We start from the raw sequence: 287,388 nt of genomic DNA, 5'->3' as shown, positions 1-287,388 counted from the left end.
AAGCCCTTTATTCGCCCCACCCACCCAATCCAGCCACCAGGGTCTAAAGCTGCATGAAAGTAAGTTCCCTTGTCGCCATTCTTGCCCATAACTCAGAGGCATCTTGAGGCAATTGCTTCAGACATACCGTAAACACCTGAGCAATGAGATTAGCCTGGCACACTCCCAGGGCCATGGCTGTGACTTCCACGCAGTGACTCTTCCTTGGGATACCTTTGCACACGGTCATGGGTAGTGCTAGATTGTCGTATTTTGAGTTGGGGAAGAACCGTCAACTAGAACAGGGATCCTTAATGTAGTGCCCATGGGCACCATGACACCTACCGACACCTTTTCTGGCACCTGCCAAGTGTTTCAGGAAGTGCATGGGGCCAGGCAGGGGGATTTTGACTGATTATTAGAGATATGATTGCCTGCGCAGTTTTTAAAATGTTTCCTAGGCAGCAGCTGCCACCACAGCCCAAGAATCTACACTATGCTACTGAAGTTAAGCTGTAGCAATCATTTTGTGGCTGGCTCTGCCTCCTGCGGCGGCCATTTTGTGGCAGTCATTTTGTTGCTGTGCCCACCATTCCATGTTAAAATTCCAAATGTGCCCTCAGGCTCAAAAAGGTTGGGGACCTATCTGATCGAACACAGGGGCGAGCAACTTGGCAGGGCAGAGCGAGAGGAAAAGAGGGAGGCTTGGCTCACTCCTGGAGTCATCTGGTCATATTTTCTCTGGTTGGGGCACTCCTGGTCAGAATGTGATGGGTTGATATCTGAAGGCATCATAGATGCAAGCCCTCCCAGGAAGGAGGATGGCCCAGAGGACCTTCCGGTCCCATCTGACTCTGAGCGCAGGTTCCCTGGTCCAGGTCTTATCTGCTCTTACCTGGATAAGGAAAAGAGCTTGCAGCAAAAGATTAAACAGCATGTCAGCAATTATTTTACTGACACTGGGGAATGGCTGAGGCTTCCTTCCCGACACCTCGAACGCCAGATCAGCGATGTCCTGAAACACAAACAAACATGTTAGCAAAACAAAATTCCTAAGAAAACAGTCAGTAATGCCTGCAGCAGTTCTGCAACTCAGCATAGCAGATTTTGTTTTCAAGATTCTGCTACTTCTTCCTTAAACAAACCTGGAGACCATTTTCGATGCTCAGTTACACACAGGAGGGGCAAGACAAGCTTACACTAGAGGTAGCCGAAGAATGCTGCATGTGGGCCTCATCATTCCCCCAGACGCTTCAAGCAACTGAACACAGAATTACTTAGTATTTACACAGAAAAATCTGCAACATTGCCAGCCTAAACTTTATGTTCTTTTCTCAAAAAACAGCAGATCAATTTAAAAAAGCCTTCCCCCACACACACAAGAAACTATCCTAAGAAAAATGCAAAGGTAAGTGCAAAGAAAAAACTGTTTCCTTTCGAGACACCTGTAAGCACGTAGCCCTTCAGATGCTATCCTAGCACCAGTATGCACAAGCACGTCTTGGAAAAGTAACCCATGAACTATAACATCCTGAAGATGCTATAACATAGTTCAGTATCACCGCTTCATGTTTAGTTCTACGATGCTAAGTGCTTGAAGCATGCTGTTTTAAGAGACAAAAAAAAAAGAGATGTCTCAACTTTAACTGACCTCCCTGTCCACAAGAAGAAGAGTTGGTTTTCATATGCTGACTTTCTCTACCACAAGGGAGAATCAAACCAGCTTACAATCACCTTCCCTTCCCCTCCCCACAACAAACACCCTGTGAGGTAGGTGGGGCTGAGAGAGTGTGACTAGCCCAAGGTCACCCAGCTGGCTTCATAAGTAGGAGTGGGGAAACAAATCCAGTTCACCAGATTAGCGTCCGCCGCTCATGTGGCGGAGTGGAGAATCAACCCCAGTTCTCCAGATCAGAGTCCACCACTTCAAAGCACCGCTCTTAACCACTACACCACGCTGGCACCACAAATCACACCAAAGCCTCCTGGAGATTGCAGGTTGCTTATTATTGGATTGGTATGCAATTTCTGCAACACAGTGATCATGGCCTCCCTCTCTACAAAGACTAATGTTGTTAGCACTGTCACCCAATCCGGCTGGGTCCCATCAAAAACCTCAATCTTGGGGGATTTTCTAATATACTATTTCCTCTCATCCTCAGGCAGGTGCTTTGTATGCCTTGCACACCAATTGCAATATATAACACATACTTCTTCCTCAACACACCTACTCTAGTTGCTTCTATTTTTGGGAACAGATTCAATGTGTCCCCCTTCCCCCCAGTTTCAAACCGCATCACATTAAAGCACAACCCAATGTGCATTTGTTTGCAAACCGCTGAATTTGCAGAGCTGTGCTAAACTTGCCCCCTCCAGGGGAGAGGTGTGTGTGTGTGTGGAAGGAGAAAAAAACAACAATAAAAGATTATAAACTTAGTGGCTGTGTTCAAATAATGGTAAGAACAAGCCTGAAAAGCAGCCTTTGTTAGAGAAAAATCCCAGTGTAAACTGCTGTGTACATAATTTTAAAATCTCATGGTAGATGGAGAATGCACAATAAGGACCACTCTGTAAGCAACTGCAAGCAATGCAGTGACCACAGTAAAGTAGGTACTTTGTTTTGTGAGGTTCTTTTCCCCCCCAGATTTTTTTAAAGGTGTCGCACTGGAACAGGACAGAACATTTGGTACTTATTGCACAGCTGAGGGTGGGAGAAGGAGGAGGAGGACACCCGATTTTCTCTATAACTAAGGAGACTCAAACCAGCTTACCATCTCCTTCCCTTCCTCTCCCCACAACAGTCACCTTGTGAGGTAGATGGGGCTGAGAGAGTTCGGAGAGAACTGTGACTAGCCCAAGGTTACCTAGCAGGTTTCATGTGGAGGAGTGTGGAAACCAACCCAGTTCACCAGATTAGAGTCAACCATTCATGTGGAGGAGTGGGGAATCAAACCCAGTCCTCCAGATTAGAGTCCACCGCTCCTAACCACTACGCCACACTGGCTCACAAGAACTGGCTGATGTATATAAATCTTTAGTGGAACACCATCCAGCCTTAACATGCAAAACAATGTTTCATTTAACCATCTCAGCCGCTAAGCGCAGCTGTGTTATCAGCTGCAGCACCTTTTCAGAAAGGTAACCTACCTGAAACCAGATGGCATTGACAACTTTACTGAGCACAAAGAGAGGAAGGACCCAAAGTGCACTGAAGATGGAGGTGAGGATAAACTCCAACCAAGACCAGACATCACCGTGTAACGAAGGGTCACCTTCCAAACGGAGACAAAGCACCCATTAGTGATACGCACACAGGATTAGATTAGGGTTAAAAGATGCCCCCCTTTGCTGCTGATTACCCCCTGAAAACATCATCTTCTGGCATCAGTAGTCTGTTAAAGCAGATAGAGATGTATTTATACCTTCCCTTCATTGAACAGCCCGGCCTTACCCAGCTCATTTACTAGTTTACAAAAATATCCTAGCACTATATTTTTTAGTTTGTCTAATGCTATGAGAATATGCATTCCACATTTCTACCAACATGTTTATTTGTAGGGTATTTAAAAGACACGGGCACGATGTTTTGGAAAAAAGATCAGAGAAGCTGCTTCCTGACCCGCCTTTAGAGGGTGCTCTAAATTGCAGCCTTATGCATGTGCACCAAGAAATACGTCCTAAGGTACACACTAGGACTCATTTCCTAGTACATTTGCTTAGGACTGGGCAGGTGGTGTCAGAGGTTTATTTTCCAAAAGTTCAGGATGGAACAAGAAAGTATTATGCCATGTAGAGCACAGGTGAAAAGTCTTGCCTAAGACAGAAGTAATGCTCTGACCAAACACTATACAGGCTGCAGGTTTTGGCTCAGGAGTTCAGAGCACCCTAGGATGGGATTTTACTAAGGTTTTGTGTTTGTTTGAGAGCGTGCAAAAACAGGTAATCAACAGCAAAGGAGAAAGGAATTTATCCATGGATTCTACAGAGTTCAGTGTAGCCAGAAACAAACAGCAGTTCCATTGAATGGCCCAGAGGAAAGATTATACATCATTGTATCAGTCCTGAAATCTCTCCCCCTGTGAGATACAGATGAAGCAACTTAAGCCTCAGTACAATGCACAGACACATTACTAACGGATCCTTCAGTACAAAGAAACAGATCTTCAGATCCTGAGCGGGAAGCAAAGAAAATGTAAAAGATCTGGACCGAGATATGAAGAATAAATTTAGACAGACTTTTCCCCTTTGAATGGCAGTTCCTCATGAAACACTATAAATGCTTCTGAAACCTCCCTGATTTTCTCAAGAAGGGTGTCATTAGGTTTGCCAACCTCCAGGTAGTGGCTGGAGATCTCCTGCTATTACAACTGATTTCCAGATGACAGAGATCAGTTCACCTGAAGAAAACAACCACTTTGGAAGGTGGACTCTATGGTGTTATACCCCACTTGAAGTACTTCCCCTCCCTGAACCCCGCCTTCCGCAGGCTCCACCCCTTCCCCCAAATTTCCAGGTATTTCCCAGCTTGGAGCTGGCAATCCTATTTGTCACGCAGTGCGAAGGGGTGCTGTTTGAGAAACAGAAACCCAAAGCTCCCGAGGGCATGCCACTAATTACCGGCCCACATAGACACACTGACTGATGAGCAAGACCCAAGGAGTTAGCCGATTTAAAAAGAAAGCAGCAGTTAAACATTTAAAGTCACAGGTTTGCACTTACCAATGATGTGTGCTGTTGCTGACTGAAGGACAGGTATAAAGACCCGGTAGAACAAAAGAAGACTAAGCTAAAGGAAGAAGTGAAGAAAGTCACTACACAGACTTTATTACACACAGCGTGACAGCGTAAACACATTAATTTGTCCATAATCCTGGGATGTAGGGGCAGATTTGCACATTTGCTTGAAGTTGCCCTATTCCACAGCTTCTTCCAGGCATGGTGCTCTCCACCACACAGAAATGCATGAATGAGAATACAATTTCCAGCAACGCACAGAGAAATGGTATTGCTATGCATTTTACCAAAAAAAGGGCTAGAAAGTACCTTCTCGCTCATTCATCTACAGGTATGTGGCCATCGCATGAGTAAGGGAAGGGAGAAACATTGGAGTGCTATAAACATATTCCAAATTATGACCAAAAGTTGGACTTTTGTGAAAGCACACCTTCAGCCCAATCTCATAACCTTGGAAGTAGGGTTGCAACTCCAGTTTAGGAAATTCCTGGAGATTTGGGGGTGGAGCCTGGAGAAGGTGGAGTTTGGAGAGGGGAAGAAACTCAGCAAGGATGTAATGCCATAGAGTCAACCCTTCAAAGCTGTCATTCCCTCCAGGGGAGGAACTGATCTCTGTAGTCTGGAGATGAGTTGCACGTCCAGGAGATCTTCAGGCCCCACGTGGAGGTTGGCAACCTTACTTTGAAGAGTAATTAGATACTCAGTCTTTATTCCCACCCCATTTTACTGCCAAAAACACCAGCTTTGAAATCCCAGCCCAAAAGTCATTCCAGTTGCCTACCTCAAAATGCACTGAATATTAGACGTACAGTATCTCAGCTTCAAAGAGACCTTTTCCCCCTCACTCTTCAAAATGGTAGGATCTGGGCCCAGGGAAATCCAAAGCCTGTGCACACTCCCTCTGTGTGTATCCACAGGCACCCAAGACACTGCTGCAATGTTTATGGGGTCAAACCATTTAGGGGGGGGGAGAGATGGGGACACGGGAGAACTGCATAACTGGAGGGACGATCACAGCAAGGAACAGCTTGCAAAGCTGGGCTAACGCTCTGCCCATTGACCTCTGGGCACCCTATGCTACTATACCCAATTTACATTATCTGCACATTTTAAAACTGCTCTGCAAATGCAACCATCAAAGCTTCAAAACCGAATTTGTACTTTTTAAATAAAAGCCAAGATGTCTGAACAGGATGTGCAAAACTCCACACTGCATACCCTGGCCCTTTGCAATGCTCACCCATAGCTGTAGAGGACTGCAAGTATTCATTTAAATATTTTATACAAGCCTCGTGAATTTTGTTTTTAAATATTCAACACAAGAGCGCTAGATGCAGAGTTCTGAAACTGTTCCTCTAAGCACAGCCAAAATACATAATTGAACAGTCTCCTTTCAGCACTTCCCCGCTATTTTATCACCAGCCAGGACAGATTTTAAATGGAAATGAAATTACCCAATGAATTACCAAGAGAGAAACATCAATTATACCAACCACAACAAGTGAGAATACAGAGCAAAAGCACTACTGAGTTCAGCAACAGTCCACTGAAGATTGTTTCTCAGTTGGGGAGAACAGAAGTGTTAGGTGCTGATGCTCTAAGATAAGAGGCTTTATCTATTAAGGCAACTGCAAAATATTGAAGTCTAGGCCTTCTAGCAATTCAAGTGCATTTTGTCGTGGGTCAGCTGGTTGCTGCCAATGACTGCTGGCTGCTAAGCAGTATAAAAGACTTACATTTGATTTCATTTTCAAGTCAGGGTCTGGAACCAGTACATAAAACAGACTACATGGCCTGAGATAGCAATACATTAGTGCCTAATAGGACTCTGGCAGTTCAATGATATATTTTAATAACTGCTTCTCTAGGCAAGACAAGGAGATTGAAAATTAAGCTAGTGCATGTCTTCAGTTTGCAACATTATCTAAACAAGCACAGTGAGCCAACTGGAATGCAATCCATCTGTTCGATACCCAGATTTTTTTTTTCCCAAAAAGCTGCACAAACTTACCCAAAATACACCTCCATTCCATGCACAACACTGAAATATTCGGCTCACAATCTGGGGTTCACTGGGGGATAATAAAGGAAAATGGGTGAGTCCACACAGAACCAGAATGTATGAAAAAGCCATTCTCACACAAACAAGAAAAAAAGAACCACATCAGTATCTTTCGATTCTCGTGTCAAATCCTGCAGCACTGCTGGAGCTAAATAGGTATTTGGATGGGGGACCAAATAAGCGTGAAAACACCAAACAATAAATGATGAGCCTAAAACATTTTCAGGAAATAAATCCCCATAAATATGTATTCATTTACTTCATTTATACCCCACCTTTCTCCCCAATGGGGACTCAAAGCAGCTTACATCATTCTCCCCTCCTCCCTTTCATCCTCACAACCACCTTGTGAGATAGGTTAGGCCCATTTTGTGTGATTGGCCCAAGGTCATCCAGCCACCTTCCACAGTACAGTGGAGATTCGAACACAGGTCTCCCAGATCCTAGTCCAGGGGTCCCCAACGTGGTGCCAGTGAGCACCATGGCGCCCACCGTCACCTTTCCTGGTGACTGCCAAGAACTTTCAAAAAGTAGGTGGGGCTTTTCCCCAGCAGGCCTTCTGATGGGCTGCGCAGATTAAACGAAATCCTGTTAAACAGAGCTTCTGTCCTTATGTTAAAAAGTTACTATTAGAGTTGTATATAACCTCAATCCCTGTCATTTTGTGATTGGCATCACCTTCTGTGGCAGCCATTGTGTAACTGGCTCCTCCTCCTGTGGCAGCCATTTTGCAATTGCGCCCACCGCCCTTTGTTGGAATTCCAAAGATGCCCACATGCACAAAACGTTGGGGATCCCTGACTTGTCCAGCATTCTAACCACTATATGACACTGGATATGCCATTCCTATTTTCATTTATCCGTCAGAAATCTCTACTGGGTGTTACTACAACTCGCACTCTGGTTGGGAAAAAACTCTCAAATTGGTAAATGAGACATGTTTTTACAGAAGAGCTCAGCCAACTCCTCAGCCCCCCTCACCGCTGTACTCACTTCTCCTGCTTCCTCTCCTCGCTCTGTGCTCTTCGTTGAGCAAGTACGCTGCTTGCTCTCCTTTTCCGTTGCTCTTCCCTTTTCTGCTGGATCCGAGCATCCAGTTTGGAGATTGTGCAGATCCCCCATATGGAATCCTTAATTCCCTGTACACATGAAAAAGCAACAGGCCTACATTCAACATTCCAAATGGGATTTTGAAACAAAAAAAGTGAACGAGAGACATTTTTGTACCTTAGTAGACATCAGTAACTGAACTGAAGAGGTAGTGTGATTAAATGACAGTGGTGCTAGTATAAATTGAATTTGCACCAATATAGAATCTGAACACTATTCTCTGCCAAGAAAAATCCAAATTTTGAAACGAAGGCTACATTTTACAACATGCAACAACTGTCTTAATTAAGCAAATGTACGCAACGTGGCTTGTGAAGTGTTATGGTATGACCAATTGCCTCATCTGTTACTCAGAAGTACCCTCAGCAGGTTCCAGTTATAACTGAGCAGCACCACTGGCAAGGGGGTTATTCTTTGCTTAAGCAAAAAATCAGATGGAATTCCCATTCATGGGGTTATGTGTGCAGGAAGGACTAAATGGAAAATGTGGTGCTCCACCTTAGACATCAAGAGTCCAAGCTTGCAAGATGAGACCTATCCTTGTATTTTGGGAGAATGGGGAGAAGAGAAGAGACCTTTTCACTTTGTGAAACAGGATAGTAGGGATAAAGGGAAAAGAGGCTTAAGGAACACGCATTACACAAATGGAAGAAACTGAAGTATAAACCCACGTACAGTTTTTTCAGAATGGGACTCCAGAGATATTTGCACTGGAAAGGATTTGGCATTATGCCAATTGTCTCTAATCAAACCTGCCCATTGCATCCCATGGGGGCTATCAGTTGCTCTTTTGCCTTGGCTGCTATTGCAGTTTGCCTGACCCTCATCTACAGATATTAAAACCCAACATGTAATACCAAAAGACTCCAATCTCATAATTTCAGCCCACCAATATTCTTTGCAATCTATTTGTTATTATTTATTTATTATTTCCATTTGTTACCCCCTCTTCCTGTTACAGACGGGGGTGGGAGAAAACTTACCCTAATGAGATCATTAAGGAAGATCTTGACACTATCTGCCATCTCTACTCCAGCATCGCCTCCAAATCCAAAACTATCAACTACAGGGTGAAGGGAAGAAGTGAACCCCAACCTCTCTCATGGTGAAGAGATGGGAAATTGGTGGAGTCTGAGAGAAGGAAGGGAGAAAAATACAGGTTAACATTATAGAAGCAATAAACAAAACACATTTGTATACTGGAAATGAGATGCAGGGGAGAGTGGTCTGGTCTGGATGGTGTGTCTTTAATATCCCCAGACCTCTCCTTCTCCCACAGATATACCAAACTAGACCCCAACCAAACTAGCCCCCCAACTAAACCCTAATCTCCGTATTTTCTTTCTACTCCACTCCTATAAAAAAATAAGCATATTTTAGATAAAACTTTTAAAACCTGGCACTCTCAGTTAAAACCTCATGAGACAGCTATGTGTGAATTATCCACTTTGTACTATTTGATCTGAATGCAGAATTTGTAGAAGGGTGGGGGTGGGGGGAAGCTGAAGGCCAAATCCTGCCCTCCTGGCCGGCTCCACACACACACACACCCCAAATCTTGAGATATTTCCCAACCCAGAGCTGGCAACCCTATTTAAGGCCTAAGTTGCATAGAGAAAGTGGGTATCAAGGAGAGGTCTGAATGAAGGGTAGCACTATTCTGGAGAGGGAGATCCAGATACAGGGGGCTTGAGGGAGAATGGGGGTGAACCAAAATGATGCATTTGGGGCAGTGGCTCAGTGGTAGAGCATCTGCTTAGCATGCAGAAGGTCCCAGGTTCAATCCCTGCCATCTCCAGTTAAAGGGACTAGGCAAGTAGGTGATGTGAAAAACCTCTGCCTGAGATTCTGGAGAGCTGCTGCCGGTCTGAGTAGACAATACCGACTTTGATGGACCAAGGGTCTGATTCAGTATAAGGCAGCTTCACGTGTTCGTGCGTGACTTATCTAAAGACACTCTTCTGTGAGTGAAATGGTTTTGACGTAATGGTTCAAGACTTGAAATGGTTCATGTTGAACTAAGACAGACATTCAAATCTGATATGGCCTAACCTACATAGCAAGATTGTGGTGAGGATAAAAAAGAAAAGGGCAGAACCATGTATGCCACCCTCAGCTCCTTGGAGGAAGGACAAGCTAGAAATGTAACAGTCAGAAAGTAGGTCGCCATTCCTGAGAGTCACACCTTTATTCAAAAGAGAACTAATACCATCTCTAGCGAATAAATGGTTTCCTTGAGCAATTTGGCAAAGAAAAAAATGGAAGGAAGAAGACTCAAAGAGAAAACAGATTTCTGAACTACCTTGAAGGTTAAATATTCATAACCTTACATTGTTGTGTATTATTAATATCTGCATACCACCTTTGATTTACAGTAATAGGCAAAGGTCCTTAGTAAACCTAAACACATGACCACAAAATCATTTTCCACTAAAGTCAGGACAGCACATATTCCATGCTTGGTTACCATAGTGGAATATTTTCCCCCTCTATTTCATTTACTCAGTGCTAGTGTGGACCTGTTAAGCTGCTAATGGTGCAGTAAAGGAACCATTAGATGCAGGTCTGTTGACTCCCTTAGGGCATTGCTGTACTAGTATACATTTAAATCAGGAGGCCATGAGAATTATCGTTCTGCAAAGGATATCAAAGTTCTATCATTTTCAAAATATTTGCAGGACTCTCTGGAAAAAGGCTTTGAAAGTTAAACCAGATTCAAAGTAGGTAAAAAAAAACTAGTAGTATATATGTGGCCTTCCTGTCCCATGCTTACTCCTCAGTAGGGTTGCCAGGTCCCCCATGATCACTGATGGGGGGGGGGTAGGGTTGCCAGATCCTGGTTGGGAAATTCCTGTAGAGTTGGGGAAGGAGCCTGGGGAGGACAGGGACCTCAGTGGGGTAGAATGCCATAGAGTCCACCCTCCAATGCATCCATTTTCTCCAGGGGAACTGATCTCTATAGTCTGGAGATGAGCTGTAATTCCAGGGGGTCACCAGGTGCCCACCTGGAGACTGGCATACCTAACTCCTCAGCCATCTCATGAATTTCACGAAGAGTAATTCAGATTGGCCAAGTCTAGCCAGCCTTGGCGCCTAACTGCAAACTTAAACCCCTTCCAAACTCAGTTGGTTCATATCTCAGCAGAGGATAATGCTACTTGCTCATCACTGCAAGGAGCTTTGAGAAGTAGATGACAAATGTGCTCATAAGTCCCCACAAGTCCCCATTTACAGACACCAACTATGCCCTAACAAAATCCTTTCAGTGTAAACCAAGTGACTGTCCAGCTCCAGAATATGAAATATTACCTAAGAACACCCTAGAGATGACAGCATAGACAAAACTCACTGACTCATCCTCTCCTCACTTGAAAACAGATTGTTATGCTGATCTCATTAGTCATTCATCTTCTTACCAAAACAATCATAACAATAATGTTGTTCCTAACAAGTTCATGAGTGCTCTAGTGAAAATAATGTTCACAGCATAAACAAGTGATGAATGCTTCTAAATATTAACCTAGGTCACCAGGGCCAAACTTCAACATGATGATAAATATAGAAATGTTCATGGGGGCTTTTTTAAATAAAGGGAGTAGAACTGTTATTAGAATGGAGATAGTCCAGGTAGGCACCATTATACTGAAACAGAACTGAAGTTCACTGCAATGATTATTCTAGGTTATCACCTCGCTTTTCCAGCATTGTTCTGCCTTTGTAATCCCACTATACCTTGCCTAGGCAGTGGTGGTTCACATTTTCTACTAATTCTGTAATCCTAGTCCAGTGTCAATCAGACCACAGATAGATGGACTCAGAATTACAACAATGGTTGAGAATCAGGAAGATCATTTCCAGAGGGTCAGAGCAGCAACAGGCTCCAGGTAAAGGAGGACGGACACCCACAACGGGTGCAAACACCCATGACACATACTCAACAAGATATACGCCTAGTGGCATATTACCAACAAAGGGTGCTGGATAGTTGCTTCACATCCATTCCAACAAGAACACCAGCTACCAGACCCAGTATGGTATAGTGGTTAAGAGCGGTGGAGTCTAATCTGGAGAACTGAGTAGGTTTCCTCACTCCTACACATGAAGCCAGCTGGGTGACCTTGGGCTGGTCAGTTCTCTCCGAACTCTCTCAGCCCCACCTACCTCACAGGGTGTCTGTGGTGGGGAGAGGAAGGGAAGGAGATTGTAAGCCGGTTTGATTCTCCTTAAAAGGTAGAGAAAGTCATCATGTAAAACCAACTCTTCTTCTACTGAACATCAGCCTGGAGCCAAATGAACATGCACTCCAAATAATAACTTGCCTCTTGGTTCCGGCTCTGTCAAACCAACCTTCATCAAACCAAACTTTTCCTTCTATTCCCTTTCCCAGGTGTGTCATAATTTTTTGAAAGCCCAGGGGCAGGGCTTGCATCTTATTTTCACTAATGCACAGCGCCTGTAAACAATATTGTGCAGTGGATTTTAATGGCTACAAGCTGCTTTGGGAGATAACTTCTGTTTGAAAAGACAGATAACAAGAGGTTTGCGCACACCAAAGCAAGGAAAGGTGATAGATTAGAGACCGTGTGCTTGGGGTAAGGGTCCTTCAAGGCAGAGAAGAATTGGGGATACGAGCATGGAAAATTTGCAAGTCTCAGCAAAAGAGATATTATCTCTGACGGGCTGGAGCACAGTAGCAAGCACATGTAGTTCGAGCAGAAAATTTCAAGTTTAACCTACAGCATCTCCAGTTTAAGAAGACTTCAGATAGCAGGTGTTAGGAAAAATCTTCCTTTGCCTGAGACTCTAGAGAGCCCTTGCCAGTCCAATAATGCTAAGCTAGACAGATCAATGGTTTGGCTCAGTATAACTTCCCATATTCATTAGAAACAACACTGCCTGTAATATAAATTTGTGGTGTTATTACAGCAACAGACGTTCATCAGGGGGATCACCGCCTGTAATATAAATGCCCTGCAGCTACAATATCAATTTATGAAGCTGCCTTACAATGGCATAACAGAGGATATTTATATTCTATGCTGCTATATAAGGCTGCTTCACATGTTCATTAGGGGCAATACCACACTAACAGCCCCGCCGGATCAGACCCTGTCTATCCTGAACCAACTGCCCATCTACTGTAATGTAATATAAATATTGTATATCATGTGGCTATAGGGAAGCTCCATATTCTCAGAAGGAGCAACAGTGACTGTAACAGAATACTGATCACAATGGGTAGCTGCGATAAGTCTGTCAACAGCAGTAGAAAAGGGCAAAGAGTCCAATAGCACCTTAAAAAGGAACAAAATTTCTGGCAGGGCGTGAGCTTTCGTGAGCCACAGCTCACTTCTTCAGAAAGCTCATGTCCTCCCAGAAATTTTGTTCATCTTTAAGGTGCTACTGGACTCTTTGGTCTTTTCTACTGTAACAGAATACATCCGTGTTTCGGGGAGGGGCTGCAGCTTAGTGGTAGAGCATCTGCTTGGCATGCAGAAGTCCCAGGTTCAATCCCCAGCATCTCCAGGTAAAGGGACTAGGCAAGTAGGTGATGTGAAAGACCTCTACATGAGACCCTGGAGAGCTGCTACTGGTCTGAGCAGACAGTACTGACTTTGATGGACCAAGGGTCTGATTCCGTATAAGGCAGCTTCATGTGTTCATATGTTCATTTTGTGCTGCTGGGAGTGAAGCCTCTACAAGCCCAAGGACTGCCACACCTTAATGCAAAACAAAAAATGCCAACTTCCAGAAGAATATAACTGGTACCATTTGATGTGGCGAATTCAGATTTTAGTTACTGGGCATGAACTCAGATTCAGCATCAACGGAAATAGCATGTGTTTGCTGGAGACCGTGCTAGGCTAGGTAAGACCTCTACCTGAGACCCTGGAGAGCCGCTGCCGGACAGAATAGACAATACTGACTTTGATGGACCAAGGGTCGGATTCAGTATACGGCAGCTTCATGCGTACATATAATGCTATTCTATGCTATTTTTATGGGGAGGAGAGTCTCTCCAGAGCAAATACCTATATGGGAAAGGGCAAGAGTCCAGTAGCACCTTAAAGACTAACAAAAATATTTTCTGGTAGGGTATGAGCTTTCGTGAGCCTATTTTCTGGTAGGGTAGGAGCTTTCGTATGGGAGCTTTACCTTTATGGGAAAGGGCAAGAGTCCAGTAGCACCTTAAAGACTAACAAAAATATTTTCTGGTAGGGTAGGAGCTTTCGTGAGCCTATTTTCTGGTAGGGTATGAGCTTTCGTATGGGAGCTTTACCTATATGGGAAAGGGCAAGAGTCCAGTAGCACCTTAAAGACTAACAAAAATATTTTCTGGTAGGGTAGGAGCTTTCGTATGGGAGCTTTACCTATATGGGAAAGGGCAAGAGCCCAGTAGCACCTTAAAGACTAACAAAAATATTTTCTGGTAGGGTATGAGTTTTCGTGAGCCTATTTTCTGGTAGGGTAGGAGCTTTCGTATGGGAGCTTTACCTATATGGGAAAGGGCAAGAGTCCAGTAGCACCTTAAAGACTAACAAAAATATTTTCTGGTAGGGTATGAGCTTTCGTGAGCCTATTTTCTGGTAGGGTAGGAGCTTTCGTATGGGAGCTTTACCTTTATGGGAAAGGGCAAGAGTCCAGTAGCACCTTAAAGACTAACAAAAATATTTTCTGGTAGGGTAGGAGCTTTCGTGAGCCTATTTTCTGGTAGGGTATGAGCTTTCGTATGGGAGCTTTACCTATATGGGAAAGGGCAAGAGTCCAGTAGCACCTTAAAGACTAACAAAAATATTTTCTGGTAGGGTAGGAGCTTTCGTATGGGAGCTTTACCTATATGGGAAAGGGCAAGAGCCCAGTAGCACCTTAAAGACTAACAAAAATATTTTCTGGTAGGGGATGAGCTTTCATGAGCCTATTTTCTGGTAGGGTAGGAGCTTTCGTATGGGAGCTTTACCTATATGGGAAAGGGCAAGAGTCCAGTAGCACCTTAAAGACTAACAAAAATATTTTCTGGTAGGGTATGAGCTTTCGTGAGCCACAGCTGTGGCTCACGAAAGCTCATCCCCTGCCAGAAAATATTTTTGTTAGTCTTCGTATCTGAAGAAGTGACCTGTGGCTCACGAAAGCTCATCCCCTGCCAGAAAATATTTTTGTTAGTCTTCGTATCTGAAGAAGTGACCTGTGGCTCACGAAAGCTCATCCCCTGCCAGAAAATATTCTTGTTAGTCTTTAAGGTGCTACTGGACTCTTGCCCTTTTCTACTACTGCAGGCAGACTAACCCGGCGACCCACTGTGAATTATCTATATGGGAAAGACCAGGAAAGGGGTGGGGGGAATAAGGAAGGGCAGAAGAATCGAGGGGCAAAAAGAGCATGCAATTTGGAAAGAGGGTGGGGAGGGGGGGTGAGAAGGGACCCCAGAATAAGGCGCTGGGAAGGGGGGGGGGAGGAAGTGAATGACTCTTCCCCCATTACGGGCTTCTATACTTGCCGGCCCGGGGCCTTCGGGGTCCGTGGTGGCGGCGGAGATGACCCAGGCGGTGGCCAACGGGGGAGGACGGCAGGCCCCTCCGGCCACCAGGAAGCGAAGCGAGTCTTAGGCGAGGGCAGCAGCAGCAGGGAAACACCGGCCAGAGAGCCTGTGCGCATGCGCGCCCTGCCGCGCTGCCTCCCACGGCCCTGCAAGGAGCCAGACAGCCAGGCGAGGGAGGGGGGGGTTGTGGGATGAGGTGGACGCATGCGCCCTTCCGCGCGACTCCGAAGGGACGGAGCGAGCGCAATAAGGAGCCAGAAAGAGGTGGGGCTCTTTTTGAGTGTCGCCCCGCCCCCCAGGAAGGAAACGGGAGGAGGGAAATGCAGCGTTGCCATGGAGATGCGTGCATTTAACCCGAGACTCAGTAAAATGTGGGTGGAGGGGGTATCTTTTTGTTTTTTATAATTTTGTAATCACGACTGTATTAATTAACACATATAGATACTCTTTTGTATTTTTTAATGTTAATTTTCTTTTTATTATTATTATTATTTTTGCATTATTTTTACGGTGTTTTTGTTTTATGTGTTATGTTATAAAAATTAATAAAAATTTATATAAAAATAAAACCAGTCAAATCAAATATCAGAACTGACAGTTCATAACGTTCACAATCAGCTCAGATCAAAGGGCAGACTCCGGGCAAATAATAAAGGCATGTTCATCCACAAGGCCTCCATGAGTGAGCGACAGCAAATGATGCATGGGTCATGTACATGAAAATCTTATTACTAGGGTTGCCAGCTCCAGGTCGGGAATTACCTGGAGATTTTGGGGGTGGAGCCTGAGGAAGGCAGGGTTTGGAGAGGGGAGGGACTTCAATGCCATAGAGTCCAATGGCCAAAGCGGCCATTTTCTCCAGGGGATTCATTTATATCACCTGGAGATCAGTTGTAATAGCAGGAGATCTCCAGCCACAATCTGGAGGTTGGCAACCCTATTTATTACAGTTAGTCAGAACACACACATGAGCACTTATGAACCTGCCTTATACTGAAACAGACCATTGGTCAGTATTGTCTTCTCAGACTGGCAGCAGCTCTCCCAGGCCTTAGGGAGAGGAGAAGAAGTTTGTTTTTATATTTATATAAATATTTCATATTTATATAAAATATATTTATATTTGTTTTTATATGCCGACGTTCTCTACCTTTTAAGGAGAATACAAAACCGGCTTACAATCGCCTTCCCTTCCTCTCCTCACAACAGACACCTTGTGAGGGAGGTGGGGCTGAGAGAGTTCGGAAAGAACTGTGACTAGCCCAAGGTCACCCAGCTGGATTCCTGTGTAGGAGTGAGAAAACCAACCCGGTTCACCAGATTAACATCCGCCGCTCATGTGGAGGAGTGGGGAATCAAACCCAGTTCTCCAGATTAGAGTCCACCGCTCCTAACCACTGCTCTTAACCACTGCACCACACTGTACTGCCACATTCGCCATAATAATAAAAAAAAATGTATTAACATTCCAGTTCCTTCCACAAACGCCAAGTTCCACCCTTTTACTACTTAAGTCACCCTCACTGAATGGACAAAGGGTGGTTAATGTAGGTGCAATCCTAAAAAGGTGTACTTGGAAATAATTCCCATCTTATGCAATGGGGCTTACTTCCAGGATAGTGTTCTTAGGACTGTGCCTAGGGGCATTTTCCCAAGTGTAAGCCCCATTGAATAACATAGAAGTTATTTAGAGTTGCCAACTCTGAGATGGGAAATATCTGGATATTTGGGGAGTGGAGCCGGGGGGGGGGGAAAGGGTTTGGGGAGGGGCAGGACCTCATTGAGGAATAATGCTATACAGTTAGGGTTGCCAGCTCTGGGTTGGGAAATACTTGGAGATTTGGGGGATGGAGCCTGAGGAGGGCAGGGTTTGGGAGGGGGTGACTTCAATGGGGTATAATTTCATAGAGTCACCCTTCAAAAGCAGCCATTTTCTCCAGGTCAACTGATCTTTGTTGCCTGGAGATCAGTTGTTGTAATCCCAGGAGATCTCCAGGCCCCATCTGGAGGCTGGGGACCCTAAGTTATTTCCAGGTAGATCTGCTTAGGGTTGTTCTTGGTGTCCAGGAATAATAAAGTGCACAGCATGATTTTATGTATGTCCTCTGTAAAACAGACTTCCAACAAAACAGCAGCATCTTTAATTAAATTAATTAATTCCAACAAAACAGACTTCCAACAAAACAGCAGCATCTTTAATTAATGGGGAGAAGGGTTCTACATCCGTACCTACAAGTTCATAAGGTATGGAAAGGCAGGAAAATCTCAGTTTTGCTTCCTTGTGAAATCAACAGAATAACTGGATAACTTTGAGAAACAAAAAAATAAAGGAGAGTCTCAAACACAACAGCCTTTTAAAAATACTGTAACAATGTTCGAAAACTATTTCCTTACCCTATAACTGATAAAGATTAGCAGCTCAGTACCCGAAACATTCTATAAGACTTAATTAGGACATAGCAGATCACAAACATCCTAGAATTACAACACAACCTTTCAACAGGTTACGGCTGTCTTGTAAACAGGAAGTATCTTGAGATCATCATCTAATTATAATACAAGGGCCAATCAGTGAACTGCTGGCTTATCCAATGAGCAAGGAAGGAGACATCACCCCACCCTTACTCCACAACCAAGAAGCCATTCACTATTTGACTGATGTCTTGCATTAATTTTGAGCATCAGACCATGTGGGCCCTAGTCAATGAAAACTTATTTTTTTCCACAATAACCTACATTGCCTGAACTTTCAGAAACCTGATTAGGACAATATGTTTCAGGCAAAACACTTTCATTTCACTTTGTGTTTCTAATAAAGCCCTGGCTTCATATATAGGCAACTGAGTTTGAATGGTTGCTACTGGCCTCTGAACAAAAGTTTTGATCTCTTATGTGATTGCCAGCAGAAAAGAAGGGCTATATGAACTTTTCTGTGCTAAACTAGAATAGATTTAATGTCTTAAATCATTTCATCAGTGATGGTACATAAGCCATAGACGCATGATTTACCCTGTCAAGCTGTACCTTGCATTTTGAAACTTTCACTTCCTACACAATCGATTAAGGCAGCAAAGTGGACCATAATTCTGAATAAATTCATAGGCTTGCACCATTAATTATCAGAAGTCCAGGGAATTGTGCTATTCTACATCATACATGGCTCTACTTGGTACACCCCAGACAGTCATTATCTCTTTTGTTGTGTATAACCGCAGCTACCGATAAACCAATAAGCATACCCCTCTGACCCTTTCCATACTAATCTCTAATATTTGAGAGACAGAGTTGAATTAAGTGTTGCATCCTTCAACATGACCCTTTTTTCCTCCTCTGGGCAAATTAAGACTGCATAGCAAGAGAATACTCCAGGGTTTTTCAAACTTTTAATCTTCAGGGAACTTTCTCCACAACTATTTGTCTGCTGCAAAACTGCTGCAGAGAATCCTAGACACATTCTAGGTTGCACACTCAGTTTATGCAGAGTGCTTGTGCTTGTTAAACCTACGCTTGTTAAAGCTAAGCTTGAACTCCTTTGTGGCTGTAGGCTATCCTTTTGGAACATGTCTGCCATGCTGATCTTGTCATTAAGGAACACCCCTCCCCTCAAAGCATCCAAGAATGTTGCATGTGTGTAAAGTACCATCACATTGCAGCTGAGTTATGGTGACCCCCAGCAAGGAGCTTTCAAGGCAAGTGAAAAGAGGAGGTGGTTTGCCATTGCCTTCCTCTGTAGAGTCTTCCTTGGTGGTCTCCCTTCCAAGTACCGACCATGCTTAGCTTCCAAGATCTGACAAGATCGGGCTACACCATGCCACGTTTCCTTCTTCCCCTAAGGACCTTAGGCTTCTCCAAAAACAGTTTGAAAACCACTGAATTATGCCAAAGGTTATATGTTAAATCTGTAGCAGAGTAAAAAAGAAAACTATGTATTTGCTTATTTACTTAATTTATAGATCCATACATGCCGGCAACTGGGCACCTAATACTGTGATGCACGTGTCACTTGAAGCAACTTAAATACTAGGTCATAACATTTTAGGCACTGTGAAAAAATAATTGTTTAAAATACTGCACTCCTTGACTTTAGATACCCAACGTTTACAGTGCTTGCAATTCAAAACAATCATTATTGATACATAATAAATCATCAAACTTCATCCTTCACAGAGTTAATGTTTACTGCTATCTGTATAGTGGAAACGGAGTAGTTGGGTTGACCATTAGTTTTTTGCTCAGGCTGGGAAGTTCTATGAAGCTTGAGTCAGAAAGAAAGTAGAACCAACCTTTAGCTGTATTGTATTAGCATCTGACGAAGGGCACTTTGACTCCCAAAAGCTTATCCCCTGGCAATTTTGTTGGTCTTTGAATCTTGGTCTTCTACTGCAGATCAACACAGCTACCCACCAGAAATTATTTAGCTGTATTGTAGCTACTATGAACTTGAAAGACAGGGCAAAATTATTTTGTTTGGGGTTTTTTGGGTGGCATATTTTTCCTATTTGACACTGCATCTTTACATGCTATCCTCTTAAATTGCAAAAAAAAGTCATGGCATTTACCCACAATGGGGGAAAAACACAAGTGCAGCATATGTACTGAAAGCATTATTTCTGCACCCCGGACTAGACACGTAATCTCGGACGCACACAAACATCTTAACTGAAGAAATGAGCTGTGACTCACAAAAGCCTCTATCCTACCAGATTTTGTCAGTCTTTAAGATGCTACTGGAGTCTTGCGCTTTTCTACACACAAACCCTTTGCCTTACACCACGCATACGCACGAGGCGCCCCGATTCTCCAAACGCAACTCTGCAACACCTGCAATCTTTACCTCTCACTGATTCTTGAGTCTCCCAACACAACTCCCAGGCTTTTCCCCACCCAGCCACAGGCACTGCCCAAACCCTCTTTTCTCATTCTTCAGCCCCACTTTCTCCAGGATGACACTTGCCTTTGGAGACTCTCTAAGCAGCCCTCATCCAGGTTTCCCCAAACAGTGTCCGTCTCTGGCGTGCAGACAGAAAACCCCTCTGGCTCCCAGATCTGCCCTATGCAACCAGCTCCCCCATCCCAGGCCAGGACATCCTTGCACACAGCAAGTGCCCACTGGTCAATGTAGTTCTTTGCTTTGCTTTGCATAATAGGAATAGTTGCTTGCGGAGAGCATTCTGGGAGCTGTAGTCCTCCTTGGTCTTTCTCGTGGTCGGTGGAAAAATGCACGCCAAGGTTGGGTGCGCAAGGTTCCTCTTTGCCACCGGCGGGAGGTTTTGGGGGTGGAGCCTGAGGGGGGTGGGATGGGGGGGAGGGACTACACTGCCATGGAGTCCAAATGGGCAATGAATGCATCCATCTTCTCCAAGTGAACTGATCTCCATCGGCTGGAGATCAGTTGTAATAGCGGGAGATCTCCAGCCACCGCCTGGAGGTTGGCAACCCTGGGTCACGAGTCTCAAGATGAGCACCCTGCCTGCAGGACCAAATCGTGCGGTCGCGAGTTCTGTGCGGAAGACCACCACTGGGCGAAAACGTATGGGAGGTTTTTCCTTGGATTTGCCGCTCTATTGATGCACATTTCCCCTATTCAAATTCTCAAAACTCTGCAATGGAGACAGTTTTGCAGGACAATGATTCAGCTCAAACCCAACCCCTTTCTGACTATATATTACTCTTCCTACACACTTGACACTGAGAGACACTGTCCTTCGGTGTTACTCCTCTGAAGATGCCTGCCACAGCTGCTGGCGAAACGTCAGGAAAGAAAATACCAAGACCACGGTTACACAGCCCGGATAACCTACAAGAACCAATCTGCAATGGGGGCTTACTGTTGAGTTTTGAGAATTTGGCTGGGGAAAATGTGCATTTAGAGAGCAGCAAATTAAAGGCAAAACCTCCCATGCGGTTTTGCCCGAAGTCTCCTGGCTCTGAGCTATTATACTCTTATCTCAGAGCAGAATTCTAGCCCACCTAGGGTTGCCAACCTCCAGGTACTAGCTGGAGATCTCCTGCTATTACAACTGATCTCCAGCCGATAGGGATCAGTTCACCTGGAGGAAATGGCTGCTTTGGCAATTGGAATCTATGGCATTGAAGTCCCTCCCCAAACCCCGCTCTCTTCAGGCTCCGCTTCAGAAACCTCCCGCCCGTGGCGAAGATGGTCCTGGCAACCCTAAGCCCACCCTCTGCCCCCGTAAGCATGCGTGAAAGTGTGGGGAACATCAGTTAACCAATTTGATTGAGGGTAGGGGCAATTATGCAAGGTGGGGCCAGTGGGTGCGATGACCATTTGGAATACTGGTTCACCTTGTTAAGGAGTATTTTTAAAATGCTTTTAAAATAGTGATGCAACAGGTTCCATTTTGTTTTTCCCCAGTTCTTTGAAAACCAAGGAGAATCTAATGACCTCTCTTGGGAGATCAATGGTGAGGACTGACATTTGAACTCTCAAGCTTGACCGCTTTTCCATTTCATGTAAAAGCATCAGAGCGAGGCAAAACCCTCCGAGGTTCAGTGGTAGAGCATCTGCTTGGCATGCAGAAGGTCCCAGGTTCAATCCCCAGCATCTCCAGTTAAAGGGACTAGGCAAGTAGGTGATGTGAAAGACCTCTGCCAAAGACCCTGGAGAGCCACTGCCGGTCTGGGTAGACAATACCGACTTTGATGGGATCAAGGGCCTCATTCAGTATAAGGCAGTTTCATGTGTTCATGAGGGTTTAGTTCCCTTCTCCAACATGCTCCAATTTGGAAAAAAATAGAAACCATTATTGCTTCCTTGAGGATCTTGGGAAAGGAGGGGAGTCAGGAAAACTTGCCATGAAAATGAATGAAACAGAAAGGCTCACAATGATATGTATGAAAATAAAATGAAACTAAAAAGGTCCGGTTAATACACACATACACACCCTCCCAGTGGAAAAAAATTTCATTTGAGAACCAGTAGCTATGTTGTTCTGCAGAAGAGCAAGATTCGAGTCCAGTAACACCTTAGAGACCCAGAAGATTTCCAGGATAAAAGCTTTCCAGAGTCAAAGCACCCTCCATCGCATGCACCAAAGGGGAGATCGATGTTCAGAGGTGGTTTGCCATTGCCTGCCTCTACACAGACACCCTATATACCTTGGTGGCCTCTCATCCAAATGCGGAGATCGGGCTGGCCTGGGCTATCCAGGCCAGGGCCTCTGAGGTGCTACTCAGCTTGAACCTAGTTCATTTTTCATTGATGTCTTCCTGAGCTGCCTGGGATGAAGGAAAGGCTGTTCACGGAGCACCAACGCCATGCAGTGGTCAACCCTAGCAGCGCACTGTTTTTACTGAGTAGCCTTGTTGGCCCTCATTCCCTCAAATTAGGGAACTCTTTCAATATTGTTATTTTAGATTTTGACATGTGGTGTGATTGGGTGGTACAAAAAGAATACTTTATACGTTTTCACAAGTAGTCTGCACTACCATTAAAATATAAAATGTATAGAAAGACCCTTACATCTTCAACACAGAATTCCTTCTGTGAAAACACATAAAGAATTCATAGGTAGAGCCATGCAGGTTTCCTTCTCAGCTCTGAGGATACCTTGGACAACGCGAGACCAAAGTCCAAGGCTTAACAAAGGAAACCTCAAAATTCATTGCCACTAACATTCTGTAATGATTCCTCCATAGCAACCCTTTCCCTTAAGATACTGTGTTGTGTGTCTATACACAGTTAACAGTGCCATTTTAAGCAGAATTAAACCGTCGAAGTCAAGTAGTTTAGAATGGGAGGCAGGTCTTCCACTACAGGGGGGAGAGAATAGAGGGAAAATGGGGAAGGGCTCTTTTGCATCACATTGACATGCAATATAACTTCTGATGCAAAACTGGAAATGACGTCATCAAGTCAACACTGTAGGATTCACAAGTCAATGCTGTAGGATTCACCCAAAACACTATGGTTTAACCATGAGGTTTCGGATTAGTTTTAAAGCATTGCTCTGATGTAGTGACATCACTTCCAGTTTTGTGCTACACGTCAGGTTGCATGTCAGCACAAAGCCAACAGAATTAACCCTTCCCTGCTCAAATGCTTCTGGCTGAGGCCATCGACCCTAGTGTAAAAGGGTGCTTAGGATGGCACAGTAGATTATATATTTCTCTGCATTCCAGTAAAACCTCTGACCACCAGGGAGATGCAGCCTGGTTTGGAGAATCCTTGTTCTCTCCACATTGATTGTATGAACTTTAGAAATTGTAAAAAAAATATTTAAGGTTCAGAGACCACAGGATGCAGAAGAAAATATGATTTTATTGAAAAGCAGCAAGGAGATAAGCTGAGACTGGTTCAATCATAATTAAAGTTATCAAGGGTTCCCCTGGTGATTTTGTTCCATAGGGTCTGACAATATTACTGGCCCAGGATTACACAGAGGGAGTCAAAGTTCGCCTGAAAAAAGAAAGGAGAATTAGTCACACTAGGACAGTGCAGTTGTGGGGCACAGAACATTTAGTGCCAGAAGACAAAGGACTTTTAAGGGGAGAAGCTTAGATTGGGGAAACCTTCTTTTCAACCTTGAACAGAGATGCAGTGGGCAAACCCTTCATATGAACACACAAGTGGGAACCCGTAAGGACTTGCAGGAGGCATCTCATTTCCCCTCCCACAATTTCTTCTTTCCCTTTCCGGAAAGTGCACATCACCTCTCCCTTCTTCCTGCTACTTCTCTCCTTCCCACCCAACAGCCAACCTACATTTAACTGCCCCCTTGTCTTCGGCTCCCCCCTGCAGTCTCTACCAAGGAAAACTTTAGTCCAGTTGTGTAGTGCCAGTCACTGGTCCAGGCCCACCTGCATGGTAGGCAACCCTCAAGGACTTGTATGGGGTAATTCATGTTCCTCTGTATCCCCCTCCCCACACTATTTCCTTTTTCCCTCCTTCCCTATCATTATATCCTCTCCCCTTTCCTTGCCTTATTCTCTCCTCAGCCTTTCACCAATCTATCTTTTCTCTGACTCCCATCTTCAGCTATACTTGTTATTTATTTACATCATTTATACTCCACCTTTCTCCGTATTGGTGTTCTCAGTAGCTTACATTATTCTCCTCTCATCCTTTTTGTTCTCACAACACCCCAGGTCTGCAGGAAAATCTGTTTAGTGTCAGTGTGGCCCTCATTTGTGGATTTTGATATCCGCATATGGGGGCCATACTTGTCTCATGTAGGGCCTGCAAAAGCATTCTCTTTCATAGAGGTTTTTGTGGTGGATGAAGTTATTGTTGGGGGTGGTTCTGCTTTGATTTTTTTTTTAACTGTATGTTTTGGGTAGTAGTTTTTCTATACTGTTTTATTTTTCTACTGCAAGTTCTGGCCCATCAAAGCCACAACAGCAAAATGGAGTAAGTTAGCCCACTGTCAGAATCTACCTTCTGGGGGTTGGAGTCCAGGACTGCCACCTTTCCAATGTTACAGCTAAGGAAAGTGCAGAGGTGCATGCACACCCTAGATCGGGGTGTCAGTCAATGCCATAGAGTCCAATTACCAAAGAAGTCCAATTTCTCCAGGTGAACAGATCTCTATCAGCTGGAGATCACTTGTAATAGCAGCAGATCTCCAGCTAGTACCTGGAGGTTGGAAACCCTACGAGGGACAGATAGGATATTAATATCACTTGGCGGAGCCATGCCTTCCCAGCCCAAATCAAGAGTGGGGGGGCTGCCTCAGCTAGCTCGCAGGCTGGATAAGAGCTCTCAAAGGGCTGGATTTGTACCTTGGGACTTACCCCACCTAGGGTTTCCAGGTCCCTCTTCGCCACCGGCAAGAGGTTTTTCGGGTGGAGCCTGAAAAGGGCAGGGTTTGGGGAGGGACTTCAATGCCATAGAGTCCAATTGCCAAAGTGGCCTTTTTTTGCCAGGTGAACTGATCTCTGTTGGCTTGAGATCAGTTGAAATAGCAGGAGATCTCCAGCTACTAGTACCTGGAGGTTGGCAACCCTATCCCTGCCCTAGACATACTCCCCCACCCTTGGGCTGCAAGTGCATGGCTTATCTCTAACTACCAGGCCTTTCCAGGGATGGACTAATAAAGGGTTGTCTGGGGGTGGGGCTGACCCTGCACTTCCCCAAAGCATTCTCTTCAGGGGCGAGCCCACGGTGACTCAATGGCCTGCCTGACTGGGCCTTCCTTTCTTGCCCTCCCCTAAGCCTTTTAGAGGCCAGCCTGAACAGACCCCAGGAGGTCAAAGATGCTGCCAGCTTTCCCCTCCAGCTAGTGCATGGGTTCAACCTGTTGCCGGAGGCATGTCTCCTCTCTGAGGCTTGTACCGGGTTCTGAGGCTGCTGCCGACAAATTTCCAGGCATAGCTTCACCCTTGTTCCTTTTCCTACTATCCCAGGTTGGGCAGCCTGATTCAGCATCGCCTGGGCAGGGCTGCCCATCACCCAGGGTTGCCAACTGCCGGGTGGTGGCTGGTCAACTCCCGCTATCATAGCTGATCTCCAGGCAACAGAGATCAGTTCCCCTAGAGAAAACGGTTGTTTTGGAAGGTGGACTCTGCGGCATTATACCCGACTGAAGTCCCTCTCCTCCCCAAACCCTGCTCTCTTCAGGCTCCATCTCAAAATCTCCAGGGGTTCCCCAACCCGGAGCTGGCAACCCTACCTCCACCAGAGTCCCCTCTGCCTGGCACAAAGGTGCCAACATGGCAGGTGAGTACAGAAGAGGGGCTGCCGCCCCCGGACCCCTGCTCCCAAGCCAACATAGGGTGCCAACCTCCAGGTGGGGCCTGGAGATCTCCTGGTACTACAACAGATCTCCAGATGGTAGAGATCAGGTACCCTGGAGAAAATGGCTTCTGTGGAGATTTTATGGCATTATAACCTCCCCAAATCCTGCCCTCCCCAGGCTCTACCCCCAGATCGCCAGAAATTTCCCAACCTGGCGTTGGCAACCCTAACCCAACAGGACAATTGTTCCATGCTGAGCAGAATGACACCCCTTTCTATTATATAAGGACACGATATTGCATCATTGGTGTTGGTGGAATATCATATTAAGACAAACAAAAGGCCCTCTTTGGATGTCTGCAAGCATTACAGTAGTTCTGTGCTCTTACCCAAGTTGTTCAGCTTTTACACTCTTTAACACAATCATCGAGAGTGAGAAAGTTGTTGAGATTTCCACGGCAGCCACCATAAATGAATTCCGTACACTCCTTCGTCTCCATGTCATGATAGTAGCGTGGAAATGATGCTCTGCACCTTCCAATTTTTTTAGGCAAGGTGCATTTTTCAGGTAGATCAGCTAATACATGGAGAACAAAGACAAGGGTCACATATATGCATGCATTATGTTCCGAGACATAAAAAGACATAAGGTGACACATTTATGGCTGGAGCTCCTGAGCTTATTTCTTCTGACAGGCATTGATGGAAGGTTCACGGGGCGGGGACTCAGCAGTCATAGTAATATGTGGGGAGACCCAGTGTGATGTAGTGGTTAAGAGCGGTGGACTCTGATCTGGAGAACCGGCTTTGATTCCCCACTCTTCCACATGAGCGGCAGACTCTAATCTGGTCAACCGGATTGGTTTCCCAATCGCACACATGAAGCCAGATGGGTGACCGTGGGCTTGCCACAGCTCTCTTAGAGCTCTCTCAGCCCCACCCACCTCCCAAGGTGGCTGTTGTGGGGAGAGGAAGGGGAGTGTAAGCTGGTTTGGTTCTCCTTAAAAGCTACAGAGCATAACTCACTGTAGAGGACCTGCCCAGGTCTGACAGATCCTTGCTAGCAGGGGGAGCTTGTACACCTCCCAGAGACCTTAGACCAGTGATGGCGAACCTTTTAGAGACTGAGTGCCCAAACTGCAACCAAAAACCCACTTATTTATCGCCGAGTGCCAATGCGGCAATTTAACCTGAATACCACCCCCAGAGGGGGCTCAGAGGGAGAGGCTAGGGTTGCCAAGTTCCTCTTCGCCATGAGTGGGAGGTTTTTGGGGTGGCGCCTGAGGAGGGCGGGGTTTGGGGAAGGACTTCAGTGCCATAGAGTCCAATTGCCAAAGTGGCAATTTTTTCCAGGGGAACTGATCTCTATTGGTTGGAGATCACCTGTAATAGCAGATCTCCAGCTAGTACCTGGAGATTGGCAACTAGTTCCTTAGTGTTTTCTCTCTACATATCAAGACAAATGGAAAGGTGTTTGGAGGATAGCTTGTGGGCACTTCAAAGGTGGAATAGGACTGCACGTCCCTCCGCCCGCACAGACCCAGAGGGTGCCGGAGAAGCCGCTGGAGGGAAAGAAGGAAGGAAGGAAGGAAAGAAGGGAAGGGAGGGGGAAAGGGAAGGAAGGGAGGGAGAGAAAGAAAGAAAAAGAGAGAGAAAGGGAGAAAGAAATGGAGCAAGGGAGAGAAAGAAAAGGACAGAGGGAGACAGAAAAAGAAAGAGGCCATTTATGCATGGGAGGTTTTGCCTTGGATTTGCCACTCGGTGGGGCGCGGCGGCAGGCTTGTGAGAGGCGAGCAGGGTGGGGCAGAGGGCACCTCCTTCGCACCCACCGACCAGCCATGCCCCTCCGCCCGCACAGGCCCAGAGGGCGCCGGAGAAGCCGCCGGCCATGCCGAGTGTGAGCGCTCGGCTTCTGTTCCCCGCTCTCCCACCCGCCTGGCTGGCCGCGCACGCTCCAGCGGCGGCAATGGCGGCAGCTTCTGTGGGAGAGTCCGGGGGCCACCGCCAATCATGCCGGAAGTTCCCCACCCCTGGGCTACAGCCTCCCCCATCCGGGGTGGGGCAGAGCCGGAAAGACCAGTGGCTAGGAGGAACCGTGCGCGCGGGCAGAAAGGGCTACGCGTGCCGGAAGTGGCACCCGTGCCATAGGTTCGCCAACACGGCCTTAGACGGAGAGGGAAGGTTCCTTTCACCCCAGTTCTTCATCTCTGTCTGGACCTCTACTCTTTTTAACCTTAGGAGCAAGCTCCAGTGTTTCCTCTCTGACCCTTTGCATCATGAAGGGCCTCACTGGTCCTAGGGCTGGCCCCTTCAGAGGCTCCACCTCTCTGGAGCTCCCATGGGATCTGAGCAATTCCTGTGGGAAGCTGTCCCTGCCCCCACATCCCTCCTGTGACTCTTCTCTTTGTTTCCACCCCCAGCCTCAAGCCGGCATCCCAGCTTCTCCTCCGGCAGTAGGCTTTTAAAGGGCCAGTTTGGGGTAGTTCTGAGTTTGGAAGGAAGCTCCTACTTACTCCTCTTGTCAGCGGAAGGACCACCCACAAAGACAAAAGCCCTACTCCAGCAGTCAAACTATGGGGATTGGAAACAAGAAGATGGCAGAGAAAGGCAGGGCTGAAGAGAGGCAGAGAGAATTGTATTCATGCAGTAATGATTCTTGAACAAGGACTGCAGTCCAATTCTTACCCCCCTTCTGGCCAGAGACAACAAAATGGTTTGGAAAAGCAGGCTGCAATTATGGGAACAAGTTGGGGAGGGGGGGTTGAAGGCATGAAGTTAGGCGTATTAGAACTAGACGGTAATGCATTGCTTTGCTTACCTCCAGAGACACCCAGCAGTTCAGGCCAGGGTGCAAGAAGTCCAGCGACGAGGACGAGGAGAACCATGCAGTTGCCGTTCATGATGGCTGTTTGGTGTGAGCTCCCAGAGCTGAGCTTTATATACTGCTCCACAGGGAAATGGAGAGGGGCTTTGGGCAGCCAAAACAAACTTTCAGTAAGCAAAGGCACCCTGGAGCTGCTCTGTCTGGAACAAAGTACCACCCTGTTCTTGAACACTGCATGTTCCGACAGACATCTTGGAGCCCAAAAGTAAATGAGTGAAATCTTGACATCATCCAAAAGGGTTTAGGTCTTACGATCCAAAGTTGCTCTTTTGTTAGACAATTATCATTTATTAAATCAGGACTACTATAACTGACAACGGGAGCTTCGACTCTCAAAAGCTTATTGCCTGGAAATCTTGTTGGTCTTTGAGGTGTTACTGGACTTGAATCTTGATCTTCTACTGCAGTGCAGACTAACACAACTACCCACCTGAGACAGGACTATTGTTGCATGTGATATCAGACATGATGGTGATGTACTGGGGAAGATCCCTCAAATTGCCTTCCTGCTTATATTCCTTCCCTGGGGTATTTAATGGGAGTAGAATAAGTTATGTTATGTTGCCTGCCAAAACACTGGCCTAGGCATGGGATGATTAAACCCTCCAACAGTATCGCTCAACCAGTAAAGGTGTTATTTTTAAAGCATTTACGTCTTATGCAGACAGACTTCAGGTAGAATGATCCAGAATTCAGTAATACTTGCCATAGATTTCATCCAGGTAGAAACTCTCCCCAGAAGCTTAAATTACTAAACTGAGACTGTCCTACTATGATCACATGATGAGATAACAAGAGTTACTGGAAAAGACAAAGATGCTAAGAAACACAAACCATGTGCTCCTCAGATGTGGCTATTACGAGGGTATTCGGTGGAAGCTGATACATCCACTTATTAATTTAATGGTGTCAGAGGAAGAGATAATGAAACTTCTTTGGGATGGGAACTCTTTTTGTCTCTCTCAAGTTGCCAAATTTTGCACTGCTGCAATTAAGATCCGTATGGGGAAGGTTAACATTGGGACCGGTTATTTTTATCGGGTAAATTATTGGTTTTAACTGTTTTTAAATTGTGATATTTTTAAACAAGAGAGATCCTAATCTCTCACGGGTTGTATCTGGTTGTTTTATTCTGGCCTTTGCTGTAAATAAATTTATTCAAATGTATTCAAATTCAATCCAGTGTAAGGGCTTTGGAAGAAATCAGAATATCAGCATACTTTTAACCAAGCTGTCTTATCTTTGTGTCTGGAGGTGGCCAAGGGATGTCAGGTGGGACCTGGGGATCCCCCGGAACTCATCTTCAGACTACAGAGATCAGTTCCCCTGGAGGAAATGGATGTTTTGGAGAGCATTTTGGACGAGGTCCCACTGAGGTCCTTGTTCTCCCCTGGCTCCATCCTCAACCTGGATCTGGCAACCCAACTCTCCATTACCCACTGGTGGCCAAGGAGACCTGGCAGCCCTAGGCAGCACCCCAATACTTACTAACTGGGTTGGAAGCTGCCCATCCATAGTGTTGCCAGGTCCCTCTTCACCACCGGAGGGAGGTTTTTGGGGAGGCGCCTAAGGAAGGCAGGGTTTGGGGAGGGGCTTCAATGCCATAGAGTCCAATTCCCATAGAGTCCAACAGATGCCATAGAGTCCAACAGATTGAAATGCACTGTTTTTCATTGGCCGAGCCTATACAGAATAATTCTACCAAGTATGTTTCATGGTTCGACAAGGAATGCCTAGCATATAAAAGACATCTAAGAACCCTTTTTACGAAAGTTAGCATGAATGTTTCCCATGATAGATATGGCGACTACTTTACATCTAAAAAGCTGTACATAAATCTAATCACGGAGAAGAAGAAAATTTATTTTCAACATAGATGGTCCCAGCTGCTCTCGTCCCTTAAGTCTCGAGATGGCAAGACTTTCTGGAGGGCAATTGCAAACTCAGCTAATAACAACTCTTTCCCTGAAGTTAGTATTCCACCTCAAATTTGGGTAGAACATTTCTCTAAGTTATTCAATTCTCACATCAATATTATACTCAACCCTGATGAAATTATCCCTTCCACTTACCCTAGATGGCCAGCTGTTGAAGTGGAAGAAATTATTGAGCTAATAGGTAGCCTGAAGTCTGGCAAATCCCCAGGTCCTGACGGTCTCCCTGTTGAATTGTTTAAGAAATTTATCGATTGGTGGGCCCCACTTCTTGCCAAATTATTTACTTCTATTGACTTGTATGGCATTTTGCCAGACTTCTGGCTTAATTCAATAATTATCCCTATTTATAATCCCTACTTTACCTGAAAATTTTCACCCCATTAGCCCTTTATCAGTCTTGGGCAAATTGTATCTGAAGCACTTAGAACAGCGTCTCCTTAGATGGGTAAAGGATAACTCCATTTTCGGCCCAGAGCAAATCGGCTTTTCCAAAAATAAATCAACTTTGGATCACTGTCTGATTCTTGCCTCACTTGCAGAAAAGTATATGAAACTGGGTAATAAGAAACTCTTTTGTCGCTTTCATTGATTTAAAGAGTGCCTTTGACTCAATCATCAGAGATAAACTCTGGTCTAAGCTGATTAGATTAGGAATTGATCTTCGTCTTTTATTCCTTTTAAAAAAATTCCTTTTAAAAAAATTGGAAGATTTGGCTCCAACTACTGAAGCCCATATTTTTAAAATTACTAAACAACGTCTCTTAGATATGGAGCTTCAAAAGATGCACCCAATCCAACCTTATGTTTGCTCTTCAGCAATGTTGGGTTTTATGAATAAAATTGACAGTATCCCCCACTACTTTTACAATCTGGATATCCCTATCCTCCGTAGAGCATTCTCTCTTGCTAGGGTCAATGCCTTTCCATCACGGATGCTGTATGGAAGGTACCACCAAATCCTAATACAGGAACGGATTTGTCCCTGTGGTTCCAACTCCCTGGATACAATTGAACACATACTGTTTGACTGTTCTCCATACAAAACATCCCATGGGAAATGGTTAAAAACTTGGTTATATTCAAAACATCACCTGTCTAATAAAGTAAAATGTCAATTTTTATTGAATTATTCAGTACCGGAGATTACTGAGGGTGTTGCCAATTTTCTAGTGAATGTGATGACAGTGCAAAAACTTCAAGCTCTGATATTTGATTATATTGTTCTTTGTTTTATTTCAATGATTTTAAGTTTTATGATCCCTTTTTGTAACAATTGTAATAATTTTTATGCCATTAAAGGTTTATGATGATGATGATGAGTCCAATTGCCAAAGCGGCCATTTTCTCCAGGGGATAACCTCCAAAACGTCCTATCATTAACAGCCTTGCTCAGGTCTTGGAAACTGAGGGCCATGGTTTCCTTTATAGAGTCAGTCCATCTCATGTTGGGTCTTCCTCTTTTCCTGTTGCCTTCAACTTTTCCTAGCATCTTTGTCTTTTCCAGTAACTCTTGTCTTCTCACCATGTGACCATAGTAGGATAGTCTCGGTTTAGTAATTTAAGCTTCTAGCGAGAGTTTCTACCTGGATGAAATCTATGGCAAGTACTACCGTATATACTCGGGTATAAGCCGACCCGAGTATAAGCCGACCCCCCAAATTAGAGGCCAGAAAAGGGAATTTCTTATTGACCCGCGTATAAGCCGAGGGGCAATAAGAAATTTCCTTTACCCGCAATGCTGCGCTCTAAAATGGCGGCCGCCATTTTAGAGCGCAGGGCCCCTGCACCAGGTCGCCCTCCCGCCGCCTCCCAGGCCCTCCCGACCCACCCCGACCGCAGTCCCATCCAAGGGGGGAGGGGGAGAGACCCTGAACCCACTCCTTACCTGGAGAGGCGGCGAAGCGGCGGCGGCGCGTCCTTCCTGGGCTGGCAGGAGGCCCCTCCAGGCCGCTGCCGGCCGGAGGAAGGCGCCCAGGCGCGTGGCCGGTAGCGGCGCGACGGGCAGGGGCCTCCCAGGGCCCCTCCCGGCGGGGAAAATGCGGCGGGGGCCGGGGGGGCAGGGCAGCTTCCCTGCGGCTGCAGAGAGGCTGCCCAGGGCCCCTCCCGGCGGGAGAAAATGGCGGCGGGGGCCGGAGGGGGGGGGCCAAGGCAGCCTCTCTGCGGCTGTAGAGAGGCTGCCCAGGGCCCCTCCCGGCGGGAGAAACTGGCGGTGGCTCGGCAGCAGAGGTAAGTTCCCTCCTCCCCCCTCCCTCCTTCCCCCTTCTACCGTATTGACCCGTGTATAAGCCGAGGCCGGCTTTTTCAGCCCTTTTTTTGGGCTGAAAAACTCGGCTTATACACGAGTATATACGGTAACTGAATTCTGGATCACTCTACCTGAAGTCTGCCTGCATAAGACGTAAATGCTTTAAAAATAAAACTGTTACTGGTTGAGCGATACTGTAGGGCAGGGGTGGGGAACGTCAGGCCAGGGGGCCATTTAAGTCCCGCGAAATCATTTGGTCTGGCCCTTCGTCAGTCCTGGCAGATCTCTAGCTCAGAAAGATCTAAGACTGGTGATCCGCCCCCTCCCACGGACAGGAATAGCCTCTATTCAAGGCAGATGTGAGTTTGTTTTGCCGAGTAAAGGAATCTTTTTTCCTCTTGCAGAAGAGTCGTTAGCTATGGAGCTGATAGGACCACCCAAGAAATTGTGTTAACCGTTTCCCACCTGTGCCATGGAGAAACGTATTCCCTCTGTACTATAAGAGGGCTGGGGGCGGAAGTGGCGACAATGGAGTAGTTAAAGAGGGCATGGCTAGAATGCACGGAGGGGGGGGGAGTTCTTAGCCAGTGAGTCCTCATTTCATCCCGGCAGGAGCTGGCTGTAGAATATGGCACCGACCGTGCAGAGCAGGAGCAACTCCGGCATGTGGCTGGACGGCTCTGCCCACCTGGTGCAACAGACCATCCTGTGCCACCAGGTGGGCTAGTGCGCCACCGGTTGGATGCCTGCCTGCTTGCTGCGCTGGGGAGTCATCTGGGGCAGCTGCCTGCTTGGGGCTTGGTCGGCTAATTTTTAAGTTGATAATTTTGTATAGCCCGAAAATGATGTTATAAATATCTAAATGGCCCTTGGTAGAAAAAAGGTTCCCCATCTCTGCTGTAGGGGGTTTAATCATCCCATGCCTAGGCCAGTGTTTTGGCAGGCAACATAACATAACTTATTCTACTCCCATTAAATACCCCAGGGAAGGAATATAAGGAGGAAGGCAATTTGAGGGATCTTCCCCAGTACATCACCATCATGTCTGATATCACATGCAACAATAGTCCTGTCTCAGGTGGGTAGTTGTGTTAGTCTGCACTGCAGTAGAAGATCAAGATTCAAGTCCAGTAACACCTCAAAGACCAACAAGATTTCCAGGCAATAAGCTTTTGAGAGTCGAAGCTCCCGTTGTCAGTTATAGTAGTCCTAATTTAATAAATGATAATTGTCTAACAAAAGAGCAACTTTGGATCGTAAGACCTAAACCCTTTCGGATGATGTCAAGATTTCACTCATTTACTTTTGGACTCCAAGATGTCTGTCGGAACATGCAGTGTTCAAGAACAAGATGGTACTTTGTTCCGGACAGAGCAGCTCCAGGGTGCCTTTGCTTACTGAAAGTTTGTTTTGGCTGCCCAAAGCCCCTCTCCATTTCCCTGTGGAGCAGTATATAAAGCTCAGCTCTGGGAACTCACACCAAACAGCCATCATGAACGGCAACTGCATGGTTCTCCTCGTCCTCGTCGCTGGACTTCTTGCACCCTGGTCTGAACTGCTGGGTGTCTCTGGTAAGGGGGGTAAGAATTGGACTGCAGTCCTTGTTGAAGAATCATTACTGCATGAATACAATTCTCTCTGCCTCTCTTCAGCCCTGCCTTTCTCTGCCATCTTCTTGTTTCCAATCCCCATAGTTTGACTGCTGGAGTAGGGCTTTTGTCTTTGTGGGTGGTCCTTCCGCTGACAAGAAGAGTAAGTAGGAGCTTCCTTCCAAACTCAGAACTACTCCAAACTGGCCCTTTAAAAGCCTACTGCCAGAGGAGAAGCTGGGATGCCGGCTTGAGGCTGGGGGTGGAAACAAAGAGAAGAGTCACAGGAGGGATGTGGGGGGCAAGGACAGCTTCCCACAGGAATTGCTCAGATCCCATGGGAGCTCCAGAGAGGTGGAGCCTCTGAAGGGGCCAGCCCTAGGACCAGTGAGGCCCTTCATGATGCAAAGGGTCAGAGAGGACACACTGGAGCTTGCTCCTGAGGTTGAAAAGAGTAGAGGTCCAGACAGAGATGAAGAACTGGGGTGAAAGGAACCTTCCCTCTCCGTCTAAGGTCTCTGGGAGGGTGTACAAGCTCCCCCTGCTAGCAAGGATCTGTCAGACCTGGGCAGGTCCTCTACAGTGAGTTATGCTCTGTAGCTTTTAAGGAGAACCAAACCAGCTTACATTCCCCTTCCTCTCCCCACAACAGCCACCTTGGGAGGTGGGTGGGGCTGAGAGAGCTGTGGCAAGCCCACGGTCACCCATCTGGCTTCATGTGTGCGATTGGGAAACCAATCCGGTTGACCAGATTAGAGTCTGCCGCTCATGTGGAGGAGTGGGGAATAAAACCCGGTTCTCCAGATCAGAGTCCACTGCTCTTAAGCACTACACCACACTGGGTCTCCCCACATATTACTATGACTGTTGAGTCCCCCCCCCCCCCCGCCCCGTGAACCTTCCATCAATGCCTGTCAGAAGAAATAACCTCAGGAGCGCCAGCCATAAATGTGTCACCTTCTTGTACTTATGTCTTTATATGTCTCGGCTACATAATGCATGCATATATGCGACCCTTATCTTTGTTCTTCTTCATGTATTAGCTGATCTACCTGAAAAATGCACCTTGCCTATGAAGGTTGGATGGTGCAGAGCATCATTTCCACGCTACTATCATGACATGGAGACGAATGATTGTAAGAAATTCATTTATGGTGGCTGCCGTGGAAATCTCAACAACTTTCACACTCTCAATGATTGTGTTAAAGCGTGTAAAAGCTGAACAACTTGGGTAAGAGCACAGAACTACTGTAATGCTTGCAGACATCCAAACAGGGCCTTTTGTTTGTCTTAATATGATGTTCCACCAACACCAATGGTGCAATATCGTGTCCTTATATAACAGAAAGAGATGTCATGCTGCTGAACATGGAACAATTGTCCTATTGGGTTAGAGTTGCCAACACCAGGTTGGGAAATTTCTGGAGATCTGGGGGTAGCGCCTGGGGAGGGCAGAATTTGGGGAGGTTATAATGCCATAAAATCTCCACAGCAGCCATTTTCTCCAGGGTACCTGATCTCTGCCACCTGGAGATCTGTTGTAGTACCAGGAGATCTCCAGGCCCTGCCTGGAGGTTGACACCCTATGTTGGCTTGGGAGCAGGGGTCCGGGGGCGGCAGCCCCTTTCCTGTACTCACCTTTGTGCCAGGCAGAGGGGACTCTGGTGGAGGTAGGGTTGCCAGCTCTGGGTTGGGGAACCCCTGGAGATTTTGAGGGTGGAGCCTGAAGACAGCAGGGTTTGGGGAGGAGAGGGGCTTCAGTCGGGTATAATGCCGCAGAGTCCACCTTCCAAAACAACTGTTTTCTCTAGGAGAAGAAGAAGATTTTGTTTTTATATGCTGACTTTCTCTACTACTTGTGTATCTGTTGTGTGGAGAGGAAGGGAAGGTGATTGTAAGCCGGTTTGTGTCTCCCTTGAGACTCAAACCGGCTTACAATCACCTTCCCTTCCTCTCCCCACAATAGATACACTGTGACGTAGAGGTTGAGAGAGCTCCAACAGAGCTGTAACTTGCTCAAGGTCACCCTGTAGTTTTAAGAAGGACTCAGTGGCTGTTGCTAGGCAACCACATTTTTCCAGGCTTGGTTTCTATGAATAAAAGGCTAGGTGGAAGGGGAAGGGTCTTTTCCAGTGCTGGGAGGACTCTTCAGGCTAGGATTGCCAGGTGCCTGCTGGTGGCGGGCAAACCCCCGGCAATTATCACCTCTGCCCACTTACCACCTGAGGGTCGGCGGGCAGACGTGCATGCACGCGTGCATACATTGCGCATCACTTCTGGTTTAGAACCAGAAGTTCCGCCTCGCGTGGGGCCTTTTACCTCTTAGTTTGAGTGGTAAAGGGCTGCTTTACCACTCAAACTAAGAGGTAAAGGCCCTTTGCAATGCGGCACTTCCGGCTTAAACCAGAAGTGACGCATGCGTGTCGGTGCATCGGCGCGCATGCACAAACACAAACTTTACAAGAAGAGCCTCCTGCCGGAGGAGGAAAGGGACCTGGCAACCCTACTTCAGGCCCAGGCCTGCCTGATATCAGCAGCCATTGGGTGATTTGACACCACCTGATTTGCATGACTCCACTAGGCCTAGCTCTTTGCTACTGCTCAACAGCAGCCACTCTCTGCAAGCCAGTGTGGTATAGTGGGTAGAGCTTCAGTGTAAGGTCTGGGAGACCCAGGTTCAAATCCCCATCTTGCTGTGGGAGCTCACTGGGTGATTTTGAATCATTCACATACTTTCAGCCTAACCCATCTCACAGGGTTGTTGTGAGAACAAAAAGGGTGAGAGGAGAATAATGTAAGCAGCTGTGGACACCAATACGGAGAAAGGTGGAGTATAAATGATGTAAATAAATAACAAGTATAGCTGAAGATGGGAGTCAAATAAAAGATAGATTGGTGAAGGGCTGAGAAAGAGAGAATAAGGCAGGGAAAGGGGAGAGGATTTAATGATTACCAGGAGGAGGGAAAAAGGAAAAAGTGTGGGGAGGGGGATACAAAGGAGCATGAAGTACCCCCATACAAGTCCTTGAGGGTTGCCTACCATGCAGGTGGACCTGGACCAGTGACTGGCACTACACAACTGGACTAAAGTTTTCCTTGGTAGAGACTGCAGGGGGGAGCCGAAGACAAGGGGGCAGTTAAATGTAGGTTGGCTGTTGCATGGGAAGGAGAGAAAGAAGCAGGAAGAGGGGAGAGGTGACGTAGGCTTTCTGGAAAGGTAAAGAGGAAATTGTGGGAGGGGAAATGAGATGCCTCCTGCAAGTCCTTACGGGTTCCCACTTATGTGTTCATATGAAAGGTTTGCCCACTGCATCTTTGTTCGAGGTTGAAAAGAAGGTTTCCCCAATCTAAGCTTCTCCCCGTAAAAGTCCTTTGTCTTCCGGCACTAAATGTTCTGTGCCCCACAACTGCACTGTCCTAGTGTGACTAATTCTCCTTTCTTTCTTCAGGCGAACATTGACTTCCTCTGCGCAATCCTGGGCCAGTAATAATGTCAAACCGAGTTCTATGTATTTGGGATCTATGGAACAAAATCACCAGGGGAACCCTTGATAATTTTCATTATGATTGAACCAGTCTCAGCTTATCTCCTTTGTGCTTTTCAATAAAATCATCTTTTCTTCTGCATCCTGTGGTCTCTGATCCTTAAACAATTTTCTTACAATTTGTAATGTTCATACAATCAATGTGGGGAAAACGAGGACTCCCCAAGCCAGGCAGGTTTTACTAGATTGTGCGGTATTCAGAGAAATACAGAATTTACAGTGGCATCCTAACCACCCTTTTACACTAGGGTTGATGGCCTCAGGCAGAAGCATTTGAGCCGGGAAGGGCCAATTCTGTTGTCTTAGTACTGTCATGCAACCTAACTTCTAGCATAAAACTGGAAGTGATGTCACTACATCACAGCAATGCTCTAAAACGTATCCCAAACCTCATGGTTAAACCATAGTGTTTTGGGTGAATCCTACAACATTGTGTTGACATGATGATGTCACTTCCAGTTTTGTATCAGAAGTTATATTGCATGTCAATGTGATGTAAAAGAGCCCTTCGCCATTTTCCCTCTATTCTCTCCCCCCTGTAGTGGAAGACCTGCCCCCCCCCCAACATTCTAAACTCATTGACTTCAATGGTTTAACTCTGGTTAAGATGGCACTGCTAACTGTATATAGACACAGGAGAGAGTATCATAGGTGAAAGAGTTGCTATGGAGGAATCATTACAGAATGTTAGTGGCAATGAATTTTGAGGTTTCCTTTGTTAAGCATTGGACTTCGGTCTCATATTGTCCAAGGTACCCTCAGAGCTGAGAAGGAAACCTGCATGGTGCTACCTATGAATTCTTAATGTATACCGGTATGTGTGTGTGGAAGAGCAGCTCAGGAGGGAAGGTGACATGGTATAGCCGGATGTTGTCAGGTTTTGGAACATGGTATAGCCTCACCTTGTCAGATCTCAGAAGCTAAGCAGGGTCAGCTCTGGTTAGTGTTTGGATGGGAGACCATCAAGGAATACCAGGGTTGCTATGCAGAGGTAGGCACTGGCAAACTACTGTACCTCTGTTAGTCTCTTGCCTTGAAAACCCCTTAAGAGGTTGCCATAAGTCGGCTGCTACTTGACAGCACTTTATACACACACACACACACACACACACACACACACACACACACACAGGAGCAGCTAGGAGAGAGCAACTCTGCACAAAATCCCATAGGGTCCGTTTTACCAAGTATATACACAATTACATTTTCACAGAAGGAATTCTGCATTGATGATGTAAGGGTATTTCTATACATTTTATATTTTAACGGTAGTGCAGACTACTAGTGAAAATGTATAAAGTATCTATACCACCAAGGTATATAGGGTCTCTGTGTAGAGGCAGGCAATGGCAAACCACCTCTGAACATCTATCTCCCCTTCGGTGCATGCGATGGAGGGTGCTTTGACTCTGGAAAGCTTTTTTCCTGGAAATCGTCTGGATCTCTAAGGTGTTACTGGACTCGAATCTTGCTCTTCTACCACAGAACAACATAGCTACCTGTTCTCAAATGAAAATGTTTTCCACTGGGAGGGTGTGTATATGTGTATGAACCGGACCTTTTTAGTTTCATTTTATTTCCATACGTATCATTGTGAGCCTTTCTGTTTCATTCATTTTCATGGCAAGTTTTCCTGACTCCCCTCCTTTCCCAAGAACCTCAAGGGAGCAATAATGGTTTCTATTTTTCCCCAAATTGGAGCATGCTGGAGAAGGGAACTAAACCCTCATGAACACATGATGAAGCTGCCTTCTACTGAATCAGACCCTTGGTCCATCAAAGTCAGTATTGCGAAAGATATGAAACCAGGCGCTAGCTGGAAAGATCTCTCAGATCTAAGGATGGTTTATTTAAGAGCGGTCATACCACTGCCTCTTTCAACACCCCGAGAAACGTTCACCCAGGGGTGCCTGCACCTAGTCCCGACTGGCTTTAACCAGCCATGAAGGGCATGGATCCAAGAGGCAAGTGGTAGGCCTCACTGTTAACAGGATCCTGTCCACACTGGCCTCCAAAAGCCATCTGAAGTGGCCCAAGAATGGACCAGAAGATGGGCAAGGGGCCTGTAGTCCTTTCACTGTATCAAGGATGGCAAAAAGGCCGCGGCAGAGTGACAAGGCTTTATCCACAAAAAAGCTCACAAATGCCTCACAGCTATGGACCAAATTACCTACATTTGACTGTCCAACCAAGGATATAAGAGACTGAATTATCCTAAACAATTGTGCCAGGCAAGAGCTAGCAGATGCAACTGAGGCAGCATAATATTCCTTCTTAGCAGCCTTCAATGCCCTTTCATAGGCTTTCAAAAACGTCCTATCAAATGCTCTTGCAGCTTCATCACGAACTCGCCGTCAAACTCACTCTAGCCATCTAAGCTCCTGCTTCATACCAAGGGGTGCCGGTACCTTGGTGTACCAAGAGGCCCGGTTTCAGCGAAGGCAAAGAGGGCATCAGGGTGCAATTCGTTGGAAAATCTCTGGAGCCTAATTTGAGTGGCAGAGGGTTCTTCCCTTCTTTTGTCAATTACTGTAACTAACTGACTCTGCTAACTGCCACTGACAACTGCCTGTCTCTGGATGTTACACTGTTTTAGTTAAGATGATGAGGCAAAAGTTACAGAAACCTCTTAGAGAAAATGTTTGTTTCAGAAGACGTTGGTGTTTTATGCACGGTCGGTTTAGCCTCCTTCATTCCCTGTTTCAGCCAGGATCAAGTTTTTGAAAATGCACGTTACCTCATTCCTTTTTGGCTCAACCCGTTTCAACCTTAAACTAACTCGACTTTTCCCATTCCTCTTCTGGACCGAGTCAAAACCTGGATCCTGGCTCATTCTGAATTCACAGTACGCGCATGCCCCGTTCTCGGGTCGAGACTCCTCGCATCATAACGGCGCACCCTTTTCCAAACCCGCCCCTTCCCGTCGTCATTTCCGCGAACTTGCTGCCTTTTGTTTTTTTATTTTCGATACTTCTCTATTTTGAAATTCCAAACCGTCGAGAGATTGTCAATGGCCGAAATTAAAATGTGGTGCTGTTTGTATTAACTGCGATTCCTCCTTCGCTGTCTTGTGTATTTATTTATTAATTTGTAACTGGGCGGGGGGGCTGGGATGCAGGAGCCGTTACTCGCCCTTTTGCATTTTCCCGCAAGCTATTTTGGGGGCCATTTTCAATTCCTCATTAACATCCCTTGCTTGTCGGTGATAGTCAGTGATAGTCGTCTTATCCCATGGCCTCCCAAATCCATGCTGCTGGTATTCGCGGGGTCTCTTGGAGGGAGAGGGAGACCCTCAATTGCGTTTTGGGGTGAGGCGGGAAAAGTCAAACCTGCCTCTTGAGGACAATCACTTAAATTCTACCGCCCCACAGTCTGTCTCAGGTGCTCGGAAATGTGATAGGACGCCTTGCATTAATTTTTAATTCAAAATGTCGCTGACTCGATAAATCAAAAATATATTTTAAAAAATTAAAAAAACTTTTAAATAAGGTGGAGGGGAGAAAGTAGCGAACTTTTGGTAGACCAATCACATCGCTCAATGTGGATGGACCAATCACGTTGCTCAATTTTGGTGGACCAATCAAAAGGAACAGGGGGAGGGGTGTGTGGCTGGGTCCTTCAACCAACCAGGAAAGAGGAGCTGACTCCTCCCGCAATTTCTGTATACATGCCTCCATTAGCACATGGTTTTATCCCTGATCATTCCAGCCAATGCATACAGTTTGACCCAACCCAGGTTACTTTGATCCTGGCTGAAACAGAGAATGAAGGAGGCTAAAATGATCATGCATAAAACACCTTTATGAACATTTATTAAAACACTTTTCCTTAAACATTTGGTACGTGTGCTATTCAAAATCCCTCCACATTCATAGAAATTGGCTGTTAAGGACTCTGCTGTTAAAAAGGTGGAACATCCTGCATCTAGTGAGTGTTGGGATATTACCCCACAAGATGGGATTGGATTATTTTCCTTTCCCCCCGCCCCCAGCACAATTTCATCTATGACTGCAGAGAGCCAGCCTTGCCAGTCCTCTACTAGCACATCGAGGGAATTGCCAGGGGAAATAGGATTGCCAGGTCCCTCTTCACCACCGGCGGGAAGTTTTTGGGGTGGAGCCTAAGGAGGGTGGGGTTTGGTAGGAGAGGGACTTCAATGCCATAGAGTCCAATGGCCAAATCAGCCATTTTCTCCAGGTGGACTGATCTCTATCGGCTGGAGATCAGTTGTAATAGCAGGAGATCTCCTGCCACCACCTGGAGGTTATTGAAGAAATAGGAAATCAACACAATGCTCACACACTTCAAACAAAAAAATTTTTTTTGCTGTACAGTGACAGTTACTGTGATTTCAAATACAAATACAAAAGTACATTGGTCACACAATCCGCGACCTATATCAATCTTAAAACATACATGAAAAATAAGATTGCAGAAAGGTCCCGAAGAGTTCTCAAACAAAACAAAACAGGTAGTGTTGTGGCACCGCAGCGAAGCGGAACTTCAACTTTGCTGCGTGCGCAGCTGAAAGCCGCACTGTAGAACAACAAGAAGCCTGTGGGCATAGTCAGGATGGCAAATGAGGCGCCAAACGCAGTGCGTATTAGTGGTGCCTAATGCCAACTCCTGGCGGGAGTGGGGAGCCAGGAGACTCAGTTCGTGTCGGGAGCCCGGGAAACCAGGAGACCCGGTGATCTTGAAGGTGGGTTTTATAACTATTTTTTCTAGCTTGTTATCATGAATAGTCCTTGCAAAAATATAGTGACCCTCTAGTGAGAAATACAATTTTCAAACACCATTGAAAATGCAATTTATAAACAAAGTATATATGTACCACCAACACTTTGTTAGGATACAATCATCCTTGCACAGCTCTATCATGAGTGACTCAGTGCACTCTCTCCTATTCAATTATACGTTACAGGTGCAATGAATACAAATTGCTAGTGCCAATGCTTAAAGGTACCAGAACCCCCCAAAAACGCTACAGTAAATACTTACAGCATGCTGATACATGTGAAGACTGACTGACCATGTGTAATCAACCGTATATCAATATTAATAATCTGTGAATTTATTATTATCTATATAGACTCATCAACAATAGAAATAAGAATTTATTGGGGAAGAGTGAAGCTGCATGGATCACAGTAAGGACCTTCAAAAATTTGGAAAATTATTATAAAAAACCCGAAAGATCAAAATCTGTATTCAGACCAGAAGGGGCCAAGGTTTTAAATTAAAAAAATGAAGTGCATTTCTTGTCTAACAAGTATGTTGTATGTTGCTTGAATTATAAGTGTGGCCTTTATAGACCCAGATGACAAAAAACCTCAAGTCTTCAGCATTGTCCCATGGAAAGAAAATGGGATACTAATGGAGCTTCCATATTCTTACTTTTTATGTGAGAACGGTGTTCACCAATCCTGATCCTAATAGACCTTACTGTACTGCCCAAGTACATTTTTCCACAGGGGCAGACGATGGAATAAATGACTCTACTTGTGTCACAATTGGGAAATTGTTTTAATTGAAAATTAAAGCCAGTGCTGAGAGAACTCATGTCCTTAACAGGAAGACATAAATTGCACACTGAGCATGAACCACATTGATGATGGCCTAAAGGGAAGGTAGAGGAGCATGAAGAACTGGATGGAGGTATAGGTGACTTAATGTCAGAATGTACTAATGCATCTTCAAAGGACCTAGTCCTATGTAGATCAAATGTCCTTCCTGTTAAGGACATGAGTTCTCTCAGCACTGGCTTTAATTTTCATAAAAGCTAAGAATTTTGTTAGCAAAATAAACAAGTATAGGTTAAGATAAGTTAAAGTATAAATCTAAGAGATTAATCAACGGGAGTCGCTCACAGGCGAAGGGGGGTGATGGGGGATGGAGGGGTATATAGTGGAGGTAATGGGTAAGCTGAGTATTATTTTGCTTTTACTATATAATATTGTATACTATTTTTCTTTCTTTTTGCTGTAATATTGAAATAATGTAATCCATCCACTATGAAAATAATAATAAAAAAAAGAATAATAAACTCAAATGTCAGGAAAAGCAATAGGAGAGTGCCTCCATAATCATGGGAAACATCTAGGTTGTGGTGACAAAAGATATAAAGATGGAATAAAAAAATCAAAACACCACGCAATCGCATTAAAATACCAATTTCCATATATTGACCAAACCACAAAATGGAAAAGGTTGCTCCATATTGGAACCGTCCATCACATCCACTGCCACTCCGATGTGTTCAGTTCAGGGGCGTTCAGAGGAAAATAATGCCTTTGGTGAATCCACCCTGCTCAGATTCTTAGATCGGGCTGGCCTGGGATATCCAGGTCAGGGCCTCTAACGTGCAATTTGGCTTGAACCTAGTTCATTTTACATTGATGATGTTTTCCTGAGTTGCCTGGGATGAAGGAAAGACTGTTCACAGAGCACCAACGCCATGCAGTGGTCAATCGTGGCAACACACTGTTTTTACCGAGTAGCCTTGTCGGCTCTCATTTCCTCAAATCAGGGAATTCTTAATTATTTGGATATTCCTATTTTATATTTTGACATGTGGTGTGACTAGGTGGTAAAAAAAGAATACTTGACATATTTTCACTAGTAGTCTGGACTACCATTAACGTATACAATGTGTAGAAAGGTCCTTACATCTTCAATGCAGAATTTCTTCTGTGAAAATGTAATGGTGTCTATACTTGGCAAAAAGGACCCTATGGGATTTTGTGCAGAGTTGCTCTCTCCTAGCTGCTCCTGTGTGTGTGTGTGTGTGTGTGTGTGTGTGTGTGTATGAAGTGCTGTCAAGTAGCAGCCGACTTATGGCGACCCCTTAAGGGGTTTTCAAGGCAAGAGACTAACAGAGGTAGTTTGCCAGTGTCTACCTCTGCATAGCAACCCTGGTATTCCTTGATGGTCTCCCATCCAAATACTAACCAGAGCTGACCCTGCTTAGCTTCTGAGATCTGACAAGGTCAGGCTATACCATGTTGCCTTCCCCCCAGAGCTACTCCTAGACATATATTAAGAATTCATAGGTACCACCACTCAAGTTTCCTTCTCAGCTCTAGAAGGTATCTTGGACAATTGGGTACCCATTTTCCTTATTCTAGATCTCTTTCTCAGTCAATGGAACTGGTTCCTGATAATGGATGGAGTTACAAAGTACCTAGACGTCAGAATAATTGTATCTTTGGCTGCAAGTGGGGAATGAACCTAGTTGGGACGATGCAGAAGAGGAAAAGCCCAGGCCAAGGAATTCCCGCTAACTGCTCCTGAACATATTGCCAGCAGCCTGAGAAAATGTTTGCTGTTTCATTCTTTCATTTTTATTATTTAAATTACAAATGGCCTCAGATGCCCTGATAGAAAGGTGGTAGATCAATGTAGTAAATAACCAAACAATGAGGTATTACTCAGGCATCTATGCTGAGGGCCATTTCCTCTTTGAACGAGTACTTCTGAACAAATGTAATCTACAGAATCATTTGCCTGAGAAACAGGCCCTCATAGAAGCACCATAATAGAAATACTATGTTAGAAAAAACCACAGTCCAAGGCTTACCAAAACCCCCTCAAAATTCATTGCCACTAATATTCTGTAGTGATTCCTCCATAGCAACTCTTTCCCTGATTATGCTATATACAGTTAACAGTGCCATCGTAAGCATAGATAAACCATTAAAGTCAATTAGTTTAGAATGGGGGTGACAGGTCTCCCACTATGGGGAGGAGAGAATATCGGGAAAATGGGGAAGGGCTCTTTAGCATCACTTTGATGGGCAATGTAACTTCTGATGCAAAACTGGAAGTGACGTCATCAAATCAATGCAAGTCTGTAGGATTCACCCCAAACACCCAAAACCCTGTGATGTAGTGACATAACTTCCAGTTTTGTGCTAGAAGTTAGGTTGCAGGTCAACACAAAGCCAACAGAATTGACCCTTCCCTGCTCAAATGCTTCTGCCTGAGGCCATCAACCCTAGTGTAAAAGGGTGCTTAGGATGCCACTGTAGATTATATATTTCTCTCAATACTGCATATTCTAGGAAAACCTGCCTGGCTTGGAGAGTCCTCGTTCCCCCCACATTGATTGTATAAACTTTAAAAATTGTAAGAAAATTGTTTAAGGATCAGAGACCACAGGGTGCAGAAGAAAAGATGATTTTTATTGAAAAGCACAAAGGAGATTTCAGCAGAGGCCGGTTCAATCATAGTGAAAGTTATCAAGGGTTCCCCTGGTGATTTGGTTCCATAGAACCCAAATACATAGGGCTGGGTCTGACAATATTACTGGTCCAGGATTCCATAGAGGGAGTCAAAGTTCACCTGAAGAAAGAAAGGAGAATTAGTTACACCAGAACAATGCAATTGTGGGTCACAGACCACTTAGTGCCGGAGGCCAAAAGATTTTTACAGGGAGAAGCTTAGATTGGGGAAACCTTCTTTTCAACCTCAAACAAAGATGCAATGGGCAAACCCTTCATATGAACAAACAAATGGGAACTCGCAAGAACTTGCAGGAGGCATTTCATTTCCCCTCCCCCACTATTTCCTTTTTCCATTTCCCGAAAGCCCACATCACCTCTCCCCTTTTCTTGCTTCTTTCTCTCCTTCCCACTCAACAGTCAACCTACATTTAACTGCCCACTTGTCTTCAGCTTCCCACCCCCAGCAGTCTCTACCTAGGAAAACTTTAGTCGAGTTGTGTGGTGCCAGTCTCTGGGCCAGGCCCACCTGCATGGTAGGCAACCCTCAAGGACTTGAGTGGGGTACGTCTTCTTTATCCCCCTCCCCACACTATTTCCTTTTTCCTTCCTTCTGGCAATCAATATTTCTTCTCCTCTTTCACTGCCTCATTCTCTCCTACTCAGCGTTTCACCGATCTATTTTTTATCTGTAGAGTTGTGAACCTCCAGGTACTAGTTGGAGATCTTCTGATATTACAACTGGTCTCCAGCCAACAGAGATCAGTTCACCTGGAGAAAATGGCTGCTTTGGTAATTGGACTCTGTGGAATTGCAATCCCTCCCCTCCCAAAACTTTTCCCACTGGTGGCGAAGAGGGACCTGGCAACCCTATTTATCTGCCTCCCATCTTCAGCTATGCTTATTATTTACATCCTTTATACCCTACCTTTCTCCATCTTGGTGACCAAAGCAGCTTTCATTGAGTGGCTGCTGTTGAACAGTAGCAAGCAGCTAGGCCTAGTAGAGTCATGCAATTCAGATGGTGTCAAGTCATCCAATGGCAGCTGACTTAAGGCAGGCCTGGGCCTGATGAATCCACCCGGTTCTGGAAAGGACCCTTCCCCTTCCACCTAGCCTTTTATTTATAGAAACCAAGCCTGGAATACTGTGGTTGCCTAGCAACAGCCACTGAACCCTTTTTAAGGCTGCAGGGACTCATTTTTTTCCATTTTGGGGACTTTTAAAACACCCCAAATGGGTGTTTTAAAAATATTTTTTCACATTTTTTCATATTTTCACATTTTTCTGCAAAGCTGCAGTATTTTTCAGATTTGTAGAAAGATGTTTTACCCATTCACAGCTCCCATCAACAGATTTAAATATCCTCAAATTAGATGAACTTAGCTATTAGAATATACAAGTAAGGGTCTGTGAGACTGGGGGGGGGGGACTTCCTCAGTGGTCCTGGTATGGCTCCCGGGCACTATTGACAATCACACAGGAAGCAGGTGTGTTCTCTGTGATTTAGCAGAGAACAATCTTTTATTTGGGGGGGGGGTTTAGATTTAAGATTTTTCTGCAAACATGGGATGTTCCCCAAGTTTGCAGGAAAATCTGTCTAGTATCAGTGTGGCCCCAATTTGTGGGTTTTGATATCCTCAGATGGGGGCCACACTTGTTTCATGTAGGGCCTGGGACTCTCGTACTAACTGAAGCAAATTTCCTGATATACTCCTGTGTGCCAGTTTGACTCCTCAGTCAACCTCCCATAATGACTTCCCTTTAGGGTTGCCAACTCTAGGGTAGGAAATTCCTGGAGATTTAGGGGAGGGGGTGAAGCCTGGGGAAAGTGGGGTTTGGAAAGAAGACGAACCTCAACAGGGTATACTGCCATAAACTCAACTCTCCAAGGGGTCCATTTTCTGCAGGGGAACGGATCTTTATACTCTGGAGATCAATTATAATTCTGGGAGCTCTCCAGGCCCCACCTTGAAGATGGCAACCCCACTTCCCTTAGGTCCCTCCTATGACAGCTAGAATGAGGGCATTTCCTGTAGCAGGGACAGTGTAATGGAATTCTGATATAATGGGTGAAGTAGGGTTGCCATCCTCCAGGTGGCAACTGGAGATCTGCTGCTATTACCACTGATCTCCAGTTGTAATAGCAGTCCAATTGTCAAAGCGGCCATTTTCTCCAGGTGAACTGATCTCTATTGGCTGGAGATCAGTTGCGATAGCAGGAGATTTCCAGCTAGTACCTGAAGGTTGGCAACCCTAATTATACCCGACTGAAGTCCCTCTCCTCCCCAAACCCTGCCCTCTTCAGGCTCCATCCTTAAATTCTCCAGGGGTTTCCCAACCCGGAGCTGGCAGCCCTACCTCCACCAGAGCCCCCTCTGCCTGGCCCAAAGGTGCCAACATGGCAGGTAGGGTTGCCATGTCCCACTTCACCACCAGCGGGAGGTTTTTGGGGCAGAGCCTGAGGAGGGTGGAGTTTGGGGAAGGGAGGGACTTCAATGCCATAGAGTCCAGTTGCCAAAGTGGCCATTTTCTCCAGGTGAATTGATCTCTATTGGCTGGAGATCTCTTGGAATAGCAGCAGATCTCCAGCCACCACCTCGAGGCTGGCAACCCTAATGGCAGGTGAGTGCGGGAGTGGGGCTGCCGCTCCTGGACACCTGCTCCCATCCCAATATATGATGTCAACCTCCAGGTGGGGCCTGGAGATCTCCTGGTACTACAACAGATCTCCAGGTGGCAGAGATCAGGTACCCTGGAGAAAATGGCTGCTGTGGAGATTTTATGGCATTATAACCTCCCCAAATCCTGCCCTCCCCAGGCTCTACCCCCAGATTGCCAGAAATTTCCCAACCTGGCGTTGGCAACCCTAACCCAACAGGACAATTGTTCCATGCTGAGCAGAATGACACCCCTTTCTATTATATAAGGACACAATATTGCATCATTGGTGTTGGTGGAACATCATATTAAGACAAACAAAAGGCCCTGTTTGGATGTCTGCAAGCATTACAGTAGTTCTGTGCTCTTACCCAAGTTGTTCAGCTTTTACACTCTAACACAATCATCGAGAGTGAGAAAGTTGTTGAGATTTTCACCACAGCCACCAAAAATGAATTCCGTACACTCCTTCGTCTCCATGTCATGATAGTAGCGTGGAAATGATGCTTTGCACTTTCCAATTTTTTTAGGCAAGGTGCATTTTTCAGGTAGATCAGCTAATACATGAAGAACAAAGACAAGGGTCACATATATGCATGCATTATGTTCCGAGACATAAAAAGACATAAATACAAGAAGGTGACACATTTATGGCTGGAGCTCCTGAGCTTATTTCTTCTGACAGGCATTGATGGAAGGTTCACGGCAGGGACTCAACAGTCATAGTAATATGTGGGGAGACCCAGTGTGATGTAGTGGTTAAGAGCGGTGGACTCTGATCTGGAGAACCGGCTTTGATTCCCCACTCTTCCACATGAGCGGCAGACTCTAATCTGGTCAACCGGATTGGTTTCCCAATTGCACACATGAAGCCAGCTGGGTGACCTTGGGCTAGTCATAGTTCTTGTTTGTGGGTTTCCTGGAGGCAACTGGTTGGCCGCTGTGTGAACACACTGCTGGGCTTGATGGGCCTTGGTCTGATCCAGCATGTCTTTTCTTATGTTCTTACATTCTCTTATAGCTCTCTTAGCTTCACCTCCCTCACAAGGTGTCTGTTGTGGGGAGAGGAAGGGAAGGAGATTGTAAACTAGTTTTATTCTCCTTAAAAGGTGGAGAAAATCGGCATATATAAACCAACTCTTCTTTTTCTCCTTCTTCTAAAATCAAAATGTCAGGCTCTTCCCATGCCAGGTCAGGGTCCAAGGCTGTCATTCACTCCAGGGTTTCTTTTAGGTGCTACCAATCTTTCATCCACTCTAGGGACTAGCTGGAGATCTCCTGCTATTACAACTGGTCTCTAGCTGATAGAGATCAGTTCACCTGGAGAAAACGGACGCTTTGGCCATTGGTCTCTATTGGTCCCTCCCCTCCCCAAACCCCGCCCTCCTCATGCTCCACCCCAAAAACTTCCCACCGGTGGCAAACAGGGACCTGGCAACCCTTTCTCCAGATTACAGAGATCAGTTCTCCTGGAGAAAATGGATGCTTTGGAGGGTATACTATTGCATTGTATCCCGCTGAGCTCCCTGTCCTCCCCAGGCTATATCCCCAAATCACCAGGAATTTACCAACCTAGATCTGGTAACCTATACCTCTCCCCATCCTTGGCCAGTGGCCGGGGGGACCTGGTGGCAACCCATAGTTGTCATGAGGGAAACACAAATTTATGCCTTCCCACCCCTTCCATCCTGAAGGAATCGCACGTGCTATTTACCCAATCATCTCAAACCCAGTAGTTCTGAGTTTGGAAGGAAGCTCCTGGTTACTCCTCTTGTCAGTGGAAGGACCAGCCACAAAGACAAAAGCCCTACTCCAGCAGTCAAACTATGGGGATTGGAAACTCCCAAATAGTAAGAAACAAGAAGATGGCTGAGAAGGGCAGGGCTGAAGAGAGGCAGTGCGAGTTGCATGCATGCGGTAATGATTCTTGAACAAGGACTGCAATACAATTCTTACCCTCCTTCCTGCCAGAAACAAGAAAGTGGTCCGGAAAGGCAGGCTGCAGTTATGGGAACAAGTTGGGGAGGGGGGTTGCAGGCATGAAGTTATGCATATTAGAACTAGACATTAATGCATTGCTTACCTCCAGAGACACCCAGAAGTTCAGGCCAGGGTGCAAGAAGTCCAGCGATGAGGACAAGAAAGATGATTTGATGGTAACCCATGATGGCTGTTTGGTGTGACCCGCGGTGCTGAGCTTTATATCATGCTCCACAGGGAAATAGAGAGGGGCTTTGGGCAGCCAAAACAAACTGTCAGTAGGCAAAGGCACCCTGGGGCTGCTCTGTCCAGGACAAAGTACCATCCTGTTCTTGAATAATTCATGTTCCTACAGACATCTTGGAGCCCAAAAGTAAATAAGTGAAATATTGACATCATCCAAAAGTGCTTAGGTCTTATGATCCAAAGTTGCTCTTTTGTTAGACAATTGTCCTCTTTTCCCATCCTTTATTAAACCAGGTCTACTATGTCTGACAAAGGGAACTTTGGCTCTTGAATGCGAATACTCTTGTTGGTCTTTAAGAAGACTTTCTCTACCACTTAAGGAAGAATCAGACCAGCTTACAATCACCTTCCCTTCCTCTCTCCACAACAGACCCCCTGTGAGGTAGGTGTGGCTGAGAGAGCTCTATGAGAGCTGTGACTAGCCCAAGGTCACCCAGCTGGCTTCATGGGTAGGAGCAGGGAAATCAACCCGATTCACCAGATTAGCATTCGCTGCTCATGTGGAGGAGTGGGGAATCAAACCTGGTTCTCCAGATTAAAGTCCACCACTCCAAATCACCACTCTTAACCACTACACCACGCTGACCAAGGTGCTACAGGACTTGAATCTTGCTCTTCTACTGCAGACTTAACACGGCTACCAACCTGAAACAGGACTATTGTTTCATGTGATATCAAAGATGATAATGATGTACTGGGGAATATGCCTCAAATTGCCTTCCTGCTTAAATTCTTTATCTGGAGTATTTAATGGGAATAGAATAAGTTACGTTATGGTGCCTGCCAAAACAATGGCCTAAGCATGGGATGACTAAACCCCCCAACAGTATCACTCAACCAGTCAAAGTTTTATTTTTAAAGCATTTACATCTGAAGCACACTGACTTCCGGTAGAGAGATCCAGTATTCAGTAACACTTGCCATAGATTTCGGCCAGGTAGGAACTCTCCCTAGAAGCTTAAATTACTGAACTGAGACTTTCCTACTATGGTCATCTTATGAGAAGACAAGAGTTACTGGAAAAGACAAAGATGCTAGGAAAAGTTGAAGGCAGCAGGAAAAGAGGAAGGCCCAACCTGAGATGTACTGACTCTATAAAGGAAGCCAACGGCCGTCAGTTTGCAAGACCTGAGCAAGCCTGTTAATGATAGGACGTTTTGGAGGTCACTGATCCATCGGGTTGCCATAGGTTGGAAGTTAGTTGATGGCACTTACACACATACACACATACACACACACACACAGGTGGACTCTAGGGTGTTATAGCATGCTGAGGTCCCTCCTATCCCCAAACCCTGCTCTCCCCAGGCTCCACTTGCACATCTCCAGGAATTTCCCAGTCCAAAATTGGCCGACAACCCTATGACTTGAGCCAACTATCGTGCTGCCTGAAGCCAATTAAATAGTCATTTTTAAATAGGGAGGGGGGAATACCTATCTCCAGATGCCAGGGACTATTTTGTTTGACGGGAGACCACACAGGTATCACTGAAACAAGACAGATGACAATCCTCTATTGTATTGGAGATGCTGTGGGGAAAACAGCAGGGATCTCAGCAACAACCAGGCACTTGAGATCTGTCTACGCACAATCTCCCAGAGGTACTACTTTATCTGGGATCTCTGTGCGAGAGATTGACTTCTGTATGTTTTTGATCCATTTGATTGTCATGCAGCAGCTGTATGGTTTTTGGCTCATTAACTGTGGCGAGACATTATACCTCACCTCCAATATCAATGATGAACTGAGTGAAGTCAAACGCGACACCTGTCTCCTGAGGCTTTCAACAGTCAACTGGGAGCTCCATCGGACCCACCCTGTAGTTTCCCCAAGGACACAGAATGCCCAAGCACTTACCCTCAAAGCTTGTGCTATGGGAGCAGTGTTGACACAGGAATGTGACATGTAAGAGAAGGTACCGCTTATTTTAGCAGGAAAAACCCCGAACCTATTTCTACCACAAGAACAGAGCTAGTGGCAGTTATGAAGTTATGAAGTTCATTGTATGTAGGAACTATGTTGCCTGAATGGACCATTCTCGATTTTAAAACCTTAAGGGAGAACAAGTTAGGGCATTTCAGAAGTTGACTTCCCTATCACATATGGGTCTTGAAATGCTCTGCAATACGTTGTCTCAGTGGCTGTAGCAGATTATTTTAACTTCTGCATCTGGCAGGAAAATGGGGCTGTTGAGGAACATAAGGGCAGCATCAATAGTAGAAAGATCCCAGCCCTTCATCTAAGGAGTTGCAAAAGCCACTGGTGTGAAAGATGTTCTGGAGTCCAACCCTGCAAAGTCACAAAGTGAAGGACTTTACGAGGAGAGGAACCTGATATCAAAATGGCACATGCCTGGAAAATTACACACCCATTCACCTTGAGAATTTAGATCTCCTCTGATACCACATTTCATGCATACATTCATTCATTCTTGATACTTCTTTGTTGTATGTTATATTGACCAAAAGACTGTTGTTCAGGTTGTGTTCTCATTGAAACTGTGGAAGTGCATCTCCATTAACTGCTGAGAGGTACAGAAGGTCGCTGTTGACCCTGAGTTTATTCCCTTCGTTGTTAGAGTTGGCCATTTGGTACAACTGAACGAATTATAAATTATATCAGTGTTACATGACAAAGGAGTAAAAGCAAGCACTGACACAACTTGAGGACATGTTTGTGAAACACCTGAGTAGTGTTAAGATCACTGATACTTTCTTCAGATAATTTTCCAAAAAGAGCTAGATTTGGGTCCAGTAGCATCCTTAGAGACTAAGGCCTTTTGAAGGGAACTTTGACTCTTGAAAGCTATTGGACACAACTGAAGCTCTTCTACTACAGATCAACATGGCTACCATCTGAAACTTTTCCAAGAAGAACCATTAAAGACTCTTATTTATCACCTTTTAGTAGCATTGTGCATTCCCTGTTGGAATATGAGACTGCACATGGCAAGCAGATGGCAAGCAGATGTAAAAGATCTATGTGACAGCCAGGTGATTGGTGGTGTCACATGACAGCTCAATGACTGAGCAGAAAAACTGGCTTGTACTGGACTGAGCTAGATAGTCCTGGAGACAAGGCAGCCAACAGGTGATTGGCTGAGAGACTATGCCAGATATGTATATAGGTGTGTTATATATGTATTGGGTTGTGGGTTGTGGAGAGTTGATGACCAAGCGGAGCATTCTGTCACTGTGAATAAAAGAGCACTTTTGTACTACGTGCTGAGTCTTCTGTGCTTACTCGCCTGTAGAGCTGCAACGCTTTCTAACATACGCCAACAGGGTTATGGGCCCAGAACAGCTCAACTGCGCTACATCCTGGAGGTTCTGAGCAGAGGTACTATCTGTGGAACAAGGGCTGTAGTGAGCAGAAGGCGAGTGGATGTCTGAGGTTGAGTCAGACGGAGCAGAGGAGGTGCCCAGCAGGTCTGTCAGCAGCAGTGCGTCTGAGGCGGAGGAGGAGAGCGACACGGAGCAGGAGCAGCAGGGAGCGGGAGAAATTATGGCTCAAGCTGCAATGTCCTTGCTTGTGGAGAAGCTCACTTCTACCAACTACAATGTGTGGGCGTTACGAATGCAACACTACCTTAAAAGAGAGGCACTGTGGATTTATGTCTCCAACCCACCGGATCCTGAGACGCCGCAGGACGTGGTGAAAGATGAGAAGGCACTGGCAAGCATAGTGCTGAGCGTGGCTGACGACCAGCTTGTCCATGTGACGGGAGCTTTGAAAGCGAAAGCAGCCTGGAACTCATTATCACAGGTCTACGTCCAAAAAACAGCTGGCTCTTTGATAGCCATAACGAGACGTTTGTACAGAACTTTTCTTTTGCCGTCAGTTCCTGTGAGAAACCATATAAATGAACTGACTGAATGTTTCCAAATGCTGGAGCAGAGGGGGAAGACTCTACCGGAGGATGATAAAGTTTATATACTCCTGAGCTCTCTGTCTGAGCAGTATAACATGCTAATTACAGCTCTGGAGTCGGTTGAAATTGATAAACTAACTTTACAGTATGTTATTGGAAGAATTTTGGAACATGAAAAGAGATTGCTTGCAAGAAATCCTGAGAAGCTTGCCAAGCCGGAGGGAAACCTGCCAAGCCAGGAGACGCGGAGGTTTGCCGGCGGAGAAAGGAATGCGGAGCAGAGAAAGCCGGGTGATTTACAGCAGCACGTGGCTCTGAAGGTCAGACGTTGCTACATCTGCAAGGCAACAAATCACTTAAAGCGTGACTGCCCAGAAGCAAGGAAGAAAAGCCGAAGGGACCAGTCGTCACGTGAGTTTGTGAGCGGTCAGAAGGCATCATTGGTGCTGACTGAGCACAGTGACACAGCCGGTGTCTGGATTTTAGACTCTGGTGCGTCACAGACCATTTGCCGGTATCAGGAACTTTTAAAAGACACACGGGACTCAAGTTTGCCGCACGTAAGCCTCGCTGATGGAAGGAATTCTGAGGTGACACGTGAGGGGAGTGTGTGGTTCCCAGCTTTGAACTATACATTTAAAAAGGTGCTATGTGTCCCTGAACTAGAGAACAATCTGTTAAGTGTAAGTGCCCTTGACAGGGCTGGATATACTGTAACATTTACAGACAAGGCTTGTAAGATATCCAAAGGTGGGAAAGTGCTTCTTACAGGGAAAATGTGTAATAATGTGTATGTGGTAGAAAATAGGCATGTGGAGGCAAAGATGATAACTAATAAGAGCCCCCATGACAATTGCATACATCTGCTACATAGAAGGTTGGCTCATGCAAATTATGAGACCATAAAGAAAACGCTAGCCTTACTGGGGAAGGAAAAAGTTAAAGAGTGTGGGAACTACCTGGATTGTGAGGTATGCAAAAGTTCCAAATCTAAGGCTTACCCAGTGGCTAAGCATAGTGAGAGACTCTCAGACACTGCATTAAAGGTAGTGCATGCAGATGTAATAGGCCCCTACAGGGAGAGTCACTCAGGTAACCATTACGCGTTGATTCTGGTGGATGATTGCACCAGATTCTCCTGGGTGTATCCTTTGAAAAAGAAGTCACAGGTGTTTGAAACATTTAAGTATTGGGCCAAAAGAGTGCAGAAACAACTTAAATGTACCTTGGATTCTCTCCAAACAGATTTTGGGGGAGAATTCATGTCAAATGAGTTTAAGAAGTGGTTACAGGTGCAAGGTGTGAGGCACAGAGTTGCCAACGTGGCGGTGCCAGCAGAAAATGGTGTTGCTGAACGACATGGGGGAATGCTACAAACAAAAATGTATTCCATGTTGCAGGATGCAGGGTTGCCAATGACATACTGGGCAGAAGCAATAAAGGCCGCCTCCTATGTTTCCAACAGGATCTGGACCAGGTCCATACAAGACATACCTTATAGGGTTTTGTACCAGAGGGATCCTAGCTTAGGTTACCTCAGAGTGTTTGGTACAAAAGCCTGGGTTGATGTGCCAATATCCAAGAGAAGGAAAGGAGGAGCGAGAGCTAAAAAACTAACCTTCCTTGGGTATCAGTCTGGCATGAAATCATACAGGTTTGCTGATGAACATAATTCTCTCAGCTACAGCAGAGCTGCGAATTTTTGTGAGGGTAATAACTGGGCCAGAATTCATGGACAGGAGGAGCCAAAAGAAATTGGGCTACCATTGACAGATCTCTCACAGGATGCAGATGGGGTGAAGCAGGAGGGGTCTCCTCAAAGGGCTTCATCGCCAAGGGCTGAAGAGGGGAGACAGATTCCTAGGGTGTCAAGCAGGAGCACTAAAGGAATTCCCCCGGAGAGGTATGGTTTTGAGACCACTGATGTAAATCATGTACAAGTCAAAGAACCAAAGAGCTTTCAGGAGGTAATGGCTTTGGAAAGCAGGGAAAAGGAGGCCTGGCTAGAAGCCATGCAAACTGAGTTTGATTCCCTGAAAGAGAATAAGGTATTCTCTGTAACAAAACTGCCAGCTCAAAGAAAAGCCATAGGGTGCAGATGGCTTTACAAAGTCAAACAGTGTCCAGAAGGGAAGATACTCCGTAAGGCCAGGCTTGTGGCTAAGGGTTATTCCCAAGTTGAAGGGCAAGACTTTGATGAATTATTTGCTCCCACTGTGAAGGCTGATACTATAAGAGCTGCATTGTGTAAAGCTGTCAGAGATAACATGTTAGTGCACCATTTTGACTTCACCACTGCATATCTGAATGCAACAATAAGTGAAGAGATATATATGGAGCAGATCCCTGGGTTTGAATGCAAGGGTAAACAAGGAGTATTAAAATTGCATAAGGCTCTGTATGGATTAAAGCAGAGTGCACGTGCATGGTCTCAATGCATTAGTGAAGCATTGGCAAATCTTGGGTTTAAGCAAGGTGTTGCTGATCCTTGTATGTTTACCAAATGTGTAAAGGGCTCTGACTGTGTTGTATTTTTATATGTTGATGATCTTTGTTTGTTGTGTCATACAAAAGAACAACTAAACTGGTTTAAGGAGGCAACTGGAAAACTGTTTAAAATGAAGCATCTTGGTGACATTCAAAATTATCTGGGGGTAGAAATTACCAGGAACCCAGAAGGATATTTTGAATTGTGCCAGGAGAAAAAGATTGAACAGCTCCTAGAAAAATTTAAAATGACAGAGGCAAAAAGCACTGAGACTCCCATGACAACAGGGTATGTGAAAGAGGTGGATGATAAGGTATTCCATGATAAAAATCAATACCAATCGTTGGTGGGTTCATTGTTATATCTGTCATGTTGGACAAGACCAGACATTTGTATGGCAGTACATTTGCTTTGCCAGAAATGTGCATGTCCATACATGAAAGACTGGAATGCAGCAAAAAGGGTGCTGCGATACTTAAAAGGCTCAGCTTCAGCCAGGTTGTGTTTAAAGGCTGATGCAGAGGAAACAATCACAGTGTATAGTGACTCCAGTTGGGGGGAAAGAGAAGAAGGAAAGTCTACCACTGGGTACGTGTTATTTCTACATGGGGCACTGGTTATGTGGAAGTCTTTAAAACAGACTCATGTAGCTACCAGCACATGTGAGGCAGAATATTCTGCATTAAGCGACAGTGAGATTCAGCTGGAATGGCTGTGTCAACTGGCTAAAGACCTAAATCTTGAATATGAAATGCCTGTAAGTGTTTACTGTGATAATACTGCAGCACAGCAATTGGCTGGATATCAAGGTATAAGAACAAGAAGTAAACACATCACAATAAGGTACCAGAATGTCAGGGAAGCGGTAAACAATGGTTTAATGGTTCTGAAACATTGTGCTTCAAATGTAAATATTGCTGACGTTTTCACCAAATGTTTGTCTACTGAAAAGTTTGAACTATTTAGAAGCAAATTGGGGCTTGCAATGTCAGTCTAGGAGGAGTGTTGGAATATGAGACTGCACATGGCAAGCAGATGGCAAGCAGATGTAAAAGATCTATGTGACAGCCAGGTGATTGGTGGTGTCACATGACAGCTCAATGACTGAGCAGAAAAACTGGCTTGTACTGGACTGAGCTAGATAGTCCTGGAGACAAGGCAGCCAACAGGTGATTGGCTGAGAGACTATGCCAGATATGTATATAGGTGTGTTATATATGTATTGGGTTGTGGGTTGTGGAGAGTTGATGACCAAGCGGAGCATTCTGTCACTGTGAATAAAAGAGCACTTTTGTACTACGTGCTGAGTCTTCTGTGCTTACTCGCCTGTAGAGCTGCAACGCTTTCTAACATACGCCAACAGGAAAACCATTCCTCCAGCCTTGGTGTAGGATTTTTTTTTTTAAATAGAAATGCCTAATTTGCTTTAGTTAGCTACTTTGGTTTTTATATGCTGACTTCCTCTACCACTTAAGGGAGACTCAAACCGGCTTACAATCATCTTGCCTTCCCCTCCCCACAACAGACACCCTGTGAGGTAGGTGGGGCTGAGAGAGCTCTAACAGAGCTGTAACTTGCCCAAGGTCACCCAACTGCTTCATGTGTCCGAGTGGGAAAACAAATCCAGTTCACCAGATTAGCCTCTGCCACTCATGTGGAGGAGTGGGGAATCGAACCCGGTTCTCCAGATCAGACTCCACTGCTCCAAACCACTGCTCTTAACTGCTACACCAAGCTGGCTTTTGTCATGTTTGCTGTTATCACACAGACCAATGGTCCTGATACAGCAACAAGTGTGCTTTTCACAAAGAAGGGAATTGTATAATGAAAGAGCTGATCCTATAGTCTGAACTCGTTCTACCTGGATTCTCATTACTTGCTTTTGGGCTCCAACATGTCTGTAGGAGAACCGTGATATGACTTGTTCTAGAACAGGATGGTACCCAAGTCGTTCCGACCAGAGCAGCCCCAGGGTGTCTTTGCCTATTGACTGTTTGTTTTGGCTGCCCAGATCCCCTCTGCATTTCCCTCTGGAGCATTATATAAAACTCAGCACTGGCTGCTCACACCAAACAGCCATCATGAGCTACGAGCGTATTGTCCTCCTGCTCCTCAGCTCACGGTAGTTTCGATGCTGGAGGAGAAGCCATTTTGTCAATGCTCCCTCAAAAGATATAACAGAGAGCTGAAGTCATAAATGAGATAACTTCTGAAGCACCTGTTTTCTACATCCCAAAAGATTGTGTGTGTGTGTGTGTGTGTGTGTGAGTGTGATCTATGTCTTTATTTCTCTCTGTGTTCCAGATTTGCCTGAAAGATGCACCAAACCTGCAGATAGTGGAAAGTGCAGGGCAAGTTTTCCACACTACTACTATGATATAGAGACAAAATAGTGCTTAAAGTTCCCTTATGGTGGCTGTGGTGGTAATGAAAAAACTTTTTCAGTATTGAAGATTGTCGACAGGAGTGCGGACTTTCTGGTGAGAAAGGAGTTCTTTTTTAAAGTGTGAATCACTATCCATGGCTCGTCCAGATAACCAAGGAGTGCGTCTAGTTTTGCATATCATGCTTCATGCAGTTGTCTTCTTTCTTGAGTGGTGCAACATCCTCACCAGACATAATAGAAGGTTCTCTAGCAGGATTCACCAAGAATTCTCCAGCTCTGGAGAATATTGGTCCATTGAAAGTTATACTTATTGAAAAATTGGCTGATGAAGCTTACTGGCGAAAACGTATCAGGATAAAGCGTTCCCCATTTGTCACACAGTCCATCTCCTTGTGGCGCCGGGGTCTCCCGGCTCCCGCCCTGTTATGCGGGGTGAAGATTTTCTTCAGCCTTCGGGCGTTTGCTGTTAATTCAGAACGCTTGAGTGATCACACAGTGACTTTGCCGCTCTTGCTTGTGCGTCTTACCACAGCTTCAATCTTTCACCATTCGTTGGAAACTTCTAACATTTTGGTCTCTTTCGCTTTATGTTATATACCATAAGAACTTTTGAATATATGATGCACATAATTTTGTATGTTGTAAGTATATATGTATATATTAGTGATAGAACTCAATAAGAATTATCCATTGTGATATAGATCAGAGTTTCTTGTGATTTATGGTGAGCCTGTATGCTGGTTTTTCTTTGCAAGTACCTGGAGGTTGGCAACTCTACAGATACCCCATCTCCAGAGACACCTTTCAGTGGAGCAACCACACAGCCCCAAAGGCAGGCAGAGAGCCGCTCCTCTGAGAGACGAGCAGGGGTGGGAATCAGGCAGCTTCGACCCAGGAGTCTCCTACTGCCTCCTCCTCCCCTTCCCCTCAAGCAGCATTTGTAAGTGAAGGGCCACTTGCCTCAAAGAAAACACACATTGTTGAGTGAAAACCACCACAAACTCCTCAAGTTGGATTCAGGAAGGGAACACAAATGTTTGTGAAAGGTTGCCAACTCCGGGCTGGGAAATGCCTGGAGATTTGGGGGGGTGAAACCTAGGAAAGGTAGGTTATTAGGGAAGGGGGGGACTTCAGCAGGGTATAATGGCATAGAGTCCAAAGCATCCATTGATTCCAGGGAAACTGCTCTCTGTCATCTCTCAGTTGTAATTCCAGGAGATCTCCAGGCCCCACCTGTAGGTTGGCATCTCTAATTTGACTGATTTTACTGTTTAAAACAGTAAAAAGGTAAAGGTCCCCTGTGCAAGCACCAGGTCATTCCTGACCCACGGGGAGACGTCACATCCCGACGTTTTCTAGGCAGACTTTGTTTGCAGGGTGGTTTGCCAGTGCTTTCCCCAGTCATCTTCCCTTTACCCCCAGCAAGCTGGGTACTCATTTGACCGACCTTGGAAGGATGGAAGGCTGAGTCAACATTGAGCCGGCTACCTGAAACCGACTCCCGTCGGGATCGAACTCAGGTCGTGAGCAGAGCTTTTGACTGCAGTACTGCAACTTAACACTCTGCGCCACGGGGCTCCATTTAAAACTTAGTACTATTAAATAGTAAGCTGTTAAAAGAAATTCCATCTTGCTCTTTACATGCCTATATGTCAACGGGAAAATCTTGCTCTTTACATGCACAAACTGAGATAATTGAGTTTTTTCAGGTTTTACTTTCAACCACCTTTTGCCTTTGGACAGAACTCTTGTGTGGCTCTAAAAACTTTTGCTGTGGACATTGGCTTTCTCCTTTTCAGCTACACTCTGCAGACATTAAGTGCATTCTATCTTTCCAGGTCACCATGGACTTACATGCCTCTGGAACTCTGTGTATGCTCTTTATATTTTTATCTCTTACAGCCTGGCTCCAGATTTCAATGCACACTATTTTTCCTGATGCCAGATGACTTCCTGTTCAGCAAATGACTGTATTATATGTTAAAATTGTTTGCTTTATCTTTTTTTTCCTGTGGCTCAGAATCTGGGCTCCCCTACTGGGAGTAATTTGGAGGGTCTCATGCCCCCCTGCCTAAGACTGTGGGTTTGTCTCCCCCACCCTGCAATTGAAAGGGGAAGCAGCAGCAGGTTCCTCTTTGTGTCTCAGGCTCATTTGTCTTTACAGCTCCTCTGGAAGGCTCTGGTGACATTTCATTTTCTGGTTCTGTGGCAGTCATGCCTACTCTAGACTGGCCAAGCGGTGGTCTGAGTCTTGCGTTTTGAGGGTCATTCACCCTGAGTTCTTTTTGCTGCCCACATCCTCTGTTGATTCTCTGGGTGTTCCCTTTTATGATGGTCTCAAGCGTTCTAGGGGGTCTATTGACATAGGGGGCACTCGGGGGGGGGGATGTATGGCCAGCTCAGCGTATCATTGAGTACTATGATTCCGCTTCATAATCTCATGGTCAAATGTTTGAATATTGTATGCCTATATATATCTACTTGATTGCATTATTACACTTAAAGCTGTTTTAAAAATCATAACCAATTAATCTGCTTCTGCACTTAAACTGTTAGCTGAGCAGCAAAAATGCAAATGAGTGCTGCAATATATCAAAATAGGTTAGCATTGTATTACTTATTGGCAGAAACTGGTGGTGTCTGTGGGAAATTCAATTTCTCAAATTGTTGTTTACAGATTGATGTTTCAGGAGATGCAGTTTGAATATTGTGTCATTTATAAGAAAGGTTATGCATGTTCCCAGTCAAACTTGGCAAAGTGTTTTTGATTTCTGGTTTTTTGGGGGATGCTTTGTCTTGAAAAGGGATGGTGGAAAAAGAAAGATGTTTTTTATAGAATGTACAATTGCTGGATTGTTGCATCTGCCATGTATTATACCAAAGTTTATACGCTCTTCCATTAATGTTTCTTGTTTAATTGCATTTCTGCTTCTTCAAACTGTCCCTCCTGAGTTTGTCCACCTCTTGGACTCTTAAATAAAGCAGTTTTAGGAATCTCCAGGAATCTCCTGGAATCTCCCTTGGATTGACAAGAATGTCAGTTGACATGAAAAGGGGGGAATGAAGTGCCCACAATAAAGGTATTTTACCTGTGGCACTATTAACTGCCCTGTGTACATGAACAGGTGCAGGGATCCTCCTTTTAGACAGAACACTCGTGTAGATAAACGTGTGTTAAGAATCAACCCCCCCGTCCCTCTTTCCTTCTGTGTTCTCTCTCTATTCAAACAGTTGTACAAAAGCACACACATACACTAACATTTCTAAATACTTGCAACATCTTGAACAGTACCAGCTTCTCTTGTGCTTTGCTAAGAGTGTTATCTTGGTGGAAAAGACCTTCATGTCTCAGCTAAAAGAACTGGTTTAATGCAGCATTGTTTGTTAAGGATGACAGCATGAGAACATTATGAATGTATCTAATTAATATTCATGGTCAAGAATTGTATAAAAGCTGCTCTATGGAGAACAGCAGTGTGATTCTTTATGGTGATTTTCTTTTATGCTCTTGGGCTGGAGAGACTTCATCCCAGCTTGTACTGTTTAAAACTTAGTACTATTAAATAGTAAGCTGTTAAGTGCACTATTCTTAATCAGATATATCTGGATAGCGTTTCTAGGCACAACACAGCCATCACCACATCTTGGGGCAGGGAGTTCCACAATTTAACCATGAGTTGTGTGGGGGGAAAAAGTCTTCTGACATCAGAATTGCCAGCCATTGGCTGACAGACATTAGGAGAGGGAGGGAGCAGGGGTGGAGAGAATGATGTCATGCCAACAAGGCGAGTGACTGGAAGCTACATCACTGCATTGGTGTGATGCTCTAGGATCCCCCTCCCCCCAAAAAACCTCATTTTAGGTGACTTCTAGAGGGTCACACCAACAAGGTAACATCACTTCCAGTTATTTGCTAGAAGTGACGTCATGCCACTGGCGCAACTCCAATTTTCCCACTCATTTTTCTCCCGCTGATCTACTGCTAAGCGTATCTGAAATAATCTCTGGTCTGTCTGTATGCAGTTAGACTACATATTTCTCTGAACACTAGTTCAGTAGTTAAACCTCTGTCCCTCTGTGAGATGTGGCTCTGCTTGAGTATACCACTCCTCCTTCGCCCCACTCTGACATATGGGTTGTATGAACTTACGAAATTCATGGTACTCAAGAATCAAGAGACCACAGAATGCAGAGAGAGAGGTGACTTTATTGAAAAGCAGGCAAGAGACTTTCAGCAGAGGCTGCTACAATAGGAATGAACGTTATCACCTTCACCTCTGCACATTGGACAATTGCATGGCAATGTTGTGCAGAAACAAACAAATGAAAAGCAAAACACTCTAGTTTGGCAAGGAGAGGATTTGGTTATATGGTGATTTTCTCTACCTTTTAAGGAGAATCAAACCAGCTTACAATCTCCTTCCCCTCCCCACAACAGGCACCCCTTAGTTTTTGGGGTATGGTTGGGTTATCTGTCACAACTGCCATCTCAGGCTGCGCCCAGCAGGCGGGTTGGGCGCAGGGTGTTATCAGATGATGGACGGGTCAGCTGATCCCTGGATCCTGCCCTTCATTTGACTCCAAAGACATAGGAACGGGTCTGACAATATTACTGGTCCAGAACTGCACAAGACAGCATCAGTGTTCACCTAAGGAAAGGAAAGAGAATCAATCACATGGGGGGAAAGCAGGTCGAAGATGGGTGTTGTGTGCAGCTTGGTGCAGGCAAGGAGACAACCAACGGATGGATTATGAACAAAAGGTTATTCTCACTAGGCCCTGCTCTACGCTTTCCTCCATCTTTCCTTCCCCTCTCCTACTTTGCCCTTCTCTTTTCAGTATTGAGGGGTCTAGTCCGCCCAGAAACAAACTACGTTCTCCCTAATGGAACAAACTTTTAAATGTCAAGACTGAAACGAGCTACAGCTATTGAAACACAGCGGTGGGGCAAAGAGCAGAGATCAGAAGTCTCTCTGTATAACTATGTGTTAGCTCTCTGCCTCACACACAATGAAATAAGTAACAATGTTTCAGTTGAATATAAGCATAGTACAAGCCTCTTAAGGAGAGAATGTTATTTACTGAAACTTATAATCTTTTTTATTAAACACAGTTTTCTTTTATCATACATGCGTGAGCTGTTTAGATTCCTCCACTTACCTTTTGGCTGTTTTTACTCTGCTGACTTACAAGGGTGGTGTATCCTGCAACAAGTGGGTGCCGGGATATTGCCCCACATAAGGAAAAGGATTAACCTCAATCCCCCCCTCTACAATGGTTTCCAACCCCTAGGTGGGGGCTGGAGATCTCCCAGAATTACCACTGATCTCCAGACTTCAGAAATCATTTCCCTTCGAGTAAATGGATATTGTGGAGGGTGGACTTTATGGCATGATACCCCGCCGATGTCCCACCCCTCCCCAGGCTCCACCCCCAAACATCCAAGAATTTCCCAATTCGGATTTGGCAACCGTAACCAGGGACCATTAGGGAAGCAGTTTAGATTGTTGGAGTCACATCAAGATTAGGAGACCCTTCCTCTCAATCTGCTAAAATCTTATAGTGTACAAATCCCTTGCCATAGTACAGAAGACAACTACATTCAGAAGACATTCTACAAACATTCCTCCACTTGTCCAAAAAGGAAACACGGAGTCCTATGCTTCAACCTTCCCTGCCATACTGTTTTTGCAAGTTGAAATGGCCCCGGGACATTATTTGACCCACCAGTAGGATTCACATGCAGCTTCCCCCCAAGGGCCGAATAACAGTTCCCAGAGGTCCTTTCAGCTCAGGAAAATGGCCCAAAACAACAACAACAACAACAACCCACATTCATCTCTTGCAGAAAGGGAGGAAGAGCAGTGAAAACCAGCAAACCTATCACCCCTGATCAACATCTTACACTGTTGTTAACATTCCCCTTTTTGTGATGTGAAGGCTCTTCACTTTCCCCTCTCCAGCACTGGAGGGCGCATCTCCTTTGACTTTTTCTTGCGGCCCCAGCCCTACGGTGGGGGGGGGGGAGGAGAAAAAGGGGGGCACCTGCCACCCCAGGGGAGACCCCACACCCTGGTGACTGATTTTCATAGACCTGACCCAAGAATGACTAGTACACCGTAGCTGGAGTAAAAAGGCCACAACTTTATTGATTACAGCGTTAGGCATTGGCAAGCATGAAGGGCAGGATCCAGGGATCAGCTGACCTGTCTGTCAGCTGATAACACCCTGCGCCCAACCCGCCTGCTGGGCGCAGCCTGAGATGGCAGTATACCGGGCCCCACGTGGACGGCAGTCAACTGTGTGGTCCTCTGCCACTTGGGAGGAGGCCAACCGCAGCCCCCGAGCCAGGCTTAACCATTCCTGGCCTCCCCCCAAAACCCCTTATTAGGGTCCCCAGAGTGGGAAGCGGGGCACGCAGGCCGTCTTTTCCCCAAACTCAATCCGGCCCCATGCCCAAACCACCAACGGTCAGTTGTGACAGATAACCCAACCATACCCCAAAAACTAAGGGGAGGGTGGGCGGGACAAACGGCGTGGGAGGAAGAATGGCTGCGGCCCGGGGTGGGGCTGCGTTTTATTCCCCCCCCTCCCCCGGACTGCTGGCCAGTGCCGACCCCATTGGCCCTGGGCCGGCCTCGTGACAGCCCGGCACAGCTTGCCTGGTCACCTGGGGGGCGAGAGGACAGCCGCAGGGGCGGACGGGAGCAGGCAGCCGCCATCACTCCCCCCGGCAGCCCCACGTAGGACTCGTGCCCGCACCCCCCCCAACAAGGGGGGGTGGCCCAGACCCCCCGGGCCCCCCGGGCCATCGCCCCGCCACCCAGAAGAGCCGAGGCAGCCGGTAAGCCGGGCCCCCGTCCCCCTACCCCCCGTTCCTCCCCCCACCCTCTGCGGGACCGCAAACCCGGATCCCCCCAGTCGGATCCGATGCTTTTAAGCAGCAAAGTGGCATATGACATTCTTAGCCCACCCCAACATAATAATGCCCCCATCTGCACATCTGCAAACCCCCTTCTCTTATGTAATGACAGGATATTGCATCGTGGGTGTTGGAACAGAACTACATGAATACTGTTAAGCAACAGGGGAGGTCCTCTTTGGTTACCTGTGAAAGCCATAAATTGTCCTTTGTCCATACTTATGTGACAAAGTTATGGCAATCCCGGATACAATCCTCGATGTTCAGAAAGTTATTTGCATAATCAAACTTTTCGCACCTCTTATTTTTCACACTGTAGTAGTAATGCAAGAATTCCTCTTCGCAGTTTCCCTTTTCTCGAGGGAGCATGCAGTGTTTTGGTATAATACCTAGGGAGGGATAAGGGCAAAGACAAAGATAATGTGTATTAACTCACTTTCTGGAACACAGCAATTATACACATTTGACGGTGTCATTTTTGTAGCTCCAGTTCTTAAAATTGTCACTTAAAAGGAGACAATGATGTAACAGCCCTCTTGGGATTCAATAGTCTTAATGACAGCCAAATAAAGTTTGCATCCACCCAAGGAAAATCCCTGTTGTGCATTCATTGCTGCTGAGAAAGCAGACGCATCCAAAGTGGCAATAGAGGGTCCACATGGGAATATTCCCTGTGGTATCCTCTAAAACCATCATTATTCTCCCTCAGCTGCTGGCGTGCTTTTTAGCAGCTTCTAACAAAATTGCTGGTAGGCGTACCACTGTAGCACAATGATGCTATAGCAATATACTGACTACTTTTTAAAAAGCTGGCCAAAAAAGCCTGCTAGTAGTGGATGGGTGGCAGCTGGGAGGGAAAATGGTGCCAGGTGTGGGTAGGGAGGTATAGAAATTCACACCTTCACCTCTGCACATTGGACAATTGCATGGCAATTGTGTTGCTGGCTTCATGTGTAAGAGTGGGGTATCAAACCCAGTTCTCCAGATTAGAGTCCACTGCTCTCAACTACTACACCACACTGGCTCTCTAGTTTGGCAAGGAGGGGAACTTGGAGCTGAAGGAGAAGCAACCCCTTTCATAGACTGACAAGACCAACTGCAGCTAGATTACCGCAATGATTTCTGCACTAGCCCTTAAAATGGATTTAGGTATGGTTTGTGTCCTGTCAAGTCATAGCTGACTTATGGCTACCCTGTAGGGTTTTCAAGGCAAGACACATTTGGTAGTTTGGCATTGCCTGCCTCTGCATCATACCCCTGGTATTCCCCTGGAGGTCTCCCATCCAAATACTAACCAGGGTCGAGACTGAGAGTGTGTGACTGGCCCAAGGCCACTCAGCAAGCTTCCATAGCACTTGTGGGGATTCGAACCTGGGTTTCCCAGTTCCTAGTCTGACACCTTCACCATTACTCCACGCTGGCTCTCTTAAGTATAATACTATAGTGCAATTAGTGCAAACACGGGGTTTGGTGCAACAGCAAGAATGAGGAATATTGAGGGAATGGAAGCATTGAGAGAACACAACCCATAAAATGTTACCTGCAGATTGAAATAAGCAAAGGCAGGCAAACAGTTAAAAACAACAACAAAGGCAGGCAGTGCCACATATACACTCCTGGTCTCCCACTGACCCCTTTACCCACTTTTAATTGCTCCAACCAGCAGTAGGTTACAACTTAGGGTTGCCAACCTACAGATGGTAGCTGGAGATCTGGAAATACAACTGATCTCTAGGCGACAGATCTCTAGGAGAAAATGGCTGCTTTGGAAGGTCGACTCTGTGCCTCTTTTGATTTAATTTCAACCAGTTGGCTCTGGTCTGACCTTCTGGTGCAAAAGAAAATAACTCGGCACCCTCCTCTATATGACAGCCCTTCAAGTACTTAAAGATGGTTATCATATCACCTCTCAGTCTTCTCCTCTGCAGGCTAAACATACCCAACTCCTACAAGCTTTCCTCACAGGACTTGGTCTCCAGACCCCTCACGATCTTTGTTGCCCTCCTCTGGACACGTTCCAGCTTGTCTACATCCTTCTTAAATTGCGGTGCCCAAAAACTGAACACAATACTCTAGGTGAGGTCTAATCAGAGTAAAGGGATACCATCACTTTGCATGATCTGGACACTATACTTCTGTCCTTAAGCTATCTAGCCCACCACTGTCTACTTTTACAAGCAGCATTTCTCCTCATTCTCAAACAATACACTTTCTCAGACCCACTCCTCAGGCCACCCTCAGCATCTCCAGATCTTTCCCAACCTGGAGCTGGCAACCCTATCCCCTACACAAACCCCACCCTCCCCTAGCTCCACCCCCCATATCGCCAGATATTTACCAACTCAGAGCTGGCACCCCTATTACAACTAGACTCCTGCTTGCAATAGCAGATAGACTGAAGTGGTGGTCAAGGGGACCAGACTTTGATTGTATTTGTACTGCTATATTGTTTTATGTAGTTATATACAGTTACATATTGTACAGTAGGTCCAATAGCTCCATATTTTCCTGATGCAACAAAAATGATGTTGGATAGGTTATGGTAACCTTTCAGAAAGGTAATGACTATTGAGGAAAGTCCCAGAGTAAGAGGAGGAGGAGGAGAAGAGTTGGTTTTTATATGCTGACTTTCTCTACCCCTTAAGGAAGAATCAAACTGCTTACAATCACCTTCCTTTGCCCTCCCCACAACAGACACCCTGTGAGGTGAGAGGGGCTGAGAGAGCTGTAAGAGACTGTGACTAGTCTCTGCAAGCTCTGCTGCTCGGGCTGAGATCTCTCTGCTCAGTATTATCTTGCGTAGGTGCCAGCTACCAGCTCCTGCCCTTCTGGTATCCCTGCAGAACCTGGGAGGACCGAGCCTAGACCTTGATGCAAAGGAGCTCGTTCTGGTGAGTAGACCTGTTCCTTGTTTAGAGTGCGGCCTTGGTTACGCACTCAGTCCACCCATACTACAGGGAAGAGTAAACCGCGACAGGCTCTGTTCCCCCCCAGTACTCTCCATTGCTGGGAGTGGAGTCAGAGGCCAAGCACCTCCGCCTGGTCCCTGCCTGTACGCAACACTCCCTGTGCGTTTGAGCCACCCATATAATGTGGGATAGTAGGGGAGTGACCACCGTGTCATTGCCCAAGGATTGGCTGAGGGGTTATCCAATCAAAGGCCGATTCTCCCCCTTTTTTTTCTTGGGACACCAGCGTTCCAGTATACCATCGTGACGGTGTTAAGAACCCCCCCCCTTACAGGGCTGGTCGGGGGGGGGGTCTGTCTGGCCTGGAGAGGGTCGGGGCTTGAGGCTCCTCTTCAGCCTCAGACCAGTCCGAGGGAGAGTCTGAGCTTTCCTCTCGGAGGCTACCCGGGTGGCTCTATGCTTAGCCAGCCTGGGTCACAGCCTACTTCCTACCTGGCTTCAGCTCTCCTCTAGCCCTTTATACCCTTCAGGCCAGAGAAGCTCTGCCCCTTCCACCCCCGGAAGTCCATAAAAGGAGCTCTCCTTCCCCGTCATGTCACTTCCCTTCCTAGACAGCAGCGCGGCTGGCACCTGCCCCGCCCTTGCTCACCCGCAGCTCAGCTGTTTGTCGGGGCTGGGAGCTTGAATGAAAGGAGGTTAGTAGCGGGCTAGTCATGTGATTAAACACACGCCGGCGTTCCAGTAATGTAGCGAAATAAAAAAAGTAGCGGTTTAGCACTGAAAAGATCGCTAGGAAACAGGGATTGCTTAACCCATTTTTTTGGTGCTTAATTCGCACCTAAGGTGGGTCCGATGTGCAGCCCTTGGACGGTCATGCGTTTAGACCACGGGAATTCGCTACTTTTAAGGCACAAAGGCGAGACAAATTGGCCATGCGTTAAACCCCAAAGGGAATTTTGACTCTGGAAAGCTTATAGCCTGGAAATTTTGTTCATCTTTGAGGTGTTAGTGGACTTGAATCTTGATCTCCCACTGGCTGTGCAGACTAACACAACTACCCACCTGAAAAAAGACTATTGTTGCATGTGATATCAGACATGATGGTGATGTACTGGGGAAGAGCCCTCAAATTGCCTTCCTGCTTATATTCCATTCCTGGGGTATTTAATGGGAATAGAATAAGTTATATTATGTTGCCTGCCAAAACACTGTTTAAATGATTAAACCCTCCAACAGTATCGCTCAACCAGTAAAGGTTTTATTTTTCAAGCATTTGCATCTTAAGCAGGCAGACTTCAAGTAGAGGGATCCAGTATTCAGTAACACTTGCCATAGATTTCATCCAAGTAGGAACTCTCCCTAGAAGCTTAAATTACTAAACTGAGACTTTCCTACTATGGTCATATTATGAGAAGACAAGAGTTACTGGAAAAGACAAAGATGCTAGGAAAAGTTGAAGGCAAGAGGAAAAGGAGAAGACCCAACATGAGAGAGATGGACTGACTCTATAAAGGAAGCCAACGGCCATCAGATTGCAAGAGCAAGGCTTTTAACAATAGGACGTTTGTATAACTGTATAATGAAAGAGATGATCCTATAGTCTGGACTCTTTCTACCTGGATTCTCATTACTTGCTTTTGGGCTCCAACATGTCTGTAGGAGAACCGGGATATGACTTGTTCTAGAACAGGATGGTACCCAAGTCGTTCCAACCGGAGAAGCCCCAGGGTGTCTTTGCCTATTGACAGTTTGTTTTGGCTGCCCAGAGCCCCTCTCCATTTCCCTCTGGAGCATTATATAAAGCTCAGCAATGGCTGCTCACACCAAACAGCCATCATGAGCTACGATCGCATTGTTGTCCTGGTCCTCGTCGCTGGACTTCTTGCACCCTGGCCTGAAATGCTGGGTATCTCTGGAGGTAACCCCCCTTCCTAGCTTGTTCCCATAACTGCAGCCTGCCTTTCCAGACCATTTTCTTGTTTCAAACTTCCTGGAAGTTTCCACTTGGCTCACCGTAGTTTCAATGCTGGAGAAGCCATTTTATCAATGCTCCCTCAGAAGATATAATAGAGAGTTGAAGTCATAAATGAGGTACCTTCTCAAGCGTCTGTTTTCTATTGCCTTTTATGCAGGGACATTTCCCCATGGTCACCCCCAGTGACTGCTTCGGGGCTTCCTTTTGATTATGCGTGCCTTTTCCGCCCATCAGAGGTCACCTTGTTCTCCCTGCACATTTTGCTGTTTTAGCCACAGTCTGGAAAATACAGGCAAAATGCACGGGGAGAGCGAGGTGATCTCTGATGGACGGAAAAGGCACGCATAATCAAAAGGAAGCCCCGAAGCAGTCACCAGGGGTGACCGTGGAGAAACATCCCTGCATAAAAGGCCTGTGTCCCAGAAGATAATGTGTGATTGTGTGTGATCTATCTCTTTATTTCTCCTTGTGTTCCAGGTTTGCCAGAAATATGCACCAAACCTGTAAACCCTGGAATATGCAGGGGAAAACATAAATACTACTACTATGATAAGAAGAAGGAAGAGTGCAGAGTGTTCATTTATAGTGGCTGTGGTGGTAATGCGAACAGATTTCACACTCTTGAATATTGTCATAAGGCGTGTGAAGACTTTGGTGAGAAAGGAGGTTTTTTTAAAGTGTGAATCACTTCCCATGGCTTGTCCAGATAACCAAGGAGTGTATCTAGTTTTGCATAACATACTTCATGCAGTTGTCTTCTTTCTTGAGTGGTGCAACATCCTCGCCAGACAAAACAGAAGGTTGCCAGACTCCAGGTTCCTTCTCTAAAAACCAAATCAGAGGAGATGTGGTCTCTAATATTGTTGGGGGATGTGGTCTCTAATGCTGTTGAAGGAATAGTGTAGATCTTGTTTTCTTTCTTTTTTTAAGGAAACACCCACAAAACGGTAAGAAGTGGCTGCAGGTAGTGTTTGTCCCAGTGGTTTTTGTTTTCCTAAAGTCAAGGTGAGCATGCCTGCCCTTCAGCAGGACAGATAGCAAATGCTCAGAGAACATCACGTAATAAATAAAAGCTGGATTTTCCAAAGGAAATGAGAACAGGATGAAGATTTTGCAAGATGGCCCTTCATCTCTGGTGCAACTACCAGACAGGATCTGTGACACTCAAACCAAAAAAACTCCATACATAACTCACACTTATGATGGATCTGGGAAATTTCAAGCAGCTGCCTCATGAAGCTTGAAGTTTGTGTATGATGGACCCAACTGAGAAAGCAGAACAGGACACGTTGTTTATATGCCGTTTTCGAAAAGAGATTACAAAATGAGATGGAGGGGTAATATCATTTGTCTCTTGACGGGGAATTTTTTCAGACAAGGAAAATGATGGGAACTGAAGTGAGGGTCCAACCAGGCTTGTAGTGAAGGAAATCACAGAAGTGTAGGTCACTGACACATCATGACCTTTCTATCATTCGGGGCATGGGCCAGTCGTATTCTCTTTAAGTATCTGAAGGGCTGTCATTTAGAAGAAGGCAGGGAGCCCTTCCTGTTGGCAGCAGAGGATAGGACTCGCAATAATGGGTTTAAATTGCGGGCAGAAAGGTACTGGCTGGATATTAGGGGAAAATTTTTTACAGTATGAGTTGTTCGACAGCGGAGTCAGCTACCTAGGGAGGTGGTGAGCTCCCCCTCACTGGCAGTCTTTAAGCAGAGGCTGGACAAACACTTCTCAGGGATGCTCTAGGCTGATCCTGCATTTGGCAGGGAGTTGGACTAGATGGCCTGTATGGCCCCTTCCAACTCTATGATTCTATGCTTCTACAGAGGTTAAAAGATGGAGCTGTGGACCAGGAAGCCCCAGAGCAGATTTAGGGAAGGCGACATGGCTCAGTGATAGAACATCTGTGTCGCATGTAGAAGGTCCAAAGTTCAATTCTGCTAAAAGGATTAGGTGGTAGGTGATGTGAAAGACCTCTACCTGAGACCCTGGAGAGCCGCCCGCTGCCAGTCTGAATAAACAAAACCAATCTTGATGGACCAGTGATCTGATTCAGTAATAGAAAGTTCCATGTTCATGTGTTTCACTACTTAGGCAAACTGATATCTGTTAGCCCCAGATAAGTAAAATGCAGCAAATACTAAAACCCAAACATGATGGGATTGTTGAACATTGTGATGTATTAAGTTTCAATGAAGTAACTACAATAAGATGGTAAGATTTACACCCCTGCACGATTTACACCCCTATGTAGTTACCAATCAGGGTTTGCACCCCGTTTTTTCTCAAGATCCTCTTGGAAGGGTCTCATTTTAATCTAAGCTCCATCCTCTAACAGTGCTCTCTGCCCCATCTTCTAATTGCATTGCCCCCATATCACTGATTCTCTTTTCTCTCTTCAGAGTCCCATTGGTGAAGTCCTTTGCCAGTAATATGATCAGACCCATTTCTGTATCTTTGGAGTCAACCATGTAACCCATGACAACTTTCACTGAGGTTCCACCAGTTTCTGTGGAAATCTTCTGCATGCTGTTCAATAAACTCATCTTCTGCATCCTATAGTCTCTGATTCTTAAACAATTCTCCTACAGATTCTAAAGGCCATACAACAAAGGCATCAGTGTGGGGAGAATCATGAATGGTAGCCTCTCCAAGCCAGGCTGCATCTCCCAGAGGGTCAGAGGTTTAATTAAAATGTGTAGTGTTCAAAGAAATACAGCCTAACTCAGGGGGCACCAACGTGGTTCCCATGCTGACACCTTTCCTGGTGCCCACCAAGTGTTTTTAGAAAGTGGGTGGGGTCAGGTGGGGTTTATGTACTTCTGATTGGCCATTGGATATTTGATTGACTTTGCAGATTTTTAAAAACATTGCTTTGGAAGCAGCTGCTACCACAGCACAAGGATCTTCCCTTTGTGGTTGGAGGTAAGCTGCGGCAGCCATTTTGTACCTGGCTCTGCCCCTGGAAGCAGCCATTTTGTGGCTGTGCCCACCACGCTGTGTCAGAATTCCAAAAGTGCCCACAGACTCAGAAAGGTTGGGAACCCCTGGCCTAACTTCATACTGACCTGGAAGGGAGTCTTTTAGATGACTTACAGGGAAAGAGCTGGGACGGAGGTGGTACCCAAATTGGGGTTCAGGTTCGTTTGCCTGGTGCTGTTTTGAGATCAATTGCAACACACACTTGGTGGAAGAAAAATGAAGTTTATTTGTGGCCAGGAATGGACTGATGCAAGGGAGTCACCTCCAAAGCTTGCGTAAGAAGACAATAGGTGTGCATTACATTTTGTACCTTGATCCATAACATAACACACTGCATCTCATTTCCAACATCCCTTTTAATTGGTCATCGGTTTCAAAGAATAACCTTTTCCAGAATAAAGTGCATAATACTTCCCCAGAGGGGTAAGATGCATCTTAAGAGTATTTGCACTTTATTCTGGAAAAGGTTATTCTTTGAAACCTGATATCATGGATGTTGATATAGGATTGCATGCATTGCATCTTTTGAAGAACTGATGAAGAACTGAGCCCTTGTGCTCTGAAAACGATCGTATTCTCCTTGACTGTTCATCTTGCAGCATCTTTTTTGAGAAAAGACTAAGATAATAACTTTAAAGGGCTTATTTGATACTTACCAGATGGAATTAAAATGAGCTGTGGAAATTTTGTACATCCACTGTTGTACTGAATGAATGTGTTGTTGGTGGTTTCATTACCACATACTGTAAAGTGTATATGTAGCTATAATATATTGGCATTGTTAGCAGCATTGCTCCTGTACTGGTTTTCTCATCCTCCTGATAATAGTACAGAGGTGTCTTTTTTCTCCTTCAGTACCTGGAGGTTGGCAACCCTATTGGGTGTACCCAGGAAAAGAATATCACGTAGGATGTAGAACAACTGATGCCTCTATTCAAACCATAAAAGAGCTTCCGGCAACAATCTGAAAAATTAGAAGGTTAGCTATAGCATGTGAGGAACCTTTGTTGCCACTGGTTCACATTCTGCAATGACTCCTCTTCAGCTATGTCTTCTGACATCAGAATTACCAGCCATTGGCTAACAGCCAGTGGGAGAGGGAGGGAGTGGGTGTGGAGAGAATGATGTCACACCAACAAGGTGCCATCACTTCTGGCGAGTGACTGGAAGCTACATCACCACATTGGTGTGACGCTCTAGGATTTCCCCCTCAGCTCCTTTTGGGTGACTTCCAGAGGGTCATGCCAACAAGTTGATGTCATTTCCAGTTATTTGCTAGAAGTGATGTCATGCCATTGGCGCAACTTTAAGTTTCCCACCCATGTTTCTCCCACTGCTCTGCTGAGCAGGGGCAAGAAGTCTCCCACCATTGTGAAATCCCTGCGATACCTCTCTGAAATAGTCTCTGGTTTGTCTGTATTCCGTTAGACTATGTGTTTTTATGAACATTACTCCTTTTAGTTAAACTTCTGTCCCTCCGTGAGATGTGGCTCTGCTTGAGGATAGCACTTCTCCTTCGCCCCACTCTGACATATGGGTTGTATGAACTTTCAAAATTCATGGTACTCAAGAATCAAGAGACCACAGAATGCAGAAAGAGATGACTTTATTGAAAAGCAGGCAAGAGGTTTCAGCAGCTGCTGCTACACTAGGAATGAAAGTTATCACTGATTTCCCTGGTGCCTTTTCCCCTTCGACTCCAAAGACATAGGAATGGGTCTGACAATATTACTGGCCCAGAACTGCACAGACAGCATCAGTATTCACCTAAGGAAAGAAAAGAGAATCAATCACATGGGGGGAAAGCAGGTCGAAGGCAGGTGTTGTGTGTAGCTAGGTGCAGGCAAGGAGACAACAGACAGATGGATGATAAAGTCAAGGTTTTACTCTTTTGTCTTTCTCACAGGCCCTGCTCTACGTTTTCCTCCACATTTCCTTCCCCTCTTCCTACTTTCCCCTTTTCTTTTCAGTATTGAGGGGTCTAGTCCACCCGGAAACAAACTACGTTCTCCCTAATGGAACAATCTTTTAAATTTCAACACTGAAATGAGCTACAGCTGTTGAAACACAGGGGTGGGGCAAAGAGCAGGGATAGGGTTTCCAACCTCCAGGTAGGGCCTGGAGATCTCCCAGAATTACCACTGATCTCCAGACTTCACAAATCATTTCCCTTCGAGTAAATGGCTGTTGTGGAGGGTGGACTTTATGGCATGATCCCCCACTGATGTCCCACCCCTCCCCAGGCTCCAGCCCCAAATATCCAAGAATTTCCCAGTTCGGATTTGGTAACCCTAACCAGGGACCATTAGGGAAGCAGTTTAGATAAGGAGACCCTTCCTCGCCATCTGGGTAATTGTATAGTATACAAATCCTGATGGATGACGCCTAATATGAAAGAATATAATCCTGCAAATCATGTTGGAGGTTACTTTCTCTTCATAGATATTTAAATAAATCTTTGTATTTTGGAATATTTGAAGCAAACTCATAAGACAGTTCAGTTTGCATAAGCTCAGGTAGTGGGGCTAAGATTTTGGCCTGTGAATGAACTGCTTGTCTAAAGGCCCCCTACTAATTTCATGGCTGAGATAGGATTTGTACTGGGACTTCCTGATCCAGGACTGAAGGAGACTCCACACAACTTTTTTCCTCTGCTTTGGTGCCCAAACTAGAGCACTTAATTTTTTAGCATCTACACGACATCATGCTGCAGTGATTGGTAGTTGACCTTGATTGACAATTCCTCTGCAGATGAATAGCTAAATACCCCCAAGCTGCTGTGGTTCCTTTTTTGACATTATGATTTTAATTACCATTTTACTTTCTCACAGTGATGGCTGGTACCGATTGGGGCAGAAGGCAGGACAGGTGGAGTCAGAATCAACAACAAGCAAAGGCAACTAATTTTGGTTTTCTCCCCATCATCCTCCCTTGCAACACTACAGAAGACAACTACATTCAGAAGACATTCTACAAACATTCCTCCACTTGTCCAAAAAAAGGAAACACAGATTCCTATGCTTCAACCTTCCCTGCAGTGCTGTTTTCCCAAGTTGAAATGGCCCTGGGACCAGTAGGGCTTCAACTGCAGCTTCCCCCAAAGGGGCAAATAACAGTTCCCCAGGGTCCTTTCAGCTCAGGAAAATGGCAAAAAATACACATACATTGCTCATACAGAGGGAGGAAGAGCAGTGAAAACCTGCAAACCTATCATCCCCAGTCATCATCTTACAATGTTGTGAACATTTCCTTTCTGTGATGTGAAGGCTCTTCACTTTCCCCTCTCCAGCACTGGAGGGCGCATCTCCTTTGACTTTTTCTTTTAAGCAGCAAACTGGAGAATGGTTTTCTTAGCCCACCCCAACATAACAATGCCCCCCATCTGCAAACTCCCTTCTCTTATGTAATGACAGGATGTTGCACCACTGGAGTTGGAACAGAACTACATGAATACTGTTAAGCAACAGGGGAGGTCCTCTTTGGTTACCTGTGAAAGCCATAAATTGTCCTTTGTCCTTACCAACGCCAGCCAACAGCGTCAGCATAGTTATGGCACCCCTTGATACAATCCTTGAGTTGCACAAAGTTATTTGCATTCCCTCCGCAGCCAACGTAAGAGAACATACGACACCTTTCCATTTCTGTGCTATAGTAGAACCGAAACGATGCTTTGCAAGGGCCACTTCCTTTCGGCAAAGTGCAGCGTTTAGGTATAGGGCCTGGTGGACGGGTCTCCTTAGCCTTTTCGTCAAAGAGATGACACTCCCAAATGCACTCCTTGAGAGTCTCAAAATTATTTCCACCAGTTCTACAACCGCTATCCATGAACCTCTCACACCTCCCCGTTCTCCGATCAAAGTAGTAATGCAATAATGATCCTCTGCAGCTTCCTGAGTCGTGAGGGAGCAAGCAGTGTTTTGGCATAGTAACTAGGGAGAGATAAGGGCAAAGACAAAGATCATGTGAATTATCTCATTTTCTGGAACACAGAAATTAGAAGCATTTGACGGGGTTGTTTTTGTAACTCCAGTTCTTGAGATTGTCACTTGCAAGGAGACAATGATGTTACAGCCCTCTCGGGATTCAATAGTCATAACGACAGCCAAAAAAAATAAAATTAGGCAAAGTTTTCTTAAGAAAATACAATAGACAACAAAAGAGAGAACAAATACTGTTTGACTACACAGGTTGAATGCATGTTTGTTTATTTATCTTCCTAGTTTTAGTCTCTGTAATTTTAAATTATTCTAATGCACTCTAATTTTATTCATATTTAGTATTCGTTCGGATATTAATTAGCTATGCACTTTGATAATCTTGCAATTTTTAACCATTTTAACTAGTTTAACTACTTAATCGTTTTAATAGCAAATCTATTTGTATCTGTTTTTATCCTGTACATTTTAACCATGTAAATTTCTTTTACTTGACGGTCTATGACTGCAAATAAACTATTGATTGATTGATTGACAGCCAAAAAATGTTTGTGTCCACACAGTGAAAACTCTTATTGTCCACTCATTGCTGCTGAGAAAGAAGACACATTCATAGTGGCAATATGTCCACATGGGGATATTCCCTGTGGTATCCTCTAAAACCACCATTGCTCTCTTACAACTGTTGGTATGCTTTTTACTGACTTCTAACAAAATTGGTAGCAGCATACAACTGTAGCATAATGATGCTATAGCAATATATTGACTACTTTTTAAAAAGCTGGCCAAAAAAGCCTGCTAGTGGTGGGTGGGGCACAAACTCTCACTTCCCGGTGGTAGAATTCTTGTCCGGGACAGTGGCAAAGCTTGGCAAAGCCGGGAATCCAGGAGGGATCCCGGGAGAAGTTGTAACGATGGAGAGTTGTGCTGGTGGTTTAAACACTTTTTCCGGAATAATCTTGCACTTTCACTAAGAATTTAGCTTTATCAGCCTATGTAATAAATATATAATGCATTTAGCTATATTAAATAGTCTGTAATTATAAGACTCCTCCTCCCATTAGCTGAACAAATCATTATACATACCAATAATTAAGTTCAAATTCTCAAGAGGAACCACTCTTCCTTCTGACAAGTTTTGAACTGGTGTTCTACTAGTACTATTCCGTGTATCTTTTATATAGGTTTCAGGTGAGTAGTTAATTGGTAACAGGTATGTTCTCATTGATTCAAGTTTAAAGAGCAAATGACCCAAGGTATATATTAAATATGTATAAACTCAAGAATAAAGAGCCTAAGCATGTGAAACAGTTAAAAACAGTTATACTTAAATGCTATGTGTGATATTTTAACATTTTGTTAAAACTTTGCCGAGCTTTGCCACTGTTCCGGACAAGAATTCTACCACCGGGAAGTGAGAGTTTGTACAACAGACTGTTACATTTTCCATCTTCCCTTAGCATTGCTTGGGGCTTTTCAACCATTCACCGGGCTCACACCTTCAATTTACAACCTTTTTCCAGCCCCTAACTCTCATAACGGGACATTTCCTTGTGTGTTTATTTTGTCTAAGTCATCCATCATCGCTTGTTTCAGCTGCAACCACATTTATTTTCTTTAGCGAACCTTTTTTGTGATTTATTTTGTTATTGCAGCCTGTTACTGATCCACCTTTGACACTCCCGACTCCCTCTTTCTGCTTCAAGCGGCACACCCAAGTGCGTGCGTTCAATACAGCTGCATTATTGTCTTTGTAATGAGGGTTCAGTTCACAGCATAGCTGGCCCCTTTGCTTTATATGCTTATACAATTGTGCATGTGGAGGGGTTTCAATTGGTATCATTTACTTTATGCTTTTTGAAAAACCTTATTAGTGATTTTGCCTGTTCCTTCAATCTATACAGGGGTGTTCACAACTGCATTCTACCATTAATACTAGCTGCTGTTTGGTACAGTCTGTGGTTATATATTAGAGCATTTTTGCACACAATTAACAACAGATGCTGGTAATTTGTACTGCCATTAATTATATATAGGAATATTTATTGTATTTATGAAATTCATTGAATTGTTGTTACTTGGAAATGTCATGCTAAGAGCATTTAATACATTTATGAAATTTACATGCACAATATATTGAAGTGATTGTTATCACACTGAAATAAGTATTGTCATTATTTCTATTTCTAATATTTTTGAGCCTCGTGCTGTACTTTGGTTTATTACCCACTTTTTGCAGCATAGGTGTTTTATCTTTTTTGCTAGTGGTTTATGGGGGTTTGGGTGGGTCATCTGTCACAACTGAGGGTTGGCGGTTTGGGCATAGGGCCGGATCCAGTTTGGGGGAAAGACGGCCTGAGTGCCCCACTTCCCACTCTGGGGACCCTAATAAGGGTTTTGTGGGGAGGCCAGGATTGGTGAAGCCTGGCTCGGGGGCTGCGGTTTGGCCTCCTCCCAAGTGGCAGTGGACCACACAGTTGGCTTCCGCCCACGTGGGGGCCCAGCATACTGCCATCTCAGGCTGTGCCCAGCAGACGGGTTGGGCGCAGGGTGCTATCAGCTGACAGACGGGTCAGCTGATCCCTGGATCCTGCCCTTCATGCTTGCTAATGCCTAACGCTGTAATCAATAAAGTTGTGGCCTTTTTCACTCCAGCTACTGTGTACTAGTCATTATTGGATAGGACCATGCAAGTCAGTCACCAGGGTATGGGTTTTCCCCTGGGGGTAACAAGCGCCCCCACCACTTCCCCCCGTAGGGCTGGGGCCGTAAATGGTGTCAGATGTGGGTGGGGAGGTGTGGAAATCCACACCATCCCCTCTGCACAGTGGACAATTGCATGGCAAAGTTGTGCAGAAACAAACTAATGAAAAGCAAAACGCTCTAGTTTGGCAAGGACGGGAACATATGGAGGTTTTTCCCAACCTGTAGCTGGCATCCTGCCACCAGCAGAGTCCACTCTGCCTAGCCCAAAGGGGCCACCAGAGCAGGTGAGTGTGGGAGTGGGGCCACCACCCCTAGAAATCTGCTTCCAACCCAAGGGTGCCAATCTCCAGGTGAGCTTGGAGATCTCTTGGTACTACAACAGATCTGCAGACAGCAGAGATCAGTTACCCTGGAGAAAATGGCTGTTTTGGAGAGTAGGTTTTATGGTATTATAACCTACTGAGGTTCTCCCCAAATCCTGCCCTACCCAGGCTCCACCCCCATATCTCCAGAATTTCTCAACCTGATGTTGGCAACTCTAACCCAACAGGAAAACTCTTCCATTTTAAGCAGAATGACATCCTTTCTATTATGTAAGGACAGGATATAGCAACATTGGTGTTGGTGGAACATCATATTTTGCTGGTATTTCCCAGGTTCATTTGTGTATATATTGCCAACTCAGTTTAAATTATTTCATGCTTGTCATGCTTAGGATATTTTATCCTATATGTCTAATATTGTGGGGAATGTGTTAGTTAATTAATTAGAGATCAACTAGTTAATAGATTAGAGTTTATTGGTTAATTAGATTTATAGGGGGTTGGTTTTTAGGACTATTATTGTATTATTGTTGTGATTACTGTGATTACTGTGATTTATTTAGCATTGTTGTGACCGAATATTTATGTAGGCAGGTTAGAAAGACCTGGGGAGGTCAGCCTGGGGATCTCAGTCATTGGGGGGCATGGGAGGTGTGGTGGGTGCAGGCCAAAAAAGGAATCAGAGATACAGGTATGCTCGGGTTTCTTCCAACCTGTGACCCATCCTTAGAGGCGATGGTAGGGGTACTAGGTCCCACCCAACTCCAATACTACTGTTGTATAACACCAGGTCCATAAATAATAATAGTGCCACCCTGCAGGACTATTTTGTACTGCAGGGTGTGGACTTGGCTTGAGTGACCGAGACCTGGGTGCGGGAGGGCGGAATTACAGCTTCTCTCCAGACTACAGAGATCAGTTCCCCTGGAGAAAATGGATGCTTTGGAGGGTGGACTCTATGGCATTGTACCACCTGCATCATCTGTTGATAGCAGGTCACCACATTTTATTGTTTTGCTTTCCTTTTGTTTTATTCTGCCGTGCCACAATTTCTGAGCAGCTCTATTGAATGAGCAGACAAGTACGCTAACTGCTCTTGTCAGCATGCCATATCTATTGTTGAATTGGACTACTATTTCAAATCGTTACTAATTAGGTTCACCTGAGTTATTTTAAATTCTGTGGTCCTTCATAATGGGTACAAACAGGTGGCCGCGTGATCTGGATGATCTCATGCTGTCTCTGGCCTGCAAACAGTATAAAATTTATGAATTTTTTACATCAAGCTGCAATGTAGATTATGCAATTCCCACTGCAAATCGTTTTCTCCCACTGGTTAACCTTACCCCTGACAAACATTGTCATATCGAACCTAGGGTTGCCAGGTCAATATCAAACCTAGGGTTGTAATAGCGAACCTAGGGTTGCCCGCCAATCCAGTGCCCGGCTAGGAAGCGAGGATTGTGTGTGCGGCTGCACCAACACAATTGCATCACTTCCGGTTTACACCTGGAAGCCCCACATTGCAACAGCCCAGGCTCTTCCTCTGAGCCCCAGCCCTCCCCATTATGCACTTCTCTCCTGCACTTAGGCTTCCTTTCAGTGAGTGGCTATGTCTCCTGCAGCAGCCATTTTGCGGTTGGCTTTGCTTCTTGGGCAGCCGTTTTGTGGTTGCGCCCACCACTGTGTGTTAGAATTACAAAGCTGCCCGCAGGTTCAAAAAGGCTAGGGAGCCAACTCCAACACTACTGTTGTATAACACAAGTCCCATAAATAATAGTAGCACCACCCTGCAGAACTATTTTGTACTGCAGGGTGTGGACTTGGCCTGAGTGACCGAGACCTGGGTGGGGGAGGGTGGAATTACAGCTTCTCTCCAGACAACAGAGATCAGTTCCCCTGGAGAAAACAGATGCTTTGGAGGGTGGACTCTATGGCATTGTACCCCACTGAGGGCCCTGTCCTCCCCAGCCTTCATCCCCATATCTTCTGGAGTTTCCCAACCTGGATCTGGCAACCCTACCCCCCTCCATCACCAACCGGTGCCCAGAGAGGACCTGGCAACCTTACGCCTCCTTTGCTGTTGCCACCTCCCTGGGATCCTTTGGCCCTGGGTGAGTCCTGGGCATATTGCTGAGTGGCTCCCTTGGCTGGGCAGCCTCTGACCAAGTTAGTAAGAGTAGGGGTGCCGCCACCATAGAGTCCACCCTCCAAAGCATCCATTTTCTCCAGGGGAACTGATCTCTGTAGTCTGGACATGAGCTGAAATCCTGGGGGATCCCCAGGTCCCACCTGGAGGCTGCCATCCCTCAGCACACCTCCAGACACAAATTTATGCCTTCCTACCCCTTCCATCCTGAAGGAATCACACCTGGTATCTACCCAGTCATCTCAAAACCCAGTAGTTCTGAGTTTGGAAGGAAGCTCCTGGTTACTCCGCTTGTCAGCGGAAGGACCAGCCACAAAGACAAAAGCCCTACTCCAGCAGTCAAACTGTGGGGATTGGAAACTCCCAGATAGTAAGAAACAAGAAGAGGGCTGAGATGGGCAGGGCTGAAGAGAGGCAGTGGGGGTTGCATGCACGATGTGATGACGCTTGAACAAGGACTGCAGTGCAATTCTTACCTCCGCTCTGGCCAGAGACACCCAGCAGATCAGACCAGGGTCCAGCAGCGAGGACAAGGAGAACCATGCAGTTGCCGTTCATGATGGCTGTTTGGTGTGAGTTCCAGGAGCTGAGCTTTATATACTGCTCCACAGGGAAATGGAGAGGGGCCAAAACTGTCAATAGGCAAAGGCCCCCTGGAACTCCTCTGTCCGGAACAAAGTACCATCCTGTTCTTAAATAAGCCATGTTCCACAGACATCTTGGAGCACAAAAGTAAATGATTGAAATCTTGACATCCTCCAATAGAGTTTAGGTCTTATGATCCAAAGTTGCTCTTTTGTTATACAATTGTCCTCTTCTTTTTCTATCCTTTATTACATTAGGACTACTATATCTGACATCCATCTCCGACATAAACAATTCATGAAAATATTAAACAGCATGGGTGTATAGAACCCTATAGAAACCTGCAGGATAAATCCCACACAGCAGATTCCAACAGGGCCACCGAGGAGGGGACAAAATGCCAGGGGCCCATATGTAACAGGTTATCTGAATTCCCAGCTTTCGTTTTTTTAAGTAACTCTCTAGCCCTTTCCATTGTGGAGTTTACCTTTCCCCAGCGTGGCATAGTGGTTAAGAGTGGTGGACTCCAATCTGGTAAACCGGGTTAGTTTCCCAACTCTTCCACATGAAGTCTGCTGGGTGACTGGGTGACAAATGCTGTGCCCCCAGTAACCATCTCTTTCTGTTTAAATGAGAACTGGAAATCAAACAGGGCTGTCTGGATAAGCCTCTAAGGCCTGGCAAGTCTATGTGTCAAAGCAGCAAAATGAGGCGGTAAAACACGCTATACCCATTCCAGACTGTGCATGAATCACCTGCATAATGTTCCCCCATGTAAATGAAAGCCTTTAAAAAATACTTTATTAGAAGGTTTGTGACTGTTTTACTCCAGTATTGTGAGTCCTGATCTGAATACGAAGAAGGAGAAGAGGAGTTGGTTTTTATATGCCGACTTTCTCCACCACTTAAGGAAGAATTATGGCGAACTCAACAGCATGTGCATTAGTTGGCATGTTTCACTTGCTCCTGATAAAGGAATTATCCTACTCTTATTTCTAGCTTCTCTCTCCCCACCCCAATCAAGGCAGGTGCTACCATTAGGTGAACTTGGCGGTCGCCTAGGGCGCAGACCTCAGAGGGGCGCAGAACTGGCCCGAGGAGCAGTTTTAAACAGATTAGCGTCTTGTAAAAAAAAAATGCAACTGAAAATTTATATTTTTTAACTTTAAGATAAGTACCACAACAGTGCTACAGAATATAATTAATTATAACATCTTATAAAAAGTTTTGTGCTTTTATTTTTTCTACAAGACATCTGTTTTTGAACATTGGTTAGCAATTGGGGGGTGGCACAAGCAGTTAGCCTCGCCTAGGGCGCAACCAAGATCAGGTTAATTCATGCCACTGTATTCCCTATTACTATGTATGGGTGAGACCTGGACAATGAAGAAAGCTGATAGGAAAAAAGTAGATTCCTTTGAAATGTGGTGTTGGAGGAGAGTGTTACGGATACCCTGGACTGCCAAGAAAACAAATCAGTGGGTTTTAGATCAAATCAAGCCTGAACTGACCCTAGAAGCTAAAATGACTAAACTGAGGCTGTCGTACACATTATGAGAAGACAAGAGTCACATTATGTGAAGACAAGAGACAATCATGCTAGGAAAAGTGGAAGGCAGCAGGAAAAGAGGAAGACCCAACAAGAGATGGATTGACTCTATAAAGCAGTGGTTCCCAAACCTTTTGGGCCACTGCCCCCTTGGTTCCACAAACTGAACCCCAGCACCCCCTACCCTATCCTATAAAAAGCATTATTCAAAATGGGGGTTTGCATAACTCGCTAAAGATAATAACAATAAAATTTCAAAACAGTAACAATTAATTGCACACCTATTCAAAATCAAATTAAAACTTTTTAGTTGAAATTGATTCAACAAAACTGATGGACTTGATCCAGTGGTACCAGCTCTTCAAAGTCTGGAAAAAAAAATTCTGATATTTCCACCAAATTTGCCAGCATGGTGCCATAGCTTGATCTATTGTAAATTAGTGAACAGCATAGCTGAAGGAGCCCACCTCTAGCGCCCCCCTGCTGCCCCCTCGCCTCTTAGTGCCCCCTAGGGGGGATTACCTAGAAAAGACACTGGAAAAGACAATCATGCTAGGAAAGAGCAAGAGTCCAGTAGCACCTTAAAGACTAACAAAAATATTTTCTGGCAGGGTAGGAGCTTTCGTGAGCCACAGCTCACTTCTTCAGATACAGCTAGAATGTGAATCCATCTGCCTTTAAGTAGAGGAGAGTGAATTCAGACAAGCATTAGTATGTAAATGTTAACAGTACGGTATGTAAATGTGAATAGCAGGCGTGATGGGATTAGGTGTGGTCTGCAGAAGAGTCTGTGATGTCCAGGAGAGAGATGGGTGTGGAGAAATCAGCATTGGTAATGAGCCATGAATGCAAGGTCTTTATTCAGCCCAGGTAAATGCATTGACTTTAGTTTGAATATCAGCTGTAATTCAGCAGTTTCTCTTTCCAATCTCCCTTTGAAATTCCTTTGTAAGAGAACTGCTACTCTTAAATCTGCAACAGAATGTCCTGGAAGGTTGAAATGTTCTCCCACTGGTTTTTGAATATTGTGGTTTCTGATGTCAGACTTATGTCCATTTAATCTTTGTCTAAGAGTCTGACCTGTTTGTCCAATGTAGATTGTGGAAGGGCATTGCTGGCATGCTAGGAAAAGAAAAGTTGGGAGATGGATTGATTCTGTAAAGGAAGCCACAGCCTTCAATTTGCAAGACCTGAGCAAGGCTGTCAAAGACAGGACATTTGGGAGGACTTTCATTCATAGGGTCGCCATGAGTCGGAAGCGACTGGGCACTTAACACACACATGGGAATTTTTCATTAGGTTTCTAATTGTATTTTAGTGGCTTTGTGTCGGTTTCTTTGTCAATAACCCTGGCTGTTGTTGCAAACTGGGAACACAGTTTGGAGACATAACAGCAACACAGTTAAGTGTAACAGGAGGCGAACTTTTAGTTTATTGATTCACTTGTTTGGAAATGAATGCTTATCCCTAGCCGCAGTTCTGCTTCTCTGCTGAACACCCTGGAAAAAGCTTGAAAGTGGAATAAGTGTGAAGCTTTGCAATATTAATTCAGAATAAAAAAGAAGTATTTTTTTTCCCCAGCCAGAAAACACTGCCCTGGGACCAGTCAGTTTTATATTCTTTATGGAATTTGCTCTGCACGGGCTGGAATAAAAGATGGTCATTATTTCCAAAAGAAATTTTTTTAAAAGCCCAACTTGTGTCATGCGTTCAAGTTCTGGAAATGAATGGGAAAAACCACCAAATGAAGAAATGCCAACAGGGCGCAAAAAGGACTGGCACCGGCCATGACCCCAATACTGAACGAGCTGGCCCTTCCAGCCGCCCACTGCACCGAGCGTTTGCCTCTCTCTCTAGAGCAGTGGTTCCCAACCTTTTTTTGACCAGGGACCACTAGGACTTTTTTGTTCGGTGCAGGGACCCCAAGGTTCAAAATAAAAATTCAGAGAATTTGAAAATAAACTTTAATCATAACTGTTAGTTAAACATTAAACTTAGAATAATATTTGAATATATATTTTTATAATAGAGAACTTTTAATTGAAAATATTAATTTATTATGGGTTTATAACTATGTTCCGCGGACCTTAATTTAGTTCTCGCGGACCCCTGGCGGTCCACGGACCCCTGGTTGGGAACCAGTGCTCTAGAGCTTAGAATTCAAGCAACAGAGATAAGACGTGGTGCAATAGAAATCCGGTATAATTCCATTTCATATGAAACTTTTCCAAGCTCGTAGTCCTTCCGTGCTAAGTTCATTCGATATACGAAGGAGCGTGCCTTCCTTGTATACATGGGCGGCAAAGTCGGACGGAATTATACCGGATTTCCATTGCACCACGTCTTGTCTCCGTTGCTTGAATTTTGCAATCTACATGCACGGGCTTGAAATTACGATCTGCATTGGAGCACTTTTGCCTATATTTATCTTTGCGTAAAGCTTGCATGCGGTGGCTACTGAATTCACTTTGAGCCTTTTGCAAATTTCCTGTATGCTCATCCAAGGTTGTGCCTGTTAGTCATTACCTTTAATGCACATTGTAAGAGCAGTTTTGCATTGTAGCGACCTTATTTTAGGTTTACTTTTGCTGGTGCTCGCCCCTTGAATTCTAAACTCGCGAGTAGCACTTGCAGCCGAGAGCAGCTTGCATAGGGATGAGAAAAGCCGCCAACTAGCTTGCGGTTCCCATTCAAAGAAGAGCCCGGAAAGGCAACCGGGAGGAAGAGGCGGGCCGCGGCGAAGGCCGGCTCCAGCACTGGCGCAGGGAGGTGCAATTGCTTCCTGCTGCTTGTGCAATCGGCTGCATCGCCCTGGGAGGGAGGGAGGTCTTTGCAGGGACGGCTGCAGGCTGGGTGGTGCGAGCGGGGCCGGGTGGAAAGCAGGAGGACCCCAAAACTGCTGGGCAAAACTCATTGCTGCTACCTGGATCCTGCATCGCTTTCTTGGAAATGTTCTGTCTCCACTGCTGCTCTATAGATTGTACGTATATTATTCGATTCTTCTTTAATCTGCTGTTTAGTCCTGAAATAACCTTTTATCTCTGTTGCTGGCTTAAGGGTTTTAATTTTAGTGGGTTTTATTTTCCCGCGCTGAGTCGCTGGCTCTGACTTTATTCCTGTCCAGTGTTATTCATGCCTCTGTTTTGTTTTGTTCTGTTTATTGTCATTTTATTTCTTTTAGAGAACATGCTGAAGCCATTGGTTCTTGTAGGCTATCCGGGCTTATTGTCATTTTATTTCTTTTAGAGAACATGCTGAAGCCATTGGTTCTTGTAGGCTATCCGGGCTTATTGTCATTTTATTTCTTTTAGAGAACATGCTGAAGCCATTGGTTCTTGTAGGCTATCCGGGCTTATTGTCATTTTATTTCTTTTAGAGAACATGCTGAAGCCATTGGTTCTTGTAGGCTATCCGGGCTTATTGTCATTTTATTTCTTTTAGAGAACGTGCTGAAGTCATTGGTTCTTGTAGGCTATCCGGGCTGTGTGACCGTGGTCTTGGTATTTTCTTTCCTGACGTTTCGCCCGCAGCTGTGGCCGGCATCTTCAGAGGAGTCACACTGAAGGACAGGGTCTCTCAGTGCCAAGTGTGTAGGAAGAGCAATATATAGTCAGACCCAACCCCAACCCCTTTCTGACTATATATTACTCCTGGTCTTCCTGGTCCAGTTCTAACATTTGAACTCCCAGATACATTGCAAGGCTGATGCAGAAAGTCCCAGGTTCAATCCCCGGCATCTCCAGTTAGAGGGACTAGGCAGGTAGGTGATGGGAAAGACCCCTGCCTGAGACCCTGCAGAGCCGCTGCCGGTCTGAGGAGACAATACTGACTTTGATGGACCAAGGGTCTGGTTCAATATACGGCAGCTTCATGTGTTCATGTGTAGCTGTTTCACAGCCACCATTAGCTGCCCTGTTTTACTGGGTAGTAGCAGCAGCAGGATTGGGCCCCATGGACAGAATTGGGCACACTTTGCCTGCCTGTCTCTTTCCAGCAGAAACAACACTTACCCGGGGGTGGAGGGGTGGGAATCAAAGTACATTTTGCCCAGGACTGTCCAAAACATGGGATTAGACTGAGATGCAAGCAGATGAATCAGTTCAGGGCTACTGATTTTTGTGGGTCTGTTGGAAACGTTATAGCCCGCTGGGAAGAATCCACGGGGCAACAGTCTCATATGGCTCTCTCACTTGAATTTCCTATTTCTGTTCCACCACAGAAATAATGTCTCTTTACATAAATAGATTCTTAGTCATTTCTCCTCCTCGCTTCCTTGTGTCTTGTGGGGAGGGACTTGGTCTCTCTGTTCAAAAGGAGAGTTTCCTGCTTCATTAATAGTACTTGCATAGATCTCTTCTTATGTTTTGATGGCTGATTAAGATGTTTGGTTTTCTGTCCTGATGCAGAGAAATAGCGACTTTCTGTAATAGGAAAGTATTAGTCAGCTCAGGGTAGGGGTTTTTTCCTTCTTGGTTTGGAATAAGATTTTTCTGATCAGTCAGGTAACAACTTCCTCCTCCTCTCTTCCAGTGCTATGAGGTGTCTTTGGCAGTGGCCCTTGTCTTCCTTCCAAGAAACCATAAAACATGCTGGTGTCACTTGCAGTACCGTTTAAAGCAGAGTTACACCCTTCTAAGTCAATGGGCTTAGAAGGGTGTAACTCGGTTAAGGATGGCGTTCCTGGTGATTCAGACAGAATGCGAGTCTCAAGTCTCTGGTTCAAATCTTGGTCACCAATTGGCGTAGGAAAGCATCTCTGGCAGCCTTGGCCCAACCTCTGCCTCCCATAATTTGGGAACAACAATACGAACTCATGAAGCTGCCTTATACTGTATCAGACCCTTGGTCCATCAAAGTCAGTGATGTCTACTCAGACCGGCAGCAGGTCTCCAGGGTCTCAGGCAGAGGTCTTTCACATCACCTGCTCGCCTGGTCCCTTTAACTGGACATGTCGGGGATTGAACCTGGGACCTTCTGCATGCCAAGCAGATGCTGTACCACTGAGCCACGGCCCCTCCCTGACCTGTTGGCTCAGCCCTGTGGATGCATATGTTTCAGAAATCTTTCCAAAGTCTGGTCAGTGCCTGAATAAGAGTTGTCCCTTGAACCCTATCCATGCCACCATGAGCTCCAATCAGGAAGAAAGGCAGGGTATAAAGGAACTTTCGACCTGGTTGCTGTCACCACTGTGAGATTTCCTGAGACACTGGCACTGCTACTGAGGCTCACCTTGCTTCCAGTGTCTCTGGCCCAAGGCTCTTTCCCCTTTTGTTTGTAGACACGCCAATATCTTCACAGGTACAGATCAGGGTATTTGGGGCACTCCGGCCCAAAGGTTGGCTGCCAGTGATGTAATCCTCACCTTTAGTACAAAGACATTTTAGTTGATTCATCATACACATTTTAATTTATTAAATTAAACTTATTAAAACTGCATGCGTTTACATATGAAAAATCCTTTGGAAGGGAAAAAAGCCTTAGATTATATGTATGTGTTTCAGGATACATCATCTCAAAAGAGGCGTTCCCTCCCATAAGTGGGAGGAGATGCTTCTTCTCATTCCATACTACAAAACAAAACTACCTGCCACTTCTGTTTGTACTATACTACAAAATAAACCTTTAAAAAAGAAATTTTGCGCCTTTTTGGTTGTTAAGGTTAATAGATGAGTAAAATAGATTAATCAGCTAAATGTTGCTGTCCTGTGAACTTCCTCTGCATTTTTTCACCAGCTAAACTACAGGGTGGAACTAGCCAACTTCTCTGTGAGCATTTACTATTCTCTAACAAAATACCTGTCAGTAGTTGCAGCATTGTAAAAGTACATTTAAAAATAGAAATAACTTTGATTGCCGGCTTTACCATCTTTCTCAGAGGCAGGGGAATGGATAAAAAAGCTTGCATTTTGCAGCAGCGCTTCCTTTTAACTTAAGAATTGTATCATCAAAACAGAATTGTGTGTTTTCTTTAGAGGTAGGCAGTATTCCACCCCCCCAGACAAAAATACTACTTTAGTAGCACTTTAACCTGTTGTTAATTGCATAAATGATTAGTGGAGTTTTCAAGATGCCATCACATCTAAACTCTTACTTTTTCTCCCCTGATCTAGTTTAACACCAGTTTCATCTGCCTGTGAGGACTACTACTCCTTATAGCAAGGTAAAGGCATGTGTAGAAAATATACTTGGTATGGCTTGTAAAGAAACAAAAAGCTTCAGTTTATGGAGAGGAAGCTTCCAACTTTGGAAAGCAAGTAACATTATTTCAGATGGCTATCTTGGATGTTTAATTTCCTTACTTGCATTTGAAAATGTACGCAGACCTCAGAATTTGGTCTTGGATGTGGATCTGTGCAAAGTGAAAATAGATAGAAGTACTCTGAAACTTTCACCTGGCAAAACTCCAGTTTTGGTCTCCTCCAAATAACCATTACCACCCTACAAAGGAGTGGATTCAAGTGACCACTGACTACATCATGGTACTTACTTAAAAGTTTATATACCTCCTGTAACTGTGTAGGGACATCGTCTGTACCGTACCGCTGCATGGTTATGTTCAGTGTATCCAGTTTTCTTTCCCCTCTGATGCTTCCCTAGATGACCAAATGTCAGCAGAAAGGTAGTAGTGCTGCATTAGCCACGTGGTTGGTGATTAAGTGAATTTCTTCCTAATACAATTTTGAGCTGCTGCCATGTGGTTCCTTTTTGCTTGAATCTGTCCTAAGATTCATCTAGGACTCTGTCTGTACACGTTTTCAAAATTCTAGTAGAATAATGTAATGTGTGTGTTAAGTGCCGTCAAGTTGCTTCCGACCCTATGAATGAAAGTCCTCCAAAACATCCTATCTTTGACAGCCTCGCTCAGATCTTTCAAATTGAGGGCTGTGGCTTCCTTTATTGAGTCAGTCCATCTCTTGTTGGGTCTTCCTCTTTTCCTGCTGCCCTCAACTTTTCCTAGCATGACTTTCTTTTCCAGTGACTCTTGTCGTCTCATGATGTGACCAAAATACGATAGCCTCAGTTTAGTCATTTTAGCTTCTAGGGTCAGTTCAGGCTTGATTTGATCTATAACCCACTGATCTGTTTTTTTGGCAGTCCACAGTATGAATAAGGTAATAGAATAATATAATAGGCAGCCGTAATTATTGCTTGATGTGTAGTAGAGTGCCAGTTGTCTGGAAATTTGCAATATAATGTGATTTGTTTACCTTCTGTTTGCAATTTAAGCAACACTGGGTAAGTCAGTCTCTGAATGGCTAGATGCTTTTCATGGTTTCTTGCCATTTTGTTTCACTTTACTTATGACCAAGTGGTGCCTTGCAGACAGCAAATGGCCTGCAAGATTGCTTGGGAGTTGTTCTCATTGAGGTGGTAAATCTTTGAATGGGCTGTATTACGTCAGACTGGCGATGGGGGCTCACGCTGTTCAGCACTTCTGTGAAAAAGAAATTTTTTTCCATGCACTTATAAACCTAGATGGGCTCTATCTTATTCTTTACCCTCATGTTCTGTGTGCACAGTGTCTTTGTACAATGAGGGAATCCATCTTGTGAGCTGCTGCCTTCTGGTAGGGCAAAGGCTGAATTCTTACTGAGGTCAGAAAACAACGTCTCAGTTCTTCTGCCTCTACCACTGCATTTGATGTACTGGCTCCAATCCCTTTACCCCCCCCCCCCAGCTTTATATTGAAATAGACACCCCTCTTCCCCCTTCCTCCTAGTTCTAAATAAATGGTCTTCAGCTTTCCAGACCCTGAGAGCCACTAACCTGAAAGCACGAGACACGAAGTCATGTGATATCAGACTTAGGTGACTGGAAGAGGAGACATTGAGTTATCACCTCGCCCGGAGTCAAGGCCAGAACTGCTAGCAGCAGGCTACTAACCTGCAACAGGAAACATATCGCCTGGTGTTCAGTTGGTAACATAATGAGAAATAAGCTAAGGAGGCAAGCAGTCCTCTCCACCACTGAGTGACCTTGCCTGACCATTCTGCTGCTTCTCTGAGCATGTGTGCAAAGAGAGGCAGGGGGCATGGCGCACTTCCTCTCTGCACTTGGATCTTTCAAAAAGCAGCAAAAAAGCCATCTCTGTAGGGGCTCGTGACCCAACTGATGGTCCTGGCCCGTGAGTTAAATGGTCTGAAGTTAGATTTTTGTGACCTCTTTATGAAGGGTTACAACCAAGCCTGTGACTGCTCCTGACGGGGAGCCAGCGTGGTGTAGTGATTAAGAGCGGTGGACTCTAATCTGGAGAACCGGGTTTGATTCTCCACTCCTTCCCATGAGCGGCGGACTCTCATCTGGTGAACCAGGTTGTTTTCCTCACTCCTACACATGAGGCCTGCTGAGTGACCTTGGGCTAGTCACAGCTCTCTTAGAGCTCTCTCAGCCCCACCTACTCCACAAGGTGTCTGTTGTGGGGAGAGGAAGGGAAGGAGATTGTAAGCCAGTTTGTTTCTCCTTAAAAGGAAGAGAAAGTTGGCATATAAAGACCAACTTCTTCTTCCTTGATCGTTTGGCAGTTTTGTTAACTTTTCGTACAGCACGATGAAATGTGATGGCTGCACTTCATTATATTCATTTCATTTAAATGGGTCTCCTGCAGATGTCCCAATGATATGAATGGAGATTGTTCCTTAGTTGTGCCTGGTAGACTGTGTGTCTGCTCTGGTGTATAGTTATAGCTCTCTTGAGATGTATGCACCTTGAAAGATGCAATGTTGGTCTCTTTGTGGTTATGGCGCATAGCTGTCTTGGCTGCCTTTTAATTGTACGCGGTGCTAAGATTATGCTTGGGCTTGTTCATTTCTGCATACATCGTCTTGAACTGCAAGTACTTCTCTAGACATTCAATACTATTTCCTCATTTGTATTGGTTTCAAGGCTAAGTATGGCTTCTTACAAGTCTCTTGCTTCCAGGAACATTTTTTCTGTACCTTGCCCTTGCCTCACCTGAAAAGAATAATGGTATTGTAATTGGATTAACAGTAATTTTACTGGCGTAATTACCTATTAATAACAGCCTGTTTATTTATTTCGTGCATCCTTCCTCCATGGAGTTCAGAGTGGCAGATGCAGGTTTCTCCCATTTTCCCCCTCACAACAACACTGTGAGGAGGTTTGGTCTGTGGGAGAATTATTTCCTGAAGACCATCCTGTTGAACAAGGATTTGAACCCAGTCCAAATCCAGTACTCTATCCACTACAGAATAGTACTCTTAGACACTGGATTGTTTGCATCTCAGAACTGTATGTAAGTTGAAGAGGTGAGTCAGAAGCTGAAGAGGCCCTGACAGCATCAAGGGACTTACCTGTGTTTCATGCTGGGAAGTTAAGTTGTTTCACACTTGCCCTGGTGGCTGAAATGTGGGCTATGCAGGGGAGGGCTATGCACCGTGTCATGGGCTATGCACCATGACACGGGGCGGCCGTGAGATAGTGTGGAAACTCTCTGAAATCCTTTCATCTTCTTGAAAGGTGGAAAGTCAGGGAAACTACCTCCAGCATGGTTTGACTTGGTATAGGTTAACCATTGATAGTGCGACCCCTCCCTTCGAAAGCATGGCTGTATATTCTGGATTGTAACGTACTCGTATGTTTGTGTTGCTGTGGTGCACTAATTGGACTAGGAGTGGTGTGACCTGGGTTCAGATCCATGTTTGCCGTGAGACTTTGGGTCGCTTGTGCTCTCTCTCTCAACCCAACCTATGGCAGGAGGGAGATCTATGTGTGCAAGAACAAAGGCTGGCTGAGAGCCAGTGTGGTATAGTGGTTAAGAGCGGTGGTTTGGAGCAGTGGACTCTTGATCTGGAGAACCGGGTTTGATTCCCCACTCCTCCACATGAGCAGTGGAGGCTAATCTGGTGAACTGGGTTGGTTTCCCCACTCCTGCACACGAAGCCAGCTGGGTGACCTTGGGTTGGTCACAGTTCTATTATGAGCTCTCTCAGCCCCACCTACCTCACAGGGTGTCTGTTGTGGGGAGGGGAAGGTGATTGTAAGCTGGTTTGATTCTTCCTTTAGCGGGAGAGAAAGTCAGCATATAAAAACCAACTCTTCTTCAAATCAAATACATTTTTATCTGTAACGCAAGGGATTGGGTGGGGTGAGGCAGGTGCCTACCTTTGGGGTGGGGCTGTGGTTCAGTGGCAGAGCATCTGCTTGGCATGCAGAAGGTCCCAGCCTCAATCCCTGACATCTCCAGTTGAAGGGACTAGGCAAGTAAGGTGATGGGAAAGACCTCTGCCTGAGACCCTGGAGAGCTGCTGCCAGTCTGAGTAGACAATACTCACTTTGATGGACCAAGGGTCTGGTTCAGTATAAGGCAGTTTCATGTGTTCACTTGGGGCCTTCCAATGGGACTGTAAAACAAGAGCTTATGGGGGAGCTTGAAAGTTATACATGCAAGTTCCAGCTTATCTGTCTTAATTATCTGCTTCTGGTTATCATTATTTTTGCATTTATTGTCACCTGACTTTAAACCTGTATGTGTCAGAAGGAAGGCAAGGTACATAAATACTCAAAACGAATAAGCATTTGAAATCTTCTTTCATTTATTAATTAAAATTAAATTAGAATTAAAAAGTTTACCTCACCTTTTCCCATGGCTCAAGGCAGCTTAGTTTAAAACATGCAGAACTCGGGAAAACCGTGACCTGTTCTCTGGCAATACTAGTTTGTGATTCGCCCTTCCAAGCTGACCCACAAGACCACCCTTCAGTTTTAAGGGACGGTTCAGTGTCAGTTGCAACACACATTCCTGCCAGATGACTCTCTCTGGTTACCTTTAACGTGCTGTCTTTGTGAAGATTAAGATCAGGGACTCACTACCGACAGCACATAGTTTGGATACCAGTGAGAGGCAAGAGGTCAATGTTTTTACTTAGTGAGGTTTTTCTTGCCCGCTCTAAGATTGTTCCCTGTAAGCTTGTGTTTCTTTTCTTTGCCTTCCAGATACTGGATGGCTTCAAATGCAAGTCTGACTGTGGATAAAGAAGCTTTGTTGGAAGATGGGATTCCCCCAGCAAAAAAGCCCAGGTAAGCATCGCTGTGTAGTTCATGGGGGGAAAAAATGACACAATTTTCCATGACTATGTAGTTTCTTTTAGGAAGTAATCTTAAACCTTTTACCTTCAGTTTTTGTTCTGTAACCTACTATCAGATGCTCTCAGTGGTAGGATACAGTGGTAGGATACAGAACTTCTCTCTCTTGGAAAATGGATGTCTTGGTGCATTTTGAACTTTCACTAGCTATAAATTATCGTAGTTTAGTGAAGGGGTTAATGATAATTCAGTAGTATTTCCAGTTCTTGGGACAGGGTGGCAGTGCCACAAGCCATTCCCTATAACTCCCCATGGCAAGCCAAAGTAGGAAAAAGCACAAAGAATCTGATCTTTTCAAATGCAGTGTATTAATTTAATTTCTATTGGTAGTTCAGTTTTCAAGGCTCAGAATGTAGATTACTCTTGTATAGAGTTTTTTTCTTTGTTTTAAATGTATTTCAATGCAGACATCGTTTTATGGGTCATGTGTTTAGCTCAAAACTGCCTTTGATAGTGCTGTACCAGTAAACTTCAGTCTATATTTCCTTCTCCAGATGGGCTGGTTTAATCATTAGGGCACGTAAACTGTAGAGTAGGGTTTTGATCAGAGCAAGGCTCCCAAGCTGTTCCTAGGGAGGAGACTTACTCCCTTACTATTTTCCTGTTTCCAACATTATTCACATTTACATTAAAATGTTTAAAATGTAGTATATTACTCCAGTGTAAGTACCCAAGTAATGACTTTTGCTGTGACATGGCAGTTTTTCTTGAAACTTCGTTTTTTATCTCTTTTTTGCTCCAAGGTTATTTAATCCATTTTATTGTTTTTTCTTTTGTGGTTATACTGTACATCACTTTAGAGCCCATGGGGGCCCAATGAATTTGATGGGCTATAGATTCAAGTTGAATAAATGGAAGTACTGTTTTACTGAATGATAAATCAAAACATGGAATTCACTGTCAGAGGACAAAGGGAAGGCTACTCAGATATATGGTTTTAAAAGGGAAGTAGACTAGTTCAAGAAGGATGGATACCTTCCTGGCTATTAGGCACAGTAACTGAAACGAACCTCCCCATTCAGAGGCAGTCAGTCTCTAAAGACTAGTGCTAGAAAGGCACTGGCCAATATTTGCTGACCCTCCAGGGCAGTTGATTGGGCACCGTGATATCTAGCCAGATGCTAGACTCGATGGAACACTGGTCTGATCATGTAGGCCTGTTATTTTGTAAATATTTATTACTTTAATAATCATATTGTTCATATGGCCAATTCGGCCCTGAACAATGAGAAGAAAAAAGAAGGGGAAAAAATGAATAGGCCATAAGGAAATTAGTATTTATTAATCTTGGAATGAAATGTGGCGACTGCCAATGTAATGTTAAAATCCACTCCTGCTAAAAGAACCCTCAGATTATCCAGTTTAGAGACAGATTCCTGAATAAAAGGTTTTATCCATCTGTCTTTAGCCTCGTTGAGCAATTCACAGCTGTAAATATTTATTTTTAAAAGTTAAAAATATGTCTACTTTTACCCATACAAGCCAGTCATCCATACATTTCCGCAGGATGCATCAGTGTTGAGATAATTCCACATGAACTCCCCTTCCTCTCTTTTGGCTGCAGGAAATTATTGCCAAGTCTGAAAACCAAGCGGCCCCAGGAGCTTGTGCTGGTGATTGGGACTGGCATAAGTGCGGCGGTGGCGCCTCAGGTGCCAGCCCTGAAATCATGGAAAGGCCTCATCCAGGCCTTGCTGGACGCTGCTATTGACTTTGACCTCCTTGAAGACGAGGAACGGAAAAAGTTTCAGAAATGTCTCCGCGAAGATAAGAATCTCATCCACGTTGCCCACGACCTGATTCAGAAATTGTCGCCAGTGAGTTGACCTGCACACAGAACTGCATGGTTTGTAAACTTTAGAGGGGGGGGGGAGTCAAACACCCCCACCCCTGGAAACGTAAATTGCATTAGGCGGGAAAACCCACTTCAGCTTATAGCGCTGAGTCAGTCACTTGTTCGTCTTTAAGCTCGCTTTCACTTCCCCCCAAAACTTACATTGGAGGCTAAATATATTCTCTTCCCTCCCTAGTCTGAAAGAAGTTGACTTTCACATTTTTATCCTATCCCATCCTTTCCTCTCCTCCAAGGATGTCAGGATGGTGTCAGGGCTTCTTAAACTTTTTCCACTCGCGACCCCTTTTCACCCGAGAAATTTTTACGCGACCCCAGGTATATAGGAATATAAAATAGGTATACAAATCAAACATTTACTGATAATAAATCATAAAGAAACATTTAACTGTTGCCAAATTTTTCGTTACCACCACATTCAGTTACGTGACCCACAGTTTAAGAAGCTTTGGTGTACATAGTCTTTTCTCTTTCGTGTTAAGCTAACAAATCTGTGAGGTAGGTTGGGCTGAGAGAGAGAGGTTCATGGTCATCCGGTGAACTTTATGGTGGAATGGGGAATTTGAATCTGGGCCTCACCTGTCCTAGCCTGACATTCCAGCCACACACAGGCTTTTTAAGTCTTAAGTCCCTCTCTCTGTTTGCTAGGTCTTGGCAAACAATCTCTCCTTCCTGCTATCGAAATCGAAGTACTTCATTTAATAAAAAACAAAACATTTTGGGTTATCTTGGCATGATCTTTTTTCTTGACAGCGCACAAGCAATGTCCGTTCCACATTCTTCAAAGACTGCTTGTACGAGGTCTTTGATGACCTGGAGTCCAAAATGGAAGACACTGGGAAACAGCTGCTTCAGTCCGTGCTCCATCTGATGGAAAATGGTGCTCTTGTGCTCACCACCAACTTTGACAACCTGCTGGAAATTTATGCTGCGGACCAAGGGAAGCAGCTTGAATCTCTCGACCTCACAGATGAGAAAAAGGTGCTTACACAGGCCAGTAAGATGTAGCTTGGAAATCCATTGATTTCTCAGGGCCACCCCTAGCTTGAGAGAAGCAGCAGTCTTTTTCCAGTTGGGGATGCTAATAGAAAACACAACCTCTGTGCTACTCACAGTTGGAAAGCCATTCTCAAAATAAGTACTGATGGCAGTTGGTACTTTGCCAGGTTGTTGAGAGGCAACATTGGGGTCCTTAGTAGTTCATTCCAGGACCCAGCGTTTCAAGAGATTCCAGATGATGCCCGGAAGTGCTGAAAATGGATGCAAGAATGATTAGTAAATCACCTATCCATGCTTCTGGGTAATGCTTGGAGTAGCAACTTGTGCATCTTTCCATGAGATAATGCGCTTAGTTTGGGTGTTTTCCTGGAAGGAGGTTTTATGAAGTACTTTTGCATCCTCTTTTCAGCCCTTCTGCTTATCATTCATAAGTGCCGTTATTCAAAGGTCACTGGGTGTGTGGGGGGTGCAGGGGAAGATAGTTCTGAATTCCCTGCATTGTGCAGGGGGTTGGACTAGATGACCTGGTGGTCCCTTCCAACTCTGATTCTAAAGAGGCAAAGACACACAGTTATGGACAGACATGTTTGAAAGTACCCCTTTGCTTAGAAGAATGGATGGGCCTCACACAACTCTCCCCCACCCCCCCACCCCCCATTCTTTCTAGAAGCTTCCTTTACAGTGGTGGTTCTCAACATTTTTTAAATAGGGCCCCACTTATAAACTTACTGTATACTTCTGGACCTACTTCTAAATGTACAGTGTGTTTTTTTTAGCTTTGTGATGCTGAAACATCCGTTTGCAAACTCTTCTTTGAAACTGGTCTGGTTTATTCAAAAGGCATGTAAATAACAGCCACCGTTCTTAACCACTATACTATGCTGGCTCTCCACGTGCAGAAACTTTCCTTAGGCAGAAGTCTCCATTACACTGCCATCACAAAAACGACAGGATGCTGTCACTTATATTGCAGAGAACTGTAAGCAAAAGAGTCCCATACCAGACTCCAGTGAAACAGCTGGCATGCCAGCACAGGTTTTATGACATCCCCAGTAAACATATCCAACTGTGTGCAGAGATGAACTAAATCCGTTTGACCTGCAGAGGTTGGGAATTGCTTGCTTAGTCCTAGATTGCTTGCAGATGTGTGGGATTTATCTGATTTGTAGATGCTGGGGGCTCTTTTCAGGCAGGGAACTGTAAACACACCCACACAGTGTTGAATTTTGGGAATGCGGGACTGGAGAGATATGAAGGCATACCCTTTAGTGGACTGCTAATCTCTTGGCCAAGGTCAGCCTTTTAGAGAAACCAGATCGTCCTTTATAGTAAATTTCTTTCTGAATGTTGAGTGTTTTCTCTCTCTTTTTTCCTCACATGTAGGTGCTGGAGTGGGCACAGGAAAAAAGGAAGCTCAGCGTTTTACATATTCATGGGGTGTACACAAACCCCAGTGGAATAGTGCTGCATCCTGCTGGCTACCAAAATGTCCTACGCAACACAGAGGTTATGGTGAGCTCTGCAGCTCTGTCTTGGGGGTTGGTTTCTTTTAACAGTGAGCAAATATTTCCAGAACATAAGAAACTGCAAGCCTGCATATTTCAAATATGTGGATCCTGGGGTCTTCTAAAGGCCAAGGATTGCCAAGCTAGAGATGGGTGCCTCAAACTATATATGTAGATAAGTGATGCACACAAACATACATAAAAGCCTACATATTGCTGGCTAAATGCAAGTTCTGATGCATGTCTGAGTGGGGATACTGTCTGTGGACACGGTATTGCTTTGAATGGGGTGTAAATAGGAAGCATGTATGTTTTCACACTGCCGAACACAAGCATATTGTTTACATGCCACGAACTGGGCTGCAGAGTTGGCACCAGTTGGATTTTCTCATTCTGAACCATGGATGTCAATCAGCAGTGGCTTTTGTGGTAGCTAACGAAAGAAATTCTCAGATATTTAAGATATTACGTATATCCTGTGGCACCTTTAAAAATCTAACATAACGTTTTGTAGAAGAAGAAATGTTGGTTTTTATATGCCGACTTTCTCTACCACTTAAGGGAGAATCAAACCGGCCTACAATCACCTTCCCTTCCCCTCCCACAACAGACACCCTGTGAGGTAGGTGGGGCTGAGAGAGCTCTTAATAGAACTGTGACTAGCCCAAGGTCACCCAGCTGGCTTCATGTGTAGGAGTGGGGAAACAAATCCAGTTCACCAGATTAGCATCCGCCGCTCATATGGAGGAGTGGGGAATCAAACCTGGTTCTCCAGATCAGAGTCCACCGCTCCAAACCACCGTTCTTAACCACTACACCACGGTGGCTCTCAGCCTTTGTTCTTGCTAAGCTATGTTCTTGCTAGAATGCCTTTGTTCTTGCTAAGGTCTCTTCTATCCTTTCTTGAAGCGGGAGATCCAGAAGCTGTACGAAACAAAATCCTTCTTGTTCCTGGGCTGTGGTTGGACTGTGGACGATACCACATTTCAGGCCCTCTTCTTAGAAGCTGTGAAGCACAAATCCGACTTGGAGCATTTCATGCTTGTGCGCCGTGGTGATGTGGATGAGTTCAAGAAGCTCCGAGAAAACATGCTGGACAAAGGGATTAAAGTGATTTCCTATGGGAATGAATATGCAGACTTGCCTGAATATTTTGAGAGGCTTACAGATGAGATCTCCAACCGGGGTCGAGCAGGTAAGAGAAATTGCCATCATGCTAGGGGTAATTGTCATCTGGAACAGGGATGGCTAACTGGGAACCCACAAAACAATTGTGTCTCTGTTGGGGAGAGGCTGTGGCTCAGCGGTAGAGCATCTGCTTGGCATGCAGAAGGTTCAAGTTCAATCTCCGGCATCTCCAGTTAAAGGGACTAGGCAAATAGGTGATGTGAAAGACCCCTGCCTGAGATCCTGGAGAGGCTCTGTTGGTCTGAGCAGACAATACTGACTTTGATGGGCCAAGGGTCTGATTCAGTATAAGGCAGCTTCATGTGTGTTAGACTGATCACTTTTTAATCAAAATGTGTTTCTTTTTCAAGCCTATTTTTACTTGTAAAGGGGGAAACTAGTTTGCAAAAGACAGGAGGAAGGAGGACATTCTACAGCTTAAGTTGCGTGTTGTCTTTGGAATTGAATGCAATGCACAAGCTGTATATAAGTGCAGCACTACTGGCTTTAGATTCAGCTTCCCAAAAATGTGGGCTTTAATTGAAAAACAAAAGGCAACGTTCTAGTCTTCATGGCTAGAAGGCATGTGGGCAATGCCTGTTATGACACTGGAGGCCATAGAAGAGGCTGTGGATGATAGGGTTTGAGTACCCTGCTTCACTATCCTCCTTGTGGCAGAGTTACCATAAGTTATTCAAAGTGTATAAATTAAGCAAAGGAACTTATTTGCACAATTTAAGCCATTGTAAGATTCTGCACTTCTTGGCCCAGAATTTTAATGATTTTGCTTTACACAGTACACACATTATGGCTGTGTGCTCTGCAACTGAGTGCCTTTACTCCCAAGTACCACTGGCTCCAGTCACCCAAGATGGGGCTGGGTTGGGCAGTAAAACCCACTTCCAGTCCTTGGGCTGTTGTCTAGACTGGCTTCTAATGTGGTCATCCCAATTCTAGAAGGGTGCCAATTTCCGACTTTGATTTGGTCTAGTAGCACTTAATAGACTACAGCAGAGGTTCCCAAACTTTTTTGAGACATGCAGCACTTTTCAGGAGAGAAATTCATCACGGAGCCCTAATTTTCATCTAGCACCTAACTAAACCAAAAGACAGTAGTATTTTTCTTTCCAACATGGAGCACTAGGAGATGTTTAACGGAACACCAAGTGCTCCACAGAGCACAGTTTGGGAACCTCAGGACTACAGTATAATGTAAACATAACTTTTTATATACACTGGGAAGCCAAAAAATTCACGTGAGTCGCTTTATTGCAGTGGTCTGGAATCTGCAGTTTCTCCAAGGTATGCTTGTACTATTTTCCAAATGGGTATCAGGGCTTCTTGTAATAAGTGGCAGGTTAGAGTGAGCAATGCGCTCAGGGTGTGTGGCCTCTTCCAGTGTATGAATCAGTGGCCCCATGGGCAAGGGGCCGCATCTGTCCCGTCACAGGGAAGCGGTTCTAAAACAGGAGGCTGGCACCGGTGCAGGCTGATCCCTGCCCTCTCCTGTAGCCCACTCTGAGTTCGGATGAAACTAGTAGCTGATCTGCCCACCCTCCAATCACTGGACTTTCCCTTCCCCCCCCCCCCAATCTGCCAGGTCTGCCTCGAGAAGGACAGCTAAATGGCACAGCCGGAGCACACACGGAAATGAAAGGTATGGCATTTACTTGATACTCTTGCTCATGAAGGCCAGCTTCGAACAGACAAGTCTTGCCAACGAGTAGCTACCTTTGGCACTTGAAATGATATATTTGTGGGATGTGTGATGGGGGCTGAGGAGGTAGCACAGTGGATGGCATCTGGCAGAAAGCAGAAGCATCCTTGATGTCGGTGGGGGGGGGTGTTTAAAGGAGCTGCTTCCAAGCTGTGGCAGCAGAGGATTGGAGGAACCAAGTATGAGGGAGCCAAAGCCTCTCAGGTGGTTATGAGCAGCGGACTCTAATCTGGACAGCCATGTTCGATTCCCTCTCCTCCACATGAAGCCTGCTGGGTGACCTTGGGCCCGTTGTAGTTCTCAGAATTCTCTCAGCCCCACCTACCTCACAAGGTGTCTGTTAAGGGGAGAAGGGAATACAATTGAGGAAGAAGAGTTGGTTTTTACATGCCAATTTTCTCTACCTTTTAAGGACAATCAGACTGGCTTACACCTTGTGAGGTAGGCGAGGCTGAGAGAGCTCCAAGAGAACTGTGACTAGCCCAAGGTCACCCAGCTGGCTCCATGTGTAGGAGTGGAGAATCAAACCTGGTTCTCCAGATTAGAGTCACACTGGCTCTGATTGTAAGCCACATTGAATCTCAAGGTAGAAAAAAGCAGGGTAATACTTTTCTTCTAAAACATTCTCATGAGTCTGTCAATGGCTACTAGCCAGGATGATGAGAGGGAGCCTCCATATTGAGAGTAAACTTCTGAATAAAAGGTGGTTTTGGCCTGAAGGCCCTGATGGTCAGCCGCTGAGATTTTGGACTATACTGACCATGGGTCTGATCAAGCAGGGTGCATATCTCAGAAGCAATTTTAGAATAGTACTTCACAAAACAGGTATTGAATGTGTGGCTGGAATCCATCCTGAACTGGGTGGTGTTCGAAAAAAGTACAACGGGTGATTCAGCTGTGGGAAATGAGTTGCAAGATGACCTTTACAAAAGTAGATTAGCTGTTGGTTAGGGTTTTGTTAGAATGTTTCCTGTTGCTTTAGTTTAAGGGCAGGGTCCATACCACCCACCCAGATGATGGAAGACCCTGAACTCTGACCGGGGTGCAGCTCCCGAGAGCACACGCGCCTCTATCAGAGCAGCCCCTTGAGCTCTACAGGTTAATCCTCATGCTGACAACTGAAAGCAAGATACCGGCAGCTCTTAGGAAGGCCTGCAACTCTCAAGGTCACTCCAGAAGGAAAAAGGAAGCATTGCTTTCATCCGCAACTGGTTCTTGATGCGCCTGAGTTCTGGCTGCTGCCCTGACGTGTAAAACTTCTTGACTTGACACAGCTTTCCTTGGTCCCTCCTGCCTCAGGCATGAAGACTGGTCAGCATCAGTGCAAATGTCTTTTTCTATTTAAGGTTGTCCTTGCAGGGAGATCTGGTTGTTCTCCTTGGGCGAAGAGTCTGGCTACTAGTGCTTTTTGTATTCTGTTAACTGTTTTGACTGAAAAATGAGAGATTTTTAAACAACGCACAGCTTTAGTTTTCTTTATACGGTGGTTTTTTTATATGTCTGATGCTGTAATAAAAAAAGCTGTTCATTTGTCTCTTGAGTGGGAGAGCTCCTTGAAGGTACCTGAACCCAGGTGAAGGTAAAGATAGCACTGCTCCCCCCCCCCAATAGGAGTCAAAACATAATGCTAGATATGAGTGACTTTAAAAATGTTTAGCTTCAGGGAACTTTCATCATTGTGGAGTACTGACCAATCCCCTGGGAGATCAGAGGGACTTAGTTCAAGAAAGGGGCTGTATGGCTCTTTTTACATGCAGCAGGGCCCAGATTCCATCCCCTTCCTCACCAGATCTTAATTATCAAGTACACATGAAGCTGCCTTATACTGAATCAGACCCCTGGTCCATCAAAGTCAGTGGCTCTCCAGGGTCTCAGGCAGAGGTCTTTCACATCACCTGCTTGCCTAGTCCCTTTAACTGGAGATGCTGGGGATTGAACCTGGGACCTTCTGCATGCCAAGCAGATGCTCTACCACTGAGCCATGGCTTTTCCCTCTGTTTCGGACTCACCGCCAGCAACATTAGACTAGGTGGACCAACATCTTAATTCAGTATAAGGCGGCTTCACAATAAGGTAATTGACATCCTCCAGTAGTTATCGGCCGCTTTCTCTGTTGCTGCTGCTTTTGCTGACAATGACACGTGTGTTTTTTTTTAATGAAATTTTATTATATAAATTACTTTTTTCCGCAGACAGCATTCAACTTATTGCACTAGATAGCACATCTGCAATACCAAGCTACGAGACGTCTTCATAGAGAGTTTTGTATTATTCAACATAGCACTTTAATTACCAGGATCAAGAGGCACTCTGAAGGGGCAGGGGAAGGGACAGAGAAGCAGCAGGCAGCCACCAGTGTTTCCCCACCAGAAAATTCCTTTCACAGACTGGTTTTGGAAAAGCAAAAAAGAAAAAAGAAGCCAGTTTAGGTAGGGGGAAGCGTGCAAATGCTTGTGCTGACCGTTTATATTATGATTTTTGCTGATGAAATAAGGTTTGGTAGGTAAGTTATAGAAAAATTATCCTGTGAGAGAAGAAAGTAGCACAGACAAGCCCCAGCCTGTTCCGATGATATCAGGACTCGAGCTGATTCACACAAATAGCCCCTACAGGGGCCAGATATGTACCCCTCCCCCACTTGGATTGGACTCTGCAGGGGTAAGAGGGTAGAGAGGCCGTCCAACTTGCTCCATTTTGAGTACAATCTTCAGTTTGGCAAATCAGCACATGCCATTGGGAGTGGCATGCATAATTGCAGCTTAACGCTCAACAGTGAATTACAGACACATTCAGCCCAAGTGTTGCTGGATACAGCCGGTGTGACACGCGCAACGGTTGTGTGAATCAGCCGGGGTTTTTAGTCCAATAAAAAAGACTCAACAAGCAGCAGCTCTCTGCTCAGATGGAGAGGCATTATTAGGAACAGCCTGCAGGGACCTGCACTTCGCAAACACCACGGTCTGGGGCTACGTCTGGACGGCCCTGCTATGAATAGTCCCACAGCTAGTGGGAAGCAGGACCTTTTAAGGCATCAATGCCCCCCCCACACACACACACACACCCTGCCCTCCCAAAACCCCTTTGGAAGGACTCACCATCGTAATTTTTTTTCCTTTTTGGTTTGAAAGCTTTAGTGAGTCGCTACGATCAAAAGCAAGCAGCAAGGGTTACGCTTGATCCACTAGGACTGGCAGCAACTATATCAGCTCTACAGAATCACTGACGGCAGCCAAATTTACTGCTAGGAAACAGGTTAAGGCAACTTTCTTGAGTGGCTGCAGAAGCCCAAAAGAACCTCAGCTGTACCTAAATGCCTAGTTAGTGGCAGAGCAACCCATCCCCTCCCCCACTAATGGATGAACAATACAAAGCTCTTGATTTCACCTCTGCAAAGTAGAATGAAAGGACACAGGGGAAGAAGGCTGGCTGGCTGCATTAATAAGATCACGGGGTTCCTGCTGCCAATGTACACTTGTAGCTAAAGCAAGACAAGACAACCCCCACCCCCCGCAAAAAAACAACAACAACCCTGGAGCCAATGTGTGCCACCAGCATGGATGATTTTAAATCAGTAGAACATGATTGAAGACAGGCACCTCCCCGGTCAAATTAAATCCACTCATCACATAAAGGAAGGTGTGCATGACTGAAACCAAGAGGAAGAACGTGTTGGGGGAGGAACAAAGTAGCAGCCCCTTCCCCCAGCATCTCCCCACTGTGCCAGGAAGGAAGGAAGGAAAGAAGGGGGGGGGGAAAGGACTCCAGACAGACATCTGCGAACAGGAATTTGGTGCAATAACTGGTGGCTAGGCTTTCATGAGAGCAGCAACCACAGCCTTGGCATTAAGGCTACGTAGGTCACAGTAGGTTTGTCCGGTACCCACAAACACGATCGGTTTGCTAGTGATGTATGTCATGGAGATCGCAGCACCGACCTGGAAAAGGAATAGAGGGGCCATTAGCCAGCATCAGCGGAAATGACAGAATCAGGACCAGTTTACCTTACTTTGGACAGGAAAGTTGTGCCTGATGGAAAGGCAGCATCATAATGCTTTCCTGACTACTGATTTGTCCTTGTATAAATATTGTGTGTGGCAAGACTGAGAGAAAATGAGATTCCTTCTGTGGCCACGTTATCACTCTGAGGCTACATCTCCCTCACCCTGTGGGGCTGCCATTTGTAAGACGAGTCACCACAAATGAGTTAAGGGATTTCTTGCCTCCTGGTGACATTTATTTGTTTATATTTTGTGATTTCTAGCCCGCCCTCGCTGGCCAAAGCCAGGTTTGGGGCAGGTTACATCATTTAAAACTTACATCAATAACATTAAACTTAAAACAATAAAACCCAATTAAAAACAAACAAAATCCCACAATGGCACTCACTATCTAATCATGTTGGTCAAGCGAACAGGCAGGCTGTCCCCCCAGATCGATCCAGCAGAACACATAAGGGGGGGTAGGGAGGCCAGCGATTGTAATATCCGCGGCTGCCCTCAGTTATGGGCCTTGCGGAAAAACTTTGTCTTGCAGGCCCTGCGGAACGCCTTAAGGTCCCACAGGGCCCTGATGTCACCAGGCTGGAGCCAGGCTCTTGTTAAGGACAGCCACAAACTCCTAGGGACGGGGACCACTAATAGATTATTAGCAGATGATTGTAACGCTCTTCAGGTGGTATACCAGGAGAGAAGGTCCCTATTATATCATTTCCCTATTATATAATCCTGCTCAAGTATTGTACAATATATGTCGACTGCACTAGCTTGGTTAGGGACAGGAAACAGAGGAAGAAAGAGCAGCATACGGGCCCTAGGACAGATATGGGAAACCTGTCTACCCCATCTGAAAATGGGCAATGTGTTCAGAATAAGCAATGTAAATCAATTTATTCTGCATACTTATTTCAAAATTCTGCTTTTGAAGAAAAAAAAAACATGAAAGGCCCAGGCCGTGACCCAGAAAGTGATCATCTGCTTTCCAGTTTTAATGTCTCCCATGCCCACCTCACCAGCTGTTGTTGAATCTCAGAAGCAAGAATCGGAGGCAGTTTATCAGCTGGTGTGGCAGGAGTGTACTTGGGAGGGGGGAGAAAACACTGAAGCATGGCTGGGGCCAGGCAAGCCCCATTTCCAGCTTTAAGATAAGGACTGCATCACAGCTGATGATCCAAAGGACCAGGTAACCAAGGACAGCCAGAAGCAAAACGGACAAGCCCCAACTGTGCAATACAAAAATTAATAAATCATCCAGTTAATCCAGTGACCTGTAACAGCTCTTTGGAGAATAAGCTTATTTTAAAAGGTCATGAAATGATTTGTGAACTAGTAACAACGGTACTTTTATGTCATTAAAACGGGGAATTTCATATGGAATTTTTAGCTCCCTGATGAAGAACCTAAACGTCTGAAGTACACCAGAGAATCTTATTAAACACATTTTTATTGAACCTGCGGGCTTCTGCACTGTGGATGTCTCTCCCCCCCTCCCCCCCCCCCGGTTCTCTTGGACAAGGATGATCATCACGTAAAGCAGTAAGGAAAGCATACAAGACTGCTCAAAGCCCCTTCTAACCCTCCTTTCATTCCTGAGCCTTCACAAGATGCTGCCTGTACAGGTCAAAGACTCTAAAAGCCATACAAACATGGTTTTTTAAAAAAGATTAAAGGGTTATCCCCTTCAACCAGACGCAAATGACTTAGCTTTGTTTACCTTGTCATCGATAGTGTCAAATTTAGTGAGCACAATCCCGTCAATGAGGCGTGGGGTCTGAGCCATAGAGTGATCAGCGAGAGCCTTGTTAAATTTGACCTGTTGAAAGAAGGAAGAAGGATATGAGCTTGATAAAGAGTTCCCACATAATAATAGCCGGATGTCTTGACATTTCTCCTAACCCGCACAAGCATGCATGTGAGTACATGCATATACACACACATACAAACAGGGTGCTCAATGCTGACCACTCCCCAGGCTTCTTGGTCCATCTACTGGCAATACAATTGTGTGGATATGTCACTTCATTCAAATCAATGTATAAAAAAAAGGTACTGTGCAAAGCTTACTTTACTTTAATGATACTGTTCATATGGCCAATTCAGCCCTGAACAATGTCATACTAGATCAAAATTTAAAAATTAACAAAAAGAGAACTGGCATTTATCTTGACTGACTGAGTTAAAAACTTGGCAACCTCCAATGTAGTATTAAAATCCACTCCTGCTAAAAGAACCCTCAAATTTTCCAATTCACAAGCAGATTCTCAGATAAGAGACTTTATCCATCTGTCTCTCACTTCGTTGAGCAGGTCGCAACTAAACAAGGAATGCTGAAGAGTGTCTATTTGGCCAGAACCACATTGGCATACTCTCTCACAGTATGGTACCCTATTTAGATGACGCGTTAACTCCCCTGATGGAATGGCATTTAGTCTAGCCAACATAATCGCCTGTTTCGCAGGATTGTCAGAAAATCAAAATACATCGGGGGTGCTGTGCGAAGCAGCCCTCCGAGATACTGGTTTGTCATCTCAAGTTCGTATTTAAAGCGAATTGAGGCTCAGGAACTAACCAGCTGATCCACGGCCTCGTTTCCCACCAAGGCCTCTCCCACAAACAAGACAAGGTCAGGGGTGTTGACCGCAATAAGTTTGGCGAGAGCTGTCATCAAGGGAGCGTTGTCTTGCATTCGGCCTGCGGTATCCACCAAGACGACATCAAATCCTTGGTTACGTGCTGTAAAGAAAGGGCATGCATGTGAGGAGGGAAAAACATGAAGTAACGGGGGAAATCCAAGGCTTCTGCTTTTAAAGACTGTACCTGGAGATTTCTTTCGACATGTTATGCAACAGACAGTGAATACCTGATCTGTATTTTGCCACTGTGGGCTAGCCTGAGTTACTTTTCAGAGGGAGTTCATGTCCAAAGTCACTATTTCTTACTGCAAAGAAGGATTCCTGCCCACCTATCTCAATATAAGCAAGACATGGTGTTCAACCCCCCCCCCCCAATTATTTCTGCAATACCAAGTTTAGGAAACACTAGCTTTCACATGGTTTAGACACAGCACTGAATTTATAGTTCTTGCACCCCAAATTCTTATTCCTAAAAAAACAATGTGCTCCAACTCGGACATGAACAGATCTGGACATCTCTGAATACTTTGTATTTTGATAACACTAAAACCTACAAAACCTACGCTATTTATAATGAGTACCCAGCTTGCTGGGGGTAAAGGGAAAGATGACTGGAGAAGGCACTGGCAAACCACCCCACAAACAAAGTCTGCCTTGGAAATGTCAGGATGTGACATCACCCCATGGGTCAGGAATTACCCGGTGCTTGCACAGGGGACCTTTACCTTTAAAACCTACAAGATACACTACTGTCTTTCTGCCTGCTTCCAGGATTTCTATTAGGCGTTGCCCAGAGGTTTCTCAGCCTTATCTTCATAGTCAGAAGGGCCGGGTTCCACTCTCTTTAAAAAGATCGCTGAGATGCTCAGACTGCTGAATATTTGATAAAACAAATTTTTCAAGCATGGATGTTATCCAGCGCTTGTGGTCGGGAATAAAACTGATCAATCTTGGCCAGTCCAGGTTTGAAAACCTTTTAGACCACAGCTGAGTGACAGGTTCTGCATGGTGCAAACACTGGCTGGCTCCTCCTACACAGGGGGGAAAAGCTGGAGATAGATCGGAGGAGAGGATCCTTTCTTCAGTTCTTCAGCATGGTGTAGTGGTTAAGAGCGGTGGTTTGGAGCGGTGGACTCTGATCTGGTGAACTGGATTTGTTTCCCCACTCCTGCACACGAAGCTAGCTGGGTGACCTTGGGCAAGTCTCAGCTCTCATAGAGCTCTCTCAGCCCCACCTACCTCACAGGGTGTCTGCTGTGGGAAGAGGAAGGTGATTGTAAGCCGGGTTGATTCTCCCTTAAGTGGTAGAGAAAACCTACTTTTCTTCTTCTTCTTCTTCTAACACCTATTTCCTAGTGGCTGACAGAACACCCAGCATTGGGGCTACCCAACCCTCCCCAGAAATGGTGGGAGAGGAATTTTCAGCCCCAGGCTTGTGGTGACTTTGGGATGGGTGGGAAGAGATGAAAGGGCTGGACCAAAGGGGCAGGGGAGGGCCTTACCGTACGCGATGGCCTCCATGGCAATCCCAGCAGCATCCTTCCCATATCCCTTCTCGTACAGCTGCACCATGGTGCGGCCGCTGTGAGTCTCCGGCGGGTGCAGTGCGTTCAGGCGGCGGGTGTGAGTGCGCAGCTGCTCCACAGCTCCAGCACGGAACGTATCGCAGGCGGCGATAAGGACACTGAACCCATTTTCAATCAGCCAGAAAGAAATCTGTGGGACGGGCACAAGAACATTACACCCCTGATGCAGGCAAACCTCCAGCGTCTAAAACAGGACATACGGTGGCACTTTGCGGCTTCCGTGTCTAGCGACACACCAAGCTGTATATCCAGCACTTCTGTTGTTCGTGCCTGGATTTTGGTACTGGATGCGGAAATTCGGCATCCCGAGAACCTCAGCTTTCACCTCATTTATCACAGATTTCTCGTCTTCATTGCTACAAAGCGAAACTCGAAACACCGGCAAAGCCTTGGGAAATCTGACAAGCAGCAGCAAGATATTTTGGAGCTGATTTTAAGTTCTCTGTCGTGGGCTGGTTGATACATACGTGCACGCTGCTTGATTACTAGACGCCTCTCAGCCAAATGCATGGATCATCTGCACTGAAGCACAAGCATGTTGCGCCAGCCCCTGGTGAGAAAGGTGCATCTGGGGTGTTTAGTTTGCAACAGCTCATTCACACATGCGAGTCATCAGTCTGTGCTACAGTCAACAAGGGATGAATATTCAGATGTGAACCAGCCTTTTTATCTACAAAAAAAAGCAATGCTGAGGGGTAGGTATATTACAGATTTGGCAGCGTACTGACAGCTACGCCATGTCGAGTTAAACAATGCCACTGTTTTAAAAGCTGAGATTCTGGGGATTCGGCCAACAACTTGAGGGCCGAGTAACAAAACTTCCTATGTGAAAACTTCCTACCTACCCACAGGACATGATGATATGTAATTTGACCAAGCCCCAAGCTGTATATTTACGCTATTTATAATCCACCTTTCTCACTGGGACTCAAGGCATTCTACAAAGTGTTAAGTCAATACAGCCAACAAGATGAGAAATCCATGAATAAAAATGCAATAGGATTTGGATTGCAGAAACTAGAACCAACCAGAAATCTGAAAACAGAACTGAAGCAAAGCATGAATATTAACATGACTTGTTAAACAATGCAAAAATCACAGAGGGATCCTGCTTACAGCTATTTCCACTCTTTCGACATTAGATATAAGAACAGTTAGGGAAAGAAAGGGGAGCACCCTGTTCCCAACCCATGCAGGCCTTCTGAGTACCTTGGCCAAGTTGGTTGACTTCCCAACTCCATTGACCCCACAGAAAGTGATAACGTAGGGTCGGTAGTGGCGCTGGGCATCCATCACGTCGCGCAAGACATCTACACGACGCTGGGGCTGCAGGATCTGGACCAGAGACTCCTGAAGGGCCTGCTTCACTGTCGAGGTCACCGCTGGGAAAATGGAAGCAAAACTTTATCTGCGCCAGCCAGAGGGGACTTCCTCATCTACTCCTTCTCATACTAATCCAGTCAGAAATACATCAAAGTGATCTGCAACATGACTTCACTTAACATTGCTCTCATAAGACCCTTAGGTGTGCTCATCTCCTGATCCTTGGCCCTCCCCATAGGGTTCCCAGGTCCCTCTTCGCCACCTGCGGGAGATTTTTGGGGCAGAGTCTGAGGAGGGGAGGGACTTCGATGCCCTGGAGTCCATTTGCCAAAGCGGCCGTTTTCTCCAGGTGAACTGATCTCTATTGGCTGGAAATCAGTTGTAATAGCAGGAGATTTCCAGCTAGTACCTGGGGTTTGGCAACCCTACCTCCCCATCTTTATCCAAGAATCGTTATACTGAGCCCACTGTCCCATTCCTCCGAGTTCACTACTCAGAGTACAGTGTTCCATCTCAGAAAAATATCCCACTGGCCATCAAATGGAGCAGCCCGGTATTCATGACTTGCTGCATTCAACCGTAATCCTTTCGACTTCTCTTGCAAGCCATTGTTTTGTCTTCTTTTGTATTTACTTCATTTATATCCCGCCTTTCTCCCCATTGGGAATCCAAAGCGGCTTCACATTGTTCTCCTCTCTTCCGTTTTTATCCTCGCAACAACCTGGTGGAGGCAGGCTAGGCTGAGAGTCTGTGACTGGCCCAAGGCCCAGTGAGTTTCCGTGGCAGAGTGGGGAACTGAACCTGGGTTTCCCAGATCCTAGTCCAACGCTTTTAACCACTACACAACACTGGCACATACCTCTGCAGTAACACTGCTTTTGCAACCGTTTTGTTTTTCTAACACTTGCTTGGGCTATGTACCAAGTGGCAACAACGTTCCCGACTTAGCACTCTTTGGCTGAGAATCCCTCCCCACAGAGAATTCCCCCAGTAGAGGAAGTCCCACCCACCAGTGACAAGATGATAAAACTAACCTTTACAAAATACTGCACCAATGTGCTTTCATAGAAACCCCCCTCTCAGTCCTAGAAGCATTCCTGAACTACGGGGAAACAGACAAGCCACCAGGCAAATCTGGTTTGAAATATTTCTTCCCTACCCCACCAGTACTGAGAGTTGACACCTAAAGCCTAGCTCAAGCAAGTAAAAAACCTGGAGATAGCTTGAGGGGGAAAAAACGTAAAACCCAAGACATTATGTTGCTAGTTTAATTTGCACCATAATCTTAAACACACTGGCTTGCAAGTATATCCCTTTGAGTTAAGACTTTTCTTCTACAAAAGTGCATTAGTGGTGAAGGTGCGGAAACACAGACTGAGACAGGTGACCAGGAAAACATTACTGAAATAAACTGGACACAAAAGGTTGCACAGCTGGCCAACTTTCTAGAAATGCTGTGCATGGCAGCGGGCCCATGAATCCACCCACCAACCAGTGTATGCACCAGTGTAATACGTCATTTAGACATGTGTTATTGCATGTGTGAGAGCATGGACCTCCACAATCCACCCACCATCAACTCTTTCCCTTTATGGATTGGAAAAATGGCAAGGATTTGGCATGTACCTGGATATACCCATACCCTACTACAAGGCTTTGGAATTTGTGACTATTGTTTGGTACACTCTGAGAAAAGCAATTTAACAGGATTGCAATAGAGATACACTTCACAGAAAGAAGGGTGTCTTACTGGTGAAGGTGCCCATCACTTTGCCTTCCAACTTCTTAGCAACAGATTCACAGAGCTGGACGGCGATGTCAGCTGCAACATTCTTGGCTTTGGGAAGAGAAGAAAACCCCAGCGAATTAAGGTTTTACCAATGCTGGTTCAAACAGTTGTGGACAGAGATTCACTTATGCGCTTAGCAATGATTTGTACATAAACATTTGCAGCCCACCCTTCCTCCAAGGAGCAGAGGGTAACATTCAGACTCAAGTCCACGAGACTGAGCAGGTCAAGTTGACAGCTAAAATTACCCACATGCATCCTTTGAAATTTGTTGCTCCTTAAAAGATTTGAACCTGGCATCTCAATTTCCAAGCTTCTTCAGCTTGCTCTTCTTAGAAGACATTTGCTCACTGCAAGATGCTGAAATTAAGGGAGTCATTGCAGGGCACTCCCACATGGTTTAAGCTCCTCAGAGGAAGTATGAGGTAGAAGAAGAGTTGGTTTTTATATGCTGACTTGCTTTACCACTTAAGGAAGAATCAAACCGGCTTACAATCACCTTCCCTCCCCCTCCCCACAACAGACACCTTGTGAGGTAGGTGGGGCTGAGAGAGCTCTAAGAGAGCTGTGACTAGCCCAAGGACACCAAGCTGGCTTCATGTGTAGGAGTGGGGAATCAAACCCGGTTCTCCAGATTAGAGTCCACCGCTCCAAACCACCACACCACGCTGGTATCAACTCTAAAACAGACAACTGACAGCTTCAGAAGGCAATACTGAATCACAGAATCATAAAGTTGGAAGGGGCCATACAGCCCATCTAGTCCAACCCCCTACTCAAGGCAGGATCAGCCTAGAGCATCCCTGATAAGTATTTGTCCAGCCTCTGCTTCAGTACTGCCAGTAAGGAAGAGCTCACTATCTCCCTAGGAAGCTGATTTCACTGTTGAACAACTCTTACTGTAAAAAAAATTCTCCCCTAATATCCAGTGGGTACCTCTCCTCCTCCTCCCTTTCTTTTCTTTCATCTAACAACTGAACCTTCAGGAAGTACCACGCGTCTTCCAAAGCTCAGCTAAGCAAGGGTGTCTCTTCTCTTTTGTCCCGTGAAACGAGTGAGAGTCAGCTCCTCTCTGTTGCAATGCTGGAGGGACAGACAGAATCCCTGAGACAACAGACAGCCCAGGTCAGCTTATGAGTGTGTCCTTCCAGAGGGACACAAAAACGTACCAATCAGGTGATCCTTCATCTTCTCGAGCACAGGGTCCATGTCCTCTCTGGTTAAACTTTTGGAGCCCACAAGGCCTTTCAGCATCCCAAACATGCCTCCGAGGCCACCTTTCTTAACACTGGAAAGAAGAAGGTGCTGTTACACATCACATGGCTTTATGAACAAACCAGGCATGAGATGAAGACAAGGTCAGTATTCAGTTCCACTTGACCTTCAAAAAGCACCATGACAGCTCTTTGCATGCAGAGCCTGCATGGACATCTGGCAATGGGCTTGGTAAAAAGAGGTCCCTTGCAGTATTCAACTGAATCCTAGCTGCTGTACAGCACATGGGGGCTCGGTACCTCTTGGTGCAAAAAAAGGGAGGCCTTTTGCTTGCCTGGCTTCTTTGGTTGGTTGCAACAGGCAAACTCTTCTTGAAAACAGACAGTCCTAGAAGTCATACTTAAGGGCATAGTTAATGCCTCATTTGCAGTGAAGCATAAAGCAGGCCCAAATAAAGGATCAGGGCACTAAATTCCCACAACAGCTAGTTGAGTTTCATGGCAATGCAAAACTTGCATCCAAAGAGTTCTGTGTGTGTCTTGGGCAGAATGTATCTGACAGATGCTTTTTTTTTGGAAAGATGGAATATTATGATAGTGAAAATTCTTGGATACATCTCGGTGGTATCAGGATCAGAACTCTATAGGATCAAAGGGGGGGGAGATCCCGATTATTTATTCTACTCCTACCCCATCTTTTCTTCATTCTCCAAGAGGGTAACAAATGATATAAAAGTAAGTAAAGTGAGCAAAGAGCAGAGCTTTATTGGGCTCTCCAGCGTTCTTGATCACTCTAGCAAGGAAACCAATACTCAGTTCTTTTGGCATCGAAGCTATACACATAGGCCTTGGAAGTACTTTAGAAATGGGAATGTGAGAGGCGTCCAAAGGGCCAGAGCGGCTTCACCTGGCACTTGAAGAGTTGTGAACCACCTTCTCTTCTTCAGTTTCTTCCTCACTCTCATATTCCAGATCACGGAGGCGGCCAGGCTCACGATCGGGATCCCCAAGGACCTGAATTGGGGGAGATGGAGAGATCTGGGAGTCAACATGCATCTCACTCCCATGTTCACATGAACCCAAGTGAACTGTATTAATTACTTCTGGAGGAGATATTCTGAAGAGCAGGCCTTGCGACTGCACCCTATTTCCACGAGCTAGGAGTACACCATGCTGCTTCTCTCTAAGAGGATTCATGATCAGCTGAAGACATTCCAGAGTCCTTGGCTCTGCTTCCTACATCAGAAGCAGCCCAGATGAGATGCTGGGAATTCCATGTTCAGAGCTCCAAAGCCTTTTTGCTTTTTAAATAAAAAGGAGTACTGAAGACTGATTCAAATTGGGGCTACAGGGGAAGGAGGGTAATTATATTCCCACACCCCCACACACCCCTGGGTGCCATTTTCCAGGCGTGAAACACCTCCAAAGAAGCGCAAAGGTACAGGCAACATAAGGGGGGCTGTATGTATTCCCTTCATGGGAAAGGGAATCTCTGCAGGGGTGTTTCAGGTTGGAGGAACAGCACAAAGAAAAATACACACACACCCAGTCCCAATCTGAATCAGACCTCCTAAACTGGGTGTAAATTACAAAGAAAACAACAACCCAGAGCTCGAAACATGGAACCCCTGCCATCTTGTCTAATTTGACAAAGATGCTCCCTTAGAAGTAGAAGAGCAACAGTAGGTCCCACTTCACACTACCAAACAATGCAGAAGTTCAGGTATTAGCCCTTTAAAAAAATGAAGTCTGTATTTCTGTCCGTTCTTTGCTTGAATTGCTCTAGAATTGATACAGGAGGTAAAAAGCATGAACACAGTGCGGTTGTTAAGGCCACATGCACATAAGCAGTTAAGCTGCGTCATGCTGGCAAATGAGCCTTTCTTTCCTTTTATTTCAAGCTCATCTGACCAAAGATCTTGAGTGCAAGGCAAATGAGCCTGCTTTCCTTGCAGCAGTTATGAGAACATTCCCAGAAGACAGGCCCTTAAGAACTCCACCGTTCATCTAAAATCCTCAGGTCCTATGCGTTGCCACTCTATTTTATAAATATCAGAAGCTGTTCTACAGGTTCACACATGTTCTCACTAAGACAGGGGGAAAGGACAGCTAAGGCTGCAGTCTTATGCACACACTCTTCAGAGTAGCTTCCAACTAAGTACACGCAGGATCGTGCTGTCAGCCATGCAACTGACAGCCTGAATTCATGTTTCACTTTTACACAATTACAGGTCATCTGCTGACTGGAAAACTTTCACAGTTTAGGTGAAGTGTTCACAATCCAAACTTCCTCTGGAGCGCAAGCTGCTCCGGTTAACCCAAGTAAAGATTAGAGAGTGAGGTATTTTACTGCAACTGTATAGTAGCAAGCCAGGGCCTCCAACAAATATTTTGCATTCTGACAACTAGACATGCTCTGGATCTTACCATGTCTGGGTCATACTCTTCCATAGGACAAGTGTCTGCATTTCCATTGGTAGTTGAGTTACTATAATCAAGTACTTTGGCATTAGAGTTCCCCAGATCCCACACTCTGGGCTTCTTCCCCTTGTCCTTTGAGGCATCCGGCTTTGGGGACTTGCTAGGAAGGCAGGACAGAAAGTCCATTAGGTCTTAACAGCGAGGGAAACAGCAGCTCCAGATAATTTATGCTAGCAAGCTCTAAAATTTGTGGGATCGTTAATAATCATGCCGAACAAGTCAAACTCTGATCTGTTATACTTTTCAATGTCTAACTCAAATTAAGGGGTGTCCCCCCCCCGCCTAATTCGCTGCAGTGGTTTATTTTTGAAAAAAGTCTAAAAAAACAAAAACAAAAGCCCTGTTCTTTCTGATGTGATAAAACTACGCCTGGGCTGTACTACATAAGACTTCAGGTGTGTGGGGGGGGGGAGGGAGGGCACGACTGGATGTTCCTCTGGAATTCCTTCTACCTGCATATCGGAGAGAAGGGTGCCAGCCTAGCCTTCTTCCTGACATGCTAGCTTTCTTTGTGCATGGAATTTTTTTAACAAAGGCATTCCTGCCTGCAGTATGAAGTGGTACAGAGCCCACATGCAGTTTTACCACCCTGAGGAGAAACCGGCCTAAGAACATTAACATTCTAACATATGTGAATATGTGGGAAGCACAGCTTGAAGAGGACTGTTGCACATGTTCCGAAAATGTGCAGGTCATTCCATAAATACCCCATAAGACACACCCTTTCTTTTACAGCGTATATGCCACATCCACCCATGGCCAATCATGGAGCCCTCTGGTGGATGCCAACGGTCAAGGAAAAAGCCCTTTTCCCTCACACAAAATGCAGTGTACGTCTGGAGCATACACGCGCATGCCCACCAATTTCACAACAGGCAAAGCAGCCATTGCTGTCCCAAAGCATTTAGAGACAAAAGAGATCGCCCGTCAAGGCCACCAACGGCCGTGACAATGAAGCAACCTTAATTTCCCCAAGATTACGCAGGAGCAGCATGAAGTCAGCTGAAGTGAAGCTGAAGTCAGCCTCACTTCATCTGCACCCTTGCAGATGAGGACCACTGTAAGCTCTCACAGCTCAGGGACACATCGACCAAGATGCGACTGCCCAGGCTCTGGGTGTCAGGACGCTGAGGCAAAGGAGAGGCGACACACAGTGGCCTCACTTACTTGGTCTTATCTCCCCCCTTCAGGCGCTTCCTGAAGAACTCCTCACGGTTCTTCTGCAGGATCTCATCCTTGGTCAGTTCCTCCCTGTCTCCAGCTGCAACGGGAAGGTCCGGCTTAACATCCGGTGCTACTTTGGGGGCTGCAGCTGCCTCAGCTCCTGAAACTGATTAAAATAGCATTGTTACAACAAGACACAGGAACACAGAAGAACAGAGGAGAAGAAGTGCTGGCCTTAGGAGAAAACCGCTAATTCAAAACAAACAAGCATGGCTGAGCTGGTCCAACTGTAGAAGTCCAACTTCTCCACAAAAGCTTGAATTGGGGCTCGGGAGGCATCCATCAGTAAAACAAGTTAGATTATTTACATTGGATGCTTTCTTTCCTTGAACAAGACTCGTACGCATTTGTCACTATTTATTTAACTTGGAGTGCGATCACTCTGCACAGCCATATGCACAATGAGGCATGGAGAATGATAAAAATCCCGTGGGTCTTTAGCAAATGTTAGCTTATGGATCTGCATCAGCACAGGCACGGAGGTCACCGACTCACCTTCTTTTTTGGAACCTTTGTTTTTCTTGTTCTTAGCTTTCTCTTTTGGTTTCTCCCCTCGAGTTTCTATCATAGACTTCACTGTTTTTTGGGACTTTGCAGACTGTTCAAATGTCTTCATGGCAGTGGGAGCTCGGATTTTACTGCTCTCCTCTGCCTCCCTGGTTGGAAAAATGGGGGGGGGAGGTTACATAACGGTGCCAGTTAATTACCATGCAGAACAATACATGGTTGCAATTTCTGTCCCTACCTTCCTTCTCCAAGGGACTTGAGAGCATATGGAATGATGTGCCCATGCTCCCTCCCTCGCTCCAAAGCAACAAACCCTTGGTCTCTTTCCCTTTCAAAAATTAACACACCGTGATCTTACAATGCTACCGCTTGGTGATTTTTCCTTGTAATTTCCCCCGTTGACGTTTCCTAGTGAATGTGTTTTTCACAGGGCCAGATTTAGCCCCATATAAAAAAAATGTTCAAAAACAGCATTTATTCAAATCAGGGTTTAATGCCAGTGCTGGATCTCAGCAGGTGCTAAGAAACAAGCTATAGATAACAAGGTGTTTTTAAAAACACCTGGTAAAAACCAACAAAAGTAATCTGTTTTCAAGGGTAAACAAAGGTATTAGTCACATTTCCTATGCTGCTTTCTACAGGAATTGGTTGCCCTTGAAAAGCTGACTCAAAAGCCATTAATTGTAGTAGTTTTCTACCTTACTTCCAATGCACACTTTCCTGGCTCCTGTTGAGATCCACCTCCTCTTGTTTTCCTACTTGCTAGCGCTGCCCTCCTTTCCCTCCTAAACACAGCATCAACCATATAGGGGGCAAATTTATAAAAATTCCCCCATGGAAAATGACTGGTCATCTCTTAAGCCCGCAATCATGCCTACTGCCAACCTTGAAGCTGAAAGCATATGGAGATACTGGCTAGCGCAGCCCTAGTCTTGGCTCTCAGGGAGCAATCCTAACCAGCTCAACTTGGCAGTAAGCCCCATTTTATTTAATGGTGTTTTACTCCTAGGAAAACATTCTCAGGATTGCGACCTTAGCATATCACTGCTCACAATGCAGGCTATAATAAACCAAGCTGGGAAGGCCAGGAGGCCAACTTGGCTTAGTTTAACAGATAACCCGGGGGGGAATTCATTCATTCATTCATTCTCTCGACAGACAGACATAGAATCATAGAGATGGAAGGGGCCATACAGGCCATTTGGTCCAACCCCCTGCTTAATACAAGATCAGCCTAGAGCATCCCTGACAAGTGCTTGTCCAACCTCTGCTTAAAGACTGCCAGTGAGAGGGAGCTCACCACCTCCCAAGGTAGCTGATCCCACTGTCAAGCAACTCTTACTGTAAAATATTTTTTCCTAATATCCAACCGGTACCATTCTGCCCACAGTTCAAACCCATTATTGCTAGTCCTATCCTCTGCTGCCAACAGGAACAGCTCCCTGCCCTCCTCTAAATGACAGCCCTTCAAATACTTAAATAGAGCAATCATGTCCCCCCTCAACCACCTCTTCTCCAGACTAAACATTCCCAGTTCCCTCAGCCTTTCCTCGTAGGGCTTGGTCTCCAGGCCCCTGATCATCCTCGCTGCTCTCCTCTGGACCCGCTCCATTCTGTTCACATCCTTTTTGGAGTGGGGCCTCCAGAACTGCACACATTACTCCAGGTGTGGCTTGGAGCACACTCCCTGCTAGCAGGCAATTTTTTTCTAATTGCAATCCAGCTTTATCTAAAAGACATTACGAACATGGGAAAAGCCAAACAGTTATTAGTAGGGCCAAGCTAATTTCTGCCTGCACTTCTCATTTCTATTGAGGCCAAGTCCTCGCCTTGCAGTTCCAGAATGTAAGACCCTTGGGGCAGGACAACAAACAGGGCCGCAGGTGAAACCTGATTGCTGAAGGGGCATAGCCTATTACCGTAAGAGGCGTAAAAAATCTTCTTTAAAGTCAAAGGTGCCATTGAGAAGCCCAAGAGTTCCCTTCTGCTGAAATTCATTGCGATATTTGTCCCGGAACTCCTTATGAACGTCGTCTATCAACTTGTCCACGTAGGTTAGCGTCAGAATTTTTTGAAATCCAACCTGCCAGAGAACCGCGATATTGTCAGGGGGAAAAAATGATAAACAACATTTTAATTAGCTAGAAAAAGCAGCTCATGCACAGTACGTTCTAAACTGAATAATCCAAAGAGAGAATACTTCCGAAAGGCTGTCACCGTGACAAAGGGTAGTGCAAGACTCAGGGAATGTTCAGTGCTGTTAAGAGCATTCCAAATCAAAGGAAACCGAAAGACAGCCACACAGACTCATAAACGATGGCAAGAGGGAGTCTTAAAAAAAAACTGTTCTGTTGCAGTTTTTTAAAAGCTCTCCTTCTGTTTCGTTTTTTTGCCCCAAGCCCAGTAGCTCACTTACCACGAAAACCAACTCAAACTGATTGTCCAACTTGTATTTTAGCGTAAGGGATTCATGGTTGAAAGAGTTGCTGCCACCTCGCTCCTGAAAAGACAAAGGGGGCCGGCGTACGTTAGCAAGAGCTGTTGAGTCACATAAGGCCCATGTTACAGAAGCCATAAAGATTAACGTCAACTTTTTTGGTATACAAAAAGGCCAGCGACCTACTTTTTTCTGCCTGCTGCGCAAGAAGGCTAGAATTTTTTTTTTCAAATCATAGGAGGAAGTGTCAGATGTAAGTATCCAAGCAACCAGGTATCTTAGATTTTTCAAGATCTGTTTACAAACATCTATTGTTTCTAGGTCACTTGATTTATGTCTCACCCCCTTCACCTAAACCAGCAACATAATTTTTACCAAAATAAGATAAGACTTTTTGCTGTCCACTACCCTTTGCTCACAACACAATAGTCCATGATAATCTATATCCAGCTGTATCCATACTTCTCCTGCCAGTATAACAAGACACCCAGTATAACAAGACACCCAGTAAGTTATTCTTAGTTCAACAGAAGTTGTATTATCTTGGCTTTATGAGATGCACACAAAATGTTAGTCTGCTTCTGAGGAAATCAAAACTGCATTATTGTGCGTATATGTGTACGGGATGAATCTCAGACCCTTCTAAAAGATTTAAGATAGTGTGGTGCGGAAAAACCTCTGCTTAAAACTCTGAATAACAACTGTTTATTAGGAGTGATTGCAACAGGCTGAATGGGATCTCTGCCTTGACATAAGACTGATAGTTAAATACCACCCTTCAGTAGCAACCAAGAAGTTGGGAGCAGGAGGAAATGGAATGGAAAATCTGTGATCAGAAAGTAATATGTTTTACAGTATTACAACAAGAACCTATTATACCAGATGTTTGAGTAATTGAGAATAGAATTTGTAAGTATTTTTTTCAAACATCTCTTTGAAGAATTATATAAAGGGCTCTCAAATAGATGGTAACTAACTCATTATTGTTCTATTTTTTCAGACAACATATACACATGCCTGGTTGGGTTTGAACTATTTGTATTCATTAATGTATTTCTGTAAATGTGTGCAGGTTTACAAAGGGTTTTAATTAACCACCGATGAAGGCCCCATAGGCCTAAACGCGTTTGGTATGTGGTTATAGTTATCAACCTCAGGCAATGCCATTGTGCAATTTTAATGCTTTTAAATAATTTTAACTTTTATATAGCGCTTCTAATAAATTATACTTTTAGTATTTACACATAGACTTATATATATATTTTCCTTTCACCCAACCTTGGGTACCCAGCTTTTGTTTTTAGGTTGGGTTTTATTCCCCTCCTTTTTTCTTCCATCAGGAAGTATTATGCCAAAAAGATAACAAACGCAACATATCCATATGGGAAAACAAAGGCAATTTGAGTACTCCTTCATTAGCAGAAATGTGGATGAAGCAGCCAGAAGACAACCGGGGAAATGTTCCAATATAATAGGATATTGCTAAATATTTGTTGATGTCCCATGAAGATATATTCTGAAACAAGGAATATGTTTGCAGGGCAGAGACATATGGTATCCCAAAGCAGAGGAAAACTGAAATGAGTATACTCTTTTCGCTTAGAAAACAGCCTTCTAAGTGCAGGTAGTGTGGTCCAATGGACAAAGAATCAGGCTTGGGCCCAAAGGACTAGATCAGATCTCACTTGCCTGAGACACAGGGTAATGACGGTCAAATCACCACATCAGGCTCAAACCGAACAAAGGAATATTGTGGCACCAGCTGCAAAGCACTGCACAGCACGCACTACATCACAAAAAGTTTAGTTTGTTTTAAGCAGAAAATCTATGACAAGGAAATCAGAAGCACCATTTTACATTTCCTGTGCAGGTTTCAGCCCAGACCACAATCTCAAACAAGATATGCATCTATCAGTCCAAACTAACAAAGCTACTACTCTTAAAGAGTTCTTTCCGAATGACAGCGTGAGCTATGGCATGCAATTCAATTATCCCAAATACACATCACTACCCAAGAATGGGTGTCCTGCCATCTGTCCCCTCTTTCTCCCACTTTCCTTCTTATGCTTTACAGTGAAAAACATATATCACATGAAGCTGCCTTATACCGAACCAGACCCTTGGTCCATCAAAGTCAGTACTGTCTGCTCAGACCGGCAGCGGCTCTCCAGGGTCTCAGGCAGAGGTCTTTCACACCACCTATCTGCCTAGTAGTCCCTTTAACTGGAGATGCCGGGGATTGAACCTGGGACCTTCTGTACACTAAGCAGGTTCTCTACCACTGAGCTACAGCCCTTCATTAGGTGTGGGAACAATACACAGGCAAGCTGAAAAACTCAGCTTAAGAAATACTCCAGAATACTTGGAAATAAGGAATGTTTGCATTACAAGGAAAGGGGTTGCAGTAAACTCAAGGGAAAGATTTAAATTAAAACAGCAAAAGGAAGAAGGGCTACAGAATGCAATCCAGGGAGAAAAGACATGGGAGAGGGGATGCCTTCACTTTTTGTCTCCTCACAAGGAACTGCCCTTTCAGGAGTAGAACAAAAACCCATCCAAAATCCCTGGAAACACAGCAGATGCCTACAGTGATATCAAATATACAAAAACTGTGCATCTAGGTTTTTCTGATTAAGAGATAGCTGCTAGAAAACAGGAAATCTGCTAATATAAAAAAAACTCTCTGGAGGGAATATTGGACTTTGAATATTGAATATTCTTAAAACCTGCAATTAAATGGTCAGGCGTATTTGGAGGCACAGACCGCCCCCCCCCATGCATGTTCTACCAGGAGTTATAACCAATTTCTAGTAAATTGCTGAATAAAATTCCCTACACATTTTGAATTAAACACACCTTGGGCCTCACTGATGTTGCTTCTTGCATCATTTCTACTCTTTGACTATAAGGTCCTCAAAAGCAGCATACAACATTTAAAGACAACCATAAATTCGTTTTAGCGCTTTATATGAAAGCGTTATGTGCAAACACACACATCCGATCTACGGCTGTTACCGCACTAGGTATTCCCAGCGATGTCTCAAGGGTTTGGAAATGTTATAAAAAAAACATCGCTTTAAAAGGGTTTTTGGATGCCACGGCTAAAAAATGATTGGAAGACGTCCTCACAGCTAAAGGGGCCAAACAAAGCGTGAACAGTATTTTTTATAACAGTTGCATGGCCATTTACGCATGGGAGGTTTTGCCTTGGATTTGGTAAACGGGTGTTCGTGGGGGGAGAGAGAGACCTGAGATCGTTATTTCAAGAAAACAGTTTATTTGCAGCTGCTGTCTCAGAGGCCCTAATGGGCAGAAATCTCAGCCCCGATCGTACTGAGGGAGAGATATTTATCCAAATTCAAGATGTGACAACCCATCGACATTCAGGGTGAAGCTGATAGCACTACAGACATAGAGGCGGCAGTAGAGTAACAGTTTCACCAAGCTCTTGTTATGGTTTACTGTAACCCTCTGTGACTCTTGCCCCAGTTACTAGCACACAGACACACAGAGATGTCCTGCCCAGCAACAAGCTATTCCCTTGCTGTTCTAATACCGTGTTGGCGAACCCATGGCACGCTTGCCACTTCCGGCACGCCGAGCCCTCTCTGCCGGCACGCGCGGGTAAGTTGAGCAGCTGGGTGGCGGGGGCTTTGAACCGCTCCCCCCCCTTCCCTGAACAGGAGTGGTTCAAAGCCCTCCCCTTCCCTGGACTTGAACCGCTCCCCCCTTCCCTGAACCGGAGCGGTTCAAAGCCCTCCCATTCCTTGAATGGCTCGGTTCGAAGCCCCCCCCCCCATCCTCCTCTGGGAGGCCAGGTCATCCGAGCTGGTAGACCTGGCCCCTGGGAGAAGCCATCCACTGGAGGCCAGGTCATCCAAGCTGGTAGACCTGGCCCCTGGGAAAAGCCATCCATTGGAGGCCAGGAAAGAGCACACGCACGAGAGAGAAGCAAGTGAGTTGTTTTTTCTAAACTAAAACCTTGGCGATAAATAAGTAGGTTTTGGGTTGCAGTTTGGACACTCGGTCTCTAAAAGGTACGCCACCACTGTCCTAATACATTTACAGAAAGGAAAAGAGATTATTACCAATTGCTAAATCAGTGGATCTTCCATAGTCAGGGGAAGCCTACCTTGCTGTCTCACTACAGATGCGCATTTCCCCCATCTGAGTTCTCAAAACTCTGCAGGGGGGCTTGTTGTTGAGTTCTGGGAATCTGGATGGGGAAAGTGGGCATCTCTAGAGTGGCAAGTCCAAGCCAAAGCCTGCCATGCGTCAACGGCCCAGATAACACCGAAGAAAGGTCTCAGGACCCAAAGCCCGAGAAGAGACAGGCGAATGACGGCCTCTGCCTGTACGTCTGGAGGGAGATCTCACCTGGAGCAGGACAGACCGGATGAGCGCGTTCACGGGCGCGGTGCAGGCCGCCGCGGGGCCGCGCACGCCCTGGAAGCACCAAAGAACAAGGCCTCCTTTGCTGAAGATAGTGAAGAAGTCGAGCATGGCGGAACCGGGGGGGCTCCGGGCCTCGCCCGGGGGAAGGTAGGGGGGAAACTGAGGTAACGGGGCCGGAGACGCCGGGAAACCAGCCCGACTTCCTGGCCCACGTCAGATTCTTCTCTAACGCTACGCATCACTTCCGCCGGAAGCGGCCGGTAGGAAAAAAAATAGGGCGGGGGGGCCAACGGCGAAAGGAAGACCTGTGATTGGGCCTCGCCGCCGGAAAGCGAGAGGAAAAACCGAGTCATAGAGAGTGAGGAAAGAGAGTCGCCTGAGAGGGGCCTCTCCCCGCCCACCCCATTTCCTGATCGCTGATTGGGCCGCGAAGGGAGCACGAGCCTCTTGAGAGAAGGGTGGGATAAGGGGGAGTGGGAGCTAGAGCGCAGAGCCGATTGGCTGTTGTTGTTTTTTTTGCACCAATAGCAACGTGCGAGAAAAGCGATGGGTGGGACTTTATTAGGAAAGGCGGCGAGTGGCGGTCTGAGATGGGAAGGCGCGGCGGCCAGTAGGGAGCCTGGGAGAGAAAGGCTCAGGAGGGGCGGAGCTGAAAGAGGATAGACTCGGCCTATCAGGGTCCAGGGGGCGGGGCGTCACGCCTGCTGCGCCTCTTGCCCCGCCGGGCGCCTTCATTCAGGCTCCGTGATGATTGCCGGGCGGTTGTCTCTTGGCCGCCTGCGGCCCCTGGCGGCGGCTGCGCAGCCCTTCGCCCGGCCCGTGGAGCCTCGGCGGCAATTCCGCACGGGCAAGCCCCGGCAACGCGACCTCTTCCAAGGTATTGCATGAGTCGTGTGGCTGCTGCGTGTGTGTGAAGTGCCGTCAAGTCGCTTCCGACTCATGGCGACCCTATGAATGAAAGTCCTCCAAAATGCCCTATCTGTGACAGCCCTGCTCAGATCCTGCAAATTGAAGGCTGTGGCTTCCTTTATTGAGTCCATCCATCTCTTGTTGGGTCTTCCTCTTTTCCTGCTGCCCTCCACTTTTCCTAGCATGATTGTCTTTTCCAGTGTCTTTTCTAGGTAATCCCCCCTAGGGGGCACTGAGAGGCGAGGGGGCAGCAGGGGGGCGCTAGAGGTGGGCTCCTTCAGCTATGCTGTTCACTAATTTACAATAGATCAAGCTATGGCACCATGCTGGCAAATTTGGTGGAAACTATCAGAATTTTTTCCCCCAGACTTTGAAGAGCTGGTACCACTGGATCAAGTCCATCAGTTTTGTTGAATAAATTTCAACCAAAAAGTTTTAATTTGATTTTGAATAGGTGTTCAATCAATTGTTACTGTTTTGAAATTTTATTGTTATTATCTTTAGCAAGTTATGCAAACCCCCATTTTGAATAATGCTTTTTATAGGATAGGGTAGGGGGTGCTGGGGTTCAGTTTGTGGAACCAAGGGGGCAGTGGCCCAAAAGGTTTGGGAATCACTGCTTTATAGAGTCAATCCATCTCTTGTTGGGTCTTTTCCTGCTGCCTTCCACTTTTCCTAGCATGATTGTCTTTTCCAGTGACTCTTGCCTTCTCATAATGTGACCAAAATATGATAGCCTCAGTTTAATCATTTTAGCTTCTAGGGTCAGTTCAGGCTTGATGTGATCTATAACCCACTGATTTGATTTTTTGGCAGTCCACGGAATCCGTAACCCTCTCCTCCAACACCACATTTCAAAGGAATCTATTCTCTTCCTATCAGCTTTCTTCGCTGTCCAGCTTTCACACCCATACATAGTAATAGGGAATACGATGGCATGAATTAATCTAGTCTTGGTGGCCAGTGACACATCCTTACACTTCAAAATCTTTTCTAGCTCCTTCATGGCTGCCCTCCCCAGTCTCAATCTCCTTCTGGTTTCTTGGCTGCAGCCTACCGTTTGGTTGATGGTGGAGCCAAGGAATAGAAAGTCTTCAACAATTTCAATTTCCTCATTGTCAACCTTGAAGTTGTGTAATTCTCCTGTAGTCATTACTTTTGTTTTCTTGATGTTCAGCTGTAGTCCTGCTTAAAATCCCCTCGATTCATGCTGTGCATGCATTTTGAGTATATTTTTAAAAAGTGTAATTTTATTTTATTTAGTTGCCCTTTCTGCAGCGGAATCCGGGGCGGTATATAGACTTACATGTCAGGGTGCTGCTCTTTAACTTATTTAATGGCTTGTGCCAATGCCTGCAGTATTGAAAAGAACTGGTTGAAAAACTGCAGGAATTAAAATCGGTTTTCCAGGCTGTGTGACCGTGGTCTTGGTCACACAGCCCGGATAACCTACAAGAACCAATGAACTCTGACCGTGAAAGCCTTCGACAATATTTTAAAATCGGTTTGTTAAGTTAATGGCAAGGTTGGCTACAATTCAACTGGGCAGTACTTTACTTATTGGTTCATTTTTGTACTGGAAGAAAAACTAGGCAAATGGAAGATGATACGTTGCTTGGCTACCAAAGACAGGGTGGTGTAGTTGCCGGTCTATGATCTGGAAGACCATTTGGGTGACATTATATGGTTCCCCTCTTCTGAGTGTTTTCCTGAAAACGGCCCTGTGAGGTAGGCTAGGCTGATTGAGAATGACTGGCCCAAAGTCGCACAGTAGCAAGTGGGGATTTTTAACTGGCGTGGTCTCCCCTTCCCTAGTTCAACACTTGAACAGCTACACCACAAAAAGCAGCCGCAGTTGTGCAGTGGGGTGTGTGTTTTCAGGGGTGGATTATACTACAAACATGTGCCAGACCAGGAGACTGAAGCGGCAGAATGCATTTCGCTGTTCTGAGCTATCCATTGCTTTAGAATGGCCTGCCTTGTTAAAAGTTCTTTACTAATAAAAGTGCTGTAAGAGAGGGTGGGCCCTGACCTGGATGGCCCAGGCTAGCCTGATCTCGTCAGATCTCAGAAGCTAAGCAGGGTTGGCCCTGGTTAGTATTTGGATGGGAGACCACTGAGGAATACCAGGGTTGCTGTGCAGAGGAAGGCACTGGCAAACCACCTCTGTTAGTCTCTTGCCATGAAAACCCCAAAAGGGTCACCATAAGTCGGCTGTGACTTGAAGGCACTTTACACACACACACACACACAAGAGAGGGGGCGGAACCTTTACTTTTGGTAGAGTTGTAGTTGAATTGCCTTTGCATTTTAAAAACTCCGTGCAGAGAACATCCCCAAGATATGTTCTGAAAGCTGACAAGGCAGCAATCTTGTTGACCCTGGTGCCTGGGTCGGAAGCTGCCTGGGAACCCTTCCGACACTGTCTTGAGCTTCATGATGGAAGAAAGGCAAGATATACCCCATATAGGTAAAGGTCCCCTGTGCAAGCACCAGGTCATTCCTGACCCATGGGGTGACCTCACATCCCAATGTTTACTAGGCAGACTATGTATACGGGGTGGTTTGCCAGTGCCTTCCCCAGTCATCTTCCCTTTACCCCCAGCAAGCTGGGTACTCATTTTACCTACCTCGGAAGGATGGAAGGCTAAGTCAACCTTCAGCCAGCTACCTGAAACCAACTTCCGTTGGGATCGAACTTAGGTCGTGAGCAGAGCTTGGACTTCAGTACTGCAGCTTTCCACTCTGCGCCACGGGGCTGCTTATACCCCTAATGTCCCCCCCCCAAAAAAAACCCTCACAGCCCGTTATCTGAAGTTCCATTTTAGTACCTTTTTTCACCTCCTTCCCCAACCTGTGCGGACTTGGGCCTGAGGCCAGATCTAAATGTGATGCGAAAGGCAAAGATGTTGCCTGTGGGAGTAGGAATGTGCCTGATCTCTCCTTGCCGTGGTGCTGGTACTTGTGAGAAGCAGGTGCCTGTGCTTATTTAGCAAGGCAGTGCAATACCTGTGGATGCCATAGAGCTCTGAGTGGTTCCGGGCAGGTAGCAGCCTAGTCTGAATATGTTGCAAAGGCTCTCTTTTTTTGTCTCACCTGTGTTATGTTTAATGTGGGCCTCAGACACAATCTCCATGTGCCTCAGGAAATGAAGCTAGAATCCTGAAATTGTTGAGTGAACTGTGTCACTTCAGAGCGCAGGTTCTGTTGTTTTATGTTCCCTATATTTAAAAAATCCTGACCTGGACAGCCCAAGTTAGCCTGATCTTATCAGATCTCAGAAGCTAAGCAGGGTCAGCTGTGGTTAGTACTTCGATGGGAGATCTCCAAGGAACACCAGGGTTGTGACACAAAGGCAGGCAATGGCAAACCACCTCCAAAACTCTCTTGCCTTGAAAACCCTATGGGGTCACCATAAGTCAGTTGTGACTTGATGGCCCAAAAAGTTTAAAGAACCCTGCTGAAAATAAATCATTCTAAATAGCATGTTTCTTTACAAAGAAGTTCTAGGATAGCCCATTCTCTTTTGTGCGTGTTCTTTCAGGGAGCTTGCACTTTGTCCAGTACATGTGGGACTGTAATAAAAATATGATCTCACACATACACACGCAGCGGTACAGGCCATTTCACAACCTTTGGACTCTACCACTTCGTTTTGCAGTAGATAAAGCGTCAGAAGAGGCATTTGGTGGATGGCAGTAGCTAGCTTCCTGGGCAGAGAGTATGTTCTTGATTTAAAAATCTGTTGGGTGATTCATTGATCGAAGATGCTTTACTAGTCTGTTTGTGTAACAGATGAGTTAACTGAACCTTGTAGCCAGTTTTTCAAAGCTCTTCTTGGATCATCAGCCTTAGAAATGCTGAACTTAGGGGTACTGGGCATGAGCCAGAAGCCGTGCAATTACCTGGGCACAAAGTGCAAGAGAGTCCAGGAGTCTGATAAAAGTCACCAAGGCCAGTGAAGATTTTGCAGTTTCATTGGGTACCCTATCAACCAAAGCTGTGCCCTGCTGCTTGACAATTCTGCACAAATGCAACCTTATAACGGGAGATTCCCTCCTGCATCCTATGAGAGGGTCTGTACTAAAAAACTTTCCAGGCTTTGCCTGGGCAAAACTGATTAGCAGCAGAGTTCTCCAGGATTTATCATGTTAAAGAAGATTTACAACTTTTAAGAGAGCCAGTGTGGTGTAGTGGTTAAAGAGTCGGATTAGGATCCTGGAAACCCAGGTTCGAATCCCCGCTCTGCCATGGAAGCTTGCTGGGTGACCTTGGGCCAGTCACGTACTCTCATTCTCGACCCTGGCAAGTATTTAGATGGGAGACCTCCAAGGAATACCAGGGTTGTGACCCAGAGGTAGGCAATGGCAAACCACCTCTGAACAGCTCTTGGCTTCAAAGCCCCACCAGGATCTCCATGTCAGCTGTAACTTGATGGCAAACAACCTTTAACTCCGATAATATAAAAGTATAGAGAATAGAGTTCAGTTTTCTAAACTATTGATCTGCAAACCAGACAGGACACCTGTATAACCTTTTTTTGGTGTGGCAATAGAGAAGATTCTTTTTATTGAGCAAGGCAGGGGGAAAAAAGGTATGAAAAACTTAACCCTACAATTACCGTGGAGATAAATGCTACAATTATTAAAGTTCTGAGCATTGCTTAATCATATTACAGCAAGTAATAGCTTAAAAAAGCATATCAGGTTTCAGCTTTTTTTTCTCACTGCTTTTGGGGGTTAACAGAGATCTCACCTATTCCTCTTCTTGAGACTGCTAGCCAGAGAAATCTGTTTTGCTTGTCACAGGATTTCCCCTTTGGGCGTGCAACTGCAGAGTGGCACTAGGTATCTTCTAAATCTATTCTGTCTGTCCTTCAAGACACTCTTGAAGACACTCTTCTAAATCTATTCTGTCTGTCCTTCAAGACCCCCTTCCCCCTTTTTATTTTTTTTAAATTTATTTTTTAATTTTCTATCCTGCCCTCAATCCCCGGCCAAAGCCGGGCTCAGGGCAGCTAACAACACAACCATCCATAATTAAGGTAAATCATCACAATAAAATGATAAAAACCATATAAATTCTATAAAAGATCAACAGATAAATAAGTGATGGTGAACATAGATAAAAGAGCCACTGCAGCTTTGAAGCAGCCAGGGCCCCCACATAATTGAAATTCATAGCAGAATATATTGGGGGGGAAGGGCAGGGAGGCCAGCTTAGATGGAAGAACCGAAGCTGTTCTCAACCGAAGGCCTGGTGGAACAGCTCCGTTTTACAGGCCCTGTGGAATTGGTTAAGGTCCTGCAGGCCCTGATTTCACTGGGAAGGGAGTTCCACCAGGCCAGGACCGAAAAAGCCCTGGCCCTGGTTGAGGACAGCCCGGGACCACCAGGAGGTTTGTATTTGCTGAACACAAAGCTCTCTGCGGGGCATACCAGGAGAGGCAGTCCCACAGATACGAAGGTCCCAGATGCTGTAAGGCTTTAAAGGTCAAGACCAGCACTTTGAACCCGACGCGGTGTTCCAGCTGGCGCCCATGCAGATGCCGAAGCACAAACGAACCCTGCGAGGTAGAGTAAGCTAAGAGAGTGACTGATTGGAAACCGCAATGTCAGCTTCATGGTTGAGTGGGGAGTTTGAACCTAGTGACTTCTGAAGTACACTCTCAGTTCACATGGAGCGTTAGTGGAGTCCAGCAGTCCTGGCTGGATCCCTGTGTAAATGCAGAGTAAAATCCTCTGCAATGTACCAGGGTCTCAACTAAAACTTTTGGGGCCTCCTTGGCAGACAAATCAATGATTCTCTGAATTTAAAACTTTTTTTTTTAATGGGCATTTTCCATAGCAATGATGGTGGCTTTATATCTCCATAGAATCCACAGAATAGTGTTTGCTCAGTTGTTTCCATTTTTATATACAAAAAAGAAACACTAAAACAACGAAATAACTCTACCAAACTCCAATAAAGGAAAAACTAGCATTCCACAAAGGTTGGCAGAATGCATACAGAATTATACATAGAATAGAATCATAGAGTTGGAAGGGACCACCAGGGTCATCTAGTCCGACCCCCTGCACAGTGCAGGAAACTCACAACTACCTCCCCCACACACCCCCAGTGCCCAGAAGATGGCCAAGATGCCCCCTTCTCATCATCTGCCCAAGGTCATAGAACCAGCATTTCTGACAGATGGCCATCTAGCCTCTGCTCAGAAACCTCCAGCGAAGGAGAGCTTACCACCATCACTTCTTTTTTAGATTCCAGAAACCAATCATATTAGCTCAGTTGGTAGCTGACTTTCGTTTTGCGCACGCACCTATCTTTTCAGATCTTGGGAAGGAGATAGCCGATTTCCGCACAAAGCTGAAAGAAGCCCATCCTGGCAGCGACTGGAACCCTCTGGGCATTTCGAAAGGTCTCCCTCCTGAGCGAGCGGACATAGTCATTGTTGGAGGTGGGGTAATCGGCTGGTCCATCGCGTTCTGGCTGAAGATGAGAGAGCCGCACAGAGAAGCAATTCGGGTGGTGGTGGTTGAGAGGGACATCCGGGTGAGTCGTCGTCTGAAATCACAACGGGGGCCTCGATCAGGGGAAAAAGTTTAAGCGTGATGTTTAATGGGAAGTGTGTCTGACCCGTGATTGGCTGCTGCGGTGTGGGTTCCCTTCTGTAAAGATGACCTGGCTGATACTGAAGATAGTCCAGAAGGCCGTTCGCTCTGCTGCATGTATAAACAAGAAAGAGAAAAAAAAATCCTGTGTGTGTAAAAGAAGCTAAGAAGTGGAATTTTAAAATTTTATTCTTTTGTACCCTGCCTTTTTCCCTAACAGGGACCCGAAATGACTTACGTTGTTTTCCTGCCCTCCATTTTATCCTTTCAACAACATTGTGAGTTAGCTTGTGAGCCAGCATGGTGTAGTGGTTAGGAGCGGTGGAGTCTGATCTGGAGAACCGGGTTTGATCCCCCACTCCTCCACATGAGAGGCAGAGGCTAATCTGGTGAATTGGATTGGTTTCCCCCACTCCTACACATGAAGCCAGTTGGGTGACCTTGGGCGAGTCACGCTCTCTCGGCCCCACCTACCTCATAGGGTGTCTGTTGGGAGGGGAAGGGAAAGGTGATTACAAGCCGGTTTGAGTCTCCCTTAAGTGGTAGACAAAGTCGGCATATAAAAACCAGCTCTTCTTCTTCGTGTGAGGGGGTGTGGGCTGTCCCAAGTTCATCCAGCAAGCTTCCATGGCACAGTGGGGAATCTTCAGTTTGTGTTGCCAGTAGGCAAAGTTGTTGGGGAGGGGCATTACTGGTCGCACAACTGGAATACTGAAAGGGCTTTGTTCTTGAGCTGCGGAGCTAATTGACTTCACCCTTTCTCTCTCTGTGTGTGCTTCTTTCAGTACACCAAAGCGTCTACTGTGCTGTCTGTGGGAGGGATACGGCAGCAGTTTTCCCTGCCCGAAAATATCAAGATGTCCCAGTTCTCCGCCGACTTCTTGCGCTCAATCAACGTATGTCCATGCTGGCTGAGTTTTTGTGGGGGTGCTGTAGCGGGAGGGACCCTCACTCTTGTGACTTGTGTGACTGGCTTTTCTATGGCTCCTACTTCAGCCTGCCACATCCCCTAAAACAGGGCATGGGGAGGAAGGGGGAAAAGACCCCCTCCTGGACAGGTAGCATGTAGCGGCTCTCCTGATGCCTAAAGTGCCATGGCAGAGCTCCTAAACAAATGTCTAACCCAAGTACTACTACACTGTCTGGTTGGCAGAAATTTGCCTTTCCCCAGATGTGTCCCAACCTGTAGTTATGTATTAGGAGCAGTTTCACCATTCGCTCTTGTCCTGAGCAATCCATTATTGTAGCATCCCACATTCAGGTACCAGCATTGTGGATGGGCCTTCCAGTGGCTAGCTCAACATCTGTCATATAGAGGAGGGTGCCCTGTTGTTTTCTGTTGCCCCAGAAGTTCGGACCAGAACCAGCGGGTTGAAATTAAATCAAAAGAGTTTCCATGTAGACGTTAGGAAGAACTTTCTAACAGAGCGGTTCCTCAGTGGAACAGGCTTCCTCGGGAGGTGGTAAGCTCTCCTTCCCTGGAGTTTTTAAAGCAGAGGCTAGATGGCCATCTGTCAGCATTGCTGATTCTGTGACCTTAGGCAGATCATGAGAGGGAGAGCATCTTGGCCATCTTCTGGGCATGGAGTAGGGGTCACTGGGGGTGTGGGGGGGAAGTAATTGTGAATTTCCTGCATTGTGGAGGGGGTTGGACTAGATGACCCCGGTGGTCCCTTCCAACTCTGATTCTATGCTTACCCAGAAAACAATGCCGTTCCTCCTAACCCCATTAAGAGCATTGCAGTACTTTAAAAAAATCTGCACAGATCACAATCTGAAAAGTACAGCCGGGCTTCGCTCTTCAAGGCACATGGTTTCTTCACAACCATGTGCCTTGAAGAGCGAAGCCCGGCTGTACTTTTCAGTTGAAGATTATCTTCAGAAATGATGGGGGGGAAAGCTGGCATTATGATTTTAAAGTGATTCTGAAGTTTTCTCCCTTGTTGCTAGATGTGTGTCCCTTCTTGGGCACAGACACATGTGGACTGCTTCCTTACTCCATGCTCAAGCTCTAGCAGGGCCTGCCTTCTTAAACAGGTGTCTCCAGTGTCCAAACTGGCTAAGAGTGTGAAGTGGGAGCCAGTCTACATCTTGTGTCTGCCACAAACTCATCAAGCTGTTTTCTCACCCACAGCTTCTTGCTCTTGTAATATGGGGGTAGTAACACTGACCCACCTTGACCTGAATGCTAGCCCAGTTTTGGAAGCTAAGCAGAGTACTTGGATGGGGGACCCTGGCCAGTACTTGGGTGGGGGACCACCAAGGAAGTCCAAGATTGCTACACATAGGCAGGTAATGGCAACCCCCCTCTGAACGTCTGTTTGCCTTGAAAACCCTATGGAGTCGCCATCAGTTGGTTGCATCTTGATGGCACTTTCCACCGCCCATATTGGCCTATCTTGCAGAGCTGTTGTGAAGGGCCAGCAAGAATGTTTGCAACATGCTTAGTGCTCAGCACTAAATAAATGCTACGTTAATAGCAATCAAGTCCCATCCCTATCCCTGGAGACCGCCCATGAATTATTGACAGAGCCACTTTTTATTTCCAGGATTACCTTGGCATTTTCAACGAGCCACCCATTGATATCCAGTTTAATCCCTCGGGTTATGTCTTCCTGGCCTCAGAGGAAGGAGCTGCTGTGTTGGAGGAGAACGTGCAAATTCAAAGGTATGGCCCTTGAGAGAGGCTGTAGTTGGAAGGCGGGGGGTGGGGAGAGGGAGGGGGGACAGCAGCTACACAGTTGCCTTGATGAAAGAGGTAATTGTTCTAATTTATCTTAGTTGCAAAGTAGCTTCCGACCTCCAATGTCCAGATTATTTCCTGGCTTCGAATCCTGTTCAGATGAACACATGTGAAGCCTTAGTCAGACCACTGGTATTGACTGGCAACAGCGCTTTACGGTCTCAGGCTGAGGTCTTTCACATCACTACCTACCTGACCCTTTTAACGGGAGATGCCAGGGATTGAACCTAGGGCCTTTGTCATCTAAAGCAGATGGTTTACCACTGAGCCCTGAACACTTCCCTTGGCTATAGGCTGTTGCCTGTCTTACGTGCATCAGAATCATAGAGTTGGAAGGGACCACCAGGGTCATCTAGTCGAATCCCCTGCACAATGCAGGAAATTCACAGCTACCTCCCCCCACAACCCCAGTGACTCCTACTCCACACTGAGAAGATGGCAAAACAGAAAAACCCCTCCAGGATCCCTGGCCAATCTGGCCAGGAGGAAAATTGCTTCCTGACTCTGAAGTGGCGATAGGCCCTACCTTGGGCATGCAAGAAAGGGCCACGAGAGCCAAACACTGATTCAAACCTTCCTGCCCTCCCTCTCATGATCTGCCTAAGGTCATAACATCAGCACTGATGACAGATGGCCATCTAGCCTCTGCTCAGAGATAGTTTAGGAAAGCAAAGGGCACGCTTTTTCATCTGAGTCATTGGTTTGTTTTCCAGCAGCAGAATCTTGGACAATAATGTTGATTTTAGTATAATGTGGGGTTAGACCAGACATCATGGGGATACAGAAAGGCTCCCTCGTGAAATGGTGACATAACACCCCTTTGAGAAACAGCTCTCCCCCTGTCAATCAAGTAGGCAGTTTATTCACAAAATCCACCCTTGTTGATGAATTTAAACAGTGATGTAAATGAAGACTTCCCCCCTGTAGGCTTGGTTGTTACAAAGAAAAACATGAATATGATTGTTCATTGCTGCTCTCTCCCATTGTTCCTTCTCAGTGAGTTTTAGGAGGGTGGGCTTTCACCAGATGGGTTAGCTGAAGTGGTTCATCTCTCCTATCTTTATAGTTGGAGTAAGGCGGATTACTACTCTTCCCCAACCCCTTATGATTATGTCTGTTTTAAGTGCCCGGAGAGGTGATTTGAAAAGTGTCATTACGTATGTACATAAGTGTTGTCAAGTCACAACCGACTTCTGGCAACCCCAGCAAGGGGCTTTCCAAGCAAGTGAGAAGCAGAGATGGTTTGCCCTTACCTTCCTCTGCAGAGCCTTTCTTAGTGGTCTCCCATCCAAGTACCAACCCCGCTTAGCTTCCGAGATTTGATGGGATCAGGCCATACTGTGCCGCTTTCCCTCCTAAAGTGTCATTTCTGTCCCTTATTTCGTTGACACAGATTGTCCCCTTCTGTTCTATTCCCCCCACTAAGGCACATTTCCAAACTGTGTTGCATTTCCTGGGGGCAATTTTTGAGCCCCCCCCCCCCAACCAAGCGCATTCTGATGAGAGTTCTCTAACGGCTTTTCAGGAGCGAAGGAGCTGAGGTGTCCCTGCTATCACCCGCCCAACTGAAAAAGAGATTTCCGTGGTTGAATACAGATGGCGTGGCTTTGGCTTCCCATGGTATTGGACTGTTAAGTCTCCGTCTGTCGTAAAGCAGGATGTTGATGGAAATGCTACCTTGGGTAGAAGCATTTCAGTGGCATCCCCGTGACCCTAACATGTGAAAGAGAATGGAGAAGACTCATCCTTTTCATTTCCAACTTACAATCTGCTTGTGGGTCTCTTGTCCAGCCCTCACTCCTGGCCTCTGTGAACAAGGTTTTACTCTGGTCCGTATCCCAGATTGGGCTGGAATAGGAGAAATGCATTGACAATGCGAAGAATGGGAGGAGGAGTTCAGTGCCGAACAGCCAAAACCTAAAAACAAGCACTCGAAAGGGTATAATGTTTCATGTGTTCAGTAACTTGAACATTATGTGGAATATTGTAAAAAGGCATTCATCAAGCCAGTGAGCAGAAGGGTCTTGAGTGGACTAGAAGTTGAGGCTTGTTATTAATCCTTTATTTACACCCCGCTTTTCTCCCCAGTGGGTGCCAAAGTGGTTTACATTACTCTTTCCCACCTCACAGCAAGCCTTGAAGAAGAGTGTAGACTAACAGTCCCAAGGTCACTCGGCAAGCAAAGTAGGGATTTGAACCATGGTCTCCCAGATCCTAGTCCAACGTTTTACCTGCTATACCTGGAGTTGGTTTATTGGGAAGATTGTGGCCATTATATATTTTTCTTGTATTTCATTATGAAAAAGGGATAGAAAATGACTGTTATTAAAAAACGAAAGGCTGAACGAACATTCCTGGAAAAGGCTTGGAGTACTCCTGATGCATCCTTCCCCCCCCCCTCCAGCTTAATTTTTTTCCTGGTTTTGCAGAGCACAATTATTTCTAGGCACAGTGTGATATACAGCACAGTTGTAAGCATTTAGGTTTAGAAGGATGTAACTGTTTAGGATCGCACTAGTAATCTGCTTTTCTTGAGGAAAGGAGAACTCGTAATCTGGCTAGCAGAATAGTCCGGAGGCTTCTTTTCTCAACTGGTGTGTAGCTAGACTGAAGACAGGGAAGGAAAATCAAATTGTAAGAGCTTCTTCAAGGTGTGTGTGTGTGTGTGTTGGGAATCACTAAGGGGGGTACCTTTACAAGGAACTTTTAATTTATCACTAGGCCAGAATGCTTCCCACCACTCATTTTTGCTTCTTGGATTATGTCTTTAAAGTACAGTGGTAACTTGCAGGCTAAGTGCCAGGCTATTGTGAAGCAAAGTGGGCATTTCCTTCTTACAGCCACTTATGTGCTTTAGGCCTAGAAAACGAAGGGTGGTTCGACCCGTGGACTCTCCTCAATGCCTTGCGGCGCAAAGCAATGTCGATGGGTGTCTACCAGAGCGTTGGAGAAGTGACGTGTGAGTCTTCCATCTCTTCCCCTCCCCCCTTTCTCAGCTGTGATCAGTGGAAATCCAAAGACCTGAGAGTGATGTTTAGCTTCTGGAACTAGATCCCCTGGTGTGGAATTTAGCTTCAAAAAGCTGTCACAGAATTTGTGGCTGGGTGTGGGTGGTTCCTGTAGAAAAACACAGGCTACACCCCCCCACCCCCCGACAAACATACACAATTGTGGCTAAAAGCAACCTGAGAACAATTTCAATTGAGGGGATGGCATGGGAGTATGTGTGCCCAGATGAAGAACCCTCTGTAGGCTGATACATTTTACCACTTCATTGTTTTACCGCCTCATTGTGTTACCTGTGTAACTCGGGCCTTACCTGGGGACTGCAAGATGGAAGCCAGGGGTAGAGCTATGCCAATAGGGGCAGGCTTGATTCTCAGTGGCTCCTACTAAGTTTTATGGTGGGGAGGATAAACTAAATTGAATCAGCCAAAGTGTTAGAGGGAGGGGCAGAATCTCTTCTTCACCAGAAGAAGAAGCATTGGTTTTTATATGCTGACTTTCTCTACCACGTAAGGAAGAATCAAGCCGGCTTACAATTACCTTCCCTTCCCCTCCCCACAACAGACACCCTGTGAGGTAGGTGGGGCTGAGAGAGTGTGACTAGCCCAAGGTCACCCAGCTGGCTTCATTTGTAAGAGTAGGGAAACAAATCCAGTTTGCCAGATTAGCGTCCGCCGCTCATGTGGAGGAGAGGGGAATCAAACCCGGTTCTCCAGATCATAGTCCACCGCTCTTAACCACTACAGCACACTGGCTTCTCCAGGATTGGGGGGGTGGGGATGTAGCTTCTGTCTCCATTGTTTTCCTGTGTACATGGCTTTGCTTTTCTCCATTCTCTCCAATGGTGAGGGGAGAAATGGGCTACTGTGTCGTGAACCAAACATGCCGTTGTGGAGCACTCAGATGCATTAGTGCTCTCCCCCCATCTGTGCTTCTCCTCCTGACTCCCAATGAGAATGACTTTTATGGATAGGAATATAACAGGGAGGAATTTTCCCTGTTGATTTCATGAGTTGGGGAGGGGGTGAACACATGAAGCTGCCTTATACTGAACAAGACCCTTGGTCCATCAAAGTCAGTATTGTCTACTCAGACCGGCAGTGGCTCTGCAGGGTCTTAGGCAGAGGTCTTTCACATCACCTACCTGCCTAGTCCCTTTAACTGGAGATGCCAGGGATTTAATCTGGGACCTTCTGCATGTCAAGCAGATACTGAGCCACAGCCGTCATTGGTGTAACACTGTGGATGCATGCATACGGAATCTTTTCTCTTTTTGCGTTGCTGGGCTAATGGTTGCTGCTTCTGTGTGTGTCTCCCACCCCAGCTTTCAGTTGTGCCTCCAACGAACTGGTGACGGCCGACGGGATGCCCATTAGATTCTCCCGTATCACATACGCTCACGTAAGTAGTCCTCCTGGCTCCTCCAGTGGCAGCCGAGTGGGGGGCAGGGCCAGTGGGCCAAAGTGAAACCCGCAAATCTCCCGTGGCACCAGCCATGGGGAAGACTTCCCAAACTGCATTTTTCTGATGGAAGCAATGTAGCGTACTCACAGACGTTAGAGAGGTTCCTCAGTGGAACACACTTCCTCAGGAGGTGGTAAGTGCTCCTTCTCTGGAGGTTTTTAAGCAGAGGCTGGATGGCCATCTGTCAGCAGTGCTGATTCTGTGACCTTAGGAAGTTCATGAAATGTAGGGCATCTTGGCCATTTTCTGGGCATGGAGTAGGGTCACTGGGGGGTGGATGGGAGGTGGTTGTGAGGTTCCTGCATTGTGCAGGGGTTGAACTAGATGACCCTGGTGGTCCCTTCCAACTCTATGATTCTAAGTCTGTATGATGGTGCTGGGTGCTGCCAAGCAAGCTTGAGAATTTCTAACAAAAACCCCAGTATTTTATCTATGTAGAAGAAGAGTTGGTTTTTATATGCCGACTTTCTCTACCACTTAAGGGAGACTCAAACCGGCTTACAATCTCCTTCCCTTACTTTCCCACTTCAACAGACACCCTGTGAGGTAGGTGGGGCTGACAGAGCTGTAAGAGACTGTGACTTGCCCAAGGTCACCCACCTGGCTTCATGTGTAGGAGTGGGGAAACAAATCCAGTTCAACAGATTAGCGTCTGCCGCTCATGTGGAAAAGTGGGGAATCAAACCTGGTTCTTCAGATCAGACTCCACCACTCTTAACCACTACACCACACTGGCTTTCTCATGTAATTAATTTGAAAATTTATACTTCCCCTTCCTGCATTCAAGGTGGCTTATTGTCAGCCATAAAAGACATTGTTTTCAATCAGTCTCAGTATTAATACACAATAGTCGTGAATCGCTAGAAGCCCTGCAAAATGAGTCATGCTCTGTGAAAAGCTACTAAAGCCAGAGTTACCGTATCAGCGTGCTGTTCCAGAAAGTGGGGCCACGGCTGAGAAAGTGCGCGCTCCCAAAACTGTTGCCTTTGGACTAGCTGGGCAAACCGGTTGCCCTGCTGAAAACCTCACTAACTCCTTCCTTTTTCCTGTGAATACCTTCTAGGTCCAAATGCCGGACAGTATAGAGCACTCCACGATAGAGTGTGCCCTGGTGGTGAATGCAGCAGGTGCCTGGTCGGGGAGTGTGGCGGAGATGGCTGGCGTTGGGAAGGGGCCACCAGAATCATTGGAGGGGATCGAGCTACCCGTGAAACCGAAAAAAAGGTACGTTTTAATACAGCCTTTGTGTTGCATTGGGGCACTGCAACGCATGCCTGCCTTGAGGAGAGAACAGCTGGTATAGTGACTAGTTGAGAGAAACTAACACCTATGCTATACTAATAAGGTAATGAAAAACACTAGCACAAGGCTCAAAGGTAATTGCAAATTCTATATTACAAAATCAACTATACAAAAGACATAGTGACTAATGTGTCCTTACACCAAAGGTGACAGTGCAATGATGACAATAAACAAATAACAATCACACTCAATATGATTTCTATGTACAATGACAATTCGCGTGCGCAAAGCAGCACTAGATTTACTTATACCAGCCACGAAGGCTACATACACAGAAATATAACTTCAAAAGAAGTCTCCACAGTCAGGGCACAATAGGCTCCTTGAAGCCCCGTAGGGCTTATCTTTTTTGCTCTGCCTCCCTGGGCTGATAAGATTCGCAAGTCAAGATATGGCTAGAGCAGGGGCCCCCCAATGTGGTGCCCAGAAGCATCATCGCGCCCGCACACATATTTCCTGGCACCCACCGACTGTTTTTAGCAAGTGAGTGGGGCTTTTGCCCAGGAAGGGTTTTGATTGGCCACTGAAGACTTGATTGGCAGTGCAGATTTTTCAAAAATGTTGCTTTGGCAGCAGCTGCCACCACAGCACAAGAATCTTCACTGTGTGTCTGAAGGTAAGCTGTCACACCCATTTTGTGGCTGGCTCCGCCTCCTGTGGCAGCCATTTTGTGCCTTTGCCCACCATCCTGTGTCACAGTTCCAGAGGTGCCCGCAGGCTCAAAACAGGTTGGAGACCCCTGTAAGACTATGATCTAAGAGGCCCATGTTCAAATCCCCACTGCCATGGAAGCTTCCTGCATCGCCTTGGGCCAGTCACATAGAAGAAGAGTTGGTTTTTATATGCTGACTTTCTCTAACACTTAAGGAGACTCAGACCACCTTACAATCACCTTCCCTTCCCCTCCCCACAACAGACACCCTGTGAAGTAGGTGGGGTTGAGAGAGTTGTGACTAGCCCAAGGTCACCCAGCTGGCTTCATGTGTAGGAGTGGGGAAGCAAATCCACCGCTCATGTGGAGGAGTGGGGAATCAAACCCAGTTCTCCAGATCAGAGTCCACATACTTTCAGCCTAACCTTCTTCACAGGGTTGTGGTGGGGATAAAAGGGAGCAGAACAGAACAGTGTAAGTCACCTTGGGTCTCCATTGAGGAGACAGGCAGGGCATGAATGAGTTTTTAAGGCAGCTTCATATATTGGTAAGAGCTAAAATGGACATTGAAATGGCAGAATCATGGTTCATACAGCACCGAGGTATGGCTCTGCGCTGCTTCTAATTTTGCTCCTCTCTTGAGTTATAAGCGATCCCAATATGTGGATTTTTATTAGGTACTGGGAGCCCGTTAGCACAGAGTGGTAAGCTGCAGTATTGCGGTCAAAGCTCTGCTCACAACCTGAGTTCGATCCCGCTGGAAGTCGGTTTCAGGTAGCCGGCTCAAGGTTGACTCAGCCTTCCATCCTTCCGAGGTCAGTAAAATGAGTACCCAGCTTACTATAGGTAAAGTGTAGACCACGGGAAGGCACTGGCAAACCACCCCGTAAACATAGTCTGCCTAGTAAACATCATGATGTGGTGTCACCCCATGGGTCAATAATGACCTGGTGCTTGCACAGGGGGCTATCTTTACCTACTGAGACGCTTGCTTTGTTTTTCTTTTGTTGCCAGGTATGTCTATGTCTGGCACTGCCCCGATGGGCCTGGCTTAGAGACACCCATGTTAATTGACACTACAGGAGCTTACTTCCGCAGGGAGGGCATAGCTGGCAACTACCTTGGAAGCTTAAGCCCCACAGAGGTGAGTTTGCTGAGGCTTCGTGGGAGCCGACCACCGGGAAGCGGTGGCGGACCTACTTCCTAGGGCCCCTCCTGATGAAGCTTCATCTGTCTCATTGCATATAGGAAAAAGAGCCTTGTTAAGGACAGGGCGGGGACAGAATGGTTTGATGTCTCCATTACATTTTTATCATGTCTTCCAAGGTTGTCAGGCTGCCTAAAAAAGGATCTTTTTTTAGAGAGAAGGTGCAGAAAAGAGAAACCAAAATGATCAAGGGACAAGAGCAACTGCCCTGTGAGGAGTGGTTAAAATGCTTAAAATGATTAGGGCTGTTTAGCTTGGAAAGAAGGCGGTTAAGGGGAAACATGATAGAGGTCTATAAAATTATGCATGGTATGGAGAGAGTGGACAGAGAAGCTTTTCTCCCTCTCTCATAATACTAGAACCGCGGGGTCATCTGCTGGAGGGTGAGAGATTCAAAACAGATTCAAGGAAGTATTTCTTCACAAAATGCATAAATTGTGGAACTCCCTGCCCCAGGATGTGGTGATGGCTGCCAACTTGGAAGGCTTTAAGAGGGGAGTGGACATGTTCATGGATGAGAGGGCTATTCATGGCTACTAGTAAAAGTGGATAGTAGTCATGATGCATCCCTATTCTCTCCAGCATCAGAGGAGCATGCCTATTATATTGGGTGCTTTGAAACACAGGCAGGACAATGCTGCTGCAGTTGTCTTGTGGGCTTCCAAGAGGCACCTGGTTGGCCACTGTGGAAACAGACTGCTGGACTTGATGGACCTTGGTCTGACCCAGCATGGCCTTTCTTATGTTCTTATGCTTTATGCGGTCCATCTTTTGTTTTCACCAGAGGGTGACTGACCCAGGGTCCCCCACTGATATGTGAAGCTGAGCTGTGATTTGAACCTGGGTTGCCACCATCAAAAGCTCATTGCTCAAACCACAACATTACACTGCCTGTCCCATTCTTGGCTTGTTGATTTGTGCACATACGCCCAGGTCTGCTTACGCTCCATGCTGCAGTTTGGGGACCAACTGTTGAGAATTGTTCCTCCACCTTCTTGGAAGGAGATGCCATGCCTTTCTAAGCTCAGGATGCAAGCCAGACCGAAACTGTTGTGGCCTTCGGAAGGGCCGTGCTGCTCTGTGGTGTGAAGGGTGGGTGACAAACGGCGTCTGTCTTTCCTTCTCAGGAGGAAGAGCCGGATACCCAGGACCTGGAGGTAGACCACGAGTTCTTCCAAGAGAAAATCTGGCCCAAGCTGGCCCACAGGGTGCCTGCCTTTGAATCCCTAAAGGTAAAATTATGAACCGCTGTCTCCCCAGGGGGCTTGCAGATTTGTGGGCTGCTCCTCTCTTTTATGGCTACACTGAGAGCCAGCATGGTATAGTGGTTAAGAGCGCTGGTTTGGAATGGTGGACACTAATCTGGAGAACCGGGTTTGATTCCCCACTCCTCCACATGAGCAGTGGATGCTAATCTGGTGAACCGGGTTCGTTTCCCCACTCCTACACATGAAGCCAGCTGGGTGACCTTGGGCTAGTCACCGCCATCTTAGAGCTCTCTCAGCCCCACCTATCTCACAGGGTGCCTATTGTGGGGAAGGGAAGGTGATTGTAAGCTGGTTTGATTCTTGTGGTAGAGAAAGTCTGCATATAAAAACCAACTCTCCTTCTTCTATTCTGTCCTTCCCACTTCAGAGCTAACCAATCCAATCAATCTTTATTAGAAAGTCATAGACCAGCACAGCTCTTCACAATTTACCATTAAAACCCTTAGTGTTACACTCTATCCACAGGTTAATACAAATAGGTAAAAAGTTATTTGTACTCTGCAAACTATATAACTACCCATTAAAATTATTGACATGCCGGTGTTCTCAGCAGCGTCTGACGAATTTTACAGAGATAACTTGGTCAGGATGAGAAAATTTGATGTACCTAATTTGGAGAGCTCAACCTGTGATATATGCGTGAGTGACATTTTGGGACTTTATTTTTTTACTTTTTGGTCGGATCCCTGGCAGGTGAAGAGTTCTTGGGCTGGTTACTATGACTACAACACCTTTGATCAGAACCCCGTGATTGGCAGACACCCGCTCGTGCAGAACCTCTACTTTGCCACTGGCTTCAGTGGGCACGGACTGCAGCATTCACTGGCTGTGGGCAAATGCATCGCCGAGCTCATCCTGGAGGGAGAGTACAAGACGGTCGACCTCGGGAGGTTCTGCTTCGAGAGGATCATGAAAGGCAACAAGATCCTGGAGCGGAATATCATCTAACAGGGCCAGACAACTGGGAAAGGCTCTAATGGTGAGTCCCCTCCCCAGCCTTTGTTCTCACCTTTCCCCCGCATTAGTGACTTCACAAATAACTCTTTGCTTTGAGGCTGATGCTGTGTGCTACTGTATAGCACAATCCCCCCTCCTGGGTTGGGACCACCAAATGAGTTGTGGAGCCATTCTAGGCCTGCACAGGACAAGGGCTTACAAGCTCCCAGACCGTTCCCTGCCCCAGAGGGACTGAGGAGCAGGAGAGACAATGGCCTTCACACAGGGATGCTGTAGGAATTTCTCCTAGACTCTGTGTTAAAACCATAGAGATTAGGGGAAGCAGCCTAGAGAGCCCGCATGGTGCAGTGGTTAAGATTGGTGGTTTGGAGTGGCGGACTCTGATCTGGTGAACCGGGTTGGTTTCCCCACTCCTACACATGAAGCCAGCTGGGTGACCTTGGTCTTAAGTGGTAGAGAAATTCGGCATATAAAAACCAAGTCTTCTTCTCCTAGAGCAGGGGTGGGGAACGTCAGGCCCGGGGGCCGTTTAAGGCCCCGAAATCACTTGGCCTGGCCCTTCATGGGTTTTGGCAGATCTCTAGCTCAGAAGGAGCTAAGACTGGAGATCCACCCCCTCCCACGGACAGAAGGAGCCTCTATTCAAGGCAGATGTGAGTTTCTTTTGCCGAGAAAAGGAACCTTTTCCCCCCCTTGCAGAAGAGTCTTCAGCGATGGAGTTGCTAGGACCACCCAAGAAACTGTGTTAACCCTTTCCCACCTGGGCTATGGAGAAACGTATTGGCTGGCTAATTTTAAGTTGATAATTTTGTATGGCCCGTGAATGATGTTATAAATATCCAAATGGCCCTTGGCAGAAAAAAGGTTTCCCACTCCTGTCCTAGAGTATTACTCAGAAGTGACATCACATCCTCCTCAAACTGCCTGCCCCAGGCACTGCCCCCCCCCATCTCTTAGCATTTTTCCGTTCTGCACAACAATAATGGATCCTTTTTCTCCTTTTCAGGGGGAAATCGATTCTCACTTCCAGTTGACCATTGACGACACTGCCGATTAATGCCAATCAGCTGGAAGCCTGGATTCATCAGATACAACCAAAGAGGGAAGTTCAGCTTGTCTTGATACACAGACTGGATCCTGGATAACGAAAGAGAATGTCTGATGGCTGGTGACACCTCAGGGAGAGAAGGTGTCAGTGCCTACCTTGCAAGACCAAAGGGTGTTTTTTTTTCTTCAGAAGGGAAGAAGCACAGCCTGTCGTCTGTCTCCTCCTTGATGACGATCGGCCTGCTGTAATGGGGGCACCTTTTTAACTGCGCTCTGTCAAAATCCATCCTTGACTTTGAGGCCAGAGACTTCATCGGACTGGCACCACTGCTCTTGGTCCCCAATGGAGGCTCCCCCCCCCACTGATATTACAGCATAATCATAAGAACATTTACTCAGAAACGAGTCCCAGTGGGACATGGAAATAATTGGGTATAGTAGTGTGGACTTGAGTCTTTTTGGTCTTGAGGACAGATAAAATCAAGTCTTTAAAAACTCGTAGCAGGTCATCAATTATTCCCCCCCCCCGCACCAGTTCATTCAGAAAGGAAGGCTTTCATTAAGACTGATGACAACAATATAAAGTAGTATGTAACCTTTCTAGTTCTCCAGCCCTCTTCACAGGATGGATGATAGAAGAAGAAGAGTTGGTTTTTATATGCTGACTTTCTCTACCACTTAAGGAAAAATCAAAGTGGCTTACAAACACTTTCCCCTCCTCACAACAGGCACCCTGTGAGGTAGGTGGGGCTGAGGGAGCTCTAAGAGAGCTGTGACTAGCCCAAGGTCACACAGCAGGCTTCATGTGGAGGAGTGGGGAAACCAACCCAGTTCATCAGATTAGCATTTGCCGCTCATGTGTAGGAGTGGGGAATCAAACCTGGTTCTCCAGATCAGAGTCCACCGCTCTTGTCCACTGCTCCTTAACCACTACACCACACTGGTAAGGGGATGAAGGGTGGGGTCTGATCTTAATACCTCCGTCAGCATCTTGTGCCCTTCCAAGGAAATTAAAAGCATTGTGGAAGAAGGGTGGTCGCACAGGGCTGCAGAGGTTTAAAAACAACAACAAGACTTTGAACAAAGCTGATGCTATGGGTAGAACTCACTAGGAAGCAAGTGTTTGGGTAGGGACGACGGATCAAAAAGGGTCGCATGCCGTGTGCTGCTGGACAAACTGCACAACCGACTGAATGTCACCAAAAGCATCATTTGGAGGAGGAAGAGGAAACTGCTCCCGGTCTTCTGTAAAAACGCTGCGATGCAAAAAAGCAACTTCACCACAACCCCTCTCTAACAGTCACGTGCCCTCTTGGTGCTCACGTCACAGAGAGGGAAGCAAAGAATCGGGTGTTTTCCTCTTGGCTTTCTGGCCAGTTCTGTTGTGTCTGCTCTGAAGGCATCCTCTGACCCATTTTTGGGTTGATGATGGTATTTAGGGCCTGTAGTGTATAATGTTCTTCGCCTGGTAGGATGCTGCTGCTGGAATCGGGGCTTAAATCCTTAGATGAATTCAGGACTTAGAAGGCAAAGTTTTGTAACCTTACGGCTCCAGACCTTGAGCTTAACACTATAGATCCCGGTGACCCAAGCCGAGAAACCCTACTCCTGGCCTTTCTGATGCTCTGCTCAAAGCTTCTACTATGAAGGCAATTGTAAGCTGCTTTGAGATTTACAGTAGAGAAAAAGCAGGGTATAAAAACCAACTCTTCTACCCCTCTGGAGTTACAGCTTACAGGTCTTTTCCATGTTTGATCCACCCACTGTAAATTCCCATCACGGTACGCAGCTGCAGATCACCCATGCTGGCCCTGCTTTCAAAATAGGAGGGACCAGTTCCATCGTCTCCACTGTTCCTCAGACAGCTTGGTTGACTAGGAGAAACGGAGGTCTCCTCGAGAGCAGCAGGCACTGGAGGGCTGGCTGCAACCCAGCTGAAAGACATCAACACATGAGTCAATAGCTCAGATGTACATTGCACAGCTTTAAACTAGGTAGGTTTCCTTGGCAGTAAGTCCTGCCAAAGTCATTGAAGCTTACTCTCAAGAAAATATGCTTTGGGCTGCAGTCATGCCGTAGGAATCAATGGCCTGCTCCCAAGGAAATGTGCATTGGATTTAGTAATACAGTGCCATCCTAAACATAAGTTAAAGTTAGACCCCTGTTCAAGCACTAGGTCATTGCTGAGCCATGGGATGATGTCACATCTTGACATTTACTAGGCAGACTATGTTTACAGAGTGGTTTGCCATTGCCTTCCCCAGTTGTCTACACTTTACCCCAGCAACCTGGGTACTCGTTTTACCAACCTTGGAAGGATGGAAGGCTGTGTCAACCTTGAGCTGGCTGCCTGAAATTGGCTTCCTTTGGGATCAAACTCAGATCATGAGCTGAACTTTTGACTGCAGTACTGCAGTTTACCACTCTGCGCCACGGGGCTCCCTCCTAAACGTTATACCCAGAAGTAAACCCTAGTATGTTCAATGGGACTTACTTCCTAGTGAGTGTGTTTAGGATTGTGCCTCAGTGTCCCCATTGGAAACAATGTCTGTTTTTAGTCCTTAAGGTGCCACTGGACTTGGGTTTTATTAGGACAGGCTAATACAGCTATCCTACTGAATCAAACATTAAGCTTGCCTATCCAATATCACTTGATTTATGGTGTTTCTTTTCAGTGGCAAAGGGATTCCTCTCCTAATACAAACCTTAATGGTTGGTAATCTCAGCCAGTGGTCTGTAGAGTACCACAGAACCAAAGGGTGGTAGTTATTGCAGATTATTTAAAAACAGGAACAAGTTTGTGCTTAGAGCAGGGCTTAAACTTTTTCCACTTGCGACCCCTTTTTGACCGAGAAATTTCTACGCGACCCTGGGTACATAAGTATATAAAATAGGTATACAAATCAAACATTTACTAATAACTCATAAAGAAACCTTTTACTGTTGCCAATTTTTTAGCGACCCCCACATTCAGTTATGTGACCCTATATGCGGTTGTGACCCACTGTTTAAGAAGCTTTAGAGTAAGGTTGCCAGCTCCAGGTTGGGAAAAATACCTGAAGATTTTAGGGGTGGAGTCTGAGGTGAGTGAGGTTTGGAGAGGCACTTTGGTGGGGTATAGGGTTGCCAGGCCCCTCTTTGCCACTGGTGGGAGGTTTTGTGGATGGAGCCTGAGGAGGGTGGTTTGGGGAAGGACTTCAATGCCATAGAGTCCAATGGCCAAAGCGGCTATTTTCTCCAGGTGAACTGATCTCTCGGCTGGAGATCAGTTGTAATAGTGGGAGATCGCCAGCTAGTACCTGGAGGTTGGCACCCCTAATGTAATGCCATAGAGTTCACCTTCCAAAGTGGCCATTTTCTCCAGGTCTCTCCTGGAGATCAGTTGTAATAGCAGATCTCCAGCCACCACCTGGAGGTTAGTAAACAACAAACCAACAAATTAACGTCATTTATCCACAATAAAGAGAATGGAATACATTATACATATAGTGCAACAACGGACAATGTCCAAATCAAAAACATTAACAATTGCCACGAAAAGGAATCATTGTCAGTCCTAGGAAATTGACTAGGAAAGTGTCCTTTTCTTCAAGAGGTAAGATAACTTGTCTACAGACAACCTGGAGGTTGGCAAGCCTACTTTTAAGACATATGATACCCTGGTGAAAAGCTGGGGGAAAAGGGGCAGAGGAAGAAAATGTTCCCTTTCCGGCCGTGCGGTTTTGCAGTTTGGGGCAGATTTCCCCGTCCACCATTAATTTGGAAAACCAACTTGCGTCGACTTCTAGCTTGCCTAGGAAGTTTCAAGAGCGCACAAACAGCTGGCGCTCTGCATGTTTACTGGGTAAGTGAACCCCGCCTACTAAGCCTGCCTAGCGGGTGGTTGTTATTGAGGCCTGCGATTTCAATAGAAAAGGGCAAGAGTCCAGTAGCGCCTTAAAGACTAACAAAAATATTTTCTGGCAGGGTGTGAGCTTTCGCGAGCCACAGCTCCCTTCTTCAGATACAGCTGCATCAGTCCGAAAGCGTTTCTTAGTGGTCCCCAACCTTTTTTTGGACCAGGGACCACCAGGACTTTTTTGTTCGGTGCAGGGACCCTGAGGTTCGAAATAAAAATCCCTAGAATTTGAAAATAAACTTTAATCATAACTCACAGTGGGTAGCCGTGTTAGTCTGTTTGCAGTAGTCAAAAAGGGCAAGAGTCCAGTAGCACCTTAAAGACTAACACAAATATTTTCTGGTAGGGTATGAGCTTTCGTGAGCCACAGGTCACTTCTTCAGATTGAAGAAGTGAGCTGTGGGTCACGAAAGCTCATACCCTACCAGAAAGCTCATGAGCTTTCGTGAGCCACAGCTCACTTCTTCAGATGCAAGAGTCCAGTAGCACCTTAAAGACTAACAAAAATATTTTCTGGTAGGGTATGAGCTGTCGTGAGCCACAGCTCACTTCTTCAGATACAGCTAGAATACAGATACAGCACTCTTCTCTACTTAAAGACAGATGGATTCACATTCTAGCTGTATCTGAAGAAGGGAGCTGTGGCTCACGAAAGCTCATACCCTACCAGAAAATATTTTTGTTAGTCTTTAAGGTGCTACTGGACTCTTTTTTGACTACTTTAATCATAACTGTTAGTTAAACATTAAACTTAGAATAATATTTGAATATATATGTTATAATAGAGAAATTTTACTTGAAAATATTAATTTATTATGGGTTTAGAACTTTGTTTCGCGGACCTTAATTTAGTTCTCGGGGACCCCCCGTTGGGAACTAAGTGTAGAGGGACGACCGCGCCCGATCCCGATGGAGCTCCTTGGACCCCGCCTCCCGATTGGAAAAGAAGCCGATGCGAATTCGAGCTGCGGGGTTGGGGAGGGGGATTAATTGCCGCTGGCCGGAGTTCTGCAGAGGAAACTGCGGAGGAAACGCTGGTCCCTTCCCCATCGGTCTCTCCACCCGCCGCCACCCCGCTGCCGCCTGCAGGCGCTGCCCAGAGGAGACGCACCGGCGGCGCCCGGACAAGCCGCGGGTTGAGCAGCTGCTGCTTCCTACTGACCAACCCAGGAAGGGCGAAGTTTGCCACTCCTCGCGGCCGCCCGATCACCGGATCCGGTTTCCCCGCTCGACCTCCGCACCCTCCCCGGTAACCCCCCCACCTTTTCCCTTTTTTTTTTAAATCTCTTTTAACTTTACTGCAGAATGGATGCATTTTTTAAAAAAGCAAAATTTTTACGCGTGGCATTTTTTTGCGACGCGTGGTTTAAATGGCTTCGCGGTCGCTTCCTTTCGCGATTGGAAAAAATGCAAACACCCCACGGACCCATTGCAACTTTAACTGCAAACCGGAAGAGCAGACGGGTTTGTGTGTGTGTGTGTGTGTGTGTGTGTGTGTGTGTGTGTGTGTAAGTGTAAAGTGCCGTCAAGTCGCAGCCGATCAGGGCCATTGCTTGAGGTTGGTTGAGCCCCAGGAGTAGATTGAGATCCCTGTGTGTGTGTGTGTGTGTGTGTGTGTGTGTGTGTGTGTGTAAAGTGCTGTCAAGTCGCAGCCGATCAGGGCCATTGCTTGAGGTTGGTTGAGCCCCAGGAGTAGATTGAGATCCCTGTGTGTGTGTGTGTGTGTGTGTGTGTGTGTAAAGTGCCGTCAAGTCGCAGCCGATCAGGGCCATTGCTTGAGGTTGGTTGAGCCCCAGGAGTAGATTGAGATCCGTGTGTGTGTGTGTGTGTGTGTGTGTGTGTGTGTGTAAAGTGCCGTCAAGTCGCAGCCGATCAGGGCCATTGCTTGAGGTTGGTTGAGCCCCAGGAGTAGATTGAGATCCCTGTGTGTGTGTGTGTGTGTGTGTGTGTGTGTGTGTAAAGTGCTGTCAAGTCGCAGCCGATCAGGGCCATTGCTTGAGGTTGGTTGAGCCCCAGGAGTAGATTGAGATCCCTGTTTGGTCTGTGCGTGGCCCCTTATGCAGCTTTTGCTATCTGCACAGGGACCATCCAGTTTACTGTTAGATACAGTGACAGAAGAAGAAGAGTTGGTTTTTCTATGCCGACTTTCTGTACCTTTTAAGGAGAATCAAACCTGCTTACAATCTCCTTCCCTTCCTCTCCCCACAACAGACACCTGTTAGGTAGGTGGGGCTGAGAGAGTTCAGAGAGAACTGTGACTAGCCCAAGGTCACCCAGCTGGCTTCATGTGTAGGAGTGGGGAAACCAACCGTGTTCACCAGGTTAGAGTCTGTGGCTCATATGGAGCAGTGGGGAATCAAACCCGGTTCACCAGATTAGAGTCCTCTGCTGTTAACCACTACACCATGCTGATACATAGATCAGTCAAACCATTTTACTGATAACTGATTTGGGGCTTTTAATCTGCTTTTGGTTGTCTGAACAGCTGGTTGCAGCAGTATTCGCCAAGTCATTTCTGCAACTGGAAATTGAAAAACACACACACAAAAGGGGTATTAATGAATCTGTACACCGCCCATGCTTTTGCGAACAGTGCTTAAAAGTCACACGCTACCCACAGGTGCCATATAGCCTATCCTTTTCCCTGTCTTTGCCTTTGCGCAGGGCAGGGATCCCCAGTGTGGTGCCTGACACTTTTCCTGATGCCCACCATGTCCTTTTTAGTAAGTGGGTGGGACTAGGTGGGGCTTTTGCCCAGTGAGGCTTCTGACTAGCTACTGGAGATAGGATTGGCTGTGCAGTGTTTTAAAAATGTTGCTTTGGCAGCAGCTGCCCCCACAGCACAAGGATTTTCACTATGTGATTCAAGGTAAGTTGTGGCAGCAGCCATTTTGTGGCTATGTCCACTATGCTGCGTCAGAATTTCCAAGATGCCATAAGGCTGAAAAAGGTTGGGTACCCTTGGTGTAGGGAATAGTTTCAGGGATAGTTAAGGGAGTAGTCTGTTGGGTTTGGGACCAGTTACGAGGTTTTTGTTTGAAAGCTGCAGTTCGTACAATGCTACCGCTCTCCCCTAGCATGTGATCATTTTGGACTAAGCTTTGTGGACTTGTTTTACGCGAGTCAATGTGAATCTCCGTTTGCTTTCATCCTCTTGACGGTGCCCCAGATACAGGAAGAATTGCCCCGAATGAAGTGGGGGAACGGAACAACCTTTACCTGCAAAGGAAGATAGGCGTGGATGTCTCTCACCTGAAACTTAGTCCTGATATGGCAGGTAAGTAAGCAAGTTCTGTTTTAAGTGACTCTTTGGCCTGTAAATTGGGACATGCTCAGTTGGACTCTGACTCAGTCATGCACGAGGATGTATCTATTTGGAAAATTCCTACGATTAATACAGGGAACAAGGGGGTGTGTTGGAAAGACCGGGTACTTAGTGGTCTGATGCCTCTATCTCCATTGATTGGCCTGAATGAACATTTCAAACCCATCTTTTCTGTGTGCACAGAATTTAATCTCACAGCCATAACTAGTTGTCATGACGCTTCAACTGAGTATATTGTCCTCAGTTTTTGGTTCTAAGGCTTTTGTAGCTTTGGAAGCCCCCCTCCCTTTCTCTTCCATCCAGTTCTCAGAAATTCTCTGTAGACATACTGTCATTGCCCTGACGTGGATTGCCCAGGCTAGCCCAAACTCATCAGATCTCGAAAGCTAAGCAGGGTTGGCCTTGGCCAGTATTTGGACGGGAGACCTCCAAGGAACACATGAAGCTGCCTCACACTGAATCAGACCCTTGGTCCATCAAAGTCAGTATTGTCTACTCAGACTGGCAGCAGCTCTTCAGGGTCTCAGGCAGGGGTCTTTTGCATCACCTGCTTGCCTAGTCCCTTTAACTGGAGATGCCAGGGATTGAACCTGGGGCCTTCTGCATGCCAAGCAGTTGCTCTACCACTGAGCCACGGCCCCTCCCCTAAAAGGAATACCAGGGTCATGACGTGGAGGCAGGCAATGACAAATTACCTCTGAACGTCTCGTGCCTTGAAAACCTTACCTTGTTGCCATAAGTCAGGTGTGACTTGATGGAAAAAAATTACTGTCATGATATACTATGTTTAGAAGTTAAACAAAACACAATCTTGATTCTACCCATTCCTAATGGAACTTGGAACTGAATACCCCAATTGTACAGATCTTGGACAGTGTGTATGGTCAGTCCCAAATGTGGGTAGTGGCATTAATTTAAAGCTGTTCTTCTCAGCTGTCTCTCTGGAATGCAACAGCCTTGTTCAAGCCGAAATTGTAGCAGTAGAATTTGAAGGTTTACTGCCAAAATCCAGATGCATGCACATACATCCCCAGCTATGACAGCCTAGAGATCTATTTCAGCAGCTGCGTGTACAGAAGTGATATACTGATAATTATGTGCTGGGGACAGATGATGTGATCGTTACCACTGTGTCCTACTTGGGAACTTCTAGAAGGATCAGGCTGGCCGTTGTTGCAAACAGAACACAGATCTCAGTGATTTAGCAAGACAGTTCTTGTATCGTTCAGTTTCAATCTCACTGGTTCATTTTATCTGATTCTGGTGAACCTGGTTGGTTTCCCCACTCCTACGCGTGAAGCCAGCTGAGTGACCTTGGACTAGTCACCTGTCTTAGAGCTCTCTCAGCACCACCTACCTCACAGGGTGTCTGTTGTGGGGAGGGGAAGGTCATTGCGAGCCGGTTTGGTTGTTAAGTGGTAGAGAAAGTCAGCATGTAAAACCCAACTCCTCTTCTTCTTTACTGGTAACTTGGCAGGTTGGTTCAAGTGGCTCCCGTGGAAGTCGAGGCAAAGTTCAAGCTCTTCAAAAAGCCCACCGGACCACTCGTCTCCATCTTCACCTTCTCCTCGTTTGGAGCGGGATTCGAACTCTCTGGCCAGCAGTCGGGTGAACAGCCCCAAACTGACCTCCTGCACCTTCCCCGTAAACATCAGCAGCTCAGAGAGCGCACGCTGGAACAAACTGTACGACGCATGCATCTGCCACAGTGAGGGAGACCTTGAATTCGTGGAGCAGATGGTCTCCTACTTGGAGAGCCAACCCGAGCGCTTCCGTTGCTTCCTTCAGTTGCGGGATGCGGTCCCGGGGGGCGCCATTGTTTCGGAGCTGTGCGAGGCGGTCCAGAACAGCCATTGCTGGGTGCTGCTCATCACGTCCAGCTTCCTCAAGGACCCTTGGTGCATTTACCAAATGCATCAGGCCTTGATGGAGGCACCGATGGCCAACGGGCGCATCATCCCGGTGCTGAAGGGTGTTGACCGTAGGGACTATCCAAGGGAACTTAAGTGCATCTATTACATCAGTATCACAGTCCAGGAAGAAGGCTTCATGCAGGTCAAAGAGACAGTGATGCGCTGTAAGTAAGCAGCGGAGAGGATGCTTAGCTTCCTTGTGCATCTTGTTACTGAGAGCCAGTATAGTGTAGTGGTTAAGAGCAGTGGTTTGGAGCAGTGGAGTCTGATCTGGAGAACCGGGTTTGATTCCCCACTGCTCCACATGAGCAGCGGAGGCTAATCTGGTGAACCGGGTTGGTTTCCCCACTCCTACACAGGAAGCCAGCTGGGTGACCTTGGGCTAGTCACAGCTCTATTAGAGCTTTCTGAGCCTCACCTACCTCACAGGGTGTCTGTTGTGGGAAGGGGAAGGGAAGGTGATTGTAAGCCGGTTTGAGTCTTCCTTAAGTGGTAGAGAAAGTCAGCATATAAAAACCGACTCTTCTTCTTGTACTGAGTTGTTTCCATGGGAGGATTAAATGTTTTGTAGGAAGCAGACAACCCCTCAGGTCTTATTAATTGCTAATAAAAATTGCTTGTGCGTTATGTTCTCCTGTGCCAAACGTCCACTGTCAAATTAGCCTTTGAAACAGCAGTAGCTTAATCCCATGGAGAGTACTTCTGTCTTCACCCATGGGATAGGAGCTAGTGGGGTGGATCCTACCCTTGCCCTACCACACCACTGAGCAGTTTGAAACCTTCCTCCAGGATAAATAGAAAGAAATCTCCTTACGCGCCGCATGGAATACTCAAGTCTTACAGATGCACCTATATAACTTACCTGTGCACTTCTATGCAAAGTTATTCCATTGCTTTTTCAATAGCCACTGGAGACAGGGATATCTGTTTAGGATTACACTCTGCATAAGATGAGGAAAAATGATAAGTTTGGGGCTTATAATTAGTGTAAGATTTGTATGGAGCCACTGTTAAGGTTGCATTATTCTTTTCTGGCTGTTTAAGAATTGCAACATAAATTTCTTTCAGAGGGTAGCCATGTTGGTCTGCAGTGGAATAGCTAGATTCGAGTCCAGTAGCACCTAAGGGACCAACAAGATTTTCAGGGTATAAGCTTTCGAGAGTCAAAGCTTCTTTGTCATAAATTCATGTAGCTGGCAGTTGCTTACCCCAAAGTGCTGGAAAGCAATGGCTGTTCCCGATAACTAAACACTGAGGCTTCAAACTTTGAAGAAAATATGCAAGGTTTTGTTTGAGCTTTTCGATACTATCTGATTCAAAGATCCTAATCCTTACTTCATTGTATCTTTCAGATCTGCGGGAACTATGTAAAAATGCATGCAGGAACATGGACTAAACGTTGAGACTTTGTACTACTGGGCGAAAGTACTTTTGATACAAGCTAGACTGAAGGAGCTCTGACCTGGGTCGCCCAGGCTAGCCTGATCTCTTGACAGATCTCAGAAGCTAAGCAGGGTTGACCCTGACAAGTATTTGGATGGGAGACCTCCAAGGAATACCAGGGCCGTGACCCGGAGGAAGGCAATGGCAAACCACCTCTGAACATCCCTTGCCTTGAAAACCTCACCAGGGGTCACCAGAAGTCAGATGTGACCTGATGGCAACCCCCCCCCCAAAAAAACCTGAAGGATGTCTTTACTCACATGGGATATGACAAGCGCGGGGGTTCCCTTCCCACTGACCTGTCTCACCACTGAAGGACAGATTTTGTGTTCTCTGGCATTCCACCATCTGCACTTATGCTCATAAATGGCATGTGGGCAGCCCGCTCTGTTACAGGAACACTTATTGATATAAAAGACTGGAAATATTTCTGCTTGGACTTTATATTTGAGGCTCCAGAGGGCCCAACAGAGCTCTGTGTTTCATGGTAAAAGTATTGTGCCCACACCAGATTCTTCTCTATGTGAAGTGCGTGTGTTGTTTTGAACTCGTTGTGAGTTCTGAGAAGACAGTTCCCTCGTTACTAGAGGCCAAACCAACCAGTTACTGTCGGGAACCCTCATGTACGGATCATGACTCTCTTGAAAATTTCTGTTACATTACAATAAAATAGAACTGCGTCAGAATTCAAGTTTTTGTGAGCTGTTTCCCAGCACTTCCTCACGTGTCGGTCCAGTTTATGTTTCTGTGTTACATGGATCAGTGATGGCAGAGAAGCATGAAATCAGAATCCCAGTGTGTTAATTTCCCTGAATCAAAGCCTGTTGCAGCATTTAGGATAGGAGTAGCATTTTTTTTTGCCTCTGATTCCTTTATGGTGGGCTTCCTAGCTAAAAAAAACAAAACACCAGGCTTCATCCTAACTCTAGTCTGTATGTGAAAGGATTGAATGGTGACTTGTGTTTAAAAGGTTCCCTTGTTCTTGCCCATACAGGCTTTGGTTGTTTCTTTTTGCCCTGAACTGGGTGGCCCAGGCTAGCTCCCTTTTATCAGATCTCGGAAGCTAAGCAGGGTCGCCCCTGGTTAGTACTTGGATGGGAGACCACCAAGGAGAAGGCCAGGCAGACAATGGCAAACCACCTCTGTTCATCTCTTGCCTTAGAAACCTAAGGGGGCTGCAACTTGATGGCGTTTAAAAATGTGATATTTCTTTTCCCAGTTGTCACTTTTTATGTTTATACCAGACTACCTCATAATGTTTTTGTTCAGGAATATCAGTGCAGTCCTAAACAGGCATAGAAGGGTGTAACTCAATTTTGGATTGCACTGTTTATGAATCTTTCTTTCCTTTCTTTCCAATCTGCCTTATGGAGATTTGGCTGCAAATGCCCATCTTGTTCCTACTCCCTCCATGTCTTTCCCTCCTTCTCTTTCATAGCCAGCATGGTGTAGTGGTTAAGAGCGGTAGACCCGGATCTGGAGAACCCGGTTTGATTCCCCCCTCCTCCACATGAGCAATGGAGGCTAATCGGGTGAACTGGATTTGTTTCCCTGCTCCTACATATGAAGCCAGCTGGGTGACCTTGGGCTAGTCACAGTTCTCTTAGAGCTCTCTCAGCCCCACCTACCTGATGGTGTCTGTTGTGTGTGGGGGGGGGGTGCGGAAGGGAAGGTGATTGTAAGCCAGTTTGAGTCTTCCTTAAGTGGTAGAGAAAGTCAGCATATAAAAAAAACTAACTCTTCTCCTCTCTTCTTTGGTTGACAAGCTATTTAAAAAAATATATAGAACTGTGCTGTCACGGTGACTGGATACAGCAACTGAAATTAATCCACAGTACAGTACTTGAGAAACTTTGAGATCTGCTATGAACTTTGGACTGCAGCATAGGTATTTGCAGGCAAGTATATTGCTTGGGCCCTGACCTGGATGGCCCAGGCTAGCCTGATCTCGTCAGATCTCAGAAGCTAAGCAGGGTCAGCCCTGGTGAGTATTTGGATGGGAGACCACCAAGGAACACCAGGCTTGTTATGCAGAGGAAGGCACTGGCAAACCACCTCTGATAGTCTCTTGCCATGAAAACCCCAAAAAGGGGTCGCCATAAGTCGGCTGCGACTTGACGCACTTCACACACACACACACATATTGCTTGGACCTTAAGTTTTCCCTGCTGCTAGGGAGTTCTGGAATTGCAACTGATCTCCAGACTACAGATCAGTTCCCCTGGAGCAAATGGCGGCTTTGGAGAGTGGTATTTAAGGTATCACATCCCCACTGAGCACTCTTCCCTTCCCATGTTCTGCCAAGTCTCCAGGGATTTTCTAAGCTGGAGTCAGTAACTCTACCTGCTGTAGGTAGGATGGCAGATTGTTTTAATTTACACCCGTTGCAGGTAGAATGGCAGACTTTTTAATTTACATCTATTCTAAAGAGAATAAATGTCCTTAAAAAAACTTCTTAAACTCTCTTTTCCTCAATACTGAGCAATGATGTAGCAGGAAGTTTGCAACTGTTAGCAACAATGGTCCAGGAGATCTTGGATTTAAAGGAGAGGCCCGCTAGCGCTGTCTGTTCCATTTAAATGTTTGTACTGATTTTTTTCCAGACCTGTGTTCCAGCAAAAATGGGGCACTTTATACACCTTTGCTCTAAGAAGCTTAGGGAGATGTGGAGGGTTCTTCCTCCCTCCTCCATTTTATCCTCGCCCAACAACCCTGTGAGGCAGGTAGGGTGAGCAGAAAGATTGGCCCAAGGTCACACAGTGATTTCAACCCTACGTCTATCTACTCTGACATCCTAGAACACCACACTGGCTATTCATATATATACCGCTGTATGTGCCCATACAGTCTTTTTAATATAAATTTGTATTAATTTTCATAATAAAAATAACAAATTATAAATCACATAAACAAATATCTAAAAAACAAAACAAAAATACAAAAAGAGCACTTATACTAGTTTCACATCTACTATTATAATTTTATAGAATAAACAGTGCCCAAATACCCACCACCCACCTTAAATGAGTGTCCCACCATTGGACCTCCGGAGAAGTATTCTGACAGTATTTAAAGTTACCTTAAACTAACATTATATAAACTACATTACCATTTATCTATAATTCTTTAACTATACTTGTAAAATTCATTTTTGCCCGTTCATCCCAAATTGCAATGGCCTTTAACCAAGCTTTTTTGAACTCTTCCAAATCTTTACCATGTAAAGACTCTGTAAGTTTGGCCATCCGCATATACAACCACAATTTCTGCAGTCCCATACAGTCTTAAATATACTGATTTTTTAAGGCATTTGTACTCTCTTCCCTCTGGACATGCGAGAGTCTAATGAGAGCCGGAAGTGAGAGCTGCCTGGGTCGTCCTCTCGGAGGGGGGGGGGAGACAACTGTGCGCATGCGCATATTCAATCTCCAGGCCCGCCTCACTAGCCTCCTGCCAGCAGAGGGCGCAACTCAGCAACAGTGAGACAGTCGTTGTGAGCCGAGGCGACCGTTTGAGGATAACGGCGCATGCGCAGAAATTCCCGCTTTGCCTCCGCTTCCACAAAGCCATGGCGGAATCCCCTGTTCTGAAGAAGAAACGTGAGGAGGGTGAGAATGGGGCGGCTGAGTCCCAAAAGGAAGGTGCCGCCGCCGCTGGGTTCCCTTTGGCGGACCTCTCTGTGCGGAGGGTGCTCAGAGAGTCTGCGCGGGACAAGACCATCTTCCTACACGGGCAGGTACCAACGGTCAGGTACCAACGGTTTCGTATAAGCTTTCTGGGGAGCCGGCACGGACCAATCAGCATCGAGGGGCGGGGGAAGCCGACCGTCATCGTTTTGCCCCGCCTCCTTAGGAGGACCCCCTCTACGTCGCCAGGAGGGCGGGGCGAAGAGTGGGGAAAGCTGCAGAAAGAGTAACATTTTATGTTTTGGAAATTTGATACCTTGTCATAAAACCAACGTTTTTAAAAAAGGCAGCAAACGTCAGCATTTAAGTTTTGTCGAGGCTTTTCCTGTTTTGTTTTGCTTGCTTCTTGGCCCCATAACGTTGTTCTTCATGCATAGATACTCAGAACACAGATCGCGACAAAGTAGGATGTATGGTTTGGAAATTGGCCAGGCATTTGGTGTTTGGTTTCATTAGATGCTTGATCAAAAGTAAACACTGATCTTGAGCAAGTAGGGTTGCCAGCCTCCAGGTTCTAGCTGGAGAGCTTCTGCTATTACAACTGTCCAGCCGATAGAGACCAGTTCAGCTGGAGAAAATGGCTGCTTTGGCAATTGGACTCTATGACATTGAAATCCCTCCCATCTCCAAACCCCACCCTCCTCAGGCCCCGCCCCAAAAATCTCCAGGTATTTCCCAATCTGGAGCTGGCAACCCTAGGGGTGTTCTCCATCTCTAGGGTTGCCAACCTCCAGGTACTAGTTGAAGATCTCCTGCTATTACAATGGATCTCCAGCTGATAGAGATCAGTTCACCTGGAGAAAATGGTCGCTTTGGCAATTGGACTCTATGGCATTGATCCCTCCCAAACCCTGCCCTCCTCACACTCCGCCCCAAAAATCTCCCGCGAAGAGGTGGCGAAGAGGGACCTGGCAAACCTATGTGCAAGGCAGGTGACATTCTAGTCAAGTAAGTAACTGCACTGATCTATTGGGGAAGGGGAGTCCAACCCCTTCCCCAAACCTGCCCTTATCTGTTAATTTTTACTTTTAACCAAATTGTTGCGAACTAGTAGGCAAACTGGCGGCAAGAGTGGAGTATGCAGGAAAGTGGAAAGCAGAAGATTATCCAGATGTAACTGAATGGACAAATAGCACAATATGCAACTATGGCTAACGTTTCTAGTGAATAATAGATCAACCTCTGATTTTTATGACAAATGTATTTAGTTGTTAAATGATCATAATAATAAAATGTTAAAATTTAAGAAAGGAATACATCACTGAATATGTTATTATAACATTCAAAGAAGGTAAAATACAATAGAAGTTATAGTCCATTATAACGTAAGAATTTGATTTGTATGTTTGTGTGTCTTGTTATATTCATTTGGAAAATTAAAAAAAAAACCTAGTAGGCAGACTATAAGTGACCATCAGTGGTGTTCTGTTGTTTCATTTGGGCCTGTCTTGTAGAAGGTTATTCCTTGGTACCATGCTGGTTTTGTTGATCTGTTTCCTTACGACATCAGGTGGATATTGTAATTCCAAAAATGTCTGTTGTAGATCCTGCAGGTGAGAATCTCTGTCTGGGAGACTGGAACAGAGGCAGGTGTAGTATAGAACGTGGCTGTAGATGATGGAACTTTTGGTGTGTTTAGGACGGTGACTGGAGGCACATAGATATGTTTGGTGATCAGTAGGTTTCCGGTATAAGGGTGTTTTCACGCTTCCATTACGTATTTGTACAGTGGTGTCTAGAAAATGTTTTTCTTGTATGGGTTGGTTCATGGTCAGGTTGATTGTAAAGTGGAAGTTGCTGGTGAATTTTCTCCAGTGCTTCTATTCTATGTGACCAAATGATGAAAGCGTCATCAATAAATCTCAGATACAAGGAGGGGGTGTTAATGGATGCGAGCTGAGGAAGCACTGCTCCAGGTCAGCCATGAAAATGTTGGCTTATAGTGGTGCCATACAGGTGCCCATGGCTGTTCCATTGATCTGAAAGAATAGATCCTCACCAAATCCTGAAGTTGTGGGTGAGGACAAATCTGAAGATGTTGTAGGTGAGGTCAAACTGGCAGAGCTGGGTAGCAAGGTCGGCCATGGTGTTGTCACAGATGGTGTCCCTAATTGCATGTAGTCCATCTTTATGGGGCATGTTGGTGTACAGAGACTCAGCATCCATGTTAGCCAAAATAGTGTTGCTAGAAAAAAACATCCTAGTGGACAGGAGGAGGAGGTGGGGTGGGAGTTGAGAGAGTGGTAGAATTAGAGGAGATCAGTTCAAAAGGCTGACTAGTCCAGCCTCACACCAAGGGGCAGCCATGCAATCCCGGGCACGAGCAGAGAGCAAATAGCCTCAAACATTTCATGCACTTGAGCCAGTCCATATGCTGGTGAAGATGACCAGCAAGAGTACTAGCCACTCCGATCTGAGCGCAGTGTTCCCTCCTGGCCCTCGACTGTGGTGGTCATTTGGCTCCTGTAGAAGAGGAATGCCTGCCCATTGGGCAGCTATCCCAAGGGCAATCCAGGTGGATGTTTTACATAAGAACATAAGAAAGGCCCTCCTGGATCAGACCAAGGCCCATCAAGTCCAGCAGTCTGTTCACACAGTGGCCAACCAGGTGCCCCTAGGAAGCCCACAAACAAGATGACTGCAGCAGCACCATCCTGCCTGTGTTCCACAGCACCTAATATAATAGGCATGCTCCTCTGATACTAGGGAGAATACTAGATTTTCCCCCCTGCCATTTTCAATCCTCTTTCTCTGTAGTTGTTGTGGCATGTTTTGAGGTTCAGCATTGGAGACGCGGGTAGATGAGCTGCAGGACTCGGCAGTGAGGAATAACTGAAAGATGTCTAAACTAAGCTTCTGGTGCCGAACAGCAGAAGAAATGTGGCGGAGGGCACAGGTCGCAGTTGTTCCCTCTGACAAAGTGCCAGCTGCCCATCTCGAGGCTTAGATTATTTTTCTTATTAGCATATCTATTGCTTTTAGCCTGGAGATCAGTTTTTCATGTTTAGTGTTTAAAGTGGAATTGAATTGCAAAGTAGCAGTTAACTCAAATGCTGTAAATAAGATGGATGGACTTGTCACTCAGGGGCCATAAAAATAGGAAATTTGCAAGTACTCTTTTAATTCAACATTTACAGCTGTACAGCGATCGGAAAGAAGGTTCTCCCCGAGGGGGGGTATACAGTTGGGTTAGTTCTTTTACTGCCCCCTGTAAATCCACCTCTGAGATAACTGAGCCCCATGATGAAGTGTCAGGAAATGGAAAAGCATGTCTATAATTTGAAAGCAGCATGTAAATTCCAGATGGATGGGTTTTTGTGGAGACTGGAAGCTTGTTAAAACTCTGTAGGTCAAATGTGGGGCAGGTGAACAGTATTATGGGGCAGGTGAATGGTAAACTGCAATAACAGGACATCAGAATGGCCAAGGTCAGATGTGATGGGCTTCTTTATTGAATCATATCAGAGGTTAATTCTGTACCGAACTGGTTGACACTTGGAGCTGTGAGTTTTTTTGTGTGGAACTGAATCCAGTGGTGGTGGTGCAAAGTGCCGTCAAGTCACAGCCAACTCATGGCAACCCCGTAGGGTTTTCAAGGCAATAAAAATTGCAGATGGCTTGCAGTTGCCTGCCTCTGCGTAGCAACACTGGACTTCCTCTGTGGTCTCCCATCCAAGTACTAACCAGGGCTGATGCTGCTTAGCTTCTGAGATCTGATGAGTTCAGGCCAACCTGGCCCATCCAGTTCAGAGCTAGTGTCTGTTTTCATAATGCATGCCTTCTTCCTTTCTGGGACTGACACATGCAAAAGAGCTGTCTGCGAACAGTCGCTCAACCATCTGTCCAACTTGTCATCCTATTGTGTTCACCTTCTCTGGAGGTCTTCTAATGCCGTGATCTTCAGTCCATGGGCTCAGGTCCCTCAGGTGGGTTACGCAGCCCCCCCTGCTGGACAGGGAGTCCCAACAGAGCTGCCCTCTTTTTGGAAGGACCTGCTGCTAATGCAGATACATTGAGAGCTAGGGTGCCATGCCTCCTGCCTGTGTTCATAGTCAGGAGAGCAGTACAGTGGTGAGATGAAGTCACTCAGTGGTGAAAACATTCCTCCACCGTGACCCTTGGCTTGTTCTTCACCACAGTACACGGTCTGGTGCTCAGCTTATTGCTGGCTCCTTGGTCATCTGGCTGTGATATCTGACCTTGATGCTCATGAGCTCCTAATTTGGGTTCTGCCTCTTCCTGTCATGTGGCTCCGTTTTCATGCGACTGATGTGGAAGCAAGTGGATTAGGAGTTCCTCCAGGACATAACCACCAGCAGTCTTGCTTTATAAGAAACAGTGTCTTTTATTTACAGTGCACAGATAAAACATACCATCACGTACACTTTTCCACTACTACTTCCAGGCTGTAATTGGTGTTACAGAAGCACAGTTACATAGCCTTATATACACTCACTGCAGCTGATCTGAATTAGGCCACCTGTGGACCTGTGCAAAGCATTGCATCAGCAAACTGCCCAGATCCGGATTCCTGCAGTTCCCTTTGGTACCAGCAAGGCTATTGCTTCTGCTTACATCATCTTTGACCTCCCAGATCTCTCAGATCTGACAGCTATCACACAGCTGTTACTGTCAGATTATTACAATCAACTTGATACCCTGACAGTGACTTCCTGTCAGATTGTATTAAGAGGGTCCTGGAAGGTTGAAGACCATTGTTCTAATGTGTGAATAGTACAGTAATAGAAGTATTGTAGTGCTGAACGGTAAGTGAGTGACACAGGAAGTTGCATTTTCCAACACAGGATCACACCTCATGGATTGCAGCAAGGTCTCCCCAAATCTTCACAAAACTATAGTGTTTTTCAGGTGTTGCCAAGGATAAGCTTGGGGTCTCTTATACTGCCTCCCAACTCACACATGCTGCCTTTCCCAAGATTGCTGATTTGCAAAAATATAGGGTGACCTAGTAGCTGCAGTGTCCTGTATGATACAATACTGTGTCTTACAATATGGGCATGCTCTACTCATAAAGGTTGCTAGGGACACATATGTTACTGCAACTCCACCTACTTTGGGCGTCAGTCCTCCCAGCATAATGTGACCACTTAATATTTTTCAATGTCCTCGTCCTGCCCCTACTGTGTGCCTTGATGTCATCTTGTCACAGTAGCACATGTCCTAGCGTAGAACTTGCCGCCGTCTGGGTTTCACCTTCTAATAACGGACACAGCACATTCTGGGCAGGAAAGATGTGTTCAGGAAGAGGCTTTTATGAAGGGGGATGAGACAGATTCGTGGAGAGGGTGTCTATCAACAGTGATTAGCCATGACACCTACATTATATCTCCGTGGCCTCCGTACCTCTATGTATCATATGCTGGGGCTTGAGGACACATACTCACCTTGTGAGCTTGTGGGTGCTTTTGGCTAATTGTTGTGGGATACAAAACGATGGCATAGATGAGTCTTGGTTCAGTCCAGCGAGGCAATTCTTGCATTTTTGTTTCTCTAGGTGAAGAGTGCATCTGGGGATGGGACTGACGCCGTGGTGATTTTGGAGAAGACTCCCTTCCAGGAGGACAACATTTCTCAACTCCTTAAAAAATACACAAAGCTGCAGCTTCAAATGTCCAACGACATCTACAGCACCTATCACCTCTACCTTCCTCCAGAGCTCAATGGTAGGTGGTCAGTGTGGGAAGTCGAAACCTTCCAGCACTATATTGTCTGGGTCGCACCTTGTATGTTGCAACGAGGCCACTCCAAATCTGTGCGTGCATGTGTTTCAGCTTTCGACTCTCCTGTTAAGGATTTGCCAGGGAAGAGAATGAAGGGTGGACTTGGGGGTCTCTTGTAGCACTCTGAGTCAACCTAGTGGCTTTTAAAAAGCCAGCGTGGTGTAGCGGTTAAGAGTGGTGGTTTGGAGCGGTGGACTCTGATCTAGAGAACCGGTTTGATTCCCCCACTCCTCCACATGAGCGGCAGAGGCTAATCTGGTGAACTGGATTTGTTTCCCCCACTCCTCCACTTGAAGCCAGCTGGGTGACCTTGGGCTAGTCACACTCTCTCACCCCACCCACCTCACAGGGTGTCTGTTGTGGGGAGGGGAAGGGAAGGTGATTGTAAGCCGGTTTGAGTCTCCCTTAAGTGGTAGAGAAAGTCGGCATATAAAAACCAACTCTTCTCTTTGCAGTTCATTTTTTACTATATTTTTGACTTGGTTGCAGCCAAAGTATCCATGCACATTCCTGATTTAGAGCAGTGGTTACAGGTATGAACAGGGTAGTCCTTGGTTCAGATTTTATTATTGTTGTTATTGTTATTGTTATTATTAGCTTGCTGGGTAGCCTAAGGCAAGCCACTCTCTCCGCGCTTCCGCCTTTCCCTGTTGGCAGCTTGAAAGGGCTCTTTAGCTTTTACTGCCTTCTATTGTTCTAATCTGCCTTCCAAACTCTAGCAGAATAGTGAGGTTTAAAAATGGAACAAGGTCATATGAATCTGCCTTCCAGGGTTGCTATAAGGATTGTTAAGACAGTATGAATGCTGTGCTTTGAACGCATGGGGAACAATGATATTAAAATGCTAAGCATTGCCTTCAATATATACATTAAAACCGTGGGTGATTCATTTTCCCAGCCAATTGTACTTCTTTTCTCCAGACACATTGTGAATGTTCAGTGGTGCATTCCTACTTGAAATAACTTGGCAAAATTGCTTAATCTTCCTACACAGTAAAACTGGAATGGATGCTCTAGGATCCTTCAGGGAAAATCGAGTTAGGTGGTAAGGGAGCAGCATCTTGTAACATTCAGCGTTGGGGTCGCAGTTGCAAATCGAGGACACCTTTGTCAGCTCCTCAGTAGTGTGGGGAATGCAAGGAAGGATCCCAATTGATACAGTGGAGTAGAGTTGCACCAGTCATCTCAAAGAGAGGGTTTGACTCTGGAGGGCCAGCAAACCCGCTCCTCGCGGTCTCACCCCTCACTCGCTTGCTCAGAGAATCCCGTTAATGAGCAGCCATTTGCTGTCTGGGTCCTCATTCGGTGCCAGGGCCCTCTTGCATAAGTGTGGCTGTGTCATGGTGAAGGTGTGCAGTGTATCATGTGCTTCTTGTTTCCGGCTGCCTCAGAACCATAGGTAATACAGATGTTGCTTAGGTCCCGGCTGATCAATCTGTGGGCTCTTGTCCTGCTCCCAAAAGCCACCATTGGAGAAAGAGTCTCAGTTCTTACATACCAGCGAACGGTGTTCGTGCCCAAGCCTTGTGCTCATGCACTCCCTCTGTTTTGCCAAGTTTGCAAGCGATGGGAAACTATGGTGTAAAGGGAGAAAGACGTGCAAAAGCCTACACCCCACGCCCAGTCTTTCAGCTTATTATTTTCTGTGTTCTCGTAGAATGGAACTTTCCTGCTAGTCTAAAAACCCTCTCCCTGACATACTGTGTTTCCTATATGCAGAGAAATTTCTCTTTTCACAGGAGGAGCATTTAGACACGAAGTTTCACCTTTGCCTGTGTGCTCCACAGCTGCCGTTGTGGGACCTCCATCTCATGCTTCTTCTAATTCTCGGACGTAGGTCTTATCCAAAGTGCAGAGTGCTGTACCAGGCGGCCCTCATTGCCGGCGGCACCCCTATGCAGGTGCCTCTTTTTATGCTAGAACGGAGTTGCGCTGTGCAAATAGCAACCCTTGGACTGGCCCTGCGCTTGACTACCAGCAATGATGATCTCATTCCAACGTCTACAGACACTGTGACTTCCACCAGGTGGCACCCTTAGATTGGGAATCCAGGAAACGTCCCCCATGGTATCCTTAGCAAGAGAGCTGTGGTTCTGTTAATGTGACCAAACTTCTGCCTCAGCCTGGCTTGAAGTACCTTTCTTCTGTTAGGTACCACTATATCCAAGAACTCTTATTTACGAGGCCTAATCAAAAGCATAAGCCAGCAGCTTCCTTAGTGAGCCGCCTGCCACCCCTGCTTGCAGGATTGGACGGTTGTGGTCCAGTCGTGGGCCTGTCTGCTCGGAAGAATGCCCTGCTTAGTTCAGTGGGATGATGTTTGTACAACGCGGAAGCAGCATAGATTACAAGGAGACAAATCAAGCAGACATTCTAAACCAATCTAGAAGGCTCGCTGAGCAAACAGGCTGAACTATCTATAGCTCCCAGTTGGACTAATACGTTGGGCTCAGGAACTGCCCAGATGATGCAGAGCACTTTCTTTGTGGCTTACTACGTCTGTTTCCCAGTGTCAGCGTTTACGCTGAACAAGTGAAGTGAGTGTCTCTGAGCATGTGCAAAAGTGATGGTCCCTCATCACAGTATGTTAACCGACTGGTGTTTCTGTAGTTAGCAGGAAAGGATTCCACAGCCAGGTTAGCAACCTTTGGAAACAGAATGTTGCTTGGGGAGATGAAACCTTGGTTTCCTCAGATGAAACTGAAATCTGGGGCCATCACAGCCCGATGGAATTGGAAACCACAACGTGAAATTTTGAAAAATTCCAGCATGCCCCAAGAATGCTTCTGCTGTGTTTTTGCTCGGAAACAGGAATGTTGCCCATGATTTATTTCTGTATCTTTTAATTAAGTGATTAACATTTTCTTGATGGGCGTGGAGAATTACTTAAATGCTGCCTCCAGGAGCAGACCTCCGCTCATCGCTTAAAGGTGGTAGTTGGCTGCAAAGATCTGAATGGCTTACACAGTCTCCTGAGTTTCTTGCAGGCTTACTTAAAGTGGGACGGCCCCCAAAGTTTGAAGAGAGGTTTTGATGCAGGCTGATTTGGCCACACTCAAGAAATTACAGGCAGCACCCTGATATTACTTGTTAAGATTTAACCCAGTTGCAAATGCTGTTTGCCAGCTCCTTCTGTATTTCTTATGAGGAGAGGTTTAACCGTCCAACACCTACATGAGCAGTCAGCTATTTTGTGTGTGTGTTTGTGTGTGTGATAAAGTCACAGCTGATTTACGGTGACCCTGTAGAGTTTTCAAGACAAGAGATGCTCAGAGGTGGTTTTTCCTGCCTCTGTGTGGGCTGAGAGAGTTCAGAGAGAACTGTGACTGGCCCAAGGTCACCCAGCAAACTTCATGCGGAGAAGCGGGGAATCCAACCCTGTTCTCCAGATTAGAAGACCAGTACACCACACTGGCTCTCAATTTTGCATAGTCATTAAAATATATATATTCCATATAAAGAGGAGAAGGTGTGGATGAAATTCTCTGTTATTTGTTGAACTGCTTTATTGATAAGATACTGAATATCTGGCCCTTACCTGGATGGTCCAGACTAGCCCAGGCTCATCGGATCTTGGAAGCTAAGCCGTGTCGACCCTGGTCAGTGCTTGGATGAGAGACCACCAGGATTGCTGCGCAGAGGCAGGCAATGGCAAACTACCTCTGAATGTCTGTTGCCTTGTAAAACACAACAGGATTGCCATAAGTCAGTTGACAGCATTTTGCACCACCTCCACTGAATATCTGAAACTTTCTCTTTGGAAAATGTGGTCAGATTAGCAGGAAACTGTACCCCTGCTTGCCAAGTTGGATGGGGATGTCACCGCAAAGGGCCTTCTTATCTACACGAGCTGCAAACAGCTTTAATAATAGGCAGTTCATTGTGTAACCATCTGGTTTGTTATGACTTAACTGTTAAACAAAGAAGCGGCTAGCTGAATTTATGTCTTTTTTAATTTTTCAGGCAGGCTTCAGCTCTTATGGGAGGGGCCCTGGGTCAGTGAGAATGTACTGATACCTAAAGTGGCTTGTTTAGTTTCCAGCATCTCCAGTTAAAGGATCTCGCATTGCTGGGCTGGGAAGAACCTACATCTCATACCTTGTAGCTTGTCCTCAAGCTGCAGAAAAGTCTCACGGATATAGGGCTGCAGCTCAGTGGTAGAGCATCCGCTTGGCATGACGAAGGTGCCAGGTTCAGTCCCCAGCATCTCCAGTTTAGAGGATTAGGTAGAAGCAGGTGATGTGCAAGACTTCTACCCTGAGACCCTGGAAAGCCGCTGCCAGTCAAAGTAGGCAATGGTGGCCTTCAGAGGCCAAGGCAGCTTAATGTGTGTTTTTGTGTATTCTCTATGCACTGCAGCACACTAGGAAGATTTTAAAAAGTCTGCAGGGAATCCGGGAGAAGACAGCATTTCTGGGCACTGCCTTCCTCCTAGGGCAATTTTCAGCTTATTATGCAATGTGAAACTGAGCTTGTTCAGCTGTGCCAGACTGATTTTTATAAACTCGTGTGGGCTTAAGCCAGAACAGCTTCAGTCCTAGCTGAACCAGCATCACTAAAAACCCACAAATGGTTTACCCACCCGCTTTTCAGTTGGTTCATTAGGCGGCCATGGCCAAGTTGTTGATCCCTTCTCTCCCCTCCCCCACCCTCGGAACAACTGAAGCATAAGGCCCCCTTATATCCTTGGGTGGCATTTAAGAATTGCAAGTTCTAACAACCCATCTCCTGTTCTACCTTACCTCCTCCCTGCCAGTGTTCCTCAAAGGCATGTCAGGAATACTTTATTGTCTAGTTTACATTCCTTCCTGGGCTTGTCTCCTGGAAGCTTACATAAGCTAATACATCCAGCTAAGCCATTATAAGGTTATAAAAATATCGCTTTAATCGTTAGTAGCTTTAGTCACTAAAGTTTAGTGTGTCTGTGTGTTGTTTTTTGGAGATCTTTGTCATTTGCCAGAGGAACTGTTGCTAGACCAAATTTGTTCTATGAAGTCGAGAAAGTTCTCTCTTTTTGCTAGGGGGAGTAGTAGTTCATCTCCCCTCTGTTTAGACTGAGATGCCCCTTTTCACTCTGAATTGGTGTGAACCAGGGCACAGAAGCGTGAGGGGACTGAACTGAAGTCCGCCCTCTGCTCTGAGCTCGATCGAAAGGGCAGTGGGCGTCCCGCAGAAGTAGTGGTTCTCCAAGCTCCACCCCTCTTCCATCATCCAGCCAATCTCCTCCCCCTTGCTTTGTGAATTAGAGTGTACATTTTTTTAAAAAAAATGGTTGCCAGTTGCACTGGCGTATGCATGACGTTTTGGACAAAAACAGAAGCTGGAAAGCATACCTAACTATACACAAGTGAATCTGCAAAGAGGAGCAACCGTACTAACACCCCAGCCTGTACAAAGTTTCAGCCAGATCGGGCTTTGCTGCTGCTCAGAAAACCGAAATAGAGTAGAAATGTGGAAAGGCCCAGTCCGTGACACTTTCGCACTCTCGTCCAGTCACACGGGAGTTGTTTTCCTGTGGCGCAGTGTCTCAGTGCTGGGCATTTGTGAATCTTGCAGTCTTAGGGCTTTATGTATCCTCTGCCTTGGCAGGACATGAGTTGGTTGGGAAAAGCCGTGTCCCCCACATGGCTGGGTAGTATTCCCAGTCCTTAACACCATGGGATCGCACTATAGAAAAGCAATCCTAGTAGCTCTCCTGAAACCGAGAACCGTGTGTCCCTTCTTTCCACAGCGAGCAAGGACACTTCTGTGCTATTGAGTGGCTGATCATATTGCTAAATCCATCCTTGTAACCTTCAGATAAGGAATGATCCAGTGAGCTGGTAACACCTTCATTGGAGTGAGGAGCCGAGCCGAGAAGGGAGGCTGGTACTTAGTGTGTATCTACAAGGCTGTTTTTTTTTTTACTCTTTATTTTAAGTTTCTTTTATAATAACAACAACAACAAAATAAAAATACAACAGTAGGTTAAACAATCGTACAGTCGAGATATGTTTCAATATTCGATTCCAATATATGTTGCAATATTATACATCAGTACTTTTTACAGAAATCATACCATTTGTTGTATTCACTTAGCAAAACTTAATAAATGCAAAGCATGCAATAGTTTCATGGGCATCGTTTACTTTGTGATGCCCCCTTTTCCACATATGCTAGAAAACCCAGCCATCTATTTAAAAAGTTTGTAGAGTAAGATAATTGATTGATTGAATATTATTGATTGAGAGTAAGATAAGTTATTTATTAGAGTTGTGAAGATACCTTATCTAAAATTAAAAGGTTCCACACCTTCTCATACCGCTGCCCAGTAGAAGGCATCTTTGCTTTTTTCCAGTACAAGGCAATCAGAAATTTTGCTGCCAATAGCAGTATTGAAATCAGTTCCCTTTTTGGGGTAGAGAGTTGTTGTATATCAACAATTTTCTAGTCGGACAATTAAGGCATCATGAGGGACTTTGTATTGCATGATTAATTCTATCTCTCGCAAGATCTTGTCCCAAAATAATAAACTTTTGGGCATGTCCACCAGCAGTGTAGAAAATTAGCTGGGTTGCCACAGCCTTTCCAGCATAAACCTGAGTGCCCTGGTATGATATGACGAAGGTGAGAGGGTGTGAGATACCACTGGCTCATGATTTGACAAGCTAGTTCTTTAATGTTTGTAGAAGCTGATTTAATACGAGGCTGTTCTAACGGCATTTCCATTTATCCAAATATTTGATGATCGGGATGTTTTAGGTTTCTCCCAGGCCATTTGAACAGATGAGGTTGTTTTGCATATAGAGGCTTGTGTGCATATATTATCGCGCGCACAGCAGTGAAACAGGGAACTGACAGCCTGATCGGCAAGCTGTAGTTTGCGAATAGCCGTGGGTGAGCTCCCTGCCATTCGTCTGTAGCCATTCTTGGTGTCTCATTCCAGAGCTGTTGCTTTGACACAGCTTCAGGCTGTAAGGATGCCTGAAAAAAGGAAAGAAAAATGGAACATGGATGACTTATGGGATGGCCCGTAATCTCTTTCACTTTTTGGCGCTCAAAGCTTCTCATTAAAATTTCAGGGAGGAAAATGTGCAGGCAGAGTAAATAATGAACTCCGCAGCCGGGTTGAGACTTTTCCAAGCCTTCAGCCATTGTTAACCGTTTGGGGCTCATTCCTGTGATTATATTCCTTTTTTAAAAAAGTAACGCTCTTTTAAATGTTTACTACTAAGTAAAACTCAGGTCCTCAAGGTGGTGGCTGTCCAGCTCCCTTTAGACCCTCAAAAACTGTAACGCAGATTTCTCCTTGGCTGGGTTCCTGCAGCAATCTGTTCCTGATCACCCATCCACCCCAACATTTATTACAGGCCTCTTCAGCAGTCAGTGGGGTTAAATCACTTGACACTTGACTCTTTGCACAGGACAAAGGGGAAATGGGGATGGAGCTTTTTGACAACGCAAGTACATGCTGGGTTTTAGTTTGCACAGATCTAATTGCCCGCAGACCTCCAGACAGGAAGTGTTACAATCACTGATTTGTTTTTCTGATCCAGCAGGGCTCTTCTTTTGTTCTCACTAGCTGGGGTGAGAATTAAGGGGGCATTGCATGACTGAAAACAAAAACCTACCCCTTTTGCCATACTTGAATCAACTGAGCCATAAGTAAAGGCATTTGAAGCCTGTTAAGAGGTCACTAATAGAGTCACTCAAGGGAGGGCCACCAAAGTTACCAGCTCAGTCAAGCAAATTGACATAGCCCACACCGGCTTATGTTAAGGGAGGCCTAGAGGATTGGAGGGCTAGCATGGTGTAGTGGTTAAGAGCGGCGAACTCTAGTCTGGAGAACCAGGTTCGATTCCCCGCTCCTCCACATGAAGCCTGCTGGGTGATCTTGGGTCAGTCACATTTCTCTCAGAGCTCTCTCAGCCCACATGGAGGCAGGCAATGGCAAACTACCTCTGAATGTCTCTTGCCTTGAAAACCCTATGGGGTTGGCTGTGACTTGACGGGACTTCATACACACGTTTCTGACAAAGCGATTAATATCCTTGCCAGAATATAGGTTGATGTATGATCTGAGCCACCCACAAGACAGCGAAGCCCATAGGTAAAGGTAAAGTGTGCCGTCCAGCCACAACCAAGTAATGGCAACCCCATGAACGTCCGACAGTCAGCGTGGTGTAGTGTTTAAGAGCGGCAGGACTCATGTGGAGGAGTAGAGAAATCGAACCCGGTTCTTTAGATTGACGAACTGGGTTCGATTTCTCTCCACTCCACATGAATTCTGCAGGGTGACCTTGGACCAGTCACAGTTCTATCAGAACACTCTCAGCCCATGGGGAGGCAGGCAATGGCAAACCACCTCCCAACGTTTCTTGACTTTAAAACCCTATGGGGTCGCCATAAATCAGCTGTGAATTGACGGAACGTCAACGCACACCCACACACGATAAGAATGGCAGCTTTTAAAATAAAAGCTTTTCCTGCCTCGCCACCTGGAGTCATGTTTTATTCCTCATAGGCGATTAGGTGAGTTTATTCCAGCCTATCAGACTGTAATAATCTATTACCAAACTCATACAGCTCACCATCCACATATTCAATGACTTGTAATAGCCTTAACGTAGTGGTAGTTTTTGTGTAACCGCCCGTGCACCATCCAAAATGTCTCCCCCTGTCCCTTCGCATGGTCTATTCTTTACCTATCCCTTGCCTCTCCCCAAGCCATTCCTTGGCGAGTTGTTCCTGCTCCTTCTTGTTCTCAGTCCTACTGCAGCTCAGCCTCATGGCCACATTTCAGAGGAACCATTCTGGCGTTTCAGTTATGGTCGCTAACTCCGGCTTGGGAAATTCCTGGAGATTTGGAGGTAGTGCCTATGAAGAGTGGAGTTGAGCAGGGGGTTGAGGGAGATCAGTGGGGATGTGACGCCCTACACTTTGCCCTCTGAAGCTCCCATTTCCTCCAGGGGAGCTGATCTCTGTCATCTGGAAATCAGTCATAATTCTGGGACAATTGGGGAGGGGCCGTGGCTCAGTGGTAGAGCATCTGCTTGGCATGCAGAAGGTCCCAGGTTCAATCCCCGGCATCTCCAGTTAAAGGGACTAGGCAAGTAGGTGATGTGAAAGACCTCTGCCTGAGACCCTGGAGAGCCGCTGCCGGTCTGGGTAGACAATACTGACTTTGATGGACCAAGGGTCTGATTCAGTATAAGGCAGCTTCATGTGTTCATGTGACAACTCCAGGCACTACCTGAAGGTTGGCAACCCTAGTCTGGTGCAGTGAAGTTTAGTTGCCATAAAACCTGTCTTCCTATGTACTCTCCCCCTACACACACGCACACACACACGCACAGACAACCAAGGACAAACAGAGAGCAAAGTGTGTTGGTGTTTCATGATTTATACAGCTTAATATGGAAATCCTCAGCAAGACTGGCGTGTGGATGAGAAGCCTGTCTGTAGGAGTTACAGAGAAGGTGCCCTTTCTCTGTAGGTGCTTATTGCCTTTACTTTGTGGAACTGGCTTACTGACTTGGTAGGTGCTTTTTTTCTCTTGAAGTCCAAAGGAAAGCAAGCCTTTGCAAATATTCCTGCCAGTGCTTTGCGTCAGCAAGGACTTTGTAAAATCTGGGCGTCTTGCTGTTAAATCAATTACCCCAAAAAAGATAAATGTATGACAACAGGGTAGAGTTCACGCGCTTGGTTTTGTGGCTCCGGTAGCTGATTTCAGACATTAGCTGAATAGCAAACATGCCTTAAAAAAAAAAAAAAAAGCAGCCCATTGTTATCCATTAGGGCCGTGGCTACATCCTGTCTCTCTTGTAGGCTGAACAGCATGAGCAAGGCCAGATTTCTTCTGGGAGAGGTGGATAGGCTTCATTGCATAGAGACATTTTCCATAAGGGAATCATAGGGAGGGGCTGTGGCTCAATGGTAGAGCCTCTGCTTGGCATGCAGACGGTCCCAGGTTCAATCCCCGGCATCTTCGTTAAAGGGACTAGGCAAGTAGGAGATGTGAAAGACCTCTGCCTGAGACCCTGGAGAGCTGCTGCCGGTCTGAGTTGACAATATTGATTTTGATGGACCAAGGTTCTGATTTAGTACAAGTCAGCTTCATGTGCTTTGTGCTGGGCATTTGCATATTTATTTTTAGTAGTTTTTGTGTTTGCATCCTGCCTCTCTTCCCACAAAGTAGACCACACAGGTTTTTGAGATCTCCCATCCAAGCATCGATTGGACTTGCACCTACTTTGCTGCAGAGAGGTTGCTGAGTCGTGTGCTTTCCAATGCTAATGTGTTCCTCATTAGGGAAGACATGAGGATGCATAATACTGAATCAGACCATCGGTCCATCAAAGTCAGTATTGCCCACTCAGACTGACAGCAGCTCTCTGGGGTCTCAGGCAGAGGTTTTTCATGTCTCCTTTAACTGGAGATGCTGGGGATTGAACCTGGGACCTTCTGTTTGTCAAGCGGATGCTCTACCACTGAGCCACGGTCTAGGTCAGTCTGAGGAGCTACTGCCACCTGATCCTCTCAATCCAAACAAATGGTTCTTTGACGTGGCTCCTGAATCACATTCAGCTTGCAAGCCCTTCAGCACCACAGGCGTGTTGATCAGAGAGAGATCCTCCGGGCAAGCGTGGAAGCCGCTCAAATTCAGTAGGGCAGAGCAGCTCTGGAGATACTCCCTGACTCGTATAAAAGCTTCTGGGTCAGATGTTCTCAGTGGCTGGAGCCAACATGGAGCTTCCCTTCTGTGCCTGGCAATAGGTGCCCGTCGCCTGGCTTTATTCCACCTCACTCTGCCCCTGATTTAACAGGAGCCGGTCCTCACAGCTGTAAAATCTGGCTAAGTAATTCAAAAAAGCACCGCCGCTTAAACATTCACAAGCGTGTGCCGTTTTAATTATGACTCGGAATTGATCATTGATTTTCCGCCCAGCGTTAGCCTCTGCAGTCTTTATGGGGCTCAACCGCCGCGATCCATATGTATGGGTTTGCGAGGCAAATGTCAAATATTCTCTTAACCTGTTTAGAAAATTGGTATGAATTGATTTCCCTGCAAACGCCACACGGCAGCAGTTGCTGTCCTAAACAGGCTTCCTGCCACATGCGATGCAGGTAGAGAAATATTTCACTTGATGGGTAATTAGGGGCAGCTTGAAACGCTGACTGGACGCATGCTGTAGGCCCGCCGTTTGCTCTGCTGACTAAGAGACGGGCAGAGTCTGCCGCCAGCAGTAGAACGATTTTAAAAAAAATGGATGCCGCGCCATCCATCAGTAAATGTCAGGTCCATTAAGCAATGTTGCTCTTAATAATATTTGAGTTACGCTCGTCCATTTGTTTAAACATCTGGTTTCTTTTAGGCCAGTTTCCAGGATCCATCACACTGACTTGTTATGACAAAGTGGGATTTTTTGTGTGTGTGTTGCAAACAGTAGATGTTTTCCAGCGAGAAGCCATCTAATCCAGTTTAGCCATAGAGTGGGGCTGTGGATCCAGGAGGATGCCGGCTGGTTAATGCTCTTAAAAAAAAAGAAAAAAAGACATGGGCTTATGTTAGAATCCCATTAGAGTGGGTTTATATAACCAGCTGTACACAGTTGCGTGCAGTTTTTACGTACCGTTGTGTGCTTAAAGGATGTTGGCTGGGGAAGAATCTTCAATGTCCTTACGCCAGGCACAAGGGACCGTACACGATTCTGAATCTGCTTCCACCCAAGCTGCACTAACTACACAGGTTTTTTGGACCAAGTTGCACCAACTACACAGGGAGCCAGCGCGGTGTAGTGGTTAAGAGCGGTAGTTTGGAGCGGTGGAGTCTGATCTGGAGGACCGGGTTTGATTCTCCACTCCTCCACATGAGCGGCGGAGGCTAATCTGGTGAAGTGGTTTGGTTTCCCCGTTCCTACACACGAAGCCAGCTGGGTGACCTTGGGCGTTACAGCTCTGTTAGAGCTCTCTCAGCCTCACCTACCTCACAGGGTAGGTGTGGGGAGGGGAAGGGAAGGTGATTGTAAGCTGGTTTGAGTCTCCCTTAAGTGGTAGAGAAAGTCAGCATATAAAAACCAACTCTTCTTCCACCTGAGCTGCACCAACTACACAGTTGTTTTTTTTTAAAAAAGGACAGTAGAAAGATGAAGGGGGTTATAGGTTGTTCCAGAAGCCTTTCTGCCGCTGTTCTTTATTTTGTACAGTGTAGATACCAAGACTTTGTTTGTAAGGGGAAGACCAGCACAAGGAGAGAGAGGACTGTTTAACTCTTCCCGTTTTCCTGCTGACCCCCCAGACGGCTTCCCAAGGTTGGGAAGATGTACAAAGCACTCTGCGTGATAGTATTTTTTGGATACGCTAATGATGCAGCAGAACTGCCCGTTCATGGGGGATGCTTCCGCTTGAGCCTTTTGCATGACTCAATGCTCTGAGATTGCCCGCTTCCAACCAAGTGACGTACTCAGAACATTAATTCATAGAGAATCACAGCAGGCGGACTCCTGCCCATGCCAGCATTTCTTGCTTTTTCACACACTAAAAGTAACACTGGAGAAATATGCCTCCAATTTTAATCTGGAACACGGACGTTCTTTAGCGACCAGATATGTGGGAAATTCAGCCTTAGGGTCCTTGAAGAAAAAAAATATTTTTTCAGAAGTTTCAGCGGAATTTGAGCATTTTGCACTGAATGCCAAGGCAATGTTTGGAGCTGTAAATGATGAAGCACTGAGATCCAGTAACCACGGCCAGCTGGAAGGGGGAGCTGCGCAGTAGGGCCAGCTCTTTCACAATTCACACAGCCCCCTTGGCCAATGAAGTAGAAACAGCTACATCATCTCATGATTCATTCTTCTTTGTCAAATGCCTAATTTCTCCCAACATTCTCCTATCTCGGGGCCTTTTGCCCAGCCTGTTATTGTTTTCCTCCCGTTTCCACCTATCGTTACCACTCCATTCCCCGTGCAATATACCAGACTAAATAGCTATTTTAGTGCTTGTAGCCAGAATTTTCCGAACGTGAATAGGAGCATCATCGTCACCCTATCTCATAATACTAGAACGTGAGGTCATCTGCTGAAGCTGGAGGGTGAGAGATTCAAAATTGATAAAAGGAAATATTTCTTTACACAATGCATAGTTAAATTGTGGAACTCCCTGCCCCAGGATGTGGTGATGACTGCGAACTTGGGAGGCTTTAAGAGGGGAGTGGACATGTTCATGGAGAGGAGGGGTATTCATGGTTTCTTGTAAAAGTGGATACTAGTCATGATGCATACCTGTTCTCTCCAGGATCAGAGGAACATGCCTATTATGTTAGATGCTTTGGAACACAGGCAGGATGGTGCTGCTGCAGTCGTCTTGTTTGTGAGCTTCCTAGAGGCACCTGGTTGGCCACTGGGTGAACAAACTGCTAGACATGATGGGCCTTGGTTTGATCCAGCATGGCCTTCCTTATGTTCTTATGTTCTTATCTATATCAGGGGTCCTCATCCTTTTGAGCTTTCGGGCACCTTTGGAATTCTGACACAGCGTGGTGGGCTCAGTCACCAAATGGCCGCTATAAAAAGGCTGCCGCAGGAGGGGGAGCCGGCCACCTAATGGCTGGCATGAGCTTACCTTCGATAACACATTGAAGCTCCTTGTGCGGTGGTGATCCCTGTGATGCTGAAGTAATGTGTTTTTTTTTAAATCTGCACAGTGATTCACACCTCCAGTGGCGGATCAGAAGCCTTGTTGGGGAAAGCCCCCCGTGACCCCCCTCACTGTTTAGAACACTTGATGAGCACCAGGAAAGGTGTTACCGGGCTCCCTGGTGCCTACATGCACTACAATGGTGACCCCTGAACTATATTGTTCCAGAAGGACTTGCGATGCCTGCATCCCCCTTCCTACTGGTGCATCTTTTCCTGCCTTGGCTCAGTGGCTGTGCATTTGCTTGGCATGTAGAATGTCCTCACTTCAAACTCTGGTGCTTCCGGTTAAAAGGAACTGGTCATATGAAAGTCCTTGACCTGAGATCTTGGAGAGGTGCCCTCAGGCTGAACAGACAGCCATGACCTTGATGGACCAATGGTCTGATTCAGCTTCATGTATTCCCCGCTTCATTTCTACTGAGTCAGTAGCTCAGCTATTACTGCTCAGGCTTCAGTTGGCTCCTCTCTGATGTGTTGTTTTTCATTGTAGCCTCTGTAGTCTCACAGCTGGTCCTGTGCAGATCCGTCTTTGGAGCCTTCTGAAGCTTTAGACGGGGAGCCGGTGCTCCTGCCCTCTCTCCTTGGAGGATGGTGGATCCGTGCATGCACCAAAGGGATGGGACTGGTGCAGATTGTCTCTTTTTCCTCCTCGTGATTAGAGCGCCTGGCGCAGGGAAGATTTTTGGCAAAATAAATCCACTGTTGCAAAATGAGCCATCGGTGCTTAAATAATTTCAAATGTCTGTGCTCCGCTAGTCAATCTCTTTGCGACCTCACACCTTGCATTTTGTGACCTTCATGGACTGTGCAAACTAGGCAGCCATGCCGAATGTTTGCTCTCCTGGGACACTCATTTCACTTCTGCTAGTCACAGGGTCGGCGCCTGCAGAATCACAACATAGCGGCTGCTCTGTTCTTGAGCGCTCCAAGCATTTGAAATCAGGATGACCTTGCCAAGCATGTAGTACTACAGAAACTGCTTCTCTTCCATAGGGACTTGCTTAAGCCTTAGTTCAGCAGATATCTGACAAAGAGAGCTTTGGCTCTTGAATGTTTATGCCCTAGTAAGCTTGTTGGTCTTTAAGGTGCTACTGGACCTGAGACTTGCTCATATTAAGGTGAGGGGACCGAAAGTGAGGACAGATAATGGAGTGGAATTGAGGCATACTGTTTCCATGTGCAGGGTTTTGTTTTTTTCCTTGTTGGTCTGGAAGACAGAAATTGGCTCCTCGTTGCCAATAAGTTTTGCATCACTTCCAAATCCAAGCAAGAATCATATTTATTTTCTAGGTAATGGATCCAAACAAACTTCTACAAGTGTGGCATTGTCAAGGATAAGAACTTATTCTTAGGTCTCCATCCCTGGTCAGAAATGCCAAGCGTTTGGGCTAGAGCCTGAATGGCTAGGGGATGTATGGTTGCTTTGGCGGACTTCTGGCTGTCCAAAACTATGCTTCCAAAGACCTTTTGTTAGTGTAAAAGGTAATGGTAGTCCCCTGCACAAGCACCAGGTCATTACTGACCCATGGGGTGACGTCACATCCTGACGTTTACTAGGCAGACTGTGTTTACAGGGTGGTTTGCCATTGCCTTCCCCAGTCGTCTACACTTTACCTATAGTAAGCTGGGTACTCATTTTACCGACCTCAAAAGGATGGAAGGCTGAGTCAACCTTGAGCTGGCTGGCTACCTGAAACCTACTTCCTCCAGGAAGTGTACAGGATATAAATTGGGCATTCAGTCAAGACCCAATTAATCCAAATGTCCTGGTAAGGAGAACTCTGTCATGTGTTATGGCTGAATGTGTGTCTTAAATTTTAAACCTGCTAGTCGGTTAAGATCAACATCGGGGTGCTCTCCTTTTAACCCTGGCTTTCTGAAATTTGGTGGGACACACACACACACACACACACACACACACACACACACACTGCTTTGATTATTTGTATTACACTTGGATGTTGCTGTTGAGCCTGCTACAAGCGTTTTATGGAGAGGACAGCCAACGGATATTTTAAACTGGAGAAAAACAGCAAAAGGCACTTTCTGAGAAGCGGATACTGCGTTACCTGCTGTCGAGTAGATTGAAGAAGAAGAGTTGGTTTTTATATGCCGACTTTCTCTGCCACTTAAGGGAGAATCAAACCGGCTTACAATCACCTTCCCTTCCCCTCCCCACAACAGACACCCTGTGAGGTAGGTGGGGCTGAGAGTGTGTGACTAGCCCAAGGTCACCCAGCTGGCTTTGTGTGTAGGAGCTGGGAAACCAACCTGGTTCTCCAGATTAGCCTCTGCCGCTCATGTGGAGGGAGTGGGGAATCAAACCCAGTTCTCGAGATCAGACTCCACCACTCCAAACCACCGTTCTTAACCACTACACCACGCTGGCTCAATTGCACTTGAGATGTGGCAACTTTTCTCTTTAATAGTGTCAAGGAAAAATTAAATCTCATTTCCCCCCTTTTTAAAGTGTGAAATGGTAGATGAATAGCCAACGGCTGTTCAGTCTAAGGAGGGGAAGGAGATATTTTAAAGAAATAATAAAAGGGCGGTGGCTGGCTGTATAGATATATATGGAATATATTTTTAAGCAAGGTATCAGCATATTGGGAGAGCAGCGGATGGCCTTATTGGTGCTGAGCAAAGTCTATGGGATTTCTGTAATTAGGCTGTGTCTGTGGTGAGGTTTGGCTGAGAGTGAAATCCCTGCCTGAACACACGGGCTCTGTTGAAACAGCTTCCCCAACCCCCTTTTCTCCTGCCTGAGTCATGTATGTTAACTGCAGCAGTCTTGGGATGTTCTTGCGGCTGCTGATGAGAACTCAGAAAAACCCATAACCAAAAAAGCCAGTTTGTCTTTCTCTGGGCGCAGGATTCCAGCTGCATTCTCTGATCTCCCGTCTAAGGTTGCTCCCCCAATGCGCCACGATCCAAAATGCATACCAAAGTATGTGAAGTGGCAACCTCTTGATGACATGAGCTGCCCAGCAGCGGCAGACTTTGTGGTGCCGCTTTTCCTTATGGTTTGCTGTCAGTTGAACGGTTGGAAGAGTGAGTCATAGATGGTCGCTTGCCATAGCTGCGACTTCGGCCGGTCTGTGGGAGGTCTCGTTTCCCTCCCTCAGCACTTTTGAATCCTCTCTCTTCTGCCTGCAAGGCTAGAGACGGACAACAGTTTTTCGAAGAATTAAAGGTAATGCGATAAATGTTATCATCATTCATTTATTCATTTCCCACGTATTCCTGAAACGCTACAGAAACCCGCAAACAGAGGGTGGTGCTAGACCAGGCGTTCCCCAACCTTGTTGAACCTGTGGGTACTTCTGAATTTTGAGAACAGACAGCAGGAGCTACAACAAAATGGCCACCGTGGAGGTGAGCGAGGTCAAATCACAAGTATTGGGAAGTTCCACAGACTACTGGGAAGATTCCAGCCAAGCATCCTCCTATGATGGAGGCTGCCGTTTCTCAATGGGTGCTCTCTACAGTGACAAACTGATGTCCCTGGACTTTTCTGCTGTACCTTGTAACCCAGTGAAGCAGAGGAACACCAAGACTGGATCAGTGCTTTGGGCAAGAAGCAAGTGGATGCCAGGAAACACAATGCACAATGCTGATTCTATGACCTTAGGCAGTTCATGAGAGGGAGGGCATCTTGGCCATCTTCTGGGCTTGGAGTAGGGGTCACTGGGTGTGTGTGGAGGGCGATAGTGGTGAATTTCCTGCATTGTGCAGGGGGTTGGACTAGACGACCCTGGTGGTCCCTTCCAATTCTATGATTCTACATCAGTGGGCACCACACTGAGGATCATTATGCTGGACTTCATGGGTGGCAAGGGGGCTACCACCAAAAATGGCACCCCATTATCCAATTGCAACACTTTATCCCTCAAACTACAGGGTAATGCAGCTGCATCAAGCCATGAGTTTTCTTATCCTCACTCCACATCCTCAGTTGTCAGCTAAGGTGAAAAAGCTTGCAGCGTAATAATGTCACATCATCTGCTAAGCTTCATTAGATGTTATGGGAGATCGAAGAGAACTAGACACAGGATTCCATTTTCAGTTAGCAGCCGGTGTCTTCCCTAACATCTAGTTCTGCCGAGGGACAATAGGGGAGTGGGTATGTACGCCACATCCAACAGTAGCCGTGTCGTATCTCTTTTTCCCCCCAAAGCTAATTTGATTTGGTTGTGGTCTGTTCCATCAGAAGGAATAAAATTATATGTTCCTTCATTTCCTTTTCCTCAACAGCGCAACTGAACATTGAGATGAGCCAGATTCTGTGGCACCTGAGCCAAACCAGAGTTTGCAACAAGAGCTCTTCATAGTATTCGCCAGATCTCAGCTCTGGAACTTGTTTTGAAAACTAGGGGTCAGCCCCTGGATCGTATGATGTAATTTTTTTTAATGCAGCATGCAAATCCTGCACACATGTAGGTCTGCAAATCAGAGTACGTGGCATTAAACTTGAATCACAGTACTTTGCTTTCTTTTCTTTTTTTTGGGGGGGGGAATTAATCCTCTGCTCCTCAGCAATACATTCTGCAGGCTCCAAGCTGCAAGCCAACTATGATTGCCCCCCCTGGCCCCCCAAAAAAGAATTCAGGCTTAAAAAGGAATTTGGAATGGCACAGATGAGCCTCTATGCTAGATCAGATCACGGTCTATATAGTCCAGCCGTTGATTCCCACCTACGGCTGGTCATGAGGTTCTGGAAACTCTCCTACCCATCATCAGCCCCCCTTGCAAAAGACCTTTTACAGAAATAGCCATCTCATTAAACTCTCTGGGTTCCCCCCCCCCCACAAGAGATGATATGGCGCATAGCCAGTGCTGCAACGTGGTTTCTGGGAAAAGCAAGATAATGGGCAGAGTTCCCATAATAGTACGGCTCCAATAATTGACAGAAGTCAAGGTCCGTGATAACACTGTGTTCTGGGTTCCCTAAACATCCCGATTCCAAACCTAACCCAATTAATAAATGAGTTATGAAACTGTTTTCTGTGGGCCTGCGTTTCTGTTGCTGAGGGCAGGAGAAGAGATTTAGTTAGTCCGGTAAAACCTCGTATTCAGTTTTGCTTCTTTATCGGCACTTTGAGAGTCAAGATACTGCCAGAATGCCCTCTTTGCCTGGTCTTACAAGGAAAATCTCAGCCAACTTCAGTGCCATGTAATATTGTAAACTCTTAATAATGTAGCTTCATTGTTTTATCAGTACGTTCTGTTTTCATGTTGGTGTGAATGTTGCTCTCCTTCGCCCTTCCGTTGATAACAGCTTGCAAAGGGGGCAGGAAACCTTGACCAGCATCTGGTATTCAGAGGTATAATACTTCAGAACCACTTAGCTATCCTCCTCTTATAGGCACTCGACCGTTAATGTTTTCTATCAGCAGGGCAATGAAATAGATCCACTCACAGATGAGGTAGAGATTTATACAGCACTGGGGCAGGGGGAACCCTCAGGTTTTTTTAAAAGCATATTAGTTTTTAAATTTGAAAAGAGACCCCCCCCCCCCATAACTTGGTGATTAAGAACGCTCATTGCCTTCAATATTGATTCATTAGTTAAAGGTGGAAACGTCGAGGGAGATGAGCTCAAACCAACGGGTTGAAATTAAATCAAAAGAGTTTTCATTTCGAGTAGACATTAGGAAGAATTTTCTGATAGAGCGGTTCCTCAGCAGAACAGGCTTCCTCGGGAGGTGGTAAGTGCTTTTTCCCTGGAGGTTTTTAAGCAGAGGCTAGATGGCCATCTGTCAGCAATGCTGATTCTATGACCTTAGGCAGATCATGAGAGGGAGGGCACCTTGGCCATCTTCTGGGCATGGAGTAGGGGTCACTGGGGGCGTGGGGGGGAGGCAGTTGTGAATTTCCTGCACTGTGCAGGGGGTTGGGCTAGATGACCCTGGTGGTCCCTTCCAACTCTATGATTCTATGACCCAGCCTTTAAGAACGTATCAAATCCTGGATGAGGAGATTTGGTGGTGGTGGAGATTTCTCAGTCGTTTATCTCTCCTCCCCTTTGCAAAGTTCCTACCAAGCCTTCGGCAGCCTTTCTTAGATTGATCCTTTGTGAATATGTCTAATTCATTTCTTAAAACTTCATATGGTATATTTTTACCAAATCAAATCGAATCAAGGTAAATGCTACTTTTCACTGGCGGGCAGGAGACCCTCGAAGGATGCACAAAGGCAAGGGTTTCTGAGGGGAAGAGGAAACCCTCTGATTCTCCATTAATGCTAGCAGTGAAGATGATTGGTTTTGTCAATGTGTGTGTGTGAGGGCAACCGGGAAGAAGTTATGCACAAAACCACATCATGCCACTCTGCAGCTCACGTAAAATGAGTCGAGGTGCCTCTGATAACTGAGGGCACTTATAAATGCAAGTGCTTGCATCCCTTCACTCCTTTTCTTGCCTCTTTACTCAATTGCTTCCATTGTGATTGCAAGAGCTTCTTCTCGTCTGGGCCTGGCATCTGCGTGCTATTGTAAAAACGGTTGTTGCAAGGAGCGGAAGCCTGGTTCTGACTTTCATTCTGACTTCATCCAAAAGAATCCTTAGCCAATGGCTAGGAAACTCTGATCCGAACCACATGTACGGTGGGAATTGGACAAAAATGTCTATGTGGTTTGCTGGGGGGGGGGCTAATTTCATTCTACCCAAGATTTCCCTGCGAATTCCGTTCAGCTTGGTTTTGGCACAGAATGAAAAAGCAAAGTTTTGCCAGCTTGTGTAGGGCTGGGCTGGGGGGGGGGAGAGGGAGGAGAAGATACCGAAAATTCTGGTTTCGAGACAAATGCTTATTTAGGACAGCAGGACCTTTGATGCACGTAGTTACATCAGATTGCTACACAGAACATCCTCCAAGTTATTATTCCCTGAACCCCCCATTTTATATTTGTCAGTGGTGCCTCAATCTTGGTTATGTTGATTAAGGACAAAAGAGGGGAGGGGGAACCCCTCACACAGGACCGTGGGCAGGAGTGACTGGGACTGCCAAGCAATGGAACTGGGAGACAAGATGAATAGGGAACTATAAGGGGGAGTCATGCGGGGGGAGGAGCCCCATGGCACAGAGTGGTAAGCTGCGGCACTGCAGTCCAAGCTCTGCTCACAACCTGAGTTTGATCCCAAAGGAAGTTTTTTCAGGTAGCCGGCTCAAGGTTGACTCTGCCTTCCATCCTTCCGAGGTCGGTAAAATGAGTACCCATTTTATCTTGCTGGGGGTAAAGGGAAGATGACTGGGGAAGGCAATGGCAAACCACCCCGTAAACAAAGTCTGCCTAGTAAACTTCGGGATGTGACGTCACCTCATGGGTCAGGAATGACCCAATGCTTGCACAGGGGACCTTTACCTTTTAAATGTGGGGGGAGGGTTGAGTGAAACCTCACACAGAGCCTAGGGCAGGGCCCCAATATGGCACTGCTGTACTTTCCTGGCACCCACCAATTGTTTTTAGAAAGTGGGTGGGGCCAGATGGAAGCATTTGTCCAGCAGGGCTTCTGATTGGTCGTTGGAGATCTGATTGGCTGAGCAGATTTTTTTTAAAAAAACATTGCTTTTGGTAGCAGCTGCGTCCACAGTGGTAGGATATTTGCTGCATGACTGAAGGTAAGCTGTATGTATGCAAGAAAATATTTTTTAAACAATATGTTCATTTTAAAATGTTAAATCCTGTTAAGCAGAACTTCTTCCTGAAATGTTGAACTGTTACTGTTAGAGTTCTGTATAACCTAACTTCCTGACATTTTGTCTATGGCTCCACCTCCTGTGGCAGCCATTTTGTGTTTCGTTCCATCTTCCAAGGCAGACACTTTGTGGTTCTGCCCACCACCCTGTGTCACAATTCCAAAGGTGTCCACAGGCTCAGAAAGTTTGGGGACCCTGGCCTAGGGAAAGGAGAAGCAATTTGTTGGAAAAGGACTGGGAATAGGTGAAGATCGGAGGAGGGAATTCAAAAACAAAATATACAAGTACGATACGTTGTCTCAAAAATGGGTGTACTGTAAACTACAAAATGAAAACACCACCTGAACCCACACTATGAAAGAAATGCAACAAGCATAATGTGACAACTGTAAATGGTATTCAGTATACTATTAACAAGTATGTAAATGCACAGTAAAATGAACTGTAGAAATGTAGAAATATAAGCAACATCAAAAAAGGAATTAACACAAGACAAAAGATGGATCTCCAGCCATACTCTGTTTTGAGTAGATCTTGAGTTGTCTTCTTTATTCAGTTTTAAGCGGCCATCAGTTCAGTATTGTTTACAAATGTACGCTTGTCACATTTTTTTCACATTGTGGGTTCAGGTGGTGTTTTCATTTTTCATCCCAGTCTTGTCATCTGACCCTCCACCTGCTCTGCAGCACACCTGGTTTGGCACAGCAGGTGTCTGTGTGTGTGTGGGGTTGAGGCAGGAACTGGGTTGCCCTGGATGCTTTGCCCTATTTCAGTGTTGAGGGCATTCAAGGAGATTTCACGGTCTCCATCCAAAGTTCAGGTTGCGTATTGGCAACCCTGATTTTAACATGGCTTTGAGTTAACGTACTAAACCAGGGGCATCAGACTAATTTGTTATGAGGGCCGGGTATGTCATAAATGTCACTTGGTTGGGCCATGCCTCGCCAGCCCAGACTGGGACTGGGGGCGTGGCTGCCTCGGCTGGCTCACAGGCCAGATAAGTGTTCTCAACGGGCCGAATCTGGCCCCTGGGCCGTATATTTGACAACCCTGTACTAAACTTTCTGTCTGTATCTAGTGCCAAGGCAAGATGCTTATGAGTTTTTAGTATGCATGCAAATGAGTTTCATTGAAATTCCCTCATTACTTTCCCAGAATTATTTAAATCATCTCTTTAGTGGTCTGTCATTCCTCACCCCACATGTACTGCATTTAAATTTTATAGCATTTAGCTCCCCAGCAATGCAAATGTCATACATCAGGCTGCTGGAGTCATAATCTTCTGCGGATAATAATGCATCTCCATCTTAGAAGAGCTTAAAAGTTGATCTCCGGATGTTGTTTCTTTGTTATTTTAGTTGGCTTAGTCTTCCTCGGTCAGAGCAATCCAACGTTAGGGTTTAAATGTCTACTTTGCCTTTCCATGGAAAGTATATACCAACTATTTTAATCCAAAGTTAAACAGACACTGGTTTTGTACTGCCTACTGTAAACTCACCACAAACACCCTCCGCGTGTTCTGGAAACATTCATCCGCTTGCTGTAACTGTGTGTCCCCAGAGTTCTCTTTAGCTCCATTAATCTTGGAGAGCTTTTATAGGCAGCCTTCCTCTTTGTTCAACAAATCGTCTCTTCGACGCTGTATTTGCCACGAGTGGTTATGAACAGGGCTACGTGTGTTCCATGATCACACTGCACAAGTGCTCCCCTCAGCACCCATACAATCTGAGCTTTCATTCAAAAAAATAATAAAGGAACTGTGAAGGTGGATGTGAAAATGTGTTGACAGTAGGTGCATATAGAGAACCAGCTTACCACAAAGGGAAGTTTGCTTGCTTGTGTGATGAAGTGTTGTCCATGGCTGGTTTTGTAGTATTCCAGATTTGCAGTGGTTCTTTTGCCCCACTCCGGTTCTCTCAGGCCGGATTTAAACATGATGCTTGGTGATATGGAAGGACTTAACTGTGCGAATTTGCACCTGCCTAGAATCCTGTTAAACTGGGCTGCCACCTTTGTGAAGTATCTACTCATTCTCACAAAGCCAGGCTATGGTTCTCTGATATGCTAACTTAGAGGTCCCCAGTGTGGTGCCTGTGGGCATCATGGCGTCCACCAGCGTTCTAACTGACACCCACCTGCTTCTTCTCCAAAACATCTTTCCCCAAAGCGAAGACCAATCTTGGCTTTCATCAACCTACACTCTTATAAACCTACCATCTGCACTCTTATATACCTACCTGACCTCTGTGGTCATCTTCGGATGTCCCCACTTTCTTAGATTAGTTAGGTGACAGCGTGGGAGAGAGCTTTCTCATTAGTGGCACCAAAACTCTGGAACTCTTCCCCTCTGGGAGACTTGCCTGTCCCCTTCTGTTGCTGTCTTCCGCCAATTGGTGAAGACTTTTTTTTTGCTTAGCATTCCTGCAGTGTTCCCTCCTTCCTCTCCAATGGTTTTAACTTTTGTTTTTATCTTTTGACCTTATTTTAAGCTTCAGGGGCATCAGTGATGGCATCATTGGTTTAATGATGTGTTTGCCTGTTGGTTTTAATGGCTTTTATTTTAATCTTGTAAATAAATAAAATAAGTAAGCCTCAATACAGCAGGAGGAGGTGCTTCAGAAAACATCACCTTGAGTCTATAGGCCGCACCTGTTTGTAAATATCTGCTGTCATCATAGGAGGCCGCTTGGTTTGAAATATACCAACATTTTGCAGCTGCCTTCCCTGGCAGCCATTTTGTGGTTGATCATGTCTCTCATGACAGCCATTTTATGGTGGTACCCGCTGCATCTCATAACTCTGAAAGCACTCACAGGCTCAACAGGGTTGGAGACCCTAGTGCTAACTAAACATGTGTAGCTACTTTGCATGGGTAGCAGCTCTGTTTAAGAGAAGACACTGTATGTGTGGAGTCTCACATGCAAGATGTTTTCCTTTAGAAACATCGTGTTTAGAATTGACCCTCATTCTGTTGCTGTATAGTAAAGATGTTCTACCTACTCCACCCTTCCTTCCTTCCTTCCTTCCTTCCTTCCTTCCTTCCTTCCTTGCTTCCTTGCTTCCTTGCTTCCTTGCTTCCTTGCTTCCTTGCTTCCTTCCTTCCTTCCTTCCTTGCTTCCTTCCTTCCTTCCTTCCTTCCTTCCTTCCTTCCTTCCTTCCTTCCTTCCTTCCTTCCTTCCTTCCTTCCTTCCTTCCTTCCTCTATTGTGCACACATGTGGAGGAAAATCCACAACCCTGTTCACTTTAAACATTAAAATCCAAGTTAGCATGTTTATACAGCACACCTACCTCATTCATCATCCAGTGGACAAATATACATATATTCAGGTATCTGAATGGATTTTTTTTCAGTTCTTAAGAAAGCTGCTTCTTCCTTATTTAATTTCTCATTATTGTAAACAGAGGCTAATGCCATGATCCAGCACTTCTCTATACAAAAGGGCAGAGGCTCTGCATAGGAGACAAGAACTGAAGAACATGGAGGGACTCATGAATGAGAGGCAGTGAGGAACAGAATAGGTGTACTGGGGAAGACTGTTAGACAATTCATACAACAGTCACAAGTCCTGAAGGGATTTTCGGTCCCTAGTTGAAAACATTGGCAAATCAGGAAGGTATAAAATGATTGTGCTAGCAAGAGGGTTTACTGTCTGGGCTGGTACCTCTTTCCTAAAGTGCAGCTGGCTCTTGATCTGACGTCTTTCTGGACACGATACAAAACACACTGTGTAAGCATGGAACTTGATCCCCAGAGATTTATGGTGTACCTGCTGGTACAAGTGGACAGTGTTCTAATACTCCGCCGATTATTATCTTTTTGGATGATAGTGCTTGAACTACACAATGTGCTTAGGTACAAATATGAATAAGCAACATATAAACACAGGATCCTAGACCCAAAGGCTTACAGGTTTTACATGTATTTTGTATGCCAAAGTTTGGTGCTGCAGTAGACGGCAAGCAGAGAGAGGGGCTGAGAATTCTGCCTGACTCTTCCATGCGTGCTCGAATGGACTCGTGACACAGAGACCCAGGTTCACATTCCTGCTTGTTAGCATGCAGGATAACTATGCTTGTTAGGTGGCCTTGGCCTTGTAGCGGTCACAGTCTCCACCTAATCTGCTGCAGCATAGTAGCTAACAGCCTGAGCCACAAATCAAGAAGTCTCCAGTTCAACTCCCACTGCACTTACTAGAAGGCTGTAGCCAAACCATTATCTCTCAGTCTCACTGCCGCCACCTGTCTGCAATACAGAGCTAACAATACCAACCTACTTTACAGGATTGTTGTACGGATTACAGCAAGATCATGTATGCAAAGCACTTTGAACCCTCCAAAGCGTTATACGAGTGCTCAGTATCATTGTTAGTCTCTCTCTCAGAATGAATCGGGGTAGAACCTGAGCTCTTTGGAGGAAGGACAGGGTGCAAATATAAAATCGATTACGGGCAAGATTTGTCCCACAGATTGCTTCCTAACATCCTTTTCCCGAGAACTACCAGCCTTCCCATTTCTTCTTCTCCTGAAGAGCTATTCTCTTCCCATCTAATCATGATGAACATCAGGCATGCCTTCTACCGAGTCAAGACCAGTGGTCCTTATAGTTTTGCACTGTCTACTGTGCCTGGCGTAGGTTCTCCAGGGTCTTAGGAAAAGAAAGATCTTGCATATCAACTGCTCTCTACAACCCTTTCAATGAGTGACTGAATGGGTGACCTTATGCATGCAAAGGGAGTGCTCTACTGCTCACCCACATCCTCTCCACATAGTGCTATTAATAATCCTGGTGTGGGTCTTCTTTCTGATGAAAGCAAACAAGAAGAAGCTGTAAACTGTCAGACCCTCCTCCTGCTAAGGGGGGCCACGAGGGCACGGGGGGCAAAGACTGGCATCAGAACAAGACACTGCTCCCCACAAAATGGATGCCTCTCAGAGGGTTTTGGGATCCAGGAAGGCGGCTGACCGCTGAACTTTCCCCTCATCCTAAGGTGTGCGTGGCTGGACAACGGGGCTAGCTAATCCCCATTGTGTCATCCTAAGGTGATTTAATCAGTGCTCTGAGCAGACCATCACTTACCCTGTCTTAACCCATTCCAGCAATCAATCAGTATTCAAGAAAAATAAACGAGGCATCCTCTTGGGTCCTGCCGACTCATCAAGCCTCTCCTATCCTTTTGTTCGAACACCGGAGAAGCAAGCAATCTCTGGCTTTCCTGCCAGCTTACCTCATACTGCCTCAGGACCCATTTTGGGGTATAAATATTGGTCCTTTGGCCATTCAAAGTGTGTGTGCTGGATCTGTGCGCGCAGCCCCACTTGCATGCGGGCTCTTCCTTTTGCTCCTGGAAACGCTGGTCGTTTTCCTCTTCAGTGCTGCTTTCCATAGACGTCCCTTCAAGATTGGTAACCGTCACCCATCCCTGAAACCCTATCCAACTTCCTCCCTTTTCTCTTAGGCTGCTCTTGTATGCATGTTTGTTGCTTAAAATATATTTCTTGTTTTTCTATTTTTATTTCTTAAAAAATCATATTTTAATTATACAATTCACCCAGGACTATCCTGATATACATAGGTTATCTATCCCAGCTACCCCCTATCCCAGATTAGTGTCTGCTGCTCATGTGGAGGAGTGGGGACTCAAACCCAGTTCTCCAGGTTAGAGCCCACTGCTCCAAACCACTGCTTTTAACTGCTATACCATGAGGGAAGTGGAAAGCAGGCCAGCTGCTCCAAACCGTTGGTTTGCACATACAGCTTAAATATCAAGTCCGTGGTGGGGGTTCTAAGTTAGAGGTAGTCCAAACCATGGTTTGGTGTGATGTCTGAACAAAGCCACCGCATCCGATTGCCCGTGACCTTCAAAATTTGCTGACATTTTGCAGTTGCTGTTGCTTTTGCCAGTTCCATTGTTGGCGATATTAGCGATAGCCTCGTTGCTTTTCTGCAGCCAGCTGCATGCCAAGAAGTGGCCTGCCTGCCTGCCTTCTTCGGTTGGTTTCTGTTCTCAGCTGCCTTCCGTCTGGGGCATGCCTTTTGGTGGCTTCAGTTTTAATCTGAGCCTGACAATGCACAGCTGTGGCCCTTAAGATGCTTTGTGATTTACAAAGGGTTGATTGGGGTAAGCCTGGTGGTTTTTAAGCTCAGAACATTAGCTGTGTTTCATTAAGCACAAGGCAAGCTTATGAAGTCCATTAAATCGCCCAGCATGTACCAAAGTTCAAACAGACTGCGGTGGAAGTGGCAGGGTGCCATGAGTTACAAGTAATTACGTATCACAAAGCATCAGTAGAGGTACATGTGTTGAGGTATGCAGTGTTCATCGCCTTTTTAAAAAACATAGACCCAAGAGGCCAGTCCTCATTGTTAGGGGCAAAGCTTGAAACCACATAAGCAGAATTAAAATATTTCAAAAGTTAGGAAGAGTGGGGTACTCAGTAAGCAAGATGGTTCTCTCCTTCCCAGTTTCCTTTCCCTTGCCCTCTTGTCCATATTGTTGCCATTCTGGCATTCTCCGCATCTTTTCCTCCCTTCACTGCCAAAAAATTCTAACTTTGTTCTACTTGAATGAGCTTAAAATGCTCATCTACATTTCTTCAGTTCTTCTGACCCAGAGTACGTTGCCTTTTTATCATTATTTAATTTATGAAAAAAACATTTCTTTCCTGCTCTTCCATCCTTACTCGGATATCTGGAGCAGGTCACAATAAATTTTAAACAGTCTAAATATAACATGCAGTGCCATGCGATAAAAACAACAATATATAACAAGAGACAGCCAGCTAAAATCCAGTTAAGAATAAAAGAAAAGCCAACGTGTCCAATCAAAGCAATGCGTGGGCCAGTAAAAACAGAATTACAGTTATAATTAGCCAGCAGCAGACTGTGTCTGGGGAAACCTGGCCTTGAATCTCTGCTCAGCCAGGTAATGGACGTCCTTGGGCCAGCCACAGTCTTTTGACCTAGCCCTATCTCACAGGGGGGTCGTGAGGCTAAAATGGAAGAGGAGGGGATGCTGCTGCATGCTCCATGGAGGAAAAGCAGGATAACAGGATAATTGCTGACTGTGCGAAGAAGGATCTTGCTGCTCTCTGACCCGGTTCTATTTTTGTGGTTGCCAGCGTAGCATGCCAGAAAAGAAAAAGAAAAGAAAGAACAGATTCTCTTCCACTTTACAAAAGTTTTCCTACCTAATCACCCAGGGACAATTCTTGATGGTTAGAGGCAGCCGTGCCTGTTTGCAAACCTGCCTTATTCTACTCATAGTTTTTATTGTATTTTCTGGCATACAATGAAAAACAGCTTCCAGTATATTACACAAGATCTGTGACCTGAACATATCCTGGCCAAAATTCCTTGTAAATGGTTCCCCACCAACACCACTTTGTCCTGTCCCCACCCCCAGTCATGTATTCTTATACTCAAATTATGTTAAACCGCAACAAAAGCGAGAAACTCCAGATCCTCTACAGCCACCTCCTCTTGAGGAAGCACCGTGATAAAACAAGATGCTCCAGAATAGCTTGCCCAATCAGACTGAGTGCATCTCGGGAACCCCATTTCTTGCGTAGAATTCTCTCATCAATGGCCAGTACCACCTGTTGCATACCGACACGTTGGTCATATGCAGGAGGAGGGTTATAAAAGGAATGTCCAAGCTGTCCCATCTATTGGTGTGTTTCTAGATAGTAGGCTTTGCCCGTTATGTTCTTCAGTGGTGAGTTTCTGCCTTCTCACAAAGACCCCACCTGTGGAGTCGGGAGAGGAGAGGGACCTCAGGATGGTATAATGCTTTACAGTCCACCCTCCAAAACAGGCAGTTGTAATTCCAGGAGATCTCTAGGCCCCACCTGGTGGTTGGCAACCCTAACTAGAACAGGAATAAAGTGGGGAATAAAGAAGGAACAGGATTTTAGGTGCCTGAAATATATGCCTGTAGGAAGAATAGGATTCATCAGTGGGGAGAGTGCAGAAGAATATAAAGATAAATAGCTCTTTGCCCCCTCCCCCATCCCACATTGATCTGAAGAAGGCCCAGAAAATGCCTTTATATTTTCAATGGGTTTGGGTTTTTTTTTTACACAGCGAACAACGGCCCGGGATTTGCTCTTTTTTTCTTTTTTTAAGGACAAAGGAAGAAATTGATGGCTCTTTCTTTTAAAAGCAACTCACCAGATTTTATCTTAAGTAAAAAATGGTTATGATCTTTGCAGTGTAACTGGAGGCCCTGCAGAACCTCGACTCTACAATGTCACACAGAGTTGGATGCTCAAAGATCAGGCTGCAAGGCTGCCTCTTCTCAGATGAGAGGGGGTGGAAACCGATCCTGCTGTCTGTGCCAGTAGCAGCAGTTTTCCACCCCAAATATCCCCTGGGATATTGTAAGTTCATTAGCATCCCACTCAACCCACGAGTTAACCAGTGAGGAGAGAAGGAACAAAAAGATCCTGCCTTGAAATGGAAGCCGTTCAGGGGTTGCTGCATTCCCAGTATTGCTGTAGCCCAAGAACAGCAACCGAAGGGACATTCTGGTCTATGTGGCCTTGAATATGTCTCATTAATGTAACAAACCAAACAGGATGTGTCAGGAATCTGACCAGCAGTTGGTAACACACCCAGCTGTGAGATGGAGGCTGGCAAATTTAAGTCTGCTACTTTGAGATTTTGACTTGCTATCTTGAAAAGGATCCCAAAAGTCTGATCCTCTGTATGCAGTCATGAGGTCTAGCAAAATGCCCTTGAAATGGATTTTGGGGGATTATCAGAGTTGTCTCATGACCCAGAAAAGCCATGTTTTTGTGGTCAGAGCTGACCCAAAGGCCATCTGTGGCTCAAACCTGCTCCTTTTAAACTCCCAAAGGTGTTAATTAAATATGACTGGATTGTTTTAACCTTAGCAAACCACTATTTTAGGTAGCCTGTCTCAGTAGGGGTTTTTAAAAACGGATCACATTATTTAATCCTGTTTTTCCTCCAAGGAGCTCAGGGCAGCACATGAGTTTCTCCCCTTGCCTTTCCTCCCAACCACCCTGTCAGGTAGGCAAGGCTGCAAGAGACAAGAGTGCCCAGTGGACTTTATGGCTGAGCGGGGATTTGAACTTGGGTGTCCCCTAGTCCTAATCCAATGCCTTAACCCCTTCGCCGCACCAGTTCTCAATTATGAAAACCAGCCAGCAGCACAATTCTGCAAAGAAAGATGCAAGAAACAGTGGCGTGTATCCTATCTCAAAAGCACTCTTTCAACTTAAATAGCTCTTCTGTTGGAGGAAGTACCTTGTAAAGAGAGTCAGTGTGGTGTAGTGGTTAAGAGTGGTGGTTTGGAGCGGTGGACTCTGATCTGGAGAACCGGGTTTGATTCCCCACTCCTACACATGAGTGGCGGACTCTAACCTGGTGAACCAGGTTGGTTTCCCCACTCCACATGAAGCCAGCTGGGTGACCTTGGCCCAGTCACAGTTCTCTCCGAACTCTCTCAGCCAGCCCTACCTACCTCACAGGGTGTCTGTTGTGGGGAGGGGAAGGGAGGGTGATTGTAAGCCGGTTTGATTCTTCCTTAAGTGGTAGAGAAAGTCGGCATGTAAAAACCAACTCTTCTTTCTTCTTCTTCTTGCTGCAGTTCAAGAAGAATTGATGCCCACAACTTTCTAATGAGGAATTCCTCTTTTAATTACTTTCCTGTTTTCCATCCTTTTTCTTGCTCAACTGTCAAAGCTTTTGTTTATTGACTAGATGCCGTTAATGAATAAGCAGCGCTGGATCTTGGTTTTACACTTGACCCTGAACCTAAGGTTAAAGGGGGGAAAAACCCAGCTCACAAGCCATCTGTAATCCATCAGTAAAGAGACAAAGTGACAGACCAAAGATAGTGTGTGAGGAAGCAAAGAATTCTGGGAGTCATGTCAAAGCATCTTAGTAGGTTGCTGTAGATAGGAACATATAGGTCGACAAAGCCATGAGCAGAAGCTGAGGGTGTTATGTAGCATTGCCAAAACTGCCTCTCCTTTCCCGAGGGCCAAGCTGATTTTGCACATCTGGGGCCTGACAACATCCCAGCTGTGGAGGCTACTCTCGGGTCATGATGAATGGTCTTACTGTATTCTGGCTTTGCAATGTGGCAGCAGTCAGTCAATCCACCAAAGATTAAAAGGAGCACATGACCAATCTCCGGTAGCTGCCTCTTCTCTGTTTTTATAGACACCTGGCTTCTATAGCATGGGGCTTGAATTTGCACCGGAAAAAGCTGACCACATGAATAGCGTCCAGCACAAAAAATAATAATGGAGCTTTCGGAAATCCAACTCAGCCACCTGCTTGATGCGGCCATCCCCATGTACTCTGAAACCATTAGGGATTTGAGTGGGTTTTTCTTTGGCCCAGTTGTTTTCTCTGTGGACAATGTTGTTTGTATGAATTTTGTACAACTCATGTTTGAGAACTTCTCCCTTGGAATAGATCCTGTCCATCCAGATTTCTCTTGGTGTTCTGCTCCTTATTTACTGTCACTCAAACAGCAACATAAAACATATTTTTTTCACCAGGTTGTCCCTTCCCACCCATCCTTCACTGGGAACCTCTGGACAAAGTATATTTAGCAACTAGTATTCTTGAGAATCTAACACAGAGAAAAAGGCTCTCTCTGAGTACGTTGGTCTTCCTGTCCTTGAATGTACCTCTGTGGCAAGCGTGAATTAATTTCATCTACTTGTATGCTTGCCACACCCATCTCTGTGTAGTTACCCAGGACTTAAAATATACCTTTAAAAACCCTGTGCAAACGTATTTTTGGCTGTACATTATCAGTGTCCTTGGTACATAATGCACAGTGTTGTGCATTATGCTGCATTAGATTCTTAAACGTGACACGTTGACAATTTGACACTGGACTTTTTAACAGGCACCTAGTTGGTCCAAGCACCTGAAATGAAAGTCATACTCATTGGTCAGAGTGCGGGAGGGGATCGACCCAGATTTGTGTAGCAGAGGGTAAGCAACGAAATCTTGATAGAAGACATTTTTTTTATACAGGGAGCAAAACCATTTTGGGGGATTCCAAAGAGCATGTGCTGGCTTTTATGAGATTAGCTGGTTCCGTTAGTGCGCTGGCTTCTATGCCCCTGTGGTGCCCTTAGCTTTGTAAATGAACCAGTTGTGACAAAGACTCATTGCTGTGGTTGATCTGCTTGTAGTTCTCTCTTTTGACCAGGGCTGGGTGGTGGTGCACAGGCCAAATCCCTTAGGTTCTCAGTTTCAGGATCCTTGGGGTGAGGTGAGGTTGAATCTTGGTGGAAGTGGGTTTTGGTGGCCCTGAGCAAAATCCCGTAGGGACAGCTCTCGAAGTGAATGAAGGATGCAAAAGGAATAACTTAGACGACAGTGATAATGACGCTGTGTAAACATGTTTTCACATTGCAGAGGTAAAGACAACCGTGGTGTATCCAGCAACGGAGAAGCATCTTCAGAAATACTTGCGCAGAGAGGTGTATCTTATCCAGGAGACTGGGGCTGATTACGATACCATTACATTGCCATTTATTGAATCTCAGAGCTTCAGCATTCAGGTATGGGATGTAACTCCCCTGTACAATCTATGCCTTTTCAGGGACTAATTGCAGAAGACAGGCTTCTGTGACTCAGGCTTTTAGAGGGATAATTACGAGCACTTATATGATTTAGCAATTAGCTTGGCTTTTTTGTTGGATGTAATTTCATTGGCTTTCGGTGGTATTCAGCAGTCAGTCGGGTTTATGTATTTATGATTATGCCAGGAGCCATGCTGCTATCGTGTCTACAGCCATCCTGGACCCTAAAGGAAACAATGCCAGTGCTGGCAGTAGGGTTACCAACTCTGGCTGGGGAAATTCCTGGATATCTGGGAGCAGTGCCTGGGGAGGATGGAGCTTGGGGAGGGGAGGGAGTTCAGTGCGGATGTGATGCCGTAGAGTCTACCTTCCAAACCGGCCGTTTTCTCCAGGGGAACTGAAGTCTCTAGAGACCAGTCTTGGAGACCTGTTGTAATTCCGGGAGAACTCTAGGCCCCACCTGGAGGATAGCAATCCTAGTTGGCAGTATCGCTCACACCTGAGCATCCTAGTGTACGTTGACAATCCAAATAAGTCATACCTTTCAGGGGCAGAGCTAGAAGCATGAAGGAGCTAGAAAAGATTCTTAAGTGTAAGGATTTGTCCCTGGCAACCAAGGTCAAGTTAATTCATGCCATCGTATTCCCTGTTACTATGTATGGGTGTGAAAGCTGGACAATGAAGAAAGCTGATAGGAAGAAAGGTGATTCCTTTGAAATGTGAACATAAGAAAAGCCATGCTGGATCAGACCAAGGCCCATCAAGTCCAGCAGTCTGTTCACACAGTGGCCAACCAGGTGCCTCTAGGAAGTGCACAAACAAGACGACTGCAGCAGCATCCTGCCTGTGTTTCACAGCACCTAATATATTTGGCATACTCCTCTGATCCTGGAGAGAATAGGTATGCATCATGACTAGTATCCATTTTTACTAGTAGCCATAAATACTCCTCTCTTTCATGAACATGTCCCTCTTAAAGCCTTCCTAGTGGTATTGGAGGAGAGTGTTACGGATACCATGGACTGCCAAAAACCAAATCAGTGGGTTACAGATCAAGCAGCAAGCATGTAATCTGTCTCCAGCAGGGCCAACAGTGACTCCAGGGGGTTGTTTGAAACCAGAACGGTGGAAAATAGTTGACCCCTCACACCCACGTAGCAGCCCAAATTGTACCCTTCAGCCACCGTTTTGCACATAAAACCAAACTGGAGATCTTCTGCTATCCTGTCTAGGTTAGCTTCTTAGGTGTCATTCCTGTTCGGGTGAAGACTAAGTTGGGTGAGGTGGATTGTGAGTGGGGAGGGTTGAAGAAGGGAGCAAGAAAATGGAAGGGCCATTTTAATGCAGGGAATTTAATGCCTTAGGCGGTGGAGTAGAGAGGCAGCGCAGCTTAGAGGTTAGAATGTCAGACCAGGATCTGGGAGACCCCTGTTTTGAATCCCCCACTCTGCTATGGAAGTTTGCTGGGGGACCTTGGCCAGTCACACACTCTCAGCCTAGCCTACCTCTCAGGGTTGTGGAGAGGATGGAACGGAGGAGAGGAGAATGATGTAAGCTACTTTGGTACTACATGGGGAGGGGGGTCAAAGATGGGGTATAAATGAAGTAAATAAATAATATTCGGTGGGACTGCCTTTTAAGGCTGTTTTTTTTTTCTGGAATGAAGAGAGGTTTGGGCAGTTCAGCACCCCCTTGCCGTTCTCATTCCAGGGCTCTTTTTAGTCAGAAAAGTACATGTGACACTTGAGTTTTACTGGGATGAGGAAGACCACTTTGCTGCTTTTGTGGGAGCAGCGCTGATTGCACAAAGTGGAGCATAATTGTTTCAGACATACCACACCACTTTGGCATTGTGATTGATTCATTAGTTAATATTTGCAGAGTTTTGTTGAAGGGACATGTTTGTGGTTACTATAGTGATGATACTGGAACTGTTTAGAAACTCTCTGCAAAAGAGATTAACCCAGACTCCTATTTACTCTTTCGTTGTGTTTGGCTGATCGTTGCTACTTTGGGTGGTTTGTGTCGTCTGTCCGTCTCCCCCCCCCCCCCAGCCCCTTGTAATTCTATCCCTGCAGATACTTCTGTGGGTCAGCATTTTTCAGCACGATGAATGTCCCATGGTTTCTCCTTTGGGCGGGGAACTAGTAGTTTTTGTTCCAATTTCTCTTGTGGGACCGTTTGCGTTCTCTCATCCTATGCACCACAGTATTGTGTCACTGTGAAAAAGTGATTTCACACAAGCACCTCCCCAGTGTGTCCATTGTGAGAATCAGTATAAGGTGGAACACGTTTGCGTGTCATGTGCTTTTATTGGCTAGCACCTGTGACGTTCATCGTGGTTAATGGCAATTTGCTGCCCTTCATTGCATTGTTGACGGTGTGCATCATGCTGCTCTGATTGCACAGCTTTTTACTGTGTGTTCTGCCTTGGGCCTCAGTGACAAGGTTGGACTGCAAATGAAGTTGCAAAGTAAATGAATCACTTCAGATTTGGGGTATGGAATTGGGTCCACAAGCAGCCACACAGGGTAGTAGTGACCAAGCCTGCAAGCGATATTGACGTCTCCCCCAACAGCTGGTGATTCTGTTGTGTATCTGCATGTGGGGTAATCGAATGCTCCACTCAGATCTGATGTAGAGACTTGGCAGAATAGCCTGTCCCCAGCAAAGGCTGATTGTGGCAAGTTGAGAACATGCAGAGAAACAGTGGACGAGAAGAAGAAGAGTTGGTTTTTATATGCTGAATTTCTCTACCACTTAATGGACAATCAAACCGGCTTGCAATCACCTGCCCTTCCCCTCCCCACAACAGACACCCTGTGAGTTAGGTGGGGCTGAGAGAGCTGTGACTAGCCCATGGTCACCCAGCTGGCTTCATGTGTAGGAGTCAGGAAACAAATCCAGTTCACCAGATTAGCCTCCACCGCTCATGTGGAGGAGTGGGGAGTCAAATCCGGTTCTCCAGATTAGAGTCCAGAGCCTCATCTGTAGGTGGGTACTTTAGGCCCATAGGAGCCCAGGTATCTAATTAAACAGCTTTTTGGACCAGGTTTGCAAGCCATGTTGTGCCAAATTCTTGGCCTGAAATCCCCATTTGTCATCACTGCCCTGCTTTGTTAATTTCTGGACCAGGCCTTACAGTCTCTTTTATATCACAAAGTACATCTTATCTTTTTGTCTGTCCCCCTCCCGCCCCGGGAAAAAAAAACATTAAGTTGTTTCAGGTTGGCAAAGTTGATTTTAAGGATAATGCTTTCTGGATTCACTTACCTACGAGTATGCCGCTTCTTCAGAATCAAGCCATCTAAAAGTCTATTAAGTTGAATGTTCTGCTTTCAGACATGGAAGGTACTCAATGCTTTGGAGATAAAACAGATACACCTCCTAATTCATCTGGCTGGGAGGGTAATGGAGTACCTAAGAAAATGATTTGCCCCCTAGAGGGATTTGTTTAGGCCATTTGCTTGTTTTACGGGTAATTAACTGCAAATCTTATCAGCTATGGAAACATTTGGCTCTTTCATGGGTCCAAATGCTGCTTTTTATATACCACAATCTTCGGTGGCATTTCTGCTTGCAGAGAGCAGAACAAAATTAACAAGACGCTGAACAAGAGAGCTGCCCTGTTTGTTGTTGATGTACATTTCTCTCTCTCTCTTTTAAAAAAACTTATCTCTTTCAGTGGGTATACAATATCCTGGAGAAGAAGGCTGAGGCTGACCGAATAATCTATGAAAATCCAGATCCCACCAATGGTTTTGTCCTCATTCCTGATTTGAAATGGGACCAAAAGCAGGTTAGTAAAAAAAAACATCTGAAGGAATAGTTGCCATTTGCACTGTAATTGGGAGGAAATCGATATGCCAGTAGATTTTTTTGTTAACAGCTAGGCCTTGGAAGGGAAGCTTTAAGGTCCCCTGTGTCCCCTGTGCAAGCACCGGGTCGTTACTGACCCATGGGGTGATGTCACATCACGATATTTACTAGGCAGATTATGTTTGCTATTGCCTTCTCCAGTCGTCTGTGCTTTACCCCCAGCAAGCTGGGTACTCCTTGGAAGGATGGAAGGCTGAGTCAACCTTGAGCCAGCTATCTGAAACGGACTTCCATCAGGATCGAACTCAGGTCGTGAACCGAACTTCAACTGCAGCACTGCAGTTTACCACTCTGCCCCACGGGGCATTTTTTATATACTCTTTTACTCCTGATATACTCCGATATTCACATCCTCTTCACATGCATGGTTATTTTTTTACTATGTCTGTACACCGCCCTTCAACGCAAGTGTTCTCTAAGTGGCATATTTTATATACTCTTTTACTCCTGATATACTCCGATATTCACATCCTCTTCACATGCATGGTTATTTTTTTACTATGTCTGTACACCGCCCTTCAACGCAAGTGTTCTCTAAGTGGTTCCTGTAAAAACAGTGAAGAAATTAAAAGCATAAAATGGAGACACTCCATGAACAGAGATGGATTTAGCAATGACCCGGGGGGGGGGAGGTGTTCAGCTGCTGCCCCCCGTCTGTTGGAAGCTGGAAGGGGGGGTGTTCCTCAGCTGGAGCAGGATCCTAGCAGGTAGGGGTGGGTGGGGGACTGACGCTACCCTTCCCTGTGAGCCCCATGAAGCCCCCCCCTTTTGACCTGAGCAAGCTGTTAATGAATGACATTTGGAGGACATTGATTCATAGGGTTGCCATAAGTCGGAAGCGACTTGACGGCACTTTACACACAGAGACAATACAGCCTGCCTTAGCCCAAACAGAGTCCCACTTATGGATCTGCCCCCTCCCCCCCCCGTGGAAGACCTTCAAGAGCCATTGTTTAAGGCTCTTCATTTCCAAAATCTACTAAGCACTTCCTTCCCTAGCGTCACGTTAATACTGTAATGACTTTTATAGTTATCGTTGGCTTTTTGTTTCCATAAGTTCGCTCGTGTGATACAGCTTATGTAGAGAGCTAGATAATTTTTTTTATGTCATTTCCTTTTTTTGCACTGCTATATATTCTACTTTCAATGTGAGATAAAACCTGACAATGTTTAAGAGGTTTTGGAGGTGGTTTTCAGGAGGAACTGTTAAAAATTGCCTGTGGTCAAAATGAAACCCGATTTAAGCTGCCTGCCATAAGAACGAAGCCATTTTAAGCGGCCTGTGGTAAAAATGACAATTTCCACTCTGAAACGTGACATTCAGGATGCTTACTGTCCTGAACAATCAAGCGAAATCATTGTTTCATTCTTCTTGGGAACAGGTTCTCTCAATATTTGCTTTTGCAAAGCCACTTTTTAACAACCTCCAAATCTGCGTTCCCTGCGACTCGCCCGGGTTCCTTCTAAAGGGTAAAATGAATCATGTTATTCCCCAGGAAGCTTGTCAGTTGCATTGAGCTCTTATGCAATAAGATAAGGGACACCTCCCTATAAGAAAACACTACAAGACAGGAAATATCAGCTTCCTGTTCTAGCCCAGCAATGTGATGCTCTCAAGCGGGTCTTTCGGTTACACTTTTTTTGGCTGAACAAGTCGGAGCTGTCTGTGTGCCAAATCGTGCCTGTTGTCTTTTTTTACCCCTCCTGTGAACCAGCCAACAGTAATAAGCGAGGAACCTCAGAGATCGCCTCCTGGCGATGTCACCTTCACCTCACAATCACTTTAGTATCTTTACCATAAATATGCCCCTCTGCCTTTCACTTAAAAACAAGAACAAAGCCACAGTAGTTAAAATAAAGAAACAAAACGCCTAACTAACCCTGTTCACTCCTCTAAAAGCTGTCAGTGAAACAAATCACAGCCATTTGCCATGGAGAAGGTCTCAGGGATTTAACCGGAAGTCTGTTGAAATAACTCTGCCTACCACAGTTTGCTGTGTGTGTGTTAAGTGCTGTCAAGTCGTTTCCAACTCATGGTGACCTTATGGATCAATGTCCTCCAAAACGTCCTAAACAGCCTTGCTCAGATCTTGCAAACTGAAGACCGTGGCTTCCTTTACAGAGTCAATCCATCTCTTGTTGGGTCTTCCTCTTTTCCTAATGCCTTCAACTTTTCCTAGCACAATTGTGTTTTCCAGTGACTCTTGTCTTCTCATAATGTGACCAAAGTACCACAGCCTTAGTTTAGTCATTTTAGCTTCTAGGGTCAGTTCAGGCTTGATTTGATCTATAACACACTGATTTGGGTTTTTTTACAGTCCACGGTATCAGTAACACTCTTCTCCAACACCACATTTCAAAGGACTCAACTTTCTTCCTATCAGCTTTCTTCATTGTCCAGCTTTCACACCCATACATAGTAATAGGGAATTCTATGGCATGAATTAAGTTGATCTTGGTGGCCAGTGACACATCTTTTAACTTAAGAATCTTTTCTAGTTCCTTCATGGTTGACCTCCCCAGTCTCAATCTCCTTCTGATTTCTTGGCTGCAGTCTCCCTTTTGGTTGATGATGGAGCCAAGGAATAGAGAGTCTTGATCAATTTCAATTTCCTCATTGTCAGCCTTCAACTTGAGTTTGCTAGACTTTTCTCAATGCTTTGTGGAGGGCTTTCTAAAGGCTTTGCCCTAATTGGAAAGGCTGCAGATCTCATGGAAGGTATTAAGATCACAGGAAGGGGGCCCTCTTGACTATCCCATCGGCCAAAGAAGTTCATCTGGTAGGTACACAAGAGAGGGCCTTTTCAGTGGCAACCCCCCAGTTATGAAACAATCTCTCCAGGGAGGTACACCTGGTACTAGGGTTGCCAGTGCTGGGTTGGGAAATATTTGGAGATTTTGGAGGTGGAGCCTGAAGAGAGCAGTGTTTGGGGAAGGGAGGAGCATCAGTGGGGTATAAGGCCATAGAGTCCACCTTCCAAATCGACCATTTTCTCCAGGTGAACTGAGCTCTGTCGCCTGGAGATCAGTTGTAATTCCAGGAGCCCTCCAGCTGCCACCTGGAGGTTGGCAACCCTACCTGGTACCCTCACTTTTGCTCTTTAGGAAGCAGTTGAAGACGGTTTTATTTAGGACTGTGTTTGGTTACGTTTACTTGCAGTCCTAAATTGCAGTTTTAAAATTTGGCATGTATGGGTTTTTTTAAATGTATTCTGTCTATTTTGTAAGCCCTCTTGACCTCCTTTTGGAAGAAAGGCAGCTAGTAACTGCTTTAAATAAATAAAGCTGATATAAATTAGTGATCAACTCTCTAGAGAGAGAGGAAGAGGTGGTCCTTCAGAGATGCTGAGATGTGCTCTTGGTGGCGCCTTCCCAATTTAGGACTGCTCTCTTTCTAAGGTATTTTACAGAAACAGGAAGAGCTGCTGCTGAGTTTTGACTGTGCATTTTTAAATGACGGTTGTTTTCTGGACTCAGGGGCAATCTTTAAAAAAAAAAAACAAAGTGCATTAAATATCAGCATTAAAAAAAAATAGCACCAAGATGTAGAGGGGCTATGCAGTGGGCTCAACTGATACGATCCAGCGAGGAAGTAATCCAAACAAACAGTTGATTGTAAGAAATCTATGTCTTGGTTAGTTTCTCACTGGATCGTGTCAGTTCAGCCCCCATTTAGCAGGGAAGATGGGCCTGTGGTGCCAGCGTGGCATAGTGGTTAAGAGTGGAGGACTCTAATCTGGTGAATCAGGTTTGATTCCCCCCACTCCTCCGCACAAAACCTGCTGGGCGACCTTGGGCCAGTCACAGTTTTGTTTAGTCTAACCAAGAGGAAGGTAGATCACGATGGGTAGCCATGTTAGTCGGTCACTAGCAGTAGAAAAGAGTAGGAATCCGGTAGCACCTTAAAGTCTAACAGAATTTCTGGCAGGGCATGAGCTTTCGTGAGCCACAGCTCACTTCTTCAGATACCTCTTCAGAAAGCTCATACCCTGCCAGAAATTTTGTTCATCTTTAAGGTGCTACTGGACAGCACCTTTAAGTTGCTACTCTTTTCTACTGCAAGAGGAAGGTAGTGGGATAAATCCCTTCTCTCCTCCTGATGCAGCCCCAGTGCAGATTGGTTTTGCACACACGCATGGTTTCCCTTTGACAGATGGCTGGAAATCTATCATCATTGCGTCTGTTTAGGTTGTTCATACACAAGACCTCTTGCAATCCTATGCTGTACCAGGATGCAAACCTTTTACAGAAGACTGGAAGGGAGGTTTGCAAAACCCGATCTCCGTCTCTGTTTTGGCTAGAACTTAAACTACCATTTTCATCAGTCTGACTTCCAACCACATGGATCTCTCAGGGTTAGCCCTCCACTGGTGCGGAGAGGGGCAGCCAGAAGGGCCAGCAGATTATAGATCCTGAAGGAGAGGGAAAGAAAGGTCAGTCCTTCTGCACTGCTTGGGCCGTTTGATTTAAGGGGGTTTTCAAAGAGGTTTTGTGCAGATCCAGGTAGGCATTCAAAAGCAAGTCTTGAATTAAGCTTCCAAACAACATATTCCACAAAGTCCCCCCCCCCCGCCCGCCTGGTCAGGATAGCAGCTGAAGTAGGAAAGATAGGGCTTCGGGTTTTTAATCATCACAGCCAGACAGATGAAGGACGTCAGGAACTCCAGTATCTGTATGTTTGTCAACTCTCTGAAATTTTCTGGCGGGCCGGTGACCTCAAAAAGAAAGAGCAAATTGGAGCTGAGATGTAGCTCAAGCTGTCCAGCAATCTGTGTGTTCAAGCTGCTCGTCGGGGAATTGTTTGCTAAATAAAGCAACAGATGTTGCTGGACAGAATTATAAGACATCTTGTCCAGCCAGTATGCTGAGGTGGGATCCTCGAAACACAGACTCCATACAGGGATTAACCTACATTATCCAGATTATAGTTTTCAGGTGCAAAGAGGGTGCCTAAGGGAGAAACGTCCCCAGTTCTGCTGGCTCTTGCAAGGAGAGGCACAGCTGGCAAACATGCAGAAAAAGAGCAACCAAAATAATCAAGAGGTTTTTCCATTCAGTGATAAGCAAAAGTGTTTGGGCAGGATTTTTGTACTATGCATGATTACTCAGACGTAAGCCCCACTGTGTTCAGTGGTGCTTACTGCTAGGTAAGGGTACATGAGAGCCAGCGTGGTGTAGTGGTTAAGAGCAATGGACTCTAATCTGGACAACTGGGTTGGTTTCCCCACTCCTCCACATGAAGCCTGCTGGGTGATCCTGGGCCAGTCACAGTTCTCTCTGAACTCTCTCAGCCCCGCCTACCTCACAAGGTATTTATCGTGGGGAGAGGAAGGGGAGGAGATTGTGAGCTGGTTTGCGTCTCCTTAAAAGGTAGAGAAATCGGGGTATAAAAACCAACTCTTCTTCTTCAACAACAACATATGGTGCACCCTTATTTGACTCCCATTCACTCTTTACTGAGAGCATCATTTAAATGTGTGTGACTCTACAATGTTTCCCCTCTTATAACTGCCCTTCAAGGGACCTGGCCATTCATTTCACGCTAAAAGAACACTAGTTGACGACTGGTTTCCATATTTCCAACTGGCAGCTGCCATCTTTCTATCTTTTCCCCAGAAGGCTAGAAGGCACATCTTGATACCAGCTCCACCCAACACCACCTAATCCAGCCCAGCCTGCAGGGCGTTGTACACAGGATGCAGACCTAAGGACTGTAGGATCAAGTATCCAGTATGATAAAGCATTTCAACAGAACTGGAAAACCTGCACAGCTTTTTTGTGCTATTTTGGTTGATCCCGTTAAAAGGACTTTGATGGTTTGGAGCAGTGGACTCTGATCTGGAAAACTGGGTTTGATTCCCCACTCCTCCACATGAGCAGCGGAGGCTAATCTGGTGAACTGGATTTGTTTCCCCGCTCGTACACACTAAGCCAGCTGGGTGACCTTGGGCAAGTTACAGTTCTATTAGAGCTCTCTCAGCCCCACCTACCTCACAGGGTGTCTGTTGTGGGGAGAGGAAGGGAAGGTGATTGTAAGCCGGTTTGATTCTCCCTTAAGTAGTAGAGAAAGTCGGCAATTAAAAACCAACTCTTCTTCTCCTCCTCCTCCTCCTCCATTTTGGGGTCTGAGAACTCGGTTTGTAACAACTAATTTATGTAGCTTTCCTTCCCTCTGTGGAACAGGGCAATTCCCAGGCGCTGACAGGTCGCAACCCTGCTTCGGTCTTTGCATGGTTGCTGCAGCGTGTGCGTTGTAGACCCTGCCTCGGGGCGGGACATCATGTATTTGATCATGCACAGTTTACAAACTAGCCTTCCAAGTCATGGCAGTGAAACAGGAACACAGTGATTCCTGTAATCCAGAGCAGCTACATGATTCAGAGGAGAGGGCGGGAGAGTGTGCTGGATTTGGTCATTCTGGTTCATAACTGGGCCTGTCTGCAAAACTGAGTAGGAAATTGAGATTAAAAGTGAGAAATGAGGTTTCTGCCCCTGAAATCCCAGCAGTTCTTGAATTCTCAGAAAGGCTTGTTGGCATTATTAAAAGATTCCTCCCATCTTTTTGAGTTTGGAAATGGCAAGGGCCCAGAGGTTTTTGACTCTTGCTTTTCACAGGACCCAAGGTAAAAATCGCTCAGGCAGCTGAAGCGGTGAAGCAGCAGCAAAGTCGAAGGAGCGCAAGAGACTCTTCTCTGGAGCCCAGAGTAGTCAGTTCGAACTACAGCCAAATAATAACAACTGTGTGGCATAATAGTTTGAGCGCTGGATTAGGACAGTCGAGTTTAGGGTTCAAATCCCCACACAGCCATGAGGCTGACTGGGTGAACTTGGGTCAGTCCTTCTCGCTCTCAGCCTAATCTACCTTGTAGGATTGTCGTGGGGGTGAAATGTAGGGAGGAAGAACCCTGTTCACCGCCTTGAATTCCTTGAGTGGGATAAAAATGTGATTGAAATGTTGCATTTTCAAATGCTTCTCACAACACCTCATCCTGCATTATGCAACAGGTCTTCAAATATAACCATTTGTTTAATTTGTATAGGTTGGAGAATTTAATTGCCTGGGTCCAAATATTTTCTGGAGGGATGGGGGGATTAGAACAGAGTATGCCTGGACCTAGTTGAATACTCACAATTATGGGTGGGGATTTAAGACCAGAAGAAGGAACTTTGCCCAAAGCTGTCTGGTTCATCCAGGGGTGAGTTTTCCCAAGTTTTCCAGGATTCACATCTAACCAGATAACTACTGGGCCATATTCTCTCTTCTTTGTTTGTTTGAGATTGTCTGCCTTGCCTTTCTTCTAAAATAGCCCTCAAGCAAAAGTTTAAAAGGAGAATATAATAACACTAGTTTGAAATGCTGTATAACACGGTATGTGGCACCTCTCAGTAATTAATCCGTCCCCTATGGGTGTGTGCATATGTGCACCTGGTATATTGCGTAGCTTGCTGGATCGCAGTTTTCCAGCTTTCCTTGAGATCTAAAATAACTTTTTTATTCAGATGTTTCATCTAATGTTTAACCTGGGAAGTGTTCTAGGAGATGCTAGAAGTCTAGCCAAAATATCTTCCCCAACAACATTTTTAACAATGATGATATTGTCCAATGACTCATTCATTCGAGAGAGCAGTTATTTGGAGAACGACAGCGATTGGAGCTTGGCCCAGGGCCTTGGTAATGCTATCTCAAAACTTATAAGACATTTTTAGTTAACAGAATTCAAAGCATTGTTTGTGCCTTTTCCAAACTGTCAGAGAAGCTGTTTGAAAATACCATTGCTGGGAAACAAGGCTTTGCTTTATCCTTCAGGAAGGTAGCGCTATCCACTGTGAGGGGCCGTCCTGCAATGCAGCCTGTTGTTGTAAAATAGCAGAGCCCCTGTTGAAAATATTCTACCCCTTTGTTGCAAAGACTTTGGGGCAAAGTTTCCTTAGGCAGCTCAGATCTGCTCAGCACATAAGAACATAAGAAAGGCCCTACTGAATCAGACCAAGGCCCATCAAGTCCAGCAGTCTGTTCACACAGTGGCCAGCTAGGTGCCTCTAGACAGCCCACAAACAAGATGACAGCAGCACCATCCTGCCTGTGTTCCACAGCACCTAATATAATAGGCATGCTCCTCTGATACTAGAGAGAATAGGTATGCAGCATGGCTAGTATCCATTTTAACTAATAGCCATGAATACCCCTTTCCTCCATGAATATGTCCACTCCCCTCTTAAAGCCTTCCAAGTTGGCAGCCATCACCACATCCTGGGGCAGGGAGTTCCACAATTTAATTATGCGTTGTGTGAAAAAATACTTCCTTTTATCTGTTTTGAATCTGTCACCCTCCAGCTTCAACAGATGACCTCGCGTTCTAGTATTATGGGAGAGGGAGAAAAACGTCTCCCTGTCCACTCTCTCCAAACCATGCATAATTTTATAAACCTCTATCATGTCTCCCCTTAGCCGCCTTCTTTCTAAGCTAAACAGCCCTAAGCGTCTTAACCACTCCCCATAGGACAGTTCCTCTAGTCCCCTAATCATTTTGGTTGCTATTTTTTGCACCTTCTCAAGCTCTGTAATATCCTTTTTTAGGTGTGGTGACCAGAACTGTACACAATATTCCAAGTGTGGTCTCACCATAGGTTTGTACAAGGGCAGTATGATATCAGCAGTTTTATTCTCTATTCCTCATCTAATTATGGCCAGCATGGAATTTGCCTTTTTTACAGCAGCCACACACTGGGTTGACATCTTCATTGAGCTAAACACTACCACCCCAAGATCCCTTTCTTGGTCTGTCGCTGCCAGCACAGATCCCATTAGTGTATATGTGAAGTTGGGATTTTTCGCCCCAATATTCATCACTTTACACTTGCTCACACTGAATCTCATTTGCCATTTTAATGCCCATTCTTCCAGTATGTAGAGATCCTTCTGGAGCTCTTCACAGTCTGATTTTGTTTTAACCACCCTAAATAATTTGGTGTCGTCTGCAAACTTGGCTACTGCACTGTTTAACCCCAACTCCAGGTCATTGATGAACAGGTTGAAAAGCACCGGTCCCAACACAGATCCCTGAGGCACCCCACTGCTCACATCCCGCCATTGTGAGAACTGACCATTGATTCCTACTTTCTGCTTCCTGTTTTTCAGCCAGCTCTCAATCCATAAGAGGACTTGTCCTCTTATCCCATGACTATGAAGTTTGCTTAGCAGTCTTTGGTGGGGGACTTTGTCAAAAGCTTTTTGGAGATCCAAATACACAATGTCCACAGGCTCATTCCTGTCCACATGCTTATTGACGCTTTCAAAAAGCTCTAATAGGTTAGTGAGACAGGACCTACCTTTACAGAAGGTTGGGTTTTGCTTAGTAGGCCTTGCCCTTCTATATGCTTGACAATTTTACATTTAATAATGCTTTCCATCAATTTACCCGGAACAGACGTTAAGCTAACTGGCCTGTAATTTCCTGGGTCCCCCCTGGAACCATTTTTTAAATGGGTGTTACATTGGCCATTCTCCAGTCCTCTGGTACAGAGGCTGATCGAATGGACATATTACATATCTTTGTTAGAAGTTCAGCACAAATAGTGGATGATGTTTCCCAGACTGTACCACTTCAGAAGAATGCTCGCCCCCTCTCTCAGATCCCCCCCCTGCACCTAAAAAAAGCCCTGGAATCTGCAACGTTTTCAGTTTAGCCTTCTTCCTGACATCCTAGTTTTCTAACTGCAAGGTTTTCAGTTTCTTGTTTTTATGAGGATTGTTTTAAACACACATCGTACAAGCCCAAAGCAGGGTTGTTGTTTTTTCATATTACCTGCTGTATGTACAAACTGGAACAGACAGTTCACCAGAAAAGACAGTCATGCTAGGAAAAGTTGAGGGCAGCAGGAAAAGAGGAAGACCCAACAATAGATGGATTGACTCTATAAAGGAAGCCACAGCCCTCAATTTGCAAGATCTGAGCAAGGCTGTCAAAGACAGGACATTTTGGAGGACTTTGATTCAAAGGATCGCCATGAGTTGGAAGCGACTTGACAGCACTTAAAACACACACATGTACAGATCAACACTTGATCAGATGTATATCTCCTCTTACAGCATACAAATGTGTGTCAGTCTAGGGCCTGGGAGATATTTAACCTTTTTTGTAGTTCAGGGTCACTGATATATATATATTTTTGCCCTTTTTAGAGCAATGTTTCCCTAACTTTCTTCCCTCAAGGAATTTCTTTCCACATGGTTTATCAGCCCCAAAACCCGCAAGCATTTTGTGTTCCGGCGTGCTGTCGACATTCATGTGTGGCTCTGGCCGACTGGGCCTCAATACTGACCTTTTAGTAACCTAGAGTGTACCCCAGACCACACCAATAGTTCCCTGCAGGTTTATATTACAGAGGGAAATGCATAATGCTAGAGAAAGTACCCTTCAGGGAAGCTTCTCTGCCAGTACAGATCCTTCTCATTGTATCTGATGAAGGGAGCTTTGACTCTCAAAGGCTTATACCCTGAATATCTTGTTGGTGTCTAAAGTGCTACTGGTCTTGAATCTAGCTGTTCTAGGGCAGACCAAAACGGCTACCCTCAGAAATGACTGTCTTAGTTGTTGTCGACCTTGCCTGTCTTCATTTTGCCTTCCTGTCCTTGGTGTATCTCCAAGAAACATTTCATGGCTTGGAACAGCTAATTTAGAGAATCCCACCTCTAATTTAGAGAATCCCACCCAATCCTATTCTCTCTCTGCAGCTGGATGACTTGTACTTAATTGCTATCTGCCACTGCCGGGGAATAAAGTCACTGAGGGACCTCACTGCTGAGCACCTTCCTTTGCTGAGAAACATCTCAAAAGAAGGGAAGGTGAGTACCATTGTCTGGTTAATCCAGATTTTTTCCTCTGACCCTTTTCTGAGTAATTTCTTTCCTCCTTTCTTTCCATCTTGCTTTCCTTTCTTCCTCCTTATATTTTTGAACCACTTTTTTGACAAAAACAATTGTCTCCCAATTACAGAAGTCAAAATCCAGTATACCTTGGGGAAAGTTCCTCTGAGAGGGGGGTTCTCAGCTGCTTCAGATGGAAGCATGATGGATAGGATCTTGTCTGCTTCTTGCCTGCCCACTCACTGTCTGTTTCAGAAATGGCAATTGGATGGTGACGGCCATTGTTCAGTTTGTTGCTGAAGAAGGTGTGAGGTCATTCTCTTTCGCAACTGAACATACTTCACCACCAGGAATATGCCATTCTTTCTCAGTGGAAGAGAATATTCTGGATAATAGGAGCAACCTGATCCAGAAAATCCACACATATAATCTGCTGGTGTCACATCTGTTGGCTTTTTGGCACTAGGTAAAGATATCCCCCTCCCCAAGCTTAATGAATGGTCACAGTGATTCAAAATGCTGGCAGAGAGGACATTCTTGAGGTCTTTCTCTTTCAGAAGGGAATTGTGACCTGTGATTGGTCTCTCCAAACTTTATGTATCTCATCAATCTTCCTCAAATAGTCAGGTGAACATGAACATTTTTCTACATTTTCTCCCCTGTACTGTTAAGTACCACAGTGGGCACCCAGGTAGCTGGAGAGGAAACCAATTATATCCATATCCACTCCTTTATTACTAAGATCCTCCTGGTAGTTCAAGGAAAAATTCTACACCTCTCCAAAGTTCCTGATCTTTCTCACAGTCACAATCAGATCCTATACCTGTACATCTGCTGTTTTCATATGGTGGTGCTTTCTCAGTTGATGAAAAAGCTGTTCAAACAGTTGACTACCTCTTCCTTTGCCTACTATCAGGTGACTGTCTTAGTGGCAATGTGCTTAGCCAGGAGGTTTAGCAAACTATGATCTTTTCATTGTGACCTTCTCTTCTTAGTTGCAGATAAAGACAAAGCTGCTCTTGGATCTGGCATCTCCTTCTTACCTCAAGTGGCACTGAGTTTTCATATCCACCAAAATCTTGTTTTACCAATTTTTTTTTGCCTAAACCATCCTCTGATGGTGAAATGAGTCTTCAGTCTTTCGATTCTAGTAAAGCACTAGTATCCTACTTGGACAGGAGAGCTACTTTTAGGAAAACTGTTTCCTTTTTGTTGGTTGTTCTTGACCTAACGGGGCAGAAGGTTTCTTCCCGACACCTTACCCATTGGGTGTCAGGTACCATAAGACTGTAGTATGAGTTGGCTCCCAGATTGTTCCCAGAGCCTGTACATGCATGTTCTACAGGAACCACAGAGACATCCACAGGTTCTGGCAAAGAAATTCCATTCTAGAGCTTAGCAGAGTGGCTGTCTGGTAACTTCTTTACCACCTTTGTAAGACACTGTGCCCTGGGCATCAGAGCATATATGGATGCCTCCTTTGGAGGAGCCAAGCGCAACACTCTCTTCGCATGACTGAGCCCACCATCAGATAGGTCAGCTTGCCAGTCTGTTCCTGTTTGTGTGATGCAAAGAGACCACAGTGAAGAAAACCAGGTCGCTCGCCCACATTCAGGTCTTCTTCAAGCGTTGTTCGTTGTTGCAGTCACACAGCCCTCCTGCCATCCCCACAACAGGTGTTCTTTAACTTGTTGCGATGCTGTCTCAGATGATCTGAGGAGAAAGCTGTGACTCCTCCCCCTTGGTCATGCCCAGGCTTGGAGGTGTGGGAGGGAATTTCATTCATGCCTGAAGACTTGGCACTAGAAGGCCCCAGGTTCAGGCTCTGTCCAGGCACACAGGCCGTTTGCCTAACTGCACAGATGACCGCTCGAGGAACAGGTAGGCAGACGGGGTTTTGTCGAAATGTTTTGGTTGGCTGATGGCACCGTCTGCGGAGTGCCGTCTTTAAAATTTTTGATTGAAAGAGCGGGATTAAAAAAAAAACATTTAAAAAATAAATAAATTGCACGGAGGGAAAACGTCTAGGCTTGCGGTATCTCCCGAGCCTCCGAAAACGTTCTCCGTTTCTCAAAAGCCTCTCACTTGTTTCCAGTGAGGTCTCAAAGAACTTTCCTACACCGCTTTTCGAGCGGTTTGCTTACAAAACCAGGCCATTGTGGTTGTGGCTGGAGCTCAGGAAGCACTCGAGCCCTCGCTTCATAGTTTAGTGTGGAGTTTGTTTTTTTAATGTTCAATATATTTTTTGCTCGGCAGTGTGGATTTACAGCTTCCCTTGTCAAAAGTCCAGCCCCTCTCTTCTTTTCTCTTGCCTCCTGTCACCAACACGTTGTCTTCCGGGGACAATTCTTCCCCCCCGACACTGTGATGAAATCCCTGCTGCACTGATAAAATGAAGCGCGTCACTCTGGAGCAAATGTGGTGTGGAGCTTTTCAGAATCTAGTGGCACGGAGCCTGAATCTAGTGCCACCCAAAGCGGAGTTTCTGGAGGAATCAGCTTAGAGGGCTGTGTCAACAATGATCCTGCTCAGGTCCCCATTGACATTGGTGGGATTTATTTCCAGGTAATCATAATTAGACCAGGCAGCTCAAGTTTGACCAACCAACCAAACTTGAGACAGCTGCTGCTCTGTGGCCCTTCTGCATGCAGAGAAATCTATGAACCGCTTCTGATATCACGAGCCAGCAATTTCCATGGCTGATTTGAGTCACATGTCATTAATATGACCTGCATATTGTGTTCATGGAACGCCTAGTGGCAGCTGGTAACATTGGGCTGGATCCAGATGTAGTTTCCACCGATTCCCTCTTCCTACTGCAGACCCCCTCATGTCATTCTTCACGGTTCCCAGTCCTCCAGGAGCAGCATTTAGTGAAAATTGGTGGTCTGCAGTGGGATGGGGGAGCCAGCAAAGTTCCATTATGCCACTGGAAACATTTGTCTGGATCCAGCGTGGTGTAAGTGGTTAAGAGCAGTGGTTTGTACCAGCAGACTCTAATCTGGAGAACCGGGCTTGATTTCCCCACTCCTCCACATGAGCGGCAGAGGCTAATCAGGTGAGCTAGGGTGGTTTCCCCACTCCTACACATGAAGCCTGCTGGGTGACCTTGGGCTAGTCACAGTTCTCTCCGAACTCTCTCAGCCCCACCTACCTCACAAGGTGTCTGTTTTGGGGAGAGGAAGGGAAGGAGATTTGATTCTCCTTAAAAGGTAGAGAAAGTTCGCATATAAAAACCAACTCTTCTTCTTCGTCGTCAACTCATTGTATTGTTCTGAAACTGCCATCTACAATTGTTGCTGGCCCTTAGAGTGTTTGAGCACCCAAAACAAGTACCATACCTAAGTACCAGTGAAATCCCAAGGATTCAGGCTGACACTTGACTGGGCATGTAAGCCTCACTAATGTAAGTGGCACACAGACATGCTGAATTTTCTCTGCATCTTCTGTGGATGTCCTTTAAGAGATTCTGAACTGTATTTCACACCAAAACATGTATGCTTTATTATTTACCAATCCCTTCTGTTCCTTTGTGGAAACGTGAATCTTACGGCATACACTTGTCTTCGTTCCTTGAATCTAGTTCCAGCAGACAAAGCCACATGGAGAGACAACCTGTGCTGAAAAACAAGTGTGAATTTTCACTTGTTTGTTACTTCTCTTTTTCTTTCCTGTCTGATAGGATCCCGCCCAGTTGTATTTTCAGAGCTTCCTTTTTAACCCAGATTGGCAGAGACGTCAGTCTGTAGCAGCGGAATAAAAAGGAGTACAGTGGCACCTTGGAGATCAACAGACTTTATTCCATCATAAACTTTTTGTGAGCCAGAACTCACTTCATCAGACATGTGTAGCATTAAGTATAAATGTATTTGCCTAGTGGGACACTTCGAGGCATCTGACAAAGTGAGCTTTACGCTGGAATAAATTCTGCTAGTCTCTAATGTGCCGCTGGACTCTTGTTTTATTTTGCCTTTTAAAACGTGGCAGACAGAACCCTGGAGCCAGCACAAGCATTAGTATATCCAGGGGACCCCCATCCCCCAAAATAACTGCCCAGGCATCTTTGCACAAGCACAGTAAAGTCAGAAAAACAAAATTGCAGAGATTGCCCCTGTCTTCTTGGGACTAGGTTAACAGAGGAGAATCCCCCTCCATACTCTCTTCTTTGTTATGATGAGAGGGAAGAAGAGGAGGAGGGAAGTGGAGGAGAAGGAGTTGGTTTTTCCATGCCAACTTTCTCTACCACTTGAAGAATCAAACAGGCTTACAATCACCTTCCCTTCCCCTCCCACAACAGGCACCCTGTGAGGTAGGTGGGGCTGAGAGAGCTGTGACTAGCCCAAGGTCACCCAGCTGGCTTCACGTGTAGGAGTGGGAAAACAAATCCGCCACTCAGGTGGAGGAGTGGGGAATCAAACCCGGTTCTCCAGATCAGAGTCCACCGCTCCAAACCCCCGCTCTTAACCACAAGGGCATGCTGGGAGTTGTAGCACTCCGTGGGAATGGCAAAGTGGTCCAAAAGAAGAGTCTGGGAAGCTGGTCTAGGGTCCAGTTGGCAAACGTTCACTCGGTCTTGGGACAGGAATCCATTCTGTAATCATCACACACGTGTGAAATTCTTGGCTGTTAATATATTTTTCCAAAAACTACAGGCATGGTTCATATGTAATAAGCCTGGAGGATTCCTGGGATGCAGAGATGTGGCCATCTGCTACTGAAGGTGCAAAGCCCTTTCTGCCCCTGTCCTTCCTTTCATCGTTTGCATTTTAGGTATATGCAGCTCAATCCCTTTCATGTTCAGTTCCATTGATTTCAGGGCAACTTACTCCTAAGGACTGCCGCTTCAAAGCAGGGCAAGATCGCTTGGCTATTCCCTTGATCTGTTTTTCATCACCATTGGTTTGTTGTAGACCATTTTTATAATTCTCTGGGAACTATTGCCAAGATTCGTGCAGTCATACTATCAGTGTGTGATTTTTAAAATGTTTAATTTTTGTGACAAAGTGTTGTTTTTTTACTTCACAGTGGTATTATTTTGCAGTCCCAGAATTGTTACTTTACACCACTGGGATAAGCAGGACAAATGCAGAGTTGTCAGGAAGCGGGAATCTTCACTCCGCAATGAAACTCACTGGGTGACTATGGGCCAAGCCTTCTGTCTCAGCCTAACCAATTTTACGTGGTTGTTGTGAGCTCCTTGAAGGAAGGCTCGGGCAAGGCAAAATGGCAGGGAGGAGGCAGGGTTGAGCATCTACTCGACATGCTGAATTCCCAGTTTCAGTAGGGTCAGGGGAGCTGGTAGTGTGAAAGTCCTCTGCTTGAGACCCTGGAGAGCTGCCGCCAGTTCGGAGACAATACTGACCTTGAGAGACCAGAGGTCTCACTTGGTATGAGGAAGCTTCATGTGTTCCTGGAAAACCATCACCCATTTCCTCTGAACTCTCAGGCTGTTTCCGGACACTTGAACTGGAATTAAGATCTTCAGCTGGAGCCAAATGCAAGCCTTCGCCCATTCCTCCCAGAAGCGGAGAGATTATTCCCAGAAAATTTATTTTCGGCACACACAGCGCGAGGTCTCCCTCCTGTGCCTTTTAAAGGCGGTAACTGGGATTGCTCCTAACTCAGTCACTGACACTTCAGACTGAATCTGTTCAGGCTGGTTGGTGTTGAACTGGTGCCCCACCAAGTCATGGCTTCATGGGAGGCCATTTCTGTCTGGTCAGCCATTGGTGGGCATTTGACCTCTTTCCGGGCCTCCTCAAGTCTTTTTTGTGCCACTTCTGCAGAAGACTCTGTTGAAATGTTCAAGGTACCCACCCCGTTGCCATTGCAAACAGTTCAGAATCTGATTGCATCATTTCCAAGAGCCCGGGGTGACCAAAGGGCGACCCTGTCAAAGTCCAACACTGCTGTTGACAGCTTTAATCACACTCCCCAACAACAGCAGCTGGTGAGCTGCACAAGCAATGAAGTTGGAAGGGAAAATAAGCTGAGCAAGTCCCTCATTGATGGAAGCCAGCCAGAAATTGTGCCCTTGTCGTGTCCCAGGACCAGAGGCAGATGAGCATGGTCAGGAGCGGTCTGAGGTCAAAGCCAGGTGATCTATAAAGTCCAGGTCAAACTAACAAAACGTAGTCCAAGAGAAGCGTCAGGGTTCAGTCCAGAGTCAGAGGCATGCAGGGTTCAGAAACAGGTAAAGTCCCAGTGGACACAGAGAGGTAATACACTTGTTCATCTTCGTGGCTTCTGTGCAGGCACGCACGGGACTGCGCTTGCGCAGGCCAGCCGCGGAGAACTGACTAGAAAGCTTTTAGGAGCTTCAGAGCACCTGGAGCGCTCCCCCTCCCCTCCGTCCCAGGCCAAGAGCGAGCCGCCTTCCCGCCCAATGGTCATGTGACAGAGGGGGGAGGAGCGCTCCTCCCTCAGTTCTCTCTTCGCCGCTGAGGAGAGAACACTAGCTTCGTTTCAGAGCGTCTTTTCTGTTACCTCAGAGAAAATTTCTCTTCAGGATTTTATTTCTTTTTTGCCAATATGATTTTATTTAACGACTGTGCCAAATGTAGAAATAGTGTGGCGCAAAATAATGACTGTTGTTACGTTTGAGAGATTTGTGCTTTTTCTTTTATTTCAGAAAAGTTTCTCTCTTCAGGATTTGATTTCCTTTTTGCCAATATGGTTTTATGTAACAAATGTGCCAAATATAAAAGGATTGTAGCACAAAATAACGATGATTGTTGTGCTGTTTAAGAGACTTACGTCTTTTCTTTCACTTTAGAAGAGTCTTCTCTTCAGGATTTGATTTCTTTTCTTTTTGTCAATGTGGTGTTGTGGGAAAACGGGGGTTCGAGGAGGAGAGAGACCCGAGACCGTTAGTCGAGAAAACAGTTTTATATCAGCTGCGGCTCAGCCCTCATTAACAAGCACAAAGACTGCTGTCTCAGCGGCTTTATTTAACAAATTTGCCAAATGTACAATAGTATGGTACAAATTAATAATGCTTGTTCTATTTGGGAGACTTGTGTCTTTTCTTCTACCTCAGAAAAAAATTTCTCTCAGCATTTGATGTCTGTTTTGCCACTATGGCTTTCTTTAACAATTCTGCAAATGCAGAATGAGTATGCCACAAATTAATGGTCTGTTCTGTTTCAGATCTTGTTTTAATCTTGTCTCTTTCTCATTTTTACAAGTAATTCAGGCTGTGTTGCTCCAGTTCGAATGTCTGTGAGAAAATCCGGCTTTACAGGTCTCAAACCCAAACACTGCGATAATGACTGGATATGCTGCAGTACTAGGGGTTCTGTCCCCCATGATGTGCATGGATGAGACCTCGAAGTTGACAGGCTCTGAGAAAAGCCACTGTACGGTTGCACTAGGGACTCGGTGTTCCGTCCCCCATGACGTGCATGGATGAGACCTCAAAGTCGAAAGGCTGCATAGGAAGCCTTTTTACTGTGGCGCTAGGGGCTCTGGCCCCCATGACGTGCATGGATGATGCCTCGACATCGACAGGCTCCGTGGAAAGCCTGCTAGCCTACAGCACTAGGGGGTCAGTCCCCCATGACGTTCAGAGAGGAGGTCTCGAGGTCAAACAATTCCAAGGAGGTGGGAACGCCTACTCCTCCGGGTGTTAAAGCCTCGACGTTGGCTTGTCTCTGACGCACCAATACAACAGCCACCGGGCTCTTGTCGATGTCATACACTGATTCCTACTCGGTGCTGAGACTAACGGGTTCGAGTTGCCTCCATGCCGACCGTCTATTGCTGCCAAGGCGGCATCTGTTCGGAGTCTCGGCATTGCAGCCCCCCCCCCCCCCGCTTTCCTCGACGTCAGGCATCGCCGTCGCTGGTGGGGTAAGCAAGCTTGGGCTGAAATATTGTCCAGCATGTGGGGAAGACTTCTCAGCCATGTTCCGTTACCCCCCTTATGTTCCCAGAGCCTCTTCTTGGGGCTCCCGCTGGACTGCATATACCCCCATGGGTGTATAGACACTCATCCTCTCTGTGAAAAGTGTCTTCCCGCCAACCTCGAAGTCGATTTACATGGCCACCTCAGCATCAAGGAGGGAGGGCTCATGGGACATTTCATCTCATATGCAACCCATGAGAGTTCCTGCCTGTATCACCCACGGGGTTGTTCAGCTGTATTTAAAACAGTTAATCTGGATGGCATAGGCTTGGAAGATTTGATATTCTCCCTGAGATTCAAACTCGGATCTGACAAGGAGTTTTGTTATGCGAAGCCTACGTGGTATACATTTGGCTTACTTCTTTTAATAGCCAAGCTTTCACCTAGAAGGTGGAAAATCTATATAAAGCTGAAAGGAGGATGCTGGATTCCTCTTACAGTATCCCCTACCCAGTAGATGGTGCTGAGACACTTCTATCTCAATATGGGTCAGGTTCCCATTTTTTTTCCAGGGGTTTCTGGGGCTACCCCTTTGACTCTGGGCAGGAGCAGTGAATCTCCCATTAAGGGAAGAATACTTTTCAGTGTTAGGGGTGTAATTAGCCTAAGCGTTCTGGTTGCTATCATTTTCACCAAAATGATGGGGGACTTATTGGTCTGTTTTCACTTTCCATTGGGTTAAGGTAGTATTACCTAGCCTGGAGTTCAACCTAGGGTAAGGTCCCATTGCCTAACCTGTTTTCTTCCAGATCCTCAGTCGCTAACTAGGCAATCTCTTCATGTACTCAGTGCCAGAGGACCATGTCTTTCAGGTTCATTACAGCACATAAACAACCTATTGGTTTGGTGCATGGAAGGCTGAAGCAGCAGCTTCTTTGGAAATCGCTTCCAGGTGGGTGGACGCTGCAAGACTTTGTGTTTATAGCAGTGTTGAATTAAACTGTCCGCTCCAGGTGGAGGCCCCTTGCAACAGGGCTCACGCCTTTTTCACTGCTTTCCTTGCCACAACAGATCTCCAAGTCTTCTGTAAAGTGGCAACCTGGTCCTTCTGTCCACATTCCTCTGGCATTGCCCTGTAGATGTGGATTCCAGGGGGGAAGCAGCTGTTTGGGAGAGTTGTCTTTTAATTTGGTGACAAGCCCACACCCACCTCCATGGTAGGTGAGCTTGCTATTCTCCCATGCGGGACTGCACAGAAGCCACGAAGATGAAAAAGTGTTGCACTTACCTGTAACTGTTGTTCATCGAATGGTCTTCTGTGCAGGCATGCATCCCTCCCTCCTTTCCCTGCTGTGGGCTACTGTTTAGTGGCTATTGTGTTCTTCCACGATGGCGAAGGGAGAATTGAGGGAGGAGCGCTCCTCCCCCCTCCGTCACATGACCATTGGGCGGGAAGCCAGCTCGCTTTTGGCCTGGGACGGAGGGGAGGGGGAGCGCCCCAGGTGCTCTGAAGCTCCTAAAAGCTTTCTAGTCAGTTCTCCGCGGTTGGCCTTTGCAAGCGCAGTCCCATGCGTGCCTCCACAGAAGACCACTAGATGAACAACAGTTACAGGTAAGTGCAACACTGTTTTCCCCACACTTGCCTGGATGCAAACATCTGCTTAAATAAGCCTAGGAGGAACCAGTTGTTGCTGGTTCCTTTGACAGCACTCCTTGCAGAGGAGGCTCATTATCCTCATTGCTGTCAGCTGGCAGTGCTCTTGTGCGTGCAACGTAGCCTCCTACGCTCAAGTAGGACTGATCTGCACTTTCGGCATTGCTGCTCCAGAGGCTGTGGAGGGCTGCTGTCGGAAGCAGGTGAGCCCCCCACCCTGGATGGTTGTAGGCATGGGGAACGTTCATCTGTGTTCCTGCTCTGCCTCCTGTGGTTCTTCCCTTTCACTGACTGTTGCTTCCAGGTCCTATTCCTCTGAGGAAGCCTCAGCAGGCTGACTCATGACAGCCCTTTCCCCACATGTTCTCCATTGCCACCACTTCATTCCAACAGGAACCAGAGCTAAAAGCGACAAGAAGGCCCATGCGATGGTTCTCTTCCATTTTGTGTTGCCGATGGAGGCTGAAGGACTGAAAGCTTCTCTTGCCTAAGCTGTTTCCCGCACGTGCAAAATTAGTGAGGAAGGTTGTCCCCGATTATCTCCCCCCCCCCCCTCAGCTGGCTAGTTTTATGAGTGGAGGGAACATGAGGTGTCTGCTCCAATTTTCAGCTCTAAGGCAACTGTTAATTTCAGCAAATGAGAATTAGTTTACAAAATCACTTGCAGTGAGGTGATAGTCCTTGAAGTCACTCCAACCCAAAGTGTGTGCACGTTTGTTGGAAATTGAAAGGGAGAGGTCATGAAGAGCTCTTTGCCTGTTCCATTTCTCTTGAAATAAGTGATTACATTAATCAATCACAGGCTGGCTATCTCCAGGCCGAGTTCACAGTTCTCACAGAAAAACCATGAATTCCCCAAGAACAGCAGGAAGAACATGTTTGGCCTGGTGCTTGGGGTAGACCACAAGTGATACCTCAGAATGGCAACTCTGAGAAAACCCCTGAAGCTTAGTTCTGGGGATGGGAGTGTCATAAGTTGTGTGTTGCCCAAATATGAGCCACCGTTCAAGATGGAGCCACTGTTGAGGTTGATGTGCGCTAGGAGTCGAGGAACGCTTTTTTGAGGGGACACCGGACAGGGGACTGTTGCTGTCCTCCATCGAGTCAGGAGGCAACAATTCACCTCCATGTCAAATTGAATATAGCAAGAGGAGGGTTCCCCTGGAGCAGGGGAGCTTGGCTGTATGCCATCGGCAGACCACAGTGATAATCCACCCAGATGCGTGCTCAAGGCTATACGTTGGCCCAGTCAGTGTGGTGTAAGGATTAGGGTAAGTGTCCAGAAAATCATCTAGTAGCTGAGGATGAGGGAGAATGTTTTATTTTTTTATTCGATTTGTACCCCGCCCTTTCTCAACCCCAGTGGGATCAGGTAGACTGGGACTGAAATAAGCAAAGTCGTCCTCGGTTGCTTGCAGGAGGTTGCAAGCAGGACTGAGCCTTATCCAACAGAAGGAGTTTATGTGGAGCTTCCAACCACTGATTTGTCTCCTGGCACATAGTTCTAGTCGCTGCGAAGGCCTTCAAAAATCTTTATGGAATCTTGAGGTTCTCATGATAAATATGTTTGCTCACAGGGGTTGATTTGAATAGACCTGTTCTTATTATGCACACCGCACGGTATATCTGAATGTAAAACAATTTACAGACTTGTACCAGTAAGCTGCATCATCTGGCTAGTTCAGGGCAAAGGTTTGCCGAGCAACAAGTTATCCTTGTGGGTGATTCCTAGCTCTTCCTCCCTTTTTTTCTCATAAATCTTGAGTACGTCAGAAGCTCTCCTGTTCCGGCCCCCGCCTATCCTCTGCCTTCCATCATTCCTCCCTTTGATCTTCTTCTGGCTGAGCTCTTTGTGTTGTGACTGCAGGCTGTAAATGCTAAGAGCTAGATGAACATGGGAAAAGCACCTGTCTCCATTAATGTTGATACACATCTATATTACAAGCATAAACCTGTTTCAAAGCACTGGAACTCTCATGCCCCCCCCCCCCCCCGCCACAAACCCTGAAAATTGTAGTTTGGGGAGAACACTGAAACTGTTAGAGCATTCTCATCCTATCTTAGGGCTCCCTGAGGCTTTGCAGCAGAGGTACAGCCTGTTTCATACCTTTTATTAAGTACACCTACATGAAGAAGAAGAAGAAGAGCTGGTTTTCATACCCTGCTTTTCTCTACTTTTAAGGAGTCTCAAAGCGGCTTACAATCGCCTTCCCTTCCCCACCACAGACACCTTGTGAGGTAGGTGAGGCTGAGTGAGTTCGGAGAGAACTGCGACTGGGCCAAGGTCACCCAGCAGGCTTCATGTGGAGGAGTGGGGAATCGAACCCGGTTCGCCAGATTAGAGGCTGCTGCTCTTAACCACTACCCCATGCTGTAGGGAAGGGAGTGAGAAAAGAGCATGTAATGTCAACTAATACAGTGTAGCAGTAGTTGGAGTGTTGGACTATGACCGGTGTGGCCCAGGTTAAATCCTCACTCCGCTGCAAATCTCCCTGGTTGATGTTTGGTCAATCATTCTCTCTCAGCCTGGCCTGTGTCATACGGGTGTTGTGAGGATATAATAGGAAGGGGGGGGGGGAACCATGCGCACCACTCTGGGTCTCTTGGAAGGAAGGGCAGAATAAAAATGGCTAGATAGTTGGATGAGGGAGAAGGCAGCATGGTATAGCCCGGTCTCATCAGATCTCAGAAGTTAAGCAGGGTCCGTACGTGGATGGGGGACCACCAAGCAAGACTCTGCAGAGGAAGGCAACGGCAAACCATCCCTGCTTCTCACTTGCCTCGAAAGCCCCTTGAGAACCAGCGTGGTTTAGTGGTTAAGAGCAGCGGACTCTAATCTGGAGAGCCCGATTGGATTCCCCACTTGTCCACATGAATCCAACTGGGTGACCTTGGGCCAGTCACAGTTCTCTCTGAACTCTCTCAGCTCCACCTACCACATAAGGTGTCTGTTGTGGGGAGGGGAAGGGGAGGCGATTGTAAGCCACTTTGAGACTCCTTAAAAGTAGAGAAAAGCAGGATATGAAAACCAGCTCTTCTTCTTCATGTAGGTGTACTTAATAAAAGGTATAAAACAGGCTGTACCTCTGCTGCAAAGCCTCAAAGGTAGAGAAAAGCGGGGTATAAAAACCAACTCTTCTTGCTGAGGTCACTGTAAGTTGTGGAACTTTACACAGTAATAGACAGTAATTTAGCACAGCTAAGGTGTTTTAAAACAAATCTGTGCCCTAGCACATGCCGATACTATTGCTCACTTCTCTTGAACCACACTGCTTCTCCATCCTGGGCTTAGCAAACTCATGGCATAAGAATGCTAAGCGCCATTGGAGAGTGTGCCTGTATTGTGGGTGGATGCTAAGGTGGAGCCTCTTCCTGCTTTTGAATTTATGCTTGGTAATTAGCAGCGTGTTCCAGGCTGAAGGGCCCCACATTTTATTTTTTAAGTTTTTCACTCTGAACCGCCGTTCAGGAAGTGACTGCGAAGCCAGTGCATACCTGCTCCACATTTCTTAAGAGCCCCTTTAACGCGGAGCCCCTTTAACGCGACCTTTTGTATTTGCTCCGCCCCCGCACCACAGCATTTACTGAAGGAACCATGAAAAATCACAAACACGGCTTAGCTATGCAAACCATTGCCAATGGCTATGCAAATGAAGGAGAGAAGGAGCAGGGGAGTGTGGAATTTCTCCTTTTGCATCGGGACCATGAATAGGCAATTTTAAAGGTCACATTGAAAAAAAGAGCTCTGAGCAAGCATCAAAATTGGTAGTGTAAGCATAAGCTTACGGAGCGAATAAAAGGTTGACCCCCAGTAATTTAAATCATTGAATGTACTATTTCTTTTTCTTTCTTTTTTACTAGGAGGCCATAGTGAAGCACTTTGGGGCTGCTGGAGCCCAGTTGCGGGTCTATCTGCATTACCAACCATCTTATTATCACCTCCATGTACATTTCACTTCCCTGGGCTACGATGCCCCCGGATCCTCTGTGGAGCGAGCCCACCTCCTTTCGGACGTGATCGATAACCTGGAACTCGACTCCCGCTACTATCAGAAGCGCACTCTGACCTTTGCCCTCCGTGCTGATGAACCCCTACTGAAAAAATTCCAGGAAGCTGGTCGAGTCTGAACTCATCGTTGAGGACAGCTGGATTATGAATATCAACATTTCCTAGGGATAATTTTATACATTGTCTTTTAAGATATTTTCTTTATGGTTTTGTAAGGCTCCGATTGCATTTCCCATCTGTTGTGGTTGTTATTATTTTTGTATTAATAAACAGCTATGTCTATTCATTTGGGTTTTCTTCTTCTTTCCTGTTCTCTCTCTCTCCCCTCCCCCCCTCTTTTGCAGGGAGCCTGCTTGGATATCCCTGACATATTCAGTTGAACAGCCAGATTCGCGTCCAGAAGCACTGTAGAGATCAACAATATTTTTTGGGGGGGATGAGCTTTCGTGAGTCAAAACTCCCTTTGTTAGACCAACACGGCTACCCTCTGAAGCTATATTCAGTTGAAGAATCTCCAGTAGCCAAGTTAAACCTCAGCCTGAGAACCTGGAGAGCTGCAGCCAATCAGGGTACATGGTTCTGGTCTAGACAGAATATGACTCATGCCTATTAATTAAAGTCAGACATGTTTTTAAAAAGTATTAAGATCTGCCTCTGTGACTACCCGGTGCTCTTCCTTAGAAGTGTTTTGCCAGGAGGTGCAAACTGCAGACACTAACCACATTTGTTTCAGCGCTGGAGTTTCTCGAAGTTTTCAATTCCTTAAGAATGATTAAAAGGATATCCGAGACTCACAATCAAAAAACCATACCCCCCATCCCTACTTCCTCATCTCTCATCCTTTGCTGGCCAACAATTCCTGGCATCTGCATTTTCAGTGTTCTCCCTTCCTGTTGTCATGATGGACATACTTAGGTTTTGCCAGACTCCTTGGTCTCTACGCTGTTCAGTTTTGGCCCTCTTTCTCTTTGCTTCTTGTTCTCTTCTTCCAGTCCACCACTTTTTTCAGTCTTCCTTCAGCTACCTCATCTCTTGCCCTCCTTCCACCCCACTTCCCAGCTGTCTTATGTCCTTAGCATTCCAGCCTCTGGTACCAACCTTCCTATTAATGTCACGAACCCCCTTCTGTGATTTGGCCCGTGTGAATTTTTTCTCCCATCCAAGCTGACCTTTCACTTCCTGCAGAGAAACTGCACTGGGTATCAGCATTCAGAATGGTTGATGAGGTCACAGCAGCTCAGCCAATGGCTGAGTGGCAACCAACAGGCGGTAACCAGCTTTAAAAAAAACTGTCTTGTTGAGAAGGTGTGAATTAAAATTAAATTACAAGGCTGTGAAGTGGATGATGCTTGAAAGCAACTGTTTCTAACACAGATGCTCAGAAATGCAATACATGTGCTCCAAAGCAGATGTCACAAGACAGCCCAGAGTGGCTTTCCTGCTAATTAATCTGATCCCTTTGAGGAAATTTGAGATGAAGGCTCTGACCATTAAATCCAGCCTCTGCCATTGTTCTTTTTATCCTATTTTTTTCTTTCAGCTATGGAACTCATTCCTTGGATATGACAGATTTTTAGAAATTGTTTAGGTTTTTTTGCCTATAGTTGAAAATAGCAACGGTTTATATGGCCATTACAAGAAGAGTTGGTTTTTATACCCTGCTTTTTCTCTACCTTTAAGGAGTCTCAAAGTCTCAAAGGAGTCTCACCTTCCCTTCCCCACAACAGACACCTTGTGAAGTAGGTGGGGCTGAGAGAGTTTGGAGAGAACTGTGATTAGCCCAAGGTCACCCAGCAGGCTTCATGTGGAGGACTGGGGAAACAAACCCGGTTTTCCAGATTAGAGTCCACCGCTCATGTGGAAGAGTGGGGAATCAAACCCGGTTCAGATTAGAATCCACCACTCTTAATCACTACCACTTCCCCATGCTAGACACAGCAACTAAATGGCGCCTCCTTGCTCAGAGGCAATAAGTCTCTGAATATTGCTGCTGGGGTTTTGCATATGATCCTTCAGAAGGGTTGACGTCAGCAGAAGCAAGGTCCCCGTGCCAAAGAAGCCTAGTTATCTTGGCCATATCTGCTTTACCCTCATGAGCAGAAGGAGAACCATTCCATTTGCATACATTTGTTATGACCTGAAAGGTTGGGGTCTGAAATAGGCATGTTTTAAATTATTTATTGACAAAAATATGAAGATGTATGTATATCCAGCTTTTGAGCATTAGCCTAAATCTCTCTGTCTCTCTTGCCCGAATCCATGCCTCTCCTTCCTTCTTGTTCAAAGGTTTCCCCTCTTATAGTGTTCATTTTCTTCTGGACAACCTTATCTGAAATTCCATGGCGATGTCCTTGGCTCTCAGAAGAACAAAACTATCCAGTCATAACAGGAGTGTTGGTCAATAGCAAAGAATGAAAATAAAATAACTCAAAAGTCACAGCGTACTTCCCAAGGCAAGAGCGATCATGTCCAAAAGTCAACAGGAATACATGGTATTACAGTTAAAGGTCTGCAAGCGCTCATCCTTGGCCTCCATGTCTTCCTTGTAGGCCTTCCAAAAGCCTCTGGCTGGCCACTGAGTGAAACAATGCTGTACTGAATGGGCCATTATTCTAGGGGGGTCAACTCTGGGTTGGGAATTTCCTGGAGATTTGGGGGTGGAGCCTAAGCAGGGGGAACCTCGACAAGGTGTAATGCCAGAGAGTCCACCCTCCAAATCAGCCATTTCCTCCAGGGGAACTGATCTCTGTAGTCTGGAGATTAGTTGGGATTCCAGGAGATCTCCAGTCCCCACCTGGAGATCAGCCACCCTTCAATATTTTGATCCAATATCGCTGCTCTTATTTCATAATCCCTGCCAAATCTCCATCCTACATAGCTCCAACTTGCTGGTAGAAAGCCAGCAAGATCTTCCTCCCTTCCCTCCCTGCTAGACTAGATGGACCAGCAGGGTGTTCCTGTAGGTCTTTTCAGATGCACATAACGCGGAAGTGATGAAGCTAGCAAAGTGATCCCTTGCTGGAAAATAGGGGTGCTACAAGCAAGTCTGAATCTTGAAGGGTATTGTAGAGGATGCCTAGCCCCCCCCCTCCCCGTGTGCCTTTCCAAGCCCCAGTAAGTGTGGTTGAACATTCCTTGGATGGTGTCAGAAGGACCCAAGAGATCCCCTTATGTATCCTCACACTTGGAAACTCTCAGCATGTGTAAAAGTCTCTAGCTGTATCCTTTCCACTTTGTGGCAGCAAAGAGTGAAATGAGGCACTGTGTGTGTGTGTGTTAAGTGCCGTCAAGTTGCTTCCGACTCATGGCGACCCTATGAATCAATGTCCTCCAAAATGTTCTATCTTTGACAGCCTTGCTCAGATCTTGCAAATGGAGGGCTGTGGCTTCCTTTATTGAGTCAATCCATCTCTTGTTGGGTCTTCCTCTTTTCCTGGTGCCCTCAACTTTTCCTAGCATGACTGTCTTTTCTAGTGACTCTTGCCTTCTCATAATGTGACCAAAATACGATAGCCTGAGCCCTCCTCTATTGGCTCAGCTAGAACTGCCTGCCATTTTGCCTCTTGGAACTGTCTTTTGCTGTCCCGTTACACAACGTCACAAATGTCATGAAGGAGTTGGTGCCTTTTGAAGTTGCTTCTGTTGTAAAGCACCTTGAGGGCTCTGGCTGCAAGGTGGTATACGCATATGTTAGCCAGCGCTGGGTTGGAAAATCCCCAGAGATTTTGGGGGGGAGCCAAGAGAGGGCAGGTTTTAGGGAGAAGAGAGACTTCATCTGGTATAACGTCATAGAGATTATTCTCCAAAGCTACCGTTTTCTCCAGGAGAACTGATCTCTGTTACCTGGAGATCAGTTGTAATTCCAGGAGATCTCCAGGTTTCACCTGGAGTTTAGCAACCATATATATATACACACATCGATGTGAGAAATCAATAAACGATTAGTTAAGAAAGAGAAGCAAAACGGGAACGTGAGAAGCTTCAGCCTCGAGCAGGGATTGCCCTGCAGAGTAGAATATTCACTGCAAGAGACTGAAGTCCAGTGTAGGCAGGCAGCAGAAAGAAGTGAGTGGACTGAACCCTTCAGACTGCAGGTGGGAGGGGTGTTATTTTGTAATGCCAACCCCCGCCCCCGGGATTAAAGAAATACTTGTAAAGAAACACACATATCAGAAAGAGTAGTTCCAAGTCTGGCCCTTGCTGTGCTAGATTTTTACATGCAGGGAGGGTTTTTTCCCCCCAATGCAAAGAGCATTCAAAAGAGGTACCCCTTCACCATCGGTCTGTAGTAGTGCAGCCTGTACCATAAGCTCTTTCTGCTGCATGTTCAGAGCAAGCCTAACTTGCCTGGATCCACATTCAAACCCAGCACCTCAGCAAGCCAGTTTTATCTCGGTATTTTGAAACCTGTATCTTGAATTATGCCCCAAAGACACTCATTTATTAGATTTCAGCTGTGTGGCCTATAAACTATAGACGTTGATGGAGGAGCGGCCATCAGTATCCATCTGCTCCTCCCTAATAAGGACCTCTTTACTGGGTTGCTGCTGGTTGCCAGGGGGAGGAGAACAAGGATGTGTTGTGGCAAGAGCAAAAAAGAGAGATGAAAAACCAAGAACTGAGCATCTGGTACATGGGATTTGGAAAGAACACTGCTGAGTCTGTGTAATCTAGACCAGTCATTCCCAGACTGTGTGCCATGGGAAATTATTGCATTAAATCATTAAAGGTTCCTGTGAGCTCCAGGCTTCGTTTGCAAAGGCAGCTGCCTTTCTATGTGAACAGCTACTCTGGCCTCGCTGCCTTCTAACCAGCCTCTGAATCCCAATACTGAGATGCATTATTTGTCTGCAGAAGAGGCTGCCTGTTGCAACTTTGGCTGAGTCCTCGTTCCAAGGCATGTTTGGAATGGTGACTCCCATAAGGGAAATGGGGGGGGGGAATCCTCTACACTTTAAACCTATTGACGAAGGGCTGTGGCTCAGTGGTAGAGCAACTGCTTGGCATGCAGAAGGTCCCAGGTTCAATCTCCGGCATCTCCAGTTAAAGGGACTGGGCAAGTAGGTGATGTGAAAGACCTCCGCCTGAGACCTTGGAGAGCTGCTGCTGGTCTGAGCAGACAATACTGCCCTTGATGGACCCAGGGTATGATTCAGTATAAGGCAGCTTCATGTGTGTTCATGTGAGGTGTAAGGGTAAAATGTGCTCCTGTTTCTAATTTAGGCAAAAAAAGTGTCAAAAGGTGAGATACTAAAGTAGATCGCAGCAGAGTCTTGTTAGAACAGCCTCCATAGATGGTGTGTATGAAATGAAACTTTAAAGAGCAGGTGTGGGGTTTTTTTTAGAAAAAAAACATTTGCATGCCCAATGGATTGAACAGATGTGCAAACCTCAGGATTTCCAGGTAGTAAAATATGCCGTCCTTTTAAAATAGCAGGATTGACTAAAATAATCACTCATCAAAAAAAGACTACCTAAATCAAATTATATATAAAATGGGTCAAAGCATGTTGCATGGAGGATGAGGCCAACCTTCTAACTCTTCCTAGAATTCCCAGTTTGTGAGTCGAGCTGGCAGTCATGCAAAACCTAACTTGGAGGCTGCAGTCTGAACATCTGTTTCCTCCATAAAGCCCCAGTGCTGGGCTGTTACAACAGAATTGGGAAAGATATGTGTAACCTGATCCTCTGTGTGTTCACTCAGGAGTAAGTCCTAGTGACTTTAGTCAGCCTTTACTCTCCTGTTACACAGCAGAGCAACTGCAGCATTGAAAAGAACCAGTCCACTTGGGCAGCAGCAGAACCTGAGACTGCACTATCCCATGTGCAGAGCTCAAAATGTGTGAGTTGTGGTCAATCAGCCTGATCCTAGACACCTTTACTCAACAGTAAGGTCTAAATACTCAGTGGGCTTTTAGTAACACATAGCCATACAGCAGAATCCTAAGAACACTTTCCTGGAACTGGGGTGTTGGGGTTAGAGTGTCAGAATCGGAGAGGCCGAGGTTCGAATCCCCACTCTGCTATTGGAAGTTTGTCAGGTGAACCCTAGGCCAGTCATACGCTTTCAATCTGGAGAACCGGGTTCGATTCCCCACTCCTCCTCATGAGCAGCGGACTCTCATCTGGTGAACTGGGTTGGTTTCCCCACTCCTACACATGGGTGCTGCTGGGTGATCTTGGACTAGTCACAGTTCTCTCCGAACTCTCTCAGCCCCACCTACCTCACAAGGCGTCTGTTGTGGGGAGAGGAAAGGAAGGAGATTGTAAGCCGGTTGAGACTCTTTAAAGGTAGAGAAAGTCAGGGTATAAAAACTAACTCTTCCTCCTCCTCTTCTAACCTACCCTACAGGGTTGTGAGGATAAAACGGAGAAGAAGAGAACAAGCTGTTTTGGGGAGAAAGGCAGGGTATGAATGAAATAAATAAATGAAATAAAGCCCCACTGAATAGACATGAGTTGGATTCTGAGTAGACCTGCTGCGGGTTGCTGACACGATCTCTTAACTGCTGAAACCTTGCAGCTTTTCAAATATCCTCTTATTTCTATCTCTTTCAAATAATGGGTATGCAGTTATTTTTAATGTCTGTAATTCAACTGTATTAGCAATGTTTCTTGTGGGAGTGTGGGAGACGCTGTCCTCCGCCTTCAAAGTAATGTTTAAATGCTCTTTCAACAATAGAAAAGCAATTTGGGGCTTTCTCATAAAAGAGGCCAGTAGGGGCCTTTCATTCATTCTGCTTCGATGCTTTTGTCCCGGAACAGTCAAAACTTTGCTTCTGACCATGAGGGCTACAAACTTGCCTGGCAAATGGAATCCTAATACGAAAGCCATAAGGAATATGAAAGTCTACACAGGTTAAAATAGTCTGTTTTGGCAGCAGACAGCCCGGCCTACACAACTGTCGGAGCACGATGGTTCATTATACATCATTTGGCAAGCCATTACCATTTTCTTTTGGAAAAAAATCATCTCCAGCAGTGGCTGGATTTGCATCTGTCTGCTGCTTATGAGCACCGGGAGGGCATCGAAGGTGAGATTTGTTATGTGCGCGCCTTTGTAGTACACTTGCCAGTCAAGCGATTTGAGAATCATTATTCCTTTGCTTGCCGTGAGGCGTCACCTGGCTCCAGCTGCCTCGCCTGCCGTGTTGTAACAACGCCGCTTCAATCCTGTTCCCAATTCCTGTTTTGCTTCAGGCCTTTCTTTCCCTCGTATCCTTCTGATCTGATCCATAATGCATGGAAACCGACGAGCTGCCTTGGAGTGAGTCAGATTTTTGCTGCAACCAACCCAGAACTATTTTCCCTTACCGGCAGTAGCTCTCCGAGGTCTCAGGCAGGGTTTTCCCACCAGACTAGCCATTTCAGACCCATCTATAAGAGCCGGCATGGTGTAGTGGTAGGAGTGGGAAGGGCCATAGCTCAGTGTAGAGCATCTGCTTGGCATGCAGAACGTCCCAGGTTTAATCCCCGGCATCTCCAGTTAAAGGGACTAGGCAAGTCGGTGATGTGAAAGACCTCCACCTGAGACCCTGGAGAGCCGCTGCTGGTCTGAGTGGACAATACTGACAATTTAATGGACCAAGGGTCTGGTTCAGTATAAGGCAGCTTCATGTGTTCATGAGTGTGGGGGTAGGATCTGGAAGACCCAAGTTTGAATCCCCACTCTGCCGTGGAAGCTTGCTGGGTGATACTCTTAGCCTACCCTACCCTACCCTACAGGATTGTTGGGTTTTTTACCTTGCTCACGACCTCTTTATGTACACCATAGTGGGGTGGGGTGTGTGGGGATGGGCAGGCCCTAACCTCCCCGCCAGCTGGCCTATGGCGGCCACTTTCCGCCTCTGCCAAGCATCCATTGGTCGGTCAGTGGGTCAGTCAAGCTTGATGAAGCCAATGTCCTTGGTGTACTGGCGGAAGCACTGGTGGCACATGTTGAGACTGTACTTGCGGATCAGGCCATGGCGGTTGGAGCAGGTATGGCAGGAGTGTGACCACTGCCTGAACTTCCTGGGGTGGCTCCAGTAGAGCTGCTGGTGGCCCATGTCGGCAGTGCTGTCTGCGGGGAAAGGAATCCTACCCTACAGGGTTGTTGTGAGGATAAAATGGAGGAGAACAATGTAAGCTGCTTTAGGTCCCTGTTGGGGAGAAAGCAAGGGCGTAAATTAAGCAAAGAAATAATATAACCGGCAATGCCAGCGACTGAGTCTGGAACCTTGCCTAAGGCAAGCAAGAAGCTTTGCATAATTTGCATACAGATTCCCCCCCCTTTAAAAAAAGGAAAATTCTAAAGAACATACTATGCAAAGCATATGCTCTGCCACCAAGGTTGCTTGGTTACTTTCTTCTTCTGGGACTGATGCCAGGTAGAAGCATCCACCGGTCCTCTTTTTCTGACCAGGTCTGCCAGGGCTCGCAGGTACGTGTCTGAGGGAGGGAGCTTTGACTCTCGAAAGCTCCTACCCTGAAAATCTCACCAGTTTTTAAAATGCCCCTGGGCTCGCATCTCAGTACTTGTCTGCCTCTTCGGCCTTTAGAGATTTTGCAGCCGCAAAGTTCTTCCAGCAGAAATATTTCTGTGGTACTTTGCCGTTTGGTTCGCTAGCCCCGAACCAAATGCCCTCGGCGCTGAAATGAGCTTTAAAAGGCTTCAACCGAGACCGGTTTCATTGGACTTTCTCATCACCGCGAGGCCCGTTCGTACCTGTCAAGCCTTCTATCCTCTCTCGCCTGCTTCTGGCCAAGGAGTTCAGGGCTGACCTTCTTTGCCTGCTCTTCAGGCCTACCTGACAACGCGATTTATGAGCTCATGGCAAGCTCTGACACGAAGGCTGGCAGAGCGAAGGATGCATCACAGTGTCCGCCCGGATAATTAAATGTGTATCTCTCCCAGCAAAACAGAAACTCTGCTCCAGCATCAATAAATCTGCAGTTGCGGGACTTATCCAGAAGTAGCAGTGTTCAGGGGAATGAATTTGTACTAAAAACAAAGGTCTTTTATGCATGGCTGTTTCCCTCGTGGTCACCCCTCCAACGACTTTGGGTCTTTGCGTTGATCAGTGGTTCCCAAACTTTTCAGGCCACCGCCCCCTTGGTTCCACAAACTCAACCCCAGCGCCCCCTACTCTATCCAACAACACAGTTGAAGGAGCCCATCTCTAGTGCCCTCCTGCTGCCCCCTTGCCTCTTAGTGCCTCCTTAGGTAATCCCACTGCCCCCCAGGGGATGATAATGCCCACTTTGGGAACCACTGGTGTTTCCAACCGTCAGAGGTCATTGCTCTTCCCCTGCGTTTCCCAGTGTTTTGCTCGCGTTTTCAAATTCGGGATAAAACAGGTCTCTGAAAACATGGGCAAAATGTGGAGAAATGCAGGGGGAGAGCGAGGCGACCTCTGATAGTTGGAAAGGGCATGCAAAATCCTAACAAAGAACCAAAGTCGTCGGAGGGGTGACAGCGAGTGAAATAGCCATGCATAAAAGACCAAAGAATGTCTCCCAGAGAAGTTCAATGGGTGTGTTCTAACTCACTAAATGTGTTTAGCCAAATCAGCTTGTAGCCTTCTCAGGACCCTTTTGTATTAGACCGCACACACACTTTTTGTTAAGCATCTTTTTTTAAATATAAAGTTTCTAGTCCTTATCGTTGCAGATGCACATGTTGTAAAAAAAAAAATTACAAACAGGTTTGACAACTAAAGTTCCTGCTTTTGGTCTCACTGTGGTTATGGTTGAGATGGGGAATAATATTAACTGGGCCAGTGGGTAGCTCTAGAGGGTCTTAATATTTATTAATTATCAATGCTATTTATGGTTTGCCTTTCTCACTGAGGCTCAAAGCAGATTACATGGTGTAAGTAAGTCAATGCAATCGATAGGATGAAATGCCTAATAAGCAGTGTGATAGATGAGGTTCATAGAAATTTGAAACAAGCAGAAATTGGGAACAAATGTAAGTCTTAAGCTGGACATGTTAAGTAAGCAGTAAATGGTATTATGTACCTAAGCAGTAAGGGAAGGAGGGAAGGTGGCATAGTATAGCCTGATCTTCCCTATTTGTGAGGGAAGTATAGCCTGATCTCGTCCGATCCCAGAAGCTAAGCAGGGTCAGTACTTGGAAGGGAGACCTCCAAAGAAGAGTCTGCAGAGACAGGCTTTTTGGTGGTGGCACCCTCACCAGCAAAATCCTTCCCCAAAGAAGCATATAGTCTAGCTCCATTTTAACTTTTTTTGAGGGGAGGTGATCTGTATCCTTTTTAATTTCAGTGCACATTTTGGAAACAAAGTCTTCTTGTCTTGAGAAGCACCCTGTTTATTTGTGGTTCGGTTCTGTCTGTTGTTCATAAGTTATTTTTTAATTTTAATTGTTAACCTTTTAATAGGTGCATTACTTCGGATTTACGATGTATCACAAGCTGCCCTGAGAGCTTTGCGCAGCCCTGTAGTGAGACATCATTCTTTTTTGAGATAGAAATTCCAACAATAAATACATACAGTGAGTCATTAAGCCACCCCGCCCCATGGTGTGCATGGATGTGCGAACCATACTTTGGTCTTTTGCCAATGTGGGGTCCACCCCTCATAGAAAATAAGGGGTGGGAGTGAAAATGCTACACCCTCCATCATAAACCAACTACGTAACATGCAATGCCGTTCTAAGCCTGTGTACTCCAGTACTTAGAAGGGTGTGATTCTGTTTAGGATTGCACTGTTTACTTCAATATGACACCTTGCAGTGATTTATTCCAGTGCAAAATGTTATGCAATATATCTACCTCGTCTTGGACACCTGTATATGGGATACATTACAGCTCCCCACCCCCAGGAAGAAATGACCAGCAAAATATTTTTATAGTTATATATTTTATAAATAAAACACCAATGTATTTAAAGCAAAGCAAAGATGTTAGGAGTTACAATGTGCTTCCCATTGCATTTTTGCTTCTTTTTTATAAGCAGCCACAATTTTATAAAGACACTGACAGCAACTGAAACTGCTAAACCTTTTAGATTGTAAACTCCTCGAAGGAAGGGCCTGCCTTCTTGCATTCTGTAAAGCACTTCCGCACAGGGACATTGCAGAATACTTAATTCGATAAGTAAATAACTATCTTTCACAAAAAGTGGGAAATGAAGCTCTTGCATAAATATTACTCATTAAAGAAAAAACCCACCCAAATGCCCAATTGTTTCTTCCATCCCTCTAAAATAATAATAATCTTTTAAAAAATCAAAGCATTAGTTCATGATGATGATAATCTTTTAAAAATCAAAGCATTTTTCCCTGTTTCCCATAATCTCAATAGGAGAGGGGTGTGGATTGCTGTAAAGTACCTGCATTGCATGAACCAGTTCAGTTCCTGGTACCTCCAGATGAGGAACATAGAAGCATAGGGCTGGAAGGGACCTCAAGGGTCATCTAGTCCAGCCTCATGCACAACTTTCACAACTACCTCCCCCCCCCTCTTCCAGTGACCCCTACTCTATGCCCAGAGGAAGGCAAAAAACCTCCAGGATCCCTGGCCAATCTGAGAAGTCTGAGTTCATGCGTGGAAGGACGCTTCTCTGCCTGAGATCCCAGAGAAGTCCAAACTAATCAGAGAAGACATCATTAGATGGATCAATGCTCTACTACCAGTATAAGGCAGCTTCACATGGCCATAGTGCCTGATGGGATAGTAATGAGATTCTGTTAAATAACCTGGGGAGAAATTGCTCCTTGATTGTTATTGCTTTTTGTTTGGTAACACTGTAACTTTATCCTTTTGGGCCACATCACTTGCATATTAGTAAACAATGTTCCTAAAGTATAGCCATTTACTGCTTACAGTTTTCTTTCTGGGGGAAAAACATCTGGGTATAAAACAATGCTAGAAATCCACTTGTTTTGCTACTGGTTTTTTTTTTTTTTTAACCCAGCTGATGTACCATGTTGGGTTTTTAAAAGTCCCATGAGTTTTTGCAAAGGAAAACAGATCCAGCGTCGCGCTGAAATTAAGTCAAGTCAATAGGCTGGTGCAAATAATGGGCGTTCACTGAAGAATGTTGGCTTGGGTTCTGTGCTAAATGACTGAAGGGATTTCTGTATATGGAGTGGGTCCAAATCACCTCCCACACCCTGCAGCGGGAGGAGGGAACTGGGGAACAGTTTCCCTCTTCTGTTAAAGGAGGTTTTCCATTTGATCCAAGCCATTTATTTACCCTACCAGAGACAGAGATATGCTTTTGGGGGACAAAACAAGGTGTAGTGGTTAAGAGCAGTGGTTTGGAGGGACGGACTCTGATCTGGAGAAGCGGGTTTGATTCCCCACTCCTCCACATGAGCGGCGGAGGCTAATCTGGTGAATTGGATTTGTTTCCCCACTCCTACACATGGAGCCAGCTGGGTGACCTTGGGCAAGTCACAGCTCTGTTAGAGCTCTCTCAGCCCCACCTACCTCACAGGGTGTCTGTTGTGGGGGGGAAGGGAAGGTGATTTTAAGCTGGTTTGAGTCTCCCTTAAGTGGTAGAGAAAGTCAGCATATAAAAATCAACTCTTCTTCTTCTCCTCCTTGTCCTTCTTCTTCTTTCCAAGAGGGGACCCTAAGTGGCTTACAACATTGTTCTTCTCCATTTTATCCTCACAACATCCCTGTGAGGTAGGTTAGACTGTGTGTGATTGGCCCAAGGTCATCCAGCAAGCTTTCACAGTAACAGATGGATTCAAACTTGGGTCTCCTAGATCCTAGTCTGACACTCTAACCACTTCATCCTGCTGGTTAGTGATTAGGAATGATTGATGCTTTTCTTTATAGTTTCTGAAAGCTTATCCTGCTGTTCTAATATCTTGGATACAAACTTTGCATAATGAAAGCCAGTGTGGCATAGTGGTTAAGAACAGCGGACTCTAATCTGGAGAACCGGGTTTGATTCCCCTCTCCTCCACATGAGCGGTGGACTCTAATCTGGTGAACTGGGTTTGTTTCCCCACTCCTCCACTTGAAGCCTGCTGGATGAGCTTGGGCTAGTCACAGTTATCTCTGAACTTTCTCGGCCCCACCTACCAACAAGGTGTCTGTTGTGTGGAGGGGAAGGGAAGGCGATTGTAAGCCACTTTAAGACTCCTAAAGGTAGACTCCTAAAGGTAGAGAAAAGTGGGGTATAGAAGCCAACTCTTCTTCTGCTTCCTCTACCAGAAATATTGAATTGCTTGGTGACAGCTGGAATTTGGCCTGAAGTAATGAGTAAACCCCCAAAACAATTAGGGTAAGTTATTAATAGAATGATCAGTATTTATTCAGATCAAGTGACAAAGAAGCTGAATGAGGGGGGTGGATAGCCCCCCTCATAAGGCAGCTTTGATATAAGGCAGCTCTGTATGTTCAGCTTTCTCTGCCTGTACTGTGTGTGTTAGTGTGTGTCGTCAAGTCACAGCTGACTCATGGCGACTGTTTTCAACGCAAGAGATGTCCGGAGGTGGTTGGCCATTGCCTGCCTCCGTGTGGGCCAAGAGAGTTCTGAAAGAACTGTGACTGGCCCAAAGTCACCCAGCAGGGTTCATGTGGAGGAGTGGGGAATCGAACCCGGTTCTCCAGATCAGAGTCTGCTGCTCTTAACCCCTACACCACACTGACTCTCTGTCTGTACTACTATAATAAAAAAGTGTCTTGTGGCATCTTAAAGAGGAAGGGATTGATGAAAGTACAAGCTCTTATGGGTAGGGTTCCCAACCTCCAGGTACTAGCTGGAGATCTCCTGCTATTACAACTGATCTCCGGCCAACAGAGATCAGTTCCCCTGGAGAAAATGGCTGCTTTTGCAATGGGACTCTATGGCATTGAAGTCCCTCCTCTCCCCAAACCCCACCCTCCTCAGGCTCAGCCCCAAATACCTCCCGCCAGTGGCAGAGAGGGACCTGGCAACCCTACTTATGGGGTAGGGGCCATTTCATGAGATTCATGAAGCTGTTTCTCTGTCAGTATATAAGGCAGAGGAAGGAGAATGTGAACAGAAGGATTAACGTACCCATGCAGTTCTTTAGTAGCCCTCGCTACTGAAGGTCATGTGAGTTAGCCAGCACAATCTTCCTTTTCAGTGTTTTGCAATAAACAAATGTTGACATTTGGGATTAGTTTGGAGAGCAGTTACTAAGCTTATTGAACAGCATTATGATTTTCGGATGCCATTAACAAAAATACTGGAGTCTGGACTAGAGTGCTGCATTTTCCCTTCCTCCTCTCTAGGCAGTAATTGTGTGACAATTACAGATAAAGATTGCATGCCTGCTGCTGCTTGAAAATCCCCCCCAGATCCATTCATTCAACAGGGCTGCTTCATTTCGCTCAAAAGGAAGTGAGCTGCTTAGACTCATATACTGAAATTCCAAACATCTGGGGAACAAAGTGGCTTAGAGAAGGAGATCAAGGGTTACATCAGGAAATACTGCACAGATGATGCTGGGCTTTATGGAGACACAATTGGAGTGACGTAGCCCATGCGTCTGTTCAGCAGGGATTGAATCTACCATAATCTTTGCTCCAAAGGTGTGTCAAGTGCTGTACATGTCTTGACCTCCCTGTTTTTCTGTTGCTGATTTCTTGGGGATGGGCTGCAGTTTAGTGGGAGAAGAAGAAGAATTGGTTTTTAATATGTCAACTTTCTCTACCACTTAAGGAAGAATCAAACCGGCTTACAATCACCTTCCCTTCCCCTCCCCACAAGAGACACCCTGTGAGGTAGGTGAGGCTCAGAGAGCTCTAAGAGAGCTGTGACTAGCTCAAGGTCACCCAGCTGGCTTCATGTGGAGGAGTGGGGAATCAAACCCAGTTCACCAGATTAGACTCCACCACTCCAAACCTCCATTCTTAACCACTATACCACACTGGTTCTCTACCATAATCTTTGCTCCAAAGGTGTGTCAGGGGCTGTATGTTTCTTGACCTCCCTGTTGCTGATTTCTTGGGGTTGGGCTGTGGCTCAGTGGGAGAACATCTCTGTGGAATACAGAAGGCCTCAGATTTGATCTCTGGTGTTTTTAGTTAAAAGGATCAGGTAATGAGAAGACAAGAGTCACTGGAAAAGACAATAATGCTAGGAAAAGTCGAAGGCAGCAGAAAAAGAGGAAGACTCAACCTGAGATGGATCTATAAAGGAAGCCACGGGCCCTCGGTTTGCAAGATCTGAGCAAGGCTGTCAAAGACAGGACATTTTGGAGGACATTGATTCATAGGGTTGCCATGAATCGGAAGCAACTTGACAGCACTTAACACACACACAGTGTGAAACACCTGCAAAGGTGCTTCCAGTCCGAGTAGACAATACTGACTTTGATGGACCAAGAGGCTGATTCAGTAGAAGGCAGCTTCATGTGCTCCTTTTAGGGGAGAGGCCGTGGCTCAGTGGTAGAGCATCTACTTGGCATGCAGAGGGTCCCAGGTTCAGTCCCTGGCATCTCCAGTGAAAGGGACTAGGCAAGCAGGTGATGGGAAAGACCTCTACCTGAGACCCTGGAGAGCCACTGCTGGTCAGAGTAGACAATACTGACTTTGATGGACCAAGGCTCTGATTCAGTATAAGGCAGCTCCGTAGAGAAGGTCGATGGCTCAGTTGTAGAACATCTACTTGGCATGCAGATGGTCCCAGGTTCAGTCCCCGGCATCTCCAGTGAAAGGGACCAGGCAAGCAGGTGATGCGAAAGACCTCTGCCTGAGACCCTGGAGAGCCGCTGCCGGTCGGAGTAGACAATGCTGACTTCGATGCACCGAGGGTCTGATTCAGTAGAAGGCAGCTTCATGTGTTCATGTGTTCATTTGAGAGGAGGGGCTGTGGCTCAGCGGTGGAGCCTCTGCTTGCCATGCAGTCGGTCCCAGGTTCAATCCCCAGCGGCATCCCCAGTTCAAGGGACCAGGCAAGCAGGTGATGCGCAAGGCCCCTGCCTGAGACCCTGGAGAGCCGCTGGCCGCCCCTCCCCTCTCCTTCCCCCCCCCGATTCGCCCCGCGCCAGCTGAGCGGGGCCGGCGGCTCCTCCAGCGCGCACGCGTGGCCGAGGGAAGGGAAGGGAGGGGAGGGGAGGGGAGGGGAGGGGAGGGGCGGGCCGCCTTCCGCCCGCAGCCCCCCTGGCCCTCCAGAACTTGGCAGGGCGGCGGGCGAGCGGGGCTGGGGGGCTCAGGCTTGCCTTTCCCCCGGCCGGCTGGGCGCAGGGCGGCCTGGCGAGGGCGCAGGGAGGCGAGCCGGCGCCGGGACCCCTCCCGCAGCCCCCGATCTCGGGCTCCCCGCCCTCCTCTCCTCGGAGCGGCCAGGCGGCGGCAGCAGCCCTGCAAGAGACCCAGGCGGCGGGCGGCGGGTGAGTCGCTCCCCCTCCCCTCCCCGGCGGCTGGGATGCGGGTCTTGGGGGGGGGCGAGATGCTCCTTTTTTGGCCCAGATCTCTTTCTTTCGACCCGGCTCCAAAAACTGGCCGCTTTCTGCAAAGGGGGCTGAAGTTTCTTGCGGAACAGAGGGTGGTGGGGAGGTTGGGTCGAGGGGGGGGGGCGCGTATGACCATTTCTGCACGGGAGGTTTTGCCGCTCGTTAGATGCGCGTTTCCCCCATGCGAAGGCTCCAAAATAGGCATTCGGATCGGGGCCGTGCGCATGGGGAGAGCGGCGAATCCCCGGCGCAACCTCCCGTGCGTCGTGGGGCCATTTCTCCAGGGGAGGCTTTGCCTTGGATTTGCCACTCTTTACATGCACTTTCCCCCCATCCATATTCTCAACACTCAACAATAAGTCCCCGTGCAGAGTTTTGAGAATTCAGAGGGGGAAAATGGTGCATCTAGAGAGGGACAAATCCAAGGCAAAACCTTCCATGAAGAAATTCCTCCGGGTCTTCTCCGGGGAAGGGGCATATGGGCTGGTTGGTTTCTCGGAGCTGCGAGGGGTGGGGGGGAGGGAAGGGGATTGCGAGGCTGCAAAAAAAGACACCGCCTGCTCCGATCTCCGAAAGCCCCACTTTGCAGCCTGCCGGGTCGGAGATGTGTTGGCACTCGCGGCTCGGCTCCTTGGAGCAGATTTCACGGGGAAGGGATCTGCTCGGAAAGAGAGAGGGCTGGCCGGGTCTTGGGAGGCCGGCTCTGTGGGGCCAGGGGGGGTGAGCTGGCTCTGGGGGCAAGACCAGCAAACCCCCCCCCCACCCCTGCAGGAAAGAAAACCCTCCTGGCTTCTCGCCAGAGGAAGCCAGGAAGAGGCATCTCTTTGGGGCCATTCTTCATAGGAGGCTTGGCCTTGGATTTGCCGCTCTCTCGAGGCACATTTGCCCCATCCGAATTCTCAAAACTCAACAATAAGCCCCCCGGCAGAGTTTTGAGAACTCAGATGGGGGGAAATGGGCATCCAGAGAGCGGCAAAACCTCCAAGGCAAAACCTCCCGTGCAGAAATGGCCATTGTTGAGTTCTGAGAATTTGGATGGGGGAAATGTGCATCGAAAGAGTGGCAATCCCAAGGCAAAAACCTCCCATGCATAAATGGCCTTGGAGTGTGTCTGGCATAGCTGGCTTGCCTGTGGAGAGAAGGATCTTCCGGCCAGGATGAAGCCAAGGTGTCTTGGGCAGGACCACGTTTTGGAGAGAGGCGATTTGTTGACGTCTGCATTCACAAGAAAAGGGCTGTGTGGCTAAAACTGGTGAAAATTGGGGAGGAGTTTTTTTGTGAGGGGCACCGCCGGCTGGCAAGGTGGTTGTTTTTATCGAGTTAGGAGATTTATACGCCGCAAAAACTGCTTGAGACGTCTCATGGCACGAACAGTGAAATGTTGCTTTAAAAAACACACCACAACAAAGAATCCTATAAAACTAAACAGTAGAACCCCCACAGTTCAGCAGCATACACCTGAGGAGTAAGTAAGAAGAAGAAGAGTTGGTTTTTATATGTCGACTTTCTCTCCCACTTAAGGTAGAATCAAACTGGCTTAGTCTCCTTCCCTTCCTCTCCCACCTCAACAGACACCCTGTGAGGTAGGTGGGGCTGAGAGCTATAAGAGAGTGTGACTAGCCCAAGGTCACCCACCTGGCTTCATGTGTAGGAGTGGGGAAACAAACCCAGTTCACCAGATTAGCCTCCGCCGCTCATGTGGAGGAATGGGGAATCAAACCTGGTTCTCCAGATCAGAGTCCACCGCTCCAAACCACCATTCTTAACCACTATACCATGCTAGTAAGCCAAGTGGTGTGAAACCCTTAGCTAGCATACAGTTACCTAAGAAGATGTAAAGAAGCCAACTGGCGGGAGAAGAACTCCATTCAAAGCCAGCTCAAATATGAATGTTTTGATCTGGTAGCAAATTATCAGCAGGGGAGGCAGCCGGTGTGGGATTCTGAAGATGGGGAGCCACCACAGAGAAGGCCCTGTCTCGGGATGAGGCTTATACCTGGTGAGCGGTTAAGGACAGCCCAGGATTTGGCCCTTGTTAAAGGAGCCTGTGTCCTTTCCTAATCCGTCTGTCTGATTTGTATACTGCCCTTTCTCCCAGGCACTCAGTGTGACATATATAGGTCTCTCCTCCGTTTAATTCTAACACTGTGAGGTAGGTTAGGCTGAGGAAGAGAGAGTGATTGATTCAAGATCACCCAGTGGGCTTCATGGTTGGGTGCAGTTTCGAAACCAGATCTTCCCAGTTCGGCGGAGTTCTTGCAAGAGGTCTGTAAGTCCATATGTGCCCTAAGCACTGCCATTTTGATATTTTGTCTTTATATATTTTCTCAGTCTTTCTTCCCTGGATGGCCCAGGCTAGCCTGATCTCGGAAGCTAAAGAGGGTCAGCCCTGGTTAGTATTTGGATGGGAGACCACCAAGGAAGTCCAGGTCGCTACACAGAGACAATGGCAAACTACCTCTGTTCATCTCTTGCCTTGAAAACCCTACGGGGTTGCCATAAACTGGCTGCAACTTGACAGCGCTTTACGCACACATTTTCTCAATCAATAGATACTGGTAGTACATCTATTGTTATGCGGGGGGGAGGTCTGCAATTTTTTTGACATTAAAAAGGGGTCCTAGCACTTGGAAAGGTTAGAAACCGCTGAGCTAGACTGCCCTACCTAGCCAGCGTGGTGTAGTCATTAAGAGCAGTGGTTTGGAGCGGTGGGCTCTGATCTGGAGAACCGGGTTTGATTCCCCACTCCTCCACATGAGCAGCGGAGGCTAACCTGGTGAGCTGGATTGGTTTCGCCACTCCTACACATGAAGCCAGGTGGGTGACCTTGGGCTAGTCACACTCTCTCAGCCCCACCTACCTCACAGGGTGTCTGTTGTGGGGAAGGGAAGGTGATTGTAAACCGGTTTGAGTCTCCCTTAGAGAATGTCAGTATATAGAAACCAACTCTTCTTCTTATCAGTGTTGTAGAGTGTTTTTCTCCCCCATACTCTGGGACCTTTAATCAGTTTTTACTGGACATTCCATCCCAGCTCCTGGGAAATACTTCCAGGGTTGTTGCTTTTTAAAGCATTTCTGCTTCTCCTCCCATCCCCAGTGTTCCACCACATGGGGCTTTCTCTGAAACCATCCACGTTTGCTTGCAGCTTCTCCGCATTCATTTTTCACATGGCAGAGCTGCAATGATTGTTTGCCATTTTGGAAAAGTCTTGATTCTTGGGGGAGCATATTTTGGTCCAAATATTATTATTTTTTTTACTATTGACACACATTTTTCATTTTAGTTCTGGACCAAGTCTGTACAATCCCAGGAAGTGTGTTTTTTATTATCGTGTTCATATGTACTTAATGACTGGGCAGCCAAGGAAATTGGTGCCTGCGAAGTCAATCCAAAAACCCTCAGGCATAAAGTAGGTAGGGGTTATAAACTTGATTCTCTCTATTCTTGAAGCTGGTATGTGGGAAACCAGCTGGATCATGTCTACTTTGGATGCTTCACTGAGTACCAGTCTCTTCCCATCGATCCACAGAGACTATACTTACCACTTCCACCATCCTTTCTGTATCCCTGTTCCTTACTGAATAGGGATAGAGCCAGACTCTGATCTGGAGAACTGGGTTCGATTCCCCACTCCTCCACATGAAACCTGCTGGGTGGCCTTGGGCCAGTCAAGTCAAGTTTCTTAAAACGGCTGACTGACCAATCACGTGCCAACACATCAAAATTCCCCGATACAATAGTTTTGCACCGCAGAATCACAGACTGTACATATAAAGGTGTAAAGTCAATAAAAGCAACCCCTGGTTAAAATTATCACATTAAAATTGATAAAATTGTAAAATATTCTAGCAATCATTCTCTAATAAAGCTCTGCGTATTTTAATAGCAACAGCGCACACACACACAAACACACACAACTCGAATCTTAGATGGCAACACGTTGTTGTTGTGTGTGCAAAGTTCTGTCAAGTCGCAGCCGACTTATGGCAACCCAGTAGGGTTTTCAAGGCAAGAGATGCTGAGAGGTGATTTGCCATTGCCTGCCTCTGCACTGTGACCCTAGACTTCCGTGGTGGTCTCCCATCCAAATACTAACCAGGGCTGACCCTGCTTAGCTTCTGAGATCTGACGAGATCGGGCTAGCCTGGGACAGATTACAAAGGCTGAGAAAATATATACCAACAGAAGATCAAAATGACAATGCTTAGGCCACATATGGACTTGCAGATCTCTTGCAAGAACTCCGCAGAACTGGGGAGATCTGGGTTCGAAACATAGCTTCTGAGATCTTATGAGATCAGGCTAGCTTGGGCTACTCAGGTCAGGGCTACTCAGTAGGGGTAGATGGATGAAATGGCCTGACTCTATACAGGGCAGCTTTGTGTGTTATGGATCGCTCAGATGTGCTGTCAGAGAGAGTGGCAGAGGCTTGGGGAGATTACTGAAATGTCCTGTGTTTGCTTCCTCCACAACATCCGGTTTCGGATGGTTGCAGAATGTACAACCAGATAGATGTGCCCTCATAAGAGTCAGAGGAAATCCAGAAGCATTAGGCGCCCCTGAGCTTGCTTCTGATTTATTGACCTGCTCGAGGGATTATCTGGGAGTTGAAGGAAATGTGGAGCCCTTAACTCCTGGCAAGATTTGGGATTCTTAGAAAAATTGAAGGGGTGGGGAGGGTGGACTTCTTTGCAACAATTTTGACGGCACTGTACACACATGAGCCATTGTGGCTAAATGGGAGCTCGTTGTTCAGAGGCAGGGTGAATTATCTGCATGAGAGGTATTGCCTTCTTGGTCTGTGAGGTGTAGTGGACAAGCCAGTGTGGTGTAGTGGTTAAGAGCAGTGGTTTCTAGCGGTGGACTCTGATCTGGAGAACCGCGTTTGATTCCCCACTCCTCCACATGAGCAGCGGAGGCTAATCTGGTGAACTGGATCTGTTTTCCCCCTCCTACACATGAAGCCAGCTGGGTGACCTTGGGCTAGTTACAGCTCTCTTGAGAGCTCTCTCAGCCCCACCTACCTCACAGGGTGTCTGTTGTGGGGAAGGGAAGGAGATTGTAAGCTGGTTTGATTCTACCTTAAGTGGTAGAGAAAGTCCGCATATACAAACCAACTCTCCTCCTCCTCCTCCTTACAGACTGGGGAGGGCATCCGGCTGACCACCATAGGAAACAGGATGCTTCCTTGGGTGGGCCTTTCTTTTCCTGAACCAGCAGTCTTGCTCTTAGGCACAGAGTGTCACAAAGATGCTGGTTTCATCACTGTGTCTTATGCATTGTAAGTTCTTATTTTTAGACTGTTGTTTAAAAAAGACTAGTAATTGCTTTAGAAAAGTAACATGGTGGTTTGGATCCCGCAGGAAACCTCTTGCTTCCCACTGTGGCTGCAGCCAAAAATGTGTTCTTTGGGGGCAGGAGAATCCCAGGAACAGTATGGAGTGGGGAGGAATAAGATGGGAGAATGGGCAAAAATCAATCACCCTCTCAATCAATCAATCTTTATTAAAACAGACGAGCACAGCTCTTCACAATTTACTATTGAAACCCTTAGTATTACACTCTGCCCGCAGGTTTTTACAAAGTGTAAAATAGTTCATCGGTTCTTGTAGGTTATCCGGGTTGTGTGAACGTGGTCTTGGTATTTTCTTTCCTGACGTTTCGCCCGCAGCTGTGGCAGGCATCTTCAGAGGAGTAACACTGAAGGACAGTGTCTCTCAGTGTCAAGTGTGTAGGAAGAGTAATATATAGTCAGAAGGGGTTTGGGTTTGAGCTGAGTCATTGTCCTGCTAAAGTATCAAAGGTAATGTGCTAATCATTGTCCTGTAAGTATCAAGATAATGTGCTAATGAGGGTGTGGTATGTTAATGTGGAACCATTGTATCCTGAAGTGATCTGTTAACATGTGGAATCCAAAACTAATCTGCATGGCTATTGTGGACTGTAGTCTTTTTTAGTCTGGAGTTTTTCAGGACAGGAAGCCAAGCCTTATTCATTCTTAAACTCTCTTCTGTTAAAGTTGTGCTGATGTTTATGAATTTCAATGGGTTCTCTGTGCAATCTGACAAAATAGGATGGAGAAACTTTTGAAAAAACATAACCTACAAACAGTGTTTAAACCCACCAAGAAAATACAACAGATGCTACAATCAGCAAAAGACAAAAGAGACCCCCTCACCTCTGCAGGAGTATATCGTATACCTTGCAGTTGTGGACAAGTTTACATCGGGACCACACAACGCAGCATACAAACAAGGAACATGAAAGATACTGCAGACTTGGCCAGCCTGAGAAATCAGCAGTGGCTGAACATGGACTGACCCAAACAGGACACAGGGTCTTATTCCAAGACACTGAAATACTGGACAATTCTACCAATAATTTGTAAAATAGTTATTTGCACAATTATTACAAACTATTTATACTACCCATTAAAATTATTGGCATACTGACGTTCTCAGCAGCGTCTGATGGATTCCACAGGCCGCTGCATGAAACTTTGCCACTCCTGCTGTAACCTGTTGATTTTCATCTACAAGCAACATTTTAGTGTTCTCCGGACACTCACCCGGAGGAAATATTTCGCAAGGGTTCAGTCCAAAGGATTGTAGTTGTTTTGAAAATAGCAAAGTTGTTTTGCGATAACAACTTGTGTCTCCAGGACAAGAGTTTCCGCCCCAGATAACAACTGTGGCATCTTTAATTTAGAGACTATAAAGCAGATGGGGTTGGGTCACACTAAACGAAAGATCATGGATGAGTGAAAATAACACCTTTAGACCAGGGGGGCTCTCTTGCCGCATTGCAAGCCTTTAGTGATCTGAAATGGCTCTGGGGAGCCGCTGTTTGCCCCTGGAGAAACTGAACTGTGTTTTGTATGCTCCAGACCACGTTTGATTGGCAGGGCTCATGGCAACCATGTGAAGAAGAGTTGGTTTTTATATGCCGACTTTCTCTACCTTTTTAAAGGAGAATCAAACCGGTTTACAATCTCCTTCCCTTCCTCTCCCCACAACAGACTCCTTGTGAGGTAGGTGGGGCTGAGAAAGTTTTGAGAGAGCTGTGACTAGCCCAAGGTCACCCATCTGGCTTCTTGTGGAGGAGTGGGGGAAACCAACCCGGTTCACCAGATTAGAGTCTGCTGCTCATGTGGAGGAGTGGGGCATCAAACCCAGTTCTCCAGATTAGAGTCAGCCGTTCCTAACTGCTACATGCAGGAGGTCTTTGTAACATGTGAATTGGTACTTGTACATTAAATTTTTCTCCCTTAAAAGCTAGTTGACTATCTGCAGTGATTTTTTTCCTCAAGTGGGAGGGAGTGTTCACAAATGACACCACCAAACTTACTACCTGAAATGCAGAATTCGACTGTCTTGGTCTACCTCTTTGCTGTGTGTAGATTAGCCCTAATTCACTGGAACAACTGACCTTTTTGTTGGGGATCAAAACTCAGAACACATTTATAGGGTTGATACAGAACAGTGTGGTGTGGTGGTTATGGTGTTGGATTCGGATTTGGGAGACTCATGTTCCAATTCCCACCTTGCCCTGGAAGTTTGCTGGGTGTTCTTGGGCCAGACACACACTGTCAGCCTAGACTACCTCACAGGGCGGTTATTGTGAGGATAAAATTGAGCAGAAGAGAATGGTGTAAGCCGGGGATGTTGAACTCAATTATTATGAGGGCTGGATATGACAATGTCACTTGGTCGGGCCGGGCCATGACTCGCCAACCCATATTGAGGGGTGGTGGTGGTGGCGGCTGCCTCAGCTGGCTTGCAAGCTGGATAAGAGCTCTCAAGGGGCCGGATCCAGCCCACAGACCTTGTAGTCCAGATTGCTGGTGGTGGAGGTCTTTCACATCATCTACTGCCAGATCCTTTTAGTTGGAGATGCCGGGGATTGAACCTGGGACCTTCTGCATGCCAAGCAGATGCTCTACCACTGAGCCACGGCCCCTCCCTTTTGTATGTGATCTGGGCAGACTGTTCCTCAGACACAGGTGGGACTTTGTGCTTCCAAGCCATCCCGATTCCATACCAAGGCTGTGGCTGGCCGTGGCTGTTCCAAGGTCTCCAACAGCGAAGGTCTTTCCTGGCCCTCTGAGTTGCTGTACCTGGCAATGCCAGACAGACTCCTGGGACTTTCTATATGCAAAGTAGAGCCAGAGGCGTTCCCAGAGCAATTTCTCTGGCTTCTGAGATTTATCTGCTATGCCCACACGCTTCCAAGCATGCTTTCCCAAACATAAGGACTATAGAAACTTGCTTTTCTTCAATAAACGAGAGAATTGAATGTTTAAATGGCATCCCATTCTGTGACTTTTTTAATGCTTCTGCAGAATTACAGCATACACATATCCTAGCTATGGATAAGTTTTAATCTGTAATGGGTTTATTATGCTGTGTCTGTTTTGCAGTTGCTTCATAAATGCTGCTTCACAGTCAAGAAGGGAAGGACTTTGTGAATTGAAATACCCAGCACTGCCAGTCCCCCACAGAAAAGAACATATGATTATACAAAAATGTTCTTATGTTTAGATAGTTAGATTCGAGTCCACTAGTTCCTTAGAGACCAACAAGATTTTTTGGGGTATATGCTCCCTTCACTAGATATGAGTAGGAATGGAGATTTCTGAGTCTTTATATCCCAGTCAAAAGGTGTAAAGGTGGAATTCAGGATGTAAAGGTACAATGCACATTGTAATCAGCTTGATTGGAGCTGAGGGGAAGTGCTTGGGGGCAGAACACTAGTATCTGTAGTGAGATGAATCCTATGTCCTTATTTAGCCCTGGGAGGTCCTTTGTTCTGAACTTATGAATGGACTCAAGTTCAACGGTCTTATGTTTGGATGTTTCTCAAGGGCTTGTTTAGACGTGCCTTTGACTCTCACCACCAAAATATGCAAGACCTGATTGCTCTCAGCCAAATTTGTGAATGATCTCTGGAAATGTCATATGTTTGGAATTGGGATTGAGTGATGTGAAAGTTCTATGCGAGGCGATTGATCGGCAGCAGCTCATTCATACTCTGAAGGCATTGCTTGATCCTGCTTGCCAACAAAATACATATTTAAATTTATTTTAGATATCTTCCTTTCCAAGGCAGACCCAAAGAACCTTACAACATCATTCTCCCTTCCTCCATTTTATCCTCAGGACAACAACGCTGTGAGGTGGGACAGGCTGAGAGAGAATGCCTGGCCTGTGGTCACTCAGTGGTAGAATGAGGACGTGAACCTTTTCCTCCTAGATCCTAATCTGATTGCTTTAGCTACCACCCCTTCTGGCTCTGTGTGTGAATCAACCCTTTGGTGCAGAAAGCCAAAACAGCTTTCCACTGTTGTAAAACTGGCTTGGTCTTTTGTGCATTATCAGTACTGCCTCACAAGACTGTCCATAATTCCAAAGAGATGCTACTCGCTCCCCCTCCCGTAAATCTCCCTTCTCTGCTCACCTCATGACCACCCGAGATTCTGCCGACACACTATCGTGCTTCTTCCTGTCCTCAGCTGTTTTTTCCTTCTTCTATCTTTGGTATCTCGCCTTGCATTTGGAATAAACTGGCGTAGTCTCATAACTCTTTGTCTCCTCTCCTCCTGGCTCGCTAAATGGCAAAATCAATTCTGGCGCCACCTGCCAGGTCCTAAGTCTCCACAAAGCCAATTTGATGTTTGCTCCAACTCTCCTTGCTATGGGAATAGTGAAATGTCCATGGCAGTGTGTGGAGAGTGCCCGTAAATTACAGGGACCCCTGGAGGATGCACGCGCCATGCCTTTCTGGGAGACCAGCATGGTTTAGTGGTTAAGAGCGGTGGAGTCTGATCTGGAGAACCGGGTTTGATTCCCCACTCCTCCACATGAGCAGCGGAGGCTAATCTGGTGAACTGGATTTGTTTCCCCACTCCTACACATGAAGCCAGCTGGGTGACCTTGGGCTAGTCACACTCTCTCAGCCCCACCTACCTCACAGGGTGTCTGTTGTGGGGAGGGGAAGGGAAGATGATTGTAAGCCAATTTGATTCTTCCTTAAGTGGTAGAGAAAGTCAGCATATAAAAACAAACCCTCCTCCTCCTCCCTACTAGGTTCTCTAGGACTGTTGAGTATCAGGAGGGTTAGACCGATTGTACTATGTAGCAAAAGTGTCCCTGAGTTCAGCTTCTGTTCTCTGTAGGATTGAGTGGCAAGCTTTTACCAACACGGGAAGATGAACTCAGGGCATCGCTGAGGCAGGAATTAAACCTGCCCATTCTCCCCTTTCCTGTGAGCCAAGAATCTGGGGCAGGTCCCCCACCCTGCCAGTTTCGTTCCAGCATACAGCCCATTTACTCTGCGCCATGAAACCACTGAAAACAGGATCTCTGTGTAGCCGCTGTTCTGTCCCTTGTCACTCCATGGTGCAAGAGTCCAGTAGCACCTTAAAGACTAACAAAAATGTTTTCTGGCAGGGTATGAGCTTTCCATGGTGCGACAGTGTTTCTAATATGTAGGCCACGTCCACGCTGGATGAGGATTTAGAGGCAGAGATCTCGCCAAAGGCTTGGATGAAAATAAATCAGCCTCTCTCAAAATATAACTGCATTTCCCCACGCTAATCCCTTATTAACCTGCCCTCTTAATTTCTTTCCCTCCTTCAAGGGCTGCTTCTTTTCTCTCCCTCTCCCTGGCCCGGTGCCTCTTATTAATGGCTGACACACAGTGACGAAGCAGGTCGGTCTTCTCCTGGCATGGAGGCAAAATGATTGAGGAAAGGTGCCCTCTCCGCTTAGTTCCTGTATTCAGCCCGCGGTTCAAGGCAACGGGTGATCGGCATGGCTTGTTTGCGCTTTCTCCTGAATGTTCGGTGGAAGATCGATCTTGCCCAGCCATTCGGTGGTCCAACCCAACGTAAAAATCCTCTCTTGAAACCGAGCACAGGAAAAACCTGTTCGGACTAAGAAAGCATCTATCTGTTTTTGGCTAAGGTCAGCTAGTTAGACTCTGGAACTGATGTCCTTGAGAGGAATGCTGGAATTCCAGTATCTGAAAGCAAAACGTGTTTAGTCTGGAAGAGAAAAATTTTGTCCACTATCCAAGGCGACCTTTATATTAGTGGGATAGTGTTCAGAAATGGAATGGTGGTTTTGTTTTTTTTTAAACCCTGCCTTATGTCACTGCAGGAGCTCTTGAGGTGATTTATAAATTATCCATATAACAGAATTGGCATAAAACAATGTGAGTAATTAACACTGATAAAATAGATGTGGCAGACATCTTAGGGGGTTCCTGTGAGGTAGGTTAGGCCAAGAGGCAGTGACTGGCCCAACTTCACCCAGCAAGCTTCCCTGGCAGAATGCGGATTCGAACCCGGGTCTCCCAGATCCTCATCCAAAATCTAACCACTACACCACACTGGCCCTCTCACAATGCATTGCTTTCCACCTTATTACTTCCTGCTTGCGAACTGGGATGCACCTGGTTCAGATGTTACCTTTGCATAAGCTTTGTGGGAGGCTTCAGACAAGCTGCCATCTCTCATATGAAGCTGCTTGATCCTGCGTCAGTCCATTGGTGTAGCTAGCTTGGCATTGCTACTCTGATTGGCAGTAAGAACATAAGAAAGGCCCTGCTGGATCAGACCAAGGTCTTTCAAGTCCAGCAGTCTATTCACACAGTGGCCAACCAGGTGCCTCTAGGAAGCCCACAAGCAAGACGACTGCAGCAGCACCATCCTGCCTGTGTTCGGCAGCACCTAATATAATAGGCATGCTCCTCTGATCCTGGAGAGAACAGGTATGCATCATGACAAGTATTAATTTTTACTAGTAGCCATGGATAGCCCTCTCCTCCATGAACATGTCCACTCTCTTAAAGCCTTCCAAGTTGGCAGCCATTACCATCTCCTGGGGCAGGGAGTTCCACCATTTAACAGTAGCTCTCCAGGGAAACTGTTCCCTGAAATCTTTTAAGTGGAGATGCCCAGGATTGAACCTGGGACCTTTTGCATGCAAAGCAGCTGCTCTGCCACTGGGATACATACAATCCTCCTTCAGGAGCTGCTTGGCTTGTAACAATCAGGATGACATGGGTCTGGAAACAGCTGCCCTATGCTATAAGCCAGCTTAACCTTGCGATCTGTACTGCTGGGCGAACGCTACTGGCCTTCTGCTCATAGGCTGTTATAAAGCTGATGGTGATAATATACATAACGTTCGAGCGTAAAGGAAGAACGCAATATAATTACGGCTTATATTAATCCTAGATATTGTCCGTAGCAGATTGCATGTAGGAAATTGCTTTCATTGTGTACATAGCCTGTGACAGATTCTGGCAAACCTTTCCATAATTTTAATGCCGTCCCCTGCAGAACCGAGTTCCTTCTTTCTTCGTTGGTCTAAAAAAGTTGGTCTAAAAAAGAAAGAAGTACTTTGATCCGGGTTCTGTTTTCATTTCTTTTCTCTATATTCTGGGAATCTTATGTGGTTACTAACTGCTGTTGGTACTGAACAGCAATTTCTTTGAATTGGGTTATCGGTTTCATATTGTGAGCCGTTAGGCAGTAAGTGTTAGGCAGTTTATCTGGGAAAGTGAGCCGAGTTGGCTAAAATAAAGGGAGCTGGGGCACTTTTAAAGATTAGTAACATTTTATTCCAGAATAAGCTTTAATGGAGTAGAACCCACTTCTTCAGATGTGGTGAGTTGATCCTTACTATGTTGTCTTTGTATGTAGGTGATATTAAAAAAAATTCGCAAAGAATAGTCAGTATTTTTTGTTTTGTTGACTGGATTTGAAGTTTCCATAATTACATTTCACCCTGTACCTATATTTAATTGTGCCTTGATCCCGCTGTTTATTTCTTTTTGTACCTCCTACATAAAATGAACACATGAACACACATCAATCTGCCTTACACCGAATCAGACCCTTGGTCCATCAAAGTCAGTATTGTCTACTCAGACTGGCAGCGGCTGTCTAGGTTCTCAGGCAGAGGTCTTTCACAGGCAGAGGTCTTTCACACCTACTTGCCTAGTCCCTTTAACTGGAGATGCTGGGGATTGAACCTGTATGCCAAGCAGATGCTCTACCACTGAGCCACAGCCTCTCCCCGGGCTCTGTCTTCTGTTGACAGTGAGATGCTCCCCTTTTATCTTTGCAGCCTGACCTTTTGCTTCAACTTGACTTCAGAAAGGAGCCGACACTAATGTTTTGCCTGTGGGTCTCTAGCTTACAGCTACAGTGTGTGTGTGTGAGAATCACATGGGAGTTCACTGTATGGTAGCCTTCCCTGCCCCACAGTGTCTGGCTTTCTGGGACCTTGCTCCAACCCCCCTAAGGTTAGAAGAAGAAGAAGAGTTGGTTTTCAAATGCCGACTTTCTCTACCACTTAAGGCAGAATCAAATCGGCTTACAATCACCTTCCCTTCCCCTCCCCACAACAGACACCCTGTGTTGTAGGTGGGGCTGAGAGAGCTCTAACAGAGCTGTGACTAGCCCAAGGTCACCCAGCTGGCTTTGTGTGGAGAAGCGGGGAAACAAATCCAGTTCACCAGATTAGCCTCCGCCGCTCATGTGGAGGAGTGGGGAATCAAACCTGGTTCTCCAGATCAGACTCCACCGCTCCAAACCACCGCTCTTAACCACTACACCACGCTGGCTCTCCTCAGTATGATGCAATCAAACGGAGATGAGTAAATCAGGCTGTGTGGTGGATTGTGATGGCCTTTGGCCGCAGACAATAAACTTTATTATACAGTAAATCAGGGAATGTATTTGCCAGTTTAGCCTTCACTGCCACAGTGTCTGGCTTTCTGGGATCTTGCTCCAGCCCCCCTGAGGTTAGCCTCAGTATGATGCGATCAAACTGACAGGAGGCCAGCTCTCAAGTAAATCAGGGAATGCGCTTGCCAGTTTAGATGTGGTCGAGCTGATTGTCATCGCTTGACAGTAAGGGAATAGTACTCTGTATAAGCTCAAGTCGAGAACAGACCGCAAGTCGGCAACTGTGATGGATTTCATGACTTGCACGTAGACCCAGTTCGGTCTTGGGTGTGTCCGATTGAAAGGTCTCAGGGTTACGTCACTCTTGCCAGGCTGCTTGTACCGATAAGAACCTCCACCCACATATTGCAGGAGAAAGATTGTCTCATTGAGAAACCTCTGATAAGCTTCAGTGGAACCCCAGGATTTCCTGGAAGGCAGTTCAAAAACCACGACTCTGCTATTACCTACCTACATTGACTTTATCCTCATGTTGCATTGGGGCCGGATAGTGAGAGCACATTTTTTTTTACAAAGGGAAATTTTCTTGGGGGAGGGAACCCCCAAACAGTGGGGAACTGATAGCTTCTTGGGAGAGGATATTCTTCATATCGGCTTAAACGACGAGTACTTGCACTGCCTAGTGTTGTTAAAGTGGTTGGGCGAAGGTGGATATGGTATGGTCAGTATATATAAAATGCTACAGCCGTGGTCCCAGCTATCATCTGGATCTCTTGCTGGTTTTGATCCATGGAGGGCTGGACTGCCCTTAATTTGTAAGTTTAAAATTGGGGGCAGCTGTAGGATTAGGAAAGGCCACTCCATGAGACCTGCAAAGCAGCTGCTAATCAGAAGAGCTTTGTGTACCACTGATGGGTGAGTGACTTGTTTTGGTATTGGGCAGTTCCTCACATCCATTTTCATGATTACAGAGCCCTGCGGGTGAAATTGTGCTGCCTGGCAGTTCCTTGGCTATCACCCCCATTTCTTTCCCTTTCCACATACTGCCAACTGCAACATGTGTGACACACTGCCCAGTTTAAAACTCGATAAATATTGTCATACCAACATGTAGGGTTGCCAGGCCCCTCTTCGCCACCGATGGGAGGTTTTTGGGGTAGAGCCTGAGGAGGGCGGGGTCTGGGGAGGGGAGGGACTTCAATGCCATAGAGTCCACTTGCCAAGGCGGCCATTTTCTCCAGGGGAATGATCTCTATCAGCTGGAGATCAGTTGTAACAGCAGGAGATCTTCAGCTAGTACCTGGAGGTTGTCAACCCTATCAACATGTCCAAATAGCATCCCTCTTTCCTTTTGGTGTGATCCCACACTACTCATGTGGGAGACTGGCCAAGTTGCTTGAACCTCATTGTTCCCTGGCTTGAACTGAGGAGTGATTTAGATATTCAACACTGCTATGTATTGAGGGAGAAAGTTCATCTCATTGAGAAACCCCTGATAAGGAGGGTTGTCAACTGCCTGGAGGGGGCAAAAACCCTGTCCTTAAATAGAAATTTAATGGGGTGCTGTTTGCCTCCCTGCTATGAATAGCTTTAACTGCCTATTTACATACATTAAGCCTCTACTAATGAATTTATTTATTGTAGTTATACCCTGCCTTTCTACTCAAAGGGGACCTAAAGGGGCTTACACTGTTTTCATCTTCTCCATTATATCCTCACAACAACCCTGTGAGGGAGATTAGGCTGAGAGAGAGAGTGTCTGGCCCATGGTGACCCAGTAAGCTTCCCTGGCAGAGTAGGGATTCGAACCTGGGTCTCCTAGAGCCTGCTCCAACACTCTTAACCACTACACCACACTGTCTATTAGAAGGACTACATTGCTGATAAGTTCCTGTGGAGCCCTGGAAGGTGGATCTCAGGAATTCTCTGGAAGGTGGATATGGTATGGTCAGTATATATAAACCAATATTTTAGGGATAAAAAAATGACCTTAGGTTTTAGAACCTAAACTTATTAAATGGTAGACTAAGATGAAAATAGCTAAATAATAATTAAAGTAAAAATATATTAAATCAAAGTTATTCGCAAGAGAAATAAGGTATATGGCGGTCTGTTCTGTGTGAGGAGAGTTGGAGGGAGGTTTCTGTATTGTTTTGTGTCTCACTTTTTTTTCCTTCACTTTTTTTCTTTTTGTATTTTGTGTTTTTGTATGCTTTGTGTACTTTGACATATTTTGTAGTGTTCTGCATATTTCAATGAAACTTAAATAAATGAAAAAGAATAACTGCTGATAACATCATCTGCATTGTCAGATATTCCCTGCAACGGGGCAGGTGGAAACTTTCCTTTTTTAGTTACATTTTCGTGCCATAATTTGTTAGCAAAAGTAGGAAGGAAGGCTGTTTGCCCTCTAATCAGTGAGGGCAAATCTAGCAACATAGCAACACTTCTATGGCCCTGTTCTACCTGTAGATTTCTCCATTCAGGGAAAAATGTCCTGCAGCCAGGTTGACATAACTGCCTTCAAAAACTAATTTTTCTTTCGCAATGATTGCTGTTTTCGATCGTGGTGTTCCAGGATAAAAGCCACAGAGGAGCAGTTCATATTTCTGAAAGCTTCCTTAACATTGCTAAAATAATAAATTGCAATTTTTAAAAAATTGTTTCATAATAAGACACTTCTTTTTGTAATTAGCATTAGCATCATACCCATTGATGAAAGTGGTTCCCCCCCTTATTTCAATAATTAATACTTTAAAATTACATCACAAATATTGGACCAGTCTGTTGACAAGGCCTGTTTTTGACTAAGCAAATGGCCAGACCTGTCCCTTCTATCTAGAGAACAACAGTTCTGCTTGAGGAAACGATCTCAAAAGATACAATTCTAAGTTTGTTAAGCAACCAGTTACCAGCTGTCTTCAGGGAAAGCCGTGACCGTAAAACTGTAATAAAACCAATAAAAGTTTGTAGTGCAATCTTGTCTCTGCTGATTCTTGCTATTGATCAAAAAATCAGATTCAGTTTTTGAGTCGCTGTTTTTTCAGTCTCTGTTGCGTTCAAAGAATGATAGATGCTTTGTGTTGCCGTCTCTTCGGGCCATGGACCAGACAGCTGTTGCGTCACATAATTGTGGACAGGCTTGTGTGTGTTTCCATGGAATTATGGAAAAGCCAGGAAATTTGAAACTGGTTGCGGAAGTTGGCGTTATGAGACTGTCAAGCTTTTTTACTGTAACCAGTTTCTAGCCGTTATGGGTACTGCCCGTTGAAATCTATCAGGGACCTCAGTTTTAATTGAAGTGATCAAGGTGTTATATATGACTGTTTAGTACGTTTTAATCTCGCCTTACTTTAGGGTTGCCAGCCTCCAGATATTAGCTGGAGATCTCCTGCTATTACAACTGATCTCCAGCTGATAGAGATCAGTTCCCCTGGAGAAAATGGCCTCTTTGGCATTTGGACTCTATGGCATTGAAGTCCCTCCCCAAACCTTGCCCTCCCCAGGCTCCACCCGCAAAATCTCCAGGTATTTCCCAACCCAGAGCTGGCATGTGTGTGACTGGCCCAGGGTCACCCAGAGAGCCTTCCACAGAGCTCACAGTGGTATACATGGTTTTCTTTTCCCCGTTTTATCTTCAAAGCAAGTCTGTGAGGTAGGTTAGGCTGAAGGAGTGTGTGACTAGCCCAAGATCTCCTAGTGAGCTTCATGGTAGCGTGGAAATTTGAACCCGGATCTCCCAGATCTTAGGCTGACACTCAAAGCGTTGTGAGCACTGTTCACAACTAGTGTTTCCTACTTCTTGGAACTCAGGTTTCGCATTCAACCAGTGACCAGAACCAGACTTGTTCAACTATGAGACTGCTGCATAATTTCCCTAGAAGCTAAAATGACTAAAATGAGGCTATCATACATTGGTCACATTATGAGAAGGCAAGAGTCACTGGAAAAGATGATAGGAAAAGTTGAAGGCAGCAGGCAAAGAGGAAGACCCAACATAAGATGGATCAACTCAATCAAGGAAGCCACAAACCTCAGTTTGCAAGTCTTGTTAAGGATAGGGCATTTTGGAGGACATTAATTCCTAGGGTCACCATGTGTTGGAAGTGACGTGGTGGCACTTCACACACACACTGCTATTTTGTCCATCTCTAGACCATACCACGGATATCATGTTTCAATGTCTTCTACTGCCACTTCCTATGACTAGCAGAAAAGAATAAATTATGCAAACTACATGCACTTTTTCATTTTTTTACAGGTAGAAGGATTTGTGGGCTTTGTCTCAGAATTCTGATTTGCTTTATTTAAAGACAAAAACAAACTCAAGTTTCTAGTCCTCCTGACTGTAAAGAGAAATGTCTATGGACAATGAATGGTTAAATTACACCAGGAGGCACTGGTAAATGTTATCTTTTATTCACCTTGCTTTTTGGGCCTTGTCCTAGGGTTGCCATCCTCCAGGTGGTTAGTAAACAAGCACCAGCAGTATAAATACAGAGAAGTCAATATGATAATACAATATTGCTATATTTTTCTAGTGTGTTAGTACACAAATATATTGAATACATTACAAAAGTTTTGAACCATACAACTAAATTCTTAGAGTGGCTCAATAATGTGAAAAAAATAAATTAAATGTCCATACATAAACAACTAACAAGCAAGTCCTTGTAGTTATAACACTCTGTTACTTCACAGGCGCTAGGGCATTGAAATTGACAAGAAAATCCTTGTGGCTATGTCGCTAACTTGTATCACAGAAGCATTCAGGTACAGTCACGAAGCATCTCATATGACTTGTGTTGAAGGAAATATTTCTTCCGTTTGGGCTTCGTGGAGCTCAGTGGCTCACTGTTCACACAAGTGGCATGGCAAACGATGGTTCACACAAATGGTGTGGCGAACGTTGTACAGGGGACCGGTTAATCACCCTGTTTCGACCATGGAGGACTTCAGAAAACAGCCTTGGACAGGATATCCCAGGCATTGGTTAATCAAAGATTCCAAGTTTGTCAAATTCTTCCAGTTGATACCTTTGAGCTTTGACCTGCGACTTCCTACCACGTGAGCTACATATTTACATTTCAAAAAGTAGTGCCTTATTTTGCAGTTTAAAAAGCCAGTCTGATAAAGGCATGCAACACGCAAAGAATAATAATAGTAAAAAAAAAAATCAGTGGGTGAGGGAGAAGTACAAGGTTATCACTCAGAACTATTTCCCTGTAGTCTTTGCAGGAATAAATTGTTCCCTTTATTCCACTGAACTTGCCAGACAAAGCCAGCATTTGAAGGGACTGACTAGCTCATCTCCCCTTTTATTTATATATTTTTATAAAGAAGGCTTCAGCCTTGTTCTCTCAACAGGCAAGTTACCATATCATAATAAAGCGAAAGGGAAAAGAAGAAAAGACCAAAATGAATAACTCCCTCTTCATCTCTAGAATAGCCAATTAAAACACTCCTAAATTTCAGTACGATTAAAATAATTTATTTTTGTTTGTTTAAAATAAATTTACCCGCCCCCCAATTTCCCCTGTTGTGCTACATTTCCAAACATTGAAGGCATTTCTTTCACCCTTATTCCAGACAATAAAAGGCAACCCAACTAAAAGGGTGCTGCTGAACTTTTTGAGGGTAGCGCAAACATTTTTTTTGCTGAACCGCAACGAAATGGCATGGTTTGTTTTGGAGCACTCTTTAGCAACAGTGGGACTGAGCCCGATGGATGGATGTTGGACATAACAATGGCTGTGCCCATTCTTGGGTGCGGCATCCACAATCCTGAGAAATCTCAGCTTCCTTTTCTTTTTTAAAAAGCAAGTGTCTAGTTCTTTTGACTTCAAAGGGAAGCTTGAGCAGCCTCTGGTGAAATCTCACCAGCTAGAAGCTATTGGTTAAGTTTTACAATGAATTGGTTTATATATGCAAAGAAAAACAATGAGTAATGACTGCAGAAGAGCCAATGTGGTGCAGTGGTTAAAGCGTCGGACTAGGATCTGGGAAACCCAGATTCGAATCCCCACTCGGCCATGGAAACTTGCCAGGTGACCGTGGGCCAGTTGTACACTCTCAGCCTCGACCCTGGCAAGTATTTGGATGGGAGACCTCCAGGGGATACCAGGGCCGTGATGCAGAGGCATGCAATGGCCAACCACCTCTGAATGTCTCTTGCCTTGAAAACCCTACGGAGTCGCCATAAGTCAGCTGTGACTTGACGACAAAATAAAAAACGACCTGTTCCATTCCTAGACCATTTTGGGATTTTTGTGGTGGTTCACATGTGACTGTCCCTCCCTATGAGTTGGTAGTGTTTGGTAGGGATTTGCACATGTAAAAGAAATGTGATAAATATAACACCTTGGATAGAACTTTCATATTGTCTCATATGCCATGCTTTTCAATTGAGTCAGTTTGCATGTTCAGTTTCACACTGTCAACTAGAGATAAATCAAAGGTGAACTGATCCTCGGTCTTCTGATGGCTGAGTGTCACATTTCTTATTTGAATATAGACATGATACAAGAGGCCTGTTAGCAATCACATCTGTACTCAGGCGTCACAATTAACCACGGTGCTTTAAACCACCGTTTGTGCAACAAGGTGTAAATAATCCTGATTGATGTGTAAAGCCCAATTTTGTCTGCTTCTTGCCTTCTCTCTGCAGGGAGAGCATCCGCCCTTCGCTTCTGGCTCTGTGGCAAAGCCGCTGTATGGGATGGTGCTACTCAGCAAACAGTGGCTTCTCAGTTCAGACATCACAACAAACCACAATTAGTATAAACTGTGGTTAGCAAACTACCAATAAGTCCTAGTTTGAAATCTCTGAGCTGAGACATCACAGCTTGTGGAAGTTTAATTAAACCACAGTTTCTAAACCCTAGTTTATCATAATGTCTGAATGTAGTCTTGACTCCAGGACTACATTGCCTTTGGTTCATTTTGACTTTCTAGGCCAAAAGGAAGTAACTCTCTGTTACTGGGTGGAAGTTGAGTCTGGGATAATTATTATTTGATCTCCACAAGGCTGAATCGTGGGGTAATGTTTAGGGCTGCATCCAGCAGCCTGAAATACACCAAGCAAGCAGACAAAAGTCTTTTTGTACACACGCAGTGTGCATTTTTCTTGTCCATAAATAATCACAGTCTGCCACCAGCATTTGCAGGTTAGGAACCAGGACTTCCCGGTTCAAGGGCATATATTCTTTTTTCTTTTAAACATTTCTGTCCTGTCCTTCCCAAAAGCTCAGAGGAGTGAACACCAATCTAAAATCCGACAAAGGGAAACTACTAAAATAGTAAATGCAAGTGTATAGCAAACTCAAGCTATCGCTGGCAGTCAACAAATTCCAAAACCAACTTCAGAAGATCAAAATTTGATTGCTCCATCTTTGGTTCTTAGTCAGAAACCCTCTGGAATAACCAGGTTTTGGCCCTCTGAAAATTCATCAAAACTTCTCAGAGGAGTTAAGTGCCACTGGCCCTCTTTTTAGATATTACCTGAGAAACCATTGACAGAATAGATTTAGCACCATCCCTGGGATTCCCTGGGTTAAATCTAATCTCTGAACGTTGCCACCTGCCATCCTCCACCCACCCCCCCATTGCAAATCTAGAAGCTAAAAGTTATAGGAAAAGTGTGTTTTAATGGCGCTTGCGGACAGAAAACTTGGCCTTGATTTTCTTCCCTCATGGCACTCTGCGAAAGCTAGTTGCCAATGACTTGAATCAACATCTCCATTCCCCCCCCCACATTGTTAACTTTAATTTGGTGTTTCATACCTTCATAAGCTGAATTAGATTCTTCTGCTAACAGGAAATGTGTTCCCTTGCTTTGTAAAATTGTTCCCAGTGCTCTTTCACAATAACAGACTTCATTAGGCTCTGGGCCCATCCTGAATCTGATGTTAGAACAAGAAATTCCTTCTGCTTTCGGTCTAAAGAAATATGAAATGCAGAGAGGTCACTGAATGGTTCTTTCAGCTTTTGGTCTGGTTGCTGCATATTTTTGAATAATTTTATAATGTATGGTGATGTGTGGAAGTTCTGGGAACTTGCTCGTATAACAGTAGGCTGATTAATTTTTAGGGTTCAAATCCACTTCCATCCTCCAAAGAGAGGGAAAATGTTACTGTTTTATGTGAAGAAATAGTTAATATTTGAGTTCAGGTAACAGTGTACAGCTGCCAAGTGCAGCTGGATTGCTTAGTTCTGTTTCCTGTACCTACTTCTCCCTGGCATTTGTGACTTTCTAGAATGATATTTTCATCAGCAGTTGGCTATGATGGGGTCTCATGTTTTCTATAACTCTAAGAGTTGCTCTGTGTAGAGGGAATATCATAGGCCAGGGGTGGGGAATCTTTTTTCCGCCAAGGGCCATTTGGATATTTATAACATAATTCATGGGCCATACAAAATTATCAACTTAAAAATTAGCCAACCAAGCCCCAAGCAGGCAGCTGCCCCAGATGACACCCCCCCCCCACCGTGCGGGCAAACAGGCAGGCATCCAACCAGTGGCGCACTCACCCACCTGGTGGCCCAGGATGGTCTGTTGCACGAGCCAGGCGTAGCCGTCCAGCCACACGCCCGAGTTGCTCCTGCTTCACATGGTCGGGGCCAGATTCTACAGCCGGCTCCTGCTACCTTCGCCTGCAGGGATGAAATGAGGACACACTGGCTAAGAACTCCCCCCCCCCTCCGGGCATTCTGGCCCTGCCTCCTTTAACCCCTCTATTGTCGCCACTTCTGCCCTCAGCCCTCTTGTAGAGGAAATACGTTTCTCCATGGCCCAGGTGGGAAATGGTTAACACAGTTTCTTGGGCAGTCCTAGAAGCTCCATAGCTAATGACTCTTCTGCAAGGGGGGAAAAAGGTTCCTTTTCTCGGCAAAACAAACTCACATCTGCCTTGAATAGAGGGTACTCCTGTCTGCGGGAGGGGGCGGATCACCAGTCTTAGATCTTTCTGAGCTAGAGATCCGCCAGGACCCATGAAGGGCCAGACCAAATGATTTCGCGGGCCTTGAACTGCCCCTAGGCCTGACGTTCCCCACCCATGTCATAGGCAGTGCTCCCCCAAGGAAACTTTCTATCTGTGAAATTTGTACAGGAAATGCTCTGGCAAAATAAGAAACAGGATGAGGGAACAGTTAAAGAGATGGTTTATTTCTCTTATATTGTACACCACTTGGGTACTAGGCAACCACAGCTGGTGGAACACACATGGACTTCTTAAGTGAGCTTGGCTCTTGAAAATCGCTTTTGTCATAGAGGATGTGGAGAAAATTGCCACCCTACTTGGCTCGAAAATGCTTGAAGGTGTTCTGTTGGAGTGGTTCGAAAGCCACAAAGTGCATTGAAAAAGCCTCAAATTCTGTTTTCAGACCTCACAGTTTCCAGACTACTCTGTGATTCTAAAGAGCTTGTCTCATGAGTTTAAAGAAAAAAACAAGCTCTTAGTTGTGGCTTGAAACGCTTGACTAGTCAGAGAGAAATGTACATGCTTTCCCCAATACTTCAAGAATCACTTTGTGGAGCTAAAATGCCACAGTAGGTACATGAATGAAAGTACTTGGCTTGCTGTGTGAAAAGCGAAAGATACTTTATTAAGTGAGAGCTCTGGTAATGAGCGAGGGAGGATTGTTTGGTCTTCCGGGAGGGTTCATATCTTGCTGCAGGACTTACAGCATCTTGCAGAAATGAGGCAATGAAAAGGCAGAACAGGATGTGGGGCGAATTTTAACAGGAAACCATACGTGGTTAGGGCACCTTTCCTTTCTCACAAGCTCTTTGCAAGTAGACCACAGGTAATGCAAAGTGGGCCAGTCGTGACCGTGGCAAAGTTGGAGGTAAATCTGGAAGGGCGTGGTCTAGATCTACACATTGTTTGATATTGTGCTGTGTGAATCACTTGCCTCCTGCATATATGTGTTTGCACAGGACTATCCAGGAGGTAAATAATTGCAACAGCACAACAACCAAAAATTTATGGATCCAACATCAATTACAACCTTGAGTCTAGCTACCTTTTGATGCTATTTTCAGAAATAAGGTTGGGGGAGAACTAAGGGTGAGTGCCTTTTTCGTTGTGGCGCTGCATTTATGGGATGCTCTCCCTGAATGTCTCCCCTGGATGCTGAATCTGATTCTTTTTGGCAGCTCCTTATTTGCTTGATGGTTTTTTTCCGGTTAGTTAGATACTTGCATGTTAATGCATTGGCCCTTGGAGTTGTCTTTATTAATGTGCTGTTCAGATGAACACATGAAGTTGCTTTATGCTGAAGCAGACCCTTGGTCCATCAAAGTCAGTATTGTCTACTCAGACTGGCAGCAGCTCTCCAGGGTGTCAGGCAGAGGTCTTTCACATCACCTACTTGCCTAGTCCCTTTAACCAGAGATGCCGGGGGTTGAACCTGGGACCTTCTGCATGCCAAGCAGATGCTCTACAAACTGAGCCACAGCCTCTCCCCTGCTGCAAATTGACTTATTCATTGGATCACATTTTTATTTTGGCTGCAGTCAAATGATTATGGATTTCATGTAGCGCTATCTGCTGCTGCTGGTCTTTCCTACTTTCCTGTGACATGTCATATTGGTTGTCTTTTTAGTGGTGTGAAAATCACGTTAGAATCTGTTTTAAAATAAGAAGGCGGCCTGTAAGCATGTTATTTATCTAAATAGATGGGCGCAGTGTGAATTTGGGTCATGTTGCCCCCGTGGTCTGGTGTTCCATCCTTGGAAAAACAAAAATACTGTTTCTTAAAGCTATGCAAGGTTTACACAAGGCTCACAAACAGCCTTCATTTTCTGCTCAGTTTGTGTTCTGGATGGGGGGAAAGTCCCTCCCCTCTCCAAACCCCACCCTTCTCAAGCTCCACTTCCAAACTCTCCAGGTATTTCCCATGGAGCTGGCAACTCTAGTTGTGAGAGAGGAGAAAATGAATTCCCTAAGCTCCATGAAGAAAGGGGGGGATTTGAATGTGAGTGACAAGTGATAATACAAGTGGTTTCCCTGCTGCGTTCTGGACTTTCTCAATAAGAAGATTGGTAAAGGTAGTTTCCCCCTTCTTCTCCTGCTGAGAGTTCTCACAGGTACAGTCTCAGTTCGCTTGCCACAAACCCCAAAGGCCTGCCTTAAAAATGTCCAGAATCCTTTGGAGCATACGCATGAGCTGAGGTTCTTCAGCAAGTGAGCCAGAAGGTTGGATTGAATTCCCCCGAAGGAAAAAAAAAGTTGGGAAATCAAACCTTCATTCCAGGATTCTTTACCCTGCAAAACAGAGAACAGCTAGGACCTCTAATGCCTTTTAAAAATGCCTCATCTCATCATCGTTTATCCCGGTACATGACAACAGAATTAGATTCTTCTGCATTCCCTCCTCCTGTGTTATGTATCTGCCACCTGGGGCATGTAAGGCTTTAGTACATTATTGCTCCTAATGCATTTGAGAAGCTTAGTTAGAAAGTGCTATTGAAGACCCAATTATTGAGTTGCCTGCTGCATTCGTGGGAGGCAGAACGAAGGGGTGCTTCCTGCTCGAGCATCGATAGCAGTCTTTTTGCCTCTTAACTTGCATCCATCCTGTAGATGGTTTGGAAATGGGAAATGCATTGATTTCCATCGCCAGTCTTATTGTCTGAAAACTTCCCTTGTTCTGGCGCCTGCCTCAGTAGAACTCACGAGAGTTGACTTTTTAAACCCGGGAATGGTACAATTCAAGCCTTGCACAACCTCATACACTTCCTGAAAAAGTAACCCCTCTGTTCAACAGGTCGTTCTCCTATACGTTGCTGGTGTTCTCTGTAGTGTGTTTGCTAGAGTATGCTAAAGCCCTACTCTGGGTGCTTTGGCAATCTTACTCTCTTGAGAGCCAGCGTGGTGCAGTGGTTAAGAGCGGTGGTTTGGAGCGGTGGACTCTGATCTGGAGAACCGGGTTTGATTCCCCACTCCTCCACATGAGCGGCAGAGGCTACTCTGGTGAACTGGATTTGTTTCTCCACTCCTCTACATGAAGCCAGCTGGGTGACCTTGGGCAAGTCACTTTCTCTCAGCCTCACCTACCTCAGAGGGTGTCTGTTATGGAGAGGGGAAGGTAAGGTGATTGTAAGCCAGTTTGAGTCTCCCTTAAGTGGTAAAGAAAGTTGGCATATTAAAACCAAACTCTTCTTCTTTTTCTTGCCCGACCTGCTGTGCCTCTGCCTGAGAAAAGAACATGAAATCAGAGAGGGAAACCATCTCCTCACTATGGATACCCACAGGCTGGCTAAGGTACAGCAGTGGCGGGGAGAGATGATTCGCCATGCGCGGAGGTACTTTGGTAATTAAAAAGGTTATTGTTATGTATTTAATATTAATAGTTATATCTTATGTTATTGTATACTCATGTTTGGTGGGGTGAAGCACAGGGCATACAGCCGTTGTCTCGTTCTTTTGGTTGATGGTAATTGTGAATGTGGCTCTCTGTAAGCTGTGGAGAACTACTGGACTAAAATATTCAAGGTGGCAGGTGATAAAGAACTTTAAAAGGTAAGGGTGGATAGAGAACTTCAGATCAGAATAAATTTTGCCAAGGATCTCATCGGGACCTGTGAAGACTGATCTGTGATTTAGGAAACCCCTGGTTCAAAAAGCATCGTGAATCCATCCTGGTTGGTTTTAAGGAAGTAATTCAGACACCTCTCCATTGGAAAAGTGGCGATTCTAATAATGACCTATGAATGTACGCACACAACTGCTTTCTCCAGAGTCAAATAATTGGCCCCTGTAGTCTGGTACTGTGGCTCTCCAAGGCCTCTCTTGTTTTCTCAGGCTGTCTCTTTCAGATCCTTTACCTAGCACACACATGAACACGCGTGAAGCTGCCTTCAAGGTCTGTAAAGGTCAGTATTGTCTACTCAGACCGGCAGCAACTCTCCAGGTTCTCAGGCAGAGGTCTTTCACGTCACCCACTGCCTGGTCCTTTCAACTGGAGATGCCAGGGATTGAACTTGGGACCTTCTGCATGCAAAGCAGAGGCTCTTCACCTGAGCCACAGCCCCTCTCCTGGCAGTGTTGTAGACTGACCATGAGGCATAGTAAAGATGGTCAGCGGCTGAGCTCCAGCACCCTGCAAGAGATTTACCATGTTGTCAAGTGGTTTGCTAAAACACCATCTGTGCGGTCAGAGCTCTACTCTGCTAGTCTTTCTTTATTTTGGAAACTTTAAACTTCGCTTAGCCTTGATTTGCAGTTTTTATCAGTACCTTGTAGGTGATTGTTCTGCCATTTAAAACGATCGACGATTGCTATTTTGTGTTTCCATGTCGTCTATTAATGATAGCTCTCTTTAGGGCTCAAATCGTGCTGTTTCTTTGTTTTTGTTTAATTCTATGTAAGATTTGTTTTAGTTGCACTGCGATGGGTGCCAGCAGCTGTTTTTGCTTTTTTTTTTTTAGCCTCTCGTTTTGTACTGACTTCAGCTGATGTTCAGATGCATGTTTTAGACGACAACTCAGATTTGTTTTCAGGTATGGCCGTTTTTAGAGTCGGCGTCTTGTTTTCAAGACTTGTTGCATGCTGCCGTGGGTGTTGCTGGTTTAATTTCCCAGACTCTACACCCTTGGTTTTTCCATTATAAAGTGACAGTTTCTCTCTTTGGGCTCAGGGAAGAAATCCAAGCCTGGCTGCTGGGCTAAAGCCATATTAGCAAGAGTGGTAACCGGTCTTCCACCAAAAGGCCACAATGTGCTGCAGTATAATTTATTTATATATTTGTTTATTTTTGTTAGACTTTTTAGGCCGCCCTTTCCTGACCAGGTCAGGCTCAGAGGTCTTGGGGCATGTGAACATTTTCCTCTATATCACCAATTCTTCCCGGTCTATCTTGCTAAATACAGAATTCCAGGATAAGGCTTGCTTCCTCTCCTAGTGTTGATGCAGTGCTGAAAGGGAACTCTTTCTACAGTTGGGTAATCATGTTTTTTTCCCCCTTTCCCATATCAAGTGAGACCTGGCCAACTCCTTCATCTACAACCAGCTGACAGGCCTTTTAAAGGAAGCTCGAGGGGAGAAAATGATTTAACATAGTCAGGCGGTGGCTTCTCTTAGGCAAATTTTAGATATCTCAACCTGGATGGCAACCTGCCCGTTCTTCCTAGGAAGGGGAGGGAGGAGCGGATGTCTGGCAAACTCTGAACTAAGTTTAGAAAAGAGTAACTTAGTGTTTTTGCTGACTGTGGCTAGATACTGTCTCCTAATTGTAGCCTAATTTGTATTGTTCGATTATTCTGTGCAGCAAAATAACGCTTTTGTTTGTTAACACAATTGCGATGGCACTCTGTCCTACCCGGGTCTGTCCTAAGGGTTTTTGAGGAGAGAAAATAAGGGTGGTGGTGGCTGCTGACTAATAGCTCCCTCAAGTATGGCGAGGGGTTTTGGGGTGGGAGAAATAATATCATGGGGAAGACTGACATCAGCCTTCTGGACAAACTTGGCTTTCTCCCAGTTCACTGGCTCATAAGTGGCAGGAGGGGTAGAGAGAGAGAGACTTTCATGGGTAGGGTTGCCTGGTCCCTCTTCTCCACCGGTGGGAGGTTTTTGGGGCGGAGCCTAAGGAAGGCGGGGTTTGGGAGGGGACTTCAATGCTATAGAACCCAATGTCCAAAGTGGCTGCCGGCTGGAGATCAGTTATAATAGCAGGAGATCTCCAGCTAGTACCTGGAGGTTGGCAACCCTATTCATGGGGCCAGGAACATTGGATATGCCAGTAGGCATCATTACATGATAGGGATGGGCAGATTGGGGGGACAGGGCAAAGGGGGAGACGCTCTGGCCACCACACAAAACTTTATGGTTTTACCATGAAGTTTTCCAGGAGGGCTAGAGTGTGCCTCGACCCGCTGACATCACACCTGGGTTTTCAGTCGGACATGACATCACATGATGGCATTTCTGCTGCAGGCATTTCTCCCACTGGCTCAGTGAGCTAGGGCGAGAGGGTGGCCTGACCAATGGGAGCCTTTCAACCACCACTGGATAAGTGCCCTCCCTGCTATATTCGTTGGCAGTGAACTCCACAGTTTCATTACTCATTGAGTGGAGGTATTTTCTTTTTTTCTTAAGGAAACTCAAGTGCTCCTAAGTCTTTGAAATGGCACGTTTGGGTTCATGCTGATATATATATTATCGCTCAATTAATAATAACCCAATATCAAGCAATTTATATTCTACAGCCAGGTACATAAAACTACAGATTCAGGGGAACGTATTTTTTAAAAAATCCTGTCAAGATAAAAGCCTTCTAAAAAAGAACTGCCTTACATAAAAAAGGTAGGAAGGAAACCACTCTTTCTTTGTTTAATACGTTTGCATTCTACCTTTCTATCCATGGAGATCCTACCAGGTAATGAAAAACAAAACAAGCAGTTAGAACAGAACTGAACAATAAATCTTTGTAAGAATAATAACCTAGAAAGCCACAAATAGTCAATGGGATACCGTGAACCTTAAATGGAAGGCGTTCCCAGAATGGAACAAGCATCTTGTACCACAATCCACCCCCCCCCAACTTGCTTCTGAGGGCTGGGGGACTCTCATGAACAAAATGGCTGTGGCTGGAGGGCAAATCAGTAGAAATAAATGACCACTCCCTGACATGGTAACAACTTGAACCCTAGTTATAAAGGAAGCAAATGGACTTCCCTTAGGAGGGAGTTCCACAGTCTTGGTGCTACTAGTGGTGTGATATAGTGGCTAGAGTACCATGCTATGAATTTGGGGGGGCAGGTTTGAATCCCTACTGTCATGGAAGCTTGCTGAGTGACACTCTCCACCTAACCTGCCTCACAGGGTTGTTGTGAGGATAAAATGGAGATGAGGAAAACCATGTAAGCCCCTGGGGGTCTCATCGAGAAGAAAAGTTGGGTATAAATGATGTAAATAAATACCACTGAGAAGTAGGGTTGCAATCCTCCAGGTACTAGCTGGAGATCTCCTGCTATTACAACTGATCTCCAGCCAATCGAGATCAGTTCACCTGGAGAAAATGGCCACTTTGGCAATTGGACTCTATGGCGTTGAAGTCCTTCCCCCCCCCCAAACCCCACCCTCCTCAGGCTTCGCCCCAAAAACCTCCTACCAGTAGTGAAGAGGGACCTGGCAACTTTACTGAGAAGGTCCTATTGTGTATGTGTGTTTGTGTGTGTGTGTGTGTGTATATGTGAAGTGCTGTCAAGTCACAGCCAACTTATGGCAACCCCAGCAGGGGGCTTTCAAGGCTAGTAAGAAGCAGAGATGGTTTGCCATTGCCTTCCTCTGCAGAGTCTTCCTTGGTGGCCTCCCTTCCCAAGTACTGACCCTGCTTAGCTTCTGAGATCGGATGAGATCGGTTACTGAGAAGGCCCTATTGTGTGTGTGTGTGAAGTGCTGTCAAGTCACAGCCAACTTATGGCAACCCCAGCAGGGGGCTTTCAAGGCTAGTGAGAAGCAGAGAGTGGTTTGCCATTGCCTTCCTCTGCAGAGTCTTCCTTGGTGGTCTCCCTTCCCAAGGACTGACCCTGCTTAGCTTCTGAGATCGGATGAGATCGGGCTATCCCATGCTGCCTTCCCTCCCAGCCCCTGTTGGTGTGTTAATTTACAACATTTCTCTAACAGGAAGTTCTCAAAGCCGCTTATCATAACGGTCAGATTTAAAACACAATAATAGAAAGGATCCTAAAAACAGTGGCATGGTGTTTCCTTGTATTACTTAAGCTCCGCCTACCTTTTGCTAGAAGCTGTGACCATATTTCCTATTCCATCCCCCTGCTGTGCCGTAGGAGGGCTTGTTAAAAGAAAGCTGTCAAAAAGCCTGCCTGTAGCACAGCGGGGCAATTTTTGGGGTGGTGGTGGGAACGGCAAGCTGTGGAGGGAAGGGTGCAGAAAACTCCTTTGTGGATGCTAGGGTGTCGGTGCGAGTGCCTTTGCATTCATGCCACAATGAATGAGGAAGGGAGGTGGGTTTCAGAATTGGCAAAGCCGCAACGACAAAGAGGCTTGCTTGTCTGTCTAACAGTCACTTCCTGAATGAGGGAAGTGAGCTTTTTTTGGTTGGTCGGAGCAGCCTACTGAGACTCTCCCTCTGGGGCCGCTGCTTTCATGAATAATTTTTTCCTTGTCAGAAATACTGGCTCTAATGAGGTGTAAACCGCTACCCTGCGGCTCTCAGAACCATAATCTTGGCATTTGTTTATGCCACAAAAAGTCAACGTCCCAGTGACTACCAGCAAGGCATGGTCTGAAATATATTCCTTCCCCCACCCCGTTTCTTCCTCCGGTCTTGTTTTACCTACTGAGCATCTGGCCCTGTTGAGAATTCGGAAGAACTCTCCAAAGCCTGTGTATTCTTGTGTGTGCGGTTTGGGTTGATCCAAGGCATCGTGCGGCTTTCGGTTTTGGAACAGAGCGACGGTGTAGTAAGTCTGCTTCTTGTGTCGAGGCTTTTTAAGCGCCAAATTAATGTTGTAGCGGGAGGGAAACGCCAGGATTGAGGGTGGGTGGGAGAGCCTCTAAGTTCCAGCAAACGGTGACAGCGTTTTACTGGTAGAGTCCCTGTTATTTCCAGCTAATGGGGTGAACAAACCATTTGAGTTTTGATACTGATGCAATGTAGTGGAATGAGTGCATCTAGTACAAGCCCTCTCCCTGGAGGTTGGATGAAGCATTCATGTCTAGACTTTATGCTGAACGAACATTGTAGTTTCTCTCTCTCTCTCTCTGTCTCCCTCCTCTCTCTCTTGCTCTCTCTCTCTTGGAAGAGGGAAAGCAGCAGCATGTATTTGGGAAATTCTGCTTTTCACATGAACAAAAAAGGAGGGGAGTTGGGTTGCCAACCTCCAGGTACTAGGTGGAGATCTCCTGCTGTTACCGCTGATCTCCAGCCGATAGAGATCAGTTCACTTGGAGAAAATGGCCGCTTTGGCGATTGGACTCTATGGCATTGAAGCCCCTCCCCTCTCCAAACCCCACCCTCCTCAGGCTCCATCCCAGAAACCTCCCACCAGTGGCAAAGAGGGACCTGGCAACCCTAAGGGGAGCCCAGGTTGTGCCAGGGAGACCCTCCTCCACCCGAGCCTATTCATCCTGGGCTGCAAGGCCCTTCGGACACTTTCCACCACAATGGGAGCCTTAGCCCGTCCAATAGCCAAACTGATAGCACTTCCACACAGAGCAAACGAGTCAGAACAGATGGCTGCAAGAGACCCAAAGCCGGGGATTCTCCACCCACGAGCCTTCATCTCCCAAGGAGCCAAGTGAGCAGCCTTGCTCAAATCCCGGGTGGAGTGCACAACATACAAAGTTGGGTGTGAACGTTTATTCAAGCATGCAGTGCAATATGGTAGTAAGAGCTTGGGGCTGCTTTTTGGCTCACCTTTCCATTGAACCCCGGGTCTCTCTGACCTTTCCCTTGGAATATAAAGCTGCCTTATAGTGAATCAGACTATCAAGGTCAGTACTGCCTATTCAGGCAGGGGTCTTTCACATCACCTGTTGCCTGGTCCTTTTAACTGGAGATGCTAGGGATTGAACCTGGGACCTTCTGTATGCTGAGCAGATTATTCAGGATGATTGATCAGTCACGTGGGATAGGAGCTACGGGGCTGTTTATATGCAGCCCTGGTTTAGCTTCACTAAACTCGTCCTCATTACACTGTATTAATTCAGACGGAGTGCCTGTCAGCCTTTGAGTCAGTCATCTGCCTACTTGGGGAATGCAAATTAGGATCTCCATTTCATGGGCCTTTTTCTTCCTATCCCCACTTCACCCAAGAACTGCAAAAAAGTAGTAAATACCCTCATTCTCATTCTCGAGCCATCTTGGTTGTGAGCACAATGGCCTGGGATGTTGCTGATGGCTCTGTAATTGGCTCAAAATGACCTTGAGATTGTACTGTCATATATTGACAACTTAGTCCTATCCAGAAGTGCCTTTTCGGGACACATAATTGGTTGTGTATAATGGCTCCTGCACACAAGCAAATATGTGCCCAGGAAAGGCATTTGTTGACGGGTCTGAGTTGTCAGTGTATTACTGTGTACTGACCTGGATGACCCAGCCTAGCCTGATCTCATCAGATCTAGGAAGCTAATCAGGGTCAGCCCTGGTTGGTACTTGGATGGGAGACCACCAAGGAAGTCTAGGGTTGCAATGCAGTGGCAGTCAATGGCAGAGGTCCTCTGTTCATCTCTTGCCTTGAAAACTCTATGGGGTTGCCATAAGTTGATTGGGGGAAAGAAGAAGCTATTCAACTGTATGCCTTTCTGAAAACTTTGGCTCATGGTAGTAGAAGTTTTGATGTGGGGGTTAGAGGAGGAAGGAGAAGAGTTGGTTTTTATATGCCGACTTTCTCTACCACTTAAGGGAGACTCAAACCGGCTTACAATCACCTTCCCCTCCCCGCAACAGACACCCTTTGAGGTAGGTGGGGCTGAGAGAGCTCTTAATAGAACTGTAACTTGCCCAAGGTCATGCAGCTGGCTTCGTGTGTAGGAGTGGGGAAACGAATCCAGTTCACTAGATGAGCCTCCGCCGCTCATGTGGAGGAGTGGGGAATCAAACCTGGATTCTCCAGATCAGAGTCCACCACTCCAAACCCCCGCTCTTAACCACTACACCAACATGATTGGCCTGGGGGGATGAACTTCAATTATTTGTCCTCTATTATTCTAGAATGTGGCAAATGCTGTTTGGAGTAGAGCCAACATTCATCGTCACATTTTGTAAATGAAGTCTCTGTGAAAGACAAGAAGTTCCTCTTTCCGGCCAAGTCATGAATATGTGGATCAAAACTGATTTTTGTACAAACAGAAAGATTCATTCAGGAGGGATTCTAGTCAAGATGGAAAGGGTACAAGTCATGGGATTTCCTGGGCATGTGAGACAATCTGTTCTTCTCTTTCCTTTGTGTAATGGTCGATTTTATTCCGTACTTCTGATTTTTTGCATCCTGGGACCATGCGAAGCCGCGGAAGAGAGTGGGATGAATAAAGCTAGAAGCTGTGTACAAATTTTGTTAGTGTCTGTGGAATTTCCACTGCGAAATATGGATCGAACAGGAGGCTCTGCTTGAAAGGGAGGAGCTTTGAGTGAGTCTGAACTCCCTCAGGAATGCCCTGGATTCCCAGGCCTGTGGTATTCCCTGTGGTGTTCCCTGTGGTGTTCAACTTCTGCATGCCTGCAACACTTATCAGAAAAGGGTTTTCATAGTACTTCAAAAGAAAAAAAGAGAGATTGTATCCTTCAGGTAGTGATAGCTCTATCAGATCTCTTTTAAAACTAGAAACTGTCACCATCCTTGAAGGCAGGGGAACGATATCGTTGTAAGTCCTGCTTCGTGTGTGTGTGTGCGTGCGTGCGCGCGCGTAAAATAATGTCAAGTCGCAGCCGACTTATGCTGTAGGGTTTTCAGGGCAAGAGACATTCAGAGGTGGTTTGCCATTGCTTGCCTCTGCATAACGACCCTGTGGTTCCTTGTTGGTCTCCTAGAGACCAATAAGGTCTCACCTAGGGCAGTGGTCGGCGAACTTATTAGTCATCAGAGCCAAATATCAACAGTACAACTATTGAGATTTCTTTTGAGAGCCAAATTTCTTAAACTTAAACTATATAGGTAGGTACACTGTTTATTAACTTAGTAAACTTTAATTAAAGTTTTAAGTCTTAATTAAACTATAGGTTCACTGAATTAAACTTGATATCATACTTAATAGATTCAAGTCCAGTAGCCACCAACAAGGTTTTTGGGGTACAAGCTTTCAAGGGTCAAAGTTCCCTTTGTCAGATAGTTTGATTCTCGAAAGCTTATGTCCTGAAAATCTTGTTGGTCTCTAAGGTGCTACTGTACTTGGATCTGGCTCTTCAGTGTGGTGTAGTGAGAGCCATCATGGTGTAGTAAAAAGAGGTGGTTTGGAGCGGTGGACTCTGATCTGGAGAACCGGATTTGATTCCCCACTCCTCCACATGAGCGGCGGAGGCTAATCCGGTGAACCAGGTTGGTTTCCCCGCTCCTCCACATGAAGCCAGCTGGGTGACCTTGGGCTAGTCACACTCTCTCAGCCCCACCTACCTCACAGGGTGTCTGTTGTGGGGAGGAGAAAGGAAGGTGATTGTAAGCCGATTTGATTCTTCCTTAAGTGGGAAAGAAAGTCGGCATATAAAAACCAACTCTTCTTCTACATCAGATCAGCATGGCTCCCTCTGAAACTGTTTTAGGGGGGAAAGTATCTGACACCATTACAAAACTGGGTCCTAAAAGAAAGGAAAGGAAGGAGGGACCATGGCTCAATGGTAGAGCATCTGCTTGGCATGCAGAAGGTCTCAGGTTTAGTCCCTGTCATCTCCAGTAAGGACCAGGTAGTAGTGAAAGACCTCTACCTGAGGCCCTGGAGAGTCACAGCAAGTCTGAGTAGACAATACTGACTTTGATGGACCCAGGGTCTGATTCAGTACAAGGCAGCTTCGTGCGTTCATGCACCTGCTTGCACTGAAAGAAGTTCGTCTTTCTTTTCTGACAATGTTATGATAATCCTTATATCTTTATTCCCACTTAGTCTTTTTAATCTAGGAGGAGAGCCGAGCTTTCAGTCTTGTGTGTGTGTGTTAAAGCGCATTGCTTCATTTCCCTCTCTAAAACTGTCATTTTAACCTGAGCTCACCATATAGGAATTCTACCCTCTGGATGGGTGAGGTCCTTTATACCATAATGATTAACATCTGTGGCTTTCCTTTGGATGTTCCTTTTTGCAAAAAAATGCCTATGCTCTCCTCCTTCCCACTCGGTCAGCCTCTCCTTTTAAAGGCACTGTGCCAGACCGATGGTAGCTTTGTTGTGAGAATTGGTCAAACCTCTTAGGGCAGGGGAGGGCGTGAGACATGAACTGGTCTTGCTTGAGAAAGTGTGTGCGTGCAGGGTGGGGGAACTGTTACAGTTAAGCAAACTCTTTTGAGATGACAGCCCCCCCTTCAGTAATGAGCTTAGAGGAAAGGATAAAGGGGGTAGTAAATCAGTCCCCCTCCTGTCCAGTCAAATGGGGAGGGAGCCATGGATCAGTGGCATCTGCTTAGCATGCAGAAGGCCCCAGGCTCAATCCCCAGCATCTCTGGTTAAAGGATCTGGCAGTAGGTGGTGTGAAAGACCTCTGCCTGAGACCCTGGAGAGCTGCTGCCAGTCTGAGTAGTCAATACTGACCTTGATGGATCAAGGGTCTGATTCAGTATAAGGCAGCTTCGTGAGTTTGTGGACTCTGATCTGGAGAACTGGGTTTGATTTTCCACTCCTCCACATGAGCGGCAGAGGCTAATCTGGTGAATCAGGTTGGTTTCCCCATTCCTCCACGTGAAGCCAGCTGGGTGGCCTTGGGCTAGTCACACTCTCTCAGCCCCACTTACCTCACAGGGTGTCTGTTGTGGGGAGGGGAAGAGAAGGCAATTGTAAGCTGGTTTGATTCTTCCTTAAGTGGTAGAGAAAGTCGACCTATAAAAACCAACTCTTCTTCTTCGTGTGGGTGTGACTGCCTGTAAGACTCACTGCAACAGCACACAGTCATCCCATGCAGCTTTCTTGATTTTGGGTTGTCCATCTGATGTTCTCTAGGGAGCCTGATTTGATCCCGGGGCCTCTGAATGCTGATCCCTTGGTACTGGCTACCGTGGCACTTGTGGGACTAGTATGATCATGTGATGAGAATGTTAAGGCATGTTCATTCTTTCAGTCTGAGGCTTTGTGTGCAATCGAAGTTCAGTTTTGCTCCCTGGGAAAAGGCACGTGAGAATTGCAGTCACGTGCCAATAGTGGGAAATTCTGTCAGGCGTGTTGCACAGCTTTTTCAGCTTGTACACTCGTCCTCAAACACCCATGGCCGGAGAGGTGCGTGTATTGTGGTTTTCAGGAGCTCTGAAAAGCCACAATGTGTGGACACAAAATATAGATGTAGATTAGCTCCTCCTGAAAAACCAGCTTTTATTAAAAAACAACAGCATTTCTATCCTTATGGCTACTGAAAATATGCTTGACAGTGTGCGGATGTTGTAATCTTGGAAGCCAGAGAGGTGGTTGAATAAAGTGTCCAGTTGCACAGAATGGGATCAGTGTAGGCTTCTCAAAACTGTATTTTTCTTGCTATGGAACTTGGATTGTGTGGGTGCAAGCTTTTGCCATCAAGAGCTTCCATGTATAGAGGCAGTATACCTTTGAATCCCAGGTTCTGCTATGGGGAAGATTGTTGCTTGCTGCTTGTAGGCTCCCTGGAGGCATCTGGGAAACCGGATGCTGGGCTTAGCTAAGCCCTTGGATTTATCCAGCAGGACATGTGTATACGTCCCATTAGTTAACTATGTAATTGTTCTTTGTTGGTTCTAATGATTTTTAAGATGTGATTTTATTATGCATGCTTTTAATTGGTTAGGTTCCTTGGTGGCACTTTGGAGGGCCAAAAGGCGAGGTACACACTTTGTAAAATACAGTATGTGGTGCGGCGTTAAAATTGCAGCTGATAATGGCCTTTTGCTGCAAGCTGTACTTAGCTTCACATCCTTCCCTGACATTAGGCCCATCTGTTGCTCCACACCTTCTCTTGGATGGTGTCTCCGTTCCCATTCCTAAAGAGATTTATCATCACCTGCCAAAACAACATGCCAGGGTGGATGAAAATGTTCAGGGCTCGGTTTCCAGATTGTTACACAGACGGGATTCTTCAGCACTAACCATTCCTTAGTGGTCCTTCTTCCTTTTGAACTCTGCTCCTTCGGGTGTGTTTGCATCCAGATTGTGGTGTTTGGGGGATGATCATTAGCCTGACAGATTGCCTTCACTGCAGCTACCTCTTAAAGCCAGTGTGGCGTAGTGGTAGGGTTGCCAGCTCCAGGTTGGGAAACACTTGGAGGCTGAGGAGGAGAGGGGTTTGGAGAGGGGAAAGACTTCCATGCCATGGAGTCCAATTGCCAAAGCAGCCATTTTCTCCAGGGGAACTGATGTCTATCACCTGGAAAACAGTTGTAATAGCAGGAGATCTCCAGCTACCACCTGGAGGTTGGCAACCGTATGTAGTGGATAGAGTGTTGGACTAAGATCCTATGAGACCAAGGAAACTTGCTGGGTGACTTTGACCTAGGCTTGCCAACCTCCAGGTACTAGCTGGAGATGTTCTGCTATTACAACTGATCTCCAGCCAATAGAGATCAGTTCACCTGGAGAAAATGGCTGCCTTGGACTCTATGGCATTGAAGTCCCTCCCCTCCCCAAACCCCGGCCTCCTCAGGCTCTGCCCCCAAACTTCCCCCTGGTGACAGAGAGGGACCTGGCAACCCTAGTGAAGCCTCCTATAATGGGAGGAAAGGGCTAGCAGGAAGAGTGGGTAGACCCATGTTTACTAGCTGCGTTTTTTGTTCTAGATTTTGCTCTCATACTTGCAATTGGTTGCCTCTTGACCCAGCCTTATGAGTAAATCATGGAAGGTCCACTAGTCCATAACATTTTTACCAGCCTGGCTTCCAGACACATCTCTGCTAGTGGTTTGTGACCTAAAAGGAAGAAAAAGGCAATGCTTATAAAGCTTCCATACCTGGAATCTTTGCCACCGGTGGCCAGTGGCTATCTACAGGAATCTAGCAACAGCTACAGATTAAATTTGCTGAGAAGATTCAGTACAATGTGATCAGAGGTTTGGATTGAGCATATCTTTCATTTCGTGGTTAGAGTGTAGTGGTTAGAGTGTTGGACTAGTATCTGAGAGACCCAGGTTTGAATCTACACTCTTGTGGGGAAGCATGATGGGCCAGTCAGACTAACCTACCTTGCAGGGTTCTTGTGGGGATGAAATGGAGGAGAGAAGAACAATGTAAGGCTCTTTGAGCCCCCATTGGGGAGAAATACAGGATATCAATGAAGTAAATAAATGATTTGGAGAATATGTGCACTTAAAATGATACAAAATACCTTTCTGTCTGGAACGTGTCACATGTGGATGGTTGTTGCTATCATTTAAAAAGTGGTAGAAGAAAATTTCCTCTGACCTGGATGGCCCAGGCTAGCCAAGTCAAGTATATTAATATGGTCGACTAACCAATCACGTGCCAACACATTAAAATTTCCCGACACAGTAGTTTTGCACTGCAGAATCACAGACTGCTCGTACGTATAAAGGTGTAAGGTCAATAAAAGCAACCCCTGGTAAAAATTATCACATTAAAATTGATAAAATTGTAAAATATTCTCGCAATCATTCTTTAATAAAGCTCTACCTATTTTAATAGCAACAGTGCAGAACTTGGCAGTTTGGCGCCTAAGCTGAGGGTCTTCTAATAGGAGCTTCTTTGCCAAAAGCTCAACTGACTCTTCAGGGAATTTACCAAGTAGGGGGAAAATAAGCTTTGATCTAACTTCGTGGTAGAATGGGCAACATATCAGTGCATGTTCGATGGTTTCAGTGTCCCCTGTCCCACATGGACATAACCTCTCTGATCCAGGGATCTTCTTATAGTTCCCTTCTAAAACAGCCGATGGTAGGGCCTGGCATCTGGCAAGGGTAAAGGCCTTCCTATAATTAATAGACTCAAGATGACAAAAATAAGCTGCAGGTGAGACCAAGCATCTATATTTATCAGGTACTAGGAAAAATTGTGATTTTCCAAGGTCTGTCTGGTGTTCAATGTCTTCTACCCTTTGCTTCAAGAAACTTGATGCTTGATCTACGCCCATGGCTAACAGGGTAGGTGGAGAAAGGCCATTTTATTAAGGACCATCTTTGGCCATGTTGACTGGAACTCATCCTGTAGAAGCAGGGGCAGCAGTCCTTGATTTAATTTGAGCCAAAGTATAATGGAAGCAGTACAGACCCTTGCCTCCACCCTGCCCAGGCTAGCCTGATCTCATCAGATCTCAGAAGCTAAGCTGGGTCGGCCCTGGTTAGTTCTTGGATGAAAGTACCAAGGAATACCAGGGCTGCTATGCAGAGGAAGGCAATGGCAAAACCACCTCTGTTAGTCTCTTGCCTTGAAAGCCCTACTGGGTTGCCATAAATCAGCTGCTATGACTTGATGGCAGTTTACACACACAAGAGAATTTTAAAATCAAGTGTACATTCTTTGTGCCAAGGCTGATTCCTCATTTACATTTTTTCAGCACTGTGGAGGAGATCTATTCTCATTTTGCTTGCTGGACAGAGATAAATGAGATGCACATGCAAATGTGTACCAGAATGAGCATCTGACTATGGATGCTGCTTTTCTGCTCTCCACTGCTTTCAGTGGGATGCGCATTTGAATGTGCGTGTCCGTCCACATCATGGCGCAGCTAGCCATGCAGAAAGGGTAGTGGTAGCTCAGTGGAGGAGCACCTGCTTTGCATGCTGAAGGTCCCCGGTTTAGCTTCTGGCATCTCTAGTTACAGGATCCCAGGTAGTAGGTGTGGCATGGTGAGTAGGACAAGATGCTGGAAAAGCAACCAGGAGGGGCCTTGCGGTTGCTTGCGGGGGGCACCTTATTTCCCCACATTATTTCCTGTTTCCTTCTCCCAGCAGCCTCAGTACCCTCTCCCCTCTCCCTGCTTCCTTCTCCACCTCCCATGTATTCTTGTGAGATTTCAGTGGGTGTTAATTTCTTAAAACTACAGATGTTCTTTTTTTTGGAGGGGTTAACCCCACGATGTATTTAGGTTACATATTTTTCTGCAAACCTGAGGCTTCAACAGACTTAGAAGAGTGTAACTTTGCTTAGGAAGGCATCATTTTTAACAATATGGCACCCCTCTCTCCCTCCTTTTGTTTCGTTTTGTTATTATG

The 287,388-nt window shown here is 45.9% G+C and overlaps 7 protein-coding genes across 8 annotated transcripts in view; 4 read left to right on the top strand and 3 right to left on the bottom strand.

Annotated features, from left to right (window-relative positions):
* Positions 1–9,012, bottom strand: part of EI24 (EI24 autophagy associated transmembrane protein) — a 13,560-nt gene extending 4,548 nt beyond the window's left edge. Inside the window, exons 1-6 of the mRNA XM_056861018.1 lie at positions 8,869–9,012; positions 7,769–7,914; positions 6,725–6,785; positions 4,699–4,765; positions 3,127–3,251; positions 875–994 (exon numbers count right to left, since the gene is read on the bottom strand). Coding sequence (XP_056716996.1) covers positions 875–994; positions 3,127–3,251; positions 4,699–4,765; positions 6,725–6,785; positions 7,769–7,914; positions 8,869–8,910 — 561 coding nt within the window. The 5' untranslated portion in view covers positions 8,911–9,012. The remainder of the gene's footprint in view (positions 1–874; positions 995–3,126; positions 3,252–4,698; positions 4,766–6,724; positions 6,786–7,768; positions 7,915–8,868) is intronic.
* Positions 9,013–97,160: 88,148 nt separating this feature from the next.
* FAM118B (family with sequence similarity 118 member B) lies at positions 97,161–104,509 on the top strand. The gene is made up of 6 exons (XM_056860574.1): positions 97,161–97,246; positions 98,877–99,129; positions 99,918–100,145; positions 101,547–101,675; positions 102,578–102,863; positions 104,436–104,509. The coding sequence occupies exons 1-6, from the start codon at positions 97,170–97,172 to the stop codon at positions 104,507–104,509; spliced, it is 1,047 nt and encodes a 348-aa protein (XP_056716552.1). The 5' UTR covers positions 97,161–97,169.
* Positions 104,510–108,314: 3,805 nt separating this feature from the next.
* On the bottom strand, positions 108,315–128,308 carry SRPRA (SRP receptor subunit alpha). Of its 2 annotated transcripts, none has more exons than XM_056860298.1 (14): positions 128,119–128,308; positions 123,721–123,804; positions 123,224–123,387; positions 121,293–121,453; positions 120,741–120,903; positions 119,520–119,673; positions 118,000–118,106; positions 117,048–117,166; positions 115,840–115,926; positions 113,976–114,148; positions 112,683–112,896; positions 111,117–111,280; positions 110,262–110,360; positions 108,315–108,487 (listed from the first exon to the last, which is right to left on the bottom strand). In XM_056860298.1, the coding sequence occupies exons 1-14, from the start codon at positions 128,242–128,244 to the stop codon at positions 108,359–108,361; spliced, it is 1,944 nt and encodes a 647-aa protein (XP_056716276.1). In that variant the 5' UTR covers positions 128,245–128,308; the 3' UTR covers positions 108,315–108,358. The 2 variants fall into 2 exon arrangements, with proteins under 2 accessions (XP_056716276.1, XP_056716277.1); XM_056860299.1 differs by having other exon boundaries at positions 120,741–120,897.
* Positions 128,309–128,883: 575 nt separating this feature from the next.
* On the top strand, positions 128,884–148,246 carry FOXRED1 (FAD dependent oxidoreductase domain containing 1). The gene is made up of 11 exons (XM_056860876.1): positions 128,884–129,013; positions 135,377–135,597; positions 136,442–136,552; positions 138,206–138,324; positions 139,925–140,019; positions 141,257–141,358; positions 142,730–142,806; positions 143,933–144,093; positions 145,838–145,967; positions 147,158–147,262; positions 147,992–148,246. The coding sequence occupies exons 1-11, from the start codon at positions 128,884–128,886 to the stop codon at positions 148,244–148,246; spliced, it is 1,506 nt and encodes a 501-aa protein (XP_056716854.1).
* A 7,853-nt stretch (positions 148,247–156,099) lies between these two features.
* Positions 156,100–159,834, top strand: TIRAP (TIR domain containing adaptor protein). The gene is made up of 4 exons (XM_056860875.1): positions 156,100–156,166; positions 156,370–156,477; positions 158,003–158,602; positions 159,791–159,834. Exons 1-4 carry the CDS (start codon positions 156,100–156,102, stop codon positions 159,832–159,834), a joined length of 819 nt encoding a protein of 272 aa, XP_056716853.1.
* Positions 159,835–163,449: 3,615 nt separating this feature from the next.
* Positions 163,450–230,670, top strand: DCPS (decapping enzyme, scavenger). The gene is made up of 6 exons (XM_056860300.1): positions 163,450–163,617; positions 169,083–169,251; positions 202,091–202,236; positions 205,943–206,056; positions 216,872–216,982; positions 230,365–230,670. Exons 1-6 carry the CDS (start codon positions 163,450–163,452, stop codon positions 230,629–230,631), a joined length of 975 nt encoding a protein of 324 aa, XP_056716278.1. The 3' UTR covers positions 230,632–230,670.
* A 7,716-nt stretch (positions 230,671–238,386) lies between these two features.
* Positions 238,387–238,560, bottom strand: LOC130486981 (40S ribosomal protein S29-like). The gene has a single exon (XM_056860301.1). It carries the CDS (start codon positions 238,558–238,560, stop codon positions 238,390–238,392), a length of 171 nt encoding a protein of 56 aa, XP_056716279.1. The 3' UTR covers positions 238,387–238,389.
* Positions 238,561–287,388: the final 48,828 nt, after the last annotated feature.

This window comes from Euleptes europaea, chromosome 14 (genome assembly GCF_029931775.1).
Source record: "Euleptes europaea isolate rEulEur1 chromosome 14, rEulEur1.hap1, whole genome shotgun sequence".
In the NCBI taxonomy this organism is placed as follows: domain Eukaryota; kingdom Metazoa; phylum Chordata; class Lepidosauria; order Squamata; family Sphaerodactylidae; genus Euleptes; species Euleptes europaea.
Note: the sequence above shows the minus strand (reverse complement) of the source record. Positions and strands in the feature narration are given on the sequence as shown.

What these genes read in the sequence shown, in the direction of transcription:
- FAM118B (XM_056860574.1), top strand. Translation starts at nt 97,170, where the DNA reads ATGGCTTCAAATGCAAGTCTGACTGTGGATAAAGAAGCTTTGTTGGAA. An exon ending in CCCCCAGCAAAAAAGCCCAG is followed by an intron (nt 97,247 to 98,876) that starts GTAAGCATCGCT and finishes TTTTGGCTGCAG; the next exon opens with GAAATTATTGCCAAGTCTGA. An exon ending in TGATTCAGAAATTGTCGCCA is followed by an intron (nt 99,130 to 99,917) that starts GTGAGTTGACCT and finishes TTTTCTTGACAG; the next exon opens with CGCACAAGCAATGTCCGTTC.
- SRPRA (XM_056860298.1), bottom strand. Translation starts at nt 128,244, where the DNA reads ATGCTCGACTTCTTCACTATCTTCAGCAAAGGAGGCCTTGTTCTTTGG. An exon ending in AGTCAACCAACTTGGCCAAG is followed by an intron (nt 112,897 to 113,975) that starts GTACTCAGAAGG and finishes CCCGTCCCACAG; the next exon opens with ATTTCTTTCTGGCTGATTGA. An exon ending in CATGGAGGCCATCGCGTACG is followed by an intron (nt 111,281 to 112,682) that starts GTAAGGCCCTCC and finishes CTTTCTTTACAG; the next exon opens with CACGTAACCAAGGATTTGAT.
- FOXRED1 (XM_056860876.1), top strand. Translation starts at nt 128,884, where the DNA reads ATGATTGCCGGGCGGTTGTCTCTTGGCCGCCTGCGGCCCCTGGCGGCG. An exon ending in CCCGTATCACATACGCTCAC is followed by an intron (nt 142,807 to 143,932) that starts GTAAGTAGTCCT and finishes AATACCTTCTAG; the next exon opens with GTCCAAATGCCGGACAGTAT. An exon ending in CTGCCTTTGAATCCCTAAAG is followed by an intron (nt 147,263 to 147,991) that starts GTAAAATTATGA and finishes GATCCCTGGCAG; the next exon opens with GTGAAGAGTTCTTGGGCTGG.
- TIRAP (XM_056860875.1), top strand. Translation starts at nt 156,100, where the DNA reads ATGTCCACTATGCTGCGTCAGAATTTCCAAGATGCCATAAGGCTGAAA. An exon ending in ACTTAGTCCTGATATGGCAG is followed by an intron (nt 156,478 to 158,002) that starts GTAAGTAAGCAA and finishes GTAACTTGGCAG; the next exon opens with GTTGGTTCAAGTGGCTCCCG. An exon ending in CAAAGAGACAGTGATGCGCT is followed by an intron (nt 158,603 to 159,790) that starts GTAAGTAAGCAG and finishes TGTATCTTTCAG; the next exon opens with ATCTGCGGGAACTATGTAAA.
- DCPS (XM_056860300.1), top strand. Translation starts at nt 163,450, where the DNA reads ATGGCGGAATCCCCTGTTCTGAAGAAGAAACGTGAGGAGGGTGAGAAT. An exon ending in CCTTCCTCCAGAGCTCAATG is followed by an intron (nt 169,252 to 202,090) that starts GTAGGTGGTCAG and finishes TTCACATTGCAG; the next exon opens with AGGTAAAGACAACCGTGGTG. An exon ending in ACATCTCAAAAGAAGGGAAG is followed by an intron (nt 216,983 to 230,364) that starts GTGAGTACCATT and finishes CTTTTTTACTAG; the next exon opens with GAGGCCATAGTGAAGCACTT.
- LOC130486981 (XM_056860301.1), bottom strand. Translation starts at nt 238,560, where the DNA reads ATGGGCCACCAGCAGCTCTACTGGAGCCACCCCAGGAAGTTCAGGCAG.